At 46.8% G+C, this 254,757-nt stretch overlaps 6 protein-coding genes, 1 non-coding gene and 2 pseudogenes across 15 annotated transcripts; 3 read left to right on the forward strand and 6 right to left on the reverse strand.

The window, feature by feature from the left end:
• The first annotated feature begins 2,144 nt into the window (after positions 1-2,144).
• On the forward strand, positions 2,145-11,807 carry Aebp1 (AE binding protein 1). Its single transcript, XM_076864299.1, has 21 exons — positions 2,145-2,729; positions 4,243-4,584; positions 5,036-5,107; positions 5,232-5,303; positions 5,407-5,520; positions 5,594-5,662; positions 6,339-6,416; positions 6,782-6,859; positions 6,938-6,991; positions 7,424-7,533; positions 7,611-7,750; positions 8,084-8,168; positions 8,264-8,408; positions 8,502-8,587; positions 8,830-8,953; positions 9,258-9,454; positions 9,546-9,725; positions 9,922-10,273; positions 10,350-10,489; positions 10,597-10,696; positions 10,948-11,807. Exons 1-21 carry the CDS (start codon positions 2,492-2,494, stop codon positions 11,574-11,576), a joined length of 3,405 nt encoding a protein of 1,134 aa, XP_076720414.1. The 5' UTR covers positions 2,145-2,491; the 3' UTR covers positions 11,577-11,807.
• Positions 11,808-11,910: 103 nt separating this feature from the next.
• On the reverse strand, positions 11,911-20,406 carry Pold2 (DNA polymerase delta 2, accessory subunit). The gene is made up of 11 exons (XM_076864313.1): positions 20,337-20,406; positions 18,454-18,732; positions 14,955-15,076; positions 14,649-14,772; positions 14,135-14,249; positions 13,846-14,044; positions 13,516-13,596; positions 13,242-13,399; positions 12,932-13,059; positions 12,410-12,511; positions 11,911-12,143 (listed from the first exon to the last, which is right to left on the reverse strand). The coding sequence occupies exons 2-11, from the start codon at positions 18,671-18,673 to the stop codon at positions 11,983-11,985; spliced, it is 1,410 nt and encodes a 469-aa protein (XP_076720428.1). The 5' UTR covers positions 18,674-18,732; positions 20,337-20,406; the 3' UTR covers positions 11,911-11,982.
• Positions 20,407-25,719: 5,313 nt separating this feature from the next.
• LOC143397716 (serine/threonine-protein kinase Nek4 pseudogene) lies at positions 25,720-28,848 on the forward strand (annotated as a pseudogene).
• Positions 28,849-31,813: 2,965 nt separating this feature from the next.
• On the reverse strand, positions 31,814-31,917 carry LOC143384544 (U6 spliceosomal RNA). Its single transcript, XR_013089358.1, has one exon. It is a non-coding gene; the product is annotated as a U6 spliceosomal RNA (small nuclear RNA).
• Positions 31,918-37,908: 5,991 nt separating this feature from the next.
• Positions 37,909-42,300, reverse strand: Myl7 (myosin light chain 7). Of its 2 annotated transcripts, none has more exons than XM_076836497.2 (6): positions 39,783-42,300; positions 39,569-39,644; positions 39,233-39,337; positions 38,753-38,831; positions 38,525-38,573; positions 37,909-38,056 (listed from the first exon to the last, which is right to left on the reverse strand). In XM_076836497.2, the coding sequence occupies exons 1-6, from the start codon at positions 39,816-39,818 to the stop codon at positions 37,955-37,957; spliced, it is 447 nt and encodes a 148-aa protein (XP_076692612.1). In that variant the 5' UTR covers positions 39,819-42,300; the 3' UTR covers positions 37,909-37,954. The 2 variants fall into 2 exon arrangements, with proteins under 2 accessions (XP_076692612.1, XP_076692601.1); XM_076836486.2 differs by having other exon boundaries at positions 37,909-38,071.
• An 89-nt stretch (positions 42,301-42,389) lies between these two features.
• On the reverse strand, positions 42,390-51,461 carry Gck (glucokinase). Its single transcript, XM_076836476.2, has 9 exons — positions 51,304-51,461; positions 50,627-50,781; positions 49,446-49,565; positions 48,142-48,237; positions 47,931-48,030; positions 45,374-45,557; positions 44,420-44,575; positions 43,695-43,928; positions 42,390-43,453 (listed from the first exon to the last, which is right to left on the reverse strand). Exons 1-9 carry the CDS (start codon positions 51,410-51,412, stop codon positions 43,309-43,311), a joined length of 1,299 nt encoding a protein of 432 aa, XP_076692591.1. The 5' UTR covers positions 51,413-51,461; the 3' UTR covers positions 42,390-43,308.
• Positions 51,462-86,597: 35,136 nt separating this feature from the next.
• Positions 86,598-86,696, reverse strand: LOC143384043 (U6 spliceosomal RNA; annotated as a pseudogene).
• Positions 86,697-105,426: 18,730 nt separating this feature from the next.
• On the forward strand, positions 105,427-118,224 carry Ykt6 (YKT6 vesicular SNARE protein). Its single transcript, XM_076836510.2, has 7 exons — positions 105,427-105,705; positions 108,907-108,989; positions 110,683-110,783; positions 111,633-111,737; positions 112,047-112,112; positions 115,079-115,180; positions 116,210-118,224. The coding sequence occupies exons 1-7, from the start codon at positions 105,602-105,604 to the stop codon at positions 116,243-116,245; spliced, it is 597 nt and encodes a 198-aa protein (XP_076692625.1). The 5' UTR covers positions 105,427-105,601; the 3' UTR covers positions 116,246-118,224.
• Positions 118,225-120,747: 2,523 nt separating this feature from the next.
• On the reverse strand, positions 120,748-216,349 carry Camk2b (calcium/calmodulin dependent protein kinase II beta). Of its 8 annotated transcripts, XM_076836522.2 has the most exons (24): positions 216,159-216,349; positions 177,167-177,261; positions 159,698-159,757; positions 151,951-152,005; positions 149,447-149,512; positions 146,060-146,132; positions 142,950-143,052; positions 142,792-142,875; positions 142,184-142,278; positions 141,929-142,051; positions 141,495-141,578; positions 140,571-140,613; positions 139,500-139,574; positions 135,049-135,086; positions 134,831-134,902; positions 133,223-133,267; positions 131,674-131,722; positions 130,319-130,432; positions 129,715-129,843; positions 128,401-128,529; positions 123,890-123,965; positions 123,713-123,807; positions 123,238-123,471; positions 120,748-122,899 (listed from the first exon to the last, which is right to left on the reverse strand). In XM_076836522.2, the coding sequence occupies exons 1-23, from the start codon at positions 216,221-216,223 to the stop codon at positions 123,239-123,241; spliced, it is 2,001 nt and encodes a 666-aa protein (XP_076692637.2). In that variant the 5' UTR covers positions 216,224-216,349; the 3' UTR covers positions 120,748-122,899; position 123,238. The 8 variants fall into 8 exon arrangements, with proteins under 8 accessions (XP_076692637.2, XP_076692656.2, XP_076692646.2 ...); XM_076836541.2 differs by lacking the exon at positions 139,500-139,574 and having other exon boundaries at positions 135,049-135,089; XM_076836531.2 differs by lacking the exon at positions 133,223-133,267.
• Positions 216,350-254,757: the final 38,408 nt, after the last annotated feature.

Raw genomic sequence — 254,757 nt, forward strand, 5'->3', positions numbered from 1 at the left:
GGCCCTCAAACCCTTAGCCCTCCTGGACACAAAGGGTCCAGCTCCTCATGTTGGTGGTGGTGGGGCTTCTGTTCATATTCATGTTGGTGACTCAGTGCAGCTAAGGGAAAGGGCTCTTTCTAGTTCTTTTTCGTTTTTCTAAATGGCTTCTATTTTCCCTGGCAGAAGATGTCAGGCTCAAATTTAATTCATGTGTGAGCCATTCCCAGAGAAGTGACATTCCAAAGCCCCTCACCCAGCCTTGGGCCTCCAGCATGACACACTCGACCTGGAGCAGCAGAGCAAATTCCCAGAAGCAGTTTTGAGAATGATGAGTCAGAGGTTTGCAGGGGACAGTGGTTGATGAGAGCTTGCTTCACACTTGCTGCCACTAGGACCAGGCTGGGGCCATTAGGGCAGGCAGAGGCCTGGCTGTGAGGGGCTATTTTGAGAGCCCAGGGGCTGGGGACCATGCTGGTCTCCAGGGGAAATCATGAGCCAAGAGCCAGTAGGGTGTGAATACTGAACACATGTGCTAGGTATGGCACATGCATGATCCACACATAGTAGTAGTGATGAGTACTGTTGAGGTCACTTGCAGAGATCAGAGGGCCAGGAAGGCAGAGCCAGGGTTGACTTCAGGGACCAGCTCTTGACTGTGCCCCTACTTTCTTAAGGAGAGACAGTGGGAAAGTAGAGGGAAGGCCTTGGAGGACTCTCCCACTCCTGGTGAGTCCTGTCAGTGCTTAGCTCAGCAGCCCCACTGGGATGTGCCTGGCTGCTGCTGTCTGCTCAGGCTGGCCCAGGGCACATCAGGACCCAGGTGCTTCCTGACTTGCTTTTTCTCTCTATGTACATATGAAGTCCAAACTCAACTCTTAATATTTCTAGGGCTCCTGGGTGTTCCTACAGGACTACATTACTAGGGTCAAACTCTTACAACATTGGATTAAGGTTGCTGGCTACTGCTCACCTTGACTTTTGGCTACAAATGTGCTTTGTCTTGCTTCCTTATTCCTTCAAGGGTGAATTGAATTCCTTATTCCTTCAGCAGTAGAAGCCATGCCCTTAGCTGTGATAGCCATTTTGGGCCAGTCAATATTTGCTCTTCTAGAAGCTAAACACCAAGGCACATGTGGTAAATCTCCCTCTACTGGCACCATGATGGACACCACTGATGGATCCTGATGCCCTGATACCCAATCTATGTGCCCTTGAGTTCATGTGGTACCTGGAGCCATTAGAAACAGATTTATTTATTTATTTATTTATTTATTTATTTAATTTTGCAGTATTGGTGATTGAACCCAGGGGCATTCCATCATGAGCTACATCCCCAGCCTCTTTTATTTTTGAGACAGTGTCTTAATTTGCTCAGGATGGCCTTGAACTAGTGACCTTCCTGTCTCAGCCTCTCCAATAACTGGGAATACAGGAGGATGCCCAATGCTTGGTGTAAATTCAAAAAACAAAAAACACAGGTATTGGTAAGGGGAAGAAATGAAATGGTAATTTGTCCATGTTTAGACCTGGGGTGATGCCTCTGTCTGAGGCATCTACCCAAAACAGAGCAGTTGCTGCTGAGAGCAGTTTTGTACTGCCCCAGGCTAGAAAGTGAATTCTCAATGTGCTATTCTTCCTGTAAGCACAGGGATTGGTACTGCACAAACCTGGTGAGGTTGGCGGGACGAGTGCGGGAAGTTGATACTGGGTTGCTGCAGGTGACATTTCGAAGAGTCCTCGGCAAACGCTTCACAGAGTGGAAGCGTTTTGGGGTGACCAGAACCCTCAACGACCCGTAGTTCCCAGGCACCTCTGGCAGGCTTGGCGGTTTGGCGAGTGCTAAGATCAAAGTGGGGTAGAGGCACTGGCTTCGTCAGATACTCACCCCCAGACCGTACCTTTTCTTCTCCTAGGCCCTGCATTCCCCCATGCCGTCCCTGCCACCTAGACCCTCAGATCCTCGGTGCTGGGCTCCGGCCTCCAGCGGGACAGCGCTGGTAGTCCGCGCTTTGGGAAGTGCCAAGAGCCCGGCGCCCTAACTGCTCCACCCCCCCATCCCCGCCCCCGCAACCCCTCGGTCGGTGCCGGACTCCTCCTTCGCCTCCTCCTCCCTCGGGGGGTGGGGAGCCCGCTCCGGAAGCCCCGGCGCCCCCGCCCGGGCCGCAGCTAGCATTTTGGAGGGCGGTCCGCGCGGGAGCGCGCCACGCGGGGCTGGAGTGCCCAGTCGCCGCCAGCGCTTTGGAGCGCCCCCCGACCACCCCCGAGCCGCATCAGCCTCAGAGCCCGCCGAACTTCTCTCCAGACCTCCCCTCATCTCGGAAACCCTTTCCCACCCTCTTCCAGATCCCCTTGCTCCCGTGCCATCCACACCCCTTCCCAGAATCCCCTCCCCCGCACTTTTCTGCACCCCTTTCCGGAGGATACCCGCCCGGTTCCAGTTCTCAGAACCCCTCTCCCGCCCCTGCCCCCAGCGCCCCTGCCCCACACCCCCACACCCCGTGCCGCGGCCATGGCCGTGCGCACCGTGCCCCTGCTCGGCTGCCTTCTGGCACTGCTAGCACTCTGTCCTGGGGGTCACCCACAGACGGTGCTGACCGACGACGAGATCGAGGAGTTCCTCGAAGGCTTCCTGTCAGAGCTGGAGCCCGAACCTCGGGAGGACGACCTGGAGGTCCCGCCGCCTCCCAAGCCCACCCAGCGCGCCCGCAAAGCCCAGTCAGGGGGCAAGCTGGGGGCGGGTGCAGAAGGTGAGAGCCTGGGGCCGGGGCGACCCGTGGGGGGATTGGCACCTTAGGTGAGCATGAAAGGACTTGAAGGGCCTGGCTCCTCCCCAGACTGTTCATGGTGAGGACTTGCAACCGCGCCTGTTGGGACGCTGTGCCAGACGAGGGCAGTGCTGGCGCGGAGCCCTGGGACCTGAAGGCACATCCAGCACAGGGTGGTAGGGCCGCTTTTGGGGGCCAGTGGATACAATTGTTCTAGTAGCTCATCCCCAGGCCCCAAGAGGGTTTAGGCTAGGCTAGGGAACTGTCACCACCCAGCTGTCCTTCTTGACAGGCCCTCTCTTCAGGCCACACCCCCACCCCCACCCCGCGCCTGCACTTGCCCACCTACCCCAAGAGTGCACAGGTATGGGGAGGGGCTGCTGAAGACCTATGGCCCACGGCCATAGGTGGAAGTGGGCAGTGGGCAATCCTGGATTATTATGAGAATTACATGAGGTGATGCATCACCAAGGCATGTAACCCAAGGTTTCTTATGTAATCAGTTGTCAATAAATCTTGGCTGTTTCCCGTGGCTCTCTAGAGGGTGGCAAAAGATCTTATGATCTCTCTCCCAGGAGACTCTAAGGCACCATTCGTCGTTCTTGAGGTCAGCAGATTCCTCCTCCTGCTCCCTGTAGCCCCAGCTGTAGATCTTTCCTGACTCTCCTTGTACATCTCACCTCCCGGCACCTTCAGCAGCCCAGGCTTGCTGTCTAGGGTTTTTGAATATTGCTGGAACTGGCCTTCTCCTGGTTGTTTTGTAACTTTTCTGTATTTCAGCCAAACTGCCTTCGTGTCTCCCATCCACCATTAAACTCACAGCAGCATTTGCAGCTCCTGCTAATGCATCCTGGGAGGATTCCCATGGGGCAGCCCCACCTGGGGCACCTGCTCCCAGACTCCCTGAGATGACCTGGCAGCCAGAAGCTCCTAGACTATTCCTCTGTCCCCTGTGTGGCCCTCAGGTCCCCAACCCACCCAAGATCTCTTACTTTTTCTTCTTTTGGGGGCCTCAGGACCCACCAAGTGAGCCTTTTCTTTGAAGTTTCTTTGTCTTTGCAGGGAGACCCCAGGTCCATGTCCTTCAATTTGGATGATAATTGCAGGGATGATTGTTGCTTCTTCAGACCTGCATAATTTAGTCACCTCTCTGTCCCTTCCATGTCCAGCACAGAATGGTACTCCATGACTGATAAAGGGACATTTGGTGAAGGAGTGGATTGTGGAGGGCTCCTCTTGAGGTTTTGGCAAGTGTAGGTCTCTCCCTGGATCTGAGTGTCACACACTTAGGCTTTAGAGAGGCTGAGATGTGATGATGACAATCCCAGACTCACAGATAGAAAGCTGGGGCTCAAATACTAGGTCTGCCACAGTGTTTAACCTCTTAGTTTCCTGAACTGCTCTGGGGACTGATAAGAGCCTCTGTACCCAAGTTGTGGGCATCCTGAGGGGCCACAAGGAGACAGAGTGGGCTCTAAATCTTAATCTTGTACAGTACCTCCAGAAAAGGCTAAAGACAAAGGGAAGAAAGGGAAGAAGGACAAAGGCCCCAAGGCAACCAAGCAGCCCCTGGAGGGGTCCCCGAGGCCTCCCAAGAAGGGGAAGGAAAAGCCACCCAAGACCACTAAGAAGCCCAAGGAGAAGCCACCCAAGGCCACAAAGAAACCCAAAGAGAAGCCACCTAAGGCCACCAAGAAGCCCAAGGAGAAGCCACCCAAGGCCACCAAAAGGCCCCCGACCGGGAAGAGACTCCCCACTCCAGCCCCCGTGGAAACCTTGGAGTGGCCACTGCCCCCACCCCCCAACACCAACCCTGGGGAGCCACCTCAAGAGGGAGGTTTGTGCCAGGTTTCTCTGGGGTTATGGGGCTCTGACCTCTATTAGAGGCTGGGAATGGGGAGGGTACGTCCCTGGAACTCTTCTCCCTACAAACAAAGTAGGATTTGGGGCCTCATTTTTTTTTTTTATCATGAACTTGGCAATTTGACCAGTGAGTTTCCTCAGAGCTGTAGCCTCTTCTGGGTGGGAAGAGGGCTTGGTAGCTTGGGGATGGGGATCTCTGAACCCAGCTGTAAGAACTTTCAGGATTCTTTCCTGTCTTCCTTTGTGTCAACAGCCAGCCCAGCTCTCTGACTTCAGGGTTGCTAGCAGGGTACCAGGAGTGCTCACTCCAAGGAGTGTGGGCTTAGCAGTATGTCCACAGGGCCTGTGATGGATGGTGGCCTTAGGCTGTCAGGGTGGTTAGGACAGGCCCCCATCCACCTGCTCCTGGGGCATCTGTGTTGCAGGAGAAGCCTTCCCAAATACCTGGCAGGGTCAAGGAGAGGAGATCCATGTAGAGGCCGGAGAGCACCAGCCTGGTGAGTGAGTGGCTGTCATCCTTCTGACCTCGGGGTGACAAACCACCTTGGCTTGCTGCACTTGAGGGGTTTCCCAGAGTGGGCTTGGGTAGGGTTTTTAGTAGCCACTGGCATCTTCCTTTAGTGCCTGAGGAGGAGACTGAGGTGCCCACTCTGGACTACAATGACCAGATAGAAAGGGAGGACTACGAGGACTGTGAGTAGGCTGCTGTCCCAGTGGCTCAGACCTGGCCTGGGTAATGGTGGCCCTACCTGAGGACTCGTCTCAGCAGGGGCAATCAGATTCTGCCTCCCCTCAGTTGAGTACATCCGGCGCCAGAAGCAGCCTAGGCCACCACCCATCAGGAGGAGGCTCTGGCCAGAGCGCCCAAAGGAGAAGGTTGAGGAGCCAGAAGAGAGGAAGGAGATAATTGGTAGGATGGGGGGCAGAAGGGGAAAAGATGCGGGGAGGGGCTCTGGCCTACCCCCAACTCCACACCTCCACAGAGCCACCTCCAAAGCCTGTGCTGCCCCCTGACTACGGGGATGGCTTCGTGATCCCTAACTATGATGACAGTGAGTATCCAGTGTCCTAGAGTCTGAGGGATGTAGGTGAGTGGACACATGAGGCCAGGAATCTGGCCAGGGACTGGGCCTTCTCTGCCTGCTTTCCTGGCTCCTGACTTTGCCTTTATCCCCACAGGGGTGTCCCTAGGCTTTCAATTCCATGCAGGCCCAGCCCTCCCTGTCCTGTGTCTCCTTCCTCCCAGCTCCTTGCTACCTTTCCTGAGGGTCACCTTGCCCCAGCTCATCATCCCCAGTGCTTGTGGCACCTACAGATTCCCTCTCTCCTGGGCTATGGGTTTGAGCAGGTCCTTGTTCTTTTCCTGCCTCCAGATCCCTGTCAGTTCCTCCAACCCTCTCTCTAGCTCAGTCCTCACAGTGCCATAGGGTGCCAGCTGCCACTCAGGCATGTCACCTGCCCTGGTACCACTCTGCCCAGTCTTGATTCCTTCTTGCCTCAGGCCAAACTGCCTTGTGGGACCATGTTGGGGACCTCAGCAGGGTCTTGTTTGTCCCACCCGATGCCCCACTCTCTCATAGGAGGACCCCTCTCTTCTTAGCCTGTCCCCGAGATCCCTCCCTCCCTCCCCTCCTGCCCAGTCCTGCTTTGTAGGCTCCTGTGAACCCAGGAACCAAGGCCCCCAGAGCAGGATCAGAGCTGCCTCAGCCAAGCTCTCTCTCCCCACAGTGGACTATTACTTCCTGCCTCCTCCGCCACAGAAGCCCCATGTTGAGTTGGAAACAGATGAAGAGAAGGAAGAGCTAAGTGAGTGGGACCAGGGCCACCCGCTACGGCCAGCTCTGCCTGCCAGACCTCCTCCTCATGTGCCCTAGCTCAGCCTGACCCCCCATATGCCCTTGCTTAGCTTCATCCATGAGTCCAAGCTCATCCATCCTGACTTCCCAAATGCTCTAGCTAAGCTTTACCATATGTCTTAGCTCATCCTGACCCCCCATATACCCTAACTTAGCCTGACCAACCTCCAAGTACCCCAGCTCAACCTGCCCACCTACTATATGTCCCAACTCAGCCATTTCACAGCTTAGTCTGTTACTCACACGTCCCAGCTCAGTCTGACCACACCCATGCTGAGGCCCAGGATGACAGACCTCTTACCTTGCATCCTCCAGAGAAACCCAAAAAGGGCAGCAGCCCCAAGGAGGAAACAGAGGACAAGTGGGCTGTGGAAAAGGGCAAGGACCAAAAAGGTGTGTGGCTGGTCCCCATGGGGCATCTTGACTCTTGTTGTCTTGGGCCCTTGGATCTAGCTCCTCCCTTGTCCACAGGTCCCCGAAAGGGCGAGGAGCTGGAAGAGGAGTGGGCTCCAGTGGAGAAAATCAGTGAGTGGGGATGGGATAGGGATAGGACAAAAACTAGCTCAAGACCATACACCAAACAAAATTGCAGATGGGGCAGGGTTGGGAGTGAGGAGGGCCTTAGGTGAAAATCGAGGCCTCTAGCTGCCTTTACAGGTGGGCATCCTTGTGGGGGCCAGTATGCAGATGACCTCATCATCTAGGTGAAGTCATGACTGGCAGGGCTCTGCACGGGATTTAATGTGAGTCCTGGGTTCCTGAGAGCTGGGCACCATTAGCATGTTCTTCCTCCAGATAGGGCAGCTGTGGCCCAAGCAGGGGAAGCAGAGCCACAAGCTGCCACAGCCTACAATTAGCATCTCTGATTTGAGGGGAATGGGCTGTAGGCCCTGTGGTTCTGGGCTGGTGGAGGGAGATCTGAGCCCCTAGCCAGCAGCCTGGGGTGTGTGTCCTCAGAGTGCCCGCCCATTGGGATGGAGTCGCACCGAATTGAGGACAACCAGATTCGCGCCTCCTCCATGCTGCGCCATGGCCTAGGGGCACAGCGTGGCCGGCTCAACATGCAGGTGGGTGAGTGGTTGGCCCATCCCCTAGCAGGCAAAGGGCTCTTCCACCCATGCTCAGCACCTACTGTCCTGGACAGGCTGGTGCCAATGAGGATGACTACTATGATGGGGCATGGTGTGCTGAGGATGACTCACAGACCCAGTGGATTGAGGTGGACACCAGGAGGACTACTCGGTTCACTGGCGTCATCACCCAGGGCCGAGACTCCAGCATTCAGTACGTGGCTGGGCTCTTGGGAAGTTGGCAAGGTTTGGAGTCCCATTTGGGACATTTCAGTCAGCCCTTGAGCTGGTCCAGAAAAGCCAGTAAAATCCATGAGTGGCCAGCCTTGCCCCTGACCCTCAGCCATGGTAGTTAGCCCCTGAGTTCAGATGAGCATGAGATCAGGGACAAGCTACCACCCACAGCCATGGACAGGCACAGGACCTGGTACCTGATGCCTGAGTAAAACTCCATAGCCCTGCTGGTTCAGAAAGGGGGATTAGGTCACCTGGGGCCTGGGGCCTGGTGCAGGAGAGCAGCCTTGCCCTGACAACATCTTCTCCACAGTGACGACTTTGTGACCACTTTCTTCGTGGGCTTCAGCAATGACAGCCAGACATGGATGATGTACACCAATGGCTATGAGGAAATGGTAGGCACCTGAACCCTGTGCTGTTTCTGTTGTGTGGGTCAGATTGGGCTCTCAGAAGGGGTAGGAGTGCTATTCTGAGGCCTGTCCCTCCCCAGATCTTCCACGGGAATGTGGACAAGGATACACCTGTGCTGAGTGAGCTTCCAGAGCCAGTGGTGGCCCGATTCATCCGGATCTACCCACTTACCTGGAATGGCAGCCTGTGCATGCGCTTGGAAGTGCTGGGCTGCCCCGTGACTCGTGAGTATGGAGGGGCTGGCCAGGGGTTGGGGTGGCTGGAGTTGATCTGTGGGTGAGTCCACATCAAGATCCTGACTGCCTACCCCTCTGCAGCTGTCCACAGCTACTATGCACAGAATGAGGTGGTGGCGACTGATGACCTGGACTTCCGGCACCACAGCTACAAGGACATGCGCCAGGTTAGAAGCCTGTGTCCCATGCCAGGGTGGGCCCTTTGCAGGGGTGACTGGAACTCATACCTAGCCCAGTCCTGCTGATTCAGGGGCCCAGCCTTCCTTAGAGGGATGTTGACTGCCCCTTGACTTAGGAAGGCTAGAACCTGTGGGCCACCTGAGGGGCTGGGTTTAGCTATCCATCCCATAAAACAGATCAGGACAGAGGAAGAGGCATGGTCAGTGATGTGGTGCCCTCTCCCTGCCAGCTGATGAAGGTGGTGAATGAAGAATGCCCCACCATCACCCGCACATACAGCCTGGGAAAGAGCTCACGAGGGCTCAAGATATATGCCATGGAGATCTCGGACAACCCTGGGGATCATGAGCTGGGTGAGGGCCTGAGGGCATCATTTTGCTAGCCCTGGCTGCCTGGCCCTGAGCTACTTGGCTCAGCTTCCACTCCACAGAGGATCAGAGGCAAGACCCTGGCACTGCAGCAGGGCCTGTGCAGTTGCTATGTGGAGTTCACCACCTCCTGCTTGCTCCTGGAGTCCCTCTGGGAATCCAGGCCTGTCTTGCTGGGCACTATAAACCTCAGCTGCTCCCTGCCCCCTGTCCCCTGGTGTCTGGGTCCTTTCTCAAACGCCCTGGGCCTCATAAGACTGAGTGCTTGCTGTGGCTCCTGCCCTTTCAGGGGAGCCTGAGTTCCGCTACACAGCTGGAATCCACGGCAACGAGGTGCTGGGCCGAGAGCTACTGTTGTTGCTCATGCAGTACCTGTGCCGAGAGTACCGTGATGGGAACCCCCGTGTGCGCAACCTGGTGCAGGACACTCGCATTCACCTGGTGCCCTCACTGAACCCTGATGGTTATGAAGTGGCTGCACAGATGGTAGGTGGGACCTGGGGCTGGCCAGGGAAGGGTGGGGGTTGGGGGATGAGCAGCTGAAGAGGCCAAAGCTGACCCTGTTGACTTCTCACAGGGCTCAGAGTTTGGGAACTGGGCACTGGGGTTGTGGACCGAGGAAGGCTTTGACATCTTTGAGGACTTTCCGGATCTAAACTCTGTGCTCTGGGGAGCTGAGGAGAGGAAATGGGTCCCCTACCGGGTCCCCAACAATAACCTGCCCATCCCTGAGCGCTACCTGTCTCCAGATGCCACGGTGAGGAATTAACCCTGAAAATCTGAGCTGGGGGAGTAGGAAAGTGGCTTAACCTCAGGTGCTGAGATTTAGGGGCTGGGAGAGAGTCAGAGGGACATAACGGGATGAGGAGAGTGAGCCACTGTCATGAGCATCTATGGAGGATGGAGGGGGTAGGATGATGGGAGCCTTGGCCTCTTGTGCTGGCCACCCCCAGGTATCCACGGAGGTCAGGGCCATCATTGCCTGGATGGAGAAGAACCCCTTTGTGCTCGGAGCAAATCTGAATGGTGGTGAGCGGCTCGTATCCTACCCGTATGATATGGCACGCACACCCAGCCAGGAGCAGCTGCTGGCTGCAGCCATGGCAGCTGCCCGTGGAGAGGATGATGAAGAGGCATCTGAGGCTCAGGAGACCCCAGACCATGCCATCTTCCGCTGGCTGGCCATCTCCTTTGCCTCTGCTCACCTCACCATGACAGAGCCCTACCGAGGAGGCTGTCAGGCCCAGGACTACACCAATGGCATGGGCATTGTCAATGGGGCCAAGTGGAATCCGCGGTCAGGGAGTGAGTCAGCCTGGGATGGGCTGTGGTGGGGAACAGCCCAAGGAGAGGCTGACTGTGATTCTGTCTGTCCGTCCAGCTATCAACGACTTCAGTTACCTGCACACCAACTGCCTGGAGCTCTCTATCTACCTGGGCTGTGATAAATTCCCCCATGAAAGTGAGCTGCCCCGGGAGTGGGAAAACAATAAGGAGGCGTTGCTCACCTTCATGGAGCAGGTAGGGCAGTCTGGGCTGCATGTGGAGAGAAGGGTGAAGTCTGGGACAGGGCCCTCAAAATAGGGTTTCCATGTGGTCCCCCAGCCTCATCTCCCTCCTTCCCACAGGTGCATCGTGGCATCAAAGGTGTAGTGACAGATGAACAAAGCATCCCCATTGCCAATGCCACCATTTCTGTGAATGGCATCAACCATGGCGTGAAGACAGGTACCTTGTGTGCATACCTTTACCCACCTTCCCCAGGTGGAGTCTATCTTGTCCTCCCCAAGTACCCACAACAAAGGGAGACACATCTGTGTGGCAAGATGGCCTGCTCTGCAGGACTCAGCCAGAGAAAGGCCTGCCACAGGAAGAACAGGGACTAGTGGGCACCTAGAAGAGGTTGGGGCTGGGAAGCTCAGAGGGGAAGGGTGGAGCTAACGAGGCTCTGGGACAGCCAGCTTGTCTTTCCTGTGTAGCAAGTGGTGGTGATTACTGGCGCATTTTGAACCCGGGTGAGTATCGAGTGACAGCCCATGCAGAGGGTTATACCTCCAGTTCCAAGACCTGCAATGTGGACTATGACATTGGGGCCACCCAGTGCAACTTCATCCTGGCTCGCTCCAACTGGAAACGCATTCGGGAGATCATGGCCATGAATGGGAACCGGCCCATTCTGCGTGTTGACCCCTTACGCCCCATGACCCCTCAGCAGCGCCGCCTGCAGCAGCGCCGCCTACAGTACCGCCTGCGAATGCGAGAGCGGCTGCGACTGCGTCGCCTCAATACCACTGTGGGTCCCACCACTACTCCAACCCCTGTCCCCAGCCCCACTGCTGCTCCCACCCCAGGCACTACCTGGGGACCCTGGGGCCTTCTACCTACAACCACTGCAGGTTGGGAGGAATCGGAAACCGAGACCTACACGGAGGTAGTAACAGAGTTTGGGACAGAGTTTGGAACAGAGTTTGGAACAGAGTTTGGGACTGAGTTGGAGCCCGAAGAAGAGGAGGAAGAGGGGGAAGAGGGGGAAGAGGAGATAGCTACTGGCCCTGCGTTCCCCTTCACAACAGTGGAGACCTACACGGTGAACTTTGGAGACTTCTGAGACCAGGATCTCATCACCACCTGGCCCAGCTCAAGCTACAGCAGCACTTCCCAAGCCTGCGCCCACAGACACACCCATCAGCACATGGAAGGCCCCTAGTGTGGGTCCTGCAGGGGACACAAAGGAGACAAGGACCCAAGAGCCAGTGTCTGTGCAGAGGTTCCTGCCCTGCCTGCCAGCCTTCAGGGAGGGGCAGGGAGGCACCCAAGGTCACACCAATAAAACAAGCTCATGGCACTGACCATTGCTGTTCTGACCAGCTCGAGGAGGAGAGGCTGGCCCCCTACTAGGGTCCTATCCCAGGTATGCCCGAGGAGGTCAAAGCTCAGACAAGTAAACATAAATGCTTTATTTACAAGGCTTATATTGCAAAGGCAAATGGCCTGGTCCAGGTTACCTCTCCAAATCAGGGCCCCAACCCCAGGCCTCCAAGGTCATCATCCTCTGCTCCAAAACCAGCAAAGCTGATAGGCTGGCAAGCCAAGCTGCGCAGGTTCACCAGGCAGGCAGTCTGGGTGGCACTGAAGTCAGGAACAGCCACCAACAGTACCATCTGATCCTCAGGGCCTACAAAGGAGCCATATCGGATCCACTTAGGGTTCTGGGCAAAGTGTGCCTCACAGGAAAGCCCCAAGAAGTAAAGAGGAGTCACAGTGGGGGTGACAACAGAAGTACACAGCTCAGAGCCATTTCAGCCCCCAGTCAGCCTGGCCCCTTTAAATAAAATAACAGTCACAGGGCAGACCCCAGGCAATCTAGTTCATGGGGGCTTTTCCCCTAGGGAAGAACAAATTGCTCTTGTGAGCTCAGGGTTGTCAAAAGACAAAACTTACCTCGGATGATTTTGGAGCCAAAACTGGGAGTGTTCCCGCAAAAGTAGACATGAGGGCATTCCAGAAAGATGAATGGGTCAGTTTTGTAGAAGGGGTAACAACCTGGAAAGGGGCCTGTTGCTGAGCAGGGCTTCTCAGCCTGTATAGAGGATACCTGGACTAGGCAGTCCTGCCATGGGGCTACCCTGCACAGGATATACAGCAGCATTCCTCCCATTACCCACTAAGTGCCAGTAGCAGGTCCCAGTTGTGACAAAAGTGCCATGTTACCACAAGACCTGAGGGGCAGGTCAGGGGCCCTGTTGCCTCTGCCCTCAGGTGTGGGGACTGGGGGGTTATACCATGCAAAACCCAAACTTCCAATATACTCCCATGGTCTTGAGCACTGGGGAGCCATGGCCAAAGACAAATTAAGAGTCTAGCTTCCAGAACAGGCTTCTCCTTAACAGGCCTGGGCAAGGCAATGTAATCTCAGGAAGCTGTCTTGGCCCACAGATCCCACCAGTGTGACTATGCTGTTACCTAGGGTGTCAGGAGCTGTGGGGCTGATGTGACGGACTCGCAGAGTCCACTCCAGAATCTCCAAATGGTCTTCCATACTGCTGTATCGGAAAATGTCATTCACGTTCTGTCCTGATGTCCCCAGGAACCTGCAAGGCAAGGCTCTGCTGACCCTTAGCCTGGGGCCCATTGGTTTTGCTCCACCCATAACAGCCAGCCCAGAGCTCATATCATATTTTTGGGGTGCTCCAGGCCAACCTTGTACAAGAACCTCTTGTTGCCCTGCCCTCTCCCCAACCTTCTCCCCTGCTCCTTCTGCTGTACCGGCTACCTGACTCCATCGATGGTGGCCTGGTAGGGGTTGGTGACCAGCTGCAGTGTGGAGTAGGCAGTGGCCAGTGGGAACATGCAGTGGTGCAGGGGCTGCTGGGGGAGCGTATAGTTGGTTGGATCAAATTCACCTGGCATCACGTCCACAGGCACCGAGGCCTAGAGGGCATAAGGCAGGGAAAGCTTGCAGGACCTGAGGGAGCTCCCACTTCCCAAGACAGCCACCCAACCTCCCGATCCCCACTCAACAGCTGCCAGCCCCCAAAGCTGCTCACACTCAACTGCAGGAGGATCTCATCCAGCATCTTGACTGCTTCCACACTGGCTGCCTGGGTTTTCTTGGTAAGATACTTGGCCTGGGAGTAGAAACCCAGGAAGCCCTTAGGTCCTGAGGTCAAAGGGACACCCAGAACCCACCTAAGTTCTCAGCTGAGGAAAGCAGAGCAAAGCCCACCAGCAGAAAGATTTAGAGTTGCCTCATAGACCCTGCACCCCCCTCTGGTCCATATACCCTCAAGAAGCAGGGCTGCTTGTGAACACAGCCCCAGTGCAGGAGCCCGCCCACCGCAGCAGGAAGGCTGAATACAGCCAGGTAGCCTCCATACCTTGTTGATAGAATCTCTGCTTTGGGTGCTGTGGCTGAGGAGGTTGCCGGCAAGAATAACCCGGGAGACGTGGGCAGCACTGCACTGTTCTCCTTCATCCCCGAGCTGCCCTGTCACCACATCTACCAGCAGTTGAGTCCCCAGCAGGCTCTCGCCACCGCCTCCACCCAGGCCCAGCCCAGACACGAGCAACACAAACCTGCAGAGACAGTGGGGTCCTGCAGGGTGCCATGGAAGGATATACCTCTCCTTGCACTGGCACTGGGGCCCTGGCACTGGGACTCCTCACCTGTCTGTGTCAAGAGGGGGTGCAGGCTTCTGTGGAGCAAGGTCAGCAAAGCAGTGGTCCTCTACCAGAAACTTTCCATCATCTCTCACGGAACCAAACACTGCCAGGACTGTTCCTGGGGAGCAGTGAGGTGGTCAGGTGTTCCCACCTCCTCCCATCACCCAAATGGGCAGAACCACCAGCCCCTCTCAACACACCAGTTAATTTTCTTTAGGACTCTGAAACTAAAGCCAACTTTCTGGGGTCACTGTCCCTGGATAGAGGCTGGAAGATTGGTCTCACCCAGTGATGGCACCCTACTTTCCCACAAACATAAATGCACCAGCCCCTCAAGCATAAGCCCTGACAGCCCCCACAGAGCCCCCCAACACAACCATGGTGAAGTCTCTCTCAACCTCCTACCAATATACCCTCATTGGACTCCCTACCTCTACCACCCTCTCATTGAATTCCCTGTTTCTCCCCATACTAACATATTCATGCTGGGCTCTACCCACTCTCACTGGGCTCCCACCTGTGACCAACTTTGACACATCAATGGTGCCTTTCAGTTTGATACGCTGCAATTCATCTTCCAAGACCAGCTCATCATCTGGGTGGATGTATTTGCTTCGAGGAGGCTGGGGGAGCAGGTTGTGCTGAAAGGCAGAGATGGTAGGTAGTCTTGGGATCAAGGCCACCAAAGTTCCTATGTTTCAAGATGGTACTGTAGCCCCTGCCCCTCTGGACCTGCTCCTTCGCTCTCCATGGGCAGAGACCCATCCCCAACCCCTTGGATCTATTAGGGTGGCACATCAGTGTCCTCCTACATAGGTCTTACCTCTTCGCTGATCTCACGCAGGATGGAAGGCTGGAGTGGCATGGCCTTGAACAGAGTGCCCACTACACAGCACTTCTCCCCATGCTGCAGCTCACACAGCTTCTTTACTTCAACTTCACTGCCTGGTGTAAGGGATACAGACTCAGACCAGCCCCACCCCTGACCTAGCAAGCGGAGGCCCCTGCCCAGCCCTCTGCTATGGGGCACTTACAAAGAGCCTCACCAGAGTGCTGCAGGCCTGGGCCCTTGTCTTTACCAGGAAGGAGAGAACATAAAGTGAAAGACCTCCTGGACCTCAGCACAACAGTGAAGGGGGGTCTGCCAGAGGGACAAAGCCTGTGGGTGTGGTGGGGCCCCAGATGCCAAGTATTCACCTAAGAGTCAGAAGCAAATAGGGACAGATATGCAGAAGCAAGGCCTTGTGAAGATAGGGCAGGCACCAGAGTTCTGTGGTCACAAGCCTGGGAGGGCCTGGAGCCAACAGAAGCTGGAAGAAGCAGGAAGGATCCTCCCCTGAGTCTCCAGAAGGAACCAACCCTGTTGACAACTTGATTTCAGATTTCTGGCTTCTAGAATGGAGAGAATAAATATTGTCTTAAGTCAGCAAGTTTGTGGTACTTTATTACAATGCCATAGGAAACTAATACAGAGCATTACTTCACTTATGCCTAAATTATAATAGTCATTCTTAGAAAGAAGCATGCTAAATCCCAACAGAATCCGGCCCTAAAAACATTACAATGTAAGAGTTTTCATTCTTCTGCTCTATCCTCTGTTACCAAATGCTTCATCCTCTGAAAACAGAGATATCCAAAGGTCAGACATCCTACCCTCTTCCACCCCACTGTGTTTTCTGTTCCTTCTGGAGTCAGACAGCCCTGATCACCAGGCATACCCAGGATCCTGGGGTAAGTTAGAACACATCAGAATGTTCTGTACATTCTAGAGGAGAGCTGTAGAGAGCCAGGGTGGGCAGGAGAAAGGAATGCAAGTCTCTAAAGGCCTGTGGACTCATCACAATGGATCCCCATGCCTAGGAAAAACCCCTGTAAGGAGGAGGCACAGTAATGTGAAGATCATGTAGTCCCTCAGCTTAACTGACCCCTGCATAGCCCAACCCTCTCCTGCCCTAGAAGAACCAAAAACATTCCTCAGAGGTACATCTGGGGAAGCACAAAGAGGGGAGTAATTTGAAACAAGATAAGAGGGGCACCACCACCAGTAAGAAACACCACACACCAAAGAAAACAACACATTCCTGCTAGAATTTGGATATGGCTTGTCTTGCAAAGGTTCATGTATTGGAGGTTTGGTCCCTTGTGTAACAATGTGAGAGGTAGAGAGATGTTTAAGAGGGGGAATCTAGTGGGAGGTCCTTATCTCACTGGGGGAGCAACCCCCAGAAGGGATTAAAGCTCTCCTGAGAGTGAGTTGTTATAGGAACGAGCCCAGTCCCTGAACTGCTCTCTGGTTTCCAGTTTGTTGATGTGATCTCTCCCCTTTTTTTTTTTTTTGCATGTGCTCCTACTATTTGCTATGAGGTGCTCACTGGAATGAAGCTGATGCTGGTATCACACCCTTTAACCTCCAGAACTATGAGCTAAATAAACCTCTTTTCTACACGAAGTACCTCACCTTAAGAATTTTGTTATAATAACAGAAAATGGACTAATATATGCTCTCACGCCCCAGGTGGCCCCACTAAGCACAGTCCACTGAACTCAGTCAATCCTAACAATACGCTAAGAATAAATATTATACCCACACTGAGGCATTGAGAGGTTAAGTATTATGTCCAAGGTCACAGAGTTGGGATACAAATGTATGACCTTAAGTACTTGGTGGAAACATTAACCCAAAGCAGGATACCCTTCTTCAAGTAATGCACTGGTACCAACAACAAAACTGGACACAAAGACCAACACTTGCTCTCACTGATCCCCTTCCAGAAGGCAGACAGCCAACAGACAGTACACAAATAATTGCCCACGGACAAATAGGGAGCTGAGGTAGAAAATATAGAGTGGACTCTGACAGGTTAAGGTCACCAAAGGTGGTCTCCCTAAGGACATGCCACCTTAGCTGAGAATGCAAGGCCAGAAGACTAGGGAGAGAATGTGCCAGTCAATGGGAAAAGCCTACAGCATGAAGGCTTGGCATGTTCAGGGAACAGGTGAGTAGAGAGAGACCCATTCTAAGAGGCAGGCTAAGCTTTGATGAGGAAGCCCAGGCTACACAGAGAAGCCTCCTGTGGGTATTCTGGGTGATAGCCAGTATCCACCATCAGGTCTGTGGTGACCTGCTGCCAGTCACCCCCTTCATTGTGGCAGCTGCCTAAATTCTTGCCCACAGTCAGTGTGTGGAATGCAATGGCTGCTGTCAATCACCTGGGAGCATTGTTAGCAGGTTCAATCACTGGGAAAGAACGTGCTGTTGTAAAACTCCTGAAAGGTGGTATTGATATTGGGCCCAAGCAGCAGGAGAGTCCATGGACAGTGTCCCCAACGGCTTAAAGGAAAGCAAGGGAAAAGTTCAAATTACTCCCCTTTATGTGTTTCCTCTAGCAGAGGGAGGAAGCAGCCCCTTGTTATGTGGTAGAGGACAGGCAAATAGTACTTTGGGCTGAGGTAAAGAAAACATCACATCCCCAAAGAATTTGCTAATCTACCTAGCAAACTTCCAGGCCCAGAGTTCTCCCACTGCCTAAATAAACTGAGAATTAATCCAATGGTTCAATGAGAGGTGGGAGGAGCCTGATAGCCAGTGTTTCTCAAAGTTCCCAGTGGTTCCCATGGGCCACCAGGGCTGAGATTCACCAAATCTGGTGCTAGGGATAAGTAAGGCAGGGTCTTACCTATAAAAGCCTCAATTTAAAAACATAATAGGAGATGAATTGGAAAACAACATGGAAAACCACTCATGCAAATCATGAAAATGTAACATCATCCAAAAGTTAAAAGTGGGAGATGGGGGTCCTTTTTCACCACTGAGAATAATCTAATTGCAGGTACAATCATCAAAGAAGAAATGAGGAAAAGAAAATGGGTCATGTTGCCCAGGCCACTTTATTAGGAAAGACAGAGAAAGCCCAAGGGACAGAAGACTCAAGGCTACCAATACAGGAAGCCAGGAGAAGCCATCAGTGAAGTAAGGAGACCATAGTGTGCATCTCCAGAAATCTTGTCTTCTTGACATACCGAGGGGCTCTTTAGCTATAGTGTGAACAAACAGCTGAACAATTTGCACTGAAGATAGGAAAAACATTTCCCTCTGCTAATGAAATATTCATGGTCACCACCAAAACTAAACCCTTACCTCAAACCAGTCTCTGAACTAAACCTAACATTAAACCCACAGGTTACCTAATCCTCATTATTACCTTAAGAAGAAACTGAAGGATAAAGAGGTTAATTTTCCCAAGGTAACTAGGAAGTAGAAGTTAGAGAAAAATTTTGGTTCTAAGTTCTGAGCTGATGGGGGGATTACCCCCTAAACTCACCCCAATGCTGCAGGGCCCGGTTCACCAAGAAGGGTCGCATCTGGATGAGGCGGGTGGCATAAATGTGGGCGTACTGTCGACTAAAACTTCTCTCCCCCAACCTGAAGGGTTGTGAGGAGTTGGTGTAAGTTGCCACAGGCACCCGGGCGAAGGTGGCATTGTTGACTGTTGGTGGAGACAGCAGAGTGTGGGGCCTCTGAGCTGCCTGTTCAGAGAACATGGCTGTACTCTTGGCTTGCTTTGTCCGTCAGACAGCTGTGCCCAGGCCAAAGAGGGTCACTGCAAGAAAACAAAGGTATTCTTGCCACTCCTGTCCCAACCCAAGGCAGCAACTCTGCTGGTGTCTCAACCAAGCTGCCCACACTTCAAAGGGCACTAAGATAGAAGGGGAACATAAGCTAGGTGTGGGTAGTGAACAGCCTGTAATCCCAGCAGGTCAGGAAGCTAAGGCAGGAGGATCAAAATTTCAAAGCCAGCCTCAGCAACTTAGGCTCTAAGCAGCTTCTGGAGACTCTATCTCAAAGTAAAAAATAAAAAGGTCTGGGAATGTGACTCAGTGGTTAAACATCCCTGGGTTTAATCCCCTGCACCCAAAAAAAAAAAAGGGTTAGGGGAAGGGAGAACAGACATAGTGTTTTCCTGGAACTATCTGTGTCTGGATATCTGTCTCACTCTGTAACCCTAGGCCAGGCAGGGAGAAAAGGAAAGCTGAGAGTGATTCTCTCATTTCGAGCTCTCTGCAAATCCCAAATTCAGGCATCCACTCAGGCATTTCCATCTGGACAGCTACCAGAGTCTCAAACTTAGTACAACCCAACTGGAATACCTGATTTGCCTCCATCCAGCTCCCCAGCCCTGCTCCATCTCAGAAAAATGAGGCCAGCCTTATTACTAAATAAGCTTACCATTAAAGAATAATAACAACTAAGTAATAAAATAAAACTAATTTAAATAAAACATAAATCAGTTGCTGCTCTGCTGGAAACTTTTCAAAGATTCCCTATTTCACTATGTAAAGCCCTATGTTCTTATAGTGGCCTATGAGATCTGCCCCAATGGTCCTCCCCTACGATGTCTCTCACTCCTCCTAGTGACCCTCCCACAGCAGGGGCTCCAGGAGAGGTCTCTGTATTCTGGTTGGCTCTTCTCCCATATACCTCACTGGTTCTTCATGTCCTTACTCAAAAATTCACCTACCCCTCTCCATATTAATTTTCAAGTGCAACCCTCCCCGGTATGTCTGCTTCTCTAATTGTTGTTCACAGCATTTTCTCCTAATAAACTGTATACTTTAAGTTTGCCTGCCTCCTCCAACTAGACGATAAGCTCCAGGACAGCAAAGATTTTTGTTTTATTCCTGGAGATATTACCAGCACCTAGAACCGCACTGTTTGTTTCATTGGAATTCAACCGAGTTGTACCTGCAGGACGTACATGTGATTTTGAAAAGTAATACAAACAATATCTCAAGATATTCTTCACACACAATTGAAAAGACAGTGGTTTGGATATTTTACCACCACAGCTTTCTCCGCCCCCAAACCTACTTGTTGTTTTGTTTAGGAAGTTCAAAACCCCGTAGCTGGTTCGTGTTCCCTGTACTGGACAGCTGTGCTGCACAATGCAAGCTCTCGTTATTAGCCCAAAGGGCGAATCTTAATCAACTTTAAGCCAAACGTGCACTACGGTGGCTGCGGCCCGCCAGCTACCGCGTCTCATGTGGCGGGAGTCGGATCCACCCGTGGCCGCCCTCCCCCCAGCGTCCGGAGCTAGGTCCCGCGCGGCAGTGCGGAAAGTTCCCCAAGATGCGAGTTGCGGCCCGGGAAGCCCTTGTCTCGGACCCGTGGCCTTGAGCCCATTCAACCCCGCAGGTCTCCACTCACCGCGCGACGCTCCACATCCCGCGAATCCCCGCGCGCCCGGCCCGCCCATCATCGCATCCCACCAATCCCGGCGCGCCTGTCCCACCCATCGCCGCGCTCTGCCAATCCCCACGCGCCTGACCCGCCCATATCCACATCTTGCCAATCGTTGCCGTTCAGCTCCGTCCATCATCTTGCGCCGTATCCCGCCGTTCCCCGCGCGCCCTTAGCTGAGGAAGCTCAAGCTAAGGAAGCGCTTAGCCGAGTTCCAGGTTCCCTTGGCAACGAGGGGCGGGGAAAGGCGCAGCGGGTCCCGTACGCATGCGTGCACGCTGGGAGCTGGGTGGTTGGGCGCGTGGTGAGAGGTACCCGGTGGCTTTGGGTCTCATTGACTGTCAGGCCTCGCCCTGAAGCCCTGCCCCGCGAAATTGCCTGGCGGGTCTCCCAAAGTCTCCCAGGGTCCTCGCTGTCCCTGCAGAGTGGCTCACCTGAGCGCAAGGGATCGCAAGCGGCCGCAAGTGAGAGGATCCTGGCAGAAGGAAGGAGGCGCCAGCGGCCAGTCCCTCTCTGCCCTCCAGTCCTGCAGCCCTGTGCAACCGACCCCGGCGGACTGCTGTCAAGTGCTCCACAGCGGCCATCCCATATTCCCCACCCTCCGATGTCCTCCACACCCCAGTATTCGAACTCTTTCTACCCATTAATTCGTAGAATTTCTAACCGAACCCATCGGTTCTTCCCTGTACAGTTTTCCTCCCTCTCCCACCTTTGCTGTGACTCTCCGTCAGAAGTTGATATGAACACACTATCCTCCTGTATTGGACCAGCGTGAAAGTGCACACCTGTAATCACAGCTGCTGGGACCCTGAGGCTAGGTTCAAGGCTAACCTGGTTAATTTTAGCCGGGTCAGAAATTAAGATAAAAAGGGATAGGGACGTAGCGCAGTAATTGAGAGTCCCTGGGTTCAAGTCCCAGTACTTCTGCAGGGTGGAGGGTTTCGAGGAAGCTCCGTAATAGATTTACCACTGTTCTAAGTACTTGACACTTTAATCCACCCTTTGAAGCATAAACTGTCCTTCCATTTTACAAATGAAGAAACAGGCAAATTAGGGGTCACCCAGTTAGCAGCAACTGGGATTCATACAAAGGCAGCCTGACTGCTGATAACATTGTACTGTACTGAGGCTTCACTTGTAACATTGTACATGTACTGGGCAAACATACATAGTTTTACTTCTTCCTTTGCAATTGGATACCTTTTCTGTTTTTCTTGCCTTTTCTGTTTTCTTGTTTCTGGTTGGAATTTCCCATACCTAAATTGAACGGTAGCGGTGAAAGTGATCTTAAAGGAAAAAATTTCAAAAGTCAACATTGAGTGTGATGTTAGTTGTGAATTCTTCATGTATGGATTTTATTATTTGAGATAGTTTCCATATATTCCTTGTTTTCTGAAGTTTTTGTTTGTTTTGTCATGATAAGATGTTAAATTTTGCCAATTACTTTTCTCTGCATAAATTGAGCTGATCATGTGGTTCCCCCTGCCCCTTTTCATTTATGTGATCTATTACATTTTTAAATTTTGTTATGTCAGACCATTTTTGCATTTCAGAAGAAAATCCCACTTGGTAGACTTAGTAACCACTTAGTGGAACTATAAACCAAAGTTACAGCAATACTAGCTTTTATAATTACCCCTGTTCACCTTTACCAGAGGTCTTTATTTTTATTTATTCTTGGTTTTGAGTTACTTTCTTTTCAACTTGCAGGACTCCCCCTAGCATTCCTTTCCAAGATTTCTGATGAGAAATCTGATCATCCTTTTGAGTATCCCTTATATTTTAGGGTCACTTCTCTCCTGCTGCCTTCAAGATTGTCTCCTTGAACAGTTTATAGGTATAGGGATACAAGTGGACAAGAGGTATAAGTTCTAAAATTTTATAGCACAGGAGGGTAACTATGGATGATAATAGCTATATGTTTCAAATTATATGTTAATTATGTTATATGTTTCAAATTATAAGTTAAATTATATGTTTCAAAATAGTTAATAGAATTTTGAATGTTTCTAACACAAATGGTAAATACTTAAAGTGCCCTGATCATACATTGTATACATAAATTGATGTCACACAATACTCCATAAATATGTATGATTATTGTGTGATTAAAATTTAAAAAATATTTTTTTAGAGATTCTCTTCTTGTCTTTGTCTTTTAGCAGCTTGTTATATAGTTGACCCTCTGTGTCCATGGGTTCTGCATCTGTGGATACAGAGAGCCACCTTAAAGGACTTGGACATCTACTAATTTTGATGTCTGTTGGTGGTATGTAACCAATCCACTATGAATACTGTGGCATGACTTGTTTCACTTTTTTCCTCAGCATGGGTATCAGGTTAGCATACTTGGAGGTTTGTTTTGTTTTTTAGTTTTTTATATATTTATAGTCATATCATTTATCAAACTGAGAAATTTTTAGCCATCGTTTCTCCAAATAATCCCTTCATCTCTTGAACTCTTTTTTCTGGAATTCCCATCATATATATTGCCGGAGTCTGGCTGGGCACAATTCAGGAGCCACTTGTCAAAAGAAACTAACTTTATTTTTAGAACCACACAGGCCAAACAAAACAGCTCCTCAGGAAAAACCCTCAGAGCCCAACTGCCACCACCGGCTTCCCACAAGCCACTCTCTCAACCACCAGCCTCTCCACCTCCCACAATCCTCCTGCTCTTCAGGCTGATTGGCTGGGTCATGTGGGCGGAGCCAAAAAAGTCCCCCAATGAACAGCTCTGTGGCCTGAAAGGGCAGGAAAACAGCCCAGTGAGCATCACCGCAGAGGAGCCAATCAGCTAGATGTTGCTGGGGCCGCTGTGAGCCAATCATCAGCTGGTAGTCTGAAAGTTTGCTGGGGCCCCTTCGGCTGTGGCTCTCAACAGATATATTGGTCTGCTTGATGGTGTTCCACAGGTGCCTTAATCTCCGTTCAGTTTTCTGCAACATTTTTATTCTTTCTGTTCTTCATATTTGATAATTTAGATTATCTAATCTTCAAGTTTGCTGAAATTTGTCCTTGAATTTCTCAATGACTATTTCATTTTGTTATTGTACTTTTCAGCTCCAGAATTATTTTTCTAATTTTTTATTTGTTCTTTTTAGATATATATGACAGTAGAGTGTATTTTGACATATACAGACATGGACTATAACTAATTCTAATTAGGATTTCATTCTTTAGGTTGTACAGAATGTGGAGTTTCACTAGTAATGTATATGAACATAGGAAAGTTATATTTAACTCATTTAGCTGTCTTTCCTAATCCCATCCCCCTTCCTTCTCTTCATCCTATTACTATTATTGTTATTATTATTTATTTTTTGGTACTGGGATTGAACCCAGAGTCATGCTTAACCACCGAGTCCCATCCCCAGCTCTTTTTAAAATATTTTATTTAGAGAAAGGGCTGAATTTCTTAGGGCCTTGCTAAGTTGCTGAGGTTGGCTTTGAACTCTGGATCCTTCTCCTTTAGTCTCCTGAGCCACTAGGATTATAGGCATGTGCCACCGTCCCAGCCAGAATTTCTTTTTTACTACCTAAACAACAATAAAAAATTTTTCTATCTCTCTACTGATATTCCCATTTGGGCATACATCATTTTCTTGACTGTCCATATCTTCACTTATCTCTTCTGGTATCTTTTTAAAGATATATGACAACAGAATACATTACAATTCTTATTACACATATAGATCACAAATTTTCATATCTCTGGTTGTATACATAGTATATTCACACCATTCATGCCTTCATACCTGTACTTTGGATAATAGTGATCATCACATTTCGCCATCATTAATAACCCTATGCCCCCTCCCTTTCCCTCCAACCCCTCTGCCCTATCTAGAGTTTGTCTGTTCCTCCCATGCTCCCTCTCCCTATCCCACTATGAATCAACCTCCTTATATCAAAGAAAACACTCAGCATTTTTTTTTTGGGGGGGGGGAATTAGCTAACTTCACTTAGCATTATCTTCTCTAACTCCATCCATTTACCTGCAAATGCCACGATTTTATTCTCTTTTATTGCTGAGTAATATTCCATTGTGTATGTATGCCACATTTTTTTTCTTATCCATTCATCTATTGAAGGGCATCTAGGTTGGTTCCACAGTTTAGCTATTGTGAATTGTGCTGCTACAAACATTGATGTGGCTGTGTCCCTGTAGTATGCTGTTTTTAAGTCCTTTGGGTAGAGACCGAGGAAAGGGATAGCTAGGTCAAATGGTGGTTCCATTCTCAATTTTCCAAGAAATCTCCATACTGCTTTCCATATTGGCTGCACCAATTTGCAGTCCTACAGCAGTGTATGAGTGTACCTTTCCCCCCACATCCTCACCAACACTTATTTTTGTTTGTCTTCATAATAGCTGCCATTCTGACTGGAATGAGATGAAATCTTACAGTAGTTTTGATTTTCATTTCTCTAATTGCTAGTGATGATAAACATTTTTCATATATTTGTTGATTGATTGTACATCATCTTCTGAGAAGTGTCTGTTCAGTTCCTTGGCCCATTTATTGATTGGGTTATTTGGTTTTTTGGTGTTTAGCTTTTTGAGTTCTTTGTATACCCTAGAGATTAGTCCTCTATCTGTGTGAGGGGTAAAGATTTGCTGCCAAGATGTAGGCTCTCTATTGACCTCACAGATTGTTTCTTTTGCTGAGGAGAAACTTTTTTATTTTGAGTATCTTTAAGATGGTTGTTTTAAAGTCTTTGTCTAGCAAGTCACCTATTTGGCCTTTCTTTCTTTCTTTTTTTTTATACCTTTATTTTATTTATTTTTATGTGGTGCTGAGGATTGAACCCAGGGCCTTGCACATGCTAGGTGAGCACTCTACCTGAGCCACCAGCCTGGCCCTATTTGGCCTTTCTCTATATAGTATAGTTTCTGTTGATTTATTTTTCCCTTGGAATGGATCATACATTCCTGTTTCTTTGTCTGTTTTGTGATGTTTTTAGTTGAAAATTGAATATTTCTATTTCACAATGTGAAAACTCTGAAAACCAGGTATTTCCCCTTTCCCCAAGTTTGCTAAGTTTTATTTATTTAAAAATTATTACTATCAGCTATGGCAGCAATGATGTGGTGGGTCAGATCTCAGTTCTCCTGCCCTGGCCAGACCTCCATAGCCTATCCCCCTGCAGCCTCTCCAGCATGAGCTGTGCCTTCTGCCATGGCCCACAGACCTACCCAATGCTGCTGCCACATCCCAACTGGGGTCTGAACTGGGAATATGCCCCTACTGCTCCCTGCAGATTGTGGGCAGAGAAGCTACAGGGAGGTGATGCTTATGAAGTACCAGTGGTCATCAGAATTTATGTTATCAAAAAATGAAGCTCTTAAATGCTTCCAGCTGTTGAACAGGAAGCTCAGTTCTTGTCTCAGTTAAAGTACTCCAACACTGTCAACTGCAAAGCATAATGGGAGGGAGGAGAGGTCTATTCTACATTGTTCATGGCCTCTGTGATGCTGGTGATCTGTACCCAGAGCTCCAGGAGCAAAAAGGGAAATTTCTGCCTGAGAGTCTAATAGTAGAGTGGTTTGTACAGTTTGGCATAACTTTTCAGTATTTACATAAGAAACACAACCTTCATCTAGATCTGAAAAAACTCAAAATCTCTTTCTGATATGAACAAACATCATTCAAGTGGGTGACCTAGGAATTGACTATTAGAGAACACTGTGACATGGCAAAGGCCTCATTGGCCTACCCTATTAGATGAGCCTTGAATTATTGTTGAGGGCCACAGCCGAGTCGGGATGACGCATGGCATTTTTGCCAGAGTAGTGGTTGAGAGGTGATGCTAGAAGCCATTAAGATGATGACTTTTGAGTTCTGGCGGAGTTCCCGTTGAGTTCCGCTTGAGCTCTCAGGGGGGATTCCTGGAGAGTTCCCATTGGTTGGAGAATTGCCGGAGGAGGGATTTTCCGGTTGCTGGTTCCTGGAGAGGCCGCGTGGCGTTCAGGGGAGTTTCAGGGAGTGTGTGTGGAGTGTGCTGGTAGAGTTCAGAAATAAAGTTTGTTCCTGCTTCAGTGGCTCATGATTTGTGCCCAGCCAGACTGCGGCAAATTATTCTTAAACAGATCCTATAAGTCTGATGTTTGGGCTTAGGGATGCTGTGTTGCTGGGCAAGCCAAGATGGCTATAGTTATGCTCTTTGCTGAGGCTTTCAGTAGACTAGGTTTTTGTATGTAGCCAAGGTCATGAACATCCTGACTCAGTGTATGTCCTCAAGGTCATGAACATTTGCTTGTGAGCATTCATCCACTTATGTAACCTGTTAGCAATATGTCTTCTTTGTCTGGCTTGCATATTAAAAATTGTCCATGGAGCCAGGTGTGGTGGCACATGCCTATAATCCCAGCGGCTCAGGAGGTTGAAGCAGGAGGATCATGAGTTCAAAGCCAGCCTCAGGAAAAATTGAAGTACTAAGCAACTCAGTGAGACCCTGTAGGGCTGGGGATGTGGCTCAGTGGTTGGGTGCTCTTGAGTTCAATCTCAGTGCAAAAAAAAAAAAAAAAAAAAAAGATGATCCATGGAAGGACTCAGGAGGCTGGAGCTGGAGACTGGGGGGTTGCTATAGCTTCCAAATAAAGAATGTCTATTATCTCAACTGTGCCTCACATCTTCCTTCACCTGCTGGGATCCGGAATCTGTTTCCCAGGGTCTGAGCCTACATCTTGATTTGTGTTTATGTAATGGCCACTCTGAATCTGAACCATGATTTCAATGCAAAAAAAAAAAAAAAAAAACCATGAATTCTTTATTGGATTATTGAAGGAAAGCTTCCACCAATGTCAAGAGTTTATAGCCCAGTGCTGGCAAAACTGATAAGAACATTAAGGGAAAGTTCTGAAGAAAGACCCTCTATGAGGAACATCCTGAGGTGGCCCAGATGAAACACCCATTCTCCTTGATTTTGGAGTCTACAAAGACAAAAACTTCCAAAACTAAATTAAATTTAAAATGATGATTCTAAATCCAAACCTGTTGTTACCATGGTTTTCTAGAAAGGCAGAATCAAATCATGAAGTAATCCATCCCCAACCACATTCTGCTGAGGGCTCCAAGTCACATGTAATGAATGAAGATAAATATTTGTCCCAGGAGAAACTCATGGCCATCAGTCCCTTGAAATAACCTGCTGTTCTAAAAGGCCACACTGGCAAACCATACATGAGCAATACTGCAGAATCACTAGTCACACTCAGTGGGGTAAATATTAACATCTTACCTGCAGAAAGCAGAGACTCAATAAATGACAGTGTAGTTCTGAAAAATCAACCAAGACACTTAGATGCCTCTAACAAGCAAAAAGGTAAATGCAATATTTCTCAAGTAAAGAAATAGGGTCTGCAGGGTAACACTAAGTCCAGTGCTCAGCCTGAAAGCCTGATTCCCATATGGTCCTCTGTCAATGGCAGTGGGGAAAGAGAGTAAACCAGTGAGGCTGTTGGAGCCCCTAAAAAAAGACCAAAGGCCAAAGAACAGATTGAATTCATGTGAATATATTATAGAAAAACAGAGCAGAATCTACCCAGATTTACAGCCACACAGTTCTAGGTCTGAATATTCCCTGTCTCCATAGTGATGGCAGAAGAATACAGACTGAGCACAGTGAGGGAGAGCAAGGTCAACAGAGATTTCTTTGCATTCCAAGAGGCACCTTCTCAATTTTGACTTCTCATCCCACTGTTTGGGAAAGTGTCTATCACATTGTCACAACAAAATGCTGAAAACCAAAGTAGAATGGTTACTGGGTCTGTGAATAGTTCAAGGAGCAGTGAGATGTCATTATCAAAGGACTATCTGTCATCAGTCATAAAGAGGAGGTGGCTAAAGCAGACCCAAGAAGAAATATTCCTCTCAGGCCTTTCAGTAAGGAAAACTTCTCTGAGAGCAGCAGAAACTGCAGCAGGAAATCCTAACAGGGACACTGCAGGAGGAAATCCAGTTCATACCTGCCGGACAGCAACATTACTCAGGGGAGGAAACTGATTGATAGTGGGTGAGCTAAGTTCTTCTACAAGGTGAACTGATAGGTCAGATAGGCACTTCAGGGAAGGGAAAAGTCATACAAATGAAATGAGTGACTGATACAATTGAGGACTAAGATCCTTAAACTGGCTTCTAAAGAGAGCTGTGAAGTTGACCATAACCAAATTCAGTGTCAGATTTAAATTTCGTTGGAAATATTGGGACACATTGGTACTTCATGGAGAAGTTGCAGAAGAGACAGACAAACTCCTATTTAAAGGACTGCCTTCAGCTAGAATGCCAGATTCTGAAAAAATCAGGATAATTGTTGAAATATTGAGAGTTAATATGAAGACTCAGCTGTTAGACGTAGGTATGTGGTCTTCTAGAAGAGGAGGATAAATTGAAGACCATTACATTTATGGGAGCATGTGGGTAGAAAGTATACAACTTATAGTAGGAAAGCTTGCAAGTTGAAATCTTGGAGAAAGTGAATTTTTGAGAATTTGTTTTAATCTGTCAAATCTGAAGGCCAATTTTCAAAGATTTTTGGCTTTAAAGACAAACAAACCATAACAGTCATTTAGAAGCCATTTACTATTCTTTTATATCTCTTTGGGCTTTTTTTTGGTTTTGTTTTGTTTTACGCTGGTACCAGGAATTGAACCTAGAGCACTTAACCACTGAGCCACATCTCCATTCCCTTTTGTATTTTATTTAGAGACAGGGTCTCACTAAGTTGCTAGAGACCGGCTTTGGACTTGTGATCCTCCTCCCCTCAGCATCCCAAGCTGCTGGGATCACAGTCATGTGCCACTGCACCCAGCTACTTTGGGGTTTTCTTATTGGAAAAAAATTGGATACAACAGAATAATATAAAGCAAGTTCACAAAAGAAAAAATGTTGGCTTTCATATTCCTTTTATGAGAAAAAAATGTTACTTTTTTTGGTTACAGATGAATAGGTACCAAACAGACAAATGTAGAATCTAGAATACTGTATCAGTTGGATTCTGCCTGTTTGTTATCTAGGTGGAGAGAGAGAATCGGGGGACTTCCTGCTCCACCATCTTTCCTGATATCACTTCTCAATTACTTACTAATACTTTTAGATAAAAAATTAATATAAAGAGACACTGATTTTTTTTTTTTTTTTAACAAGAGCTTTAACGTCTGGTTTCTGGTCAGGCATATAAAGAGATTGGAAGTCACCACTCAATTCTCACAATAAGAAATAAAAGTTGAATAAACTGAAAATTAACAACTGAGATCCATCAAAGAATTTAGGTCTCAGGACAAACCATTATAGTAGAAACTTGATTCTGACAGGCAAATACAGATAGCCACAGCTGCATCCAGTTTAGGGCATGAGAACTTACATTAAAATTGAAAATTTGTTGGGGGTTCAACATGGACAATCTCAAGAATTAAAAACTCCAGGGAAGCACTCTTGGGAAGACTCCATGCTTTTATGAGGTTTTATCTCCAGAAGCCCAACCAAGTTCTCACAATGAAGGGAAAAAGAAAGGAAGGAAGGAAGGAAGGAAGGAAGGAAGGCAGGCAGGCAGGCAGGCAGGCAGGCAGGCAGGCATGCATGCAAGCCGGCCTTGCATATTTCAAAAATAACTATTTTGAAATATTCTAGAGCATTCTGGTTTTTTGTTAGTTGGTTAGTCCAGTGATTGAATATGAACCCAGGGGTGCTTCACCACTGAGCTACATTCCCAGTCCTTTTTATTTTCTATTTTGAGACAGGGTCTTGCTAAGTTGCTGAGCGGGCCTTGAACTTTTACTCCTTCTGCCTCAGCCTCCTAAGTAGCTGGGACTACAGGTGTGAACCATTAAGCCTAGCTTTAGAGCATTATGTTGGTTTTTTTTTTTTCAAGTTTTGATGAACTTTCATTTTGTTTATATGTAGTGCTGAGGATCAAACAAACCCATTGCCTCACACATGCTAGGCAAGTGCTCTGCCACTGAGCAACAACCCCAGCACCAGCATTCTGTTCTTAACAAGATCTGCCCACAAGGGAATTTTGTACCAGAGCCTATCTGGTGGTGTGTGTGTGTGTGTGTGTGTGTGTGTGTCTGTCCTCCAACTCTAGGCACTTCTATCCTTCCTATCTTGCCTGGAAGTGGTGGGCAGAAAAAAGAGCCTGAGAAGCACTGGTGAAAGTCACAGCCCAGGGGCACAGGCTTGCTAAAACATGGTCACAAACTATAGAACACTCTTGCTCCCACACATCATACATACTTTTCTGGGAATTTGGTGATGCTCAGTGGTGAAGCCAGCTGCACCTGTGCTCTAAAGTATGGTTAACATTTTGGTTACTGATTTAATTTCTTCAGTCATCTCCTTCTTTTGGGGCTGCTGCAATGGATTCCTGACATCCAGTCATAAGCATGCAAGTGGCAGTAGGCACATGAGTGTCTCTGACCAAACTGTTCACAGGACTCTCAGGATGTTTCCCCTGTTTGTGCAGAAGCCCAGCCTATTTCTCTGGCATGTGGGAGGGGTGGAGATGCAGAGGAAACTGAGAGTTCAGGGGGTCCTGGGGAGAAGGGGGTGGAGGTGCTGCTGGCAGAGATAAGGTTCTATTTTGGAGCTGTTTGGCTTTGCATGTCAGCAGAGCATCCTGGGGGATGATCCACAGACAGGAGGGGGAGGGCTGAGGTTAAGTGGCAAATGGAAGATCAGAGGCTTCTCCAGATGCCTGAGGTGGCAGAGAGAGTGCCATGTATCCCAGAGGAAAGGGGCAGTGAGGGCAGAGTGTGGTGACAGGGATGCATGGGCAGTGGAAGAGAGGCCAACAAGAGGGGGTCTCCTTACAGCACCCACACTGCATGAAGACACACACATGCATGTACATGTGCAGCCCCCTCTCCCCATGTGCACACTTGCACATGCCCAGTACAGATAGCAGGTACAAGGAGACTCTTTCCTACTGCATTGGCTCTCTTGGTGCACTGCCTCTGGTTACCAGGGCAGGTCCTATGCTGATGGATTTTAGATGAATATGTACCTTATTTACTACCCAGTGAGGAACCCCCAATTATAAACAGCTGAGTCTGGCAAACTCACTGGACCACAACATCTACATAAAAGCTCCTCAACTTCACAGTCTAGAGATTCATGTCACTTCACTCATTCACAATTCATTTGCAGAGTGTGTGCTCTGTGCCAGGACAGAGCTGACAAATATGCTTGCCACCTTCAAAGTGCTCACAGGAAGTCATGGTGATCCAGGCCAGCCCTGGGAGGAATGGTGCCCAGCATTGAGTCAGGAGATCCTTCCTGGATGAAGTGACTGTGGGCTGAGACCTGAAGCCATAGAGGCAGAGCCAGGTCTGCTCCCTCTAACCCCATGCAGACAGAGATCCTCCACTTGGCCAAACTATAGTCAGGCCCCTGATCATTTTTTTTAATTTTAGTTTTTAAAAATTTTTTAAATTAGTTATACATAAAAATATGGAATTCTTCATGAATTTGCATGTCATCCTTGCACAGGGGTCATGCTAATCTCTGTATTGTACCAATTTTTGAATATATGCTGCCAAAGCAAGCACCCCTGATCCTTTTCTTAGGCTCACTGGCACACTTCTGTTTCTCTAGTTTTTGCAAAGAACCCACTAAGTTAGTTTAACCAGAGGCCCTTGTCCCCATAACTGATCAGATTCTTTATCCTGTTCCTTCCCCCCATGATGTCTGACCACATTGTCAAGAATTCTGGGAGGTTAATGTCACTGAATTTTCCTATCCTGTTGTCTTCTCTTAGTCATTTTCAATCTACTGATTCCACCTGCTCCTTGATTATAAATTCCACATGACCACACTGTATTTGGAGTTGATCCTAAAGTTTCTTCTCACTGCAAAATCCCATCACTGTGGTCCTTCACCTATCATAATGTCCTGAATAAAGTCTCCTTAGCATGATTTAATCAGTATTATTAAATAAGTTTTTTTTTCTAAATAGGAGCAAGGGGCCAGGCCCCAGCAGGTAGCAGATACTGGGTTGAGGGGGTTCACTGCAAGGTAAGGTTGATCTTGGAGGGCCAACTTTGATGATCTGGTAAGAGCTGTCCCTATGCCTCTGGCTGCACTCCCATATACCTCAACTGAATTCTTCCAACCTCAGTGCTCCCTGCCCTCGACTTTGGCATGGCCCAAAGTAACTAGCCAGAGAACTTGGTACCTGGGGTGCCACTAAACAGTATTTGGGGTGTAGGGTTCTGTTTCTTGAAACCAATAGTCAAAATCAAGAAAAGTGTCTCAGTTTCTGACTAATCTTAAAACTTTGTCAATGCTTCTGTTTGTCTTCATCAGGATATTGGCTAAGTTGATGTACCACTTACCTATTGGTACAGCACAAGCTGTGCCAAATCTTACTGGCTCAAAACAGTAACAATGGGCTGACCAAGCAGGTCTTTTCTCTTCCTGCCTGAGCTTGGATGTGGCTATTTGAGGGTTCATCAAGGCCTCATTCCCTCATGTCCAGTCTTAGGTGGGTGACCAAGGGCCAGGCTTCTATCTCCATGTTATCTTTTATTCTGGGTTTTGTCTCAGCCTGGTGACTTTGGGTTTCAAGAAATTGAGGGCAGAACTTCAAGGTGGAAGTAAATGTGCCATAGACCAGCAACAATTCAGGAGGTGGGGAAGTGGCCTCAGACTCATGATGGTAGAACCTTTGCACTAAAAGATGTACTGAATTCTATCATATTATCACTTCTGGGTGGTGTGTGGATGTGACTGTAGCTTCCAGGACTCTGCCACCTGGAGAGGAGGAGATGATCAGGGGTAGTGGCCCTCCCTAGAACCATCTGCTCTTTAATCCAGTGCTACTTGGCCCCCAGCCTGTGGATATACCAAGTGGTTCTGAACTAAAATCAACCTACTCTGGAATGGCCTCAGAAGAGGAGGCCCGAAGTTGGGTAAGTGTTGTCAAGAGGTTGTGTAATTCAGACATCTTCATTCGAAGGCCATGGTTATGCAGGGGACACAGAAACTTCTAGGTGTAAGGACCTATGGGATATGTACAGCTAGTTTATGCTCCTGGGGAGGAAGCCACACATAGCTGCCTTGTGCTCTGGGATCTAAACAAAGATCAGGACAAATTCAAACTTACCTCTCTGAGATGTGTATGACCCTAGACAGGTTGCTTAGCCATGCAGTGTCTCTATTTCCTATCTGAAGATGGGGATAAGTCACTCTGTATTGTTTAGGATTAGGTTCCACTGTAAGTATAAAGACTCCCAACAGCAGCAGCTTCTATCAGATGGAGCTTGTTCTCCTTGTGTTAGGGTTTGAGGTGATGTGTGACATACCCTTGTGTCAGGGCCCAGGTCGGCCCAGTTTGTAGCCCTTGCCCACACCTTCATGGCCCAAGGAGGCTATGTATGAGCTGTGTGCTAGGGTTTAATAGAGGTGCACATATCTGTCTCTTAAAGAAACACTGTAACCACACGGGGTCACCCCTGCCACCAAAGGAGGCTGAAAGTGGAGGCTTTATTCTAGGGTCCTGAAAGAGGAAGGGCATCAGTTGGGGATGAGCTGATTGCCATGTGCATGGAGCACCAGCCCTGATGAGTGTCAAGGGCAGAGAACTCTATGGTCATCAGATCCTATCAATATGCAGTCCCACCCTCCTTGACATATGAGGACACTAAGCTCCAGACAGTTTGGGAGCACTTATGTACCTACGGGGGTTGGGGGGGGGTGTCTGCTCCTTTACTTTAGGTACAGACTCACTCACAGCTGTGCCCGCTCTGCTAACTTTCAGTCCATAAAATTCCAGAAGTTTAGCTGCATGGGAAGAGACACACATGGACCTATTCCCCCATCTGTCCAGCATACCTGGACCATCTGTACTCCTGGGAACTGTGGTTAGAGCATGAGAAGGCAATTTCTCCTATTAACTGTGACTTGGGACCATTGACTGACCTTTTCCCATTCCTTCTTTGACTTCACTCTTCCCAGCCTCAGGCGACCACTGCAGACTTTCAACTTTTATGAGATTATTATTTAACTTTTTATTATTTTAATTTGTATTTTCCCTTCTGGCTACCTCTGCCTGAGGAGGAGTCTCAGCCTGTGGAGCGCGTCTGGATTGGAGAGTGGGTGGGCTGTGAGACAGCAGGCATCCATCAAGCCCTGACAGTGTGAGACTTTGAACAGCCTACGCCTGCTGGAGAAGCATGCAGGGTCACATATTCCTCATGCCAGGGCACACAGCTAAAGAGCCTGCGTTTAACCTTATCAGTGGTGTTAACTTGGATAAAGAAAGAATGTGCAGAGAAGGAGGATGTGTGGGTGCAGGGCAGGGCCTGAGATCCACCCTGAGGGCTAAAAGGAACTCAGGATAAGATCAGAAGATACAATATTAGCAGGGCTTTGACCACCACTGACCTGAGCCTCTGGGGGATCAGCCTATGCTCTGCACCCCAGCCAGCGTGGCTAGAGTTGTTCCTGGGGAAAGTCCCTCCCCGCCCCCATGTCTTCCCCCAGCTTGCAGAGTCTCTAGAGTGATGGAACATCAGGCCATGTTGGCCAGAAGATTAAAAACAAAATCTGCCAAACCAGAAAATCTTCCACAAAAGTAAATGGAAAAAACCAGTTAAATTATTGAATAAGCATTAAATAGACTGTGATGCTCATTATTGGCAACCCTCTAAGAGGTTGCAAAGATGGACATCTTGCCCTTGTACATAGCCAGGTACAATCCATTCTGTCCATATTCTCAGGAGAAATGGAGGAACTTGTCCTCAGGTAAGAGGTCTCCACAACACCACTGATCACATGCAGTGTACCCTGAGTCCTCCTGGGCCATCTGGTTTGTTAATTGCTTTCATCCAAAGGAAAAAATAAACTCATATCTTAAGATGGGAACTGGGTTTACAATTTCAGGCAGGCACCAGGCTGAACTTAGACTCCCACCCTCTCATAGAAACTGGGAGATAAGAATGTTGTCTACCATGGTGATGACATTTCAGATTGGGCTCCCAGGTCCTTAATGAATCGTTCCTGAGTTATAAAATTGGCAAGAAGCCTTTGGGCAGATTTACATAAAAAGAAGTTGACAAAGAACCTACAATTACAAGTTTTCTAAAGGAAATGCTCTAAGAAAGATAATAATATTGTATCTTCTCTTATTTGTTTTTAATTAATGCATGATAATTATGCAGATTCATGAAGGACCATGTGAAGTTTCTATACATGTATACGTTGAATAATGACCAAATCAGGTTAAGCATATCTATCTCTTCAAATGTTTATCATTCCTTTGTTGTGAAAACCCTTAAAATCCTTTCATCCAGCTTTTTGAAGACATGCAGTGCATTATCAATATTTTTAATTTTTTTCCAAAGCAAAGCCATGACTCACTTGCAAATAGTGAAAACCACCAAAGATTTTATTTGTTAATTCACTAGGGAAACAATAAAATGTTACAACTCATTCAGAAAGAATGCAAAAAGCATCCATATGGATAGGCAGTCAGGAATGCTGAGGTGAATCTGCTTAACAGTTGCAAAATTGGCTTCTTTCACAGAGTAAAAGGGAAAATAAATGTTTCCACTGAACATTTATTTGCATGTCTGTGGACAAGAGTCATTGCTTTGCTATTAGTTTTCTACAACCTATAGAGTTATGAAATTGCTTAAAGATAAAGGTGCAGAGGACTCCATGCAATTAATAATGAGACACCTGTGGTGTTTTCATCCATTTCAAAGTCTATCACAATTTCCCCTGTAGAGGCTTGGATTTTAAATTTATCCCTTACTTCATGAAAAAAAAAAAAAAAAACTTAGGATAGCATAAGGACAATTCCTTGATTTGCTCACCCTGTCTCCTCAGAATGCTTGGAGGGATGAACAGGGGCCACTGTTTGGATGGAAACACAAGCAGATTCATGAATTTCACGATCATTTGTAAGCAATAGAATCAGCTGTTCTTTTTTTTTTTAAACCAGGGATTGAACCCAGGGGCACTCAACCACTGAGCCACATCACCAGCACTTTTTATAGTTTATTTTTTACAATTTAATTTAATTAATTAATTTTCTGGGTACTAGGATTGAACTTCGGGGTACTCGACCACTGAGCCACATTCCAGCCCTATTTTATATTTTATTTAGAGACAGGGTCTCACTGAGTTGCTTAGTGCCTTGCTTTTGCTGAGGCTGATTTGAACTCACGATTCTCTTGTCTCAGCCTCCCGAGCTGCTGGGATTACAGGCCTATGCCACCATGCCCTGCTATAGTTTATTTTGAGACAAGGTCTTACTAAGTTGCTAAGGGTCTTGTTAAGTTGCTAAGGCTGGCTTCAAACTCACCATCCTCTTGTATCAGCCTCCCAAACTGCTGGGATTACCGGCATGTGCCACCATGCCCTGCTAGAATCAGCTATTCTTGAAGCTGGGCTTGGAGTTGCATGCCTGTGATCCCAGAGACTCAGGAGACTGAGCCAAGAGTATCTCAAGTTTGAGGTCAGCCTGGGAAACTTAAACATAGTTCAGTGGTAAAGCCCCTCTGTGTTCATCCCCCAGTATCACATGCACACACACAAAAATCCCACCTATGAGTACATCAAATCTCAAGACTCCACTTAGTAATAAAATTGCCAAATCCTGATTAACTGAACATCTCTTGAGGTGAAAATGCCTTTTCCCCTGGGACTTCAGGAAGAGAACATGGGTGGCTCATCCTTCTCTTGATCACCTCCTCTCATCTGTCTAGCTACAGACATTGCAGCAGGGCATGGAGGGAGCTGAGGGGCACAAAGAGCTGCTACTACTCAGTTCTGGTCTGACTAAACTGTCATTGCCTCTCTATCTCTCCCTCAGGTGCTTTGGGGGACCCCTGCTTCCCCTTAGGTACCAATGATAGGAGTCACCTACTTCTCCAGCCACTGGTTTCTGAAATAAGGTAGGAGATGGGGACACTCAATTCTGTGAAATAAGTTTCCTTCCCATTCCCGTACTTTTTCACCGTACTTTGCATAAGGGGCTCAGGAGACCTGAGGCCAATTTCTAGTATTATTTTGAATACCTCCAAGTGCTCTGGTCTAGGCTCTAGTGTCCATTTCCCATCATGTCATAATTCTCAGCTGTACTTCCCATGAGATTTGGGTTGTGCTTTTGGATGGTTTCACATGGGACCCACCTACACCACTGTGCCAAGAGGGGAATGTACAGTGGGTCCGGGGTGCTCTACAGTTGGGGCTGCTATCACTAGTTGGGTAGAAAGTTTGCTGAATGCCTAGAAACTCTTTGTTCTACACAACCTTGAGGATATGGGCAGTGCCTACTTTGAGGTTCATTCATGGGCTTGTGGAAGGAGGTACAAGTCCTTTTCTAGAAATTGGCCTTGAGCAAGGTGACCACTTTTCTGGGCCTCAGTGTACTCATCTATAAACTGCTCATGGTCATGGTTCATAATTCATTTGGCAGCATGGGGTGAAGTGAGTTGTGTGTGTGATGGTCATTATCTTAGTGGGCCTGTATTAGTCCCTGAGACTCCTGTCTGGTCCCCACCCCCTCTGTCACAGACAAGCCAACATTACAGTTTTCATTCAGAAACAGAGTTTATTGTGGTACCCCAGGCCTGCCCCTTACTCCTCTTTTTCGTCCCCATGAGTGATGATGTAGCACAGGGACTTGTAGTCGATGTTGCCTGCCAGGTCCATGGGTGTCAGGGCAAACATCTGCTCCACCTGTAGAGGCAACAACTGGCAGAGATGTGGCTTAGGGGACCTGTGACCCTTTACCCTCAACCTGGGGCTGTTTTGGGGCCTCAAACTTTTTAACTCCAAGCCCCAAACACCTGGTTATTTTCCTGTTGGTCATCATCGGGCAGACTAAGCAGTAGGCTCAAACAGGGGCAGAAGTCAAAAGGTGCACCCTGGTCACAGAGATGGTCCCAGCCCCCTATGAAGACACTTTTCCAATGGTCACTTGGTCTGCACAGTCTCCCTGCTTGGCAACTTCCACCCTCCAACCCCACATCTGCCTCTACAGGTCTTAATAGAGATGGCACATCCTCTGGAAAGGCCCAGTTGCCCTCTCAGCCTATACTACACTGGTGCTGGGGGCAGTGGGTCAGGAGGCATCCTCAGTGCCCTGCTGGGGAGGGCCCTGAGAAGTTCCTAGGGATAGGTACTGACAGGGTTGGGCAGGCTCACCTCAGCTGGAGAGAACTTGTCTGCCTGGGTCAGGAGGAGCTGCTTGAACCTGGGAAGTGGGGAGGATCTGAGCTGAGAGAAAGGGTGGCATAGCCCAGGAAAGAGCTGGTCACCCCTCAAAGAACACTGAAGGCCAAGGTTCAGGTGGCCCCCCATGTAAGCGGCCCCACTGACCCTTTCTGCTTCTGCATGTTGTCCCTCACTGTGGGTAGGGGAGTTGACACTTACTCATCCTTGTTCACTACCCCTTGACCGCTGGGGTCAAACATACGGAAGGCACTCAGGATGGCTTCCTCGGGGTCTGTCCCTGGGAGACCAAGGCAGACAGGTGAATAGTCAGGTCCCCAGCTTCTCAAGCCCTATCCAGGAGGAGCCCAGAGTTGCATGGGGGGGGGGCTCTCCATGTTCCAGAAGAGGTGGGGGCATTCCCCCCTATGGAATGTTCCTTGGGGATCAGAGGGTCTGGGAATGATCACCCTCCTGAAGTGGGCAGGGCTGGCTAGGAGTTAGGATTTAGGAATGGATGTTTCCTGAACTCAAGTCAGCACTGGACTGACCAGGACCCAGGATGTGCAGAGGTAGGCCCCACATCCCCTGGGTGGGTCATGGCCAGGCAGAGTCCAGACAGGGTTCTGGCAGGGTCAGGGGGTTTTGGCAGGTTCAAACTCCATGTCTGGTCAAGGGAACCCAGAGCTGCCCCAGGCTCACCATTGAGTTTCTCCCCAAAGAGTGTGAGGAAGACCGTGAAGTTGATGGGACCCTTCCCCTCCTGCAGCATAGCATCCAGTTCTTCCTCTGGGACGCTCACCTTGCCTATGAGGATGGGGATGATACAAACACAGGGACCCTGGTATCCCAGAGAAGGGCCAGTCTGCCCTTCCCCTTTTTCCTGGCTTTTGGTGAAAAGGCAGGAAAAGGGAGGTGTAAGGAGATGGGAAGGAGAGAGAGAAGGGGGCAGGGAAACAGTTCTTTCTCTGAGCAGGGACCCTTGGGAAAGCAAGTGAGCAGGTGGGGGAGTAGTAGGCGGAAGGCAGAGGCACTCACCGAGCTGGGAGTAGGTCTCTCTCAGGTCTGACTTGCAGATAATGCCATCTCTGTTCTGGTCAATGCAGCTGAATGCCTGTGAGGAGGTAGAGAGTCCTGGGTTGTGTGTGGAGGACAATCAGGGGCCAGGGCCATAACCCACAGAGAAGAGTGTGCATATGGGAAGGGGTAGGTTTTGGGTGGGGTTGGGGTTTCCTGGGGGTGGGGCACTCACTTCCTTGAACTCCTGGATCTGGGCTTGTTCAAACATGGAAAAGACATTGGAAGATCCACGCTGAGTCTGCTTGGTGGCTGCAGCCTTTCCCCGGATCCCAGTCTTCCTGCTGGCCTACAATACTGTGAATGAGAGGGAGTCCTCTCCCCAGGGGTCCCCTAAATGTCCCTTTCTCGTCATGCACAATCTAAGAGCAGTCCCAGGAGACTCAGGGTTAGGATCCTCTCTCCAGCCCTGGGTACTACCTTTCAGGCTTCACACAGCCACAGAAGTCCCTGGCTCCGTCCCCTCCCAACCCTGGAGACTGCTGGTCTCTTTGTCCCCACCAGGCACTTACCATCTTCTCTGACGCGAATTGCTGCTCCCTCTTGCTGCCAGACCCCCTTTATGTCCCAGCCTTATCACCTGGCGGTCCAAATAAGGACAGCAGCAGAGAACAGGCCCAAACTTGGCAGCCCCTGACTGGGCTAGAAGAGGATGAGGGCCCCAAGCAGATTCCAGTTACATTCCTGGTGACCTTCATGTCCGCATGTAACATCTTGGGGTCCATCCATCTCATGTGACCACTCATTGTGTCTCCCCAGAGCAGAGTAGCTCAAAGCTTTCACCATTATAGGTACCAGCTAAGGGTTCCTGTTGCCCCTTATCTGAGAATCTCTTCTGCAGGTCCAGTTCAGGCTCTGGCTAGGCCAGGCCAGTCCAGGCCCTATAGGCTTAGGGAGACAGTGTTTCTTTTTCTTTTGTTGGTCCTAAGGACTGATCCTAGGGGTGCTTAATCACTGAGCCACATCCCCAGCAGTTTTTATTTTTTATTTTGAGTTAGGGTCTTTAAATTGCTTAGGGCCTCACTAAGTTGCTAAGGCTGGCTTTGAACTTGTGATCCTCCTGCCTTGAACCTCCCTCCCTCAAGCCCCCAGGATTACAAGCATGGACCACTTTGCTTGGAAGGAGACAGTGTTTCTGAGAATGATCTCTGGTCTAAAACCTGGGATTCCCAGAGGTTTTGGTGAAGACCTTCAGCTCTGGCCTCTTGCCCCCTGACTAAGTGACAGCAGGCATCTCTGAGTTGTCTATACCCTGTAGGACCATTTACTTGGCTTTGGGGCAATTCTGGGGGTGAAAAGTGTACCGGCTACTCTCCACCTCTGTGTCCCTGCTATTGTGGCCTGCTCTTCTAGAGTGTTCCCATATCCTTCATTTGGAATCTTGCTGTCCTACAAGCCTCAACTCAACTCCACCTCCTTTAGCATCTCTATGATGACATTAACTGGGAACTGTGGGCATGTTTCCCATTCACTTGATGGCTAACTTGTTTTTGTAGCTTCCTCCTGAACATCCAGCCTGTTCAACACCTGAACCCCAGAGGGCTTGCACACAGCAGGCCTATGTGATTCTGTTTTGCATGAAGTTTTTGGAGCATGGATCCTCCCCTGGCACCCCATGAAATAGGGTTACAGGGCCTCTCAGGTGGTGTTGAACTGTGGACAGAGGGGCCCGGACGCCCTCTGCTGTTCAGAGCAGCAACCTCACCAGCTTCTTGAGGGACCAGGGGCATCTCAGAGGAGCTAGAGAAGCTGGACTGCTTGAGAAAAGCAGGAGTGGCTTCCCTGGCTGGGTCTGCTGGCAACACTCACCCCAACCCAGCTATGCAAGGCCTATATATATCAGTGGTGGGTTGAAAGAGGGTAGGCACTCTCATCCATTAGACCCCAAGTCCCCTATTTAAATATTTTGTTAACACCTCTTTTACTGTCTGGAAGTAAAATTCATTTCTTTTTTTTTTCAATTCAGATAAGCAACTTAGCTTCATAAAAACTTTAAAAATCAATATAATACCTCAAACTGTAATATGAAGAAGTTGAAAGCCATTTATATTAAAATATGTCCTAATGTGTGTATGCTCAAACAATCCCATTATCTTGATGGTGAAGCAATCAGATACTGTGTCAACTTACAGTACAGAACTTAAACACAAATGAATGAAGAGGACCAGAGCAATTCCACATTAGAAATACCAGAAAAATTAGAAGATCTCACAGAGGATGTGACTTTCCAAAATTACATCTAAGGTCATGTTCTAAATGAGACAAAGCACAGTTGTTCCTAATTTGCTGGGTAGTTTCTTTTGTTGAGAAACAAATATGCAACACAATGACACAAATCTGTCTATATATGTAATTGTTCATTCTACCTAAAGATGGCATTAGGTCCTACACTTGATATTTCACCTACCAAAGTCTCTATAGAGAGACCTTAGAGTTGTGTGATATCTTCTATCTCTGGCCTCTACTCAATGTCGCTACCTATTTGGCTCTGAGGGGACAGGACCTGAGAACAACTTGCAGCAGGGCCAGCCCATCTCTTCACTTGAACAATGACTTGCCTGGTACTCCTTCCATCCCACACTCATTGCGTGGCAGGCAGTGTTCTATGTCTCTGATCCCCCACATCATCCCATTCCCACAGCTTATCCTGTCGTTCTTCACATTCCCCTAGGCATAGCAGGCCGGAGGATAACGCATTCCAAGATATAGCCACATGACGATGTTTGTCTCTTCATATATTGTCCCCATGGTTCTTATGCACAGAGGTCAAATAAAGGCCATATTTAAACTTTTTAAAGTTTTTAATTAAAAACCCCACACAGTCCCAGGTTGGGCATGGAAAGGGTGGTGTGACACATGGGAGATAAGATGAGGCTGAGAGGGGGCTGAGATGGTCCCTTGGAGGTATGCTGAATGCTTCTGGGATTTCTTCCTGGACTAGTGCCCTTAGAGCCAAAGACACCTTCCTGCCTCTGGGAGCAGGCTGAAGGACTCCTGATGGTGCCTCCTCCATTTTGTGGGACCCTTGGGGCAGGATATTGGGGGCTCTGTCTCATCACCTGTAAGGACCTATCTCAGGCGTGTGTGTGTGTGTGTGTGTGTGAAGAAAAAGGCCTCTTGAGGTCACCTGCAGACTGGGAAGTCCTCTCCCCACAGCTGGGCCTTCTCCTATGGCTCTTTATCCTCTTGGGTCAGACACAAGAAACAGTGAGGCCTGGGTGACCAGCAGCCCACTGTCTCCTGTAGGCCCAGGTCTGATCTGGCCAAGCTGCTGGAATTGCCTACCCCCTGCCTCCCAAGCAGGGTGAGCTTCCACAGAAGCCAAGCCACAGCAGGTGCCCAAGGGCACTCCCATCTCAAAGCAGGTGCCCAGGCCAGGCTGGCAGCTCTGAGAAGCAGACAGTGTGGAAATGCAACAAAGTCCTGAGTGAGCAACTACATCTCAGTAGTTGATTTCAGCAGGAAGGGCCAGGGCCTTTGGAGTCTCTGTTTCTGCTCCTCTCAGCCCCTTACCCCAGGGCTCTGGGGTTGTCCCACCGACTTCTGGAGAAAAGGCCAAGAGGCCTGATGGGCCCCAGTGATCTCTCACCATCTTCCAGGATTAGCAGCAGGATAGGCAGCTTCCTGCCCTGGTGAGCTGGGAGCAACTACAGGGAACACAGTCCCCATGGAGTCCAGGTTCGGCCCTTGCAGCCTGGCTCTCATTGGCCCAGCATGCAGGCCTTCTTACAGGCCACTGCGGAAACCAAGGCCGCACCCCTGCCGCTACCCTCTTCACTCTCGATGAAAGTGATCTCACAGCTGGGCGTCAGCCTGCGTACACTGGCGTGGAACCGCTCCTTGAAGCTGAACCGGAGGGAAACAGGGCTGCCTTACAAGCTCTTCCGGCCCTCCAGGTCTCACCTCTGCTAACCCCCACCTCTCCTGGGCGCCCAGAACCCAGCCGACCCTCCATCCCCTCCAGGCCTAGGGGGACAACCCCAAGAGGCTCATGAATTCCTGGGGGCCACGCCATTTGGATCTCCCTTTAGTAGGGAGAGGGGTGCCAGGGTGGGGAGGGTCACCTAGGGTGCAGGGGGGGAATTACCTGGGGTGCAACTTGTACACAGAGCCATCCACACCCACGGTGATTCGCATCACGTCCTCGCTGCGGCTCTCGCGCATGCGGTTGATGACACCCGCCAGCCCTGCTGAGCACATGTGCGCTGCTCGCGTGGACACGCTCTCGCAGGCGCGGCGCACAATGTCGCAGTCAGTGGCGGAGGGCCTCAGCCCCAGTGTGCTCAGGATGTTATGGATCTGCTTGCGGTCACCTGAGTCGCTGCGGGGTGGGAGGTGGAAGGGTGGTTGTCCAGGTCTGGCTAGCAGAGCCCTGGGCCCTCTCTGGAGAAGGGATGATCCTACCCACCTCACCCAGTCAAAGCGTTCGGGACTTGTGCTCTGGAAGGCAGCAGGCCAATTTTGCCAGAGACCAGTACTTCATTTTTACTGCTCCCTCTAAGCCCTGGGTCTGTGCTCTAATGTGGTGCAAAAACATTGCCGCACCTGGGAGCTGTAGTGTGAATGAAGTGTGAAGGTGTCTGTGGAAGTGAGGAACCATCTTGTGGGGGAAATGTGCACAGGGTAGCTACCTGGCCACTGCTCTGCTTGGGGCCAGAGAACACTCAGGATTCTGCTCCCAGTTCCTCCTCATCCTGGTGAATTAGGCCAAATTCTGCCTCGCCTAGGACCCTGCCCACAAGGGCTTCTGTGTCCCTGCCCTTGCCCTCTTGACCTTTGCGGCTGGCCTAGGTCCCCATCTCTTCCACGCACCTCTCCACCTGCGATACGAATCGGGTCTCGAAAGCGCCGCGAGTTCGTAGCTGCTCTGAGGCTTCCCCGTGGAACAGCAGATTCTCATCCACCAGTTTGAGAAGCACAAGGCGCACCAACTCACCCATGTACTTCCCACCAATGAGCTTCTCATACCTGGACATGGGAGGAGGGTTACACCAGGTGACCTGCTGGGGACGTCTCCATCACTTCCCCCTTAGGGTTCTGAGGTAGCCACAGGGGTATCTTGGTTTCACCCCCTCCCAGTTGCCCCACATCCTGGGTTTCATGCTTCTCATTCGTTTATAAACAGGGGTTTTAGAAACTTTGGATACTAGGAATGTGCACGTTTTCAACACATCTGGCCCAGCTGTTGGCCCTGTGAGGGAAAGGGATGAAGTTGAAGCCTCTATTCAGTCCTTCTGAAACTTTCTTGGTGGCTTCCACATTTTTATCTTGAAATTTATTTAATACTACTTACCTAATAGAGGCCTGTGATGAAGATGAAGCTCATAAAGGAATTAGCATGGGTCTGGCACCTAGCAGGTGGCTAACAAGTGATAGCTATGATCTGTGTGGTGTTCCCAAGATGCATTCTGCCAATTTATAGCATTTCACAAAACACTAATATTCATTTTGTGAATGGAGACAAATATGTGCTTTAAGGAACTCTGGCTTAAACCTGGTAAACACTGCTGAGGGTCAGAGCCTTCTCTGTGACCTAGGTCACCTGTCAGAATGGGGAAGTTTGGCCTTATCTAACCAGTGCCTCTCCCTGTTCTGGGTTCACAGGGGCAAGGCATGACTGACTTGAAGAAGAGCCAGCTTACAGGGGAATGAGCAGGTTGTTTTCCCCTGTTTAAAAACAAGCCATTATCTGTGGTGGTGGGGCACCCATGTACTGCTGCATTCCCAGCAAGAGCAGCCCAGAGATGGGCTGGGGGGTGTCCTTACAGCTGCTGACCGGGATTCGCAGAGCTCTCATCCACCATGCGGTCATACTCCAGCAGGAACTCATCCAGTTCACCTGAGTCCCCGAAGGCACCCCACTCAGTGTTGACACACATGCGGCCCTCATCCCCTTCTACCAGCTCCACATTCTGCATCTCCTCCATGTAGCAGGCATTGCAGCCTGTACCTACAGGGATGGGGACACATTAGGCTACACAAGCTGAGGGGAGAGGATTGGAAGATCTGGGCTGACTGTGTGACCCAGGGTAAATGGGCCAGTCTCTGGGCTGTCTTCTTCTCTAAAAGGGGACAGTAATACTTTCCCCACCCATTACCTGGCTGGTTGGGTGGATGGAGAACAACTGTGTGCCAACGTATTCTGCCAACTAGAGGTGGCTGTGAGATTTTATGGCTTTCTCTTGTCAAAGTGCCTTGTTTTCTGACATCCTGAACCCTGTTTGGGGGGCACCCTGAAGTGAGTAAGGCATAGTGTGAACTCTTGGAACAGCCCAGAGATTACCACAGGCAAGAATGGCTGCAAGGTTTGTCATTTGCCATGTCCTGAGCAAAGTAAAAATGTGTGGTCCTTTGTTCATAAGTTATTAAGAGTTTTGATAGTGAAGGTCGAGTATCATACTGAGCTGACTATGTGGGCTACACAGCCCTGAAGGCAGCAGGGACAACTGCAGTGCTGGTCATCAGGGCTGCTTATAGGAATTAGAGCCCAGTGATACCTGGCCTTCCAGTTTTTGTTTTGTTTTTTGTTTTAGAACAGAAATCCAGACTTTGATGTTAATTCTCCCAATTTTAGACCTTGGAAATTATTGTAAACATGATTTTAAACACTGAGCAGTCACCAAGAGTGTGTGTGGGCAGATGTGAGTCATGGGCCACCAAAGAGCATCCTGGGAGGGGTGTGCCTGGGCCAAACAGCTGTAGCTTGTTCTGGTGAGAATTCAGGTTGAGGTCTCTTGGAAACCCCATGTAACTCCAAGGGAGAGGGTTGTTGTTGGTGGTGGTGGGGGGCACAGCTAGGGCCAACTAGAGCTCATGTGTAGATGCGGGGCTTAAAGACAACTTTCTCTATGAAAGGCAAGAGTGAAAGAGCTATGAATAGTGGCACACAGCTGTAATGCCAGCTACTTGGGAGGCTGAGGCAATAGGATTGAAAATTTGAGGAAGCTTGGGCAACTTAGCAAGACCCTGACTCAAGACAATATCAAAAACGGCTGGGGAGGGGCTGGGGTTGTGATGCAGCAGTAGAGCGCTCACTTAGCACATGTGAGGCCCTGGGTTCAATCCTCAGCACCATATACAATAAATAAATAAAATAAAGGTATTGTGTCCAACTACAGCTGAAAAATAAATTTTAAAAAAAAGGGTTGGGGATGTAGTTCAGTGGTAGAGTGCTGGTAGCATATATAGGACCTGGGGTTCAATCTCCCAGTACTGGGGGTGAAAATAAAGGTAGGAAACAAGACGAGAGACAAAGTGAGGTCAGCCTGGAGCTTAAGAGACATGTATATAAATGTTTATGATGTTTATATGTATACATATATATATATATATATAAAATTTTTTGGGGGGGAATATAATTATAGATGGGAACCTACCAATACAAATACATTATTTCTCAGAGCTGATTCTGAAGGGCCCTTAGAAGCAAATAACTTTTTTTTCCCCTCAAGGCCAAGAACCAAACTCAGGGCCTTATGCATGCTAGGCAAGTGCTCTACCACTGAGCTAAATCCCCAAACCTATAAATAACTTTTAACATGGACTTTCTGGGTAACCAGGGCTCAGAAAGTATAGAAAAACGCCCCCACATCTGTGTGCACAGCAGGTATCTGGTCTGACTGGATTGTTACTCAGGAAATGCTAGCTCCTTCTAAGGATCCAATCTTCTGGGAAATTCTGGAGATTATTGTGGAGGACCTGGATGGGAGGGTAGGGTTGCAGCTCCCTTTTCAGATGCCTGCTTTGCTCCAGGTTGAGGCAGGGTGGGATCTAGGGGCAGAGGTAGTGAGTTAGAGGAGGAGCCTGGGCAGGACAGACCCATGGGAAGACCTTGCAGGAAGGGATGTCACCACTTTTGCTTATCCTCTTCCACTTGGACAAATCTGTCAGTGTGGTCAATTTACCAGATAAAGGGTTTTTTTTTTGTTTTGTTTTGTTTTGTTTTTTTGTTGTTGTTGTTTTTTAGAGAGAGAGAGAATTTTTTAATATTTATTTTTTGGTGGACACAACATCTTTGTTTTTATGTGGTGCTGAGGATTGAACCCAGGCTGTGCGCATGCCAGGCAAGCGTGCTACTGCTTGAGCCACATCCCCAGCCCTGGATAAAGGGTTTTAATCACATCTGATGGGCTGGGCAGGTGTGCAGCTGGTGGACCATCTGATACCATGATGCTACAAAATGCTTTCTACCATCACGCAGAGCCAACACCACATATTCCAAGACCACTTAGCTCTAGCCCTAGGCACTGCACTGACTGAAACCAGTTATTCATGCAGAGCCCCTGCCCATTTTGGAAGGGCCAGGAGTGCAAGGAGCCCTTACCCACAATCATGCCGACCTCGCACTGGCGGTCTTCATAGTAGCAGGAGATCATTGTGGCCACAGTGTCATTCACCATTGCCACCACATCCATCTCAAAGTCCTGCCAAGAAGCACAGATGGGGCTGCAGTGATAGGGCTGGGGAGAGGGTCCACTGGTGCAGTGAGGAGGGGCCCAGGGCCTCCCTCTCCTGGCAGATGAAGGTGTTCTCACCCCTCTCCTCTTGATGGCATCTCGCAGAAGCCCAACAATGTTGTTTCCTTCTGCTCCAGAGGCCTTGAAGCCCTTAGTCCAGTTGAGAAGGATGCCCTGTGGGGAGAGGAAGGTCTTATGGTTGCTGGTGTTAGGCAGAGAACTATGGCCTTAAACTAGTTCCTTTTCAGGTCACAGGGATATGTATCTCACTTTACAGTTGAGGAAACAAGTTTTGAGTATCCACACAGCTTTGATAAATGTTGGAAACAATTTTCCATAAATATCTCACATTTCTGCAGGGCTAGGTACCAGCCAATTTAAGAATGTGATGTGTATTTTTTTGTATGTGGTGTCAGGAATTGAACCCAGGACCTCGAGCATGCTAGATAAGCCCTCTACCACTGAGCTACACCCCCAGCCCAAGAATGTTTGTACAGTATAACCTAGAGTAAAGATAGGTCCCAAGGGGAGCAACTGTATAAGACCAGAGTTCCTCTCCTGTAGCAGAAGAAGTACCACCTGGCCCTTTCTAAGTCTCTAAGGGAGCTGGGGCCTTGAAAAACCATGTGAGATGTTGCTCCAGCTGTTGCTTTTGCCTTGAGCTATGACCTTGCTTTGTTTCATACCCAGAGGCCTCATGTTTTATGTATGTGTATATATAGAGAGACATACATATATAAAATTTATGTGTCATGTATGTATTATATGTGTATATATAGAAAATGTGTGTGTGTGTTTGTGTGTGTGTGTGTGTGTGTGTGTTTGGTCATAACTGGCAGGCTAGCTTGTGAGTTGCAGGTGAGGTAAAAATCTCAGATCCTTCACATTTTTGACTCAGCCAGAAGTGATGATGTGTTGGGCTGGGGTTGTGGCTCAATGATGGAGCGCTTGCTTTGTACACATGTGAGGCACTGGGTTCAATTCTCAGCACCACATAAAATCAATAAAGGTATTATATTTATCTACAACTAAAAAATGTATACATAAAAAAGAAGTGATGATGTGTCATGGTGGTCTGGGGTGAGCTGCTTAACCTCAGTTTCTTCTCCTCATTTGTAGCAGGGGGGATTGCAGCACATGCCTCTCAGGATTGTAGGCAGGCTTTGGCACATAGTAAGAATCAGCTGAAATTATTTTTATTTTCCAAAGTTTCACTGCCAGTAAATTATGGGGCCACAATTTGAATCTATATTTTTCTCCCTGCTGAGTTTGGACTCTTTCCCAGCACAGGGTGGGGTGCTGCATATGAAGGCAACAGGGGCAGAGTTCCTCTGGGGTGCATATCCATCCATTTCATTATCCCTCCCCTCTACCTGGCCCACCTTGTCAATGTCTTCGTGCCTCACAGGGAAGGAGAAAGTGAAGCCCAGGGGTAGTTTCTTGTGCTTCATTTGATGCTTGTCCAGGAAGTCAGAGATGCACTCAGAGATATAGTCAAAGAGCTGGGAGATGTACCAAAATGGTCATTGGGTTACCATCCTGGGCCACCTGGCAACCCTTCCCCAGGACTTTGTGCCAAGGTGTTCCTCAGGGGATGCTAAGCAATCAGTCCCTTCCAATGACCACCAGGCCTGTCTATAGTTCACCTCTTACTGTTTGTCACAACTCAAGCCCTGCACCTCCCTGGATGCAGAGCTCTGCTTATGGCAACTCCTGAGGCTGGTGCTCAGTTTAGCTGTGCTGTCACCTGCCTCCCCAGCACCAAGGCTTTGCTAACTGTCCTGTGAGACTCTTGGTGCTACTCCCAGGTATCCTTGCTGCCCTATACCCGCAAAGGTTCAAATCCTCTCAAAAGGCCTGTCTATAGAATGGGGCATTTCTGAGTACTCTGCAGATGGACCAAGCTCCCTGCTGAGCACCAGAGTCCAGGGAGATGCCCATACCATCCCTGCTATCCATTTCCATGGATAGAGAGCAAATTTCAGGTGGATGAGGGCCAGGCAGTTGTAGGCAACCTCCTGCCTTAGAACCCTGCCCTCTGGGAACTGGCCTTGCCCCTGGTCATGTCTAGGGACTCTGGCTTTGCCCCTCCCCTCAGGGTTCATTCACTTCTATGGTCCCCCTTTAGTCTTCCCCATGGTGGAGGGCTTTGCTGCCTGGGCAGACATTGTGGTTGTTGTCACCCAATTTGGCATGCATCTGGTGGAAGGCAATGGGGAGGGTAGGCTGCATAGCTGCAGGAGGTCAGACAGTCGTCACCCTTTGACTTTTCTTCTGGGACAGGGTCATACCAGCTAAGAGTTCTGCCCCTAACCTCAGTTTAGCCAGTTCTTGTCTCCAACACTGGCCTGACAGTGACTGTGAGACTTGAACACATTGGCCATGCCTAGTGGCTGTCTACTGAGGCCTCTAAGCGGCCTTGCTGTGCCTCTGAGGCTGACTGGACCTCTTGACCGCAGTTTCCCCTGTCCCTGGTGAGTGGGTGGGCTCTTTTTTCCAGGACTGGTGACTCCCTAAGGTTTTGGACTGTCTTGACCCCACCTCTTATCCCCAAGCTGCTCACCATCTCTGCAGTGCCCGTCATGGCGTCCTCGGGGATGGAGTACATCTGATGTTTGGTCTTCACACTCCACTGCCCTGCCTCACCCTCCCCCACCTTCACCAGCATCACCCTGAAGTTGGTACCGCCCAGGTCCAAGGAAAGGAAGTCTCCAACTTCTGCAGGCACAGGGAGATATGCTCAGCCTTGTGTCACCACCCGTCAAACCTGGGTTGGGTGGGACCTGGGCAAATGCCCTCAGAGCCAGAGAGTGGAGGAGGGCAGGAACAAGGGTCTCAGGGGAGTTGGACATGGAGCATGGCCCAGACATTGGGGATATGCCAGAGCAAGCTGTGGGAGAGGTCAAAGGTAAACTAAGGAAATGTCAGGGGGAACTGCTCTTTTAGATGGAGACAGAACCCAGGAAACCACTGAGGACCTAGAGTAATGGCCCAGTCTCAGGACTGGGTTGGGATCTCCCAAGTGACCCTGGAGAGAATTCATTCATTGTGAGATTTTTAAATAGCCAGTTTTGCTAAGGCCCATCAGCTCCAGAGATGAACCTTTGGAGTAAATGGTAAGAACTGGCCCAGTGAGGTGGAGACATTATCACTTGCCCAGGGAGTCCTGTCTGGGGACAGCTGAGCCTCTGGAAGGCCTGGCCAACAGCTGGCTCAGGTGTGGGGCCATCCCTGTGGTACCTGAGCCTTCTGGGGTGGAACGCACGTAGGTGGGCAGCATCTTCACACTGGCCTCTTCGTGGGTCTCCAGCCTCAGGCCACGGTCCATCTCCTTCTGCATCCGTCTCATCACCTTCTTCAGGTCTTCCTCCTGCAGTTGGAACTCTGCCAGGATCTGCTCCACCTGCACAGGGAGGGAATGGGAGTAGCCAGGTGGACTTGTCACTAGAGATCTCCACACATTAAGGATCTCTTTTTATCCTCTGACCCTGGGTCTAGGAAGATCCATTGTTATAGTTTGGATCTAAATGTTCCTTAACAGCTCATGGGTTGAAGGTTTGGTCCCCCAGCTGGTGGCACTATGGAGTGGGGCAGGGTGGAAACTTCAGAAGGTGGGGCCTAGTTGGAGGAAGTAGGTCACTGAGGGTAGGCTCTGGAGGGTATATTTTGTCCCTGGAGCCTTCGTGCCTCCTCTCTGCTTCCTGTTCACCATTAAGTGAGCAATCTCCTCTGACAAATGCTCCTGCCATCATAATATTCTGCCTTGTCTTAGGCCCAAAGCAATGGAGCCAATTGACCATAAAACCTCTCAAACCAAGAACCAAAATAAATTTTTCCTCTTTTTAAGTTGTTTATCTCAGGTATTTTATTATCATGATGAAAGCTAACATACCCATCATTTCAAACTACCACAGTTAAATTTGAAGAGTTCCAAAACCAGCCCTTCAATAATTAGCCTGCAGTAGCTGGCAAGGAGCAGGGTGTCCTTTGTCCCTGAGGCTTTCCTTATGGCACAATGTCTTGTAGAATCTCCTTTTTCTTTCCATATTGGTGAAGGGAGGGGAGAAGGAGGGTGCTAGCTGCAGAGTTAGTGAGACAGGGCTGAAGCCTAATTGGGGGAAAGACAGTGGTACGATTATGTAAAGACCAGGTTATTCTACTTATAGGGCTTTGTAAAATGTGCCAACTGGCACCAGCATACACAGGGATAGCCAAGGCAAAGTTACTAGGGATAGGCTGTATGCCCATCAGGGGTCTGGTTAGCAAAACACGACCATCCATGGTATGAAGACTATAAGTGCAGAGGGAGGAGGGTCTCCCTTGGCCAATTACAAAGATATTTTCATTCCAAAAGGGAAAGATCCTCTGATAAAAGCCACTCTTAATGAGATCCACTCTTTTTAAGAACTTGTACTCTTTTCTGTACTTTTTTTTTTTTTTTTTACTTGTACTCTTTTTGTCTTTCACATAAGTTCAGAAGGTTGGAGATACTCTGGATTACAGCCAAGAAACAATACAGCCACTTGCCCCTTCTTCAGTTTCTAGAACTGAGATTTTTTTTTTTTTTCTCAGATGGGCAGAGTAACACATTAAGTCATGATTAGGCTAAGCCGAGCACAGAAATTCTTTCTCTTTTTGTTGGCGATTGAACATGTGACTCATGTCTGGTCAATGACAGGTGAAGGGAAACCTGATTTTAGCAGGAGGGCAAACTTCAGTGTCCCTCTAAATTTGGGACTGCAACTATAAAAGAATGACTGGCAACCACGAGGAGACGGGGCGCAGGGAATAAGGGAAGGAAGACTGGTGCCATGGACCCACCCAGCTCCACATGCTGGTTATGGAATAAGTGATAACCACTTAAGCAGTCAGATTTTTGGTTTCCTGTAATTCAAAACATTCCTACTGAATATAGATCCTTAATTAAGGAGGCTCCACACTAAAAATTTAAACTCAGGGAAGATCAGAAAGGAATCGGACTGACAGGGGCTTTGACCAAAAACGGAATCAAATACCTATGTGGGCTGAGCAGGTAGCACTCTTCCACTTTGGGCATGAGTTGGGAGTGTAGCCCCCAAACCCCAAATCCCCCATTGGCATTTTGAGGCATGTCCCTGGAGATATTCTCAGCATGCTGGAACAATCCAGGTTATGTTCAAAGTCCCAAAGTTACATCCTTCCCCTCTTCTTTCTCTCTTACACTTGCCAGGAACAACCAGTAGTAATGTACTTAACATTTGCTGAATCCTTCCAACATGCTAGGTCCTGAGCCGAGTGCTTTCACAGCTACCTCACAACCTTATTACATCAGCATCAGAATTAAGGGGCCAGCGTCTGCCTGTCCTCTAGATGCAGAAAAGCTTACAGAAGTCATGTGTATAGTCACAGGCCTGGGCCCAGTGCCTGAAGCCACACGCAGGTGTGGTTGGTAGGAAGTCCTTGCTAGCTTGCCAGGCTTTTCCTCCAAGACACAATTGCTCAGAGGGACCTGATTATAAGACATTTGTGAAGCTCCAACATGATGCTGGTCTTGTAAGGTTCTAATCCCTGGGCCCCTCTGGGCTCCATCCTTGCTCCTCTATCTAAAAGCCCATATTGTGCCTGGTAATCTGGACTCTGGTCTTTAGCCCAAGGCTCTTGATGAGAAGAGCCAATACTCAGGCTGAGGTCTTGCAGGAAGTTTGTGTCTTGAGACTGGGCCCATGGTGGCTGGTTGGAATGTGGCTATACTATCAGACAAAGGATCTGAGTGATCCCTGTCTTGCAGGTCTGAAGGGAGAACTTGCCCAGCCCTTGAGAGTCTCAGTGAGAATGTGATAAATTGTTGCTGCTGTTTCTGTCATCACAGGCATTGGGGCTAGCAGGGCCCAAAGGGTGCAGGGAAGCCTGTGTCTTTACCTCTCTTTACCCAGGTGGTAGAGGGCCCTGTCACTGGCCCTGTCTCTGCCAGCTTCTAGGCCAGAAAGGATGCCTCTGAGGAATCCCAGGCATCACGTGATTTCAAACTGATACTACCTGTCCAGAGGACAATTTGGAGTTTCTATCAAAATTTAATTTTGATCTAGCAGCTTCTCTCCTAAGAATCCATTGTGCAGAATCCTGAAAGCATTTTGTAAGAAGCACATGGGGGTGTGGCCTGCTGTAACAGAATACCCTCACATGACCCTGTAAGGGATCTTACATCAACCCAGGACACCTACTGGACCTTCTGCTGGCCTTTACAGAGAAGAAGGCAGACAGCATGTCTGGGCATCAGTGAGGAAGTGAGATGGGACATTTGGCAGCAGCCTATCCCATCCAACACAATAAAGTTGCATCTGGTCTGTGGGTCTGATTTTCCCTATATAGTATTATAAAAAGCTTAAATTTGCTGTCAATAATCAAAATCTATTTAAATAGAGATACAGAAAAAATATGGCTTTCTATTAAAATAGGTTTGCATTCTCATTGGGGTTCCAATAAGGTGTGTTTAGCTAGTCCAAGTTGCCAGGTCACAGGACATAAAACAGGTCTGAGCTCTGTCTAAACCAAGTGCTGCAGATTCTCTCATCTTCATCTACACCACATGGGCTGTGGGAACCCTAAACACACACACACACACATACACACACACACACACACAGACATACTTATGAACATTCCCCAACCTTTGGGATAGGTTGGTGGGCAGGTACTAGAAGGTTCCGAGCTTACAGCCACCTGGGAGCTCAGCTTTTGCTGTGGGGAGCTCCATGCAAAAGCAAGCCTCATTTTTGGAGGGTAAAAGTTCCTTCCTCGGGGTACATCAGATCTACAGATCCCTATACTCCTAGCACCAGGTCTGTGCAGCCCAGAGAAGGGAGCTCCAACCAGGCATGACCTTACAACCTCAAGGCTGTGTGCATAGGAAGGGAAAAAATGGGTATCGTATCATGAGCTGAGGTCTGCCTCACAGATTCTCTGGGAAGTTCCCAGGAGCAGGGACTGTGGGCCAGGCCCACTGTGACATTCCTAGGTTTCAACTTCATTCCTATAATTTCCCTGACACAGGTACTTTTATTATTCTCATTTCTCACAAATAAGGGAACCAAACACATACTTCCCCAAACCCACAGAGGCAAGGCGTAAGCTGGGGTGTAAACCCAGGCAACAATCTGAGCCTGCCCCTGAACTCCCCTGGCCTTCAGACCTTCCATGAGCCCAGACCCCAGCTACAAGTGTCTCTCTGATGTGTCAAGCTTACAAGACATTCCTGAGCAGGATAGGAAATGAAGTTGCTGCCTAGGGAGCTTGAGACACTGCCTCAGCTCCTCAGGTATATGTATTCCAGAGAGAAAAGCACAGACAGTGCCTGGCCCTGCCACAGCAACCTTGGGGAGGCAGCCCCTGTTAACTCACAAGTCCTCTTGCTAACCTTGCCCAAGAGGTCACATGATATGTAATGGGGATCCACAATCACAATCAAACACAGGACTTTTCCCACCTGAGGGCTTCCCCCATTCCCTGAAGGGTATAAACCATAAACCTAGTGCTGTCTATGGTGTGGTATGTGGAGCAGGAGCTGAAAGTAGATAAACCATAGGAAATAATCATGCCACACTGAGGGTGGGTGGTGGGCAGTTGCTGTTTCCTGGTAGGCAGGTGGGTGGTGGAGGGACCTGCCCTGAGGAAAGAAAGGAGTGACCCTGAAGACTGTGAAGGGTAGGGGGGTTGGGAGTGAGAGGCCTGAATGCTCCTGGATGCAGAGTGGAGGCATCTTGAGGCAGGATGGAAGTGGGGGCATCAGACTTTCCTGACAATCTGAGTGCAGAGACAGCGGGCAGAGGGTGGAGAGATGGCAAGAGTCTACAGAAAAAAATATATCTACAGACAGTTTGAGGAATGGAGTAAGAAGAAGAGAAGCATCTGAGAGGACCCTATGGGTGGCCTGAGAAGCAAGAAGGAGAGACTTCACTGGGGTAGGTCAGATGAGGGAATGAGGACTTGGTCTAGATTCACTAACAGATCTGCCCACCGAGGGCACATTTGTCTCAAGTATAGCTGGCCGTGTAAAATCAGGATTCAGGGAAATGTCTGGCTGGAGATAGACAGTATGGAGAAATCCTTAAGGTCACAGGCCTGGATGAGGTCACCAGAGTATCCAGGTTGAACAGCAAACTGGGAAGGGCAGAAGACTGGGCAGGATGCAGTGAGCAGGCTTGAGATCCCACCCAAGAGTGCAGTACAAAGCAGGACACCAGAGAGCAGTGCATTTGACTCATGAGGAGATTCAGGATACCCTATGGAGGTCTCCATCCTAGCACAGGATGGGTGGCTCAGAGGGGACTGCAAGACCCAAAGGATCCATTCAGGAACCAGTGCAACCCCTGGGAAAACATTGCAGCCTTTGGGCTTCAGAGCCAATCCCAGTACCATGTTGTCCAGCCACAGTAGCGTGTGACCCTGGACTAGCTGCCCAGATACCTCTGAGGAAGAAAATCGCAATTCACCACCCATAGAACTGCCTTAAAGAGCCCCTAAAAGCCAAATAGTACTGGATAAAGCCTGAGACCAGGCACCATCAATCCCAGGAGTAAATTGCCTAAGGCTCCTTGAGAGATGACAATGGTAGTCCCAGTAAGGAGGGGTTAATAGTGAGAGGGGTCATATCTAAGACCTCGAGAGGCCCAAATGCCTTCTTTAAGTGGTGCAGTACCTGCTTTCTACCCTTGTCCCCAATCTGAATCAAAAAAAAAAAAAAAAAAAAAAAAAACCAAGGGTGCTTGTCTGGGGCTGCTCTTCCAATCCAAGATCCCTAGGATCTGAGTGGCCCTTACCAGGGTCAAGGCTGTCTGGGTCTGGCTCCTCATTGACTCCATTGCATCTCTCCAAGGGCACAGGAAGGAGGTATTTTTGGAAGGTGGAGATGCTTCTGCTTGCTGAGGCCTGGGACAAAGCTGTAGCTGTGGCATCTGAGGCCACCTGTCACAGGTGAAGGCTGCCTGGCCAAGTGTTGCCCGAGACAGGCAACCAAGGGCTTCTGTACTAAAAGACCCAGCGGGAAGTTGCTGAAATACTCTGCCCACTGTCACGGGGTCAGGGGCAGGGCCAGAAGGACAGAGGAGGCCCATGTGGGGTCAGGGTCAATAAGAATTTTAGGGACATGGCTCCAGGGCAGGATGGTGTGCCCTCTGAGCACTGGTCAGGATTGCTGCCAAGAGAGTGGTGATTAGTCAGAGCCAGTTTATCCACCCTAAACTCCTTGGACTTATGAGGGAAGAACAACACTAGGCTGACTTGGGGGACAGGAGGAACAGACAGGTAGGGGTGCCAAGGGGCCTGGATTGTGCCAGTGAGGGTCTAGACTTGGCATTGGAGGCAATGGCGATTCTCATGGATTTTCATCTGTAGAGAGGTCTGATGTGCTTTTCATATAATCTGGGGTTCCTGAATGGTGTTTGAGTAGTAGGAAGGCCAAAGCTTTTGTGGGAAGGACCCAGCTTAGACCACGGCGGAGTGTACAAGTCAGCATTGGGGGGTCTAGGGGCTGAGATGCTCATTGCAGTTTATGGGATTTCAGGGCATCATATCCTTCTGTTCCATTAGGTACAAAGCCTATCTGTACCTAATGTACGGAATTAGTTATAACCCGTTGTACACATGAGCAGAAACGGGTACGGTTCCCCAGGGCTACCCTCACATGTCCCCCACATAAAAATATGCATTTTACTCTTCAACAGTAAATCATAGACTCCCCTCAAAATACTCAGAACAACAATAATAAAAAGGAATAAAGTGAGGAGGACATTAGATTTTGTGACTGCAAAGTTCAGACCCAGGATTAACTTTGGGTGCATCCATGGGGTGTACATATTTCCTGGAGCCCCTCCTTGGGTTCATCTGAGAGTAACCCTCACTTATCCTGCATTTGCCAGGACCTGTCAAGCCTTGCTAAAATTAGCTGCAACTGGCAAGTGGGTCAGAGTACAGAGGGTGCCCTGTAAGAATGCCAGGTTCTCCTGCCAACAGTTAGTATGGTCATTCCCTAACACAATTGATCCCTTTCCCAAAATAGAGCAAAGATGGCCTCACCAGACCTCATGTGACAGGTCACTGACCACTCCACCCCTGGCTTAGAGCCTTGTTTGCTGTGGGGGCAGGCTCATGTCCGAGTTTGGAGTGGTGAGTCTTCTTCTGGACTGGTCAGGTCAAGGAACAGCTGCCCAGGGGTTCTGTCCTTCTCCTAAGCCAAGCCATAGTACAGGTGAGGAGGATCCAAATTCATCAACAGAGGGTATGGGCTAAGGGAGGGCCAAAGGCAAATGGCCCTCTTTGTGGTTTGGCTGGACTGCTTGTACTTCGAGTAACAAGCACCCTTTATCAGAGCCATTTCCTGAGGATGACTTCCTTTTCTTTACTGGCACCTGTGAGGGCAGAAAAAGGTTCAGCACGCCATTTCCTTACACTAGACAAGCCTCCAGGATCAGATTTTAGCACCCATGCCAACCTTCCTGTGCTGCCTCAGTGGGTGAGGAAACAGCATCAAAGGGCCAGCACCTCACTGGAGTAAAGATCAGTGTGGCAAAGAGACATTTCTACACTCAAAGCATTGTGGAAGGACAAGCCTGTCCAGAAAAGAGAGGCCAGGAAGAGAAGGGCTTCAGGGGTGATGGTCCATGGGGATTCCCAGGACATGCTTCAGTATCTGAAGGGCTGTCTGAGGAAGATGAACAAACATTGTTTCTGTTTGGAACTTTCTTTAAAAACAAAACAAAACAAAACAGAGCTGTGCATTAATGAGCTAAGATGTTTCCATAGATAGTGAACTCTGAATTAATGAGGAGAGAAAGGGCAGGGCAGATTAGAAGGGACCCTACTCTATGTCCTAGTTGGTATGCCTGTCTTTTGCTGTTCAAGGAACTGACAGTCAGTCAGGACTTTTTCACTCATCTCAAGGATATAATATGACAAGTGCAGTGTGTTGGGTGGCTTTCCATTGATATGACAAAGTACTTAAGATAAACACCTTAAAGGAGAAAGATTTATTTTGGCTCATGGTTTCAGAGGTCTCACTCCATGGTTTTTTGGTCCTGATGCTTTGACCTGTGGCAGTATAGCACATCATGGCTGGTGTATATGGCATAGAAATGAAGCAGAAAGGAAGGGTCCAGGGTATAAACATCCCCTTCAAGGCATGCCCCAGTGACCTAATTTTTTCCCCCTAGGCTCATCTCTTTTTTTAATAAGATTTCTTTTTTTGGTGGTTCTGGGGATTGAACCTAGGGCCTTGTGCATACAAGGCAAGCACTCTATCAAGTGAGCTATATCCCCAGCCCTAGGCTCATCTCTTAAAGGTTCCACCCTTCCCAATAATGCCTATAGGCTGGTGACTAAACTTTCAACACTTGGACTTTTGGGGAACATACAAGATCCAAACTATAACATTCAAAGATGGATATTCAAGATTATTCTTTCTAGAACCAAAAAATGTTACATGCCCTATGTATCCAACTACAGAGAGCTAGCTAAACAAATTACAGACTTATATGCAGTCATTTAAAAAATGGTAAGGTTGGTTTGCCTCTGTTGGCATTGAAAGATGTCCATGACATCAAGTGATTCTCACTGAGATGCTTCTGAATTCTTGATCCACAGAAAACATGTAAGATAGTAAAGGCTAGGGATTGAATCCAGGGCCGCATTACAGGTGTTCACCACCATGCCTGGCCTAGCTTTGTTTTTTGTTGTTGTTATTGTTGTTTGTTTGTTTGGTTTTTGTACTGGGAATTGAACCCAAGGATGCTTAACCACTGAACTACATCCTCAGCCCTTTTTATGTTTTATTTTGAGACAAGTTCTCTCTAAGTTGCATAAGGCCTTACTAAGTTGCTGAGGCTGGCTTTGAAATTGCAATCCTCCTACCTCAGCCTCTTGAACTGCTAAGATTACAGGTGTGTACCTCCATGCTTAGGTCTATTGTTTGAAGCTACTAAATCTTGAGATAATTTGTCCTATAGCAACTGCAACAGATGACTGATATAGGGGAAAATAGTTAGAAAACATGATATGATCCATTTTTTTCATAGATATATGTAGAAGATACAGATGATATAGACAATATGGGAGGAAATACAGTAAAATGGTTATATCATTATTCTTGATGATGAAAATATTAGAGATTTTAATTTATTATCTTTTTTGTAATAGGCATCGTGTGTGTGTGTGTGTGTGTGTGTGTGTATGCACGCGCATGCACGCGCATGCACATGCCCAATGCTAAGGATTAAACTCAGGGCCTCATTCATGCTAGAAAAGCTCTCTACCACTGAACTACATCCTCAGCCCTATTTTCATTTTTGTTTATCTGTTATTTACTCTATTTCCTGCAATGATGTGTATTGATACAGTAATATTTTAAAATCAACTTTAAAAAACTGAAAGATTGAGCCTTATCTAATATTTTTGTGTAGAAGCTCCCAGGACCAGATTTTAAAGGATAGAGATTCAGTGTCACTTTGACTAAATTGCAAGACCTCTTGTGCAAATAGGAAAGAAAATGGGGTTCAGGAAGCCAGGGACTCCACAGTGCCAGCTCCTCCATTACCAGCCTGTTCCTGACTCCCCCCAGCACCATCTGGGCACCAAGCACAGGCACACTGATGCAATATACCTAGAGGTCAGCAAGTGTTGCAAGAGTTTGCTTATCACAGGGTAGATTTGAGATTGGCTAGGCCTTTGTGCTGAGAGCAGTCCAGGGGCCTGGTGAATGGGAGGGTGTTAGGCAGTGAATAGGGTTTATAGCCAGGATATCAGGGACAGAGAGCAAGGGAGAGACTGAGAGACAGCTTAATATGCCAAGATCAGATGCCAAAGCTAATGGGTGCTCAGTGGACTCCATAGGCAAATTGCTATGTCAGCACCTTAATATGGATTACCACTGACTGTGTGCCATGGGGACACTGAGGTCAACAGGAGTTAATAGACTTGCTAGAATGTACTAGCTATAAGAGGTTTGGCCGGATTTCACCCGCAGATCATTCAGATTCCAGGATTGTTAAAGTTTAGTCTTTTTGACTAGATGGGTAGCTCTTAAGGGCCAAGCACACTATGGGGCTATGAAGTATTCTTCAGGGCTGCTTCCAAGCTGGAGATGTTTGAAGGTTTCAGCTTCAGCTGGCAGAGGGTAGGAACAGGGTAGCCACAGAGTCTCTCCCCTGCCTCAGCACTTGCCTCTGATAGCAAAGGGGGTAGAGGCCTGGAACTAAGACTAAAGGCCAGTGCTATGTAGAAGACAAAGACAGAGTCTGAGTGAGGGATGGGGAAAGTCCCTTATATTGGCTGGGGAGGGTCAGAATGGTGGGAGGATCACTCAGGACCCCATGCAGTGAAACATGACAATACCAGGTAACATAGGAAGTTGAAGTCCCCAGCTGCAGTCCAAAGATGCACTCTGCATTCACTGGCTCCTGGGCTTTGACAAGTCCTTTAGTGGTTCTAGGCCTCAGTTTTCTCCTCAGCAAAAGTGGGGATAACAAACCACCTACTTTACAGGGCAACTGAGATGGTTCAATGGGATAATGCAGATAAGGCTCTTGACATAAGTTGTTCAATAGTTTGTAACTATTATTGCTACCAACAATAGATATTTCAACCCCTTGGTTAGCTGGGGAGACACATGCTAAAGGCTTGGTTGCCAGCTTGTGACGCTATTAGGAGATGGTATAAGTAACCTTTAGGAAGTGGGACCTGGTTGGGAGAAGTAGTTCATTGTGGGTGGCCCTTTGAAGGATTTATATTTTGTTCCCACTCCCTTCTTCTCCCTCTCTCCCCTTTTCTGTTTCTTGGTCACTGTGAGGTGAACAGCTTTGCTCTGCCACATACTTCTTGTCATGATTTTCTGCTTCACCACAGGCCCAGTATCAACAAAGCCAAGTGACAATGGATTAAAACTATGAAATTGTGAGTCAAAATGAATCTTTTGACATTTAAATTGTTTTCTCAGATATTTTGTCATAGTGACAGAAAAACAATTAAAACAATTAACACGATTCCAGTCGAGGATACAGGCTATCCCAAGCTCTTGATCTATGGCAGATCTAATGCCAAACTCCCTCCCACTACCTATTGATTATTTCAGAGGGTTCTCAGAAGACAGACCAGGTGGCTCATTCTCTTTGGCACTATTCCTACACTAAATCAATGAAACTTTTGTCTGAAAACAGAAGGACTATGAGGTTTTTGTCATGGAAAATGGCAGAATAGAAAGTTCCAGGGATGGTCCCTCCACCTAACTAACCATTAAGTTAGCAAAATCCCTCTAAGCATCAACTATTTCATAATTCTGCAATCTGACTGGACCCTAGCAGCAATTATAGAAATGCCTGATGGAGGTGGGGGGAGGGCTACTAACAGTTTGTAAGTGAGTATCACAGGAAAACTAGCAACTATTCACTGCTCCTCAGTCCTCCTATGGTGATGGCAACAATGTTCATGTTTCCAGAGCAGCTGAGTGGAGCAAGAAAATGCAGAAAGAACCTAGGCTTCTAGAAATTTGAGGTTGGGAATATTGTTGATCTAGTGGGTCCCTGAGGGTCTAGAGTAGAGCTTTCCTTTGCTTCTGCCCCTTCAGGCTGCTGTAGCTTCCCTGGTGACATCTATAAGAATATTTAGAGAGATATACATGCTGGGTTTTATATATAAATAAAAATTTTATATATATATATATATATATATATATATATATATATATATATATATATATAAACATATAGTGTGTGTGGACACATGGGTACATGCACACAGGCACCCATCAAGCAACAAGGAAGAGGGAGAATCTGACTTCCAGAGTCATCATATTGTACTACTCAAAATGGCCAGTTCTTTTCTTTTCTTTGGGTATCAGGGCACTCAGCTACTGAGCCCATCCCCAGCCCTATTTTGTATTTTATTTAGAGACTGAATTGCTTAATGCCTTGCTTTTGTTAAGACTGGCTTTGAACTTGTGATCTTCCTCCCTCAGCCTCCCAAGCTGCTGGGAATATAGGCATGTGCCACCATGCCCGGCAAAATGGCCAGTTCTTAACAAAATATTACAAGGCATACAAAGAAACAGGAAAATATGTCCCAATCATAAGAGAGAGAGAGAGAGAGAGAGAGAGAGAGAGAGAATTAAAAAGAAACTGTCCCTGAGGAAACCCAGACACTGGTCTTAATTTGTCATAGACATTTTAAAACCAAATGTCTTACAAGGTTTCTAAGCAACTGGATTGTGTTGTGAAGGAGGGAGGTGTCCAGAGTGTAAAAAAAGGCAAAAACCCATGACTATGTGAGGCAAATGGTCAATTTATGTGCCTAAATGTCTAGTAATGACTGCTATTCATTATATCACTACTCACATATGCATCAAGAGCAAGCTAGGGTCCAGGATATTGTGGTTCCTATGGTGTGGTCCAGTTTAAAAAATATTCTGTTGTTACCGTGAAAGGACCTGACTCCTTCAATGGCTCCTCAGCTCTATTTTGATGGATATGAACAAAAGTGCAGCCATTTTATGATCTCAGTTCATAGCATTATAGATTAATAAACTTTAATATTTAGGCAAAAAATCAACTGTCTTAAATATGTTTAATGAGATAAAGGAAATCATAGACAAAGAACTAAAGGAAACCATGAGAGCAATGTATGAACAGATAGAGAATGACAATAAGCTTATCAAAAGAAACCAAATAGAAAACATATAACCCAATAAATAAATAGGCCAAGGAACTAAACAGACCCTTCTCAGAAGATGATATACAATCAATCAACAAATATATAAAAAAAGTTCAACATCTCCAGCAAATAGAGAAATGCAAATCAAAACTACTCTAAGATTTCATCTCATTCCAGTCAGAATGGCAGCAATTAAGAATACAAACAACAATAAGTGTTGGCAAGGATGTAGGGGGGGAAGGCACACTCATACATTGTTGGTGGGACTACAAGTAGGGCAACCAATATGGAAAGCAGTAGGGAGATTCCTTGGAAAACTGGGAATGGAACTACCATTTGACCCAGCTATCTCACTCCTTGGTTTATACCCAAAGGACTAAAACCAGCATACTACAGGGATACAGCCACATCAATGTTTATAGCAGCACAATTCACAATAGCTAAATTCTGGAACCAACCTGGATGCTCTTTGGTAGATGAATGGATAAAGAAAATGTGGGATATCTACACAATGGAATACTACTCAGCATTAAAAGAGAATAAAATCATGACATTTGCAGGTAAATGGATGGAGTTGGAGAATATTATACTAAGTGAATAAGCCAATCCCCCAAACTCAAATGCTCAATATTTTCTCTGATATGAGGATGCTGATCCTTAATGGGGATGAAGGGGAGCATGAGAGGAATGGAGGAACTTTAGATAGGGCAAAGAAGAGGGAGGGGAAGGGAGGAGCCATGGGGTAGGAAAGACAGAGGAATGAGATGGACATCATTACCCTTAAGTACGTGTATGAAGACACGAATGGTGTGACTCTCCTTTTGTACAGCCAGAGACATGAAATGTGGTCTTTTTGTGTAATATGAATTAAAATGCATTATGCTGTCATGTATAAGAAATTAGAATAAACAAATTTTAAAAAAGAAACCAAATATAAATTCTAAGATGAAAAATACAATAACTTATATCCCATCTGATTCAAATGTATGATATGTCAAGATCATTGTACTGTCATGTGTAACTAATTAAAACAAATAAAGAAAAGAAAAGAAAAGAAAAATACAATAACTTTAATGAAAGCATCACTGGAAGGGTTCAATGGCAGACTTTATCAAGCAGGAGAAAGAATCAATGAACTTGAAAATAAGGCAATTGAAGTTATTCAGTCTGTAGAACAGAAAAAGAAAAGAAAGGAAAAAATGAACAAAACTTGATGGACCTGTGGGACATCATCAAACATACTAATGTAAGTATAATGGGATTTACAAAAGGAAAAGAGGAATGGATAGGGCATAAATGTATTTGAGGAACTAATGGTAAACCAATTTGTCAAGTTTGATAAAAAAAATTTGACATAAACCCAAGAATATCAATGAACTTCAAGAAGGATAAACTTCTTTTTTTTTTAAATTAATTTTTATTGTAGGTTGTTCAAAACATTACATAGTTCTTGATATATCATATTTCACACTTTGATTCAAGTGGGATATGAGCTCCCATTTTTACCCCATATACAGATTGCAGAATCACATCAGTTGCACAACCATTGATTTACATATTGCCATTCTGGTGTCTGTTGTATTCTGCTGCCTTTCCTATCCTCTACTATCCCCCCTCCCCCCTCCCCTCCCCTCTTCTCTCTCTACCCCCTCTACTGTAATTCATTTCTCCCCCTTATATTTTTCCTCCTTTCCCCTCACTTCCTCTTGTATGTAATTTTGTATACCCCTGAGGGTCTCCTTCCATTTACATGCAATTTCCCTTCTCTCTCCCTTTCCCTCCCACCTCTCATCCCTGTTTAATGTTAATCTTCTTCTCATGCTCTTCGTCCCTACTCTGTTCTTAGTTACTCTCCTTATATCAAAGAAGACATTTGGCTTTTGTTTTTAAGGGATTGGCTAGCTTCACTTAGCATAATCTGCTCTAATGCCATCCATTTCCCTCCAAATTCTATGATTTTGTCATTTCTTAATGCAGAGTAATACTCCATTGTGTATAAATGCCACATTTTTTTTATCCATTCGTCTATTGAAGGGCATCTAGGTTGGTTCCACAGTCTTGCTATTGTGAATTGTGCTGCTATGAACATGGATGTAGCAGTGTCCCTATAGTGTGCTCTTTTTAGGTCTTTAGGGAATAGACCGAGTAGGGGAATAGCTGGATCAAATGGTGGTTCCATTCCGAGCTTTCCAAGAAATCTCCATACTGCTTTCCAAATTGGCCGCACCAATTTGCAGTCCCACCAGCAATGTACAAGAGTACCCTTTTCCCCACATTCTCGCCAGCACTTGTTGTTGATTGACTTCCTAATCTTACTGGAGTGAGATGGTATCTTAGGGTGGTTTTGATTTGCATTTCTCTGACTGCTAGAGATGGTGAGCATTTTTTCATATACTTGTTGATTGATTGTATGTCCTCCTCTGAGAAATTTCTGTTCAGGTCCTTGGCCCATTTGTTGATTGGGTTATTTGTTATCTCATTGTCTAATTTTTTTAGTTCTTTGTATATTCTGGATATTAGGGCTCTGTCTGAAGTGTGAGGAGTAAAGATTTGTTCCCAGGACGTAGGCTCCCTATTTACCTCTCTTATTGTTTCTTTTGCTGAGAAAAAACTTTTTAGTTTGAGTAAGTCCCATTTGTTGATTCTAGTTATTAACTGTTGTGCTATGGGTGTCCTATTGAGGAATTTGGAGCCCGACCCCACAGTATGTAGATCATAGCCAACTTTTTCTTCTATCAGACGCCATGTCTCTGATTTGATATCAAGTTCCTTGATCCACTTTGAGTTAACTTTTGTGCATGGCGAGAGAAAAGGATTCAGTTTCATTTTGTTGCATATGGATTTCCAGTTTTCCCAACACCATTTGTTGAAGATGCTATCCTTCTTCCATTGCATGCTTTTAGCCCCTTTATCGAATATAAGATACTTGTAGTTTTGTGGATTGGTTTCTGTGTCCTCTATTCTGTACCATTGGTCCACCCGCCTGTTTTGGTACCAGTACCATGCTGTTTTTGTTACTATTGCTCTGTAGTATAGTTTGAAGTCTGGTATAGCTATACCGCCTGATTCACACTTCCTGCTTAGCATTGTTTTTGCTATTCTGGGTCTTTTATTTTTCCATATGAATTTCATGATTGCTTTCTCTATTTCTACAAGAAATGCCGTTGGGATTTTGATTGGCATTGCATTAAACCTATAGAGAACTTTTGGTAATATCGCCATTTTGATGATGTTAGTTCTACCTATCCATGAACAGGGTATATTTTTCCATCTTCTAAGATCTTCTTCTATTTCTCTCTTTAGGGTTCTGTAGTTTTCATTGTATAAGTCTTTCACCTCTTTTGTTAGGTTGATTCCCAAGTATTTTATTTTTTTTTTTTTGAGGATATTGTGAATGGGGTGGTTGTCCTCATTTCCATTTCAGAGGATTTGTCGCTGATATACAGGAATGCCTTTGATTTATGCATGTTGATTTTATAGCCTGCCACTTTGCTGAATTCATTTATTAGCTCTAATAGTTTCTTTGTAGACCCTTTTGAGTCTGCTAGGTATAGAATCATGTCATCTGCAAATAGTGATAATTTGAGTTCTTCTTTTCCTATTTTTACGCCTTTAATTTCTTTCGTCTGTCTAATTGCTCTGGCCAGTGATTCGAGAACTATGTTGAACAGAAGTGGTGAGAGAGGGCATCCCTGTCTTGTTCCAGATTTTAGAGGGAATGCCTTCAGTTTTTCTCCATTCAGAATGATGCTACCCTGAGGCTTAGCATAGATTGCTTTTACAATATTGAGGTATGTTCCTGTTATCCCTAGTTTTTCTAGAGTTTTGAACATAAAGGGATGCTGTACTTTGTCGAATGCTTTTTCCGCATCTATTGAGATGATCATATGGTTCTTATTTTTAAGCCTATTGATGTGGTGAATGACATTTATTGATTTCCGTATATTGAACCAACCTTGCATCCCAGGGATAAATCCTACCTGATCATGGTGCACAATTTTTTTGATATGTTTTTGTATCCGGTTCGCCAGAAGTTTATTGAGGATTTTTACATCTAGGTTCATTAGAGATATTGGTCTGTAGTTTTCTTTCTTTGAAGTGTCTTTGTCTGGTTTAGGAATCAGGGTGATGTTGGCCTCATAGAATGAATTTGGAAGTTCTCCCTCTTTTTCTATTTCCTGAAATAGCTTGAAAAGTATTGGTATTAGTTCCTCTTTAAAGGTTTTGTAAAACTCTGCTGTATACCCATCCGGTCCTGGGCTTTTCTTAGTTGGTAGTCTTTTGATGGTTTCTTCTATTTCCTCAATTGATATTGGTCTGTTTAGGTTGTCAATATCCTCCTGACTCAATCTGGGCAAATCATATGACTTAAGAAATTTATCGATGCCTTCACTATCTTCTATTTTATTGGAGTATAAGGATTCAAAATAATTTCTGATAATCTTCTGTATTTCTGAAGTGTCTGTTGTGATATTGCCTTTTTCATCCCGTATGCTGGTAATTTGAGTTCTCTCTCTTCTTCTCTTCATTAGCGTGGCTAAGGGTCTGTCGATTTTATTTATTTTTTCAAAGAACCAACTTTTAGTTTTGTCAATTTTTTCAATTGTTTCTTTTGTTTCGATTTCATTAATTTCAGCTCTGATTTTAATTATTTCTTGTCTTCTACTTCTTTTGCTGTTGTTTTGCTCTTCTTTTTCTAGGATTTTGAGTTGAAGTATTAGATCATTTATTTGTTGGTTTTTTTCTTTTTTTAAAGGAATGAACTCCAAGCAATAAATTTTCCTCTTAGAACTGCTTTCAATGTGTCCCATAGATTCCGATATGTTGTGTCTGTGTTTTCATTTATCTCTAAGAATTTTTTAATTTCCTCCTTGATGTCTTCTATAACCCATTGATCATTCAGTAACCTATTGTTCATTCTCCAAGTGATGCATGATTTTTCCTTACTTCTTTTATCGTTGATTTTCAATTTCATTCCATTATGATCAGATAAGATGCATGGTATTATCTCTACTCCTTTATATTGTCTAAGAGTTGCCCTGTGACATAATATATGATCTATTTTTGAGAAGGATCCATGTGCTGCTGAGAAAAAAGTGTAACTGCTTGATCTTGGGTGGTATATTCTATATATGTCAATTAAGTCTAGGTTATTAATTATGTTATTGAGCTCTATAGTTTCCTTATTCAACTTTTGTTTGGAAGATCTGTCCAGTGGTGAGAGAGGTGTGTTTAAGTCTCCCATGATTATTGTATGGTGGTCTATTAGACTCTTGAACTTGAGAAGAGTTTGTTTGATGAACATAGCTGCACCATTGTTTGGGGCATATATATTTATGATTGTTATGTCTTGTTGGTGTATGGTTCCCTTGAGAAGTATGTAGTGTCCCTCTTCATCCCTTTTGATTAACTTTGGCTTGAAATCTATTTTATTTGATATGAGTATGGACACTCCTGCTTGTTTCCGAAGTCCATATGAGTGATATGATTTTTCCCAACCTTTCACCTTCAGTCTAGGTATGTCTTTTCCTATCAAATGCGTCTCCTGAAGGCAGCATATTGTTGGGTCTTGTTTTGTGATCCATTCTACTAGCCTGTGTCTCTTAATTGGTGAGTTTAAGCCATTAACATTTAGGGTTATTATTGAGATATGGGTTGTTCTTCCAGCCATATTTGTTTATTTATGTTACTGAACATGGTTTGTTTTCCTCTTTGATTATTCCACCCCCCTTTACTGTACTACCTCCCGCTGTTGGTTTTCATTGATATTTTCCATTTCCTCTTCCTGTAATATTTTGCCGAGGATGTTTTGAAGAGATGGTTTTCTAGCTGCAAATTCTTTTAACTTTTGTTTATCATGGAAGGTTTTAATTTCATCTTCCATCCTGAAGCTTAATTTCGCGGGATACACAATTCTTGGTTGGAACCCATTTTCTTTCAGTATTTGAAATATGTTATTCCAGGATCTTCTAGCTTTCAGAGTCTGTGTTGAAAGATCAACTGTTATCCTGATTGGTTTACCCCTAAATGTAATCTGCTTCCTTTCTCTTGTAGCTTTTAAAATTCTCTCCTTATTCTGTATGTTGGGCATCTTCATTATAATGTGTCTAGGTGTGAATCTCTTATGATTTTGCACATTCGGTGTCCTGTAGGCTTCTAGGATTTGGGATTCTGTCTCATTCTTCAAGTCTGGGAAGTTTTCTTATATTATTTCGTTGAATAGATTGCTCATTCCTTTGGTTTGGACCTCAATACCTTCCTGTATCCCAATGACTCTTAAGTTTGGTCTCTTTATGTTATCCCATATTTCTTGAATGTTCTGCTCATGGTTTCTTAACAGCTTTGCTGAGCTATGTTCTTCTCCAGTTGAAATACTTTGTCTTCATTGTCTGATGTTCTATCTTCTAAGTGTTCTACTCTGCTGGTAGTATTCTCAATTGAGTTTTTAAATTGGTTTATTGTTTCCTGCATTTCCAGGATTTCTGTTTGTTTGTTTTTTATAACCTCTATCTCCCTGTATAATTGATCTTTTGCTTCTTGGATTTGTTTATGTAATTCATTGTCGAAGTGGTCGAAGTGGTCTTTCATTGTCTGATTTTGCTGTCTAATGTCTTCCTTGAGACTCCAGATCATCTGAAGCATGTATATCCTGAATTCTTTATCTGACATTCCATCTGCTGCAGATATTACCTCTTCTAAAGTTGAGTTGACCTGCATTGCTTGTGGTCCTTTCTTTCCTTGTCTTTCCATACTGATCACGTTTCTTTCTGCTTGGTGAAACTGTTGTGTTATTGATTTTTCCCCCTATATATTTATATTGCTCTTGTATAGTTGCAAAGTCTCCCTCGCAGGCTTTGGCGGTGGTTCTGCCCCTCCTCCAATTGAGGCAATGTGCCTACCACGCCGGGAGGCCGCTGTGCCTGTACTTTCGGTGGGCCTGTTCTTTCGGTGGTCACAGGTCCGCCTACCTTGCAGGCGTGAGCAGCGGCTCTGCCCCTCCGCTGGCCGCTAGGCCTGTTCTGTCTGTCGGTTGCAGGTCTGTCTACCTAAAAGGCGCTGGTGGCGGCTCTGCCCCTCCCCCAACCGGGGTGATGTGTCTGGCGGGCCACTGGGCCTGTTTTGTCGGTGTTCACGGTTCCGCCTACCTTGCACACGCGTGGAGCAGCTGTGTCCCTCCAAGAGTTGCTGGGCCTGACCTGCCGGTGGGTGGCAAGTGCACCTACCTTGCAGGCCCCGGGGGTGGCTCTGCCGCTCCGCGGGTTGCTGGGCCTGATATGCTGGTGAGTCGCAGGTCTGCCTACCTTGCAGTTGCCCGGCGGCTCTGCCCCTCCCCCAACCGGGGCGGGGCGATGTGTCTGGCGGGCCTCTGGGCCTGTTTTGTCGGTGGTCAGGGTTCTGCCTACCTAGCAGGCTCGTGGGGCAGCTGTGCCCCTCCGCAGTTTGTTGGGCCTGACCTGCCGGTGGGTGGCAAGTGCGCCTACCTTGCAGGCCCGGGGGTGGCTCTGCCGCTCCGCGGTTGCTGGGCCTGATCTGCTGGTGAGTCACAGGTCTGCCTACCTTGCAGGCTTGGGGGGTGGCTCTGCCGCTCTGTGGATTGCTGTGCCTGTTCTGCTGGTGGGTCGCGGGTCCGCCTACCTTGCAGTCGCCCGGCGGCTCTGCCCCTCCCCCAACCGGGGCGATGTGTCTGGCGGGCCTCTCGGCCTGTTTTGTCGGTGGTCAGGAATCCTTTCTGCCTACCTAGTAGGCTCGTGGGGCAGCTGTGCCCCTCCGCAGTTTGTTGGGCCTGACCTGCCGGTGGGTGGCAAGTGCGCCTACCTTGCAGGCCCGGGGGTGCTCTGCCGCTCCGCGGTTGCTGGGCCTGATCTGCTGGTGAGTCACAGGTCTGCCTACCTTGCAGGCACCCAGCGGCTCTGCCCCTCCCCCAACCGGGGCGGGGCGATGTGTCTGGCCGGCTGCTGGGCCTGTTCTGTCGGTGGTCAGGGTTCTGCCTACCTAGCAGGCTCGTGGGGCAGCTGTGCCCCTCCGCAGTTTGTTGGGCCTGACCTGCCGGTGGGTCGCAGGTCTGCCTACCTTGCAGGCTCGGGGGGTGGCTCTGCCGCTCTGCGGATTGCTGTGCCTGTTCTAAGGATAAACTTCTAAAAGATCCATATGGAAACATACTATAGTATGATTGTCAAAAGACAAAAATAAAACCTTGAAAGCAGCAAGAGAAAAGTGACATGTTGCATATAGTCTTAATCAATAACATTAAGAGCTGTTTCTCATCAGAAAACATGGAGGGCAGAAGGCAGTGAAATGACATATTTAAAGTACTGAAATAAACAAAACCTGTCAATCAAGACAGTTAGTTGTTTGTAACCAGAAAAACTATTCTCCAAGAATAAAGGAGGTATTAAGAAATTTCAGATTTTAAAAAAACCTGAGGGAATTCATTACCAGTAAACCTGCCATATAAGATATGCTAAAGGGAGACTTTCAGATTGAAGTAAAAAGATACTAGATAATAGGTTAAGAAATAAAAGACTGTGAAGATCACAGCACTAAGTCAATATTAGTGTACTTTTGGTTTATAACTCCTCTCATTTTCCTATATGATTTAAAAGGCAAACACACACACACAAATTATAAATCTGTCAGTGGGCTACAGCAGATAAAACATAATTTGTGAGAATAATAATATAAAGAAAGAAGGATGGAGAGGTATGGGAATAGAGTATCTGTACAGTATTGAAACTGTTATCCAAACTAGGTTATTATAAGTTTAAGATATTAGTTGTCACCCTCAAGGCAATCATTAAGAAAATAATTCAAAAATGGAAATTGAAAGAAGGAAATAAAGGTGGAATAGCACAAAAATCAACTAAAATTTAAAATCCAGCAATGGAGGAATTGAGGAACAACAACAACAACAACAACAAAAACAAAAACATATATGATGGCATATAAAAAGAATAGCAAAGTGGTAGAAGTTCTTCCTTAACATGAATTACTTTAAATGTAGAGGGATTAAACTCTAATCTAAAAAACAGCTAAAAAACAGAGACTAGGAGAATGGATAAAATAACATTATCCATCACTATGTTATCCACAAGAGATTCATTTTGGGCATAAAGACACAAATGGTTTAAAGGTTAAAAGGTGGAAAAGATATTCCATTTAAAAACTAATAAAAAGTGAGATGTGTTAGCTAAGTTATTATCACAAAAATAGATATGAAGCAAAAAAATTTGAAGAGACAAAAGAAAGTTATATATTGATAAAATTTCCAATATATCAAGATGCAAAAAAATATATAAACAACAGAGCTCCAAAACATATGAAGCAAAAATTTATATAATCAAAGGACAAAATATTTCTACACTAATGATTGGAGACTTCAATATACCACTTTCAATGATGGATTGAACAACCAGATAGAAAATCAATAAAGAAAAAGAGAACTCAGAAAACACTATAAACCAATGAGATCTAATAGACCCATCAAGAGCATAACATTATTCTCAAATGTTCATTAAAATTCTCAAGGATAGACTATATTTTGGTCATAAAACAAGACTTAATAATTTTATAAAGATTGAAATCATACAAAATACTTTTCAGATCATACAGAATGAAAACAGAAATGAATAATTGAAGGAAAATTGGAAAACTCACAGATGTGTAGAAACTAAATAAATACTCTTAAACAACCAATGGGTCAAAGAAAAAAATCACAAGGAAAATTGGAGAATATGAATGAAAATTAAAACACAAGATTCCAAAATATATGGGATGCAATGAAATCAGTGTTCACAGGAAAATTTGCAATGGAAAATGCCTATATTAAAAGAAAAGACAGTCTCAAATCAATAACCTACCTTTACACCTTAAAAAAAACTAGAAAAAAAATTTGTTCCCAGGATGTAAGCTCCCTATTTACCTCTCTTATTGTTTCTCTTGCTGAGAAAAAACTTTTTAGTTTGAATAAGTCCCATTTGTTGATTCTTGTTTTTAACTCTTGTGCTATGGGTGTCCTATTAAGGAATTCGGAGCCCGACCCCACAATATGTAGATTAGAGCCAACTTTTTCTTCTATCAGACAAAGAGTCTCTGTTTTGATATCAAGCTCCTTGATCCATTTTGAGTTAACTTTTGTGCATGGCGAGAGAAAGGGATTCAGATTCATTTTGTTGCATATGGATTTCCAGTTTTCCCAGCACCATTTGTTAAAGATGCTATCCTTTCTCCATTGCATACTTTTAGCACCTTTGTCAAATATAAGATAGTTGTAATTTTGTGGATTGGTTTCTGTGTCCTCTATTCTGTACCATTGGTCCACTGCCTGTTTTGGTACCAGTACCATGCTGTTTTTGTTACTATTGCTCTGTAGTATAGTTTGAAGTCTGGTATCGCTATACCACCTGTTTCACTCTTCCTTCTTAGAATTGCTTTTGCTATTCTGGGTCTTTTATTTTTCCAGATGAATTTCATGATTGCTTTATCTATTTCTACAAGAAATGCCGTTGGGATTTTGATTGGCATTGCATTAAACCTATAGAGAACTTTTGGTAATATTGCCATTTTGATGATGTTAGTTCTGCCTATCCATGAACAGGGTATATTTTTCCATCTTCTAAGATCTTCTTCTATTTCTCTCTTTAGGGTTCTGTAGTTTTCATTGTATAAATCTTTCACCTCTTTTGTTAGGTTGATTCCCAAGTATTTATTTATTTTTTTTTTTGAGGATATTGTGAATGGGATGGTTGTCCTCATTTCCATTTCAGAAGATTTGTCGCTGATATACAGGAATGCCTTTGATTTATATTTGATAGAGCCCTAATATCCAGAGTATACAAAGAACTCAAAAAATTAAACAATAAGGAAACAAATAACCCAATCAACATATGGGCCAAGGACCTGAACAGATACTTCTCAGAGGAGGACATACAATCAATCAACAAGTACACGAAAAAATGATCACCATCTCTAGCAGTCAGAGAAATGCAAATTAAAACCACCCTAAGATACCATCTCACTGCAGTAAGATTGGCAGCCATTATGAAGTTAAACAACAACAAGTGCTGGCGAGGATGTGGGGAAAAGGGTACACTTGTACATTGTTGGTGGGACTGCAAATTGGTGCAGCCAATTTGGAAAGCAGTATGGAGATTCCTCGGAAAGCTGGGAATGGAACCACCATTTGACCCAGCTATTCCCCTTCTCAGACTATTCCCCAAAGATCTTAAAAGAGTGTATTATAGGGATATAGCTACATCGATGTTCATAGCAGCACAATTCACAATAGCTAGACTGTGGAACCAACCTAGATACCCTTCAATAGATGAATGGATAAAAAAAAAATGTGGCATTTATACACAATGGAGTATTACTTAGCACTAAAAAAATGACAAAATCATGGCATTTGCAGGGAAATTGATGGCATTAGAGCAGATTATGCTAAGTGAAGCTAGCCAATCCCTAAAAAACAAATGCCAAATGTCTTCTTTTATATAAGGAGGGCAACTAAGAACAGAGCAGGAAGGAAGAGCATGAGAAGAATATTACCATTAATCAGGGATGAGAGGTGGGAGGGAAAGGGAGAGAGAAGGGAAATTGCATGGAAATGGAAGGAGACCCTCATTGTTATACAAAATTACATATAAGAGGAAGTGAGGGGAAAGGGGGAAAAAACAAGAGAAATGAATTACAGTAGATGGGGTAGAGAGAGAAGATAGGAGAGGAGGGGAGAGGAGGGGGGATAGTAGAGGATAGGAAGGGCAGCAGAATACAACAGACACTAATATGGCAGTATGTAAAAACGTGGATGTGTAACCGATGTTATTCTGCAATCTGTATACGGGGTAAAAATGGGAGTTCATAATCCACTTGAATCAAATGTATGAAATATGATATGTCAAAAGCTTTGTAATGTTTTGAACAACTAATAATAAAAAAACTAGAAAAAGAAAACTAAATTCAATGCTAGCTGAAGGAAGGAAATAATACAAATTAGAGTAGATATAAAGGAAATAGAGAATAGAAAAACAATACAGAAAAATTAGTAAGACCAAAAGTGGCTCTTTGAAATGATCAACAAAATTGACAAAACTTTATCTAGATTATGATGGGGAAGGGGAGAATTCAAATTACTAAAATTGTAAGTGAAAAAGTAGACATTATTATCAACTTTACAGAAATATAAAGAATTATAAAAGAATACTTTGAACACTGTAATTACTGGAAAAGTTCTGAAAACATATGAACTACCAAAAGTAATTCAGGATGAACTAGAAAATCTGATTAGACTAATAACAAGTAATAAAGAAACGGAATAAGTAATCAAAACTCTTATCAACAAAGAAAATCCCAGATGACTTCACTGGTGAATTCTACTAAACATTTAAAAAACAATCAACTCCAATCCTCTCAAACTCCTCCAAAAAAACTGAAGAGAAGAAACACTTCTTGATTCATTCTACAAGGTTAGCATTGTTTTGATATTGAAGCCAGGCAATGACACTATAAGAAAACTATAGGCCAACTCTCTCATGAATCTAGATGCAAAATTTTTCAATAAAATACCAGCAAACAAAATTCTTCAGCACATTGAAAGAATTATATATCATGATCAAGTAGAATTTATCCCAGCAGTGTGAAGGTGACTCAATATATAAAAATCAATCCATTATTAGAATAAGAGAAAGAAACTACATGATCATATCAACCTATTCAGAAAAAGCATCTGACAAAATCCAACTCTGTGTCACGATCAAAACACTCTAGACCTGGGCCCAGTGAAACACATCTGTAATCCCAGTGATTCAGGAGGCTCAGGCAGGAGAGTCACAAGTTCAAGGCTGGCCTCAGCAATTTAGTGAGAACCTCAGCAACTTAATGAGATTCTGTCTCAAAATAAAAAAGAAAAAGGCTGAAGATGCATACAGTTGTAAAAATCCCCTTACCCCTCAGTTCAGTCTCCAGCACACTTGTGACCACATGTGTGTGTGCACGCACGCACACACACACACACACACACACACACACGTTATCCCTAGAAGGAAATTTCTTCAACATGATAAAAGTAATATGTGAAAATTCCACAGTTAGCAACATACTCAGACTTAAAATTTTCTTGCATAAGACCAGGAACAAAACCACTTTTTCCACTTCTATTCAACATAATATGCAATTTCTAAACCGAGCAACTAGGGAAGGAAAATGGGTAAATTGGAAAGTGCTATGGTCTGAATGTTTGTGCCCTCTCAAAATTCATGTGTTAAATCCTAATATCAAATGTGTTGGTGTTAGAAGGTGGGACCTTTAGGAGGTAATTAGTTAATTCACAGGGGCAGAGTCCTTTGAATGGGATTAGTGCCTTATAAATGAAGCTCAGAGAGCTTTCTTGCCCTTTCCATTATGCAAGGGCACAGCATAAACTTGACTTGAAGAATGATGGGCTCTACAATTCACAATAGCTAAGCTGTGGAACCAACCTAGATGCCCTTCAATAGATGAATGGATTTAAAAAATGTGGCATATATATACTATGGAATATTACTCAGCACTAAAAGAGAATAAAATCATGGCATTTGTAAGTAAATGGATGCAGTTGGAGAAGATAATGCAAAGTGAAGTTAGCCAATCCCCCCAAAACAAATGGTGAATGTTTTCTCTGATATAAGGTGACTGACTCATAGTGGGATAGGGAGAGGGAGCATGGCATGTTTTATTTTGATGCCTTAGGAATTTCACTTGAGTGACCTCTAGTTTAGCTGTCTGTGTGGGTCACAGATGACACAGTATAAGATATATATGAGAAATTCAATAAGGACATAGAGATATTGAAAAAGAAACAAATAGAAATCTTGGAAATGAAAGACACAATTGTCAAATAAAATGTTCAGATAAAAGTCTCTCTAATAAAGTAGATCATGTCTCAGACAGAATCTCAGAGGTGGAAGACAAAGTGATCAGCTTTGAACATTCAGGCAGTATTAAAGAAAATAAGAACCAGATGCAATGACACATGCCTGTAATCCCAGCTACTCAGATGATGGCGCAGGAGAATCATATGTTTGAGGCCCTCCTTGGCAACTCAGCAGCTTAGAGACACCCTGTCTCAAAAAGTTTGAGGGTAGGGGAGCGGGGGATGTGGCTCAGTGGTAAAATGCCTCTGTGTTCAATCACCAGCACCAAAAAATAAAAAATTAAGAAAGAAAATAAGTAACCATGACCAGAATATACAAGAAATGTGGGACAATATTAAGAAACCAAATTTAAGAGCTGTTGGAATAAAATAAGGTTGTGAGTTGCAGGCTAATGGCAAGGATAAACTCTCCAGGAATATAATAACAAAAAAATTTCCAAACCTTAAAATTAGATAAACATCCAGTTACAGGAGGCATTCAGAACCCAAACAGACAAGATCAAAAAAGACATCCCCATGACACATTATAATTATTAACATATAGAACAATAATAGAATTTTTAAAGCTTCAAGAGAAAACATCAGGTTACATCTTTGAGGCAAACCAATCAGAATTACTTGTGATTTCTCAATACAAACTTGAAAACCAAGGAGGGCTTATAAAGATGTGTTTCAAGACTTGAAAGAAAATAGCTGTCAACCAAGATTTCTTTATTCAACAAAGCTATTCTTCGGAATTGAAGTAGAAATATACACCTTACAAGATAAGTGGAAATCAAAAGAATTAATGACCACTAAGCTCCACAAAATATACTTAATAAAATACTATACACAGAAGAAATTAAAACAAACCACAGAGCTCAAGAACAGATAAATCTCATTTGAAGAGAAGCTAAGCAAATGAGAAACAGGACCAAATTAAACATTAGAAATAAATCAAAATGGCAGAAATAAACATCTATCTATAATAGCATCAAATATAAATTGTCTGTCTGATTAAAAGACAGAGTCACCCAATGATACGTTGTTTGCAAGAGACTCATAGGCAAAGACAATCATAGGCTCAAAGTAAAAGGATTAAAATTGATATATCATAAAAAATTATATATCATGCAAATTGAGACTGAAAACAATCATAAGCAAGTATTCTCATGTTTGACAAAGCAGACTTCAAGCCAAAATTAAATCAGAAGAACAAATAAGGCCAAATTAACAAACAATGCAACAAACAGAACACTTGCCTTCAGTAATAGAGCACTTGCCTAAAATGTGTGAGGCACTGTGCTTGATCCTTGGCACCACAAAAATAAATAAGTAAACAAGTAAGTAAATAAGTAAGTAAAATACAGGTATTGTGTCCATCTACAACTAAAGATGTTTTTTGAAAAGATATAATGATAGCAAATATTTATGCCCAAACATTGGTGCACTTAATTACACAAAACAGACACTACTTGAATAAAACACCAGATAAACACCAGTACAATAATACTGGGTTATTTCAACACACCACTCTCAGTAATAGATAGGTCATCCAGAAAAACTCAGTAAAAACTCTTCAGACCTAAAAAAAATATTATAAATCAAATGAACCTAACAAACATCTATAGACTTTTATCCAACAATAGCCAAATTCGCTTTCTTTTTAGCTGCTCATGGAACCTTTTCTAAAATAGACCATAATTTAGGACACAAAGCAATTCTTGGGAAATCCAGAAAAATTTAATACCTTGCATCTTATCTGATCATAATGGAATAGAAATCAATACTCACCCCCCTCCACCCCCCCAAAAAAACTTTAGAAACCATATGAACACATGGAGATTGAACAATGTACTTATGAATGAAGAATGGGTGTTAGAAGAAATCAGAGGAGAAACTTAAAAATTCTTAGAGTCAAATAAGAATCATGATACAACATACCAGAACCTCTGGAAAATTATTAAGGCAGTTCTAAGAGGAAAGTTTATAGCTATGAATGCCTACATAAGAAAATCAGAAAGATTCCAAAAAAGCAATCTAATGATATATCTCAAGGTCCTCAAAACACAAGGAAAAACCAATTCCAAAACCATCAGAAGGAAGAAAACAATTAACATCAGAGCTGAAATCAATGAAACAGAGAATAAAAAAATAATACAAAAAGGATCAACAAAATAAAGAGTTGGGTCTTTCAAAAGTTAAATAAACCCTTAACAGAACTGAGAGAAAGAGAGAGATGACTCAAATTAATAAAATTATAGATAAAAAAGTAGAAATCACCACAGACATCACAGAAATCCAGAGGATTCTTAGGGACTCTTTTGAAAACTTATACTCCAATGAATTAGAAAACCTAGAAGAAATGGATTCAGTCTTAGACACATATAACCTGCCAAAATTGAATCTAGAGGGTACAGAAAACCTAAATACATTCTAATGATGAGATAAAATCAGTAATAAAGTCTTCCAACAAAGAAAATCCTGGAACAGATGAATTCCCAGCTGAATTCCACCAGACCTTTAAAGGTTGACCTAATGTCAATTTTCCTCAGATTATTCCATGAAACATAAAGGGGACACTTTCAAATTCATTCATGAAACTAGTATCATCCTGATACCAAAACCAGATAGGAACACATCAATTAAAAAAAAAACTATAGACCACTATCCTTGATGAACTTAGATGCAATAATAATAATAATAATAATAAAATATTACCAAATCATATTCATCAACATATTAAGAAAATTACATCATGACCAAGTTGATTTTATTCTAGAGTTGCAAGGATTGTTTAACATATGCAAGTGAATAAATGTCATTTACCAAATGAATAATTAAGAGAAAATTCACATGGTCATCTCAATAGAAACAGAGAAATCCTTTGTCAAAAATCAGCACCCATTCATGATAAAAATACTGAAGAAACTATAGGGATAGAAGGAACTTATCTCAACATCATAAAGGCTATATACGACAAACCTAAAGCCAATATCAAGTGAATGGACAAAACTGAAAGCATTATTTAAAAATCTACAAGACAAGGATGTCCATTTTCAACCACTCCTATTTGATATGGTACTAGAAATTCTAGCCAGAGCAATTAGGCAAGAGAAGAAAATAAAAGAGATAAAAAATTAGGAAAGGAAGAAGTCAAATTATCATTGTTTGCAGATGATATGATCCTATACTTACAAGATCCAAAAAGGTCTACCACAAGACCTTCACCTAATAACAGATCCATCAAAGTATCAGGTTACAAAACCAACATACAAAAGTCAATAGCTTTCCTGTTTACCAATAATAAATCTGCTGAGAAAGAAATCAAGAAAACAATCCTATTCACAATAGCTTCAAAAAATTAATAAAATATCTAGCAATAAATCTAAAGCACCTAAAAGGTAAAAGACCTACAATGAAAATTATAGAATGTTAAGAAAGAAATTGAAGAAGACACAAGAGAATGGAAAGATATCCTAAGTTCATGATTAGGCTGAATTAATATTGTTAAAATGGCCATACTAACAAAAGCAACATACAGATTCAATGCAATGCCCATCAAGATATCAATGACATTTTTCAAAGAACTAGAGAAAACAATTCTAAACTTCATTTGGAAGAATAAAAAATCTAGAATAGTCAAACGAATTCTAAACACACACACATACACACACATACTCACACACAGAGCATTTCTGGGGTCATCACAATACCTGACTTCAAATTATACATACAATGGAATGCTATTTATCTATGAATTTGCCTGGAGAAGCAGGCAACCTCCATATCTAGTACCCACGGTACAGCCTGATCCCCAAAGCCAGACCAGAGTCAAATAGCATCTTTCTGTGCCCCTCACCTCCCTCCAGGCCCTGATGAAATTCTGTGACTAGAGAGGTGAGATCATGCTTCAAAACAAAACATCAAAAGGGTTGCAGATGTAGTTCAGTGGTAGAGTTCCCCTGGGCTCAAACCTTAGTACCAAAAAAAAAAAAGTGAATTCACAGAAACAGAAAGCAAAATAGTGGCTACTAGGGACATGGGGGTGGGGGAATGGGGAGTTACTGAGTTTCTGAATGGAATGATGAAATAGTTTTAGAAACAGGGGTGATAGTTGCACAATATTTTGAGTGTACTTAATAACTCTGAATAGTACCTTAATGGTACCTTAATACCTCACCCCAATACTGGGGATTGAACCCAGAAGTGTTCTACAACTAAGGTATATCTGCAGCCCTTTTATATTTTATTTTATTTTGAGGAATGCCTCACTAAGTTGCCTAAGCTAGTCTCAAACTTGCAATCCTCCTGCCTCAGCCTCCCAGTTGCTGGGATTTATAGGTGTTTGCCACCATGCCTGGCTCTGAATTGTACATTTTAAATGGTTATAATGGCAAATTTTATGGTACACATATTTCATCCTAAGTTTAAAAAGGAGGATGACTAATAACCTGGCCTATTTTCAGAGTAAAAGCAAATTTTTTCCTCTTCAAATGGAATTGCCACTCAATGGTACTAGAAATTCTAGCCAGAGCAATTTATTTTCCTCTCTTGCCTAATTGCTCTGGCTAGAATTTCTAGTACAAAACTTGTGTGTTCCACTCATTCAACACTATTTACTGTGCCTTGCATAGTTGCAGACACTACATGGACAGAGTTAGAGTAGGTAATTAATTCTGGATTCTTTCAAAATTAGACATAAGCCTAAAGAAACTTCTGGCAAGGGCCCATTCAGAAATCTCAGTAAACAAAGAGACTCAATGCTCTGGTGAAGATTCATTTGAAGGGACTGTTCACCTTAATCTTGTTTCAGAAGCCTTAAAGTCTCCACCAGTAAGTTAAGGGAGCATAGGGACTAACAAAAAAAGAAATAAAGTGGGCATAAAAACCAATCTAGGAGAGAATTTTGGTGGTAGTTATTGGTACATTTTGCTCCTCATGAGCAAAGAGATGAGATGCCTACTAAATTTTTAAGAGGAAAATCCCACAAGCTTGGCTTGAAAAAGCCTTTGAGTGTTCAAGCCACAAAGTAATTCTTGGGCTCCCCAAACTTACCAGGTGGAAGTAGATTGTGGAAGGATAGTCTGAACTTCAGATCATCATGTAGGTGGTAGTAAAAGGATCTCCCAAAATGTGGGGCTGAGGCTGCAGAGGACAGTGGACATTCGAGTTCACTGTGGAGGTAGATCCAGATTCCTTTCAAGAAACATGCTCAATCTGGCAAGGGGTGGGGGTCCTCCTGCCTGTTAAGTGAGATTTTTATCATTGCTATGGAAGCATTTTGTTTCCCATCCTTTCTCTTACTAAATGGAAGATTTTTTTTTGGTGGGGGGCAGTGGAGTGCTGGATACATCTGTCGTCCTTTTTATAATTTGAGAAAGGTTGTAAATTATTAAGGATCTTGCTAAGCTGCTGAGATTGGCCTCAAATTTGTGATCCTCCTGCCTCTGCCTCCCATGTGCCACCACACAAAGCCAAATGGTTTTTTTTAAAAGAAGATACTGTTATAATTTGAAACTTAAGCGAGCACCAAAGTTCCCATGGTAAAGTTTTATTTCCCAGGGTGGTGCTATTGGGAGGTGCTGCATCTTTAGAAAGCATGGTCTGGAGGGAAGCCTTTAGGTCATTGGAGGTATATCTTTAAAGGGGATTTTATGAACCCAGTCTCTTCCTCTTCCTCTCTCTTTTGCATTCCATCCATGAAATGAGCAATTTTGCTTAACTCTGTATATTTTTATTATGATGTGCTGCTGCAGGCCCAAAGAAATGGGGCTAATTGATCATAAACTAAAACTTATAAAACCATGAGCCAAAATAAACCTTTTCTCTTTATAAGTTCTCTTTATAAGTTGATTATGGAAAGCTAACATAGACACCCTGCCCATAATCCTCTTTTCCATGGTGGTTGGGTGACTCATTTTTAATTCACAAAATAGCATTATTTGAGAACTTCTTCTTGCCCCCATCTTAGACTTTGTCTTAGATGCAGAGACTGCATGAGGGGTTGTGTATTCTGTGTGTAAGAAGGAAATACATGGGTATGTGGATTGAGGCACATGGTGGAGTGGACTGTGGAAGAGGTTGCTAGCTGTGGACCCAGATCCATGACATTTTTTCTCCCACTGTGATTGCAATGCTGAGCACCTGGATGGCAAGCTTCTGTGTTTTTCTTCTTCCCTTGAAGTGAGATGAATCTATTCATGATAGTTTATCTGTATTGTCAACTTGATTGGATTAAGAAATGCTTAAGATTAAGAGGTTTCTGGGTTTGTCAGTGAGGGTGTTTTAGGAATGATTGGCATGTGGAAGAATGAAGAATCTAATGTAGATGCAAACTTGATTCTTCTTGAGAAGGTGCTTTGATTGCTGCTGTGAGTGCCTGAGGACATCAGAGTCCAGCTCCTACACTCTTCCAGAATTAACACATAAATTGGTACCAGAAGTGGGGTCACTGCTGTGACTAAATAAACCATGTGGATTGGAAGCATTTGGAACTCATTTGTGGGAGGAATTTGGAAAAGTTTGGAGATGCAGGCTGGTGAAACCTTAGAATATAGTAAGCAGACCTTAATGGGCAATTTTGGTGGGAACTGAGAAGACCAGAATGCTGATAGGAATATGAACAGTAAGGATTAGGCTCATGATGGTTTTAGAGGAACAGAAAAGCTCTATTGAAGCTTGGACCAGAGGACACTCATGTTACATTCTGGCAAAATTGTCTACATTTTGCCCACGATCTGAGACTTTCTGTGAGGCTGAACTTAAAGTGATGGATTAATTAATCTGCTGGAAGAAATTTCAAGGCAGCACAGCATTCAGGCAGTACATGTACATTGCTAGTGGCTTTTAGCCAAGTTTATTGAGAGGAGCAGAAAGGATAGTGAAAAGATTTGAAAAACTTGCAATTTGACCAGAAAAGTGAGTGTAAAGCAAACAACAACAAAAGTTAGTGAGTATAAAGCTGGGGCCAAGAAAGTTATCGTTGTTTTACAGGCACTAAAGAGTTGCTAAGTGATTTGTAAATCGGAGAGACAATAGGAAAGATGGCTTGAGGGTGTCTCTGGTCTTGGCAAGGACATACATATTATATATTCAAGGGTGTAGATGTAAAAATTCCTTTGAGAAAAGACCATGGGGGGCAGCCTGTTGCACAGAGTGGCCTAGGAAGTTGATTGATCATGCTTGGCTACTAGTAGGCACTCAGAAGCCCCGAAACCATGGTTCCAGGAGGCCTGGCTACTGCTCAAGATGGCAACACACTTGGCATCATCCACATGGGGCTATTTTACAGGAATGCAGGATACTGGAGTCAAGGGGTTATGGAGCCTTCCACTAAGGTTTGTTTTGTGTTTTTGTACTGCAGATTGAACCCCAGTTCACTTAACCACTGAGCCACATCCCTAGACCTTATTTATTTATTTTTGAGACAGGTTTTTGCTAAGTTGCTTAGGGCTTTGCTAAGTTGTTGAGGTTGGCTTTGAACTTGTGATCTTCCTGCCTCAGCCCTTTGAGTTGCCAGGATTATAGGTGTGAGCCACCACATCTGGCTTCCACTGAGATTTTGAAGGAAAGTCTGGGAGGGCAGGCAGAGCGTAGCAGGGTCAGAATCCCTATAGGCAGCACCTGAGAGGTCAATATGTGAAGAAATGTAAAGAAAACTGAAGGTGCCAAGGATTTCCTGAAACATGGAATGTCTACTGAGGAAATCTGCAGAAATCAAGCAGAAACAATCCAAGGGAGAGTCCATGTGGGCTCAGGATGTCATGAGCCCCAGATGTTAGATGTGGAACTACAGGACTTATTTGCTCAACTGGATTTATCTCTTGCTTTGGTCCTATCCTGTCTTTCTATACCCCTATATCTACCTTTTGGAATGGAAATGTTTACTCTACCATCGTATATTGAGTATATGTAACTTGCTTTTGATCTTTATAGGTGATCATAGCTAAGAGTTTGCCTCGAGTCTCAGATGAGATTTTGGATTTGGACTTTTGGGAAATGCTGAAACTGTTAAGATTGTGGGGGTGCTTGGAAATGAATTAAATATATTTTGCACTGTGCGGTGGGCATGAGATTTTGGGGGCCAGGAACAGAATGTTATGGTTTGTATTTAAGGTAATCCCTGAGAATTCATGTGTAAAACAATGCAGGAGTGTTCAGAGGAGATATTGTTAAATTATGAGAGCTGCAACACAATCAGTGGATTAATCCATTTGCTAGATTAATAATTTGAATGAATTAATGGGTGGTAATTGTAGGCAGGAAGGGCATGACTGGAGGAAAGAAGTAGGTCACTGGGGCATTTTGTCCCTAATGAACAGAGCTCTCTGCTTACTAGCTGTCATGTCCTGAGCTATCTTCCTCTGCCACTCACTTCTATCATGATGTTCTGCTTCATCTTGGGCCCAAAGCAATGGAGTCAGCCAATTATGAACTGAACCTCTGAAATCATGAGCCAAAATAAAATTTTCTTTTTCTAAATTGTTCTTGTCAAGTCTTTTGGTCATAGCAATGCAAAGCTAACTAAAACACCATTGAATATGAGTGGAAGCGATACATAACATTTGGGGATTCAGGCACTAAAGAAGAGAGTAACTCTTTCATACTTTTTTCCTGATAATGACTCAACTTTAGGGGATGGGTGGAGCCATTAAAATGGAATGGAAGGAGACTGGATTCCTAAATGACTCTGTAGGGGAGAATCTCCCAGCTGATGAAGACCTGCATTTGATTGTTGTGGGAAATAAAATTCTATGTGGTATTGGTTTTAGTGTATTTGTTATAGCAACAAAGTGTGCCCTTATAAACTCAGAATGAATGCATTAGTGACCAAAACAAGTTGGAAGGGAATACAAGATCACTCATTCCTTCAACATTATTGACTACCTCGTTCATGCTCAGTCTGCGTTTATGAAAGTTACTAGTTTTTCTTTTCTTTCTTTTTGTTTTTGGAAGTTCTTAAGGAAGGTATGTTCAGAAAAATATGGAACTCTTCATGAGTTTGCATGTCATTCTTGCACAGGAGCTATGCTAATCTCTCTTATTTCAATGTTAGAATACTTGTTGTCTGCTTCAGTCAGCTTTTTCAATGTTGTGACCAAAATAACTGACAAGAACAATTAGAGGAGGAAAAGTTTATTTCAAGGCTCATGGTTTCAGAGGTCTCAGTCCTTAGAAAGTTGGTTCCATTCCTCATGGCTCCAGGTGAGGCAGCACATCACAGCAGAAGAGTGTGTGGTAGCTCAGGACATCACACCAGGAGGGAGGGAGGGAGGGAGGGAGGGAGAGAGAGAGAGAGACAGAGAGAGAGACAGAGAGAGAATACTCCACTCTTCAGGGACAAAATACATATCCCAAACCCACACCCACAATGACCCACCTCCTTTAGCCACACCCTGCCTGCCTATAGTTACCACCAATGAGCACAGTGACTAGGGTTTAGCTTACCATCTAGCAGAAGAGACAAAAGACTTAATAAAAACTGAAATTGGCAAAGCTACAGGGACTTTTAGGAAACATAAAAGAGATTAATAGATTTTTTTCTGGAGATTCTTGCTTTCTTAAGAAAATTTCCCATAGGCTGTAGTACATGAGTAAGAAGCACATTTCAGATGGAGGTCCCTAAAGACAGTGTCAAAGTGACTGGAGAGATACCAATGTTTCAGGTGGCTCAGACTTAAGGCACAGAGGGTCCACTTGGCACATGAGGCTTGGCCAAGGATTAGCAATGAACAAAAGGGCAACCCAAAATTCTGTGCACTTGGAAAGGGAAAAGTACTTCTGTAAGTGGCATTTGGGCCAAAGAGGGACACAGCATTGGATTATAGACCCTTTATAAGTGAATGACCATGAATGTACTGAATAGAAAACATATGTATAATAGACATAGCAATGCTTAAGTAACATTTTCATCCTCATATGCACTTGCTAGAAACTAAATGGGAAATCAATGAGCAAAGGATTCTCTCAAGATGCTGAAAGCTTGAACATAAAGAAGATAAATAAAACAAAAATCAGAATAAAGGAATCAGTAATGATAAAAGTAGAAACTATTTGTATTTTATATAGAAAATACTCAAACAAAACAACAGTAGCTGGGCACAGTGGTGCATGTCTGTGATCCCAGGGACTCAAGAGGCGGAGACAGGAGGATGGAGAGTTCAAAGCTGGTCTTAGCAATGGCCAGGCACTAAGCAACTCAGTGAGACCCTATCTCTAATTAAAATACAAAATAGGACTGGGGATGTGGCTCAGTGGTCAAGTGCCCCTGAGTTCAACCCCAGTTACCCCTGCCCACACAAAAAAACCAAACAGTAAAATTGATTAAGAAATCTCAAACCCAGTTCTTTTAAAAGACCAATAAAATAGATAATCATTTGGTAATTGATCAAGGATAACAGAAAATATACAAATAAACAACTTCAGGAATGAGGAAGTGACTTAATTATAGATACAAGGAAGGCTGAAAAATATATGAGTTATATATAAGACATCAATGCATTTTAAAAATATAGAGGAAAAGGAGATTTTCAGATAACATAAGTTTTCAAAATTGACTTAGGAAGACAGAAAAAAAACTGAATATGTGGATAACAATAGAAAAATATTATTAATTGTAGAAGAACTTTCTCCCTACAAGAACACCAAACCAGCTAGTTTTTTAAAAATATGTGCCTGTTTTGGCTGGTGATAAGACTTACAATAGATTACTAAATAAGGGGATGACACCCAGCATCTTGGGAGATTGAGGCAGGAGGATCATGAGTTCAAAGCCAACCTCAGCAAAAGTGAGGTGCTAAGCAACTCAGTGAGACCTTGTCTCTAAGTTAAAATATAAAGTAGGGCTGGAGATGAGGCGCAGTGGTTGAGTGCCTCTGAGTTCAATCACCAGTACCAAAATAAATAAATAAGGGATGATAGACAGGCTCTGTTGGCTGTCAGGGAATATGTGTGAGGGATGTGGAGTCAGGACACTGATAGAGGGGGCTGGGATCTTAATATGCATGTATTCAGAATGTTCCTTGACTTACAACAGCTGGACTTTCGACTTTTCAACTTTATGGTGGAATAAAAGTGATACACATCCAATAGAAATTGTACTTCAAATTTTTATTTTTCATCTTTTCCCTGGGTGAGTGGTACAATCCTTTGTCATAATGCTGGGCAGTTGCAGGTACCACACAGCTTCCAATGCATGATCATGATGGGGAACAACTGAGACTCTATAGTGTGCTGTGTTGCTCGATTATGATTGGTAGGTTAGGTATGGTAAATGCATTTTCCACCTATGATGGGTTTACCAGGATGTAAACCCATACCTGTCAAGGAGAATCTGTACTCTGTGTCATACACTGTCTTAAACTTTTTATGTAGACTAATTTATTTGATCCTCAAGACATCTTTATTTTCCTCAGTGAAGTCCTTATGTTGCAGAAAGATAAAATAATTTAGTTACTCTTCTCAGCTTCGCTAATATGAAGTTTAAATCCTGAACCCTGTTTCTAAGACCCACTCTGAAGCACTGAGTTATCCTGGTTCTGAGAGTTAGAGGAGGGACAGATAAGCTGAACCAACATAGCGGAGGGAGTGGTGATGGATGAAGGATTCTGGGGCATAGGTCATAGAGAGTGTGGACAGTGTTCATAGTAATGAACATAGACTCAGGCCCAGGGTGCTCATCAGGATCTATGTAGAGCCATACACCCATTAGCAAGTACATACACGACAAAATGCCTTATACACAGAACATAAAATTCAATAAAATGACAAGAAACCAATTAACAAATAAACAAACTCACCAAAGAATGCTCACTATAGATACAAAAATATATACAGCATCATTGGTCAAAAAGAGAAATGTAAATTAAAATCACAATTATGTACTACTACACACGGTTCAGAATGGCTACCATTTAAAAGAGGGGAAAAACCAAGAGTTGGGGAACATGTGTGTGGAGCAACTAGAATCTTTAAACATTTCTGGTGAAAGTGACAAATGGTAAACCACTTTGGCAATTTCTTCTTCAGTCAAATATACATCTACCATACAATACTATTCCAGACATTTATCTTTCCAAAATGAAGACTCACATATGTATTGGAATGTTTACAGAAGCCTCCTTCATGATAGCCAAAGCCTGAAAACAACCCAACTGTAGACACACATTGCTCAGCAATAGGCAGGGGGAAGACTAATATACTTCTGATCTATGCAAAGTCCATGCCAGGGGAAAGAAGCCACACTCAGGAGTTCTGTACATGATGATTCCACTTATAGAGAATTCTGGGAAAGGTCAAAAAACAAAAGGGAAAGCAAACAGATCAAGTGTTTCCAAAGGGGTGGGCCTGAGGGGATTTGGGGGTGATAGAAATATTGTCTTGGTGGTGTTGACTGTTATATCACCATATACATTTGACAAAGATCATCAAACTGTGTACTTAAAAACAGATTTTTTTTTTCCTACCAGGGATTGAACCCAGGGACACCTAACCACCGAGCCACATCCCCACTCCTTTTTATTTTCTATTTTGAGACAGGGTCTCACTAAGTTGCCTAGGGCCTTGTTAAGTTGCTGAGGCTGGCTTTGAACTTGGGTTATTCCTGGCTCAGCCTCCCAAGCCTCTAGTATTACAGGTGTGTGCCATTGCACCCAGCAAAAGGTGGATATTATTGTGTGGACATTATACCTTAAGCTTTTTTTTTTTTTTTTTAATGAAGAGCAGAAGATGAAGTTGAAAATACTCAGATGCCAGCAGCTGCCTAGAGAGACTGCAACCACATCTTTCCCTTTGGGGATAGAGCACTAAGGAACCCATTCTCCAGCTCTCTCAATGGTACTTCAGACAGAAGACAAGGCTCTGGGGAGCTGGTGGGACTCCTATTAGCTACTACAGATGAGCAATTTATTCCTTGAAAACGTCTGTGTCCACTCCTATAAAACAGATAAGATGCCACTTGACCCCAAAGGATTAGATGAGAAATCCTATTATTCAAACGAGATTTTATTTTGTTATAGAGCCAAGAAGATCTGGTTCCCAGAGAGGAAAACTCTGTTCTCTGTCCAAGAGAGCCAGAACTCCTGAAGTCCAGTGTCCTGGACCTCAGGCTACTTCTCCTGAGTGTGGGAGAATAAATATCATGAAAGCAAGGTATCTGGTCAAAATCCAATTTCCTTTCTCAGCCCAAATGTCACTTGGAGACTGTTATGGTTTGGATATAAGATGATCCCCAATAGCTCCCATTTTAATGCAGAAGGTGAAATGACTAGATTATGAGATCTGTGGACCTAATCGGTGGATTAATAATTTGAACTGATTACTGTGTGGTAAATGTAGGCAGGTGGAGTATGGCTGGAGGTAGTGGGAGTACCTTGGGATTATATATTTAGTCCTTTGCTCCTCCCACTCTGACTCTGCTTTCCAGTTGCCTTGAGCTGAATAGCTATCCTCTACTATACCCTTCTTCCAGGATACTCTGTATCATTCAGACCTAGAGCATTGAAGTTGTCCAACCAGGAAATGAACCTCTGAAACCGTGAGCCCTAAATAAACTTTTTCTTCTCTAAGTTTTTGTCAGGCATTTTTGTCACAGCAACAAAAATCTGACTAATACAGAGACTGTCACTATTGGAAACCACTTCCCATTTTATTTGTTTAGGGTTAAGTGCCATTGCCATCTTCTAAGAGGCAGATCCCATGAAAGCAGAACTTGTGGGTCTTCTGCAGGTTCTGAGTCCCAGGGCTGGGTCCATCATGGGTTCTCAATACTCAATAATGGTTCTATCATCCAGAGGCCAGTGAAACCTAGAGTCATACCCTGCAGGCAGGCTCAGGCTCACTTTCCTGGTATTCTGTGTTGGAGAGGCCCCTGGGATAGTTCCTGGCCTTGTGAGCTCCTGGGGGTGAGGCAGACACTTTCTTATTCCTATGAACCAGTTCTGACTTCCTCCTTGCCCACAGGACTTCCATTCTGCTCAGGGTCAGGTGTCAATATGCCCAGCACCAGGAATGGGCCTGCCTCACCTCATTCCACCTGCATTCATCTGCTAGACCTGGTTTCTGGAGCTTGTGGCAATATCTGGCAGCCATGAGAGTAAAGTCAAGAGAATCAGAAGAGCTAACCCAGAGTCCCATATCAGAATGAGAATCATTGCCTCTGGACTATTGATCATACAAGGTAATAAAACCTATTGATGAACTCAGTTTAGTCAGGTATCCGGTACAGCCTATAGCCCTAACTAACACAGTGGTGTTAACCAATCTTCCCTGGACTGTGAGGAAGAGGAGCTCTAAAGAGGTCAAGGAGGGCACACAAAGTAGTGACCGTGGATGGGTGAGGTTGGGATCAGGAAAGTAGGTGAATCAGGAGCCTGCAAGGGGAAGCTTCCTGCAAGGTGGTAGAAGCCCTGTGCTATGCTGAAAAAAGGTTAACAACTAGGTCTCCATGGAAAATGTCTGATTGGTGGCCTTTTCTGTTTTCTCTGTTATAAGCACTCTAAACTGACATCATGCAGGGAGGAGCTGAGCACAGACAATACAAGCTTCCCTCCTCATCTATAGCCTTAACCCCAAGATCTGTGCATAAGATCATCCTGAGCCATCTCCCTTCTCGCAGCTTGAGGCTCTCTTTCTGTCTGACTGCCTCCATACCAAGGATTTACTTGACTTGATCTTCCCAACCCAACTGGACCACCTTGCTTAATTCCAAGAGGCTAAAGTTCACAAGGTAACTTGATGCAGTGGTGTGAGCTGTGTCAGAAAGGACTGAAAGGAAGTATCTGTTCTACCTGCTGACTTAGTTTAGCATTGACTGTTCAACTAAACCCAGCCTATGCTGCCCCTCATGGGTTTCCTGAGTGGATGAACCACACCTGTGACATTTACAGCCATTTTGAAAATGTACAGGACAGCTGATTTTCTGATAGCAGCATTACTCTATAGGAGTAATGGTTTTTTGTTTTGTTTTGTTTTTTGTAGTTGTAGATGGACAGAATGCCTTTATTTTATTGGTTTATTTTTATGTGGTGCTGAGGATTGAACCCAATGCCTCACGCATGCTAGGCAAGTGCTTTGCCACTGAGCTACAGCCCCAGCCCAGGAGTAATGGTTTTAAATGAGAAAAAGCATGATGTCTAACCATAAACCCATCTAATTCCCAAATGCCACTAAAGTTCTCTCTAGACATAACAATGCACCAAATATTTCCACATGATATAAAACCTTTAAAACATCAACTACCTAATTATTTGATCCTTAAATAACTCAAGAGTAGATATGTCTGTGTATCTATGTAATGATCTTGTTCATTGCAAATATTGCAGATGCTGTGGCACCTGCTGGTCCATGGCCCCTCACCAAAGCTCAGGGCTGGCTGCTAACAGGTCATAGCTGGGCTCTTCTTCTGGATCTTGCTCCCTGATCCACAAAGTTGCCTCAGAGAGAAATATGTGGGTGGTTAGGTCTTCTGTGGTTGGCAGAGAAAATACAGTATGTCATGCATTATTTGAGATATATATTTAAAAGTTACTTGTTGCATATCCAAAATTTGCATTTAACTGGGTATCTTGAAAATGTTATGAGCTACATCTGGCAGCTCTAGCCTCTCCCCAGGGACCCCCAATGACTGATGGATGTAGGAGTACAAAAGATGGCCCTGCTTCAGAGAGACTCATATATAATAGGTGTATGAATCCTCATCTTATGCTCTGCTTTTATAACCTAAAACAGTCAGTACCATAGTGACCCTAGGTGTCAGCCACTGGAGGTGGAACTTTTTTCAGCTGACAACATGAGGATCGAGGAGTGCTGATAGTTTCTGGCATGAGGCAGCAGTTGATCATGAAGACCTCACCTGGGGGGAGCTGGGATATGTGGTGCACAGTTGATCTCTGTATCCATGGGTTCTGTGTCCATGGATTCCACCAAACATGCAACAAAAATATTCAGAAGAAATGTGTTTGTACTAAACATGTATATACGCTCTCTTTTCATTATTCCCTACACAGTACAATGTAACAACTATTTCCATAGCATTTATATTGTGTTGATGTTAAAAGTGACCTACAGATGACTTAAAGTACCCATTAATGTGTGACTTTATGTGACAAAAGGGACTTACTGTCAGACGTAAGGAGATTATGCTTGATTATTTGAGTGAACCTAATGTCATCACAAGGATGCAAATAAGATAGAAGACGGAGGTAGGAAGGTCAGAGAAGTGATGATGGAATCAGAGATGAGAAGAATACAATACTGCCTTTGAAGATAGAGAAAGGGCCCATGAGTCAAGGAATTCCATCAACCTCTAGAAGTTGGAAAAGGACAGGAAATAGGTTCTTCTCTGGATCCCCCAGAAGGAACCAGTCCTGCTGACACCAACAGATAATTTTCAGTGTCTTGGGAATAGGGCAGGAAGCATCCTCCTACCCTGCCCCAGCACCTCAAGAGGCCCTTAGAGCTCTCAGACTTGCTGCTTAGTAAAAGGCTCTAGCTGTTGGGGTGGTCCAGAGCAGTGGCAGTGAACCTGTGTGTTGTGGGGGCCATGGAGCCATGCACATGGCTTCAAAATTGAGAGGTCTGACTCCATCCCAGTCTGTATTTTCTGTGTGATCTTAGCATGACATTAGTCAACCTTCATTCCATCATCACAGAAGGGGGGGAGATGTTCACTTCTTAGAGTAGTTGTGCACAGAGATGAGCTGTGAGAAATCCCCAGGGAGTGGGTCAAGGCTATTGGCACCTGCTGGACCACAAACACCAGAGCTGTAGCCTTTGGTCACTTGAGTGCCCACACCTCAAGTATGTCCAACTCTCCCTCTAACTCAGGTCATCTTCTGTCCCACAGTTAACCACTCTATCAGGAATGTTTCCTTCCTTTCTTTAGCAGCTGATGGAGGAAAACATTATTTCAATTAGTGACCTGCCAGGGGCCCAGAGAGGCTGAGTGGCAGCCCCTGGACCCCCAATGCTTGTCTGTCTACTGAGGCCCAGCACTTACCTCCCCCAGGGACAGACTCAGGTGCATATGCATATGGGGAGTGCACAGACCTTGTCTGGGGTGCAGAGGGCTCTATCAGCAAGGCCTGGGATGTAGCAACAATAGCAGGAGCTACAGGTAACTAGGAGCTCAAATACCTGGTGGCCTATGGAGATAGAAACAGGAATTGGGAATTCAATGGGTTTGGAGAGACTGGAAAATTTCCCAATGGCCCTGCACCTACTAACAGTTCCTTACTACATTGGCTCTGGCCAATTCTCACCTGTGCCTGAGGCTTCACTGTCATGGGATCCCATAAACATGTACCCCATAGGCATACATGTGCACCTCTGAGTCTCAGGGACACTCCTGGAGCCTAGTGAAGATGAAGCAGAAGTAGCAGCCAAGCTGGCCTCTAGTCCTACTATGGAAGGGCCTCAGCCACTCTGGACTTTCAAGCAGAGTTGACACTGTTTGCAGTTCTATGAGAAGGAGTGGTAGGAATTTTAAATCTACAGAAAAGCTAAAGATGAATCTAAGAAAAACTCATCTTCATTCTAGTAGACAAGGCCCAGGCCTTGGGAATGGGTATGAAGGAAGAAACCTGGTAGCCTACCAGTGTCTGAAGAGGGATGCAGGTATGTTGTTGCCTGCTTGTTCCCAACAGGCTAAGTGTTCTATTTAGATGACATTCTCAAGTCTGCTAGACTTGGGTCCTGAAAAGATCAAAGTTTGTGTCAGGCTCTTGCAGTAGAAATGAGACAGAGGAAGACAGATAGAAATAGAGAGACATACAGAGAGAGAGATAGGCATCCCATCTATGGTATTGGCATGGCAGCCTAGCTGATCAATATACCTGAATAGTACCTCTTCAGTTTCCTTCCTTAAAAGTGTCATGCTAACAAACATACTTGCTGTGAACTCCTCATCACCCCACCAGGTGATCTGTGGAAAATGTGGGCCACCCAGTTGTTTTTCTGGACCAGCAGAAGGACCACAGTGAAGGGAGAGGAAAATATGGACCAAAAAGTCCTCAAGGCCTAACATTCAGGTCACCTGAAGTGGTGGTCCATCAAGAAATGGAGGAAAATGCCACACGAATGGACCAGAAGTGGTGGGTACTCAGCAGCCATAGCTAGTGGGGAAGGGGCTATAAGGAATAAGGGCATGTTAGTAGGATCAGGCTGGCCCCTTAGGAGCTGAGGGCCATCTGGGGAATCCACTGGACATGCTGCTTCTGAAGATCATAAAGGAATGATCACAGGTGAGTCCCTGAAGGTGAGTTCAAGCAAGATGGCTGTGCACAGTCAGAGAAATAGAAAGATCAAAATTGATCTCCTTTAATGCAATCAAAAAAGGAAATGAGCCAAACTTGAGGGGGCATGCCTGTAATCCCAGCAACTTGGGAGGCTGAGGCAGGAGGACTGCAAGTTCAAAGCTCACCTCAGCAACTTAGAGAGGCCCTAAGAAACTTAGGGAGACCCCATCTCAAAATAAAAAGGGCTGAGGATGTGGCTCACTGTTTAAGCGCCCCATTTCCTTCTAGGAGCTTGCATAGATTCAACCACAGTTGAAATCTAGGGAACCACTTTGAAAATGTGAGAAAAATATTGCCTGCTGCTCCAAGTTTAGACCTGGGCTTGAGCAGGGGACAGCACTTCCCAGGGATAAAGAAGTAGACCTTGGGGAACTGGGAAGCTCAGAGAAGACAGATGCTTAGGACAATCCTAAATATAAGTCAGGCTACCCTCAAAAAAAGGGGAGACTGGGGTTATAGCTCAGTGGTAGAGCACTTGCCTTGCATGTGTGAAGCACAGGGTTTGATCCGCAGCACCATGTAAAAATAAATAAATAAAAATATTGTGTCCATCTTCATCTAAAAAAAATTTTAAAAACAAAACAAAAAAGAAAAAAAAAAGGGGGTAAATCCTTGACCAGCCATAGAAGAGGGGAGGGGAATGGCATTGCAGTTCCACAGCCCTCATCTGACCCTGGGTCCTACTACATAGTGCCAGAATTAGTGATACTCATTCTATTTTCATTTAGCATTTGATATTTTGCTCATCATAATTTTTTGAATTAATATTGATCTTTTAAAAACATTGTGTTAGGGCTGGGGTTGTGGCTCAGTGGTGAAGGGCTTGCTAAGCATGCATGAGACACTGAGTTAAGCCTCAGCACCACATAAAGACAAATAAAATGAAGATATTATGTCCATCTACAACTAAAAAAATATTTTTTAAAATATCGTGATAAAATATCTTGATGGGGCTGGGGTTGTGGCTCAGTGGTAGAGTGCTGCCTAGCACGTGTGAGGCCCTGGGTTCGCTCCTTAGCACCACATAAAATAAATACATTAAATAAAGGTATTGTGTCCAACTACAACTAAAAAGTAAATATTTTAAAAAAATATCTTGATGACTGACATTTTGTTACTCCTTTAAAGTTTATTTTTGAGCCCCCTGGGGCCTGAAGTCCACAGACCTGGTGAAGACCAGCACTCCCTCCCTGTGGGGCAGAAATGGAAAGGGCATGGGCAACCCCATACTCTGAGAATCAATACTCAACCAGCCTGAGTTACATCTCACCCCATAAGCTTCTGTGAATGAAGGGGTTTGGGGGCAACTCTTTGAAGGGCATTGTGTACACACAAGCATGAAAGCATATACATGCACATACCATGGTTTCTCCCCCATTTTGGGAACAGCACCAGATCTCCAGCCCATACACTCAGCTCTCACCATTTTTAGCAATTTCTCTGCTTGCATCAACCAAAAAACATGTTTCCCTTCTCCCCAGATGGCCTGAAGTAGCCCCTTTGGGCAGAATCTCTTCTCTAAACTTGGTTGGGCACCTTCCTCTGACTTCACTGTGCAGGCCCTATGACTTGGGCTGGTTGTTTTTCTCCTAACATTATTAGCTTTGCTAGAAGCAGACCAGCGGGGTGTTTATGCTGACCACGTCATTTCACATAGAGGAGGAGAGAAGCCAGAGGAAAACATGCCCAAAGTGACTGAATCCTGCTCACTGATCATGTCTTTCCTCGTTCTGATCAGTATCTAGCATGAGAGATGTGGGTGTGTTCTCCCCAACATTTCACAGCAAATGCCCTCTGTCCCACCTTTCTCCTTGTTCACTGCTCAACCTAGGGCTGGTTCAGAGAATGCCTGGATCTCTTTGTTGCTGGAAAAACTAACTTCTCTGTACTCCTCACCAGGGAGCCTTAACTCTCAGAATCCCATAGGTGCTTCCTGTGAGGAAGAGGTGCCTTTGACCTATCATGATGTCTACTGAGTCAAAATCAAGCCCCCAAGCCTTCTAGCTGGGGCTCTGAACTCCCTCCCAGCCTCTCCCCAGTGGAGGCTACTTTCCAGGCCTCCTGGCAGCCTGACTCCCAGATCATAGGGCCAGTCTAGAAAGCAGGGGCCTTCCTGCCCCACAGGGCACCCCAGCCACATCTTTAAAGAATCTATATATAAAGCTGATTCCGAGGTACAAACTATTGCAGGTGCCATATGAACCCGAGTGTTGGGTACTCAAAATCAGACATTTCTAAAACTCTTCATAAGGCAGAATTACCTTCTCCTTCTTGGCAGCCTCCATCCTGGCTCTGTCATCCAGCATCTGCACAGCAGCCAGCTCGGGGGAGCTGGGCCCCAGCCTTTCCTACCAGGCTTCCAAAGCAGAGATATCCCACGCTTCTCCCCAGCACTGAGCACAGCCAGCCCTGGGCCTCTGGGAGAATATGGTCTACCTCAGGTTGCTTTGGGGTTTGAAGTTCAATTACAATTTCCTCCTTTTCATTGTTCTCTTCTGGACTATTCCTTGCTAAGGCCTCATCAGGCCGGGTGTTCTCTAGGCAGGGCCATGGCGTCTCTGAGGCAGCGTCCTCAGTGCTAGTCGGCTTTCTCTCTGGCTATGCTGAGCTGTGAGGGCTTGCTGTCCACTAGACAGACTCAGCAGAAAAGGTCTGTATCCTCCAGTGGCTTGGGGACGGCTTTTGAGTAATGAGGCCACAAGTGACTGTGTCCCTCACACTCCAACCAGCTTCCCTGGGCTCAGTAGCACTCAGTACTTCCTGCTCTAGCCAGGTGTGGAGTAAGGGACTCTCCTGCAGGGCCTCTGTGCTCCTGAAAGGGCCGTGGTTGCCATAGTGACTATTCTGTCATTAGAGCTGCCATGCAGAAAACTGGGACTTATGGCCAAAGGCCTCCATCTCCATCACCATGGTGACTACTCCGTCACCTTGTCACCACAGTGATTTCCAGCCTAGTAAGACATTACCACCTGCTCAGTTCCCAGGACAGTGTCTCAGGATCTCCCACACTCACGTCATAATGAGCAGAGGTCTTCATGTCTGAAAACCAGAGGAAAAGAGCTGGCATCTTGGCTGCTATCACTGCCGTGTGTGCTGAGGACCACGAAGGAGTTTTGGCTTGGCCCACATGAGTCCAGCTGAGGCCAATATGCTTCTCCTGGTCCACTCAGAAGCTTCAGCCCAGGATGCACACCTAATCTCTCATCCTTGCAGCTCAAATGCCTCTGGAGACATCAGTAGTGCAGTAGGAAGACCTGTGGAGAAGCAGGAGGCCAGGGTGCTGGAGCAACCTCAGGTGCTGGCTTGGGGTTTCATTTAATGGTCTGGAACAAAATGTGGCGTTTCTGACCTAGGACACAGATCTGGTGTGTATTTCACACTCACAGTACTTCTCATTTAGGATTGGCTGTTTTTTAAGCACTCGATGTGGGTTGTGGCTACCGTATTGGATGGTGTCCAGTAGAGAGAGCAAAGAGGACTCAGGACCAAGCAGAGGGAGCTCTGGCAGAGGAAGCAAGGAGGAGCAGCAGTAAGATCTCTCCAGATGGATGTATTATATTATAAAATCAACCTCCTATTTATAGTCCTGGAGGCAATTTCAGTTTTTAATATCATCAACAAGACTGAGATAGAAATCTTAGTATTTCAGCTGAGTAAAAATGTGCAAATGTTTCTTCTAGAGAGTTTATAGAGGCTGAATTACTAGTTGAAATGCTGTACACATTTAACATTTTGACTGATAGGACAACACTACCTCCCCTAATGGCTTCACCAGTGAATTCTTTGCCAACATTTGGCTACATCCTGGTCTATGTTTGAGATGATAAAACGTTATGGTTTTTACTGATATCATTGGTTTCTTTTGAACCTAGCATGTTATTTAGATCTTCATTAAACTATTGGAATTGAGAACCAGACACACATAATTGTTTTTTGAATTGCAAAATGCTGGATACCTGTTCATATGTTTATTCATTGTTACATTTCTTCCTTTAGGGATATTTTATATTATAACCATTGCTATTAAAGTATTTTCTACTAATTAATTGATTTGTGATTTTTTTAGAACCCACCTACAATACCTATAAATTTTGTTTATCAAATATGTTCTATCTTCCTAGTATATTGCTTAACTTAAAACTTGATTAACAATGTCTTTCATCACACAAAAGTATTCAATTTTTATCAATTTCAATCTTCATTTTCTTCAAATCTTGTTAAAAAAGCATTTCATCTCAAAATTATAAAAATGTTCTTCCACATCTGCTTCTAATATTTTCCCCCAAAGTTTAAAAGGTATGTTCAACACTTCAGTCTTTCTGGGTTTGTTTGTATTGAGTGCACACCCAGCCATTCTGAGATTATACCTCTTGTTCTTACCTTTTTCCAAAGTCCTCTTCTTTAACAGGCTCTGGAGTAGTTTTTGTATTTGGTGTGAGGTAGGAGCCTACCGGATGGTCAGTGTTGATTGGCAGAGGCCTGGATCAGGTGCCCAGCAGGGATGTTCTTTGATTGCTCAGGTCTGGGGCACCACATGGCTCAGCCTGGACTGGCAGTATCATGGCCTACATTATAGTTTCTTTTGAGGACTTTTCCTCTATGGTTGCTGCCTTCATTTGTTAAGTTGTGTTTGGTGCTCTTAGCTTTTCAAAAGGTAAATTTAATTTTCTTGCCCTTTCTCATCATTCTCCTATTTTCAGGTGAAATCCAGATGCTTTGAGGTTGTGGGAGGTTTATGATTTGAATAAGAGGTGTCCCCCAAAGCTCTTGTGTTAATGCAGAAAATGTTCAGAGGTAAAATTATTAGATTATGAGAGCTGTAATCTCATCAATGGATTAATCAACTTGAAGGATTAATAATTTGAATGGACTAACTGGGTGGTAACTCTAGGCAGTAGGGTGTGGCTGGAGGAAGCTGGTCACTGAGAATGTGCCTTTGGGGTTTATATTTTGTCTCTGGCACTTTGTTGCTCGTTCTCTCTCTGCTTCCTGGCGGCCATAAACTGACAGCTTTCCATTACCGTGAGATTCTGACATGATATTCTCCCTCACCTCAGGCCCAGAGCAATGGAGCCAGTTGACCATGGACAGAAACTCTGAAACTGTGAGCCCCAAATAAGCTTTTCCTCCTCTGAGTAGTTCTTGTCAGGTACTTTGGTCACAGGGATGAAAAAACTAACATAGAGGTGCATGCCAGTTGTGGAGCAGAGCACATCCCTGCACACCCTTCTGCCCACTGCTTTCTTTTCTCTGTAGACTTTTCCACTTTCTGTGTAGAGAAGCCACATAGCCATCAGGTATCATAATCAGCACAAGCTACTGGCCTAAATGACTATATATCCCAATTCCAAATTCCTGGCCTTTGTTCAATATGGCTAGCTTCCCAGTTGGGGAGGAGTGTCTCCAGAACAAACACAGCTTCTGGGACGCCTCTGCCGGGAAAGGAGTCTCAAAATGAGGACATCTGTCTCATTAATTCCAAAAGTTCCTACCTGGCTCATCAGCCTTTCTTGACTATGATCACTTTCCTGCCCAAGTCTACTCCTGTCCCTGACCCTCCTGTCTTCTAATGTAGACAGTGGCAGAACTCCAACCTTTGGTGGCAGACTATGTCTTTCTTCCCTGTGGTCTGAAGAACTCAGTGTCACTGAGCTGGGATACCTCAGTGAAGGGTGAAGGTAATGAGCAGTGTTCCTGGGAGTTGGGTCTGCTGAGAACTTGGATTGATGGTATCAAATCTGTGCATTTGGGCTAGGGATATAGCTCAGTAGTACAGTGCTAGAGAGTTTGCCTAGCATGTGTGGAAAGGAAAGGGAGAGGGAGAGGGAAGAGAAGTTTAAAAAGGTGAAAGAAAGAAAAATCTATAAAATATATGCACCTAAGTCCTGGTGATTGGACTAATCAGGTCATGAAAACCTAACCATGAGGGTGACCCTTTTCAATATTCCTTTCCCATGTAAGTTTTGAAGGTTCACATTATGTTTTGAGTGAAATAGCGGTCAGGGTCTTGGTTAACTGACAAAGGGGTGTGGAGTAGGACCCACAGTATGGTGGATCACCCCATCTGAACTAGGTTTCCTGGGGATATACCCCTTGATTTACTTTCATGTGCCCCACTCTGGGGTTCTGCTCTGTACTGTAGGCAGGCACCTCCTGTGAGCTGGGGAAAGCTGCAAATGTGGATGGGTATCTGTTTTCTCCAGTGGACCAAACTCATAGAGCCTGAACCTTTGGTCATGGAAGCTGTTGATCAAGTTCTGTATGCAGAGGAACTTTTCTTCTAGGGCCTAACAATCCAAGGGGAAGCCTGGACTTGGGACCTGTGCCATGCCCTTGACTGAGCATGCTGCATTCATTACCTCAGTGCCCTGTCCCTACAATCTTTTTTTGTTCTTTTTAAAAAATATTTTTAGTTGTAGATGGACACAATACATTTATTTTGTTTATTTAGTTTTTTTATGTGGTTCTGAGGATCAAACCCAGTGTCTCACACATGCCAGGCAAATACTCTACCCTGAGCCACAACCCCAGTCCCTTACAATCTTTTATATCCCTATAATTTTTGATTTACAAAAATATTGCAAGAACAGTACAAGAATTCCTGGATACCTTTATCTGGGTTCCTTAAATTTGCTTTGCTGTATTTACTTTATTTTTCATATATTTAGTATATATGTGTATGTGTGCACGCACACAGAGAGACACACACACAGACACACACACTGATGATTTAAGAGTAAGTGTAGGGCTGGGGCTGTAGCTCAGTGGTGGAACACTTGCCTTGCATGTGTGAGGCACTGGGTTTGATCCTCAACACCATTTACAAATAAATAAATAATGTTATTGTGCCCATCTACAACTAAAAAAAAAAAAAAAAAAAAAAGAGTGAGTCTCCCTCTTAAAAAAAAAAGTAAGTTGTATACATGGTGTTCCTTTACTCCCCAAATACCTTGCATTTTCTAAAAATAAAAAAAAATTTTTCTTACATAATGACATCACAGTAATTGAAATCAGGAAGTAAAAATAGATATAGTACAACTATATAATCTATAGATCCTACTTAGATCTCAGCCTCCCTTCAAATCTCTGCATTGCATAGTCTGTAGAATACCTTCAACCTACCATTTCTCCTCCTTTTTGTCACTAATAATAATACACATAATCATAACTGTTGTACTTGTTAAATGCCTACAATGACTAGGCCTTGGATTCTAATCTTTTATTCCAAGCAACATGTCCTTGGAAATGGTATTTTCCTAGCTTACCAGACTGGGGAGAGAGGGTAGAGGATAAGAGACTGAGACTCCAAGGATAATGGCTTGCTTACTTTTAGTAGTAGGCAATGATGAGGCTGATCCAAGTTGAATGACAGATAGGACAATGGAGTAGAAGCAGGTCTTGCTTTGCAGTAAGGGGCTTGGGAAGTTTGTACAAGACTGAATGAGTCTTCCTGTAGGTAATGAAAGCTGGGCAAAGCCAGAGATAAAGGGGGAGAACTGCCAGGAGTGAAATTGGGCTGAGAGTTCATTAAGCCTTTTGTATTCACATTTGAATCCTCTACCTCTTACTAACAACTTTCTTAAGCTCAGTCTTTTTCTGTGGAAGATAGTAGTAACCTCTATTTTTATAAGGACTAAATGAGGTAGCACATGTAAAGTACCTGGTGTAAGAGAAACCTCAGAACAATTATTATCACATTTAAATATATTCCATCCAAGCATTGTCCTCTTGGTCCTTTTGTACAACTTTGGGTGGCAGAGAACAAGGAACTCTAGGGATTTTCCTCACAAATGGCTCTCTCATGCCCTAGTAAGGCAACTGTGTCAGTACAGGTAGATGGGATTGTATTGATGGCATCAGTCACAAAGATTATCAGATCAGTGTGTCCACATCTGGGGGGCTGGGCATGGCCACTGCTAATGACTGTTTCTGATGTATAGCACCAAATGCTGGGGATGTGAAAAAAAACCTTTTTACCTCTGAACTTGGGAATGCCCAGAGAAGAGGGATGGTAAAGGGACTGTGAGTGAGTGAGCAGGCAATGGGAACATCCTTAGCCACAAGAAATATTTAGAGCACTGTTTTCCTAAACCACTGCTCTAGGGCACATCTGGCAATGTCTGGACACATTTTTAGTTGTCACAATGGGTGGTGCTGGGGTGGGGGGTCCGCTACTGACACCTAGTGGACACAGGCCTGAGATATTGCTTGCAATGCACTGAACAGCCCTTTCCAATTACCCAACCCAAAATGGCAATAGGGCTGGAGGTTGAGAAACTGATGTATTTTTTCCAATACATCATCTCTTTCCCATAATTTTAGTTCTGGTTGATTCTAGCATGATGATTGTGTGACCATACTGCCAACTTTCAAAGACCAAGGTTTTTGATGTTTTGTTTGTCTGTTTAGCACAAGTCTAATTAAGTTGCCCAGTCTCTATAGTAACTCCTGGGCCCAACAGTCAGCTTCCTGGATAGCTAGGACTACAGGTGTGCACCATCGCACTGGGCAACAAGGTCTTTTTCAATTACATAATACCATTTAGTATACATAAAGTGGGCAAGAGGTGACACCTTCAGGGAACTGTGCCTCACTCATATCCTTCCATGGACTTACATTATTTCAACAGCTCAAGCAAAATTAGGTTTTCCATGTCACTGTGCACAAAACTGCTGCTTGCAGTGGGAAGCTAACCCCATTTCTGTCCCCTTTTGAAATACAGAGGACCTGCTACTCTTGAGTTCCTGTCAGTGCTGAGACACAGGCTGCCAAGTTCCCAGGTCTTGTGCTGGAGGATCTTTCCAGTTGGAAGATCTACTCCCACACGCAGCAGGCGCAGAACTGATCCGAAACCGGGAGGCACCTTCACATGCTGAAGGGGATTCTAAAAGGAAAGGTCTCTCTCTCTATTCTTTTTATTAAATTGTTGTTATTATTCTTATATGTTATACATGACAGAAGAATGCATTTCGATTCATAGTACAAAAATGGAGCACAATTTTTCATTTCTCTGGTTGTACCCAAAGCAGAGTCACACCATTCGTATCTTTATACAAGTACCTAGGTAATGATGCCATCTCATTCCACCATCTTTCCTACCCCCAAGCCCCATCCCTTCCCTCCCTCCCCTTGGCCCTCCCTCTATTCTGAAGATTTGATTTATGAAACTGCGGAGGAGTTGACGATGGTGCAGGATTTACAGAAAACAAGAATTGCTCGGGGTCTCACTGCCCAAGAGAGAGGTATGGCTGCTCTCAAGGGCTAGAAAAGGTAATAAAAACGACCTGGACGGCCCAGCACTACCGTGACCGGCACAGGAGCGATCTCTGGACCTCACCAAACCCGACAACTCAGCACAGCCCACACGTCGCCTCCTCCTGGCAGGCGGGTGGAGTTGGGCTCACACGTAAGCGTTCCGCCCTTCGCGGCACCATACTTCCGGCTCTCTCTTCTGCATCCGGGGTATGACACAAACACACTCTTCTCTCGGTCGGGCCTCGGGAACCCGCCCAGACCGGAAGCGGAAGTTAATCCCGAACTCGGAGGAGGAAGCGGGCGCGGCTCCGTCAGCAGCCGGCCGCTGGTACGCCGTGAGGCGGCGGCCGCGGCGCCAGCGGGCGGTGGCTGCTCTGCTCTCCACAAGTGGGTCCCACAGCGGAGCCGGTAGGCGGCCCGAGGGCCTGGCGCCATGAAGCTGTACAGCCTTAGTGTCCTCTACAAAAGCGAGCCCAAAGCAATACTGCTCAAAGCCGCTTACGACGTGTCTTCTTTCAGTTTCTTCCAGAGGTCCAGGTGAGCGGGCAGGCGGTGGTGGCCGGGCAGAGGCCAGGGGTCGGGTGAGTCCTCGAGGAGGGCCAGGTTTAGGGACAACATCGTGAGAGCCAGGGTCCGCCTCGGCCTCCGGCAGTGGAACCTGGTCATGGCTTCTTCTTTGGTTCGGACTGTATCTCTGAGGAATCGTTTAGCACTCCCTGGTAAAAGTCTTATGTCATTCCATTTCCCAGCCCTTCTTATATCATTCTGTACTATTGTCCTGTACTCAGGGTTTTTCAAGTTTCTGCCGCATAAAAATTAGAATGGGACTTGGAAATAGGCAGTTTCCCAAAGTTGACGCCCAGATGTTCTAAATTAATAGCTTGTGTCCCAGAAGTGAATATTTTAAATCAGTGTCTCGAACCCAATCAATGATTATGATCAGGAAGTCTGTTTAGAGATCCACCTTTGTAGTTTCTTGTGTGACTTCCCAACAATTCAGTATGAGAGATACTGTGTATCCTTTTTTATGGTTAAAGTCAGCTACTGAAGCCCCAAGATGTTACACCGAAATGAACTGGAGTCAAACCCAGATTGTGTGCTTTTTAGTGATTGGGCGCTAATAGTACACAAAGGTTCTACACCAAAGATTTGGAAGAAAAGTATGGGCTGTGTAGGGCTACAGGCTTTTAAATGTACCTGGAGCACTTTAATTGCAGGAAGGTATACATTAGAAGTGCCATAACATGCCCAGGCCATTTGTGGGAGCCGGTAGAGTGACTCAGGCAAAAAAAAAAAAAAGAAGGACCCTACAGGAGAACCTTGTCTCAGAGTCTGGTGGAATCTGCCATGCAAATTGTTTTCATTGCTTCAGTGCAACAATTTGTTCTTGATGAGAGTGGCCAGTGGCCTGCTGGCTGGATTGTTATTTTGTTGAAACTATCTGTTCCTTTTGGGGTTTTTATAAATTATTTTTTTTCATTGTGGTAAAATACAGATATCAAAAAATTTATCATCTTAACCATTTTTAGGTACACAACTCAATGGTACTAAATGCATTCATGTTGTGCAACCATCAGCATCATCCATCTTTTTATCTTCTGCAACAGCCCATTTAATGCTAGTTTTCCATTCCCTCCTCCCCTATCCCTTGGCAACAGTCATTCTATTTTCTGTCTCTATGATTTTTTGACTATTCTAGGGACTCATATATGTGGAATAATAAGGTATTTGTCTATTTGTGTCTGGTTTATTTCACTTACTGTAATGTCTCCAAAGTTCATCCATCTTTTTTGAGACTGAGTAATATTTCACTGTATGTATTTATTACATTTTGCTTTCCCATTCATCTTTAATGGACACTTGGGTTGCTTCTACATTTTAACTATTATAAATATGAATATGGTGTATAAATATTTTCTTAAGACACTGCTTATGGTTTTCTTCAGCATATACCCAAAGGTGGAATTGGTGCCTCATCTTTGGCTCCTTCTTGAAGTTCTTAATGTTTCACTTCATTTTACCATTGGCTTCTGTTTTCTGCTTTGTGTAATTACATTTTTTTTTTTGATGGAACTTTTGGTGCCAACTTGGCTCTGGTCTTTTCTGTTTTTTCCATTTATACTGAAGAGTCTCATAGATTTGACTATAGGACTTATACCTAACTTCTTGGGATCCCCACACTATTCTCAGATAACTAACACTAAAGGGACATCTCTCATTGTGTCTCTTAAAGCCATATGTGTTCCAGCTGAGTCTTTTTTTTTTTTTTGGTGAGGCCACCCATCCATCATTCATGCCTCATGCCCCATGATTACCAAACTCCAAGCTCAAAACCTTTGAATAGATTCCCAGCTCTTTTGACCCTGTATATAGGCTCTTGCAATTAATGCAAGTCTTCCTTTGTCTAATTATAGCTGTACTCTAAGCACTATGTTTAGTTTTACTGCAAAGTCTTCTTTCTTTGAACATTTTTAAAGATTGTTTTCCTCTTTCCTATGATTATTTTGATCATATCATTCCCTCATGATGATAATATGTAGTAATACTATGTGCCACACATTGTGTCAAGTTCTTTACCTGGTTAATGCATTTAACCATCACACAAATTTTGATTTTACAAATGAGTCACAGCACAATAACTTGCTTGACATTTGAACTGGGATCCTGGAGATGGGTCTTCAGATTATGTGTGCCTCTGTGGGAGCCTTGTTTGGACTTTCATTTAAGGAATCTGTTCTGTTGGCCATGACTGTCCTTTACATTGCTTCCCCAGTCAGAGACTCCTTAACATCTCCTATGACTGTTCCATTTTGGCCAGATCTCTCTGTTAGGACTGTTGTGAACCTTCTCTTTTCTCTCAGCTTTTGCATAAGCTGTTTCCCACTTCCTGGTCTTGGCTGTTTCCTCCTCCTCCTAATTTTTTTTTAATGTTTATTTAGTTATAGATGTTTACGTAGTGCTGAGGATTGAACCCAGCACCTCACACATATGAGGCAAGCACTTTACCACTGAGCTACAGCCTTTCCTTCTATTTCTTTAAGAGTGAGGTTTGTCCTGTGGATGAGCCCCAGCAGACTGAGCCAGCACTTACTGCAGAGGTGTGTGGCATTGCCAGGGTCTGTTGTATGGCTACAGCAGTGACTGGTTATATATCTTCTTGACAGATTTTGTCACTAGTGTATGTTTTCTCATTCAGTGTTTATTTATTCTGTTTCTTGGAAGTTAGTGGGGTTTTGCCAGTAGAAGCTACCTCCTGCTTTTTCACTTTGTCCCAAACCATGCTTTGACCCAACTGTTAAATTTAAGGTAATCCAAAGAAAATGCCTCCAAAATCTGAAAGTGAATTGTTTTGGTGAACTAGTGGACAGACAGATATAAAATTTATTACCACCATTTAAGTCATATCTGTCATTTATTTTTTATGTGGTGCTGAGGATTGAACCCAGGGCTTCACATGTGCTAGGCAAACACTCTACCACTGAGCCATAACTCCAGCCCTGTATTTGTGTTCTTTGTAGTGGGTTTTCTCTGTGTGTGTGTGTGTGTGTGTATGTATGTATGTGTGTGTATGTGTTTGTGTGTACAGGTGCCTATGTATCTGTGTATGTTGTTACTACAGAGGGAAAGGAATGAAACCAAGAAGCAGTGTCTCCTTAACTTGTAAGCTCAGAGGTCACTTTCCATTGTACTAGGGACAGGTGACAGGAAGAAGGTAATAAATATGTGTGTGTTTCTTAGTGTTCAGGAATTCATGACCTTCACAAGTGAGCTAATTGTGGAGCGCTCAGCGAAAGGCAGCAGAGCTTCTGTCAAAGAACAAGGTAAGAGGACTCTTCAACTTCTGAGTGTGTGGAGCCTGGCTGCCACATTTTGGCAGCACACAGTTTTTTCATTACATGGAGAGAACTACTAGGACCTCACTTCTGTGCTAGCTTATTCTCCTTCTCTCTTCTTCCTTTTCCTATTTACACAGAATTCTATGTTCACTGTTGAAATCTAAGCTTCCTAGATAAAATTCCAGAATCCAAAGCTTGGATTCACTTAAGATTAGGATTTGACTCTCCTGGAATAATAACAGTGTTCATATTTCCTTTCTCCTCCAGAGTTGCAAATTCCCACCAAAAAAAGGATTTTTAGTTAGCACTACTGAGGTAATGCTTCATTCTGTGCTCCATAGGTTTTGTTTTCCTTTTTATGAAAGTTTTTAGGCACTTGTTTTAGATTTTTAAGTTATATCAGATTAGAAAAGAGTTATGGTGATTTCATTAGGCAGAAACAAAGACCATATCACATGCGCACTGACTTCAAGCCACTTGATTGTAGAGTTACTGAATTGATGATATAAATATCATTTACATCATAGGCAGTATTCAACACACACACACACACACACACACACACATATTCCACTTGAAATCCCTGCACAAAGAGCATCACAGAAGTGAAATTGAATTACAGACATTTAGTGTTCTCTCTCAGTTCTCCTTCATACTGTCTGTCCTTCCCAGCTTTATTACTTAAAGATGATTCCTCAGACACCGATTAGCTTCTTAGTTTCTGTGGAGTATGTACACTTTGACCCCATGTTTAAATCTTGCTTATTTTGGATTGTATATGAAATCTGGAAGCATATATCATAATTCCCTATCCATTTTTTGATTTCAAGGGCTCACATTCTTTCTCTTCTTATTTGTTTTCCTGTTGTTCAGCATTGAAATCTTTTGAATCAAATCCTTAAGGACAAGAAGGGTCTTATTTGTAAACTGTATTCCTTTTTTTTTTTCTCTCCTTGTTTGGGGAGGTGGTTTATTGTCATTTCTGAATCCCTTCAAAGTGATGGAAATTAATAGTATTATGGATTGTGACTATTTTGTGGAGTCCCTTTTTCAAATCATACCTTTTGGTCATATGACAATTTTAGTGTAATACTGCTAGAAACCTCAGTCAGCAGTGGCTAAATGTTTTTCCCAGATAGCTCTCACTAGTCCCCCACTATAGGCTGGAGCATGTTGAGCAGTATTGCCATAATTTGGCAAACTGTGGCCTGGAAGGTAATTTCCTATCTTTTGGGCACTCTGAAAGGTTTTGTTTTGTTTTAAGAAAATAGAAGATTCTTGTCTTGTCTGGTCTTCCTTCAATTTGGGAGCAGCACAGAGCCTCAGAGAGGTTATGAATTGCCAAGACATAGCCAGGCCTGTCCTGAGCTCAAGGAAATAACTTGGAATGCTCCTGGGGACATATTGACTGGTGGCTTATTTTAACCTTGGCTTCATAGATAAGGCATCGACTGGTCCTAAGCAGGTATTGGGCTGCACTCTGTGTTAGATCCATGTAGCTGTGCTACAGAGCCTCCACAAACCTTACCCAGCAGAGTTGAGCTTCATAGTTGCTTCAGATTGGCTTCATTTGACCCAGAATGCAGGAGGGAGCATTGTGATGTTTTGATTTGGGGGATTAAAAGTAGTCCAAAACCTTCATGTCATTATTGATATGTCTGATCTCTTGTCTCCTTAGAGTATCTGTGCCATGTCTATGTTCGGAATGACAGTCTTGCAGGTGTGGTCATTGCTGACAGTGAATACCCATCCCGGGTGGCCTTTACCTTGTTGGAAAAGGTAAGTATGTGGTTTGTCTGGATTGGACTAGGATGAGGATGGAACATCATGTACTGTGCTTAAAGCACACAGGATGATTGGTTCAAAGTCCGCATGTTTTTAGCCATCTCCTCTGCCCAAACCAAGAAATAATTTGACATTCCTGCTCATGTTCCCTCACTGCTACTGACTCTGAACCTCATTTGACCCATGTCCAGGCCACTGGGTGATAGTACCTTTTCTCTGGACCAAAGCCAATTGTGCCTTGGGTTTTCACAGCTCTAGTCCTGCCCCCTGTGCCTCTACTGAGGATCTTTCACTCTTTCTATGTTGCTCCTGCAGTCACTGTAGCTCTCTCCCCTGATGTAAGCTCTTAGCACCTGAGCATTCTATAATTTCTTGGTGGATTGCTAAATATAAACTTGATGAAAGGGGACTCATTCTGTCCCCACAGAACGAAAATACTTCCAAGTACATAAAATCCAGTAGTTGCTTAAATCCAAAGGACATAGTTCCATTTTTTTGAAGAATTACTTTGGAAAATTAGATGGCCAGTGCCCTTTTCCCTGGAAATCTTGTCATTTTTAAATGTGAACATCTTTATCATTTCCCAGATGAGGTTCATCCCAAGCTGGGCATATTTTACTTTAGATTCTAGACTACTTACAATGTGTTTTAATAGTAAGAAACATTTGGAAAGAGAAACTTTAACCTAGATTGCCCCTTGCCTTTGGATGTCCTCTTCTTCCTTCCCTGAGCTCTGGGGAGTCTGTGAATCTCATTCAGGGAAAGGTGCTCAGGAGGAAGCCCTGTCACTGAGGGTGCTGGTAAGTACAGTGGGAGACTTGTTGAGGCTCCTTTGTCTTTTAGGTACTAGATGAATTCTCCAAGCAGGTTGACAGTATAAACTGGCCAGTAGGATCCCCTGCTACAATCAACTACACAGCCCTGGATGGTCACCTTAGTAGATACCAGGTAGGTTTAAAGAAACAGACTATAGAGACTGTGTGGCCTAGAATCCACTTGATCCTAAAAAGGCCAGTCATCATGACAGTTCTGGTGACTTCTTTTACCAATGTTCTTTCAAACCTTCTGTTTGAGAAACACAGAACATCTGCCTTCAGACTTGGGAACCCAAGCTGTAGGCAGACTTCATTTCTTTGCTGTGTGTTTAGACAGGTTGTGTCTTTTTTTACTATGAAGATTAGTCCATTTTCCTTGGTTTGAGTTTTTTTCTAGGTAATCACTCCAGTACTGACTGTTCTTATTTTGGCTCTTTCCTAGAACCCCCGAGAAGCTGATCCCATGAGTAAAGTACAGGCCGAACTTGATGAGACCAAAATCATTCTGGTAAGCAGGAAGGCAGAGAACAACTCTGGGACCTGAGGGCACAGGGGCATGCTGCCAGCTGAGCATGCACAAAGCCAGCCCTTGTTTAGGTAGTGATGCGGTACTGTCAAGGAAGCAGTGACTGCCATTCTATCACCTGCATCAGAGTGTCCCTCCTGTGCCTCTTGGTTCACAGTATCCATTGTTTGACACGGATCAGACTGAGAACCAGTGCAGCCCTTGATCCTCCTTCAATGGCCACTCCTTGTCTGCAGTTACAGAGTTGCCCTCTATAGTACTTTATTCCCACCACCAGTGCCATTGTTAAGTTGGTTCTCCACTTCTGACAGGTGCCTCCCCTGGCAGTATCAGTATTGAAGGGGGCAGAGTGAAGCACACTCCACTGACCAGAGGCAGCCAAATTCTGCAATACAGGCCTATTGTAGAATGAGCTGGAACTTGCATGTTTATCTGAAATCTGATTTGGAATGGTTTGTTCTTTTTTTTTTTAATTGCTTTTAACTGGCTCCCTCACCTCCTATCATCTACTGATCAGTAGCCATTGATCTGTCACTCTTCTACTTAAAATCCTTCAACAGCTGTCAAATCTACTCCAGGATAAAGTGTACACACTTATGCCTTATCCTCTCTTACACCATTGTCTGCCCAGTTTGTACACAGTGCACCATGCTGGGGGTCTTTCTGAAGGAGACACTGTTGCCACAGCTTGTTAAAGTGTCTCCCTGACCACCAGGTGAGCACCTGGGGCATCTTTCCATCTTTGTTCACTGTGCAATGTCTAGCTTACCCTGGTGCTTATCAGTTGATGAATAAATATATGGATATGAAGCCCAGAAAAAAATCCATAGCTGATGTGAAGTACTCCTGTCCACACCCACATGGCTTCGGCAGACACTGTATCCTGGGCTCAGACTTGCTGGTTGTGGGGTTGGAGTCTTCTATTTTTTAAAACCAGCTTAGGGCTTCCACATAGGTCTCTGGCATAGAGACCTATGAATAACTTGGCTTTGAAATGAAAGTTAGATGTGACCAAAATCATTCTGGTAAGCAGGAAGGCAGAGAACTACTCTGGGACCTGAGGGCACAGGGGCATGCTGCCAGCTGAGCATGCACAAAGCCAGCCCTTGTTTAGATAGTGATGCAGTATTATCAAGGAAGCAGTGACTGCCATTCTATCACCTGCATCCATCAGAGTGTCCCTCTGTGAAAGTCTTCGAGCATCTATCTTTTATATAGCCTGTTGGTCTTTCTGATCACTGAGATGATGTTTCTCCACAAGCCCTGAGTCGTCCTTGTGCTGTTTGAGTCTGAGTCTGAGAAACACAGAACCTAGGATATCTACTCTCCCCTTTTTCCACTGGGGAGCAGTAGATAACCTTACCCAGTCCTGTTCTAGCTGCAGTTGTAAAATCTGGATTATTTTTTCCTCTTAATAGTTTCCCTTTAATAGGGGTTGAACCCAAGGATACTATCTCTGAACTCCATTTTGAGACAGGGTCTCACTAAGTTGCTGAAGCTATTCTTGAACTTGAGATCCTCCTGCCTCAGCTTCCCAGGTTGTTGGGATTACAGCTTGGTGTCCATATTTTAATTTAGCTAACTTTATTTTAAAAATCTGAGTTGCTTAGCTTTGCATAGGGATAAAGAACACTTGCTGATTCTTCATCCTGTACCATTTCACATGTGCATACAACTGTCTTATCAATCATCTGGAGAAGAAGTTGAGCTCTGTTTCTTTGCTAACTGTTGTGAGGGTATCTATCCCTCTACCCCTTGATAAAAGGTGTTCTTATTTCCTAAGTGCAGAATGATGACATTTAGAAAAGTAGGGTGAGTTCTATCACAATGCTGTCTAGTGGACATATACTGTGTATATATATGAGTCATATGTAATTCAGAATTTTATAGGAGTCATGTTTTAGTTGTTAGTAGTTTCAAAAGTAGTTGAAATGTATTAATATTTTTATTAAACCCGATATATCCAGATATTATCTTTTAAATGTGTAGTGAGAATAAAAAGTCACTAAGAGGGTGTGATGCATGCTGAGCCCAAGTCTCTACAACCATGTGTGTTTGTACTTGAAGTACATCTCAGTTTGGACTTGCTTCATCTTTTGTACATGATAGCTCTATATAGCTCCTGGATTGAGACAGCACAGCTTTACCAACTTGTTAGTTTCTTGCAGATGCTATTAATAAATACTCAAAACAGAAGTATTTTCTCACAGTTCTGGAGTCTTGGAATCAAAGTGTAGGCTGCTGTTTTATTCAGGAAGCTCTGAAGGGTCTGTTCTAGGCCTTATTCCAGTGTCTTGTGGTTGCTGGCAATTCTTGATGTTCCTTAGATTGTAGGTACATTGCTCCAGTCTTTGCCTCTGTTGTCACACGGCCTTTGCGGTGTGTGCCACTCTCTTTTCTCTTAATTAGGATACCAGTCATTAAATTAAGAACCTACCCTAATCCATCATGCCCTTATCTTCACTAATATCATTTGCAAAGATTCTTTCCAAATAAGGTCACATTCAGAGGTTCTGGGTAGATGTAAATTTTAGGGGGGCCACTATCCAACCCAGTGCAAGTGTGCATTGTCTAGCTATGGTTTTCTCTTCCCATAGAATGCCCCACCCATCCCCCATGTAACCCATGTATGTAGATGCACACACAGTAATATATAAATATAAATAAACATATGCATGAACTCTCCTAAATCAGTGCTTATCTGAGTATGTGCTGGGAGCAATTTTGGGAGGTATTTTTGTCTCTGAGAGAACTAGATTCTGTGGGAATGCCGCCAGGTCCTATTTTATCCACTGGGATAGTAACTGTTCTGAAACGCAGTCCTAACACTTAGAGATATATCTGTGCTGGAGAGGTGGTACTTCCCCAGCCTCAGAACTTCCACAAAGTCTCTTGTCAACAGTTGCTTACTGAACAGAGCAAAGAGTTCTCTTTTCTCTTTTGTCCAGCATAACACCATGGAGTCTTTGTTAGAGCGAGGCGAGAAGCTTGATGACTTGGTGTCCAAATCAGAAGTACTGGGAACACAGTCCAAAGCCTTCTATAAAACTGTGAGTAGCTGCTGCCTGACTCTCCTGGGCTTCTCCCACGGGGCCGTTGTAGCTTGTTTCTTCTGATATTCTGTACTATGGTCAGACCCTTCTTCGTTCATTTAATCAGGGTAGATATGGCTTTTAGTCCTTGGGGCGTGGGAGCATAAGACAAACTTCACAGGCCCCCATAACAGCAGCAAATTCACTCAGGCAGTTTCTCTTCTCTGCTTCTGAGGCTGCACATTGCTGGCTTCTGAACCCACATTGATTTCAGTTCTTATGATCAGGAGTTTGTCCTCCTTCCTCTGTGGCTAAGCAGTTGGGCAAAAGTCCTTAAAATGCCAGCAGCTCCCCTTTCTGAGGAGGTCCTTTTTCCCTTTGGAATAGCTGTTTTATTGGCAGGATGGCTCTTAAAGACTGCCTCTTTTCTTTTGGAACAGTACTCATGTCTCCCTGAGTGGATGTGGCACCTTTGACCCATTATTGAATAGTAGTAGAGATGAGTCTCCCTAGCCTTTGTATACATACTTTTGTGTGCACACTGGAGAGGTCAAGTGGGGTTAGGAGGGCAGTCTATGACCAGAAAGCAAGAGAGAAAGTATAACAGCCATCTCCACAAACATGAGTAGGACCACATCTGTTCTCTGGAAGATCATCTTCTGGGAAGAAATGCTACCAACATGGTCAGATAGTGTTATTGGAAGACAAGAGTGGAGGAAATTGAGCCGATCCAATTTGCATTGTTGCTTTTTTGCTTGTACCTTCCGTAATAGGAATTTTATCCACTTTTTGATAGCATTAATAGGGTGTGGGGAAAAAAAAAAAAGAGGTAAGGATCCCAGACTGGAAACTGTGTGGTTGTGGATTACTGGTGGCAGCTTCCCTTGAGACTTTGAGGACAGTCCTGGTATATCTTTTCTTCCGTCCCATTTCATATTAGTTTCTCTGTTAGACTGCTGCAGAGTCTCATCTGCCACTCCTGACACCTGCCAAGATTGGAATCCCTGTCTTCCTCAGCACCCTTCAGTTCCCTTTGTTTCTTTCAAGGCCCGGAAACAAAATTCATGCTGTGCGATCATGTGATGCAGCCCTTGGAGGCCGGCACTGGATCGTCCATCACTCATATCAGAACTGCAGTCCTGAGGAAGAAGAGACGTCCGAGAAGAGGACCTGGAGCTGTCCAGACTGGTCATTTTTATTTTGGAGTTTCCCAGAAGAAACAAGGGACAGTGGAAGGGTGGGGGAAATTCAAGTTCATATGTCTGGTTGTGATTTTTAGAAAGAATTTGAGGCCCTCAAAGGTGTATTTTTGGGAAAACGAAACCATAAACTCTGAGTGGCTCCCATAGATGCTGAAGGGCTCATTTTCAGCTAACCCCAGAAGGCTCTATGGGAAGAAATTCAGAGCCAGCTCTTTTTTTATCCTCAGTATGCCTCTGGATTTCATTTGTGCATTAATGATATTAACTCTTCAGTAAGTGGGGTGGGGGAGGGGTCCCTGATGATAGGGCTGGGGTGGGCAGAATTTGAACACTTGGGGAAAGCCTCTCCTGGGGCACCATGGGGATGGGGGTGAGCCTGCTTACCACAGTGGCCAGAGCCAGGTGGTAGGCCAGCAGTTTAGGCCTAAGGCCTGTGAGGGGGAAATGGTTACTAAGTCTCACAAATTCTCAACCTGTTGTTTAGCTTGTCTTTCTGTAAGGATTGGCTTCCACCAAGGGCAGGACCCATCTAAACACCTTCTACCCGGTACTATAAAGTTGACTTGTGGGAGGTGTTTGGAAGGGGCTGAGATAGACAAGATGTGAAGATTGTGGCTCTGCCATCCAGCAGGCTGGAGTTAGGCTCAGGAAAGGGGGCTCTTGTCCTGGTATTAGCATGGTCATCTGGTAGTGCCCGTCTTCAGGGGAAGATCCACACACCGGTGTCCTCAGCTGCTCAGCATGGAGTCATACCCACCTTGACTTGGAATTTGACTTTGAACATGAGTATCAAAGGGTGGGTGCTGTAGACTTTCAAAACTGGTTTTTATTTGCCTCTTCACTACAAGACTGTCTTGGCAATTGCCTGGGGCCTGCATGTCTAAATAAGTCTTTCCTGTGGATACCAGGAGGAGGTGCCAGCAGCCTGATGCCTCCCAGCACCCACCTGAACTTCCTATGGTGGGAATTATACTGACCTGACTATGAGGCCTTCTCCTGGTCAGAGGCAGCTACAGGATTGGTCTGAACTGGTGCCCGCAGGAGCCACCTTGGCCTTGAGGCCCATCTCCGGAACCAGACTGGAACAGTCCAGGGGGTGGGCCTAGGATGTGCTAAGTACCAAACCGCTTCTTCATGCCCCACTGTGCTCAAGCTCAAGATGCCTGCTCAGAGTACACCAGGGGTTCCTGTCCTAACAGAAACCTTTGCTGGAATGATATCATCTACAAGTATTGAACCAGTGTCATCTCATCCTCAGGAGCCTTATTATGAGTTTGCCCTGCTGCTCTGAGAGCCTGCATGTGGGTGTGGGGTGGGTGGCAGGGTGGGATCTGCTGTGTGTTTTGAGATCCCTATTCCAGTTTGGTTTACCAGCCATAGCCCTTTTTCTCTGGGCACTACTGGCCAAAGGGCTTTGGTCTTCCCTGTGGAATGGCCTGCCTGTGTTTTTTCCTACTGTCATAGACATTGTCAGTCCAGGACCCCCTGAAAGACACAGATCTAGCCTGTGTCCTGGTACCTGAAGTGGAGTGAAGTGTGCCTGGATCCCAAAAGAAGAAATAGGATGGTTCCTTTTTCCCCTTCCTGCTCTGGAGGATATTAGGAAGTAGTGTAGGTAGGTGGAAGAGATGTGAGATTGGGGGAAGAGGAAGGGAGACTGGCCCACATTTGGCTGCCCTTCAGCAGGAAGGCAGGAGTGGGTGACTCAGATGGATGGCTCTCCCCACATTTCCCTGCTCTCTGTTATGTTCTAATGTTAAATCATTTGGCAAGAGTGTATTTTAATAACTACTGCCTAACTTCTCTGTGTTCTGTTTGAGAGGTTCCTGTCTAGATAAAGTTGTCTTTTGAAACTACAAAGTGGTCCTGGTGCTCTGTTTTTCAGCTTCAGAGGGTACCCTTTTTTCCAAAGCCCAGCTCAGCCTCCAGGGAGAGAAGCCAATGACTATGTACCTGGGGGTCCTAAGATCTTGTCCAGAAGAGGCCGGTCCAGGCCCAGTGCCTTAACCTTTCTCCACACTTTTCTAGCAGGGACCATCCCCCCCACCCCACTTTTTTTTTTTTTTTCCTTTTTTGCTATTAACCAGGTGAGGGAACCCTGGAGTAGAAGCCCTATTGCCTGTAGTCTTAACTCTGACCAGGGAGCCTAGCTGGGGAAAGCTACTTTTTAGCCTCAGAGCCCTGGGGAGGAAACTAACTGGCCCAGGCCTTGCGTCCCTTCAAGAGGATCTGAGAATGCTCAGTTTACTACCCAGCACAAGTGGAAACTACAGCAGGACATGGGGAATCCTGCTCCCTGAGGAGCAAAACTGACCTGCAGGTTTGGATGTGAAGATTGAGAGTCATTTCAGCTGCTCATTGGAGTTCTGAGGCCTCTGCCTGTCCTGGAAGCAGCCCTGGACCCAGTGTGCCTTATCGGAGGACCTGTCATAGCTTGGGGTAACCTGAGCCTGAAGGGGAGGGGGCGCTGGGGATGCAGCCTAGTGGTAAAGCTCCCTTGGGTTCAATCCCCAGTTAAAAAAAGAAAAAAAAAAGTGAAATGCCTCATTGGCATCCCTGCCTGTAGTGCTTAGTGGTTAACCCCAGGGTGGTGAGCCCTGGGTGCTATCCCTAAAATTCCATCAGAGCTGTCCTGCTGGCATCTTGAAAAAAGGCCTCAGGAATAATGCATGTTGGAGGCTCAGGATCTGTAGTGTGCTGCAGCCTTCCTGAGGAAGGCCTGGCCTGGAAAGATTCCTCTGATTACAGTGATAAACAAGCAAAGCCCTAGATACTATGCCATCACTGCACCTGCGGGTACTGGCCTAGATCTTTTTTGCACTGGCTCTTGGGATCTGCCTCCTGCTGCTCATACCTGGGAGCTTCTGACCAGGTGTAGCACATAGGGTCCAATAAGCTGACATCAAGGGCATCTTCACTGAGCAAGGGGGTCTGTAACAAAATGCTTAGTGAAGGAGATAACTGGAAGCTTTGGCCAGTTCTGGGGATCCCTTAGGATCCCCATTCCTACTGGACAAGATTGATGGTATAGGGCCACTGGTCTTATCAGAAGTTCCTTGGAGCCAGAAACAGTGTTGCACACCTGTGATCCTAGTTTTTCAGGAGACTGAGGCTGGAGGACCCTGTGTTCCAAAGACCAATCTGGTCAACTTAGACCCCTGTCTGAAAATCAAAATGTTTAAAAAGGGCTGGGGATGTAGCTTAGTGGTAGAGCTCTTTTCTAACATGCACAAAAGGTCCTGGGTTCAACCCCAGCACCACACACACAGACACACAAAGTTACCTGAACCCAAGGATAGGTGTGTTTGGTGTCTGGGATTGTTTTGAAGCTAATACTTCTGTCCTAGAAAGCACAAGTTATAAGGAACAGGGCAGCAGGAACAGGCCATGGGATGCAGAAATAGAGGGGAGTGGAAACGAAGATGTGTGTGGAGGACCACAAGGACTATCCAGGGTGTGTCCGGGAAACAAGTGGGCACCAAGGCAGAAGAAAGATCCACAGAGCTCTGGAGGCACAGGTCAGGGTTGGTGTTTCTGAGGCAGGCTCTGGCAGACTTTTCACCTGAGACATAGGCTATAGTGGGAAACTGAAGGACAGCTTGGGGACAACCTGGGAACATGAAAGGCCTGGCAGAGTTTTCACAGAAAGGGATTTGCTCTGTGCTTAGACTGGAAATGTAGGGCTAAGGCCTGGGAGCCTTTCCTCTTTGCACCCAGGTCAGCCGACAAACCCCTCAGTACCTGCTGACCCTGGAGGCACATGGCTGCTCCTGGGTTGTCTCCTGGCATCCCTCTGCTCCCACTACTCTAGATCTCTGACCTGGACTCCAGGTTGTAATCTCTGTATGAAGCCTCCTGACTATAGTAGTTGCCTGATGTCCATGCTGGTCTGAGTGTCAGCTGTCTGCATAATCTATGGGAATAGAGCATGGCTGTGGCAGGCACATGTCCTCACACCCAGAATAGCCCATGTCAAATGGCATGGAGGCATAAGGAGAGACCCAATGGGACACTCAGGGATCCTGGTCTTAGGGCTCCTTCCTGCCTAGAGGCTGCCCTTCCTGGCCTCATCTGTATAGGCCACTGGGGTAACTAGAGAGGTCAGGGCATTGGGGATGGAGGCCTTTTGGTTCCAGTGTCTGGGGTGGACAGCCTGGAGCCCAGAGGACTTGAGAGACCCAGACACAGGGGTGAAGACAGCTGTTGCTATGACCCACTAGCCACCCTAGAGAGGCATAGGGCCTCATCCCCTTCAACATCAGGGGAGGGGCCTGAGCCAGGTCAGGGCCAGGGAGTGGATGTGGGTCTATACTGTGGGGCAAGGGGTTGGCAGGGTCCCAACATAAAGCACCCAGCTGCAGTTGAAGCAGTTTGTCCTGTTTTTCTTTTATTTGCAGTTTCCCGAGACAGAACAAAATAAGAATAATTTTTGTACACCTACAAGGCTCAGAAAGAAAAGACAATGAAACTCAGCAAAAAGAGAGAAGAGGAAGGGGCCGCCAGCACTGCAGTCAGTGACTCCCTGCAGCACTGGCCAGCGGCCAACGCCACCACCCGCAAACACCTAGCTAGCAGAGCAGATGTGTCCTGCTCTTTAGAGAGGGTCATGCAAAAGAATTATCCCCCAGAAAAAAAAAAAAATCCCCAAATTATCCCAGACAGGCAGCTCCGTGGAGATAACAAGGTGAGTGGGAGAGGTGGGGAGGAGGCCCCAGGACGCCAGGGTGGCCGGCCGCGGGGCTGCACGCTGTCCATGGCAAGCCCTGTCGCTGTCCTGTGGCCTGAGCCACTCGCGCGGAGCCTGGCAGATGTTTACCCTGTGTCCATGGATGAGGACAGCTGTCCTGGGCACAGTATGGACGAAAGGTGGTGTCCACTGAGTGTCCATGGGTGGGCAGTCCCCTTGGAGTTTAGGATCCTGTGTCCTGTCCCCCACTCTGTGCCCCTCCCTTGACTTGATTTGTGGGGGAAGATAAAGAAAATCCTTGTTGAAAAATGACGTGAATTGAAGGTGGGCAGCATTGGGGTGGAGGCCCTTGCACCTCTGCACTCAAGGCTCCTACCCACTCCTACCAATCTGGCTTCAGACCCACCTTCCCTGGCCCAACTGCCCTGGGACTCTGTCTTTAGCCTTGCCGTGGCGCCCACCATCATAAGGGGCCGGGACCACCTCACAGTGAGCCCAGGCAACTATACCTGGGAGCACCACCGGCCCCTGGAGGCAGCACATTGTCCCTAGGGACCCTCCCTCCACCCATCAGTGTCTAGCCCCACACCCATACATCTTGCCCCCAGCCTAACCTCTTTAGGCTGCATCCCTGGCCCACCACCACCCTTGGCCTTCCATGTGCTCCTGGATGGCTCCCACAGAGACTTCTGCTCCAAGCCCAGGTAATGAAAGTACTCCTACGTCAGCAAACAACTACTCAGATCCCTGCCCAGGCAGAAGCCCAGCACCTTCTTACCCCTCTTTCAAACTTGCTGTGTCACTCAACCCAGCCCTGAGCCCCCCAGTTCCCCATCTCTGCAGATGCAGCCTGGCCTGCTCCCAGCATCCATTGTCCATCAGGGATTCCAGACCCACAGTCCTTGGTAAGGTCTGCTCCTAGCTGCACAGGGAGGAGCTGCTCAGGCTGAGGGAGGGCCATTGTTGTTCTGCTGCTGGCCAGCAGGGAAGGGACAGGTGCTCCAAACAACAGGGAGACCAGCCTTTGGCTGATTCCCCTCTCCACAGCTGGACAGATCAGAGCTGCAGCCAAAGTGTCCTCTTGCCAGGCACAAGGCCTGGAGGCAAATTTTACCCTTCCACACCTCACTCCCCAAAGGACCAGAGCTGGAGCCCAGAGCCCTTGAGGCTTCTCTGGTAGCCTTGGGGGCGGTGGTCTCTTGCACGCTCAAGGGGCGAGGGGCTATCCATGCTGGATAGTGACTTGAGGAAGCCCACACCCAGCCCTTCACAGGGATGAGGGAAGGGAAGGGAAAGCAGGAACAGCAGCAACTCTCAGGCACGACTAGCGGGGAAAGGAGGCAGCCCAGTGGCCCCACAACCCTCCCCAAGACACCTGACACCACAACAGCCAGGCAGCACACACAGGGCCCATGCGTTGGCGGGAGGATGCAGATGCCTGAGGTGTGGGGTGAGTGCGATACCTACAGACTAACACCGTTCAGCACGCGTGGGGGCCTCGTGGGTATGTTCATGCCCCAAGGGCTCCCCAAGGCCAGGAGCGAAACGGACACACGTGGAGCTTGGGTGGGGAGCGACCCCACAAATGCCAGATTTTTACAGCTTTTCCTTTCTTTAGTTTTTTTTTTTTTTTTTCCTTTTCCCATTTCATCCGATGTCAAATTTTTTTGAGTGGTTGTCGTTGTCGTCATCTTATTTTTAAAAACAAATCACGTCTGGTCTTGTTTTCTGCAGACACAGGCACCAGGGGAGGGGGCGAGGCAGACACAAACATGCGACAGGCAGGCCGTGCGCCCAAGGGCGGCGGGGCTCCAAACACCAACTCTGTCCGGTGAAACAGGCGCAGCTCTGAAACAAGGGGTGGGTCACCTTCCTCAGCACCCGCCCCTGTACCAGGCTCCCAGGCTTTGCTGTCTACAAAGAGGGCCCCCACAGGGAGTGGGCAAGTTAATGTTCACAAATGGGCCTGGCTGCCAGAGGGCTCCAGGCTCAATTACTACCTGGGCGTTGGCCCCTGTGCCTACCACAGGTGATCCCCATCTTAGGTGCTGATGAATGGCGCAAGGGAGCCCCTCCACCATGACCCACCAAGTTCTGGCCTGCATGGCTTCTCCAACCTCATCAGTTTCCAGCCTTCAGGGTGTGCCCTGTGACACTGCTGGCCATTGTCCCCAAGGGCCACTCACCTCACTGCAGTGGGGCCACAGGTGCTCCCGAGCAGTGGAAGTGCACATTCTGCCACTTGCCATCACGGCGGTGCCACACACGTGTCTCTTCGGACTGGCTGGTACGGGGCCGGCCCTGCCCGTCGATGTACTGCGTGAGGCGGATGTAGGCGATGCAGGCTGCGTCCTCACCAATGACGTGCACATGTGGGTTCAGGATGGTCGTGTGAATCGGCTTGCTGTTCTTGGCCAGCACTGCAGACAGGTGGGGACTTGGCACTGAAGATAACTGGTCCCTCCAGCAATTCCCCCACTCTGCATGTACTATAATCCCCCTCCATCTCCAGCATCTGACTTGCACACCTGGCTCTCTGCCCCTACCACCTTGGCTCCCCTTCATGGGGATGATTCTATAGTTGGCCACAGCCCTGCCCCTGACTGAAGCACTTCCTTGAAGGTGCTACCCCCTCATGCCCACCCCAGTTTCCTCACTCACGGTTCTCAAAGTAGAATCTGTGGAAGTCCATCCCTTCGACCAGGTTGCCTAGAGCTTCAGGCTCAAATGAGGTCAGGCCTGGGTCACAGATTTTCCTGGGGGGCAAACCCAAGTGAGGAGGGGCCCAGTTTTCCATCCTCCTCAACAACCCCCCACCCCAGCCCCCCAGAGACTCACGCATAGGCTTCAAAGTCACCATTGTTGACGGCCTCAATGAGCTGCTCTGTGGTTTTGATAATCTCCTGCTTCCGGGCTGCAGGAAAACACTGGGATGACCACTGGGCACTGAGGTGGGGGGCCTGGGTGGAGCTTGAGCTGCAGGCTGTATCCATGTGGCGGCTCCCACCCTGGTTTCTAGAAAGGACTCCCAGGCCCTGGCACCTGTGCCCAAACTGTCCTGATCACACCACTCCCTCCACAGTCATCAATGGCTTCCTCATTTCCAAGTGCAATAGCTCTATCTCATTTTTCTTTAAATGTTTTTAAATGACAGAAATACTTCATCCATATAACAAAATGTCTGAAAAAATGCAGAAAGGGGGGAAAAAAGCCCTTTTCACAACTCGCCCCACAATGGTCCTCCTATCTCCATGGGTCCTACCTGGGCTTTCCTGTAACTTCCATCCTGACTTATCTGCCTGCTCCATCTTCCACCTGTGCCTTGTTAACTTAGTACTTCCTTCCCCCAACAACTCTTTGGCAGCTGGTAAGAGTGGTGGGTTACTAGGGGTCAGCACCAGGCAGGAACAGCCATCAGCAGACTCAGGGAGTGACTCCAAGGTCCCTGGTGGGTGAGGGGCTCCTGAACAAAGACTAAGGTACAAGATGGTCCAGGGATCCACAGGAAAAAATATGCAGTCTCTGGCTACCCCATATCCTGCTTTTCCCTGGAAGCCACAGCCTATGGCTCTGCCTATTTATTGTCCTAGTCCTGGGCTGGAGCCCTGGCAGACTCTTCTACCCCAACTGGCCTTAAGTCTGCTACTTCTCCTGGCTGACACTTCTCCTGGGTCCTGGCTCTAGGCTTCTAGACAGGCTCCCTAACCTCTAGGACAATAAACTGGAAGCCCCTTTGCTACTTTAATTACAGTTTATTGTAAAATTTTTAAAGATGAAAGAAGCAGACAATAATATATCCCATGGCAGGGCTGCCTGTCACCATTCTTGCAGCACCTCTGGGACACAGGGGAACTTGTACCTGGGAGGCAGGGAGGAGGGCTAAATCCACCACTGCAGAGACACTGCCTGCTACATGGCAGCCCACGTGTGACCACATGTGCTGGCAGAAGGCATCTGTGTCTGCCTGCGAAATATGAGCTATCCTTGCTTGGTCCCTGCAGCACCTGGCCAGTGAGGGCAGAAGTTGCTCAATGGCACCTCTGAGGAGTTGGGTGCATTCATGTGTGATGTGCATGTGTGTGCACACATGCTTGTGCATGCAGGCAAACATGTATACCTGTGTATGAGTGCATGCATGTAGCAGTCATGCAGTGTGCATGTACACAATGCTACATACAATTACACACCTGCATGTGTGTATGTGACACAGTGCATATGAGTGCCCATAGGCTGTGTCTGTGGGTACATGTCCATATGTGTGCACATGCATGCATGTTTGTGATCTGCCCCTATCTTGGAAAGGCCCTCTCTCCTGACCCAGCTGTACTTGTGCCATCATTCTGGTTCAATTTCTTGCCTGGCCTTGTGTCTAGATCATATCACTGTTTGTGTTCAGGGTAGTCTCACAGCAGGTGCCTAATCCCGCTACTCACATAATCAATTCTAGAAAGCTGGTCTCCAGGAGGAGTGGGTTGTGAGTTCCAGAAACCCTTTCCCCTCCAGTTCCTGTTCCCAATCCCACATCTATATGCCCAGCTCCGGGAGAGTACCAGGGCTCTGTTCCAAATGTGCAACAGCTATTCTGGTCCTTAACATCTGGACCCCACCAGGGTTGCAAAATTCTAAGTGCCCATCATGCCCCACTCCACCTATTCTTTCTGGAGGTGGCTCAGAGCTTCAGGTCTGAGCTCTCCTGAACCTGCAACCAAATTCTTCCCCAGTCCCAGAGCCAGGCTCCCTGGGCTGTCCCCCCTGCCTTCCACTGTCCAGCACCTCCTGACACTTGATAATCCCCTTTTGAACAGAGCTTCTAACAGAGTAAGCTGCCCTCCTCCTGCTGCTATGCCCTCAGCACAGGGCAGAATCTGACTGGAATGGAGGATATTGTTTTGTTTACAGTGGGCTTTGATTCTACGGTCACCTTATACTGTGGTAAGTGGAACCAATCTTTCATTTGAGGAATATAGTTTTAAACAAACTATAATTAAAAATGGGAGTCAATGTAAAGAGAAAATGTTAAGTAAGCAGAAGAGGAGGTCCATGGTCATAGCACCAGTCAAGAGGCAGTAAACAGGGTCTCAGAGTTGGAAACAGGATCTTCTGGGAGAGCCTCCTGCCCATTCTACAGGTAAGGAAGCTGAAACCTGTGAATTGGGGCCAAACACCTCTTACCCTGAGGAATGGCTGCTGCTTAGATCCCCATGCAACCCAGCCCACTCTGTCTTCCCAAATAGCTTGTGGGCACTTTTGAGTTCTTGATATCCAGGTCTCTGGAGAAGGAAACCACCCATGAGGGAGGGAGGGAGCAGGGCGCCCAGCATGAAGGGATGCCCAAGGCATGATGCCTGCAGCTGAAGACAAGATGCCCTGTCCCCAACAACTCCAGGGAAGAAGCTCAAGTGGTGGGCAAGGTATGGCCTGGGAGGGTTTTCCCCAGTCCAGTGTGAGCCAGGGCCTCACCAGTGTGAGCCAGGGCCTCATGCTACCTGCAGCTCTCTTGCAGGAAGCTACCAGCCTAGGGAACCCCTAGTGTCCAAGTGGGGCTGGTGTAGAATCTGACCCCAGCTAGCTCAAAGCCCTGTCCTTCAGAATCAGCAGTGGTGGGAGGCAGGACAGCTGCCCTGGGATCAGCATGGATCAGCGTGGATCAGTCTGCCTCATGCATAATCCCCGATTAGGGGGCTAGGCCTGGGGTGCAGGGAGCACCCGGGTAGGAGGGTCTGGCCTGAGGTGGGCCAGTGGCACCTGGCTATTCACAAACTAATACAGCTGTGGGCACCTTCTCAAGAAAGGGGGGAGATTCAAAACCTGCCTGCAGAATGGCATGGAGCTGGCACTTGGTGCCCTCCTCCTTCCCTAAGTTCCACAGACTTCTTTCCCTGAACTTTGCCCAGCCTTGCCCAGCTCCTTCCAGGGTAGCCAAACCATCCAGTCCTGTTCACAGACCCTTTCTTATAGCCCTTCCTCCTCTAGCCAAGTTCAGAACAGACCCTAAAGGAACAAGTCTATGCAATGATCCCTAAGGTGACCCAGCCATTCAGTTTCCCCACAGGCCCTTACCTAGAATAGCCACCCAGCTAACTGTACAGACCCCTATCTGTACAGTTAACCCCCCTTTCCGGCTTGCCCTCCATAAGGGCAGCAGGATTCCTTAAAATCAGATGAGATGCTGCAGAAATAAATGCAAAAGGGTGTCGATACTCCCAGAAGCCCCACTTTGTGCTCACCCCAGTGCTTTTCCTATTTGCCTCCCTCGTGAGCTTTAGCTGCTGTCCACCCCACGATTGACCCCCAACCCCCTCACCAGCAAGAACCCGGCCTCTTGCCTCAGCACCTCATCTCCAATCCCTCCGGCTGACCTGGAGCCCCTTTGAGACTGCAGGCTGCATACCCCCACCCTCTTGGGCCACTGCTTCTGTAGGTCTGTCTCCTCTACTCTGCCCCAGACACCTGCAGCAGTCCCCCAAGGCTGGCCTGCAGAGGGTTAGGGAGGTGGGTGGCCCCAGGTTCCACCTATCACAGGTACTCACCAAGCCACTGCCCTGCCATGCCGAGCCCCTGGCCCGGCAGCCTCTTCTCTGAGAGCATCTCAGCACCACCCCCAACTCTGTGTCTTCCTAGAGGCGGGGGTGGTGGCGGCTGCAGCCCTGGGATGTCATCCATCCCTGTAAGTGATACTGGCCGGCAGTCAGCAGACAGACTGGGGAGGCCGCCCAGTCTGCGCCTGTCTCTCCCGCCCTCTCTTGCCCCTGGCTAGCCCTCAAGTCTGCTCCCTGATGTCCAGCTGGACAGCTGGAATGCCAGAACTTTTCAGTACCCAGGACTATGTTTCTTTTCCTTCCATACTATCCACGCAAGTCCACCTTCATCAGAGTGCAACCTGTACAATGTGAAGGGCCCTGGCCAAAGAATGGACCCTCTGCCTCTTGCATTGAAGATCAGCACTGCAAGAGCAGCTGCCCACTTTATTTTCCCATCAGAAGAAAGCTATGGCCCACAGGGTAGTGCACAGGCTAGCAACAAACATGTCATTTGGAATGCTTTTCCTATATGCAGGCATTCATATGCACATGTGTGTGCACGGGCACTTGTGCACACACATGCACACCCGCACGCATGTGCACATGCATACACACATACTTCATGACCATAATTTGAATTTTAAGAGACCAAATGACTTCTTTATGTGCTTTGATGCAAATCTCCATGACCCAGTAGAGGGACCCTGTGTCCCCCATGTCTCCAAAAGCTAGGCCTTCCCAGAGCCAGGTTGGTGACACACCACAGCAGGGGCTCACCCCCTTTGAGCCCTCCAAACAGCTTCCAGGGCCACTCAAAGTGCTACTTACACGGGGTGGGCAGGGGGCCAGGGAGAGTCGGAGATGGGCAAGGTGGGGGGCCCACTGGCAGGGAGCCCTCAGCTTCTGGGGTACCTGAGCCCCTCCTCACCGAGTTGAGGATGTCAGAGATCCTGGGGGCTGGGTGGAACAGACAGACGTGAACACAGTGGGGTGAGGGGACATGCAAGAGAGAAAACTATGGGCTGAGAGCCAAGCCAGAGGGGGAAGACAGGGAGATATAGGAGGATGGAAGGCAGACATAGGGGGATGTGTGGGGATGTGGGGGGACAGAAGGAATGTGGGGAGCTGGCTCCAGAATGAACCAGGATGCCTTTGTCTGTCCAGGTGGGCTGAGCTAGAAGCTGCTATGGGCAGAGGGTGCCCTCCAAGGAGAGGCAACCTGGCCCAAAGGAAGCCAGAGGATATTTCTTCATGTAACTGGCCCTTGGGAAGGGCTTGATAGATGGGAAAAAATGGATGAGGAAGGGAAGGGAAATCTTTCTTTCTTTTTGGTACCAGGGATTGAACCCAAAGATGCTTAACCATGGGGCCACATTCCCAGCCATTTTTTATATTTTATTTAGAGACAGGGTCTCACTAAGTTGCTTAATGCCTCGCTGAGTTGCTGAGGCTGGCTTTGAACTTGTGATTCTCCTCCCTCAGGCTCCTGAGCCACTGGGATTACAGGTGTGTACCACTATAACCAGGTAGGGAAGGGAAATCTAAGAGGAAGCACAAGTCAGTAAAGGCCAAGCCTTTATGTCATATCTCTTTGCCTGTAAACTGTGGGGACCCTGACTGGGGTTCCAATTTCAGCACATTCCTCAACCCTCCACCCCTTGCTGAGGAAATTGTGCTCTGGGCTTGAGGGTACATTGGAAACCAGAGGCATCCCTGGGAGTAGGCTCCTGGGCACTGTGGCAGGGCAGGGTGAACCAGATGTGAAGTCAGCAAGGCTGGAAAAATCTCAGCAGAGATTGCCTGAGGGGGCAAGGAGGGGCCAGGCCAACTGCCCAAGTGTAGGACAGCCCTTCTGAGGGAGAGGCCTAGAGCTGACAGCGAGGTGGGCGGCGAGCAGGTGGGGAGTAGGGAGTAGGAGATGAGCCACAAAGACGGCTGGGTCCCTGGAGGCAGAAGCCAAGTAGCTGCCTTGCTGAGTTAGCGCATGTGCCCCCAGGAAGCCCAGCCAGGCTGGATACCCATTGGGCATCCTGGCCTGGGGAGAGCTGGGCCGTGCACAGCAGGTGCAGGAAGCTGTGAATATTGGCCATTCGCAGTGAGCCCTCAGCAGGAGAGGCAGCAGGCCTAGGGGCCACTACTTACACGGGGTGGGCAGGGGGCCTAGGAGACCCGGAGACAGGCAGGGTGAAGGCCCTGCTGATAGGGGCCCCTCGGCTTCTGGGGTTCCTGAGCCCCTTCTCACCGAGTTCAGGATGTCAGAGATCCTGGGGGCTGGGTGGAACAGACAAGACATGAACACGAGGCAGACAGACGCATGAGAAGATGGCAGAGCCGAGAGGAGGGAGGAAAGTAGGGCCCTGGGCTCAGACTTCCCACATGAGGGCTATCTCAGCAGCAAGAAGTCCCCAGAATGGGGCAGAGAGATAACTGGGCTATTCTTGGAGATCATGGTATCAAGACCTGACCCTTCAAAGCCTCCCAGACTGCCCAGAGGCAGGCTGTGAGCAGGAAGGTAGGCTGGGACAGTTTCCCCATAGACAGAGACCTCTGGCCCTGGCTAATATGGAGGTGGCATTCACTGGGCAAAGGCAGCTCTGGGAGCCTGATGTAGAGGCCAAGGGCTGAATCACGCTGGAGCCATTGGTCCAAGCTCAGTCCCCCCCACTTGGTTCTTGAGTAGCCCTTCAGAGAGGATTGCCAGGCCCTTCAAAGTGATCCCGGCAGCAGCAGGGCCCGGGCTACTTACATGGGGCTGGCAGGGGGCTAATAGGAGTTGAAGATGGGCAGGGCAGGGGCCCCTCAGCTTCTGGGGCTCCCGAGCCTCTCCTCACCGAGCTTAGGACATCAGTGACCCTGGGGCCTGGGGTGAACAGAGGAAGGTGGGTAGGCGGCAGGCACTTAGGAAAGGGGACAGCAGAGGCCCCATAATAGGCTAGAAAGGGGAGGAGGGAGGTTATCACTGAACCCCAGACCACTGCTAGGAGCTGGAGGGTGAACAGAGGTGGGTGAGGAGGGTCATCTTTTGGGGCCACCCACTGGGGTCAGGAAGCCTCATTTGGTGGCCCCTGGCCAGGACCTGTAGAATCAGGAAGTGGGAATGACAATCACCACAAGGCATTGTGGCCACTGGGCCTGTCCTGGCTGAGGTGAGAGAGGCCCAGTGGCCCTGTTCTACAGCCCCAGGACCTGCCCCATATTGGTTTCCTGCCTCGTCTCTGAGCCTTATCCTGTCCCCCTTGTCCTCTTCTATCTCTCTGCAAAACTGAGGCTCAGCCACCTTTGTTATTGCCCCATGCTGAGGGCACAATCTTGAACAGGGAAGTATGAGTGGTCTTCATGCTGCTGACTTTAGGGCCTGTTTCAATCTGTGGGGGAACGACATAGATGTCCACTGTCCTGTGTCAAGCGATCAAAGCCCTATTCTTACCTCACTCTGAAGCTTGAGGGACATTCAGGAATAACATCACAGCTGGATGGGGCGGGTAGGATCAGAACCCCCATCTGACCCTGGGGCCATCCTAAAGGGCAGCTGATGGACTATGTAATAGATAGCCTGGAGGGCTACCAGGCTACTTATGGGGAGTTGGACAAGGCAGAAGAGAGGCTGGGGGACCACTCGATGGTGCCAGGTGCACCTATGGTCTTTGGGAGGAACACACAAGACTGTGCTCTGCAGGAAGAGCTTTGGGATCAGGGTATAGCACTGAAGCCCACCACAGGGAGGGGGGGTGCTCCCAGGAAACGAAGCATGGTTCAGTCACCCAGCCACTCACCAGTGCAAGATGGACGGAATCACAAGCTTAAGGAACTTTAAGAGAAGAACAACATCTTGAGCAAATTCTACCCTCATACTTGGTCCCCCATGGGAACTGAGCTCCTGGATCCCAGAACAGAATAAACCCCAATTCATGGCCATGGCTTCCTCACTTGGACAGGGTACTTGAGAAGCCTGGTGGTGGTCTCAAAGCTGCTTCTTGTCCACACTGGGCAGCCTCTGACACCAGGTCCTAAGCTGCTGTGTTGCAGGACACTGGACCCCCTGAAGGCTTATCCAACCCAAAGAGTAACCCAGCATGGATGGGCTAGGTCTCTGGCAGGTACCTTTAGCATCTTCATCCTCTATGGTTGTGTTGGTGCTGTCAGAAGATTCCTGAGGAAACAGGGGAGGTGCAGGTCAGGATGTGATTGAGGATAGAAGGGATACAGCCAGCAGTGGGACTAGCCAAGGGCTCTGGGTCAGGCCTGCAGTGGCAGGCCTTGGGGCCCCCCAAATCTCATGAAGCAGTAACTGGAGGAGAAAGCTCCCTTGTCTGTGCAGGAGCCCTCTCCAGGCCTCATCCTGCCCCACCATAGGCAGCATCCATCCACATCCCCAACAGCAAGGGCCTTGACTTCCCTTTTCCCAATGAGACTCTGGGATGCTTAACTGACTGTCTAATGAGAGGAACCGGCATTTTGAAATTTCAAGACTTAAAACACAAGGTGATTTTTTCTGACTCCTGGTGATGTGCCGGGGCATTTGACATTTAGATAGAGCAACTTTCAGATTCAAGTCTCTTGGGGCCCCAGACAGAATATACCTGCCACCTAGCCCCTCCTCAGAAAAAAGTGAGATGCCCACCTGGGCCATCTGCCCCTCCAAATCCTGCCAGGCCCAGCCCTTCCCACCTCAAGTGTCTGCTGCCCTTCAGAGAAAAACAGTAGCCAGATGCCTCATGTCTCCAGGGACCTTGCTCTGTTCCTCAGAAGGAATATCAATCTCATAGGTGCCTGAGGGACTACCCCCTGGTCTGGACACTGACTGGACTTTGCTCTAGACCCTAGGCCAGAACTGGAGGTGTTCAAGTGTAGGATCATGGTTCACCTCAACCCAGAAAATGTTGTCTAGGGGTCCCTCACAGAGAAATATGATCCCTCTCCAGACACACAGGGCCCAAGGGGCACCCATCATCCAAGCGGAAGGAAGACAGGTCTTTGGTGTCTAGCACTGTGGATGCCCACAGCCTCTGGTCCCTGCCAAGGGATGGTGTCTTCTGGAACCTTCAGAAGGGAATGGGGGCCTCATGGGGGCATTCTGGGGGTTCACTGAGGAGCTCAGGTCCTGGCATAAGTCTGAACTGCTTGCTGGCATGGGTGCTGTACTGGAAAGGGTTCAGCCACCTGCCCATCCCTCCCACCACCACAGAGAGCCAGCCCCTTCCCCGGCCCCAGGTGATGACGCCAATGTGATGGAGCGGATGGCAGAGCAGAGAGGAGGGGTGGGTCCGCTCAGCAGGAAGCACTGGGGCTATGCTAGGGATTGAGGGGTGGGGGGCAGCCAGAGGGGCAAGGACAAAGTTCCTGAGCCATGGACCTGCCCCAGTGCCTGTAGTGGGAGGTCCCCTTGGAGCCTGGCTGAGAGCTAGCATGTGGTGACAGGGCACAGATGTAATATTTCTTCCCAGGGAAGCGCCTGGCGCTTCGTTTTCTGCTGTGGTCCCCAGGCAGGTGGGCCTGTGGTCTCTGCCCTGCCTTGGGAGTTCAGGCCACTGCACACCTGCCCTCCACTCTGGGCACAAATGCTTTCCCAGGTCACTGTCCAGACCCTCCTCCTGGGCCCGGCGCCTCCTGCCCGAGGAAAGGGTGAGGAGGAGTGAGGCAGCCGCAGTACCTTAATCCCGTCCACTGGGTTATGGATAACGGTGGTTTGAGGCTCCTATAGAAGGCGGCAGACAGAGGAAGGAAAGAGAGGGAGAGTGAGAAAGAAGGAAGCAGAGGACAGGGGAGCCAGGGAGACAGAGGAGGAGTGGGCAGCGGCCAGAGTCCACCCAGAGAGAGTGCAGAGCAGAGGGGACAGGGATGGAGGTGACAAGTGGTCAGCGAGATGGCCCAATAGGGATGGAGGCAGCAGGTGGTCAGCGATGGCCCTCAGGGCAGTGGAGCAGGCTGGGGTCCGACCAACATGATGGAACCAACAGATCTTCCCAGGCTGGAGACGGCGCCAGCCCTCCCGAGGGATTATGGAGCTCATGGGGGCCAAGAGAAGCTGCAGGTACATGTGGGCTCTGCCTCCAGGAGTTCTCCCCACCCTTTGCTGCCTGGACCCTCTGCCCCAGCATGGGGGAGGCACAGGCTTAAAGATGCCATCGGGTGGGAGTGGTACATGGGATGGACAGGGCCCAAATGGGGCTGGCTGTAAGGCCGGTATGTGAGCCACCTTGGCCACTGGGAGGACCTAGGTGGTGCCTGGCACCCTCTTGCCACAGCCCAGCTGCTCTGAGCAGGTTCCCCACTGCCTGTACAGGACAGCTTTCCTCTCCTGAGGACTCCCCATGAGCTCAAGGGAACCATTTGGCAAAGGCAGCCTTCCTGTGGACAGTCTTGGGCTGTCTCCCAGAAGCCTGGCCTGAGGCCCATGGGGGATTCCAAGCACTTCTAGCAAACTTAGGAGCCTATGGCCCAGCAGACTCCAAACCGCCCCTGGATAGTGAGTGTAAGCATATGGTGCCTCAGCAGGAGGCTGGTGCCCTCTGGCCACAACTCCACATCTCTGAGAATGCCAGCTGTGAGATTTACCTGGATAGGAGCCCCCCCGGGCAAAGAGGCCAGAGATGGTCAATACCACCTCAAGAAGCAGAGTGATACATAGTAGGGGAGTCAGCATCCCCACCCCTCCCCAGCAGGGAGCCCCCAGCCTCCCTTTCAGGCATCCAAAGACCAGCAGGGTACCTTAGTTTTGATAGGAACAGATGGGAGGGGCAAGCACACCCTGGATGCTGCTGGACATCTCACTACACCACCATGGCCCCCACCCCCATGGGACTCAGGGTGTATCACTCCAGGCTACACCCCTAAGCTGGGTCAACCTGTTGAGGGGGGCAGAGAAGCTGCGGGTGAGGTCCCTGGGGGTATGGGGAGCCACGCAGGCAGTGCCCTTGTCTTCTGCCTCACCAGCTTCCTGAACAATCTCTTGCTGCAGATTCTTGGGGGGATGACTCATAAGGCAGCATAGGTGGGAGGACAGACCTCTCCTCTGTACCTATATCTCCGGACTCCAGAAAGGGGTTCCCCAAACAGCTCTGTACTGGCCTGAACCTGGGGCCCCTGACCAGTGGTCTCTCACTTGAGACCAAATCCCCCATCACTGCCCCCAGCAAGTGTGGGATTGGTTGGGGTAGGTGTGTGCTGTCAGAGACCAGCCAGGCTGGGTGGGACCCCACCTCACAGGGCCTCTCAGATAGTGGGTGTGGGAGGGGCCAGGGGTTGGGGAGTTCAGTACCAGGGCAGCAGGAGGGAGGGTCCCTTTGGGGCTGGTGATGGCCGAACTGTTTTTGGTGCTGTTTGTCTGGGGCTGTGGAGAGAGAGGAGAGGAGTTGTTAGGGAGAAAAAGGGTACCCACTTCCCCTCCCATGCTTATCAGGGTCTCTAAAGCCACAACCTCAGTGGTAGGGGCAGAGCTATAGGATCTGGGCCCCTAAGGCCAAACTGGCTCCTCACCTTGACTCCATCTGCCTTCTTGTTGAGTAAACTCTTGGCTGCTGCATTGGGAAGGAAGAAGGCATTGTTAGTGATGGACCCGGGTCTCCCTGTGGACCCAACCCTCCCACCTACCTCTGCCCTTTCCCCAGGAGTGAGGCCCAGGACCGGAAACAGTTGTGGCTTCGGCACATAGCCAGGCCCTGAGCAGCATCAGAACCTCCAGAGGGGGCTGGGCCACACTGCCCAGGGGCCCTCACCCCAGGATTGCCCCTTCCCCAGAATCTTCTACAACCTTGGGGCTCCAACAGGGCATGGAGGAGCCTTCTAGTCCTGTGCCCCTTGGCTTTCAAGAGAGAGAGAATGTGGACTCCTCCCCTGGGGGCTGGCAGCAGGTTGGGGGTCGTGGGCGCTGAGCAAGGAGGGAAGGTCTTGACCCCCACAGTTCACCATGTTCCCATCAGGGGCTCATCCCAGCCCAGATGCGTGCCCTGCTCAGACCCCACCCTTCTTTCTAACAATGGGACTCCGACCTCTCCACCAGTGTCCAAATGCCTTGGCCTTGCTGTCTTCCTGAACTGTCCCAGCAACCCTGCTTGTGGGGCCAACACCAGCCTTTTTGCCCACAAGCCCCAGCGGATGCCCAGGCCCAGCAGATGACCCTGTGACCCCAAAACTCCCCTCAGAGGTCAGGGTAGACCTGGCTCTGCCCCGTCCTCCACCCCCAGCATTCACACCCTCCACAGCAGAAGTTAGAATTTTAATTTTAGAACTTTAAAAAAAAAAAAAAAGAAAAAAAAGGAGGAAGTCAGCTTACCTTACAGAAAAGGAAAGGTGAGGAAGGGAAGGAGTGAGAAAGGAAGAGAGGAAGAAAGAGAAAACAAGATTTGTATTGGTTCAGGCAGGCACTCACACGGGGCAGCAAAGCCAGCCCGTCCTGGCCCAGCATTCCCCAAGGACAGCCAAGTGGCCGTGCGGCCGGTACAGCAGGTTAGAGAAGCAGCCAGGGCTGGGCACAGCACGAAGGGCACGGGAGGGGTGGGGTCCCTTGGCCCCAGGTCCAGTGAGGAAGAAGGAGGCACAGCTCCTTACACACCCGGTTCCAGGATGCTTGCTGACCATGCCTGATGCTGGGCTCTGCTGCTATCCAGAGGGGGACTCTTACTTCCCAGGGCAGGCCTGGGTCTGCACACAGAGACCTAGGGCTGCAGCATTCTCAAACAGGGTGTCCCCCAAGAAGCAGCAGCAACAGCAGCACCCTGCATGAGCAGAAATACAAATTCCTGGGCCACCCAGCCCTCTTAAGTCAGAAGCCTGGGAACCTTGGCATCTACCCACAATCTCACAGGGCAGTTCTGACCTTGCTTCTTTGGGTGGCCTGTTTCATTTCAGAGACCAGGCCTGGGCCCCAGTGTTGCCTGCTGACCACCTCCCTTCTAGCCAGATCACCATGCCTGGTCCCTCCCAGGCTCTGCATGTGGTGTCACAGGGTCACAACCACCCGGGGGCTGCATATAACCTCAAGACCCTGAAAGGCAGGCACAGCCTGCTGTGGCGGCACAATTTTAGTTCACGGTCTCCCTCCTTGTGGATCTATTAACTCTCACAAAACTTCTGCCAAGTCCAGGGTTACGTCAGGATCTTGAGAGCAGGTCTCCCTTGGAGCTAACCAGACACTGGACTCTTGCATCCTGTCCTCTGCTGTTCATCCCCGCAAGGTTGAGTACCCTCCCCCCACCCCCCATGGAGCTCCAGGGACTACTCTGATACCCTAGGGCAGCCCCGCCAAGGGTTCCTAGGACCAGAAATTCCAACTTCTTTCCTAGAGCACAGACGGTGAAAATCCTCCCCTCACTGGGGCTAGAGCAGATCTCCTTAAAACTTATTACACAGGGATAGGCTAGTCCTGGTCCAGGGCAGCCCCACTCCTGTCTGTGGACCCTGCCTCTCTCCTTCCCTATCTCCAACACACAGTTCATCCCCAAAGATATCTACCCAGTGCAGGCAGCATGGAATGCCCATCTGCCCCTGGCATGGAGCTGCGCCTGGCACTGCTAAGGCTGTGGCATGGAGACCTCTTCCTGCTGGTGACCTGCTGCTGACACAGCAGGAGAACAGGCTCCTCCTTGGGGCATACAGAGGAAGACAAGAGTCTTAAAGACACTTGTCATGGCAAGCTGAGCAGCAAGAGAGGGACCTCCATCCCTCTAGGGATGTGACTTTTTAAATGCAGCAGTTTCAATGGGTGTTTTGCACAAGGCAGGCCTGACTCTACCTCCTATCAGGCCACACAGCCTTGGCCAAGCCAGCACATTCCCTGCTGGATTCTGAGTTGAAACAGTGCAGGACAATACTGATCTGAGAGTCGGCCAGACATGGGATCCTCCTACCTTCCCCCTTGGCTTGTCTCCAAATGATTCTCACAGGAAAGGAAGCATCTGCAGGCCTGTAGAGACCCCAGGACTGTCCTTGGTCATAAGAGGGCTCCATATGGGTCCACAAGTCTATCAAAACCCACTTTTCCAAGCTGCGCTACTGGAGATATTAACAGTTATCCACGGGAAGGAAAAGGACAGAGTTGAGGCTGGGGTGGATGTGCCAAGTCTGAGGACTTGGATGAGCCATGGCTTTGTCCCAGCCCCAGAAAGCCTTGAGCCCTGAGCTTATACCTATGTCATTTCAACATCCTTCCTGTGAACCCCTGTTTCACATCAGCCCTTGTGCATGTCTTGAGTGCAGCATGAGGTGCAGCCTGGCCCTTCCTGAGTAGGCAGTTCCTGGCCATTGGTTTCCTGGTCCACTTCTTTCTTCAATATCCACATCTGCCCTGGACTAACTACATCCTTTAGGTGCAGCAGGAGCCAAAGGTGGATGGAGCAGTCATGGGATCCCATAAATCTCACCTGGGGACTCCACAGGCCAGTGACCCTCCACCCATGGGAGGAAACTGCCTATTTCCAGGGGTGGTCAGGCCAAGAAACTGCAGCCAACCCACAGCTAGCCTGATAGTTATGGTCTTCTGGCTGAGGTGCTCTGCCACACTGGGATGTCTGACAGAAACACGGAGAAGAAAGACTCCTGATGCATATCACTGGAATACAGCTGAACCAACCTAATCAGGCATGTGGGACCCACAGCCCCACCTTTGCCTCATCCCCTAGCTGGGAACCCTGGACAGCCATGCTGGGCTCCATCAACATGCACTGACCACCCTCCAGGACAGAGTGGCCCTTGGAGCCCAGGGCGGAACCGCACATGCAGGCGGCCTCATGCACCGTCGCCCTTGCTCACTTGCAGGCAGGCGGTCATTGCAGCAGGAGGCCTGGGAAGAGTGTCACTCAAAGGGGCCTGTCTCATGCCGCTCTTCCCCTGGGCAGCAGGCCTCTCCAGGAGCCATTAGCTTCATCTTTTCCTAACCCCAGTTCCTCCCTCCCATATGTTCTTCTAGAAGGCCATAAAATGGAGACTTGGGACTGTTCACTTGGCCCTCATGGGGAGAACAGACTCCTTTTAGGACAGCCTGAGCCTCCTCTATAAGGAGAGCCCTCTGGCAATGATAGCCTCACTGTGGCCCTGGAGGGTCACCAGGTAGAGCCAAGTGGGCGCGCAGGAAGAGCCGGGCCTTGGGAAGGTGATCCCTTTACTCCCAGCTGTTGCTGGAGGTTCTTATGGGAGAACGCTACAGCTTGGTTTGGGGAGAACCCAGGGTCACCCTGTGTGCTTAGCAGCCACCCTTAACATGTGTTAGCTCTCAGCGTGGATGGCAGCTATGGAGCCTTTGAGGAGGTACCAGGGCCACCTAATCCTCAGGGGGTCCATGTCCCAGCTCCTGACAGGAGGATCCACCTGTACCTCCCTGAGAAGAAGGTCAGCAGAGCTGCCTCCTCCCTCGCAGATATGGGACTAGATGAGAAGTATCTCTAAAAAGAACCCAATAGGAGGCCTTCAGAGTCTCTTCAGGGCACTGAAGCCATCCCATCCATCCCTGCATGTGGGAACTCCGCAGTACAGACCACCAGCTCCGCCTGCTTTGAGAGAAGGACTGACCACGGGCCCACCGCTCCCTCGAGTCAGCATCCCTGCCTCCACAGCCCTGCTCCCAGGGCTCCCCTTCCAGGACTCAGACCTCCAGCAGCAAGCTCAGTGGCTCCCCATGAGGTCACGGGCATTGTGAACGGGGTCTCCAGACCCCAGGCACCAGGACCAGGGGTCTTGGCCAAATGTACCTGGGTTTAGCATGGCCAGGGGTCACCTAGCCAGTCCCTCCTCTTATAGGTGAGGAGACGAGTGAGGACTGCCCTTGGGTGGACCCTCCTGGGATGTGACCACAGCGGGAGCAGGGGCTCCCGGGGGCCCTGCCAGCCTCTGGGGCGGCTCTGGGAACCTGGCCAGCGGCTGCGTGCAGCGGGGGGGCTGCATGCCAACAGGAAGGAAGGGCAGGAGCGGGTGGACGCTGGGCAAGACACATCTACCTTGTTCCACCAGCCCCATGGTGGTGCCGGAGGCCGCGGTGGACATTGTGGCCGGAGCGGTGGTCTGTCTGCCCACTGTTAGCACCAGGTTAGAGACGAGGGGGGGAGGGGGGTGAACACAGACGGGGTGGGGGGCGAGGTGAGGGAAGAGAAGAGACAAAGGAAGCAGAAGAAGATTAGAGTTAAAGTTTAGGCAGCAGATGGCTCCAGAATCCCTTTCTCAGGAGAGTGAAAACAAGATTGGGCCGATTGACACTGAAAAGCATTTGCCTCCTTTCTCCTTAGAACACCCCAGTGGGGCTTCTCATGCCCGGCAGCGTGTGCCGGGCACACAGCAGACAGGACAGTCCCATTAGTGTTGGTGTGACCATGTGTGCCCATTCCCGGCAGTACAGCATCACAGCAAAGTAACAGGAAGGGGGAGGGTGCCAGATGTGAACGGACAACGAGAGACAACCACAGGCGCTCGCACACGCAGTGTCAGACGACGGAGAAGCCAAAGGCACAGCTGTCCGGGCGCTGAGGCCAACACCACTCCCTGGGGTAGCCTGAGGCACCCTAGGCCTTGGGGGTCTCTAACAGACCCTTGAGATTTCATTTCCCCACCACCCACCCTGAACAACCAGGGCAGGCGGCGCCAGTTCTTCCAGAAGGCAGGTCCCTCTACACGCTGACTTCACGCTTACCCACCCCCACTTCTGCCACATCCCGCACACAACATGGTGCTCAGAGCACTGAAAACAAAGAGGCCACAGAGCTGCCCTACAGACGCCTGGACAGACACACGTGGCGGGCTGGGTAGTGGGCAGCACAGACACTAGGGTGTCAGGTGAGGGACACAGACCCAATACGAAGGAGACAGGGCAGGGGATGGCAGACTCTGGGCAGCTGCCCAAAGAACGAGCCCAGGAGGCCTGCTGGGCAATAGGGGTCCCCGAACTGAGGGCAGAGGCTGGGCACCAACCAGCTTGGTGGAGGTGGGTGGAGGTGCTGGTGAACAAGGAGGGGCTTCCTGCTACAACCTGCAGGTCAAGGGCAGCATCATGTCCTCCCTGGAGAAGAATGTCTCACCTGAGAAATTCCTTGTGGCCAGCATGGTGGTGAGGATGGCCCCCTGGGGAGAGACACACAGACAGAGCCAGGACCACTCTGTTAGTGTCACCTGCTGGCTTCTGGTCAGAAGAGCCCTGCCCACCGGCCTGCAGGCTCAGCCTTCCAGAGAGGCAAGAGTTTCAAGAACCTACCAGTACCTCTGAAAGAGATTATCTGTATCCAAATCAAAACATACCTGGGAACCCACTCCTGTCGACCAACTAGGCTTCTAGGCGCCTCAAGACCCTCCTAAGACTCAGGGGTTGCCAGAATCACTGTCACCAGGACAGCCCTCTGGGTCTTCCTCCACCCCTTCTTTCCTCACAGGCCCAGGGTGGTAGTGACCGACTTAGGCTTTTAGGAGAATTATAGTTAAACGACATTCCCCAGGTCCAGGCCTGGCCTTGCCCTCAGCACTGAGGACCTGGGGAGATGGCTGGCCTGACCAGACAAATCATCATCAGGATCTTCTGGTCACCTTCCAGGGACCACCTTCCACTCCCACGGCCCACCTTCCACTCCCACGGCCCTGTCCACCAAGACCAACATTCAGATCTGGTCTCCTTACCAAACCTGCTCGGGACCAAGGCATGTTCTTCCCAGGTGAGGAACCTGCAGAAGGTCCTCAGGACACCCCTCCAGGACTGCTCAAGGCAGCAGGGTCGACTAGAAGGGGCCAGCTCTGTGACTGGGGCCAAGCCCATACTCATAGCCCCAGGGGGCTTTGGGCTGTTCCCAGGGCCCAGATTCATTTGGTCTGGGACTTGCCAACAAGCACAGTCTTGGGGGCAGCTGTGACCCTGCTTCATCCTTTGGCTGGATCTGCCGATATCACCCCCAGCAAGGGCCCGTGGGAACACAGGGACGTGTGATGGTTCTGTGGGCTAAATGGTAGTGCCTCACCTTGAGCTTTCTCCTGGCATTGAACTTCTTCAAACACTCCACGGTCTCCTGTCTGTGCATCATGGAGGCCACTGTGGAACGTTGCTGCAGGGAGAGGGGTGATCACAGAGTGGCAAGAAGCACTGGAGGCATCGGCCTTGTCCCAGTGGGGCAGACCCCAGAGTGTCAGGGGAAAGGCCCAGGGCAGCAGGGCTTATGGCATCCCAGGGCTCCTAGGTGCTGAGAGGTACCAGCCACCACTGCATCAAGAGAACAACTGTCCCCACCTGCTGTATCCGCCCACCTGTGACTTCAAGCCTTGCCTCTCATAGACAGTACCATGAGGAACACCCAGGGAATTGTCAGCACAGGGACAGAACCCCAGTGCCCTCCTGGGGCCCTTGAGACCTCCCCCAGGAGATCCATTCCACAAGCGGGCACCAAGGACGACTTACGCAGACCCATGGATGCTTCAGGGCTTCATGGGCTGTGATGCGCTTGGCAGGGTTAATTGTCAACATCTGGTTGATGAGGTTTTTGGCTTCAGGAGTGACAGTGTCCCACTCGGGGGATGGGAACTGCAGAAGCAAAGAAATAATGCACAGGCCAAGGCTGAAACCCCTTCCCTCCATGCAGGGACAGAGTTGAGGAGGGCTAAATAGAGGGTGTGGCCACAGGAGGCTCCACCCCCACCCATGGTGCACACTCACGTCATAGGCCCCAGCCTTGATCTGCTGGTACAGCTTATGCTGGTCCTCATCCCAGAAAGGCGGGTAGCCCACCAGCAGGATATACAGGATCACTCCTATGGATGGGGACATGAGCAGCACAGCCCTGGGAGGGCACTGGGGTCCTCAGCATTCTTTTATCCCACCCCAACAGGCACCAGGCACGTGGGAAGAGTGGCGTATATAAATCCTATTCCCAGCCCTATGCCCACCATACTTCACCATGGAGCCCAGGCTAGCCCCCTCTACTTCAACACCACCTGCAAGAGGAAACACCTGCCCTAGGAGCAGCCCCACCAGGTGGTCTGAGTGTCCCTGAGCCCTTCACTCAGGCTGTCCACTTGGCTCTGGGCCCAGACCTTTGCTGAGTGCAGGTGGACACAGGTGACGGGCCCTGGGTCATGTTAGTAATTCTAGTCTGTGGATCAGACCCCTGCCAAGGCAGCCCAAAGGCAGGTATGACACATGAACCTGGTCCAGGGCAAGCAAGTCAGCCATCTGCAGGTTCCAGAATAGACATGGCGACTTAGAAATGCCCTGGAGCACCCCAACACACCCTCTGACCCACCCACCCCACACACGGGTCTCACCACACGCCCAGATGTCCACAGGCTTGCCATATGCCTCCTTCCGAAGGACCTCAGGGGACAGGTAGCCCGGTGTGCCAGCAAAACCTATTGAAGCGGAAGGGGCCATGAGGAGCTGTGAGGAGCCTCCAACACCTCCTGCCCTCCCCCTGTGCACTCACCAAACCATGCCTGCTGGTCCCCCTGCACCTCGATGGCCAGGCCGAAGTCCGCCAACTTCACTGCAGCCCCCTTGCACTTGCTGGCCAGGAGCAGGTTCTCAGGCTATAGAGAGGTGGCCACGAAGTCACCATATTTAACCCGAAGGAGTCACAGGAGGGGTACGGGACAAAAGAGAGATGACAGCAGCTTGCAGGAGAGGGGTGCAGGTCTGACCCTCCCACACATGGAATTCCCAGGGCACGGCTGAGTTCCGGTCCTGTACCCTCTAATCTGACTACCTGAGGACAAAGACAGCAGCCCCAGCCTGTCAGAGGAAAGTTAGCCCTCAGGCAGAGTGTAGCTCCCCTGCACCCCAGAGCAGGAGTCTGAGGGGGCCTCTCAGACCAAAATCTCCAACCCATCCTCACAAGCAACTGTGATGGTCCCCACAGCTCTGGGGCAGGTCACACAGGAGCTTTGGAGGCTCCCATGGCCCGGGACTCCCAGTGGAAGAGAGGTTTCAACTGGACCTCCCTCCCTTCCCCATTTTTGACCCAGTGTATAAGTTGGCAGGTGGCGGCAGGGCGCAGGGGGAGGTGTCCTGTAAGGCTCAGGAGGTTCTTCCTACTTGGACAGTGGCCCCCAAATGGCATGAAGAAACACTCAAGAGCCAAAGTGCCCAGGACAGCAGAGGACATCCACCTGCTAGGCATAGCCTGATCACCAATTCCCACTTGGTTCTGGTCAGCAGGGCAGAAAGGAGGCCCCTGCCCTAACACCTTCCCGTCCACTCCCACAGGTGGGAAAAGGCTCTTTGGACCCCCCTCAGGGAGCAGCACCTTTGCTCACACTGAACAGACATCTGTTCCTTGTCTTGAAGAAGCAGCCAAGGAGGCTGCTCTCATTCTGTGGACACCTGGTACCAAAGGCCTGAGGGGTCCCTGGACTACAACATTCCCTGACCTTCCTGTCCAGCTTCCAATTCCAGCAGGGTTCTGGCTATTGGTGGTGCTCAAAGCCTGTCCATTCGGATCCTTGACCACTGGGGCCTGCTGGGTCCTCAGGTCCCCTGGCAGCCCTGCAGTCTCCCTCCATCCTGAAACTGCGCAGCCTGCATAGGTTACACTGCTGCTAATGATCCACCCAAAAGACAACACACTGCCTCGCGGCCTACTTTTAACACTGGCTGTCAACCCCAGAGATTTTCATATGTGAAAAAGTGGCCTTTGCAATCAATGAAATGTACCAGTCCTGTGTGAAAATATTTGTGCTCCAGACCAGAGCTTCCTGAGGTTTCAACTATGGGCTGCAGCCAGGGATGAGGCCTCATGCCCTCTTGGGGGGACTCTGTCCCCCGGTGGAACTCCATATCTCTCTGGTAACAGGAGGGAGTACACAGGGCCCTACCCACTGGTTGCCTACCAGACACCGCTGCCCATCTTGATTTTGCCAACCTAAGCAGGGCAGGGGCCCCAAACCATACTTCCACATGGAGAATCTGAAAGAAGAGGGGGCAGGGATGGCCCAGCTGGGCTGCACAGCATTCCTCCACCTCTGGACTCCACTCTGGTTTCTTCACAGCTCAAGATGGCACCGACAGCCTTCTGCTCTCTGTCACCACCAACTCTCATGGGATGGGAGCAAACCCACCATGGTGCCATTGGGGCCATCTCAGTCTAGACAGTAGGATTTCTCCATGAGGAAGAAGGGTTGTTCTGCCACCACAACAAGAGGGGGAGGCCACAGCAAGAGTTCTATTTGTTTTCCAAATTAAGAGGTGAGGAGCACCCACCTGCACTTCTATGCCTTGACCTCAAAGTTAACCAGATAAATCACGGGGCCTGGGAACAAAGCGTTACCTCCTCTGGGTGCTGGCACTAACACATGGCCTTCCTAGGGGAGAATCTGGGCCCCATCCTCCTAGGGACCCTGAGTGAGGGTAGTTCAGTTAAGACCGTGGAGAAGCCAAGACATGTGAAGGGACAAGGAGGGAATCCCAGGTCTGGTCTTCCTGTGACACCCTCCTCAGAGCAACTGTGAAGACCAGCCTCCCATAGCCACCGTCTAAGGAAGGTATGACCTCTCATTCAGTCTATTCAGCCTAGGGAAGATGTGACCCCTACTCAGCACCAACAGCCATGGGAAGGCTGGTTTTAAATACACCAGGGCCAGGCTCAGGGGTCCATACTACCTTCAGAAAGTAACAATGGGTTGAACCAAGATTTGGAAAAGGAGGGAAGGAAAAAGAGGGAGGAGGGAGAAGAAGTGCCGGTGGCTTCTGGGATGCCACAGCCACCCCATGTCCTGGGGGTGAGAAACCTTCTTTTGAACAGAGCCTGAAGCCCACAGCTCAGCTCTGGGCAGCAGAGAGTTGGAGTGAGAGCTGAGAGGAACTGGCAGGGCCAGGTGAGACTGGCTTTCACCACCCTGCCCCCAGCAGCATCAGCCTTCTGTCCCCTGTGTCCCCACCTGCCAAAGCTGCATCTTGGTGGAAAACCAGAAAGTGTATACATTTATTGCTAGGCGTATTTCTAAAGGCTGCCCCTTCCATCCCTGAAGGCATCGAGCCAGATGTGTGCAGGCACATCTCACACGTGTACACACATGCACACAGCACATACGGTGTACATTCACACACATGCATATACGTGACCACTTGTGCACACACATAATCACGTGAATACACTCACACATGCACACACATACACTCGTGCATTTATATGCATACACACACTCTTTGCACACACATAAACATGTGTGAAGGTGTGTACACATGCCTCCATGTACACATACAATACACACATCCAAGTGGACACATGTACATACACACCAATAAACATGCACAGCCCTCAATGCACGCACACACAAGCACACTCTCACCTGTGTGCCCACAAACATGCACACACCTATATGTACATACATATCACATACTTCTACACACAGGCATGTGCACACACCTCCATGAACAAGTACACATACACACACTCCTCCACACAAATACACGGTATGCAGACATGCCTGCCCACACCCCGCATCCCCCTCACTCCACACTGCCCAGCCCCTCATACCTTTTACACAGCATACAGGTGTGGATCATACACACCTGACACAGAGTGAGACAGGAACTCACCTTGAGGTCTCTGTGGACAACCCCCATTTGGTGACAATGGAGAACGGCCTCCAGGATCTGCTGGATGCAGTGACTGTGGCAAAGAGCAGGTGGGTCAGTGCAAGTGGCCCTGGGGATAGGCTGGGCAGGGCAGCAGGGAGAGGAGGCACAGGGAGAATGGCAGTGCTGGGTGGTACTGGAGTGCAGCTCCCAGCCTGCGGGGAGTGAGGCAGATGTAGGAAACCAAGTGGAGAGGAGATGCTAGCCAGAAGGGGCCTCTGGGGTTCCTTCCCCACTACCAGGGTCAGATACCCTGGCCCTCACCCTGCCTTCCTCTTTGGGCCCAGGTCTGCCTAGGAGGCAGGGCCAGGTGCACAGAAATGACTTTTAGGGCAAACGTTCCGTTCCAATATACTTTCCCAAAGTTTGTGTTGACCAAGCTGTCCCTAAGCCTGAACCTAGGCAAATAGTAGCCTGAGGCAGAAACACCAAGAGCCAACCAGGAGGCTGATTCCCAGCAGTGCCTTCTCCTCCTCCTCAGTACAGAACACAGGCTCAGGAAAGAAAAAGAGGGAGGCTGAGGTTGCTGAGAGGCTGCCCTATAGGCACAGGAGTTGGTCAGACCAGCAGGGCAAGCCCAGGAGGAAAGTCTCCAGGGAGCTCCCTTGTACCCTCTCTCTCCCTGATAACTCAGTCTCCAAAATAAACTGCCAGGGACCTTGCACCCCTCCCCATAGACTCAGGCTGCCCAACCCTCCTCAGTCGGGCCACTGAGCATACTCCACTGGAGCCTCCAACCTCAAAGAGGCAGTTTGTGAGAGGAAACGAGGGGTGTGTGGTGGAAGAGTCCCACCTCTTCTGGGCCAGGTCTGGGGGCCTCCAAACACCCAGTATCCTTGACTAGGGGTCCCCTGGGGAGAGGTGGGGACCTCTACCATCAGAGCAGGCAGGGTGGGGCCTGGCGAGGGTCACAGGGCTCTTCTTTCCCCAATTCTGCAGTGTGAAGAAGGTTCCTGGGACCAGAACAGTTCAAGCACCCAGAAAGTTCCAGCCTCTCCCCTCCTAAAACCTATCTGAGGCCACTTGTCCTGAACAGTTCTCCTGGCCTGCAGCAAGAAGGCTACGATTCAGGCAGCAGACTTTCTGCCTCAGGGCAGGTCCTCCAGGGTCACCAGGGGGCGCTGTGTGTCTGTGAGAGAGACTAAGTGTAGAGGTCCAGGGAGCAGAGGCTGAGGGCCCCAGTGCAACCGGCAGAGTGGCTAGTGCTCTGGAAGGACGGGTCACCTGGTGTGGTGAGGGCAGCACACAGTGTGCCCTCTACCCCCTGGCCTCCACTCTGGTGGGTAGGTCATTTGGAAGGGGGTTGGCACCGTGAAGCCCTCTTCAGCTCTCCAGGCTAGAGGATGACAGGTCCCACAGGGACAACCACTGTATACAGGGAGCAGAAGGGTCTGTAGGGGTGGAGGGGGGCCGGGGCTGGAAGACGATGATACAGGGGAAGGAGCGTCAGAGAGGGTGGGGCACAGGGTGAGGGCAGGTGAAGACGATGTGAGAGGTGAGCTAGGCTATGGGTGGCACCATTAGTGAGAGGGTGCCGGGGGGTGGGCATGAGGACACCAGACCCTGGGGCAGTGGCCATGGCATGATCAGTCCAGGTACTGCGCAGTAGGGCCTCAGAGTCCGTTATGTATATGGAAGGCTCCATATGGCCAGATGATGCCCGCTACCTTGCCTGGTATCTATGGGTCCCTCAGAGCATGTGGCCCACCCAGGGCCCCTCTTGCCCCAGCAGGCATTTGGAGCGTCAGTGGGGACACTTGGGTCCGTTTACCAGCATGCAGCCCAGTTCTGAGACATTTTCCACTCGGCATGACAGAGCAGCCGGAGGGGATTTCGTTCCACTTTCTGCTTCTAAGTAGAATATAAAGAAAAACCTCATCTCTCTCCACTCTGAGGGACAGGCCACTTCCAGGCTGTTTTATAAAATATAAAGTCCTTCCTGAAGAAGCCTTAGAAAGAAGCTAGTGAGCTTAACCTCTCAGGATCTGCAGGCAACAGGAAGGGTCACAGGCCTGCCTGTCCCAACTTGTCCTTTCCCTGATCTGGCCTACGGCCTTTGCTTGCCTGGCTCTGTGGGGAGGCCTGAATGGCCAAGACAAGCCGGAATGCTCACACCTTCCCAAAGGGACTTGTTGCGAAGGGGAAGGCTGCCTGCTGGTATAGACACAAGCCACAGAAAGCTACTTTAAAAAATATTCCTTTTTTTCTTCATTAGAAATGCAATACATTTTCAATAAAGAAGAGTTTTAAAATAGACAAGAAAAAAATTTTAATCATCCATAACCCCACCACCTGGAGAGAACCACTGTAGCCTTTTTTCTTATAAAATGCATATCTCTGTGGCAAAGCAGGGTGGAAGGAAGAACCTGGAAGGCAGGAAGTGACCACCCTCAGCTCTCCCTGACTTGAGATACACTCTCAAGGACCAGTGTATCACTTGACCTGGGCCAAAGCACCCACAAATGGCTGACCCTTCCTGGGACAGGAGTCATCATCTCTCCAGCTGACATTATGCATCCCTCAATCTGGTCCCCAGCAGCCATGCCACAATTGGCCATCTCTGGGATTATTGTCTAGCTTCATGGCTCTAGTGAGGGCTGACTCCAAGGGAAGGGCTATCTAGGGTCCACAAGGAAGCCCAGTGTATAGAATCCACGCTCCTCTATCCCACCCCCACACCAGGAGCCCAAGGGCCCAGGGGTAAGCCCTTGAATGGCACACGGGGTACAGAAGTTTTGAGTGTGCTCTGGCCTCCTCCCACTGTCCTGGGTGTGGTAGGCAACAGTGCAGGGACCCAAGAGGAACAGATAGCGGTAGCTGTCGCAGCAGCTGTACCAGGATAGGCTGTTGACTTTCCTTGGTTTTATGCACAAGCTGGTTGGGGCCAGAGATGGCACTGTGAGGACACTATGGAAGGGGATTCCTGGCCTGTCTTCTGGGGAAGAGCATTTGGAAACTGCTTATCTCTGTGAGGAAGGTTAGGCAAGAGATCACTGCCATGGCCCTCCACACCCAAAGGGCAGGAAGGTGCCTATGACCACCCTCTAGCTGCTGCTCCTCCTCCACCGGCCACCCTAAGAAAAGCACCCCTCACAGTGCATCAGGACCAAGACATTCCCACAGGCAGCACCTCTGTGCTGGTCAAAGACACAAGATGGCCCCCTCCTTCCTTGGTCAGAAAGCTCCCAGTAGGGCCAGTGGGCCAAGTGACACTTCCACTCAGCTGCCTTCTGCTGGGAATATGGAAGGGACAATGATGCATGGAATGAACAGGGGTTACAGGAGAGGCAGGAGTGGGGCTGAGTGAGGGATGGGCAAGGGGGAAGATGGTTGAGGCTTGGCACCCACCTGGCATCAGCCTCACTGTAGTACTCTCTTGCCACAATGTCTTCAAAGAGCTCCCCACCAGTGACCCTGTGGGAAAAGCACGTGGAGGTCAGATTCTGGAAATACCGTTGCTTTTATCACTTTTTTTTTTTTTTGCTTTCATCACTTTCTCTGCTACCATCACCACCATCACCACTGCCACCACGACCTCACCACCACCTCCACCATCTCCATCACCACCATCTCCATCAATACCACCACCACTGTCACAATCTCTTTCACCACCAACATTCACCACCACCATCGCCGTACTAGCACCTTCGTCACCTAGATCTGACAGCTTACCAATCGCTTACTCACTCATACATGATGACACTTGACCTTCTGTCTTCACAACCATTCCAAGCCATTGGCACCATTATATTCCATTAATGGACAAGAAAACCGAGTTCTAGAGATCTAAGTGATTTCCCCAGAGTGGGCAGCACAGAGGTCTGAGTCCAGGCAAAGAACAAAAGCAAAAGGCTACCAGGTCTAGGTCCAGGGTCACAGCTTACAGTAGCCTCCTGAGAGGTACCTCACCTGGGGCCAGACCAGACCTTCTGGGGTGCCCTGTGTGTTTAGCCAACTGCAGTTCAGACTAATGGGCACCTGGGACTTCCTGGCTAGGGCCATCGTCTGGTCCAGAGCCTCAGGGCAGGGATTTTGTCCCCACCATGTTTGTTGATGGGGGCATATGGGCACAGTGCTGGCCCAAGAAGGGGATACATCTGGGAGTTTCTGCATCTGAATCACCTCTCCACAGGCCATGGGGGCATACATCTAAGGAAAGTCATGGCCCACATGGGAGCCTCCTTCCTCCAGGTGTGCAGGTGTGTGCAAGTCCTTCCATTCCCAGGCCTACTCCCTGAGTCCTGTGACATTTCTAAGCATGGGGAGTGTGAACACCCGTCAATGTCCCCAAATCCACAGAGCCCCTCAACTGCTAAGGGACCTCTGGGCCTCTGAAAGTGAGGCCAGCCCATTCCAGAATCTGCTGCCCCGTCAGACACAAAGGTTTGGGAGGAGATGTGCAGGACCCCGGGACTCACTACCCTCAGAGGCTTTCCCTACACCTCCTGGTGAGTGCTGAATCAGCTCTGAGCAAAGCCAGCCCCGAGAGACAAGTCATACACACATACACACACACACACACACACACACACACACACACACACACACACTGTTCTCTTTCCTTCTTAGTTCCTGGAACACATGCAGCCATCTGTTGCCACCAGGAGCCCTGGACAGGGCCACCCTCAGTCCAGGGGCTTCTCCGTATCCTGGGAAAAGAATCTGGTGGAGGGGGCTCTGGTGGACACAAGGGCAATGGTGAATCTGTCCCCTAAGGAGGGCACAACCTCAGCCAGACAGCAGTGGCTGTGCTTGGGCCAGCCTTAGTCGCCTAGCTGACAATTTGAGGCCTTATGGGACACATGGGACATCCAAGAACCTCCTGAAGGGATAGCCTTGCCTCTCTTGACCAGAGGACTCCATGTGAATGTAGTCCTCTCAGGTCTGCACACCCCACAGCCTGGGCATCTGTCACTTGAGGAAGGAAGAACTGAGAGGGCGGTCCATACAAAAATGCCTCCTGTCACCACTGAGCCTGCTGCTCAAGAGCTGCTGCGGGAGGGCATGGGGTAACCATGGCAATGGCACCACAGCCAGGCTTCCCTGGCTGTGTGCCTTCCTGGAGGCCACAGAGGTAGGCCAAGACCCGTGGGCCCCCACCCAGCGCAGGGTCCCACAACAGCCCTGATTCACGGACAGCTAAATATAGTGCTGCTTAGCGGGAGCTGTCAAGAGTGAGGGAGATGAGATCACCGCTTCTAAATCTGGCAGGAAGTGAGAGGCGGCACTGGCCCCAGACGCCTTCCTCGCTCAGTTACTGCATGTGCATGCTTGTGCGCACACACACTCGTGCAAACACACACGCAAGGCATATATGCATGTACCCCCACAAACCATAGCCACACATGTTCATACAAGGCACACACACACGCATATATACCGCACACATACACTCACACACGCTCAGATACCCACACGTGCACACACATTCACACATAAGCACAAGTGCACACATGTACATGCTTTTACCCACACTCAAAATACACATGCTCACGCCAGGCAATGGTGCCACCACAGTCCAGCTTGACAAGGGCACACAGGGAAGGGAAGTGACTGAACCGCTGGCTGCACTCTGCAGTCCTCCCTTCCCTTCCCTACCCCTCTGGCCTGTGGGGAGGAGGGGTCACAGGTCAGTCCCAACCCCAAGGGACTCAATAAAACCAGAGCAAAACCAAGGAGGACAGTTGAGGGAGGCCAGGAAGATGTGGCTGGGAGCAAGGTGACCCACAGCAGAGGTGTGCTCAGGTGGTGGCCAGAGTAGGGACAGGACTGCTCCCTGGCCTGGGGAGGTTTCGGACCCCTCCCTAGCCCTGCACCAGGAGTGGGAGAGGGTTCTCAGCGCTGGCACTTACAGATCGAAGACCAGGTAGTGGAAACCCTCCTCGGAGATGCTGTCATGGAGACGCACTGCAGGGACAGAGAAGCCATGAGGAACTGGTGGTAGCTAGGACACACCCACCTTCACACTGTCCAGCCATATGCCGCTGTGCAAGCCCTCAGGGAGGGACCCATAGCCAAGGACCCCAGGGCTGCCCACAGGATGACCTGTGGGAAGGGCCAGATGGGTGACCAGGAGGCAGGGAGCGGGTACTTTGGGCCCTGCAGGCCACCAGCCCCTGGGTGAGCATCAGGGGCCTCTGGGCAGCGCCCTGACCTTCCTCCACTCCCAGCTGCCTGCCTGATCTGTTTCCTTCTGCCAGAGGGAGATCGAGGAGGGCAGTAGTAGGGATTTGCCCAGCTGAGCTCCTGGACAGGAGTCCCTGAAAGGTGTCACATGGGGGAGGATTCAGGATGAAACACACCCATTGTTCACCCTGGGCCTTCCCAGAGCTACCCTCTGTCCTCAACAGGCAGGGACCTGGTCCAGAGGAAAACCTGTCCCAATGTGTCATCACCCAAAGGCTCGAACCCTGAGCTCAGGTTCCAGCAAGGTGGGCCCCTCCTCAAGCCTGTCTCCACGCTGCCTGCGAAGGTCTGTTTGCTTCCTGCCCCTCACTCTAGACCCTGCCTGGTGCAGGGCAGAACTGACAAGGACACACAGGATGCATGACAAGTGGACAAAGGAGCCGGGGAACAGCAGTGCGATCTCAGCACCAAAGTGTGCTCCACCAAGGCCTGCTTTTTCTCATCTGGAGATAGGCCCTGCTCCAAGCAGTGAGTATTTGCTCAGAATGACTCACTTTGGGCCCTGCTCTCCCACGTGCAGATTCTGCCCTTTGCTAGAACAACGACGACAGGCATTGAGCTCTCACCGTGTGCCAGGACTGCTATGAGCACTCTATGGATTAACTCAATTAACCTTCCAGCTACTCCTAGAGGCTACAGATGAGGAAGCTGAAGCACAGAGAGGCTGAGTAATCAGCTGAAAGTCACTCAGCCCAAAAAAGGCAAAATGGGGCTGTGAACTGAGGGGTTGGTCTGGCTCCAGGCCTTACACTGTGCCAGTCTTGGACCCTCTCTTTTGGGTCCAGACAAAAAGATCTCTGAGTTAATGGCTGTCTCCCATCATCCAGACACAGGAGCTGGAGGGTGAAAATTGGTTACCTTCTCCCACGTCCCATAGGCAGCCGGGCCTTAGGCATAAACAGCCCACACAGCCCCAGCCCCTTCCTGGTACCCTCCTGCACTGTCCTAGTTTCTAATTAGCATCAGGGCCCTCCCTCCTGGCTCTGGTCCTTCCGGGTGCCAGCCTAATAGCATCCTCATGCCCAGAAACTCTAATCTGGCCTCTGGGGCCCAGGCTTGCCCAGACCTCTGGGCTCCAATGACCCCACACCAATGGCCTTTCTCAGCACCTACACCTCAGGCACAAAGCCCTCCAGCCTATGAGAGCAGGCTGGGCTCCAGGTCCCAGGAAATGCAGGACCACCCTCTCCTGCCATGTACTGGCTGTATGGCCTTGTACAGGTCACTTAGCCACGTAAGCCTATCTGCTCCTCTATGAAATGGACGAAATTAGCAACTGTGGATCATTGCAAAGATGAATTAGGTAACCTGCAGGAAGCTCCCACGACATGGTGAGTACCTAAGGACAATTGTCATTGTCACTGTTGTTAGCTGTTTGTGAGGCTCAGTACCAGGATCTGGGGCTGCTTGGGGACCTGGGCTTCTTTTCTGAGCCCAGAGAAAAAAGGTCTAAGCCAAAAGGGCAGCAGCTGGAAGGGGTCTTCTGGTACAGTGCTCCAGGGGAGGAATGGAGGCCCAGGGCCACTGTCCCCTGGGTTCAGCAGGCACAGCTTGCTGGTGGGGGCTGGCACCGGACTCCTGGTATAATATGGGGTAAGGTCAGGGGCCCAGGGGACATCAGGCTTGGGTGGGTCCTACTTTCTGCCAGGAAGTGGGTCCCTCAATCAGATGGAGCCACTGGGGATACTTGTAGGAAATCAAGGTAGTGTGAACATAAAAAAAAAATTTTTTTTTAATGTTTTAAAAATAGGTGCTTATTTTAATGGTTTAGAAGAAAATCTAACTAGCACATCAGACCCGTGAATTCACAGACAGGGCTAAGCAAAAAAGTGAATTGTCACAAAATCTATTTAAATAAAAACAATAAGCAAATAACACTGTGGTGGCATGCAGAGGTGGCAGTAAGTAAGGTCCCTGGCAGTATCTTTAAGAGTCCAGTCTGGAAACCATGGGTCAGGTCAGCAAATATCCTCCAGAGATAACCTGCTGCTCTCAACCTCCCAAAGGAGAAGGGGCTCAGGAATATGGCCTTGCCCCCTCTCCTGTTTGCCTTGGGCTCCCGATGGTTGGGGTTCTTCCTTCCCTCAGGGTTGTACCCCTGCTGGGCAGGGGTTCAAGGGTCCAATTCCCAAGTGCCTGGCTGGGGCTTGGACTTTCTGTGGGCAAAGGGGCCGGGGGTCCAAGAGCAAGGAGGCTCAGGGGCTCCTTCTGCTTCTCCCAAGAAGTTTCTTGGATCCTTTCCTAGACACCCATGGTGCTTGCAGTTTGCAGAGACCTAACCCTTGCACCTGCAGGGTCATATGATGCTAACTGGTGGCACGCAAGAACAGCTGCTAGGTGGCAGCTCCAGTAACCTTTCACCCTTGCCCTCCTCCTCAAGCCTCCCGTCCTCTGGGTATCCCCCTGCCCAGCTCCTCAGTGGGGACCCACTGAGGGAGGCTGATTCTAGCCCTGAAATCAGTCAAAATTACAAACTTCCTGGCCAGGGCCAAATGAGAGCTGGTCAGGGTGGGGAGAGGAGTCTGGGGGGCAGCTGAGGGCCCCTCATCAGGAGTTCCTGATGGAGATGCTGGGCACATTAGCAGGAGATGCTGAGGACTATGACTCTGCTAGGCTCTGTCACCCTGGGGTCCTGCTCTTTTGATGAGCTCCCTACCCCCAGGACACCTTCCACATCAGAAGCAGATGCCCCTGGCTGGGTCTCCACTCCTGGGACCTCACCTGGCACAAAGCAGACATCTGTAAATATGTGCTTAATAGTGAATTCTGGCACCCTGGGGAGGGTGTTGACCTGGGGCTACATCCAGGCAGGTGCAGATCACCTATGCTCAGGAATAGGCGCTCCACAGACATCAGCTAGACTTGTCACTGTCACCTTTACCTGATCGGGGAACCAACTCCACACTCAGCCTAGTAGCCGGAACCACAGGGCTGAAGACCCCCTTCACCAAACTCTCATGGTGGCTGCGGCTCTGACTCAGGGGGCAGGCCTCTGTATTCGAGGACACAGGGTTTAAGGAGCTCTGGACCATCTGAGTGCTTTGGTTTATTCCAGATGACCCCAACAGCAGCCCCCCAACACCTGGCCAGACCCTCCTGTGGCTTGTGGTACCATCCCTATTGGTCCTGCCTGATTCCTTCCTCCTGGGTTTCTCTGTTGACACAGGACACTGGTGAAAACTGCCCAGGGTGACATTTTGGGCAGGAGGGAGCCCAAGCCCCAAAAGGCAAAGTCTCCTGGCTCTGAGAGGCCTAGTTGGCCCTAACCCCTGTCTCTATATGAGGTGCTACCAAGCAGGGCCAGGTCACATCCGGCCCAGTTCCATCTGCCCATCCTCCCTTTGTCTCTGCGAGCAAGCTCCTGGCCAACCCCTGACTCAGGACCCCCTTGAACTGGTAGCTTGGAGTCCATCTGTGCAGTCAGTATAGGGCCAGGCTTTGAACCCCCCTCGCAATGGGACAACTCAGTTCAGTGGACACCAGGCTCATGACATCAGATGCTCATCACCAGTGGCTATAAAACACATCTCCAAAGCCTTTAATGCATCTCCTCTAAGAGAGAATTCGACTCCTCACCCTTGTGTGTGGGCTTCGAATGAACTGGCAGAGGTGACAGCTTAGAGGCTAGGTCATAACAAGGCACATGGTTCCTCAAAAGGTTAAACAGAGTTCCCATATGACCCAGCAATCCCACTCCTAGGTACATACCCAAAGGACTGAAAGCAGGGACTCACATACCTGTGCACCCCTGTTCACAGCAGCACTATTCACAACGGCCAAGAGGTGGAAGCAGCCCAAGTTTCCATCGACAGATGAATAGATAAACAAAATGTGGTACCTCCATGCAATGGAATATTATTCAGCCTTAAAAAGGAAGAAATTCTGACAAATGTACAACAGGGATGAACCTTGAGGACATCACAAGTGAAATACGCTGGTCACAACAAGACACTATGGCTCTACTCTTCTGAGGTCTCAAGAGGAGTCAGACTCATAGAGACAGAAGGTAGAATGGCGAGTGCCAGGGGCTGGGGGACAGGGTGTTGTTTAATGGGGACAGTTTCTCTTGACAGAAGATGAAAAAGTTTTGGCTATGGACAGTGAGGAAGGCTACACAGAATTGTGAATGTGTATGCCACAGAACCACATGCTCACAAAGGGTTAAGATGATCAACATTATATTATGTATATTTAATCATAATTTCAAAAAAGGCATTGTACTTCTTTTTCTTTTTGTATCCTTCCTTCTCTGTCCCTGTCTCACACGTTCACTCCATCTCTGTTAGTCCATCTCTGACCTTTGCTGTCCCTCTGTCTGTCCCTCTTTCTCTCTTCCTGATATGTTTGGAAATGTCCTCCAAAGGCCCATGTATCGAAGCCGTGGTCGTCAGCCTGTGGTGCTACTGGGAGGTGGTGCGACCTTTAAGAAGTGGGGGGGCCTCACGGGAGGAAGTCAGGTCATTGGGGGTGTGTCCTTGAGGGGATATTGGGACCCCTTTCTTCTCTCTCTCTCTCTCTCTCTCTCTCTGCTTCCTGCCTGTTGAAAGGTGAATAGACTCCCTCTGCCATGATCTTCTGCCTTGCCACAGGCCCAAAGCAGAAAAGCTAAGCAGACTGAAATCTTGTAAACCATGAGCCAAAGGAAATCTTTCTTCCTCATAAGTTGACTAGCTCAACTTTTGTCAGAGCAAGGAAGAACAGACTAACACGTTGTCCTTCTGCCAGCGCTGGCTCTGGGGAGCCTGCTGCCATGTTATAACTCTGGAGATGCCTGTGGGAGGGGCTCAGGCCCCAGCCAATAGGCATGTGAGGAGCCACCTTGGGAGCATAGCCTGAGGCTCTGATCAAGCCCTTATAAGTACAGCCTTGGCATGTCTGCAGTCCATAGAAGCCCAGGCAGGGCCTGCAGCTGTGCAGCTATCCTGGGCACCCAAGAGGTTGCTGCTTTGAAAAAAAAATATCTTCACTGTTGCTGTTTTGAAAAAAAAAAATCTTTTTTTGTACTGAGGATTGAACCCAAGGGCGCTTAACCACTGAGACACATCCCCAGCTCCCCTTTTAAATTTTGAGACAGTGTCTCACTAAGTTTCTTAGGGGCTCACTAAGTTGCTGAGGCTAGTTTCGAACTTGTGATCCTCCTGCCTCAGCCCCTTGAGTTGCTAAGGTTAAAGGCATATGTCACCACACCTGGGTGAAATTCTTAATAATTTTTGAGCAAAGGGCCCACATCTACATTTTGTACTGGATCCCACAAGTTGTATGGCAGGCCTGCCAGTCTGCTGAACTGCTATTGAATGCACAGAAGCTGTTAACCTGTGTGAGGGGCACAGATTGTGGGGTCATTTGTTCTGCCGCATGGTGAGCCAACAAACTTGTGAACCCACCCTATGAAGGGGTGGGAGATTTACACGCCTTTCTACAAATAAAGGGTCTACCCCCGGAGCTATGGCTGGCCTCTGCCTTTCACTCTAAGCAGGCTGCCTCAGAAAAGAAGGGACTTTATAGTTTATGCCAGTTTCCCTTATGAATCATCCCAGTTCCTCCTACTAGATCCCTGGGAGAGAGGCAGGAACATCTCCATGTTCAAAGGAGGAAACTGAGGCCCTTCCTAGCCTGCTGCCTGACTTAGCCACTGAGCAGGAGAACTGCCCCTCTCAGAACTGTACCCAGCACCTGCTCTTGTGGCCCAGGAGAGCCTGTGAGCAGCTTTCTGCTCAGAGGTGGGGCCGGTGCCCCTGAGGGAAGGCTAAAGACACCCCACAAGGGACAAGTTCCTATTGTCTCCCCTTTGTGTTCTCTCCCACTCCTCTGAGAGTTTCTGGATCTACAGAGAAGACTGTGTGACCTCTGCAGCCTTGGGTCTGCCTCCTCTGTGTTCTGGAATGTGCTGATCTTGAGTCCCTAACCAGCTACTCAAGCCGCTGCAAGGACCTCCAGTAGTCACTTCTTCCCTGGCACAGACTGGGAGCAGGGACCATCCACTGCTCAGATCCAACCCAGAACCACACCCAGCATCCAGCCAGGCCAGAGAGATGTCTTATTGAAGAACTGTCCAAAAACGCCAACCCAAAGAACACTTGGTCCTCTCCTCCAAGTAAAGGGATTCCTTCAAATATGCTCAGAAGGGTGACCTAACCTTGGTTGGTGCTCAGCAGACACAGTAGTGGGGAGAAATGGAGAGCCAGGACCAGGGGAGTGAGGGAAAGGGTACTGGCAGAGTTGAGTGGGAGGTGATGTCTTCCAGGATCCTCAGGAAGGGGGCCCAGTAGTGAGCTGCTGGTGCCCAATGGGCCTGAAGTCCGCTTAAATGCTGCCCTAAGATCCCTACTCCTGAGCCTGCCCAGACCTCTTGAGTTGGACTCTCTGGGGCAGGCCCAGGAATCTGCATTGTCAGTAAGAACAAGACTCTGTGATTGAGATGGAGAGACTGAGATTCAGAAACTGTGGACCAAGGCTGGTGACCTGCTGAAGCCCCACAAATGGGAAATGTGTCTTTCCCATTCAGCTCTTGGTTTGGGACAAGGGGAAACTGAGGGTGTCCCGTATACTAGAGGACAGCAGCAGAAATTCCCAGCACCAGCTCTCCTGGAGCCCCTGTGGCCCACCGGGACCCAACATGGCCAAGGCAGATCCTCCTCTTCCCTCTCTACTTCAGTGGGTTGGAAGGGGAAGTGGATGTCCCAGGCTCCCAAACTGGCTGCTTCTCACAGTCCTTGGGTGTTTCTTTTAAACACAGATTCCTGGGACCTATCTTAGCAAAAGAGAATAAAGCTTTGGAGGGAGGAGCCCAGGAATCCACTTAATAAACTCCAGGTGCCTCTGCGGCCAGCCTGAGCCCTCCACTGGCAGAGAGCAGCTGTCACCTCCAAGGTGCTTCCAGCTACTCCCCAGTGTGGGCAAGGGCTGAATTCCCAAGCTCTTCAGATGCCAGAGCCAGGGAAGGTGAGGGGCAGACAGGACCAAGTGACCCAGGGAGATATGAGCCAACTTCCTAGGGACTGCTCAACTGGGTTTTTTGGGGTCTGCTCAACAGCTCCTAGAATTGTTATTTATCACCCAAACATAGGACTTGTCTGGGGCTTCAGGAAGGAGACTGGCAGACAGTGCCGCTGCACTTTTTGAGGGCCAAGACACAGCTGGGGGCCAGGACCCTGTTAAAGTCTTGGCCTCCATCTAACCCAGATGCAGGCAGGAGGGCTACTGGGTGGCTCCCTTGCCTACCTTTTTCCTGGCAAGGCCAACAGTCCCGATGCTGAAGACAGGACCAGCTCAGCCCAGGCCCCCAGGAGCCCTCCCCATGTGCCCAGCCAGCGCGGCCTGGACAGCCCATCAGACCCATGTTCTGGGCTCCAAAGACCCTGAGGAGTTTTGTCAAAAATATCAGCCCCCCCGCCCTCCTTGGGGGCTGCTCACCAATGTTGGAATGCTTCAGCAGGCGGCAGATCCGAGCCTCTCTCTCCAGCTTCTGGTGATCTGGGGACACAGAGGACAAGGTGTCACCTTGTGCCCCACTAGCTGGGGACTCATGGTTCCATTTCAGAATAGACCCATGAGGGTGTGTAGCAGCTGCCAAACAAGAGAGGATGGGGACATGCCCACCCACTGCTTGGCCTCTGGGGTGCCTGTCCAGCTGTCTTCACCTGCTGAAGGGAGAAGCAGGGTGTGAGCACCTGCCGGGCCACCAGCTGTAGTTCTGGTCAAGGCAAGATGCAGGTGCCTGGGGCAGAGACACCCATGGGAGGCAGTAGGTAGACTAAGCTGAGGGCTGAGAGTTTCCAGGCATTATTCAAAGAACAGGAAATGCCATGTGTTAACAGCGCACTGATTTAATCCTTCACTTATTTGTCCTAATTCCATACTCTTTGGAACTTTCTGCTGATACCAAATTTGTTCTTCCAAGACAGTGGTGGGATGTGCTGAACAACCCACCTGACAGGTTGGGAGGGGGGAAACGTGTCCTCCTCAGAGCCCAGAGTCCACTTACTGCTCCTACCCACACAAGGTACAGGGTCTAGACTGGCTCTGGGAGGGCGGACCAGAGATGAGCAGTCACTGGGCACCTGGATCCCCACCTCAAGCAGTCCCTCCACAGGACCCTCAAAGATTGGAGCAATTTGTTAGCCAGAAACTTCCAACAGAAGTGCCAGGAGGATTTAAAAAGCTGAAGGAAACTGTAATAGCAAAAACCATAAACCCACGTGACAGAAGAAGGGAGTGCTCCATTGTGGCTGCGGTGACAACAGAATACGGTGCAGCAAGGAAACAGAGTCCCCCAGCTGTACCCACGGTGCACGAGCACACCCCGACCCCCAACATGGTGCTCAGGACAAAAGCAGCAACCAAGGAGTGTCCAAGATGTGCTTCAACGTACATCAAGGTCAAAACCAGGCATATCACTGAGCCACAGACGTGTGGGGGGAGCTGTGAAGAAAGGTAGGTGGATTTTCAGCACTCAGGACAGAGGCTGACTCCCTGATGAGACTGGGAGGAGGTGAACCTGTCTAGAACCTCTACCCCTGCTGAGCAGGGTAGGTGAGCACACAATTAAAATGCCCAGAAAGGTGAGCACACAATTAATATGCCAGTCAGGATCACAGGTCCTCCTTTACCAAGCTGGGAGCTCCTCCCAGCCCCATCAGCAGGAGAGGAGGGAAGGTACCAATTAAAAAAGGATGCTCAAAAGGCATTCAAACCAGTCTGCAGGCCTATAGTCCCTAGAGGGTGCACAAGGGAAAATCACCCACCTGACCTGGCCGAGGCATCTCTGGTCAGTTGCACTGGAGCGAGCATGGCGTAGTGTAGGGATGGAGGCCAGACATGCAAATATGTATGTGCCTTTCCCCAGGGCAGTGGTGCCTGCAAACAGGCATGTCTCTGGGACGCGTCCAGAGGGCTTTCCTTCATTCCCCCAGGACAGATCCTTGAGCCACCCTGCCCTGCACACCTGGGTCGCATCTTCTTTCAGCCCAGGCACCTGGTATCCCAAACAGAGGGACTAGCCAAGACTCCAGGTGGGTGGAGTCAGACCCCATCCCAGCGTGCTGCCAGAGGCCCCCACATCCCCACTCCCTCACCTGTACATCTGCCACAGCAAACGCCGTTCTTGTCTTCCAACATAACACCCAAGTCCCTGCTGAAATGGAAGCTAAGGCACCCAGAAACGCAGCTGAGTTATTCACAAAGAGAAGTCTTTGGGGTGGTGGAGAGGTGCAGCCAACAGCTGGGAGGACATTCTGGCTGCCCCAACCACACCTGTCATGAGGACAAGTCACAGATGAAGACAGAGAAGAACCTAACATCTCCAGGACGGAAAGGCCCATTTGGTGATGGTCAACCCTGGAAGTAGTGTAAGTGTAGACCCCATTCTCTGATGTGAAGCTTAGAAAGGGAAATCCTGAATCCACACCTTCCAATTGCTCAGTCGTGGTGAGAAGGCATCCCAAACCAGGCAAGGTCATGTGTGCGTGGGTCTATATTTAAGTAAAAAGGTGACTGACAGACGGACTGGCTCATTCACTTTGGCAGCAGTCCTACACACACACATATGCAGACACACACACTTGTGCACACACATTACACACCTGCTCCCCAAGGGGGCTGGCTCAGAGCAACTTGGGCAAAAGATGTGCTATTTATTCCTCCTACTAGAGAAACATCCCACAGATATAATACAGTATTCATTTATACCCCCATAAAAGCACTTATCAAAAAAAAAAAAAAAACCCAAAACAAAAAAATGCCAAAAACAATTTTACTCAAAGATCAGGCTAAACTGGAGCCTGCAATTATCCGCCTGCCTGCCTGAATTCTAATGATAGCACAAAGTCCCGAGATTCCACCCTCGGGGAATGCCGAGGCCTGGAAGCTTTTCTAGGTGATTCTGCCATGATCTCAGTGTAGAGCCCTGGCTCGCGGAGGCATCCGCTCTGCCAGACCTATATCTTGGGTGCCCCTGAGGTCAGCAGTATGCATGGGGGCCCAGTGCGGGGGCAAGGCTCAGGGGCTACAGAAGGACAAGGGAAGGGAAGTGGCCCCAGCCAAGCCCTGCACACCCACGCTGAGTGACTCACGGCAGGGCTATCAGTAGCTCCTGCAGAAGACACCCCCATGCACCAAGCAGAGCGGGGCCTCAAAGTCAAGGCCTTCTCTCGATGCTCATGGGCTCTGTGACGAAGTCCTCGGTTTGCATTCTATGCGCCTCTGTGGGCTGGTGGGTGGTGTGTGCCTAGAGGCCATAGCCTCCACACACTGCAAATGTTCACTCCTGCAAATGCCGCCATAGGGGCAGCAAGGCCAATGTGACGGAAGAAAAGGAGACAGCCCAACACTCGCAAAGCACAGGTGAGGGTTGCGAAAAGGCTACCCTTCTCCCTCACCTCTCAGCCTTTTGAAAATCAGAGTGGGACCCCAGACAGCACCTACAGCAGAAGCCAGACTGCAGCAAACCACTCATGTCTGTGCCCACCTGGATATCACATCATCTAAGGCTCCAGCCACCTTGCAGGAGCAGGGACCACAAGGCTCCAAGAATGGCCATTTCTGACCTACAGGCCTGGAGGACTTGACATGAAGTTCCCAGGGGCTGACGAGGGGAGCAGAGGCTCCTCTGGGCTGTTACTGTCACCCTGAAGATGATAGGAATAGGGGCCGCCCCGAATTGTCCAAGGCCAGGACACAGGCACAAGGCACGTGACTGTCCTTCTGGAGCACCTGCCACACAACAGGCACCATCTGTTCTGTGCAAGTTACAGGCAATAACCTGTTTAATTACAGTATGCCCTGAGAGGCCAGAGTGGCCAGGGAGAGACTTCAAATGGAGTCCCCCTCACCTGCCACGTCTCCCTCCCTCAGCAACCCGTGCAATGGGTGCCCTGGGGGGGGTTCCCTCAGGTGGTGTCTCCTCAGGCCACCTGGGGCTCCCTCAGGAGGTGTCCCTCAGTCTGGGTCAGCTCATGGGGTTTCCTTCCGGTGGTCTACTTCCGGTGAGGTCACTTGAGCTGAGTTAGGCACAAAGAGAAGCCTATGGGGGCAGTGGAGAGGAAATCCTGGCTGCCCCAACTGCACCTGCAGCACGAGGACAAGTCACAGATGAGGACTGAGAGTGGTTCAATGTCTGCAGGTCTGAAGAGCCCAGGATGAGGGCCTGGGGGCAGGAGGGGCAGTCCCCATTGGACATCCCAAAGACAGGCCAGTGTGTGGTTCCAGGGACTCCTATGTCCTGAGGGATGGCACTCAGAGGTCATGATCACAGGGCCAGAGGACAAGCTGAGGTGACATTTTTAGTGAATCTCTGTTGGTCATTCTCCATAATTTCCTTTTCCCTTACCCAGAGTGAAGAGGTTTAGGGGTGGAGAAGTGGAGGTTCCCTGGCCCACGCCAGGCCCCCAGCACTAAGTTTCATTCTCATGCCCCCATCTGCTCTCTGGCAGGGGTGACTCACAGCAGAGAGGGGTGGGGTGGTGAGAGGAGCCAGCATGCAGGGGACAGGAGGGATGTGGGTGGCACCCAGCCCTGCCAGCTGCAGGCTGTCATGGGAGGACACTGGGTGGAGTGGAGGAAGGGCAGGATGGGGAGAAGTGAGGCCTACCCACACCCACACCCACCGTGCACAATCTCAGCCTCTAGGATTGTGGGGATCAGAGCCTGTGGGGAGGTGGGGGCGGGAGCTGTCCCAATCAGGGTCGCCTGGGACCCGAGCCCACATGGAGCTGCACAGATGCTGTAAGTCCTGCCTGCTTTTTAGCCTAGAACAAGTGATGCCCACTCTCCGGGCCTCATCTAGATGTTGGGAACAATATGATGTCTGGTCCCAAAGTATTGTGCTGGACTCAGCATGAAATTGTGTGTGCAGGGCACCCACCATGTCTAGCTCATGGTAGATGCTCAAGGATATACCCACTCTTCCTGTCAGCCCTGCCTCAACCCAGGATGCTGCTAGCAACCCCAAGAGATCCCTTCACTGGGGAGCCCCTGCCAGTACCAGGGGGTCTCGGGCCCTGGAGAGATGCTCAATGATAGGCAGCCTGGCTGGGAAGAGCCCAGGGACATGGATCTTCTGGTGGGAGCAGCAATAAGGCCCTGTTCCAGCTGTCCTGGCCTGGACTTGGAAGGGTAGGGAGGGCCTTTCAGTGGCTGTCAAGGCTCTACTCCCCTAGTCTGAACCAGCCCTTGCAAGTGTGAGCCCAGAACCAATACCATCAAGGCTGAGGAGATGCAGGTCCACTTGTGTGTCAGCCTATGGTGATAGGGACAGTAACTAGAGGTACCCTAAAAGCCAGGGTCATGTTCGAGGACTCAGGCACTGCCAGTAAACTGGGACACAGCTCAACACTGAGTTCTGGGATGAAGGGCCAAAAATTTGCAGTTCATCTAAATCTCACTGGGGGCCTCAGTTTAAAAGGGTGAGGGCAGCATTGCTGTTCCCATGCAAAGGAGACAAGGGCCACAGCAGAGAGGGACTCTTCCTGGGCCCAGGTCTCGTCCTATAATCCCCCCAGGAGCTGGACCTGCATCTGTTCAACACTTCAGACTGTGGTGGTGGGGTCAGGATCCTACTCCCTGTATCTTTAGCACATGGCAAAACTACTAACCCCTGTCACCCAGGGTCCTGCCCACCTTCCCACCTGTCTCAGCTTTCCAGCCTCTTAGAAGGTATAGAACATCACATCATATAGAACAACTGAGGGCTTCCTAAGCACTGTCTTGTACCAGCATACTTCAACTCATGCATCCCAATCAGGAACCCAATGGCTAGCCTACTGTGGTGGTAAGATGCTGGGCTGAAATACATGGGACATCCTGGATCTTTGCTCCAGGCCTGGCCTCCACACCCTGCTGGCAAAGTCCTGTCCAGCAGCCCCAGGCCCCAGGGTTAAGGAACTGGCCAGAAAAAAAAAGTGAGTTCAGATTTAAGGGCCAATACTGAGAGGGGGTGGCCAGGTAGGGGTAAGCTTCATTCTTCATGAAGAATATCAGCCAAGTGAGGGCTCCAGGCAGCTCCTTCCCCAGACTCCCTGGAGTGTTTTATAGGGAGTTAAGCTAGTCTGGACTCTGTTCAGCTCTGGCCATTCATCATGGCCTGACTGTCCAGTATTGGGGTGCAGCTGGGGCAGGGCTGAAAGGAGATCATGGGCAGATACTGGAAATTTCTCCTGAAAGAAAAATGGCTCCTGAGAGTGAACAGAGTCCTACAAGGCCCTTCAGAGTAACAGCTTGCTTGCTGAGCATTGGCTTTAGGCAGACCTGGGAGAGACTTCCCGTACCCAACAAGGCAAGGCCATTACATCCCCCAACTCTCAGATGGGGTACAGATGCAAGGAGGCCAGGTGGAGGAGAAGCTGGGGAGACGATGACTCACTGCAGCCCCACATAGAGTGTGCATTGGGTGGGAAGCCAGCAGCCCTTTCCACCTTCCTTCCCACAGGGCTGAGAGTGTCAGGGTGTCAGGGCGCGTCTGTAGGCAGAGATGGAGGCAATGTTGAGGAGATGGGCAATGGAGGCAGATACCCCTTTCCTGCTCGGCCTCCAGCACCAGGGGTCATTGGAATCTCGCTGGGTCTGTGTAGCTGCTGGAGGCTGAAGGATGGCAGACCAATGAGGGAAGAGAGGAGGATCTCACTGTGGATTTCTGTGCGTGTTTTAAGAAAGTAACTAGGCAGCCAGCAATTAACGTGACAGCTCAGCCAACAGCTTCACCATGAGGCTGGAGGCGCCTGTGTGCATGCCCTGCAGCTGCCTGCCACCCCATTAGAACAGAGGAGAGGAGTAGGGCTTCAAGGGACACTGACTACCACACGCATCCTGCCCTCTGCACAGGAATATCATCCCCAGCGGAGCTACAGGCCTCTGAACTATCTGCAAGTCACATGGGGTGACTGGCATTCTGCAGCCCAGGCATGTGGACTAAAGTGTGGCCACTCTCGGGCTTCGTGGCAGGGGGTTCCCAGTGCCTCCCCTCTGTGAGGTCATTTGTCCTTGCAGTTGATGCCTCACACCCAGTGCCCTCTTCAGAATGAGAACCATCTCTAACATGTGGGTGAAGCTTGGCTTTGAAACAGAGATGTGGCTTGGAATTCCTGCTCACTTACTGCCAAGTGGTGGCATTTGTGAGGCCAAAGTTAGGGCCAATATTATGCGCTGCCTTGACATCCAGAGAAACCAGGAAGGCCTCCAACGGCCTAACCAGATGGCCCCTCCTGACTCTGTTACTGGGGATTAGCAGGCAACTCACCTCCTCACAGGACCAAGCATAGTTTCTGCTGATTTGAAAGCAGTGACTACAGTACCCCGCAACCCATGGAATTATTCAAACTAGTTAATCACATCTTCCTGCGGATACCCAGGGCCACCTCTCCCTCTAGTTACCACAAAGCCAGCCTCCCCCAGCCCTGCTGGTTCACTCCACTCTCAAGAGTAGCCCTGACAGCCCTGAGGGACCCTGAGGGTGAAACATCCTTGTCTCCCCCTCTAAATGCATGTGACTATGTTCTATTGTCCATTTCATCTGTCCAGTGTCAACCCCATAACCCTGGAACAGGACTTCCATCTTCACCTCTGTGCATCAGGGTGTGAGGACGAGAGCTAGCTGGCAGCTCTCTCCTCTACCAGTCTCATGCCAGAAGTCTACACTTGGGGGTGGACTCTCCTCACACCCAGGCCCCAGCCCAGCCCACCTGCTCACAATCATGGGCCACCTCAGTCTCCTTCAGGGATGTCAGGGGAGCTGTGATTCTGCACTAAGGACTCTGCACCATGACCCATGCCCATGAAGTACAGATCAGGAATTTCCAAGGGTGACAGCCCCCAGCATTCAGGACTCACCCAGTCACAACCTTGCTCTCAACATGTGGCCACAGGGGTTCTCTCCAAGGAAGCAGTCCTGCCCAGAGCTTCTCACTGCAAAGGTCTTGTGCCCAACCTCTGCCTCTGCCCCCAACACTATCCACATTCTTCTTGTCCTTTCCAGTGACTAGGACAACTGCCCAGATATTCCCACGCATACAAGACTGGATGCCTGGAGACCCAACCCAACCAGAAGCCTGCATTTGTGAGGCCAGGGAGCACTTCTGACTGTGAAAGGGATAAAGGGAAAAAAAACAACAGAAGAGACCCAGAAACTAAGGCCACAGGGCCACAGTCCAGCACACTAACCACCTGCCCTTGCCAGAGCTTCTTCACAATCCCCTCATCCTTTACTGGCTGAACTGGTCTCTAACTTCCCCCTAAGTAACCCTCTCTATACCATCCAGAAAGATCTGAGCCCTTGCTGGTCATGTAGCCAGGGAATTCCAGGGGCGCAGGCAGCTGGAGCTCCTGCCAGCTGAGGCCAACATGCAGTCAGCACCTATAACTCCGGACTTCCATGGGGGCAGGGAGATGACCCTGGCCCCCTGCATCTGCCATTGTCTCAGCTTCCCTCTCTCAAGGTTGCTTCTGTCTTCACGGGAGAGGCCTGAGACTTTAGGGTCTTCAGCATACGATAGAGTAACACTAGCTGGTGGCACTGGCCACTCCACTGTAGAACTGGGGCAAGGGCTCCCCTTGTCCACACACAAACATGGAAGCATCATGACCCATGTGTGCTTGTTATCCAGGACAGGGGCTACCTGCAGGGTGAGGGGCACCTCTGTGCTTTCCAGTTTCTCCGTGGCTACTTCCCATGTGGGCTCAGTCTGGGTTTTCAGCTCTCCAGATTATTCACTAACCAAACTGGGACCGCTCACCCACGTCCTTCCCCAGGCCTCAGACCTGGTACTGTGCTGCTCTTACCCAGGTGGTCTGGGACATGCATGTTCCCCCACCCTTCCACTCACCACATCAGCCCAGTCCTTGAACTGAATCATCACAAAACCCCTCTCCTAACCTTTCAATCCCCTTACCTACATAATAGGTAGGTAAGGACCTACTAGGTACACAGCACAGCCTTGGGCAGCCCCCACCCTCACTGGGCGGATCTAAAGTCAAAGCAAAGGAGAGGTAACCTGCTACCACACCGTAGAACCAGGCCTCAAACTTGGGCCCACAGCCTCACCCATTCAGCCCCTGTGATCCTGTGCTCATCTCCTGGTGTGGGCATGGGATGTGAGCAGGATCACTCCAGATTTGGGGAATGTCAGCTTTAAACCAGCCGTGAAGACATTGAGGTCAATCTCCCACCAATTTTAAAGAGAAGACTGATGCAGGAAGGTCCAGAATTCAGTCCCCAGCAGGTTCCTTGCTTAAGCTGCCTTCAGGGGCTTCTTGTGAGCTCTAGAGTTGAAGTGGCTCAACCACCAGCTCCTAGTCCAGCAAGAAGGTGAGATGCATATATGGGATCCCAAGAACAGCTGACAAAATGATACTAGGAGGGCCTTCAAGTTCATGGATGGACCCTCTGATAACTAGGGCCAGTCAGCTCTTCACCCTGCTCCACCCACCCCCAGGCTCAGGATTCCTCCCTTTAGCTCCCCACTCAACCCAATGGGGTGGGCACTGCTCTTGCAGACAGTTCATGGTGCATCCCAGGGATCAAGGGGCACAGAAACCTGATACTGGATACAGGCCAGCCACTCCCAGGCCTGTAGGACTCTGTTCACATCAGCAGCCTCATTCCAGAACCAGTGGGCAGGTGGCCTGAGGCTCCCCACCTTCTCTTCAGTTCACAGATGAGGCCACCAAGAACCAGGACACCCTGCCATGACCTCTCCCCACTTTGATCCTCCTCTGGGGCCTTATTTTCACAAGCTGTGGACTTAGCCAAAATAAATTTGAGAGGACTATGAAAACCAGTCCTCTTCCCAGCCTTGTTCCCAGCGCCAGATAAAACACAGATGCCCAGGTAAATTTGAATTTCAGACAAAATTCTTAATTAAAACTTTAGAATAAGTATGTCCCATGCAATATGAAACATACTTTTGCTGATTTTTTCATTGTATATCTGAAATTTAAATTTAACTGCTAAATCGGGCAACCCCAGCTTGGTTTTCTTAATTGTTCCTGGTGGTTCACCCCACTATGTTCACGGGCACCCCCACCAGGCCCCCACCTCCCCTTCCAACTCCCTCTACACCTGCCCACAGGGTATCCTGTACCTGCCCCACCGCATAAATCCAAGTTTTGGCAACAGGACCGCACAGTTAAAGATTAACCCTTGGGGTGAGAAGGGGGCGGTCTCCAGGGGGAGGGTCACCCGTCACCCACCCCTACACACCCTCCAAATCCCTGGAAAACGGTTAGCTTCCCTCACTCCCCTCAGGCTAAGCGCCGCGGGTGGGTGGCGGGCAGTGGGAAAGGGAGGAGATTTAAGCCAGGGAGGAGAGGCGATGAGAGGCGGGTCTTGGGCCTAAAAGATAAAGGAGGGGAGGAGTGGAGGGGAGGGGAGGGGAGGGGAGGGTCCCTGAGAGGGGAGGGCACCGCCTCCCGCGCATGCTCAGCTGCCCTGCACTGCGGCGCCGCGTCTCTATTAACCCAGTTCCGCCGATTCCGAGACCGCACTCTTATCCCCCTGGGTAGGGGTCATTTTTGGCTGCGGGTCGCCGTGGGGCCAGAGGAAGTCGCATTGCCGGCTGCAGCAAGAGCCCCGAGGTTACAGTCCCAGGCAGGTTACTGGTGGGATGCCGATCTCCACTCCAAGCCTTTCCCATCCTGGGGTGTGGGCTCAGCCCTGGAGCCCGAGAGACATTAGGACAGTTCTTCCCCATCACCACGGAGCCGGGTGTGTCCCCTAAAGCAGCAGGGGGTCATGTAAGATTTGGGGAGGCCAAGGGCTTGAAAGGCAGCTGGACATGGGACCATGGGTGAGAAGAGGCATTCGGTGAGCCTGAATCTCCTGACCTGTGAGGCAAATCCACCTGTGAGATCAGCCCACTAGTGATGTCAGGCTCACCAATGATGTGAGCCCCTCACCGGGAAGGTCTGCCATCCCTGTGCACCCCACCTGTGAACACCCCCACACCCTCACCCCCTCCCACCCAACCACACACACTTTGGACCAAACCTCTGTCTGCCTCAGCTGGGAGAAACTTAGAGACCTTCACACTCAGGCTTTGCTAACTCCCAGTTGTAGGACCCTGAGTGTTGTTCAGCTTCTGTAGGAAGCTGTACACTGACCTTATGGGCGTGGGATCTCTAAGCAGCAGTGTGGCTGCATGATGAGGGCACATATAAATCCTGACTCGAGCCAAGGGGCCCGTCCAGGGCAGGGTTCCCATCCCATGATCACACTGTGTGCTCCCACTAACCAGGGGTCACCTCTGCACCTGCTTCCTGAGCAGTGTGCCAGTGAGCATGCCACTCACTTCCACACAGGCATCCACAAAGCCACAACAAAACCACCCCCAAAAGAGCAGTCATTTAGTGTGACAATGGTGATGGTGGGGGAGACAACAACAAAAAATGTTTCTAAGACTCATGTGCCTAATGATCTCTTTACCCCTAGTCAATTAATTTTCCTCTAGCTGCTTTTGTTAACAATTGTTTAATAATCTCTAATTATTCAGTACATTCACAGATTTTGAATGTCTCACAATCCTCTATTTAATTAAGTATTAAATTTTTAAAAATCCAACTGTTACCACCTTTGGCATTGTGGGTGTGATCCTGAATGGTGCCAATTACTGGGTGGTTGTGGCTTTTCTGTGTTCAGGCCAGCTTCCTCTTCCTTACTGCAGGGCCTCAAAGGATTACGGCTGTGTCTTCTGGGTCCTGGATGGCCCTAAACACAGCAGGTGTGGGGACACAGCATTCCCCACAGTCTTAGTAATGCCGAGGAAGATCGAGGCTCCCACATTTGCACTAGATTCATTTAAGGGCTGAAATAAAGGTGATGGGCAGGCTTCTAGAACTTCCTCTCTAGCCCTGTTCTCTGGGTCCCCCCTCCTCTCTTCTAGAATAACTGGGCAAAACCATTTCATAAAAGCCTCAACCCCAATTGAAGCAGAGTCAGCCAGGCAGAGAGCCTAGGGCCAGGTGGACATCAGAAGCATAGCAACTTCCAACTAGGCTCTGAGTTGGAAGCTGGGAAAGCCACCAGATGAACCAGCTGCATGTGTACTTGCTCAGTGGAGAAATGTCCTGGGCCACTATCCCAGGGCCTGGGAAGCTCCTTAGCAAGGGGATCCAGGACAGATCATGGAGTCTGCAAATGGTACTGGAATGGTACAGGCTATAGAGGTAGCATTCCCTTCCCCACCCCAACCATGAGGACACCTTGTGAGGTCCTCAGAAGCAGGGTATCTTGCTGTCTGGCCATGAAGGGGGATGGCAAAGTGAAAAGAGGGCCCCTGTGGAGCATGACCACACTCAGGCAACTGGTGCATCCCTCTGAGCAGACAGTATTCTCATTTTCTGGTTGGGGAAACTGAGGGTAGGGTGGCTAAACAACCTGCCAAGGTCATACAGTGGGGCAGCCAGAGTTGGCACCAGACATTTACCTGGAGGTGAGACATCTCACTATGAAGCTAAGACTCAGCCCCAAGACCCTTTCTCTTGCCCCCTCCCATCACCCCCTCAGGGAAGCTCAAAGGGTCTGGGGAACACCAGGGGAGCCTTGAGTCCCTATAAGGGTAGGTGGCCACAGAAGGCACTGGACAGAAAGCCTCAGACCAAATTGGCAGTGGTGGCAGGATTCTGTCTGCTGAAGGAGACAAGAAAGGAAGCTCCGTGATGTCCTCCCCTGAGGAGTTAGTGAACCCTCCAGCACTGTCACCACCAATCCCTGGGAGGCAGTCTGGAGGAACAGAAAGGAAAAGTGAGGCAGAGCCCACAGCAGTCAAGGCAAGCCTGGTTCTGGATCATCTCCTGGATCCCCAGGTTTCAACCTCAAAGGGATGGGTATCCCTGGAAACCAGATTCAGCAGGGTTTGTTGGGCTCCCTGATAGCATTGTCTATAGCTGGGTGGCTGCACTGGGACCAACAGCTGTGATAAGACAGCCACTCAGGGATGTTCTTGGAGGAAGGCCTTAGTTCCAGGAGCCTACGACCAGCTGTAAGGTTCGGCCTGCAATTCTGGCAAAACCAGAGAACTATTAGAAACAGAAACAGGGATGCATGATTTGATACATATTTGATAAGGAATTACTGCTGGTTTTAGGAGGGATAATGCAACTGTGGCTATGTTTTTAGAATCCTTTTTCTGCTAGGAACACATGCTGAAACATGGATGAGATGCCAAATGGTCTGGGTTCTGGGGTACAAACAAAACTGGCTAAGAGCTGCTAAACGCTAAAGCTGAAAATCATTCTGTTATTTTCTCTGTATTTGGGAATGTCAGAAATTTTCCATGATAAAAAGTTAAATAGGACTAAAAAAAATGTCCAAGAAAATGGCAGGGCTGGACAAAGGTGGGAGGATCTGGAGGGGATAAAACAGCGAGGGTCAGCCTGCCCTGTGGAGAGGGAACTTCCCTGGCCCTGAGAGTGACTGTACAGGAAGAAGACAGTAGGGAAGGAAATCATTTGGGAAGATTGGCCTGTGGCTACATAGAATTCCAGCCCTGCCCCCTCATCCAGCCCAGCCTGTATCAAATGAAAATGTGGCCAGGCACAGGGCTTGAGAGAAGCGATGGGCAGGAGGATGGCCTGGCATTCCCATACTGCACACAGGCAGCTCATCCCAGCAGCCTACGTGGTTCACAGGGGTCTTGGGCATTGTTGGTCAGGAAGCAGCACAGGCAAGCTGGCCACTTGCAAGGTGGGGTCTGGGGAGTAAGAAAGAGCAAAACATGCATGCCTGGGGTTTCAGATTTCTACTTTTCTCAATCCTCCCAACTTGTGGTGCACTTTAAGGGTATATATAGGGGGTGTGGGTTCAATTTAGAGGAACTGCCTAATGCCATGGAATTACACCCAGTTGGTTTCCTGCTTGAGCCTAAGAAACTCCTACTCCTTCAAGTCCCATCCAATGTAACTTCTAGATGACTATCCAGTCTCCTGGGAACCCCCCTCAGCCCCCCGCCACCCAGCACAATGGGCTATAGCTGCCTATTTCAGGGTGTATTTGGCATCACCATGTCCTTGGTAAAAAGCTGTTATATAAGTAAGGGTCTGTCTGGGCACACTGTGGCCTTGAGCAAGCCTGCAGGTGATAGTGAAAGTGCAGAAGGATCAGGAGGCTGGTATCTGATGTATCACATGGTCCTTAGGCTGAGAAGCTGGCAGGAATAAGGTGACTCACAGAAGAGGCCAGCAGCACGGTGCTGGGGCTCTGCCAGGACCACACAGGGACAGGCTCACACATGTGTCTCCTTGGGATGTGCATTTGGGGCCACTCATCTGAGTGGACAGGGCTTCTGGAGACCCCTATGAGAACCCAGAGAGGATGAGGGTAGCTGCTATCCCTCACAGATGGATGAAAAGTCAGGAAGAAATCCCAGCCATTTATGGATTCTAGTTTCCAGGCTAATAAAAAAGGCTTTTAAAATATTAAATTGACTGGCTCTCAACATTTTTGGGTGTGGAGTACCCGGGATTGAACTCAGGGGGACTTGACCACTGAGCCACATCCCCAGCCTTATTTTGTATTTTATTTAGAGACAGGGTCTCACTGAATTGTTCAATGCCTCACCTTTGCTGAGGCTGGCTTTGAACTTGCAATCCTCCTGCCTCAGCCTCCCAAGCCACTGGGATTACAGGTGTGTGCCAACGTGTCCTGCTGGCTACCAACATTTTTGACAAACAATTCAGTCACAGGTTTTATTGAGCATCGCCTGTGTGTGGGACTTCGGTGGGCCTGCTAATGTGGTCAGGAGCCAACATAGAGCTGGAAAAATAGCAGCCCTTGCTCAACAGAACATCGCATGACAGTGGGAACAAATCCACCACACTGACACACCCTGAGCACAAGGCAGGTCATGCCAGCAGTGTGACCCATGTCAGACTCAGACGCAGGTGGATGAAATGACAATGTGGCAAACAGTTGAGAAAGGGAGGGATGAACACCACAACACTCAAGAGAAGGAAGGAGGTGAGGCACCCAAGAAACTCCAAGTGCTTGAGTTTCATGTTCCTCCTTCCACAAGAAACCCCAAGCACACTTTATACCTGGGTCCCCATCATGCTGACCACCAAACATCAGAGAATGTGGAAGCTTCCTGAATTCTGGCACCGTGCATACAGCAACACTCTGTGTTAATTTTGACAATACTGTGAGGCTGGAAGACATGAGCTCGGCCTGGTGTCTTTATTCCGGGAGTGGGACAGAGTGGCTGCACTGGGTAGCTGCCAGACCCAAAGTCCAGCAAGGCCCCTGGACACTTGAAGCTTCCTTAACTCTGAAATGGAGGCAGAGTCACAGTCACATACTCAGGGGCTTGGGGATACAATGCGTGCTGATGAAGGAAACAAGGCCCCCAAGACACAGCTAGGTAAAAGGGACATGAGGGCTCATCCCTCTGCATGATCATTTGGTGGCTATAGGAGCCAGGGCTTCTACACACGGCCTAAAATGGGGAGCAGGGTCCCAGGACTCAGGGCTGCCCAGAAGCTCAAGATGTGGGCCTAAGATAAAGCCAAGACACTCTGGACAGGGAAACCCCACATCACCACTCCAAGCTGTATGTTCTGGCTGAGACCTGCTCAGGGATCCCACTGCTGGACCCCTCCTAGATGGACAGAGATCTAAGAGTGGCCAGCGGCTCATCTAAACTTTTTCTTAGGATATTAGTGCAGGTCCCCATCCTGCCCAGCCCTCACAGGGCAGGCCAACCCTGCCATCTACATCTCACAGAAGAGAGTACCCCACTACCCACATTCATGACTTGGCAACCACTTGAGGCATGATCTGCTTCCTGCTACTCTTGCTTGTCATCCCTGTGCCTGGGGCTCAGTCTAGAAGCATCCCCACGAAGCTGTGGGTCAATCCACACTGATTCACATCTCCCTGAGACAGAGGGGCAGTGGACAGCAGAGAGATGCTCCCCATCTTATATCCTACACACAACAGCCCATCCCAAGGTCTGTGTACTCAGAGGCTCCAGGACCCTGGCTAGACCTCTTGACAGCCAGTGATTCCCAGCCACGTGCTCTTGGTAACATCTGCCTACCTAGCACCCCAGCCAGCATTGTTGCCACCTACAACACACTTAGACAATGTCCAGAGCGCATCAAAGCTGACCTTCAGAATGCACTGCCCTCACCTCACCTACTGCCCCCTGGGCCACTCCCATCCATCCTGCAGCAGTCCCCTGGAGTGGCTGAAGTATCTTCCTGTATAGGAACTAGGAGGACCCTTCAGAGTCCCCACTGTGCCTGGGCTGCTCACAGCTTAAGTGCAAGACCAACTATTCTGGAAGCTCCACTGGAGAAAACACCCAGTTTCCAACAGGCTGACAAATACGTACAGTTATGTACACACACGCACATGCACACACCGCTCCACACAGCCACACTAATGCACACACAGACACACAGAGACAGGTGTACACATGCATATAGGCACACATATACTTGTACACACACATCTAAGCCTGCTTTGTATCACAGAGCTCTTCTCCATGGTGCCCTTGACAAGCAGGGAGTGTCCTCGCCTCAGAGAGGTTGGCCTGAGAACCCACAGCCCAGGAACTGGCACCACACTGGTTGTGGGATCACCCTGAGCATCACAGGTTCCCGAGCAGCTCTGTGTTTTGTTTTGTTTGGTTTAATATTTATTTTTTAGCTTTAGATGGATACAATATCTTTATTTTATTTTTATGTGGTGCTGAGGATCGAACCCAGTGCCTCCCGCATGCCAGGCGAGCGCTCTACTACTTGAGCCATATCCCCAGCCCCAGCACTGTGTTTTGACAGAGAAAAATGAAGCTCACAGCCCCAGAACCTGGAACACAGCCCCACCCACCCACCCTACCACAAGCCAGGCCCAAGAGAGGCCAGCAGAGCTCACCAATGGCCAGTGGTCCACATCTAGCCCATGCAGAATCCCAAGAGAGGGTTCACCCAGGCCCACACCCCAAAAGCAGCTCCCCCTGGTCCCAGGTAGCCAAAATTTGTGTCCAGATGTTCAACAAGGTTGCTGGCAGTGTTCCAGCAGGGGAGGGGTGACATGGTGCTGCCATCTCACTGAGATAGCCACCCACCACACCTGCATTCCTGCTGCCCTGCCATGTTGAGGACTCTATCCAGAGCCCTACCTGGGGTCCACGCACTCCCCGTTCAGATCTGTGCCCATCACCATGGAACTTGCTGTACACTGACTTCTGGTTTTGTTTTCTGTCAGCTTGCCTGAAAACACCCCCATGAGGACAAAGATCTGTCTGCTCCATCATCAGCAGGTCTTGAGAGGCCCATGATGCACTAGAGCTGCCCCGGCAAGCACCAGGCAAGACCCTTCTTCCCATGCCTGCAGTCTTCAGAGCTCTCCCCAGGGTAAGTGGATGCACTGTTCTCCTGCTCAGAAGACTCAGTTAAGAAACTGCCTGTCGTATGCCAAGTTGGCCACAGAGGCAGAGGGTGGACGTTGACTGCAGCCCTGTCTTTCACCTGGAGTCACTGGCTTCTCCTTGGCCACAGTCCTTGGGAAAAGCACTACAGTGCCTAGCACCATGAGCATCTATCCTTCCAGCTCTGAGAACAGAAATCAAATAGACTTGGGAAGGGGAGGCCACGTGGGGGCTCCAGGGATACCCAACCAACGAGTGAAGGTGCATCCTGAACCTGAGGATGAGGACCCCCACATCCTTCAGCCAGAGACGCCTTCAAGGCCTTAATACTCCTGCACCCCTTCACCCCCCGCCCCACATACAACCTCTACTCCACGAACTCTGAAGTCTGCTCCATCCATGTGTGAAACTGCTGGCCAGGCCAAGCTAAACACTGGCCAAGCCTAGGAGGGATCCACTGCCCTGTCCACAGCCCTCCCAAGCCCCTGCCCAGCCCAACCATGGCCACACTGACACCCCTGGGCCCTACCTCTGGCTGACAGCTTCTTGGTGTTGATGATCTTGGCTGCATACTCATGGCCGGTGCAGAGCTTGACGCAGCGTCGGACCACAGAGAAAGCCCCCCTGGGGAGTAGAATACGGGGCAAGAGACAGACAGAAACAGACAGGGAGAAAGAGAGAGCCAATTAATCGCCCATAAACACTCAGTATCCAGCCAGTAGCCAGGCCTTGGGCAGACGGCCAGTGATGGGAGGAAGCCTGGACCCTTCCCACACCACTGGGTACTGCAGGACAGGGCCTAGCCTCCGGACAGCTCCTGCCAGACAAACACCCTGACAAGGCTGCAGGGAAGGGGGCCACCACAACACTGGGAGGAGGCTGTCCAGGCCCCCATTCAACTCCTCTGTGATCCTGGGGCCCCATATCCTTATGGGTCAGACGAACTGATAGTCCCCCGGGCCTTCCATCTCCCACCCTCAGGTGTTCTATACCAAGTGCATAAGGCCTAGTTAGTTCTTTTTCAAAGAAAGGGCCAGAAGCCAGCTACCAAGGGCAGATATATTGGTATTTGGTGCAGACCCAGAGACTCACATAAGGTTGGAGAGAGAGGGAGAAGCAGCAAATCATTAAACTGCAAAGTGAGAGGAGAGAGTCCCCTGGAATATTCCACTGTCCTTGTGTCAGAGCAGAGGCTGTGGAGGTCCAGAGTGGGGCGCCACAGGGACATTGACACACCAACAGTTTGGAGGTGTCACACTTAAGAACCAGAGCTTGGGACTGTGGGTTAAAATGATGGTGGCCATCAAGAGAGGCCTTTGACATTTTCCACGAAACTGACACAGAAGTATTTCTACTTCTAGAGACCTGAAGCCCAGAAAGGGAGGAAGCCCAGAGCCAGGCTGAGCCCACTACTATGACACCTGACCTCTGTCTCTGTAGCCCCAAAGTGCCCAGCCTCCCCACTCAAAGCACAACCTCACTCCCTCTTTGGACTGGGCATCCTGAGTAATCCCAGTGTCTAAATTGAGGTTCCATGACCAGAAAGAAGTCTCTTAAGCAGCGAACACTTTTTTTTTTCTTTTTCTGCTACAATCTTTGTAACAATGTAAATGAACACACTATGCCTCCTTGAATACATTCAAAATGACTCAGGTCCTTCCCATCAGTGACTACCCAGGCAGCCCAGTGGCATCTTCGCCTTTTAAAGTCAATCTGCAAAAGGGGACAAGGGCTACCTCGGGAGGGGCTGGGAGGTGGGGAAGGCTGCTCGCTCTGCAGCTTCTTGGTGCTATTTGATTTTTTCACTTATGTGTAACAGTTACATTCTCAAAATATTCCTTCTTATAAAAAATGTAAAGAAAGGATTATTGTTTTGACCCATGACACTGTCCTGAGAGAGAGTGGAGAAGGGAGAGGCCGTGAGCTTCATGCCTAGTCTGGTTTCAATTCTTATCCATCACTTCTGGTTGCACAGGGTGACGTAGCTCTCAGTCTCAGTTTCCTCATCTGTATAAGAGAGCAGAAAGGCCTCTTGGGGCCGCTGTGTGGCTGTTGCCCACTCCAACCTCACCCAGTGCTCACCCTCACATTCCCTTCTTGCTCATCAAGAGTTGAGAGCTTCTGTTAGGGGCCCTGAGCTGCCACCTGATCTGTTCCCCACTCAGTGCCTAAGAGGGCATGGTGCCTGCAGTATTGGCTCTGTGGACACCCCCTAAAAGCTCTGGGCCAGGTCCTGAAGGAAGCAGTAAGTCCAGGCCTCCCTGTGCCAGGGATGCAACCTCACATGTGGGCTGACCCTCAGTGGGAAGTTTGCATAGCTGGACATTCATCTCTGAGAAACAGATAGGTGATGCTGGACACCGGGTCCAAATGGGGAAGCCTGTCCCTGGAGCAGGGAGGAGGTCCACACTCATCTTCCCTTCAGCAGAGGCTGCCCCCGGTTGCTGTGCTGACCTGGGTAAAGACCCAAGCAGAAATCCCTGCAAGTCACAACTCTTCTGCAGCAGAAGAGTGGTCACGCATGAAATGACCAAGATCCTGAAGCAGATGGATGGTTCAGGGTACTGCTCAGGTGGCCCTCCCCAGGTCAGACACCCACTTTTCAGTTCTGTAGAAGGCTCTGGAGCTGCCCCTGCACTGTCAGCCAGGGTCTAGGATAGTCACTGACCGGGAAAGGTGATCAGGGATAGTTGCATTTGCCACAGGGAGGGAGAAAGGTACGCTGGGGACCAGGAGGCATCTAGGCTGGGGGTACCAGCTGCACAGCTATGTGAGAGGGAAGGCAGCAGGCAAAACACCTGCTGTTCAGCAGATGCTCAACAGGAAGGGCCAGGGATGAAGAAGCCCTTCTTTCTTGGCCACAAGTCCACAGGGTGAGGTGGAGAATACCCAAAGAAAGGACAGGTCCCCATTCCAGTGACTCAGCCCCAGATACAGAAGGTGGCAGCCAGGTGGTGGGGACAGGAAGGCTCAGCCCCCAGGATGGCTGCTCTTCCCTATGCCCAGTTCCTCAGCCCCACCTCTTCCACCCCTGCAAAGGGCTTCTCCTCATAATGGCCATCTCCTTCTCCTCTAGCATCCATCTCCCTTCCCCTCCATCCCTCCAGCCCACCACAGGCATTTGGCCAGTAGGTGCATGCCCCCCCTTCCTTTCTCAGTGACTCTATCACCTTCCAGGTACTACTGTATCACAACAAGTCCCCCTGGAAGTGGCCACAAATACATTCAGCATGTGCCATGCAGGCTATAGCTGGGATCATTGCCATCTTAGATACCTCCAGAAAAGGGAGGCCAATGCCATCACCATCCTTTCTTGTAATCATGGAAAGGGAACACGAAGACTCTGGGTCTGTACTGTAAGCCTGTCCCTGCCACCGCAGTCCAACTTCTCTATAGCTTTCATGGCCCAATTCTGACAGCTTGGTCTTCTCTGATTATTACCCTTCACATGGGTCTCAGGTCAGTTTCTCCACATTATTATAATTATTTATCTGTCTGTTTCTACCCCCTCCCCACTGTGGCTTTCTATGGCAGGGCCTCTGTCCTGCCTACCCTGATCCTGGATTTAGGCATGGTGTCGCCTGTTGATACAGGAATCAGAACTAGCAGAAAGCAGCACATGCAGGCTGGAGCGGAGAGTAGAGCTGCTAGGCCTCAGCTTTGTCCAGCCCAGTGGTGCAGTGGCTGCTAAAAAGCCAGGACAGGGAGAGATTGGGCTAGTCTGTGGAGAGAGGGCAGGAAGAATGGGACCCCTAGAGTGGCCAACAGGAGTGAGACTTCTAGAACCCCCAGCAGGAAGTGGGCCCCACTAGAGTAGTGCAAAAGGAAGGGAATACCTACAGCTGTCCAACAAGAGGCCTCCCCACCACCACCACCACCAAGGCCTCCCCTGTGGGTAGACAAAGCATCTCTGGGACAGAGGCCACATGGGCAAAGGGTCAGACCCAGAGTAAACAGAACTAAGCATCTAGGGGAACCCCCACACATAAATAGGTCTGAAGCCCCCTCTGCTCATCCAGAACTACAGGTGAGCAGGACAGGCAGTGGCTTGTGGCAGAGGAGACAGAAATGGTGCCAAGGCAGGAAGAAGGTCCAGAAGCAAGTAGGCGGGAGGGTCTCCCTGTCAACACACGTGCTAGAGACTGGCTGTGAACTTCATCTGAACATCAAGGTCACTTGTGAGATGCCTGGCATGGGAGACCTGCCACTGAACTTACTAGGAAGTGATTTGAATAACTCATTCGGATCATGAGGCCCCCAGGTACCAAGTGCGTTATGGGGCTTTCAAAATCAAATAAAGCTAATTAAAACAAGAAAATACTCTTTTGAGTCTTTCCCTTGCTGAAGGCTCAAAACACTTTCTCATTTGCAGTGGGATCAACAGTACCAGGGAAACGGGCCCTGAGAGAGAAGAATTAATTCTGCGCAGGAATGGAGCACTGGAACTGCACGGCCCGTTTCCATGAGTGGCCTGGGGCCTGTGGGCACTAGCTACCTGCTTCATTGCTGGAGGTAAAAATCTCTTTACCCAAGAAAAGGGGCCCTGTAGGAGAGTACCAGGTCTTTCCAGCTGGCTATACCGCACAGACTACATGAGTGCATGGTGAGGAAGGGTCAGGGAATGGACACATTCACAGGACCCCATCAGTGCCTATCTTCTCCTGGAATCTCACTGGCTCCTCCCACCTTATGACAGACAGCTTATCCCAGCTACTATCCCCAGCCCTACTGCTCCTCAGAGGTAGAATATGTCCTCTGATTACCCCTGACTCTGAGCTGCCCCCAAACCAGAAACTACCAGGAACCTGCCACCTGCTGCTCTCTGTGGCTCCCACTGGCCCCCTCAGAGCTCCCTGACATGTGGCTTTGTGGTCATTCTCCACCCTCCATCAGACGTTGCTAGCCACACTGCAACCTTGACCTGCCATCCAGGCTCCCGGCCCCCTTGCTCCACTGCCTGGTCACACCCACATCTTTCCAAGGTGAACTGGAGGGAAATGTCCTTGAGCAGCATGGCCACTGCTGGGCTGAAATAGCGGAGACAGGAACATTCTGAATCTCACCTGTGACCATAGCAGGGTCTGCAAAACAGCTTCTCGTGGACCCTCCCATGCCCGACTTTCTAATGAAGCTAGGGTTACCCTGATTGTTGGCTCTTGGAGTACTAGTTAGACACCATAATGATACCTTCTGTCCCCGACGGCCATGCAGACCCTGCTCAGGTCCCCTCTCCAGCTGCATCACGGACTGGGGATTTTTGTCAGTGAGGGAGATAATAATGCTCCTTATTAAACAAGGCGATCCATGGAGAAGGCACTTTCTGGCACCCAGAAAGAACTGACAACACAACTCTGTTCCCAGGGTGGTATGGACGGGGACCAGGCTCTGCGATCCCCACATCAGGCTTCAGAGCCCCTGCACAGCAGTGCTCAGGAAAGCTGAATCAAAGGGTACTCTCAGCTGCCTCAATACTTGGATTCTATCTTCCTGGTGGAAAGTCACAGCAGCTTCTTTCCCCTGCTCCCCTCTTGGCTTCCCCCAGCCCCACGTCCACACCCCCCCGGTTTTCTCCCTGTGTACTCTGGGCTTTCCTGCCTCCATGCTGGGCCTCTGCTGGCCTGTCCAGGGTTGTCACCAGCTTCCTGCCAGGGCTGCTAACTATTTGCGTAACTAAACCTGACAACCGGACTTCGACCTTCTCCCACAAACGCCTTTGGTTGCTTGACAACGCAGTGCGGGCATTTCACATGCTCTCAGAGGCCAACCACAGCAACAGCCCAGGGATGAGTCGGAGACCCTGTCTGTCTACAGAAAGGCTACTGCACATTCCAGGATTCTTATTTTGTAGCAAAAAGATGCCCAAGAACCTTGCGTAAAAGCAAATATCCAACCCTGTTGACCTATTTTGTAAATGGACATTTCCCATTTGGATTTTCTGTGTAAGGACTCAGGAGAGTCAGGGCTGTTCCCCTAGGAAGAAGCACAGCTCTCCCCAAACCCTGGCAGATCCTATCTGGCAGACTGGCAGATTTTTTTTTTTTTTTTAATAGGCTGAGCGGACAACAGTTTTATTTCCTGCTGTAAATTACTAAATAGCTGTTCTGAAAGTAGCCTCAGGTCATCCAGGTCCAATCTCCCAGGCTGGTCAGCCCCAAATGGGCTGTGTCGATAGGGACTGGAGCCAGGGCCAGTCCAGCAGGTGCAGGTCCATGACCACACAGAGGGCCTGCACATAAAAAAAAAATTAATCAAGTTGCTATTTAATTGTGTTCTGGCTTACAAAAAAAGTTCCTACCTTCAATTATAATGAGCTCTGGGAGGCAAAGGAGGGGTGGCCTTTTATATTTATTTTATTCACTTATTTTATTTGCGATGGGGTCTCACTGTGTTGGCTTTGATCTCCTGGGCCAACAGGATCCCCCTGTCCCTGCCTCCCACATAGCTAGGATGACAGGCGTGCCCCATTGTGCCCAGCCCTTTTATATTTTAGTACTGATCTAATCAGCTTGGTGGAAATAATCACTTCTGTATGAAGCAGAGTGTTGAGATTACTGTGGTGTCGTTTTCTTTTATGTATTTCTCTGCTTACAGCGTCTACAATGGAGTACCCAGGATCGTTTCAGAATATGTTGAAGTCACTGTCAAATCCCTAACCTGAAACGCTGTTGGTGCAGCTGCACTGATGTTATTTGTGCAGGTGTGCAGCTCTTACGCCGTGGGGAGGTGTCTTTTTACACATTTAGGAGCAGCTCGTCTCTATTTTTCTGCTTTCCCCCTCATTATTTCTCCACACCTTTAGCAAATCTTTAACAGATGATCAGACCTGTGCCCTGAGGAGGCCCTCCCGATGCCCTCCAGTGTTTAACCTCCATAGTTCCCCTGACCTGGTGTTGACCAGATGACAAAAGCATTTCATGTAAATGTGTGTTACACCAGGCAGGAGCTGGAGGCCCCCAGGACAGGAGTGACATGCCACAGGGAGACAGACACTGCCCATCACCCACCCCCAGGATGGCAAAGAGCAAGCTGCACTCACAGGCTGCCGAGTGCCCACATTTCCTGGGTTCTGAAAAATGGTCTTGAGGTAGCCCTGCTGGAGATGAGCGGCTGGACAGCACTGAATTCTGTGTGAGCATTCAAACTCCCTGTGGTCTCGGCCGGCATCCAACCACTGCTTTATCATTGATTCCAATTTTGTTTTTGCTTTTTATATTCAACATCACACACACGATTCCCATGTTTTGACCGAAATCCCCTCCTCATCTTGGTAGTGGAGAACATTCCTTCCAGTCGATACTTCTGAGACTGCCAGGCGTTTGCCATGCTTCCAATTTGCTGTCTCATAAACGGCCTGCCATGAGTGGTTCAGTTGTTTCTACAGGATTCATTTCCAAGGTACACTTGCCGGGTGATTTTATAACAATTTACAACACCAGCGATGGAAAGTCATTCTCTCCACTGCCCAGGGTTCCAACCTTGGCCTTTTAGAGGTCTTCCCTGGAAATCCTGGTGGCTCATAGAGCCCTGCAAAGGTTCCTCAAAGCTCTCTCCTTCTCTGAGCCAGGGCTCCTCTGTTTCCTGGCACGCAGGTGCATCTCTGCCTTCGTGATCACATGGTGTCCACTGTGTGTCTCTGTGTAAATTTTTTCCCTTTTTATAACCAAACTTATGGCCAGTGTAACCTCACCCTAACCTGATTAATACACATCTGCAATTACCAAATTTCCAAATAATATCACCTTCTGAGTTACTAAGGGTTAGGGTTTCAACATATAAGTTTAGAGGGGACACAATTCAGCCATAACACACGCTGACCCCCAATTCTGCCTTGCAGAATCTGCCACTGAGTGCAGTAGAGAACAATTCCCTGCATTATATTCCCCAAATATTTGCACCATTGGATGTTGACAGATGTTAGGTACAAAAGGGGTTTCGTGAACAAAGAAAAAAGACCCTTCTCAGGGTCTTTAGTGTGGTCATCAATACTGAGTCTCAAAAGAGGGAGTGAGAGAAGCAAGCATTCCCTAACCTATTTGACCACAGAAATCTTTTTTTCACAAAAGGCTCCAGAGGACGGAACATTCTTAAGACTGAACACCAACCCCTTTCTGAAGCCTCCTGTGACCCACAGAAGCCCACAGCAAATGCTTCTGAGGATGAGCATGTTAGGGAAATGCTACTCATCTGTCCACTTGAGGACACACCCAAACTCAACAGACCTATCTTGGAACTACAGCTGCTCTTCTTGGGGTCACTGTGTACACATCCCAGACCAAGACAGCCTCAGTAGGGTTCCTTCTTCTTTCCACCTTCTCAACAGGGCAGGGCTGAGCCTGTGGGGCCCCACCACCTCTGGCTTCCTATCACTGGGGATTCCTTTCTCTGAGGACCGCCCCCTCCTTCACTGCATGGAGTCCTTCCCCCACAGGTACAGAAGCCTCACACTTCAGTGCTGCAAAACCTCAGACCCTCCAGGCCCCACGTCCTGTTCTGCATCCTCACCTCCCTACCCTGAGTGGCTGGATGTCATCTGGACGAAGCAAGAAAGTGTATTTGGAGACTACTATTTTCTTTACACTTCCGACAATGCTTTAAATGAAGCGGAGGTTGCTCCTTGTTTGCCTGATGAGACACATTTGTAAATGGCCACACACAGGAACCTTTTCACCGTGAGTGAAGGTGCCATCATTTTTACTCAGCCACGTAATGGTGTCTGCAGGGTTTTCTCTCCTACACTGACAGTTCTGTACAGGATGTGGGAAGAGAAGGATGTTGACCTGTTTCCATAACACTGTGCTAGATTTCAACTTCACAGGTCCCAATCCTCACAACACCTGGATTACCACCTCTCCCTGACACAACAGGACTGTCTGGTCATCCTAGAGAGCTCAAGGCAACAAAGCCGATAGAACAAGAAGATGGACAGCAGCAGGGCTGGGGCTGGGTCTGATGGGCTCCTGTGATCTTTTCACCCAGCACCCCATATGCTCAGGTCCTTCTCTGAGGAATGTGACCCCCGGTCTCTGCCTCTCTTCCTGGGCCCTCCCCACCAAAGCCCTTAACCCCATGGGCCCATATAGAAGGCTTCTGTCTGCTTCTCACAGAGGGGATAGGAGGGATAGGGCAAAGGGTAGGGACCAGGACACAGGCATCCTGGGCTGCTCCCACTGTGAAAGACTGCTGGGAGAGGCATGCATGGACAGCAAGAGGGCTATGAAATGGATCACTGGTCACTGACTGCTCCCTCCTCTGTCCCAATGACAAGCCCAGAACTGGCTGCAGAAAGCACTTGGCAACATCTGCTCAGGAACAGATGGAACCCTAGAGTACAGCTGTATGAATATACAATGATTGATTAGCAATGTCTGTCCTGGGTACTGGAAGGGCACTGTGGGCTATGAAAACTCTATCCCTGGTCTAGAAAGATCCACAAATCAATAGACTTGTCTTCCAGCCCCTCACAACCTGTGTAAGTCCCACCTCTTAGCCCTCTGCTCCTCTCTCCTCCCGGGAGCGGGTGGTCGGCAAGGTGATCTGGGAATCTACCCTTGACTTTGGCAACTGGCACTTCACAACTCAAACCCATCTGGTGGCAACTTCTCTGCTGTAAGCTTTGCAATTACTTCCCTGGTCCTAGCTCATTCCACAGGTCCCATGGCCCCCTGTGCAGGAGCAGTAAGAAACACATATCTGTTTTCACACTCCTAAAAGCGTACCCAAGGATGACACCCTCACCTCCCTGGCACCTCAGCCATGGCTCAGCCTAGCACTATAGAGCATATCCTCTTATAGGCAAATATTTGGGAGGTACTGGCCTCTCCAGGATCCTATAGAACCTTTCTAGGATACCACAGTTGTGTATCCACCTCTCCCAATACAGGGTCAGACAGGTCCCTGGGAGGAGCAGGGTCAGACCCAGGGGGAGGTGACAGTTAGCAGATGGGATTCTGCAGACATGGATGGTAGATCTTCCCCAGTGGATCTACCCAGGATGTACTTTCTGTGGGACGTCAAGGAAAGAGGATCAAGGCCCATGATTCTTGGACCCAGAGAAACTGAGAGTAGAGAGAAGGGCAATTTTGAGTCAGGAGGACCCAAAGTGAATTCTGGAGTTGCAATTTGGTGACTATTTCAAAATGGATTTATGATATATATATCTCACAGGCTTGATGAGATAAAATAACAGGGGCCTACCGCAAAGCATGCTGAAAAATAAGTCATGAATAGATTTTTTTAAATGCCTGGAAGTTGTCACTTCTGCCCTCATAGACAAAAAGATGAACACACTGAAAATCCACAACCCTTCTTGGATCCGTTAAAGAACTGAGAAAACAGGTAAACTGCCATCCCCTAAATTGGAGAGACAGATATGGAGAATCACAACTTACCAAAGCAGAGACCTCTCCGGGAACCAGTGCTGGGGTAGGAAACCTGTACTATGACTGATGAACTGCTGGAAGCTCAGTATGGACAAGCCTGAGGGTTAAAATCCTGGGTGCCGGGCTGGGGATATGGCTCAAGCAGTAGTGCACTTGCCTGGCATCATGCACGGGGCACTGGGTTCGATCCTCAACACCACATAAAAATAAAGATGTTGTGTCCACCGAAAACTGAAAAATGAATATTAAAAAATTCTCTCTCTCTCCCCCCCCCTCTCTCTTAAAAAAAAAAAAAAAAAAAAAAAAAAAAAAACTTGGGTGCCCAGCGTTCGTGGGGTGCACTTACGCTTTCATGAATTTTGCCTACAAAAGCCCTACCAGGTCTTCACAGTAAAGATTGGAGGAAACCCCCCAGGACTTCAGGCAACAGGAAAGAAAAAAAATTATTATTAAGTATCCCAGAGCATTCTGTTCTTCTGAACAAAGCCTGCCCTCAGGGGAAACTGGTTAATGAGAGTTAAGGGAAATATCCACCTTCAACCCCTTCTGGACATCCTGTATCACTGAAGAGGTGGAAGGGAGAGACTGAGAAGCAGGTGTGAAGGTCATGGCCTAGGGGGCACAGGCTCACTAAAATATCAAGGCCTGACCACTGAACTCTAGAATGCTTCCTCTTCTACCACTTCTCTTAGGTCCTATTCATCCAATTGCTTCTACCTAACACACATCACATCCAGCTTTTAATAAAAATCTAGAGGGCATACATGAAGGAAGAGAACACAGTCCAGAGATAAGGACAAGCACCAGAACCACACTCAGATATAGCAGAGACGGTGGAACTATCAGACTGGGAATTTGAAAGAACTACAATTTATATGCCAAGTGCTCTACTACTCAGAAGGCTGAGGCAGGAGGATTGCAAGCTTGAGGCGAACCTCTTCAACTTACCGAAACCCTTTTCTCAAAGTAAAAAATAAATGGGGCTGAAGATGTAGCTCAGTGGTAAAGTGCCTTTGGGGTCATTCCTAGTACCACACACACATGCGCAGGGGAAGAAATATTTGAATTAATGACTGAAAAGTTTCCAAAATTAAAGACACACACCAACTCATGAATTTAAGAAGCTCTGAGCATACCAAGCAGAAACAAATACCTAGAAATCTATACCTAGGCCTATTATATTCAAACTGCAGAGAGTAAAAGACAAAGAGATCTTGAAAGAAGCCAGAATTTTTTTAAAATTACATATACATGGGGAACAGTATGAATTATATCAGCCTTCTCAGAAACCAAGCAAATGAGAGCAAAATAAAATATATGTAATCTTTCTTGTCTTGTGTTGAGGAAAAATAAAAGAACTATCAGTCTAGAATCTAGTATCCAGAGAAATTATCCTCCAAAAGTAAATAAGAAATAAAGATGTTCTCAAACAAAAATTGAGTGACTGGTTAACAGTAAACTTGCCTTGCAAAAAATGTTAAAAGAAATTCTTCAGAAAGATTAAGAATGACACCAGTGGGGCTGGGGTTACGGTTCAGCGGTAGAACGCTTGACTAGCATGTGCGGGGCACTGGGTTCGATCCTCAAGGAAGTAAAATAAAAGTATTGTGTCCAACTACAAATAAAACAAAGTATTTTTTTTTAAAGTGACATGTCAGAAACCTGGATCTACATAAAGGAAGGGAGAGAAGCAATAAGCAAAAGTGTTATAAAATCCTTACCCTTATTATTAATGATTTAACAGATAACAGCATATTCATAATAATAATAGCAGCAATGTTTTTCATGATCATAACCTCTGGATAAGTGAGAGCATGCAAAGGATGGGAGGAAGGAGTTAGCAATGCTCTGCTAGAAGATTATTGTACTACTTCAGTACCTGTTCCATAGCATAGTATTTAGAGTGGACTTGGATTAGTTGTAAATGTATTAGTTGCGAATGTATATTACAAACTCTAAGGCAACCTCAAAAAGGTTGAAGAGAAGGAAAAGAATTATTATTGATATGTTAAGAGAGGGGGAATGGTGGAGAGTAAATAGAATCACATAAAATGCTCAATTAAGCCACAGGAGGCAGAAAAATAATGGGAAATTTAAAAGGGGGGAATCAAATAGAAAATCATGACAAATATGGTGGCTATTAATCCAGCTATATCAATAATCATTTTGAATGTCAATAAATTTATATACACAAGTAAGACAGATGGAATTGGATCAAAAAAAAAACCCTGCAGGTTGGGGATATGGCTCAAGCGGTAGCACGCTTGCCTGGCATGCACGGGGCGCTGGGTTCGATCCTCACCACCACATAAAAATAAAAAACAAAGATATTGTGTCCACCTAAAACTAAAAAATAGGGGCTGGAGATGTGGCTCAAGCAGTAGCGCGCTCGCCTGGCATGCGTGTGTCCTGGGTTCGATCCTCAGCACCACATACAAACAAAGATGTTGTGTCCGCCGAGAACTGAAAAATAAATATTAAAAAAATTCTCTCTCTCTCTCTCTCTCTCTCTCTCTCTCTCTCTCTCTCTCTCTTTAAAAAAAAACTAAAAAATAAATATTAAAAAAATTACTACATGCTATCTATAAGAAATCAGATTAGGAGTAAAAAGACATGAGTACTACTCAAAATAATCTACAAATTAAATGTCATTCCTGTCAAAATCCCAACAGCTTCCCCCCACCAATAGAAAAATCTACTCCAAATTCATATGGAATCCTAAGGGAAGCCTAAAAGCCAAAATAATCTTTTTTTATGCAAGAATATTCATAACAGCTTTATTAATAACACATACAGACTGGGGAAGGGGGAACCAAAGACTATCCATCAAGCAGGTAAGCAGACAAATTATGGTATTCATGAAATACTAGCCAGCTTTAAGAAGGAGCAAATTTTTGATACACATAACAAATTGGATGAACATCAAAATGGTAGTAGCCAGGCATGATGGCACACAACTGTAATCCCAGCAACTCAGGAGGCTGAGGCAGAAAAAGAACAGCCAATTCAAGGCTAGCCTCAGCCAAAATAATCTTAAATAAAAGAAAAACAAAGTTGAAAGGTTCACATTTCCGGATTTCAAAAACCTACTACAAAACTACAGTAATCAAAACAGCATGGTACTAGCATAAGAACAAAGAAACAGATCAATAGAATAAAATAGAACCTTAAACTGGGGGTATAGCAGTAAAGCACTTGCCTACCATGCTGAGTTTGATCCCCAGCACTGAAAAACAAAAAACAAAGGTAAACTACAAAGCCAAGAAATAAACCTTCCCATACATGGCCCACTGATTTTCAACAAGAGGGCCAAAACCATAGAGTGTTATCAACAACTGGTGCTAATATTGACATACAAAAGAATGAAATTGGGCCTCTTACACCATAATTAAAAATTAACTCAAAATGGATCAAAGACCTAAATTTATGACATAAAATTATAAAACATCTAGAATAAAACATAGGTGGAAATCTTCATGACATTAGCTTTGGCAATGATTTCTAAATATGACACCAAAAAAATGCAAGCAACAACAACAAAAACAGATAAACTGGACTCCACCAAAAAATACAAATTTTGTGCATCAAAGGACACTATCTTTTTAAATTTTTCTTTGTAATTTATTTTTAATTTACTTATTTATTTATAGGTATGGGGAATTGAACACAGGGGCACTTTACCACTGACCCACATCCCTAATCCTTTTGATGTTTTACGTTAAGAGAGAGTCTTGCTAAGTTGCTGAGGCCGGCCTCAAATTTGCCGGCCTCCTGCCTCAGCCTCTCGAGACACTGGGATTGAGGGCATGCACCACTGTGCCCAGCCAAAGAACACAATCAAGAGAGTAAAAAGGCAATCCACAGGATAGGAGACAATATTTGCAATTCATGTATCTGATAAGGGATAAATATAGGAGAACACTTAAAAGTCAACAACAAAACCTTAAAAAGCCAATTCTAAAAATAAGCAAAGAATTTGAATAGATTTTTCTCCAAAGAAGATATGCAAATGGCCAATAAGCACATGAAAAGATGTTCAACATTACTAGCCATGAGGGAAATTAAATCAAAACCATAGTGAGATACCACTTCACATTCATTAGGATGACTACTAAAAAAAAAAAAAAAAAATCTTTAACTGAAAAAAAAAAAAAAAGAAACAGAAAACAAGTGTTGGTGAGGACGTAGAGAACTTGGAACCCTTGTGCATGGCTGGTGAGAATGTAAAATGGTGCAGCCACTGTGAAAACAGTCTGGCAGTTCCTCAAAAAGTCAAACATAGAATTACCATATGATCCAGCAATTCCACTCATAGGTGGAGCCAAAAGAACTGAAAGCAGGGACTAACAGATCTATCTATATTCACAGCAGCAGTATCCACAATTGCTAAAAGGTAGAAGTAACCCATATGTCCATTGAGGAGAGAGTGAATCAACATAGTGTGGTATATACATACAATGAAATATTATTCAGCCTCAAAAAGAAAGGAAATCCTGATACATGTTACAATACGGATGAACTTTAAAGACATTAAGCTAAGTGAAATAAACCAGTCATAAAGAATAAATACTTCATGATCCCTCTTGGTACCTAGAATAAACAAATTCATGGAAAGAAGGTAGAGGAAATGTTACCAGGGCCTGAAGAAGAGAATGCATAGTGAGTGTATAGTGGGTACAGGGTTTCTGTTGAAGAAGATACAAAAATTTTTGTCTTGAATGGTTTTGACAGTAGAACAACAATGTGAATGTATTTAGTGCCTGTGAACTGTACGCTTAAAATGATTAGAATGGTAAATTTTTTAAGTATATGATATACAATAAATAAGAATTTTGATTAGCCATATAAATAATTTGTACTGATTTCATTTATTTCCTCACTGATTTCTAGTTTAATTCCACTGCAGTAAAAATATGATGCTATTAATCCAACCACATTAATAATAACTTTAAATGTCAATGTGTTTTAACACATCAGTTAAAAAACAGAGACTGGACTGGATTAAAAAAATAAGACCCAACTATATGCTGTCTATAAGAAACCCACTTTAACCATAAAGACACAAAGAGATTAAAAATAAAGATATGGGTACTACTCAAAGTGAATTATACAAATTTTTTTAAAAAATAGCTTGTATAGCCAATATCTTCTGACAATTCTTCCTCCACCCCCAAGTGTTACAGGGGATAGAACTATGCAAGTGTTCTACCACTGAGGTATACCCCAGGATACATCTGGAATTATTTTTTTTTCCTGGACTCTGCCATTTACTAATTATATGATCCTGAGAAAAATTCTCATCTATAAATGGAGGTGAAAATAGTACTTTTTAGAGCTTTTGTGAAAGTCAAAAAAACAGTGCACAGTTTGGTGCAGCTTAAACACTTAAATGTTAACTATATTAGTTTTTCAGTGGTGAAAGTGTTAAATATTGGCTTTTTAATGGTTAAGATTGTAAATTTTATGTCTGTATGTTTAACATAACTTTATAAAACTAGGTGGACAGAGAAAGATATATCATACTAAAACTCACTGAAATAAAGCTGGAGTAGTTATATTAAATTTCAGAAAAGATTTCAGAACAAGGGAAATTGTGAGGGATAAAGAGGGACATTGTATAATAATAAAGAAGTCAATTTTCCAAAAAGACCTAACAATCCTAAGCACGTACACACCTAACAACAAAGCATCAAAATATATAAGGTAAAAACTGACAAAACAAAAATTAGAATTACAAGAGACCACTATCGTAGCTAGAAAATTCAACATCCTCTATCAGAAAGGGATAGACCCTACAAGTAAAAAAACAGGAAGAACATAGGTGATTGGGACAGCACTATCAATCAGAAGGATAAAAAAGACATCTAGACACAGATTACCTCATCTGGCAATAGCAGAACCAACATACACTCTTCTCAAGTTCCCATGGAACATTCACCAAGACAGACCATCTCCTGGTCCATAAACACACCTTAAACTTGAAAGAAAAGAAATCATATAATGGATGCTCTCAGACTACAATGGAATTAAACTAGAAATTAATAGAAAGATAGCAGGAAAAACTCCATATACAAGGATATTAAACACCAAATCTTTAAATGCCACATGGACAAAGAAAAAGTCTAAAGGTAAAATTTTAAAAACAATTTGAACAAAATAATGAAAAAATATTTATCAAAATTTATTGAATGCAGTGAAAGTAGCAGAGGAAATTTAAAGTATCAAATGCATATAGTAGAAAAGAAGAAAAATCTAGGATACATAATCTAAACCTCCACCTTAAAAAACTAGAAAGAGAATTAAATACAACGTTAGCAGAAGAAAAGAATAATAACTAGAGTACAAATCAATAAATTGCAAACAGAAAATCAATACAGAAAATTTACAGAGCCAAAAGCTGGTCCTTTGAAGAAAAAAAATCAATAAAAATTTTAAAAACTGCTAGCAGGATAACAAGGAAAAAAGAGAAGACACAAATTATTAACAACTGAAATAAAAGTGGGGCCATCATTGCTCATCCCATAGAGATTAAGAGGATAATTAAGAATACTATGAAAAACTTTATGCCCATTAATTTGATAACCTTAGATGAAATGGACCAATTTCTTGAAAGATGTAATCAATCAAAATTCACACAAGGGGAGATAGATGCTCTGAATAGGCCTCAATGAATTAATGAATATTTTAAAACCTTTTAAAACACAAAGCACCAGGCCCAGAAGGGTTCACTGGTGAATAATAACAAACATTTAAGAAAGAAATTTTGTCAATTCTCTAAAATCTCTTCCACAAAACAGTCATAAAGGAAATACTTCTTAATTTTTTCTACAAGGCCAGACTCATCCTAATTCCAAAACCAGACAAATATTACCAAAAAAGAAGAAGAGGAGAAGGAGGAAGAAGAAGAAATCTGCAGATCAATATCTCTTATGAACACAGAAGCAAAAATCCTCAACAAAATATTTCCATATTGAATCCAACAATTTATGTAAAAAAATTACAAGCCATAAACAAGTGGTATGTATCTCAGGTATGCAAGCCTGGTTAGAAAATCAATTAATGTAACCCTTTACACTAACAACCTGAAGAAAAAATATCACTTGATTGTACAAATAGAGGTACATTTAACAAAATCAACAACCATTTGGAATTTTTTTTAAAAAAGCACAAGAAAACAACAACAACAACAAAAACATTAAAACCCCTCTCAGCAAACTAAGAAGAGTAGAACTTCCTCAAATTGATTTTTAAAAAAGTCTACGAAGACCTGCATTTTACATCATACGTAAAAGTGAGAAACTTCCCACCAAGATCAAGAGCTAAGGATGTCCTGTTTTAACACCGTGACTCAACCTCTTACTGGATGACTTACCCTATGTAATAAGACAAGGAAAAAGAAACAAAAAGTATACTGATGGAAAAGGAAAAAATAAAACTGTCTTTGTTTGCAAATGATGTATCTATGTAGAAAAATCTCAAGAAAAATCAACAAAAATCCCTCTGGAACTAAGTGATTACAATATGGTTGTAGCATATAGATTAATATTAAAAAGTCAGCTGTTTTCTCATATGCCAGCAAGAACAATTGGAATTTGAAATTAAAAGCACAATACCATTTTATTAGTTTCACAAGGGTAAAATATTTACATTTAAATCCAATAAAATATGTACAAGATCTATAAGGAAAACTATAAAACTCTGCTGAAAGAAATAAAAGAACCAAATAAATAACAAGATATTCCATGTTCATGGATAGAAGCTTCATTATGGTCAGGATGTCAGTTCTTCCCCAACTTTATCTATAAATTAAAGGGAATTCCAATAAGTAATTTTGTGAATATAGACGAACTTATTCTGAAGTTTATATGGGGAGAGTAAAGACAGAGAATGGACAACACAATATTGAAAGAAAAGAATAAAATCTGAGATCTTTGGAGGTCAGATAGAGAAAGGACAGTCTTATCAACAATGGCACTGAAACAACTGAACATCCAGGTGAAAGAAAACGGATTTAGACACAGATCTTATGCCATTTACAAAAATTAATTCAAAATGGATTATAGACCTAAATGTAAAATGCAAAATCATAAAACTCCTAAAAAGTAACATAAAGAAAATCTAGATAATCTGGGTTAAATGATGACTCTTAGGTATAACACCCAAAGACAAAACTGATAAGTAGGACTTAATTAAAGTTCTGTTCTCAGAAAGACACTGTTGAGAAAATGAAAAGACAAATCTCTATAAACCAGAAGAAAGTATTTGCAAAACACATATGGTCCTTTGAAGAAAAAATAAGGGACTGATTTCCAAAATATACAAAGAACCTTTAAAACTCAACAATACAAAAACAACCCTATTTTAAAATGGGAAAATAATCTAAGCAGACATGTCACCAAAGAAGATACACAGATGGCAAATAAACATATAAAATGATACTCAACTTGATGTCATTAGGGAATACAAATTAAAACAACAAAGAAACACTAGTATTGGGCTGGGGTTGTAGCTCAGTGGTAGAACGCTCACCTAGCCCGTGTGAGGCCCTGGGTTCAATCCTCAGAGCCACATAAAAATAAATATATAAAATAAAGATATTGTGTCCATCTGCAACTAAAAAAATGAAAAAAAAAAAGAGAGAAAGAAACACCAGTATACACTTTTCAGAATGGCCAAAATCCATGACCCTGAGAATATTCAACACTGGTGAGGATATGAAGCAACAGGGACTGTCACTTATTGATGGTGAGAATGCAAAATGACACTGTCACTTTGAAAGATAATATGGTGATTTCTTAAAAAACTAGACCCACTCCTACAATATGATCCACCAATTGCACTGTTTGATAGTAACTAAAATAAGTTGATATGTACACACAAAATCTTGCACACTAATGTTTACAGCAGCTTTATTCCTAATTGTCAAAAATTAGAAGCAAACAAGATGTCCTGAAGATATGGATAAATAAACAATAGGTCAGGGTTGGGGTTACAGCTCAGTGGTAAAGTGCTTGCCCAGTATGAGTAAGGTGCTGGGTTCAATTCTCAGAACCACATAAAAACAAGTAATAAAGGTTAAATTCTAAAAATAAAAATAAATAAACAGTGGTTCATCCAGATAACAGAATAATAGCCAGCTAAAAGAAATGAGCTATCAAGCCATTTAAGAAACCTTAAATGGGTATCACTAAGTGAAAGAAGCCAATCTGAAAAGGCTATATATACTGCATGATTCCAACTATATTATATTCTAGAAAAGAATACAAAGACAGCAAAAAGATCAGTGGTATTCAGAGGATAGTAGAGGAGGAAGGTTATGAGTAGACAGAGCACACAGAATTTTCAGGGCAGTGACACTACTTTGTATGATACTACAAAGGTAGAGACATGTCAGTACACATTTGTCCAAGCCCTGAAACTGCAGGACAACAAAAGTGAATCCTAATGTATACTACAGACATTAGTTAATAACATATCATTGTCTAGCATTCCCAAGGCCCTAGGTTTGATTCCTAGCAGCATTCCTGCCAATCATCATCTTCATCATCATCATCATCATCATCACCACCACCACCACCACCAATCTTGGTCTATTAATTATAACAAATGTATCACTCTAATCCATGATGTTAACAATAGGGGAATCTGGGGGTTGGGGTGGGGTGGTAAGGAGTACATGTGAATTCTGTACTTTCCAGCCAATTTTTCTGTAGACATAAAACTGCTCTGAAAAGTGCAATGATTTTTTTAATGAAAGAGACAAAAGCATACCTTTATTATACCAGGATAGGGAAGACTTTTTAAAAAACTAAATACAGAAGACATACACCATAAGGAAATTACTGATATTATTTGATATACAGGGAAACTTTAAATCTTCAGTATGATAGAGGACTGTACAACATTTGGAAATAATGTTTTAGGGTCTCCAACATCACAGCCCATGAACTGTGTGACAAGGTGCTCCCTGACTGTTATCAACACCTGATTGATGTCCTGACTATAACTTCAGTCACAAGTGCTCCCTCCCTGTGTTCTCACACTCCAGGAAAGGATGGTGTTCCACTCCCAATTGCACTGCAGGAAGACAAGAACACCCCACAGATCAAACCATCACAGGTGCAGAGGTGGGACTTAAGCTAGAACTACCCTCTCCCTGCATGTTACCTACAGGTGCCCTTTGCAGGCTCAAAAATGGTCTATTGCTGTACATTCCTGTGGGGTGGAGGAAGCAGCAGCTGGAGCAAGAGCAGAATGAATTTCAGGACCTATGCCCAGCAGAGAGAGAGCATGTGGGAAAGGTGTCTGGAACCCGGCTTCCCTGGGTCCCTTGATGGCTCTATCCTCCACTAGTCACTTTGGCTGGGCTGTGGCAGAGGCTGCCAGGCTTCAGAGACAGCTCTTACCATCTGAGAAAACTAAGTCCCATGCTCCCAAATTCTGCTTACTGGTTGGTGTCATGTCAGTATCTTGATATTGGCCATGACAGGCATATTTACAACACCCAAAAGGGCACATGCTACCATCAGCATCCCACCCCATTTGTCACACATTCACCAGGCACCACTGAAGAAGAAACTCTAAGGCCATGATGTGGCTTGTCTCTGCATGTTCCCAAAACCCTCAATGAAGCCTCTCATGGGGGTGGGGGTGGAAATGCTGCCAGGCTGGAGGCCTCCTGGGTCTGACATTTCAGGTTCTACTTGGGAACAGGAGAGGTAAGAGGGTTGGTGGGGAAACCAGCCCTACTAAGGGCTCTGAACACAGTAATCTAGGCTGGGCTCCCCCAAATCCAGGCCCTCCTGAGCAGCCTCCTTGGAAGCTCACCATTCCCAGCCTTCTATATATAGCTCACTCAAGCCCTTTCTACTCCTTGCTCTTGTCCTGCCCCCCTCTCTCAATCTGTGTGTCTGCCTCTTTCTCTCAGGTAAACCATATTATCCAGGGATCTTTGGCCACAAGGATTTTTCTTCAGAAAACCCACAGCCGTCAGGTGTGAAAAAAAGGAGGGTATAGTGGGAGGGGGAGAGTGTGAGCATAGGGAAACAGGTGTGAGCAGGGGAAGAAGGGTGTGAGCAAAGGGAGGAAGGGTATGAGTAGGGGAAGGAGGTGTGAATAGGAGGAGGAGGTGTGAGCAAGGGAAGGAGTGTGTTGCAGGAAGAGGGTATAAGCAGGGGAGGAAGGTGTGAACAGGACAAAGAGGGTATTAGGAGGAGGAGGAGGGTGTCAGTAGGGGGAGGAGGGTATATACTCAAAAAGGAGTTTGTGAGCAGGAAGGGGATGGTGTGAGCAGGAAGGAGACAATGTGAGCAGAAAGGGAATGGTGTGAGCAGGGGATGGTGTGAGCAGGAAGGGGACAATGTGAGCAGGAAGGAGAGTTTATGAGAGAATAGGAGGAGAAGGAGAAGGAGGGGTGGCAGGAAACTCAGTGCTGGGACTTCCCCTACTGTTCTGTCTGTCCCTTGGCACTAGGGACAGGCCCCTAGGCTCAGCCACATCTTTGAAATTCTTCAGCAGCCCACATGGAGAGGCCTGTAGGTGGATCCATGACTGAACCATTCTCTGTGAGGAGACCATGTGTGCCTGTAGCCTGGGACCTTGGTCATCCTTGGCCACAGGAGAGGAGCTGAGCCTGAGAATGGCCAAGGTGGCCTTATTAGCAGATAGGCCACCTGAGTTCCTCTTCTGAGGGGGCTAACTCTTGTTTGATTTGAGGTCTTCTTTTTACAAGCCAAAAGCTTTCAATTTCTTTTTGTGTGAGCTGCCTACTTAACATCTTTCATCTATATTTCAATTAGGGCTTTGGCTGTCTTCTTATTGACCTGAAGGAGATCTTTATATGTGAGGGAAACCACCCTTCAACATCTCCAGCCCCAGTATCACATGTGCCAGCTGTGGCCCCCTGACATATGGAAATTATCTGGGACATATGGAGTACGGCACATTCTTCTGTCCCCATAACATGAAGGTGGGCACTTTGAGGAAAGAGTCGGTTTCTTCTCTGTGTCCCTAGAGTCCAGACTCACAGAAAGCCATGCTTCTCAAGAGATGCTGGCAATTAGCTAACATGGGCAGCTGCCATCCCCACTTCCATCTGAGAAATGCCAGGGACAAGCCAGGTTCCAGGATGAACATGCTGCCCAGGCAAGGGGAGCCAGCATGCCCAAAGGGAGGGTTAGGCAGGCCAGAAGAGGGATGAACCTTGCCCACTCCTGTGTGCTGTGTCCCTCATTGTTTTCCTCCTCCTTATCTGCCGCTCTGCCCTGCCTGAGACTGCCAGCACTTCTCCACAACACCCACTTCCTCAAGCATCTCCCCTGAGTACCCAACTCCTGGACCCCTCTACTGCCCTCTCTGGGCTGGGTCCACAGGGATGCCTCAGCTGCAGGAAGAGGTCAATTACCTACCACATTTAGCTCTGGGAGGACCAAGGTGCAAGGGAAACTGCAGGGAAAGAGCAGTGGAGGGCCCCAGATTCCACCTGTTTCCTGAAAGCCAGGCCCAGTACTGGTCAAGGAACACGGGTGACCACTGTCTCTATGATTGATCATTTGAGCATCAGAGAAGAGACTTTGCCCATTGGCAGGTCTTGCAAATGTGGAAGCATGGCAGTCCCTTAATGCTCACCCAAAGAGGTTAGGGCTGAGTGGCCAACTCTCCTGGAGCATCTATCCATACCAGCCTGCCCCTCACTGACAGGCCAGGGAGAGCCAGAAGGGTCCAGCAAAGGCAGGAGAGCACTGAGCTGTGGGTGGTGCCCTTCTGGGCTTATGTCCTTAGCCCAGAGCCCTGCCTGGCACTGCCTCCCTCACTTGTTGGGCCACCAGCACAACTGCATATTCCCCAAAGTGCCACTTCCATCTGAGAAATGCCAGGGAAAAGGTAACGTCCCAGGGGAGTGGACAGGTACCAGGCTAGGCCCCAAAAAGGAGGAGGCTCAGTCTGCCTCTGAGTAGGCTGTCCAGCTGGAGCCAGGGTCTGGGGTCCAGGCTGGCATACTCAGTCAAGGGCTGTGTTCCTGGCCTGGCAGGAGAAGGGAGTCATGGTGGCTTCAAGGCCACTATGCTCTCAGGTTGGCTAGAGCCTGAGGTCAGAGCTAGTAGGAAAAAGGGCTGTGCTGTGACCCTCTATACCTGCACACTGAGAGCCTACCATGGATATTTTATTCTTAGCTCCATCACAGGGCAGAGAGAGGGCTTTAGGAAGGAGATAAGTCATCCAGGTGTGCAGAAGAGCCATCTTCCCCCAGGGTACAGGCACATTGGCCCAACATTTTCCTCGCACATAGACTGTCTCCCCTCTGTGGCCTGAAGCATGGCGGCAGGAAGAGTTTGCCTCATGACAGCAAGCAGCCTGTGTTATCAGAACTTCGGTGAGATGTGAAAGCATCCAAGCTCGTACCAATCTGAAAGACACCAGGACAAATGGCAAATGGATTCAGAAACAGCCGCAGTAGCGGGTGCTACAGAAGGCTGGCCCAATGGCATCCAAAAAGCCACCTTCAAAGTCAACACTTCAGAATCCACAGCCCCCTGCCTGGCAGAGGCCTCCCATGGCTGTGTCTGAGAGGAAAGTCACCAGGAATGGAAGGCCATGTTGGCTCATGGAGGACAAGTGGGAGGACTCAGGATATGTACAGTCTGGTACCATGGACACAGACTCTGGGCACAGCAGCTACACCTGGGACATGCAGGCTCCCAACTCACAGACCCAGAACCAGAGGGGCTTCAGAACTCATAATGTTTATGTCCCCTTGGTTTACCCTGTAATGTGTATACTAATTAAAGTTTTCAGGATTTTTGTTTTGTGTTACATTTCAGATCAAACAAATTTAATCCCTCTTATTTTATTCTTTTTTTAAAATATTTATTTTTTTAGCTGGATACAATATCTTTATTTTATTTATTTATTTTATGTGGTGCTGAGGATCAAATCAAGGGCCTCGCATGTGCTGGGCAAGTGCTCTGCCGCTGAGCCACCAACCCAACCCTTATTTTATTCTTAAGGAATGCAAAAGGATGTGGTAAGAACTGTCCTTGGGATTGGCCTGTGGGGCACCTTCATGTTCAAAGGCTAAGCTTTGCAGCAAGTCTCAAAGAAAAGAAATGGATTTCTACAGAACCAGAAGGGACCCTAGAAAGTCACATGACCTGACACATCCGGTTTATATGGGTGAGGCCAAAACCCAGAGATACATGGCGGCCCAAGGCTATACCTCCCAGTGGCCAATAAGCCATGCCCATCAGGAGGAAATCATGTATCATAGGCCTTAAAACATTTTTGTATATCATATTCAAAGCAGCATTATTCACAATTGTTAAGAGTTGAAAGCATTCATTGATAGACGAACGGATAAGCAAAACATGGTCTACACATATAATGGAATATTATTCAGGAGAGAGGGCTGGTATACATTTTAGTGATAGAGCTCTTGCCTGGCATGCATAAGGCCCTAGGTTCCATCCCCAGCTTTGCAAAAAAAATTTTTTTAAAGGTAGACAGGAGGGATATTCTGACACATTCCATATGGAAGAACCTTGCAGGTACTGTGCTGAGTGAAATAAGACATCTGTGAAGGGACAAATACTGTATGATTTCACTTATATGAGGTATTTATAGGAGTCAAATTCTGAGGCAGGAAGTAGAATGGGGGTTACCAGGGGCTGTGGGAAGGTGTAAAGAGAATTAGTGTTTAATGGGGACAGAGTTTCCATTAGAGAAAATAAAAAATTCTGGAAATGGATGGTGGTGATGAGTGCAGAGAAATGTGGCTATACTTAATGTGACTGAATCATACACTTAATAATAATTAAGACAGTAAGTTTTGTGTTATGTGTATTTTAAAAATGTCCTGATAAGACATGTGGCCATATCTCTGAGAAATCTTTAAGAAATAATGAAAGACTTGTACTTGAAATGCTTTCTTTAAAATTTTTTAGCTGGGCACAATGGCACACACCTGTAATCCCAGCAGCTTGGGAGGCTGAGGCAGGAGGATCACAAATTCAGTCAGCTTCAGTAACTGAGCAAGGCCCTAAGCAACTTAGCAAGACTTCATCTCTAAATAAAATATAAAAAGGGCAGGGAAAGTGTCTCAGTGGTTCAGCACCCCTGGGTTCAATCCTCGGTACTAAAAATGAATATTTAAATAAATCTGGTTTTTAAAAAGAACTCCCAAGTGTCCAATCAAACCTTAACCTCTGGTGACAAATAAGAAAAATCTAAAGGAAAAAAATCCATAATGACTCCAGACAGTAAATCATGAACTAAAAGCAATGGGTGGCAGGCAGGGCTGTTCTGTCCCCACCATGTTCCCATGAAGCTGGCAGTCCCCAGACCTCCCCAACCCCAGATGCCCTGAAGGCCATCCTGCCAGAGAGGTTCAGAGCAACACTCCTCCCACAAGACAGGTTGTCCTTGGCTGTCCGTCATGCAGGTCATTGGTTAAAACAAGGTTTGTGAACATCAATCAGAAAATTACTGTAAGGAAAACATTCCTCTCAGCCTACAGAGGAATCTTGAAAAGCACCCAAACCATGGATTCTGTTGGAACTTTCAGATGGTGGTGTCTGTGGATAATGCTCCTGGCATTGTCTGGGAGCTGTTATGATAAGGGGATGAGCCAGGTCAGGTGGAGAGGCAGCGAGCCCAGGATGGGAAAGGAGCTTCATCTCTGCAGGGGGCAGACACAGGCTGGGCCACTGGGGACAGAGAGGGACCCTCAGACCCTCACTTCCTTCCAGCCTGCAGAGGCCTTGTGTCTACCAAGTTTTCAGTGACTGCCAAACACACAGCCCCTGGGGATCCCAACTGTCCTGCTGCCCAGCCTACTGTCCTGAGCAATAAGCGAGTTCTCACATACTCTACCCATCTCCCTGATCTTGGAGCTGCCTTTCAGAGCAGCCACATCTGTGGCCCAGACGTTCCACCACAGCAAAGTTGTACTGCTGTCATGAGGACCCCTACCCAGACTTGAGGTGCCTGAGCCTCTTGAACCTTCTTTGAGGAAGGAAAGAAGGCAATGAAGGGATCAGGGATGCCACCTCATGCGGGAGTAAAGGGAAGCCTCAGCCCCAGCCTGCTGCAAAGATCTGGCCTTGAGTGTCGAAGGGATGGTCTTGAAAGCTGTTCAGAAAAGGAGGAAGATGGATCCCAGAACATGGAGTGAGGCCTCTATGTCAAGTTTTGAAAGCCAAGGCACTTATTGGGTCCCTGGAAGTGGAACCATCAGAAGGACATTCCTGAAAGTGAAGCCATAGGGATGTACCCTCACCACTCACCTGCCTCTGGGAAAGACAGGAGGTGGCATGTGTCTTGGGTCCAGGTCAGAGCTAAAGGGGCCCACAGGTCCTGGATGCTTCTTGCCAAATGGGAACCTGACGTTCCCATGCCTCAGGCCTGAGCTCACATCAGGCAGGGGCCCAGGGACTGGCTAAGTTTAGAGACACCGTCACCAGGCACAGGTCAGAGGTTGTGGTGACAAAACTGTTTCTCACTGTGGTTCATTTGTGAAGACTCCACAATAGAATTGGCTCAAAGGAGCTGGCCCAGCCAGAGCAACCATTCTGGCAGGTCCTGCAGATTAAGGAAGGCCCCGAGTGAGGTGTTGGCGATCACATTAGTTTTAAAGCTCACTTCTCAGCAATTGGAAGGTTGAGATCCAGATGGAAGAGTTTTTATTTTTCTAAGTGGGATTTACACATTTTAATAACTTTATTGAGATACAATTCATATATCAAACAATCCATCCACTTAGAGCTTATAATCCAATGGCTTTTAATACATCCACAGAGTTGTACATCCATTACCACAATCTAAATTTACAACACTTCATCACTCCCAAAAGAAACTCCTATCTATTAGCAGTCACTTCTGAACCTCTCTCCCCACTGCACCCTCAGTTCCACTGTCTGCTCTGAGGATTCATCTATTCTGGACATTTTTAAAAATTTTTATTTATTTATTTATTTATTTTTATGTGGTGCTGAGGATTGAACCAGGGTCTCACACCTGCGAGGCAAGTGCTCAACCACTGAACGACAGCCCCAGCCCTATTCCAGACATTTCATATAAATGAATTATAGAATATGTGGTCTTTTGTGACTTGCTTCTTTTACTGAGCATGTTTTTTAAAAATATTTTTAGTTGGAGGGGCTGGGGTTGTGGCTCAACGTTATAGTGCTCACCTAGCACCTGTGAGGGCCTGGGTTCAATCCTCAGCACCACATAAAAATAAATAAAACAAAGGTATTGTGTACAAATACAAATAAAAAATATTTTAAAAAAAACATTTTTAGTTGGAGATGGATAAAACACCTTTATTTATTTATTTATTTATATGTGGTGTTGAGGATTAAACCCAGTACTTCACGCGTGCTAGGCAAGCACTCTACCACTGAGCTACAATCCCAGCCCCACTAAGCATGTTTTTAAGGGTCATCCATGTTGTAACATGTAGCAGTATTGTTAAAACTTCTAGAACTTTTAGAATATTCCATTTCTTTATTCATTCTTCAGATGATACACATTTGAGCTGTTTCTACTTTTGGGCTGTTATGGAAATGATGATATGAACAAGTTCATATGTGGATATATCCAAAATGACTAATGATGTTGAGCATCTTTTCATGTGTTGTTGGGCATTTATAATGCCTTCTTTGAAGAAATGTCTGTTCATATCCTCTGCCCATGTTTTTAATTGGGTTGTTTATTTTACTGTTAAGTATTAAAAGTTCTTAAAGTATTCTGAATACTAATTCTTCATCAAATACATGATTGGCAAATAATAATCAGCTTCTTATATGTTGTCTTTTCACACTTTATTGAAAATATTACTTGAAATACAAACTCGAATGTTAATAAAGTTCAGTTTATCTGTATTTCTTTTGCTATACATTTTTGGTGTCATGTCTACAAAACCATTGCCTAAACCAAGATCACAAAGATTTACTCCTATATTTTCTTCTAAGAGTTTAACAGTATTTTAGCTCTTACATTTAAGTCTGCGATCCATTTTGGAATAATTTTTTGGAGATAATCTTTGTATACAGTATCAATTAAGGTTTCAACTTCATTCTTTTGCATCTGAGTACAGTTGTTGAATGGACTCTTATTTTTTCCCCCATTGGATTATCTGGGCACCTTTGTCAAAATCAGTTGGCCATAGATGTATAGATTTATTCCAGATTCTCAATCTTATTCCACTGATCTATGTGTTTATCCTTGTGCAAATACCACACTGTCTTAACTGATGTAGCCGTATAGTTTTAAAATCAGGATGTGTGAGTCTTCCAAGTTTGTTTTTCTTTTACAGATTATTTTGGCTATTCTGAGTCCCTTGCATTTACATGTAAATTTTAAGACAAACTTTTCAATCTGTGCAAAAACAAAAAATTCAGTTTTTAAAGAGATAATACATTTATTTCATGTATGTATTATATGTCAAAATACATTCTGCTGTCATGTATGACTAAAAAAAATTTAAATTTAAATTTAAAAATTTTTAAAAATTAAAAAAAAACATAAAGGTGACAAATTGGCAAATTGAGGCTATGGTTTAAAGAACAACCAAAAGACAAAGAATTCTATAATCAGTGCAGCTAATTAGATCTGGGCCCCAAATAAAAAGATTGGCAAATTATTTTTATTTGTAATATTTATGTAGATTAAAATAAAAATTGATAATATAAAAAAGAGATAATACATTGAATTTGTAAGTCAATTTTTTTTTAAAGAGAGAGAGAGAGAGAATTTTATTATTTATTTATTTTTTTTAGTTATTGGCGGACACAACATCTTTGTTTGTATGTGGTGCTGAGGATCGAACCCGGGCCGCACGCATGCCAGGCGAGCGCGCTACCGCTTGAGCCACATCCCCAGCCCCATTGTAAGTCAATTTGGAGTGAACTACCACCTTAATAATATCACCTTCAATCCATGAACATGGGATGCCTTTACATTTATTTAGGTCTTCTTTAATTTCTCTCAAGAGTGGTTTGTAGTTTTCAACACACAAACATATCTTTTCTTTTATTAAATGTATTCCTTTGGATGATATTTTAAATGGAATTATTTGTCTTAATTTTGAGATTAAGCATTGTTATTGTAATGAAATTCACTAAATATTTGTACATTGGTCTTTTATCCTGCAACTTTGCTGAATTCATTTTTTAGTTCTAATTTTTTTAGTAAATTATTTAGGATTTTCTTCCACAAGATCATGTCATCCACACAAAGAGGTAGTTTTATCTGTTCTTTTTCTGGTTCTTTTTCTTTCTTTCTTTTTTTTTTTTAAAGAGAGAGTGAGAGAAGAGAGGGAGTGAGAGAATTTTAATATTTATTTAGTTATTTTCGTTTTTTTTTTTTTTATTTTATTTTAGTTTTCGGCGGACACAACGTCTTTGTATGTGGTGCTGAGGATCGAACCCAGGCCGCACGCATGCCAGGCGAGCGCGCTACCGCTTGAGCCACATCCCCAGCCCTATTTTTCTTTCTTACCTAATAGCCATGGCTAGAACCTTTCTGTACCATGATAGATAGAAATGGAAAGAAAAGACAGCCTTGTTTTGTTTCTGATCTTAGGAAAAACACATCTAGTCTTTCACCATTAAATATAATTTTAGCTGTGGGTTTTTCATAAATGCCTTTAAACAAGTTTAGGAAGTTCTCTTTCCTAGTCTGTAGTGTTTTTTATGATGAAAAAGTATTGGATTTTGTCAAATGCTTCTTCTGCATTTATTGGGATAATCATTCTTTTTTTGTTTAGTCTATCAATATGGTATATTACACAGGTTGCTTTTTATGTTAAACCAACCTTTCATTCCTGGGATAAATGCTACTTGTTTATAATGTGCTATCCTTTTCATATGTTGCTAGTTGGTTTCATTATTATTTTATAAAAGATACTAGTCATAATGTCCTTTCTGGTCTGGTATCAGATGGTCTGTCTTTTACAGTTACTGGCTTCATTAAATGAACTGGGAGGAATTTGTTCCCTTTCTATATTTTGGGAAAGTTTATGAAGAACTGTATTAATTCCTCTTTAAATGCTTGGTAGAATTTATCATGAAGGTCTCAGGGACTGGGCGATTCAGTATGGGACATTGAAATTACTAATTCAATCTCTACTTGTCATAGGTCTATTCAAATTTTCTATTTCTTCTTGGGTCAGTTTCAGTGGTTTATGTCCTTCTCTTTGTGTATTTCATCTAGGCTATCTGAATTTTTTTTCACACAATACCTTTATTTTGTTTACTTATTTATTTTTATATGGTGCTGAGAATCGAACCCAGGGCCTTGCATGAGCTAAATGAGCTCTTTTCCGCTGAGCCACAACCCCAGACCAGCATATAATTTTTAAAATATTTATTTTTAGTTACAGGTGGATGCAATATCTTTATTTTTATGTGGTGCTAAAGATCGAACCCAGTGCCTCCAGCATGGTAGGCGAGTGCTCTACCTCTGAGCCACAACCCCAGACCAGCACATAATTTTTTAAAAAATTTTATATTTAGTTGTAAATGGACACAATATCTTTATTTTTATTTATGTATTTATTTTATATGGTGCTGAGGATCGAACCCAGGGCCTCGCACATGCAAGGCAATTGCTCTACCACAGAGCTACAACTCCAGCCCGGCACATCATTTTTCACAGTATTTCCTTATAATCCTTTTTATTTCTTTCAATTTGGTAGTAACATCTCCTCTCTCATTCCTGACCTGAGCAATTTGAGTCTACTCTCTTTTTTCTTGGCCTGATGACACTTTCATAAAAAGAACAATTTTTATTTGTTCTCTTTAGCTATACATAACTGTGTAAACAATTTTGATATATTTGTACAAGCTTGGAATATCTTATTCTAATTATAATCCCTGACCACCCTTTTTATAGCTGCAATCTTCCTTCTAACTGGTATTCCTGCATTCCCACAGGTATTCATCACCAGCTACACTATCATATAATTCTTTTTTTCAGTACTGGGGAATTGAACCCAGGGCCTTGCATAAGCTAAGCAAGTACTCTACCCAATCCTTTTTTTTAAGATGTTGATGGACCTTTATTTTATTCATTTATTTATATGCAGTGCCCAGAACTGAACCCAGTGCCTCACACATGCTAGGCAAGTGCTCTACCACTAAGCTACAACTCCAGCTCCTCTACCCAGACCTTTGATTAAATTGTCTTATTTTGGACAAGCTGGCCTCAAACTCGTGACCTTCCTTCCTCAGCCTTCTAAATAGCCGGGATTACAGGTGCATACCACTGCACAGGGTCCCATCAGAATCTGTTTAGTTTTTACCTGTCTCTCACCTGCCACCAGCACATAAGGTCCCCAAGGCAGGCATCCTTGACTGTTTTGCTCACTACTGTTTCCCAAGCAGCTGGAAGATGCCTGGCAGGTGGTGAATGTGCAACCAGATTTGTACAATGAATAAAAGAATCTTCAGGACAGCAAGAGAAATCAACTACTGGCAAATACAACCCAGAATGTAACTACCATCCTCAAAAGAAACCAGAAAAAAAAAATGTAAGCTCTGGTCTCGTGTTGTCCAACTCAATAGCCACTTGGCATCACATAACTACAAGAACCTGGAATGTCTAGTCCAAACCAAGACATACCTTAAATATAAAATACACAACAGGTTTCTAAAATATAACATAAAAAGGAATGCAAAATACTTAATAATTTTACATTGATTACATGTTGAAATTATATATAAATATAAGGTTAAATGTGTGTGTGTGTGTGTGTAAAAATTACTTTCACTGTTTCTTTTGACTTTTTTTTTTATGTACTAGAATTTTTTTAATCATACATGTGGCTCCCCTTCATGGCTACATTTCACTTCTTCTGGACAATACTACTCTAGAAAACTTGGATGGGATGGGGGTTAATATCATTGTGAGTGTACAGAAAACAAAGCCAAATTCCAAACACAAACAGTAAGGCTCTTAAGGAACCAAGGAATGTGAGGATTGTACAGCTTGGGCCATAGGACAGGTCAGGCTTCATGGCATATGCATTTACCACTGGAATTACTTGGAAGCTTTTCAAAACCCTAGGGTCTGAGTATCTGGGCTTCAGTAACATTTCCCCAGAGGCCTCCAAGCTTCAACCTGAGCTGAGAAGCATCCCCCTGGTCACCCTCTTCATCAGAAGATTCTGCTTCTACTGGAGTCATAAACCCCCAACAGCCAGCCTGGATCAAACCCATGGACTTAGAGAATCAGGCTGTCCCTCAACATGCAAGAACAGAAGTACCATGGAGAACTTCATTATGAAATGAGCAGGATGCTGCAAACCACTTGGAGGCAGGTGTCTAAGAGTGACAGCTCTGTGGTTGTCTCACTAGATGGCAAGACCAGCAGACACTGGAGGACCTGCATCTGTGGATGACACTGCTCTGGGAAGCAGGCAGGACTGCAAGGCCTGAACGGTCCAGGCTATCACAGAGCCACTGCTGAGCACCTGCTGTGTGCCAGGCACTGGTCTGACCACTCAAGCACATTGGGTGAAAGAAGGAGGATTGGAAACCAGCACCAACTGGATGTGCATTACAGCAGGGCACAAACCCTGGCATCTCCCCAAAACACGAGAACGGCTCCTTCCCTAACCAGGTTCACATGCTGCTCACAAAGTGGGGAGACAAAGATAGTGGTGACTGCCAATAGTGGGAATGATACCCCCTTTTGTAAAATATCCCAAAATTGTTGCCTGACTACCGCCAATCTGTTCTAGATTCTACTAAAGCTTGTATCTGGCTTAATAAAGAACAGTGACTTTAGTTATTTTAGGATCATCATGTCAAAATATAAGGCACCATGTCCACCAGTCGCTGAGCCCTAATCAAGTTTGTGATTCTCATCCAGGAGACAGAAGCCACCCAAAGTTCAGCAGCTAAAAACACCATCTTTCACACAAAACCATGTTTTTATTTTAAATAAATTCAGATTTGCATATGAATAAGATAGGTATTTGTATGTGATATATCCATATGGCAATGTTTTCTACCCCGAACTAAATTGACACATATGCATTTTCATGTTTCTACACTAACAAAGTGACTTGCAGCTGTAAAAGATGCTTTACAAATAATCAAATCAGATTCCATTTTTGGTAGGAGAGATAGAAACAAAAAAAACTTAAAATCTTTGGAAAGGCCATATCTCTCACTTGGACCAGGGAGTGTGGGGTCAAGACGTCTTCCCAGAGCAATCATTACACATTTCTATCTACTTGGTCTTTTCCATCAAATTACTATTAAATTCCAGAATGACTCAATATAGACTCTTGAAAGGCCAAGAGAGCCAAAATAAGAGAATCATTCCTATTAGAAAAGCAAGCATTGCATATCCTTCCCCTCCATTCTTGTGGAGGTCCAGATACAAAAAAAAAAAAAAAAAAGCCCAGAATACATTCTTCAGTTTCTTCAAGTGAGACTGGGACTTTCTTAGTATCAATGACCTTAACCTCTGCACTTCTAAGTGGTCAGTACCTGCAGTAATACTGAGAACCCAGCCCTTCATTCACAAGAATCACACCCTCCTAGTAACTTTTCAGGCCCTGAATTCAAGTATAGGGCCCTCCCATCTTCTGTCACACTCATCAGAAGACTGGTCCCAAATTTGGGTTTTAAAAGTATGGCCAGGGCTGGGGTTGTGGCTCTGGGGTAGAGGATCTGCCTCTCACATGTAAGGCACTGGGTTGGATCCTCGGCACCACATAAAAACAGATAAATAAAATAAAGGTATTGTGTCCATCTACAATTAAAAACATTTAAATAAATGAATAAATAAAATAAAAGTATGGCCAATGCATGTACATCCATCTCTCTGCTAAGGGGACCAGCAGCCCAAATCCGTAGGAAAAGACATACTGACATGGCAGATAAGCATGGAAAAGTGTCACCAGTCACATGCATGGTGATTCCATATGTACTTTAAAATCACAGATACATGACATATATGTGTCTGTGTAGATATGTGTACACATAACACAACCTTATAGGGACATAAAAATAAACAGCCGAGGTTTTTCCAGCAGGTGAGGGAACATGAGTGTAAAAGGTCACATTTCTGGTGCACACTTCTTACTACTTGATTTTTTTTTTTACAACAAGACTATATTGCCCTAGTAATTTAATTAATAAAATAAAAGTTTCAAGTCTTACTGGTTTCAAATGGGGTCAGATTATTGGTTGTCAAGGAGAGACAATGAAAAGAAATGACATTTTCACAAATGGGAACTGGGGGCAGTGCCCTGGGTTTGGAAAGGCACAAAGACAGCATGGCAAGCTGCTAGCTGAGGACAGGTGCAGTCTCCAGAAGCCTGGGTTCAGAGTGGACCACAAGCTTGCCACAAGTCAGTTAACAGAAAAACAGCATTTTTAAAATACATTATAGAGTAGGTTCGTGTGCTTTTGAGAGAAGCAGATTATAGAGTTCAGAGTCAAAGTACCTAGAATCAAACTCTGACCCTGTATGACTTTTTGCAGGGGATGAGGCTTCTCTCAGTGCCTCAGTCACCTCTTCTGTAAACTGGGAATATCACAGCACCTATTTCACAGAGCAAGCATGTTAATAAAATAAGCACCACTGAAGTGCTAGCAACTGTTACCAGAAAAGAAAGAGTCCGGTAGCAAGCATGCAGATATATTCTTAGCTCTCAGCAAAGTAGGTTATGGTATAAAAATACCATTAAATAGTAACTAAACTAGCGTCACCTTAATGCGCATCTTGCCAGCAACCTCAGCATGTGCAACTTCTTTTTAAACTACCCTACATTAAAGAATCAAGACCAGAACTTCTCTGGCCTTCTTGGACACAGACCAGTAGGCCTGAGGCCACTCACCCCTTCCTCACCTGGAGAAGCCACCCTTAGGCCAGGACCTAGGGACCCAGCCCTGCCTTTGGGTGGGTAAGTGGCCAAGTCCTAACAAGTTTTGCACCCCAGTATCCCACAGTGCAGGGTACAAGGGAGAAGGCAAAGTAAGGAGAGTCCTGGGGAGGGAAAGGCAACTGGGGGAGGGATAGTGTTTGGGACAGCCTGGCTGAGTAGCCCAAGAAAATGGAGCCTGTCATTGGCAAAGACCCTGAGACAGGAAGGGACTGATGTACCAGAGGAAGGGAGGAGGAAAGCAAACACAACAGCAAATACAAGATTCCTCCTCCACTCCATTCCTGTCTTCCCTGGCAACCACTTCAAAGCAAGGAAGTCTCAAAAATTGATCTGCTCTGAATTTCTGAAGTTTATCTATTAACTACCTAGCAGGCCATCCACTGGTTCAGAGTAGGCCTGCTGGCAGAAAGCAGGAGCAAACAGCAATACCTCCAGTGAGTGGGCAGGTTACACATGCCCCAGAATGCAGCCTGCTCTCTACTTCCTGGGGGCCAGTGGAGGAGTCAAGGACACATCAAGGTCAATTCTAGGCCTATCTGAGGTTTGGGGATTGCTGGAAGGAATGGGAGATACCCTGGGCTGGAAGTCAAGGGCATACCTGCTGCCTGAATTTGGGCAAGTCGCTGACCTTCCCAGCAGTTTCTGTAGTTGTAGAACAGAGGTGGAGAGAAAGCCTTCCTGGACAGCTCAAATAATATCAAACATTTAAAGTTCCACACCCATTAGATGCTGTCACCACGTGGGCCATGGCCCCAGTCCTCTGGAGGGGTTCATGAACTCCTGAAATTACATACAAAACCTCATGGGAACTGTTTTCCTCTAAGGGGATCATCTATTTTTTAAGGCAACAATGACTCCCCAAAAGTGAAAGATTCACAAGCCAGAATCCAGAAAGTGAGATACTTCCTGCCCATAAACCTTCACCACCTGCCTGTGCCAGGGAGAGCAAGCAGCACCAAGGGCAGAGGCATCCGCAACACAACCAGTGGGAGTGGACATGGCAGGGTAGACCCTCACTGACAACCCCACTGACAGGGATAAACCCCAAAGAAACTCGCACCCCTGCACTAGCGAACACATGCACAGTGTTGGTCTCGTGGTGGGTAAGAGTGCAAAGTAGGAAGCAAATCTAGACTCCCATCAGGAGGAAAGCAGATGAGACGTGGTGTTCATACGATGGATCACCACGCAGCAGTCGGCGACCACAATTTATTGGTGCGCACAGATGTCAATAAGACTATGCTGAGAAAATACGTGAAAGAATCCCACATATTAATATGGATACTTCTATCTCCCTGGCTCAAGAGCCCGAGAGAAAGGATACAAATGCCTAACAGCAGTCAGAGGAAAATGGGTTACTTAACATTTATTTGTAATGCTTTACTTCTCATAACTTTAAAACAGGACTTAAACCAAAATGATGAATAGTTTTCAATTCTGAGTAGAAGAGACAGGAGTGTTCATTTTGTTTATCCTAGAATTTCTGGATTTTAAAAATCTATCTAATAAAAAAAAAGTAAACTGTACTGTTATTTGGTCCGTGTGGACTGAAGGTTTTCCTCCTTTGCTCTGTGTCGGCTTGCAGGACCTAGGCTAGAGGTGGCTATCCAGTGGTATCCCAGCATATGGGCCTCCGGGCAAATGTCCACGAGCCCCACGGAGTTGGGCAAGGAAGGGCACACACTGCAGCACTGTCACTGGGGACAAGTGGAGCAGGCCCCAGAAAGTATCTCTCCTTGGCCAGTTGACTTGCTGCCCAAGTGTCCAGGGAAAGATCAGGAGTAGACACAGCCGAGAAGGCAAAGGCCAACGCCCCATCACACACACGCAGCTGTGGGCCTGTGACCCTGTCCTTCCGCCAAGCAGGGAGTCAGCCTGACTGGGTGCCAGGACTATGGCTTTAAATAAACTTGGATGTATCCACCTGGGCCTGGGAAGCAACACCACTGTGCCCCAGGCAGGCGCTATCAACAATTGTCAGACATGGCCATGGCAGGATGGGCCTGAGTTCCCCCAGCTTGGTCTAGGGGTGTCTTGCCCTCCAAATATAATTCTGCATTTGGACTTGGCACCTAGCAAACTCCACAAATGGATGCTAGGCTGAACCAACTCATTCTGGCTAGGATTCCTAGCCTCTGGTCCCAGGTCCCAGTGGGACCCTTGACCTGAGGCTTCATTCCTTGCCTGATCACATGCCTGGTCTCTCCATGTGCTCCTTTATGATGAGGGCTCATTGTCTACAGAAGGAGCTGGTGGCCCCAGCTCTCACCTGTCTGAGCCCTCTGTCTCACCTGCCATCAGCCCTCTCAACCTCCACAGCCCAGCATGGGTGACAATAACCAACAGCTGCTAGACCAGAGGCTCAGGGGAGGACTGGTCACTTACGCCATCGCTCAACTCAGGGAAGCTCACACCAAAGCGAAGAAGGGAAGAGCAGTGGTGAGCTTCAGACTGGGAAACCAGGGCAGATGGGGAGGTCCTGAAAGGGGCTTCTTGGAGGAGACTGGTGAGGCCTGAGCACAAGCACAAAAAAAGACAAGAAGCTTCCCCAGGAAGAAGAGACTACCCCCTGCTGCCTCTTCCTGACAGAACCAGGCAGGCACACTGACTGCTGCCATCTGCCCCGCAGTGCAGGACACAGCTCTGGAGGAGACAGGATGGACAGGAACAGAGCCACTCAACTGAGGGTCTGAGAGCTGGAGAGCCAGCCCCCCACCCACAGCCCTGGGCCTTCTGTCCACATAGGAAGCCAGCTCACCCCCACCTAAGGGCTCCCAACCTGTCACCCTCTTCCTCACAGGCCTCCATCCCCCAGACAGCTCCTGGAAGCTTCTTCAAGACCTGTGTCCCTGGGGCCCACAGGGAGGAGCGCACAGTGAGGATGAAGGAGTGCTTGGCCTGTCCCTTGGGTGGCTCTCCAGGTCCACCCAACCCCCACCCCGTGCTATCCAGCATAGACTTCACTCTGTCACTTCACTGTGTTCCTCACCCCCCAGGCCTGACCCGATTCCTCTCTACACGTGCAGGGAAGTGGGGAATGCGCACACCCCCACACTCCTCCAGCTGGGCACTCCACAATTATCAATGATCAGCGTCCCTCGCCCACCACAAGGTTTCACCAGACGCTTTTTTAGTAAAGGAAAAAAAGGATTTGCTGCTGGATGTGTAATAGGAAATCTCGCCAGCGCCCCCACCGCGCAGGAGGGGTGGGGGGAGGGGGGAGGAGATGGGGATCTGGAGTTCTCAAACCAGCCCCAAGGGATGCCAAGTGCAGCTACCCTGACTCATAGAGGAGACCCCACGTTAGAGACCCTGAAGGGCTTCTTGGTTTCTGACCCAAGGGGCACAGCCAGGTCTGGACACTCCAAACTAGGGCTCCCGCCCCCACATTGTTCACGCTGCGGAGCACAGTAGAGGAGACAGGGCACCTGTTCCCCGTGAGGCCCTACCTGAAATAAGCTTCCAAACCCCCTCCTTTCAACCAATCACCACCACAAAAAATAATGCTCCAAAATCCAGTCTCCACCTGCCTCGATGACCCCAAAGTCAGAAGCCCAATCGGGTTCGCCGCCTCACCCCCTCATTTCCCACCCGGATGACCTGATCCAGGCTCTTTGACCTCTTCCCCTGCTCTCCAAATTCGTTTCCAGAAGAATCTGGGGGAAAAACCCTCCAGAACCCAGATTCCTCAAGGGACCCCTGGCAGAAGCTGCTCCCACGCCGGCACCCCCCGCACAGATGGGGCCACGCGCAGAAGCAGGCGGGAGCAGGTCCGCCACCCCCGCCGCCTGCCGCTCGGGTGGGGGTGGGGACAGCGTTCCCACATGGGGGATGACCCCCTGGGGCCACGGCTGACCCCTCCCGGAGCTCCAGGCCCGGCTGTCACCCCCATGTGCCCCTCCTCTCTGACCTCCCCGCCGCCAAATGCGTCACGTCTGTCCGGCGCTCCGGGGACACCTGCTGCCGCCCCCGCCGCGCCGAGTCCAGAACCTTGAGTCCGGGCCCCGGCCGAGCCACCGAGCTGGGCAGGGCCGTACACGCTGCGGTCCAGCAGCCGGGCCCAGCACCGAAGCTCGAGGGTCAGGCCCGCGCGGGGCCGTGCGGTAGGGCCGGGAACCGGGAGGAGCCGGGGGCGCGCGGGGCCGCAGTGCGCTCAGAACCCGCGACGCGGAGGGTCCCAGTTCCCCCGGGCCCCACTCCTCTGGGGTCCCAGGCCAGGACGCGCGCGCCGCGGCTCTTACTTGCCAATATCCTCGTAAAGCTGGTACTCGTCGGTGAAGCGGGTGCAGGTCACCGTGGTGGCCATGGCGGCGGCGGACGGGCTCGGCGTGCGCTCGGCTGCGCTCGGGCGGCGACTCCGTCTCCCGCTCGCGGGCACGGCGGCGACAGGGGCGCGGGCGCGGGAGACACCTCGGCTCGCGGCGCCGGGCGGGGGCCGGGCTGGGCTGCGCCGCGCGGCGAGCGCACGCGAGATCTGCTCGCTCGGTCCCCGCCAGGAGCGCGCCGCACACCTACGCGCGGGGAGGCGCGGGCGCCGCTGTCACCGCCGCCGCGCCCGCCGGTCCCGCTGCCTTCTGTACGCGCCGCGCCCGCACCCTACTCACCCAGCTCCTGCCTGCACCCGCACACGCACCGCACCAGTGCCCTGTACCTGCACTCGTTCCCGCGCCTGCACCCGCACGCGCGCCTCACCCTGCACCCGAATCGCGCCTGCACCCCGCACACACTCCGCGCCCGCGCCTGCACCCGCACTGCGCCCGCACATCGCACTAACAGCCGTGCCCGCGCCCCGCCCCCGCACTTGGGCCGCACCCGCACGGTGCCCGCACACTGCACCTGCGCCGGGCACCCACCGCACCCTGCACAGGCAACCACCGAAGAGCTGGCTCTTCCCCGGGATATCAGGATGCCAGCGACTCCCTACTCACACACACACACAAGGGACCGCATACAATGAACCCAGCCTCCTCTGCCCTGAAGGCTCCCTCCCCTGGGCTGCAGTGAGGAACTGGTGTCCACATGGAAGATTATTCGTGTGCCATACCCAGAGGACTCATTCCTTACAGTCCCATGAAAAGATGCTGCCAGACCCACCCTGCCCAGTCTCTATCATTTCACATGCACAGTGGCTTCCTGCTTGGCCTGGCAGAGCTGCCCAGGGGCTTCCCAGGCCGAGCACACACCAGGGTGAGAGAGTGGGAGGGTGAGAGCTGCCCCTTTTTTTCCTTCTATGATTGGCTGCTGGGGTATCTGAAGTCCCAGGAATGGACATTTGGAATCCAGGCAGAGGGAAGCCAGAGGTACAATAACTGCTCTGTCAGGGACTCTGGGGTCCTGACAACTTGAAGCCACCAGACCTTGTCCATCTGCTTGCCCCCTTCTCTGTCTTGGAAGGAGAGAGTCCACTCTTCCCCTCTCCCCCTTTCCAAGCATCTCTTGAACGTGGCCCTGAAGGCCAAGGAGAAGTTGAGCACTGACAGAGAAGAAGGGAGGGTGGAGGCAGGACCCACCCTGTTTCTTACAAAAGCCTTCCCCCAGGGCAAGCACCCACACTTTTCTGATGGGATTGGACCAGGTCTGTCCCAGGCAGGCTCTAAGGTCAGAGTTCTGGATAGGGCCAGACTGCTTCCCTGAGATAACCTGCTTACTGCTCCCCAAGGGCAGGGCTTGTCCAGCTGGTACCTCAACCCCAGGCAAGACCATGCCTACCCCTGTCTCTGGATAAGGAGCTAATAAGGAGCTAATAAGGATTCTGCAGAGGGCAGCTAGAGTCCTTCCCTGCTAGGATGCATTTGGCACTGAGCTGCCTGGCAAGGAGTATGCCACATGGCAAATCCCTGCCCTGGTCAGAAGATGGATAGCTAGAGGATGAGGGACATGCACAAGTTCAAAGCAAGTGTGGTTTCCAGGTAAAACCAGTTGAGGCAAAGAAAGCCTGGCCTTGATCTCAGCAAAAAGGAAAAGCAGGCAGGAAGGGATAGCAGTTTGTGCATCAGCATTGGGCTTAGACATGGAGAACCCTAGGCCATCCTAACAGTCACAGGTTGGGGGACCAAGGTTTGTTCTTGGGATCTAACCCCACAGGAGCCTGTCCCTGCACCTGCTGAGAGCAGCTGCATTGTGCCCTTTCTGAGTTCCAGAAGGAGGAGGCAGGGCTACATATAGAGTACAATTAGCAAAACAAACAAAACAAAATTGCACCCCTCTGTAAGTCAGACTCCAAGCTACCCAAAATCATATACACTCCTACCGATGTGTTCAGATACAAAGTGATACTGGAACCTAATGACAGCAGACATTGATTGTTCTTACATGCATTTTACATGTTTTCTTATTTATTTCTCAATCTTATGAGGCATGTATTATCATTATCCCATTTTACTAGATGGGATAACAAAGAAAGATGTGAGGTAAGTTACATGGCCACAAGAAGTGGCTGGGATTCAAACCCCATGGCCCAAGAAGCCTCCCTTAGCTTTAACTTTCTCACACAAACACACATATACAGATACACATATATACACACTTACTGACATACATACAGAAACACATGTGCATGCATACACATATAAATGTGATATTACACAAACAATGCACACAAACACGTGTGAATATATGGTACACCCATACACAAACACATGCAAACACACACATCTATACATTCAGCTTCTTGAAGCCCCAAATGAAGACATAGTAGCATTCTGGGTGGTCTCATATGAGGTCACCTTTCAAAAAGTAGGGAGGCTATCCAGGATCAGGGTTGCCCAAAAAGTTGAAATCACTAAGAGGCACAATTTGAGGCCCACTGTGTCTCCCCCACCTCTGTTTCTGTTAGCACCTGGGATGCCCAGGAGCTCTCTCTGGGCTGAACATTAGAAATCAGGTGGCCCTGATGAGGACAGGAAAGTCAGAGCAAGTGGGCACTAAACAGTGAAGAAGGGTTCAGCTACCAGAGGCAGCCAGGCTGTCCCTCCCTACACAGAACAGCCCACTCCTGCCTCCAGAGACAGAGGGTTTCTCCCTCACAGGGCAAAAAGATTGGAATGAAGAAATGCTTCCAGCTATGACTCTTTCTGGTCGGGAATCCAGAAGCCCTCTCATTCCCTTTGACTCTATTCAGGCCCAAACTCTCCTCTCCTCCCACCCCACCCCCTCTCTTCAGGAAGGACCCTCTTCCACCCCCACTCCCATGTCATCTTTGCCTCCCACCTTGTCCTTTCTAGCTCACTTTCGTAAGCAAGGAGGGCTCTCCCTCCCAGGTGGCAGCTGGGGTGGTTGTGGGGAATATGGGTTCTAGGAGGTTATTGTTAGGACAGTCACCATGGCAACGAGCATCACATCTGCAGAGCCAAAAGTGCTGCACATGGGGCTCATTCTCCCAAAGAAAGCAGTCTTCCCTGTCCCCTCACCTTCAGGAGCTGCTTTCATGTGTATGTGTGGAGGGGGAGTGGAATGTCACTGCTCTTACCTCTCCCAGACCCAGCAGAAGCAGATTACCAGAGCAGAAAGACCCAAGTCCCTAAATCCCCAATCATCTGACCCTGGATATGGCAGCCCACTTAGGACAGCATGGCAGGCATATGAGATGGGGATGGGGATGGTGGTGATGGTGATGGTGATGGTGATGGTGATGGTGATGGTGGTGGTGATAGTAACAGTGATGATGGTTTTGATGGTGGTGGTTGTGGTGATGATGGTGGTGATAGTGACAGTGATAGTGGTGTTGATGGTGTTGATGGTGTTGGTGGTGATGGCAATGATGATGGTGGTGGTAATGATGAAGGTAGTGGTGGGAATGGTATTGGTGATAATGGTGATGGTGATGATGGTAATGATAGTGGTGGTAGTGATGGTGATCTTGAAGATGTTGATAGTGTTAGTGATGGTGATGGTGAAGGTCTTAGCTATAATTTACAATGCATTCACCACATGCAGAAATCATTCAGAAAGTCTGACATCTATCACTTCATATAAATTCACAACAATACTGCAGTATAGGAGCTATCATCACCTTCCTTTTATAAATGAGGAAACTTTAGTACAGGTAGACTGAGCTTGGATCACAAAGTTAGTCCAGTATTAGCATCCAGATCTGTCTTCACAGTTGATGACTTTAACCGCAGGGCTTAACTCAAGAGTGATCCCTGGCCTTCTTTATGCAGTTACTGTGCACCAAGTGTATGCCAGCCCTGTCCAGGCACCAATACAGACTAACACCCAAGCCTGACAATAACACATCAAGTAGTGGTGTTTGTTATATAATAGTCCTCCCAACCACTACCTCACCCACAGCTTGACTTTCCATGATTTCAGTGACCCATGATAAACCACAATTCAAAAGAGTTAAATGGAAAGTTGCAGAAATAAGCAATTCTTAAGTTTTCAAAAATATTTTCAGTTGTAGATGGACACAATATCTTTATTTTATTTATTTTTATGTCATACTGAGGATCAAACGCAGTGCCTCACATGTGCTAGGCAAGTGCTCTACCACTAAGCTACAACTCCAGTTCAATTCCTAAGTTTTAAATTGCACACAGTTCCAAGTAGTGTGATCAAACCTCACACTATCCCACTGCATCCCACTGGGACAATGAATCATCTCTTTGTCCCGCATATCCACAGTATGTATGTATGCACAGAAAAAAAAAAACATAGTATAAGGTTTAGAACTATCAGAAGTTTCAGACATCCACTGGAGGGCCTTGGAACAAATCTCCCACAAATAAGGGGAACAATTCTATATAAATTTAAAGTCGAGTGATCTGCAAAAGAGTAACAGAATGGCACCTTCAGAGTGGGTGTCCATGGAAGGTTTTCTGAACTGGTGACCTGTAAAATGAGGTCTGACTGAGAGAGAAAGTAGCCTCAAAAGAATAAACAGGAAAGGTTTGACAGAAGAGGCAACCATGCAAAGACCCTGCAGCTGGACCAAAGTGGTATGTTTAAGAAAGACAGTGGAGAAGGGATGGGGTTGTGCTCAGTGGTAGAGCACTTGCCTGGCATGTGTGAGGTGCTAGTTTCAATGCTCATCACCACATAAAAATAAATAAATAAAATAAAGGCATTATGTCCAACTTTATATATATATATATATATATATATATGAAAAAAAGAGGGTGGAGAAAAGAGAGCGAGCAAAGTCCCCATGAAATTTTATGCATGGTTCATCTACAGATTCTCTCTGGCATCTAAGTCCTCTAAGGGATTTGGGCCACCTTAATGATTAATAAGCAAAGTAATGAACCTTCCCAGTCATCACTGGGCATCCACCACTGCCCAAAGGCCCTCCTGAGAACATCTGTCAGGAAGTTCAGACTTGCTTTTCTTCTCAGTGGGCACCATCATGTCAAAGAAATGCCATACCTCTGGGAGGCAGAGGGAAGTGAGGGCAACCTTGCTAACCCCACTTCCACTGGAGCTTGGCGCCACCTCTCCTGCATCTTGTCCAGACCTCTCGGTGGCTAGAATTCCCAGAGAACCCTGGCTCTCTCTGATCCCTGGGTGAGGTGGACCCTGTCTGTTCTGGTTGGTGTGACCTCCGTCCTCCTGGAGACACCTCAGACCTAGACATCCAAAGAACTAGCACTGCCCCAGCCTAGCCTCCAATCCAGGCATTTCTATCACCAGGAGTGCTTAGGCTAGTGGGAACAGGTAGGTTCAAATGGCCATGCAAGGTCAGGGACAGCTCTAGTTCCTCCTTCCCTGGGTGAACACCACAGGCTTGTTGTCATGGGAACTGCCTCCTACAGGGGTGGGGAGGAGATAGATGTCAGGAGACCTGCACTGGAATGCTTCTCATGATGTTTTGTGCAGCCTCCAGTCATGGGCATGAAGGCCCTATTGTCAGAAGAGGCATGGTGCTAAATCTGTAGTTCACTGCAGACAAAGAGGCCTATATGCACTGTGGGGTGGTCAGGAGGCCTCAGGGACCAGGCTATCTCCATGTTCTGCTCTGGTGTCTGGGGTCAGCCCCATCTTGGTGCTCCCACATTCTGCTCTAGTATCTGAGGTTAGCCCTTTCCCAGTGTCCTGACATGGACATTCAGCCATGAATCTGAATCTGACAGGGGATAGAGAAAGGAAGGATGATGATGAGCACTGGCCAGATTTTGCCTCTTGGCCCCACTGACAGTCCATCACATGACTATTCTTAGCCACAGGGGAGACTAGCATGTGGGTGTCTGTCACTGAGGAAGTAGAGAATCACCTGGAGGACAAGCAGTGAACTCTGTTGGCCATTGCTGCTGAGGAACAAAGTCCACAGAGCATATGGCAATTGTTTCTGGATTCTGCTTTGTGATAGGAGATAATACTTGAAAATTGTAAGTATCTGCTATTGTTAACAGATGTAATACACTATAAAGATCATGTACATAAACAGAAGACAGATGCTCAGGAGACGTGTTTGGCAGGGGTTTTTGTTTTTGTTTTCGTGGTACTGGGACTTGAACTCAGGAGTGCTTTACCACTGAGATACATCCCCAGCTTTTTAAATTTTGAGACAGGGTCTCACTAAGATGCTCAAGCTGGCCTCAAATTTGGGGATCCTCCTGCCTCAACCTCCAAGTTACCAGGATTACAGGCATGTGCCACCTCACTCAGCTTGACAGTTTTTATAAAGCTAGATGTCTTCCCTATGACCCATCAATTCTTATCTTAGGTATTTACCCCAAAGAAATAAAAAATATCCAAAAGAAGGAAGGAAGGAGGGAGGGAATGAGGGAGGGAAGTTTGTACACACACATTTGTAGTAGCTCTATTCATAGAACTGAAACTCAGGAGCAGCATAAATGTCTCTAAACAGGAACATAAACAAAGTGGTTCCTAGATCAATAAAAAAGAATACCTACTAATACACTCGTGATGCAGAAGAATCTCTCAGAACTAAAGCTGAATGGAAGAAGCCAGATACAGAGAACACATACTGCACAATTTTACTCCTACAGAATTCTAGATGTAGTCTATATTATAGAGATCAGAACAGTGACTGCTTCTGCATAGGATTAAGCGGCACCAGAATTGACTTGAAATTTTCTGGGATATGTATATCACTTCTACCATATATGGTGTGTGTGTGTGTGTGTATATATATATATATATATATATATAGTGTGTGTGTGTGTGTGTGTGCCGTTGCCCAACACTTGGCAAACTGCACATTTAAAATCAGTGCATTTTAAATGTGATTTACATGTGTGTTCCCAGTAATTATGTATGTAAATTATTCTCCAACTTAAAAATTACATGAAATGTAGGTTGATATCACTATCCCATATGGGGAATACACTTTTTTTTCAGCCACATGAAACAATCCAAGCAATGGAGCAAGTATTAGGAGACAAAGGAAAATTTTTTAAAATTCTACAAAAGCAGGAATCACTGAAAACAAAAAAAATATAAAAATTAAGAAATAACTAAAGGAAAAATCAAATCCACACAACAGGAAATTTTAAAGACAAACTATGGGCATTATAGAAATGAGATCTACAAACAAACATAAGTAAGACCATTTTGTAAGCTGTGGGCACAGTCAAACCTGTGCCCAGAGGAGATGTCCTGAGTCCATGTGAACTTATTGGAAAATAGGCAAGATTGAAAATAAACTAAAATTTTCAGCTCAAGGAGCTGGGAAAGTTTAGCAAGATAAATCCAAGAGGGGGCTGGGGATGTGGCTCAAGCGGTAGCACGCTCGCCTGGCATGCGTGCGGCCCGGGTTCGATTCTCAGCACAACATACGAACAAGGATGTTGTGTCCGCCGATAACTAAAAAATAAATATTAAAATTCTCTCTCTCTCTTTCCCTCTCTCACTCTGTCTTTAAAAAAAAAAAAAAAGACCTCCAGTGAAGATACTGAGAAAGTCTTTAAAAAAAAAAAAAGATAAATCCAAGAGGTTGTCAAAGGATGAATTTGATTGCACTAAACAGAAACAAATGAAATTTAAAAACATAGGATGACCAATTAGTAACATCAAATTCTAGATCTTTGAAAAACATTTTTATTTTACTTTTTTATGGTGCTGGGTTGGAATCTGGGGCCTTGTGCATGCTAGGCAAGTGCTCCACCTCTGAGTTCACCCTTAGCCCCCTAACTTTATAACAGTTACAATAGACAAATTTTTTTTAAGAGAGAGAGAGAGAGAATTTTTTTTAATATTTATTTTTTTAGTATTCAGCGGACACATCTTTGTATGTGGTGCTGAGGATTGAACCCGGGCCGCACACATGCCAGGTGAGCATGCTACCGCTTGAGCTATATCCCCAGCTCCTAGACAAATCTTTGACAAGTCTGTCAATAGCAAAAATAAGCCTGAAAAGTAGAAACAAAAGAGGAAAAAAATGAAACAAAGAGATAAAGATTATGAAAGAATACAAATGGCCCTCTATATCTGCAGACTTCAAGTCCAAATATCAAAATATTGAGGGAAAAATTGTGTCTGTACTCAACATGTACAGATACTTTTTCTTGTCACTATTCCCATAAAATACAGTATAACAACTATTAACATAGTGTTTACATTGTATTATGTGTTGTAAGGAAATTTGAGATGATTTAAAATATATGGGAAGATGCTTATAGGTTTTATTCAAACACTATGCCATTTTACAGAAGAAACTTGACCATCTAAGGATTTGGGTTGGGTAGCCTTGGAGGTCCTGGAACCAATCCCTAGTGATACTGAGGGATAATTGTACTGTGCACATTTTCCCAAGAAATAGGAAAATGTAGTTGAAATGGAATTTGTTCTGGGGAAGCATAAATTATTCATATTGACTCCAAAATAAAAAAGCAGAAAACCACAGAATAAATGTAAAAACTGTAATGAGCTTCACATAATAAGACTGCATTTACACTATTTAAAAAAAAACCACCAACAAGAGCAATAAAAAATAAGGTGGAGGGTTGGGGCTGTAACTCAGTGGTGGAGCACTTGCCTTGCACATGTGAAGCACTGGGTTCAATCCTCAGCACCACATAAAAATAAACAAATACAGACACTGTGTCCATCTACTCTATACATATATATGGTATATGGTAGAGGGGGCAAAAAATCCTGACAAGGAGATGAGGGTGGTCCTCTCTGGCTTCCAGGGCCTTGGCCTCCTTCAGCCACGGGCACACAAGGAGACCTTTTCAAATTTCAGGGCATAGAAAACTAGGGAATACTGGTGGACATTTTTCTTTAGTTTTTGCTTCTTTTTGTTTTCTGCCTGGGAACTTGGAAAACATCAGCATCAGGTTCTGGTTCATGGGGTCCAAGAAGAGGAGGGCTGAGGCTGCCCCTGTCTGAGCCACTGAGAAGACAGTCTTTAGGCCCACGCATTGCAGGCACAACAGTGCAGAAGCGAGAGGTTTGGTAAAGAGCAAGCCTGGGTACCAGATGCCTGTGGAGCTTGGTTACTCAGGGTTTCAGGAGAAAGACAGAATTTGTAATAAAGATATGCACAGTGGTGCTATTTATAACTCCCCCCAAAAACTGGAAACAATCCAACTCGCCCCCCACAGGGGACTGGCCTGGCAGAAACAGTGGAGCTGATCCAGAGGAGGGAAATGCTGGCCGCGTGACAAGTGGGGAGGGTAAGGGCTCCGTGGATACAAGAGCTTCTTGCGCGGGGGACGCCAAATATAATGCAGTTTGTACACAGCCACCGTAATTATGGAAGATGCATGCATGGACATATGGATGGTGTCAGGTGATGGCTGGTAGGAAATCACAGGAGTGACTACAGCTGGAGCAGCACTTCTTAAGCGCTTCCTGTATACCTGACATGTGATCCTGGTCAGTGCCATGCAAAGGAGGAAGCTCTGAATGGTTGACTTGTTTGAAGACAAACAGCAGTAAGGGAGGCTGTGGGGAGGCTGCTAGAATCCGGGGCCTGCCCATGCCTGCTCTGTGCCGGATGCCAGTCCTTCCTGGCCAGGAGGGAGCAGCAAGAAAACCACCTGCAAAGACAACGCTATCCTAACTATTCAAGGATGGAAATGATATGCACAGAACCTGAAGACGATGGGGTCTTTCTCCATTGAAGTAACTCCCACCCTCTTAGCTCCTCCATGTCCCCACCATGATATTGGTGGTCTTCTAGAGTGGGGATTGGGAGGGAATGTGTTTTTCTTTTAATATTATTTTTTAGATGTAAATGGACACAATATATTTATTTATTTATTTATTAGACTTTTTTTTTTTTTTTTTTTTTTTAACATGGTGCTGGGGAATGAACCCAGTGCCTTGCACGTGCAAGGCAAGCACTCTACCACTGATCTACAAGCCCCAGCCCGGGAATGTGTTTTAAATGCACATTTCCTCCCTTTGGAGAGTGTCATATAGGAATTCTTTTCACGGACTCTTGTCCTTCTTTGAGCTTCCCTCTAGTTCTAGGCGTCCCATTTTATAACTGGGAGTCCCTTTAACTCTGGCAGGGCCAATGGATAAAGGAGGGGTGAAGGATATGTCCTGAGGCTCCCAGAGTGGAGTGACCTCTGCCCAATCCCCAGCCTGAAGACAGACGCCTCTGCTGGGCTGCACCCTGAATTTGGCCTTCCCTGGTATCTCAGAAGAAGCTTGGAACAAGGGATATAGCTCTCCTGCTCTTTCCCCTAGTCCCTGTCTCCCTATCCCCACACTCCAGCCTGGCAGCCACCAGAGCTCAGAGCCTCTGGTACAGGGGCCTCCTGAGGTTGGTGAGGATAAAGGCCATAACGTGTCTTGGCACACGGCCATACCCAGCACCCAGCAGGTGTCTGCACAAGCCTAGGCTGCAGCCTTGGTCCTTTCTTCCTGTGCCCCTCTCTAAATGCCCCTCAGTCTCTGACCTTGTTGGCTATTAACCACACAACTGGAATGTAGAACTTCAACTGGGACCTTAGCACACTGGCCAGGGGACCAAGACCTCACAGCAGTCAGAATATGACAGTTCAGAGTCAGTTCAGGCAGACCCTCATGTATCTCCAGCAATGGGGTCAGCCTCCAAGTCAGTGTACCACCCCTTATGCTTCTGGAAACTTCTGTGGCCTGGAGGACAATGGCAGTTCCCATATCTTGAACCCCATCAGTTATCTATGACAGTGGCTCTTGCCCAGGGCTTTCTGGGCAAGAGCCACTGTCATCTTTTCTTTCAAGATTGGTCCAGGTTCCCTGTAGACTCTCAGGAATCTTCTGAACCCTCCTCACATTCTTGCTCCCCAATCTTAACCACCTCAAAACCCCCAAGAGGAATTGCTGGGGGCCAGACCTAACTATTGTCCTACTACATCCTGGAAACCACATTTACAAGTGAACTCACCTTTGTGGGCTACTACCAGTATTAATAATAACTGCCATTTACTGGCAGGGGGCTGCAAAGTCTCTAATTGGAAGAGTGTTTTAGAATCACTGCAAGTGAGACATGAGTAGTGGATGGAACCAGGCAGTATGGGCCACTTCAGCATTCCTGGCTTATAACGGAGGGAAAACAAAACAGAAGAACAGGTTTTAGATAAATATATTATATTCTGCTTAGGGAGTGCAGAGTTTAAGGGCCTCCTAAACATATACTCCCAGCAGTATCACGTGAAAACATGGCCTGGAGGCCAGACACCATCAGTTAAAGGAGGATTGAATCACAGCCTAGGAATGTCACCAGAGGAATAAAAAGTCTACCATCCTTTTTGGGGTGTGTAGCTTTGAGATGGTGAGAGTGAAGTGACCAAGGGGAGCACAAGGGTGAGAGAACCAGGAGGCAAGAGCCTTGTAGAAGCTGGTCAAGAAGTCTCCAGGCAAAAAAATGCCTGGGTAGAAGAAGGTCAGGAGCCAGGTCACAGTGGAGGTTAGGGGTGGGTCAGGAAGTGGAGGTGAATATCACTGTCCCTGACAGGAATTACTTATGATTCTTCACATCTAGACATTATAGAATAGCTGGTATCAGACTAGCCCCCACCATAAATAACCATAAACATAGATGAAATATATCAGGTGACTGTTTCCAGGCAGAAGACACCAAACCATGAAAGACAAGTGTCCCTGAGAGAAGGGAAACTTACAAGATAAATCCTAGGGTTGCTCTGTTCTCTCCCAGGGATAGTTTCCTGCTGTTCAGAGTAGTATGATGAAATCTCACTCTCTCCTGCTCACCCTGTTGCATCTGGGACATGATGATCCCTATGCCTGGCATATTCATAATGTATATACTACCCACCTGTTAGACATTGAGTAACTCTGTTATCAGATTAACAGTTGTGGTATTGCACTGCCTGTGTTCAAGTGACCCTCATTTTACCTAAAAATGATCCTAAAGTGTAATAATAGCAAGGGAGGCTGAGCTCGGTGGCGTACACCTACAATCTCAGCAGCTTGGGAGGCTAAGGCAGGAGGATCACAAGTTCAACACCAGCCTCAGCAAAAGCGAGGTGCTAAGCAACCCAGTGAGACCATGTCTCTAAAAAAAATGCAAAATAGGGCTGGGGATGTGGCTCTGTAGTCAAGTGCCCCTGAGTTCAATCCACAGGAGCCCCCCTCCCCCAATGATAATAATAATAGCAAGGGAGGCACCAGGGCATAAATTATAAAAAGACATATTAGCCCCAGTATGGCATGGTAATGCATCAGGGTATATAGAAGAAAATGTAGCATATAGGGTTCTGTATTATCTGCCGCTTCAGATATCCACTAGAGGTCTTGGAACATCACCCCTTTGTATAAGAAGAGACGACTGTACCTTGTTGAGTTGTAGTGGCGATTGTGGGTATCCTTGCCTCATTCCAAATCTCAGGGGGAAAGTTTTAAATATTTCATCATTAAGAAGGTTTTTTATAGCTACTCTCTAACAGAATAAGAAAATTCCCCTCTCTTCCTAGGATACGATCTGAATAATTCTAATCTTCAAAAATGTGTTGAAATGTATGACTCAAACATATGATCAATTCTTGTAATGTTCCATATGCATTGGAAAATAATGTATATTCTGTCATTATTGGGGTATGGTATTCTACATGTGTCAAATATGTCAATAATTATGTTATTCAGATCTTCCTACTGAGTTTTTGACTGTGAGTTTTTTCAAATTTTTATGGGAGGTGGGTTAAAGTCTTCCACTGTGATTGTCAAATTTTCCATTTCTCCTTTTAGCATTGTCCATTTTTACTTTATGTAATATGAAGTTATTTTATTAAGCTTATGAAATTTTAAATTGTGTATGTTGTAAGAGGTTGTGTTACTATGTTCAGATGAAATTTTAAATTTTGTATTTCTGGTGAGTCCACCCTTTTATCACTATAATATGTCCCTCTTTATCTCTAGTTATCCCTTTCTTTTTCTTTCTTTCCTTTTATTACCCCTGTATTGGGGATTGAACCCAAGGCCTTGCACATGCTAGGTAAGCACTCTATCTCTGAACTATGCCCAGCCTGTTTTCTTATTGCCTATTTTATCTAATGGTAGTGCAGCTGCATTAACTTTTCTTGGATAGTTCTGGCATGGTGTACAGTAAAATTAAACTCATCAGGATTGGTTGGTCCAAACGCTGAATATTCCAAGAAAAAAAATGGCCCTGAATGGGCTCATGTGAGACAACCTCTGAGCCCATGGAATATCCTGTCTGAAAAGAATATTTTTATATACCTGAGGCTCTGGGCCATGCTGTTTTAGTTAAATCAGCTGTGGACTGAATTTTGTTCCCCCAAAATTCTTTTTTTTTTTTAGTTGTAGATGGACACAATCCCTTTATTTTATCTATTTAATTTTATGTGGTGCTGAGGATTGAATCCAGTGCCTCACACTCCATCATTGAGCCACATCCCAGCCCTCTCTCAAAATTCTTATTTTGAAATCCTAAAGTCTACTGACTTACAATGTGACCGTATTTAGAGATAAGGACTTTAAAGTGGTAAAATGAGGCCTCTAAGGTAGGTTCTGATCCCAGTCTGGCTGATGTCTTTATAAGAAGAGGAAATTTGGACACAGACATGCACAGAGGGATGGCCATGTGATGACACAGGAAGAAGACACTGTCTACAAGCCAAGGAGAGAGAACTCAGAGAAACCTATACTTTGATCTGGGATTTCCAGCCTTCAGGATTATGAGAAAATAAATCTGTTCAGCATGCCTAGTCTTTGCAATTTTTTTATGGCAGACCCATCAAACTAATATACCAGATAGCTTATGAAACAATGTAATCTATGGTGAATGACTGCAGACCTTGGCTGTATACTATGTCAGTTTAACCTCTTGGGAGCTGGAGACTGAGTAGCTAAGGTAAGTCATGTACACAATGCATGCCTTGTGAATAATTCCCCCCAAAACCCATGTATATCAAGGTTCAGATAAGCTTCCTTATTTGTCGATATTTCATATGTCATTGCTGGGAAAACTAAGCATGTTCCATGTGATAGAGGACACACACCTAGAGGCTTGTGTCTAGTTTCTCCTGGACTTACTTCATATGCTTTTTTCCTTTACTAATTTTAATCTGTAATCTTGTCCTTTAAAAAATTGTGATCATGAGAGTTACAGCTAGACTGAGTCCTGTGAGTCCTTCTAATGAACCATCAAGCCTGAGAGTGGTCTTAGGAATACCTGAAACACATGGGATATATTTTCTACTCCTTTATATTCAATATTCCTGTGTCTTTGTATTTAAGACATGTCTTATGTAGCAGCATATAATTTGTTTTGTTTTTATTAAAACCTATCTTAATCTTTTGCCTGAAATATTTAGTCTTCTTACATTTAATGTAATCCCTGATATATTTTAGTTCATACCCCCATCTGAATTTTTTCTACTCATACCCAGTATATGCTTTCATTCTTTTTGCTTTTCTTTGTTGTCCTTGCTTGGATTAAGTATTTTTATTATTTCATTCCCCCTCCCATTAGCCTGTTGGTTATACATACCTTTGCTACTATTTTATTTATTTATATACTTGTTCTGGTTTTTAGTGGTTACTCTTGGTGACAACATGCCAGAAGAACTCTCTGTACTCATTTTTTAAAAATTTTCCTAGAAATAGCTTCATTTTACCTTCACTTCTGAAAAAAATATTTTTGCTGCAGAATTCTAAGTTGGAGGCTGGAGCTGTGGCTCAGTGGTAAAGCACTCGCCTAGTGCATGCGAGGTCCTGGGTTCGATCCTTAGCACAACATAAAAACAAAATAAAGGTGTTGTGTCCAACTACAACTAAATAAACAAAAATTTTTTAAAAAGGATTCTAAGTTGGCAGTAATTTCCCCTAGAACTTAAATAATGTTATTTTTTGTCTTCTGACTTTAATAGTTTGGTTGAAAACTCTTCTATCATCTGATTGCTATTCCTTAGAAGTTATTCCTTTTCTTCCATTTCCTTTTATGATTGTCCTTGCATTTATCCTGCTTGGAATTCATTGAGCATCTTCAACTTGTGGATTGATGGCATTCCTTTGTTTCTAAAATTGCCATACTCTAATGTCACTTCTGTTCCATCATCTTTCTTTTCTCCTTCTGAGACTCCAGTTGTATCTATTTTAGAATTTTCAATATGTTCCATATATCTCTTACACTACTTTCTGTATTTTCCATCTTTAAAAAATCTTTGTGCATCAGCCTTGACATTTTCTACAGTCTTATCTTCTAATTCTACCACTCCTACCAGTGTACTTCCATCAACCCTCTTGTTGTGTTCCATTCACTCTTAAATCCATCTATTCTAAATATCAGTTATTGTGTTTTCAGTCTAGAATTTATATATATGCATATTTTTCTTTTGTGAAATATCTACCTTATTATTCATATTTTTAAAAAACATTAATAAAAAGCCAGGAGTGGTGACACATGCCTGTAATCCAAGCTACTCAGAAGGCTGAGGCAGGAGGGTCACAAGTTTGAGGGAAGCTTGGTAACTTAGCAACATCCTGTCTCAAAACAAAAAATAAAAAGGGCTATCCCAGTGGTAGAGCACCCCTGTGTTTGATACCCAATACTGCAAATAAATGAATAAAAATTACAAATACAATACTAATAACAGTTATTTTGAAGTCTGTGTCTGTGTCTAATAACTCCAATATCTGAGTCATGTGGAAATTTTTCATACCAGTTTCTCTTGATATGCCTAGTAACATTTAATTGGATGTTAGACATTATCTTTGAAAAATTATAGAGGCTCTGAATGCTATTATAATCCTCCTCCAGAGAGGGTTGACCTTATCTTCCAGAGACAGCTGGAGTGTGAGCAGACTACCTTAATCAGAGTTACATAAACGGGGCACCATGGTGCATGCCTTTAATCCCAGCTATTTGGGAGGCTGAGGCAGGAGGTTTGCAAGTTGGAGGTCAGCTTGGGCAACTTAGTGAGATCCTGTCTCAAAACAATGGCTGGGAATATAGCTCAGTGGTAGAGCACCCCCTTGGGTTCTATCCCAGCATTAAAAAAAAAAAAAAAAGTTACATGAGTCAGGAGTACAGTTCTCATACATCTCATTCTGCAGTATCTTTGGTTCATGCCCACTCCTAGAGTATTTCTCTTGCCTGTCCCAGATGAGACCCTGAACTCCCATTGTTATCTCTCTTTTTAATTTTTTTTTTTAGTTTTTGATAGACCTTTATTTTATTTATTTATATGTGGTCCTGAGAATTGAACCCAGTGCCTCACACATGCCAGGCAAGTGCGCTACTGCTGAGACATCGCCCTAGCCCCCTCAATGTTATCTCTTTATAGCCATGAAATCATTGAACTCCATTCGGTTTTCCACTTACTTTCTTACTAGTGTCTTAGCCACTCCCTGTGTGTATACAATAGATAATAATAATAAATGCTTCAAAGGAAAACTCTAAGTTTGGGGCTCCTGGCCTCTTGAGTCCTGGCTAGCTTGTCAGCATATAATTAAAATTTTTCCCTCCCCTTATTCCTGAGTTTACTGAAAGTTCTGCTGTATTCTTTAACTCTTGGTGGTAATATCCCTGTTCTCAGATTTCTAGCCTATATCTCTAAGTCAAGAATTAGGGGCTAGGATTGAGGCTCAGCGGTAGAGCACTTGTCTCGCATATGTGAGGCCTGGGATCTATCCTCAGCACCACATAGATAAATAAAATAAAGAAAAAAAACTAAATAAAAAAAATTAAAAAAAAGAATTGGTAAACACCTGGAGAGATAAACAGTATGCAGAATACCAGTTCACCTCTCCAATTCTCTTCTCTTTGGAACTTTGGCTCCTCAAGTCCTGGCTGCCTGAGCGGTCCAAGGCCTTCCAGTTCATTTTTTAAAGTATTTATTTTTTAGTTGTAGGCAGACACGATACCTTTATTATTAATTTTTTAATGTGGTGCTAAGGATCCAACCCAGTGCTTCATGCATGCTAGGCAAGTGCTCTACCTCTGAGCCACAACCCCAGCCCCCAATTCGTTTTTTAAACCTGGATTTTCTAGCTATTCTCAATGAGGGTGGTGATCTGCTTCAAGCACTCCATTATAGCTGGAAATAGAAACTGGGAAAAGGGAAATTTTATAGATGGTATCAAATTGAGTTTCCAGACAGAATAAAATGAACACATGGAAATAATTATGATGGTTCCCACTTACTGAGCACTTATCACCTTCCAAATTTTGTGCTAAGTGGTTATATGTATTATGTCATTTTGATTTTTACAATAATTGCATGGGTTAGGTACTACATCTATTCTCATTTTATATGTGTGGAAACAGAGACTTAGAGAGATAAATCAACTTGTCCAGGCAGTTTGTCTACCCCCTGGAGCTAAAATGCATACAAAAAGATTTTTAAAGTCTTAAAAATTGTGATTAAATATGTATATAACATAAAATTTGCCATTTTAATCTTTTTTAAGTGTATAATTCATTGACCTTAAGTACATTCACTGTGTTGAAACCATCACCATTATATATTTCCAAAATTTCTTTCATTTCCCCATCCAGAAATTCTATAGCCCTATAAGTAATAACTCCCCTGTAATCCACTTTATTTCTGATTTTATGAATTTGCCTAATCTAAGTTAAGTAGTATAATACCTTATTTTTCCTTTGCGCTTGGCTTCTTTATCTTAGCATACTGTTTTCAAGGTTCATCTATGTTGTAGCATGTGTCAGAATTTCATTCATCTTTATGACAGAATAATATTTCATCATATCAATACATCATGTTTTGTTTATCCATTCATCATTTGGTGAACATTTTGGGTTATTTCCTATTTGGGGCTGCAGTGACTAATGCTTAATGAACAATGGCATACAAGTATCTGAATCATGTTTTTAATTATTTGGAGGTATATGCCTAGGAGTGGAATTGCTGCTCATATTGAAATTCTATGTTTAACTTCTTGAGGAAATGCCAACTCTTTTCTATAGCTGCTGAACCATTTTACATTTTAACCAGTAAGTTACAAAGGTTCCAATTTCTCTACATCCTCACCAATTTCTTCTTTTCTTTTTAAAAGGCTAGTCATATGAGTATGTGTGAACTGTATATTATTGTGGTTTTTTTACATTTCCCTGTTGATTAATGGTATTTCTTTTCATGTGCTTATTGGGCATTTGTTTATCTATTTTAGAGAAATGTCTATTCAAGTTCTTTGCTAATTGGATTGTTTGTCTTTTTGTTGCTGAGTTGCAGGCATTTCTTTCTACATTCCAGATACTAAACTCTTATTGGATAAATGACTTGAAAATATTTCTCTTCCACTTTCTAATTTGTATTTTCAATTTCTTGATGATAATGTATTTTATGTACTAAAGTTTTTAAAATTTTAATAAAGATCATTTAATTTATTTTTTATTTTGTTGCTCTTGCTTTGGTATCATATCTAAGAAGTCACTGTCAAATCCAAGGTCATGAAAACTTGCACTTCTGCTTTCTTTGAAGAGTTTTATGGTTTTAGCTGTTATATTTAGGTATGTGATCCATTTCAAATTAATTTTCTGTATGGTGTGAGGTAGGGGTCTAATTCTATTCTATGAAATAAGCAAATTCATAGAGAATAGAACTAGAGAATAAATTGGTGATTGACTCAACTTGGGATGGGTGATGGGAGTGGGAAGTGACTGCCAATGGGTACAATGATTCTTTTGAGGTAATGAAATATTCTAAACTTAGATAGTGATGATGGTTGCATAACTCTGTGAATACACTAAAAAGCACTGAATTGTATACTTTAAAAGGGTGAATTTTGTTCTTTGTGAATTATACCTCAATAAAACTGTTATTTAAAAGAACAAACACAAAGAACAGCTGGTGGCCCATATAAGGAAGGACAGGCTTGGTAGCCCTGCCTCTATGGGAAGAAAAATGCTGCCCTGGAGCCCTCCCATGGCTGTGGGCCAGACCTCTGCAGTGCAGGGTCACGTTCTAGATTAAACAAGCAACCTGGGCTCTTCTCTCTTCCACAATGTCATCTTTTAGGGACTAAAAGATCTTCTTTCATAAACTTCCCTGCCCCTTCAACCAGAGGCTTAGATGCTGCTGCTGGTTCTTCAATCCTGAAAAATCAATCATAACAGAGAATTGGCCACAGAGGCAGTACAGGAGGCCACAGAGGCAGTACAGCCCTGCGTTTGGAAGTGGGTGGGAGCTTCCAGAGAAGGGAAGGAACGTTGGCGGCCCTGGCAACAAGCCAAGATAAGAACTAGCTCTTCCCTGGTGTCTCTTCCCTGAGGGAGGGACTCAGCTCATCCCCTAGCACAGGAGCAGCTATCAAGGAGTGCTGGGAGATGATACCCTAACTCTGTAGTCCCATGGCCAGGCCAACATGGGGCTAGGCATGGAACTCATTTGCTGACTAGTACGCCTTCAGGTTCCAAATGGGATTTGAACATTTGAGCTCATGAACAACTCCTTTCACTGGTTGGTTGCATTAGGCTTCCTCATGAGTGATAGGGGGTGGAAGTGTGGGGCACATCAGAAGTTCTACGGAGCTGAGCATGGCTTCCTGACACTAAGAACCTCAGGGAACCCACCATGTTCCTACACTTAAAGGATAGAGGGGCTTGGGCAGGAGTGTCAGAATCTTCCTGAGAGCACTGTTAGGAGCAGCAGTGAAGGAACCTTGGTGGCATTCCTGGGCAGAGTATATTGAAAACAGCAGGTCATGGTAAGAACTGGGGCTGGCAGATCCGCTTCAGGGAACCCAGGAGTGTGACTGAGGCCCTGGGTTGGAGCTGAGGGCTGGAGGTGGTCTGATTGATGCTTCCATTCTGTGGACCTGTGTGGCCTCCACCTGGGAAGCCCCTCCCAAGACCCTGAGGCCATATCCCTCTCTGACTTTTTGCCCTCTCTCAGGGCCACCTGAGGGAGTGAGCATAGTATCAGCATGGTTTGTGAGGGCATGAAGAACTATAAAGAGCCCCCGTGAAGTGCCACTCAGGAGGACTTGAGCCCTAGGCCATGTGTCTTTCATTTCAGACACTTTCAGCTTTTCACCTGGTTCAGCAGTCATTTTAGGATACCGACCTGCCCTGGTATTTTAATACAGTCATTAAGAAGTCCCTGTGAGCACCGACCCTGATGCTGTCCCTTCTATCCCCTCCCGTGCTCCTTACACAGCTCCTCATGATACACAGACCCCATTCTTCTCTCTTTTTTCAGACAGATGCTCAGAAGGCCATGCCTTCTCTTTCCTGGCCATGACCAAAACCACTCCTGTGCAAAGGCCTTCATGACAGGGTGACGGTGGGAGGGAGGGCACTTTCCCCTGGAAGGTTCCCTTGATGGTCTCCAGAGCTGCCTGATGCCTTATCCTTCTAAACTAGGGCCTCTTCCAGGAACATGCAGCTTTTAGTCGTACTTATCATGATGTTATCTTGGCCCACCCCACCTTGGCCAGTTACCCACATGCTGCATCTGCTCAGACCCTCTGGGAAGCAAAACTGTCTCTATGGCCCCAGGAAGCCAAAGGCAGCTCTGCTGACCTGGGAGCCAGACTTCTGCTCCTCCCCAGTCTAGATGGGACACATATCTTTTCATTTTCCATGTCTGACTGGCTAGCAGGGGAGGGGAAGAATAACCAGGCTATGCCCCCATTAAAAACCAGAAAAATGCCTGCCTCTCTGTGCCTCCTCCAGGGACCCAGAGCCAGAAGGCTGAGAGTCTTTGATTCCCAGGAAAAGCTGTTCAGCCAAACTTAGCACAGAATAGCAATTCAGGGGCTGAACTCTACCTAGCAACAAGATTAGCAGCTGATTTTCCAAGCTGATATTTTTATCCCTGGGATGGGAATGGCTGAGAAGAGTGGCCACCTCCTGTTCCCCCAAGGATGTTCCTTCTATCCTATCTGAGACCCTGCCCCACTTAAGCCCCTCTTAACCCCAAACCCAGTTCTGCCTTCCCTTCTTGCTTGTAGGATCTTCTGATCCACTGGGTGGTTGTGAATGTGAGTGCCTCCGGAGGAGAGCAACAGCTCTGGGTCCATGAAGAGGCCTCAGAGTCAGAGCTCAAAGGCCCAGGTAGGCTTTTCCTCCTCTCCTCACTTCCTCCTCCTCCTTTCCTCATCCTCTCTCCCCCAACCCAGAACCATGCTGTTCCAATAGCTCCTGGCACTCTGTGGCCCACCAGACAGGGGGTTTTGTGGAGCTGGGGCTCCTTGCTCTCCTTGGGCACACAGAGGGTTCCTCATGGCCACACAATGCTCTTTACCACACATACTCCCCCAGTCTCTTCTCTGTCACCTACTCTCCATGTTCTGATATGACCAGAATCTTTTAGCAGCCGGAAGCTCTGGTGCCTTTTTTGTAGACTGTCATCCATGAAAATGGGCCTCTTTGGGACCATGATGGTTCGTGGTTATATAGAGAAATGTAATTATGGCAAAATCTCCCATAACTAAACTTCCAGTGCCAGAATAAGATTACGTGGACTTACTTTCCCCAGATTTTCCCTCCCTGAACATCATTTAACAGACATCCATATAGGATGTTTTCAGAGTCCCTGCAGTACTATAGTGAGGTGCTGTCTGTCAGGGCGGGCTGGGATGGGCTTCTTTCCTAGAAGCTGGAAAGAAGACAGCAGACTGGCCAGGACCTTAGGACTTGAGAACTCTACAGTGGAAAGTCCCTTGGGTTATCTACTTGTCTCCTATATTCCCAGACTAGGCAAAGAGAATCCTATAACTGCAAACTGTCAGCAAGAACAGAGAAGCAAACATGTAAACTCCAGTAAAACCTGCTCATTCTGGCCAAGGACTGGGAAAGAAGAAGCCCAACAAAACTAAGGCTCTCTGATCTACATTCAGGACACCAAATGGAGGGCTGATCTATCTACAGAGAAGAACTGGTGGATCCTGTGTTCCTGGCCTCCACCAGGTGCCATAGGAGCCCATCCCAACCCACCCTGACAGATAGCACCTTGCCATAGTATTGCAGGGACTCCAAAAACTAAACTGCAATTGGAACTACAACCCACAAAAGTAGGCCAGACCTACAGGTTAAACCTTAAAGTGTGACTACCTGATAAAATAGACAAAACAGGAATACAAATATTCTAATATAATCACAAATATGTTCAGGATATCATCTAAACTTGTTTACTATCACAAGAACCAGGAAAATCACAATTTGAGGGAAAAAATCAACTCATGCCAATGCCAAGATGAATCAGATATTAGAATTATCTGGCAAGGATTTTAAAGCAGTCATCATATAAATGTTTCAATAAAAAATTGAAAATTGGGAGCTGGGTTGTGACTCAGTGGTACAGCACTCGCCTCATACATGTGAGGCCCTGGGTTTGATCCTCAGCATCACATAAAAATAAATTTTAAAATTTTTAAAAAATGTATTAAAAAAGAATGTACTCTTTAAAAAAATTGAATATTGTCTTGAGACTAATATAAAAACATAAAATCTTAGCAAACATTTTATTTTTTATAAAAAAAATGAAAATTATGTAACTGAAAAATATAATAATCAAATTAAAAACATTGCTGAATGAAGTCATTAATAGAGTGATTATAACAGAGGATAGAATCAGTAAACTTGAGGACAGATCAAGGGAGAAAATATTCTGAAAAGAAGAGAAAGAACAGAGCTTCATTGATTTATGGGAAGAAAACAATAGATTCAACATTCATAACATTAGAGTCCTTGAAAAGGGGAAGAACGAATGTGGGGCTGAGAAAGTATTCAAGAAAATAATGTTTGAAAATATCCCATTTTGACAAAATATGTAGACCTACAGATTTAAGAAGCTAAGCAAATCCCAAGTAACATAAACCCAAAATGATTCACACTAAGACACATCATAATTACACTTCTGAAAATTAAAGACAAAGAAATCTTTAAAACAGCCAGAGCAAAGTAATATATTACTAACAGAGGGACACTAAGTCAAGTGACAGCAGATTTCTCACCTGAAACTATGGCAGTCAGAAGAGAGTGGCATACTATTTTTCAAGTGCTGGAATAAAAGAACTGTAAGCTGTAAAATCCATATTTAGCAAAATCATCCTTCAGGAATATGGAGGAAATAAAGACATCCCCAGATAAAGAAAAGGTAAGAAAATCTACTGCTAGCAGATCCAACCTTAAGAAATGACTAAAGGAAGCTCTCCAAACAAAGAAAAAGATAACAGAAAGCTGGAAGTTCAATAAAGAAAGAAAAGGGGCTAGAGTTGTAGCTCAGCTGTAGAGAGCTTGCCTCATACACGTGAGGCACTGGGTTCTTAGCACCACATATAAATAAGCAAATAAAATAAAAGTCCATCAACATCAAAAGAAAGAAAGAAAGAAAAACAATAGAAAGGATAAAAATGAAGGTAAACCAAATATATTATTATTCACATCATCAATTCTTTAATCATATATTATGACTTAAAAAATTTAACATTGATATGATTTCTCAATGTAAGGAAATCTTAAATATTTTTATTTTTCTTTTCTATTTTTTCTTTTTCTTTTTTTAAAAACTTTTTTGTTTTGTTTTGTTTATTTATTTTTATGTGGTTCTGAGGATCGAACCCAGTGCTTCACATGTGTGAGGCAAGCACTCTACCACTGAGCCACAACCCCAGCCCCAAGAAATATTTTAAATATTTAAATATTCCAAATATTTTAAAACTTGGAAGGATAAAAGACATTAATAGAAGTAAGATTTCTATACTCACTCAAAGTGATAAAATATCAACACCAACATACTGTGACAAGTTGTTTATCCATGTAGATATAGAAATAGTAATACCTGGAACAACTACTAAGAAAACTATACAAAGCAATACACCAACAAAAAATCTAAATGAAATTATCATAGTGGTTCAAGAAATTTATAGGAAGGCTGAGGTTGTGGCTCAGCATAGAGTGCTCACCTCACACGTGCAGGACCCTGGTTTCGATCCTCAGCACCACATAAAGATGAATAAGTGAAATAAAGGTATTGTGTCCAACTACAACTAAAAAATAAATATTAAATAAAAAGAAACAAAGAGAACAAACAAAACAAAAAGCAAAAAGGCAGAATATTGCCTAACATATAAATAATTACTTTAAATGTGTATGCTCTAAATATTCTAAGTAAAAGAGAGAGATTGGCAGGATGAATTAAAAATTGGAGCTACTATGCATGGTCTAAAAGAAATTAACTTTGAAATAGATACATGGAAAGTAAAAGAAAAAGATGTGTTTTGTCAATATTAATAAAATATAATATTTAAAACTTTATTGGGGCTGGGGCTGGGGCTCAGCAGTAGAGTTCTTGCCTAGCACATGTGAGGAGTTTGATCTTCAGCACCACATAAAAATAAATAAATAAAAGGTATTAAAAATGTAAGCATAATATAAAAACTATTAATATAAGCAGGAGTGGCTATATTCATATGAGATAAAGTAACTTCAGAATAAAGAAAATCACTAGGAATAAAGATATCAGGCATGGTGGCATGTACCCATAGTCCCAGCTACTTAGGAGGCTGAGCCAGGAGGAGCTACTTATTTGATCCCAGGAATTCAAGATCAACTTGGGCAATACCATAAGTGTGACCTCATTAAAAAAAAAAAAAAATGATCCACCAAGAAGGTACAGCAGTTCTAAATGTTTATGCACCAAAAAAAAAAAACAGCTTAAAAATAAATGAAGCTAAAAGCAAAAATAGACAAATACATAATTGTCTTGTTTATTTGTATTGGCATAACAAAATACCTAAGACTGAGCAACTTATAAAAAACAGGTATTTATTTCTTACAGTTCTGGAGGCTGGGAAGTCCAATAACAAAGGACTGGCACATGGTGTCTGATGAGAATTTTCTTGCTGTGTCTTCATATGGCAGAAAAATGACCACTGTGCCTTCACATGGTAAAAGAAAGCAGGGCAAAAAGGACCCAGCTAGTTTCCTTTTATGAGGACACTAATCCCTTATTCAAGCCCTCATGACTTAATCACCTCCTAAAGGCACCTTCTCTTACTATTATCACATTGTGGTTTCAGTTTCAACATGAATTTGGGAGGGAACACAAATATTCAAATCAGCAACATTTATAGTGGGGATTTCAAGAATCTCACTCTCAGCAATCACAAAACTACTAAATTGAGAATAAGCAAGGATATAGAAGAACTGAACAACACCATCAATCAAAAGGCTCTAATTAATATCTACAGAACACTCCCTCCACCTAAAATAGCAGAATACACAGTCTTTTCAAGTGTCTGTTCACACTCCCCCAGAAAGACTATATCCTAGATCATGAAGCACACCTTAACAAATTTAAAAGAATTGAAATCCCACAGAGTATCCCCTCTGATAATAATGGAACTAAAATAGAAATCAAAAAGATAAAAATAACAAAAAAGTATCCTAACACTTGGAAAATTAACAACACACTTCTGAATAATCTATCAGTCAAAGAGAAATCCCACAGAAAATTAAAATATATATAGAACTAGCTGGTCACAGTGGTGAATGCCTATAGTCTCAACTACTCAGGAGGCTGAGGCAAGAAGTTTGCTTGAGTCTAGGAGTTTGAGGCCTGCTTGGACAAATAACAATTCTTCCTATCTTTGAAAAAAATATATATTTATATAAATGTGTATATATATATATGTGTGTGTGTGTGTGTGTGTGTGTGTGTGTGTATGTGTGTATATATATATGAATACATACATATCTGATATATAGTTGAATATATATATATTTGAATTTTTTAAGATAAAAAAATTTTGGACACAGCTAAAGCAATACTGAGAGGAAAATTTATAGCATATGCTTGCATTAGGAAAGATAAAAGACCTCAAGTCAATAATGTAAGTTGCTACCTCAAGAAATTGGAAAAAAGAAAAACAAAATAATCTCAAAACAAACAGAAGCAAGGAAATACAAATGATAAGAACAGAAATCAATGAAATCAAAAACAGGGCAACTATAGAGAAAACCAAGGAAATAAAAAACTTATTTTTCTTCCAACTCAATCAAATTGATAAACTTAGAGCAAGACTGACAGAAACAAAAAGGGAGAAGACCCAAATCACCAATATCAGGAGTGAAATGCAATAGTAGAACAGATCCTGTAGTCATAATAAGGGCTGGGGTTGTGGCTCAGTGGTAGAGTTTTATTAGATTTATACACAAGCATTTCTTGTTCTTTGGGTCAATTGTATGGGTCACATTGTCTAGCATGTGTGAGGCACTGGGTTCAATTCTCAGCACCACATATAAATAAAGGGATTGTGTCCATCTGCAACTAAAAATATTTTTGAAAAGCATAATGAACATCTTTACATTCATAAATTTAAAAACTTAGATGAAATGAAACAATTTCTAAAAATTACAAACTATCCACACTCAGGTAAGGTAAAATAGACAAGCTGAATAGTCTGATAGCCATTCATGAAACTGAAATTATATTTAAAGTTCCTGAAAAAGAAATATGAGGGCTGGGGACATGGCTCAGGAAGTAGCGTTCTTGCCTGGCATGTGCAGGGGTGCTGGGTTTGATCCTCAACACCACATAAAAATAAAATATAAAGAAAAAAATTAGCAGGAGAAATACGTCTTTAAAAACAACAACAACAACAAAAAAGAAATCTGAAGTCTCAAATAGTTTAAGAATTAACATGAATTTCACACAATCTCTCCCAGAAAATATGAAATATGTCCCACCTCCTTGTATGAAGCCAGCATTACCCCACATCAAGCTAGAAAAAAAATATATCAGCAAACACACACACACACACACACAAAAATTATGAACTTTGACACCACAAAATCTTCAAAAAATATTAGCAAATTGAATCGAACAATGAACAGACCAAGTGAGATTTCTTCCAAATGTGGTTCAATATTTGAAAATCAATCATTGTAACCTACTATATCAAGAGGCTAACGAAGAAAATCATGATTATATAAATTGATGTAGGAAAGACACTTAACAAAATTCAACATTCATTCATGATAAAAACACTCACCACATAGGAACAGAGATTAATTTCCTCAAATTCACAAAAAGTAACTACTAAAAATTTATAGTTAGCATTATACCTAAAGGTGACAAACCGGGTGCTTTCCCTCTAGGTTCTGAAAAAGTGAAGGAAATCTGCTCTCACATTCCTTCTCAACATAGTATTAGAAGTTCTAGACACTGCAACAAAGAAATAAAAATATATAAAAGGCATTCAGATTGAAAAGGAAGAAATTAAACTGTTCATATTTGCAATGACATGGTAGACCACACAGAAAATGAAATCTTCAAAAGAAATTCCCAGAACTAATGAGTTTAGTAAGGGTACAAGATCAACACACAAAAGTATTTCATTTTGGATACTAGTAAGGAAAAAGAGAAAGCCAAAACTTAAAAAATATATATATATAACTTACAATTGACCTAAAGAACAAGAAATGCTTGTGTATAAATCTAATAAAATATATACTGAATCTATATGATAGAAATTACAAAATTCAGATGAAAAAAATCAAAGATTTAAATACTTGGAGAGACATGTCATGCTCATGGATTGGAAGACTCTAACAGTAAAGAGATCATTTTTTCCTGAATCGATCTATAGGTTTAATGCAATTCTTATCAGAATCTCAGGTGTTTTGTAGACACAGACATACTTGTTCTAAAATTTATACAGAAAGAGAAAGACCCTATAGTAGCCAAAACAAGTATGTAAAACAAGAATAAAGTTCATGATGTCAAGGCTTACAATGTAGCCACAGTAATCAAGTGTAAGAGTAGTATTAGTGTAAGAGTAGATGCATAGATCAGTGGAGCAGATTAGACAACCCAGAAATAGATCTGCACAAATAGGCCCATTTCATTTTTGCCAAGGAAAGAAAGAAATTCAATAGAGAAAAGAGAGCCTTTTCAACAAGAATCTCACCATTTATATACAAATTAACTCAAAATGGATCATAGACTTATATGTAAAACATAAACTATAAAACTTTCAGGAAAAATACAAGAAAATCTTTGAGATCTAGGATAAGTCAAGGGTTTTTAGACTTGACACCAAAACTTTGATTCATAAAAGGAAAAGTTGATATACTGCATCTCAACAACATTGAAAACTTTTGCTCTGAGAAAGACCATGTTAAAAGGATGAAAAGACAAATCACAGAGTACGATATTATTAAATATGTATTTGGTCTTCACAGATTCCTGGCACACAACTCCTAAAACCTTTAGAATCTTCTGAAGTGATGGTGTGTTTGTATGCTAATGATCTGACCAGTGGCTGGGGTTCCCTAGGTAGCTTTAGGATGGGGGCTGGTCACTGGACAAAACCAAGACAGAATTAGAAAGTTAGAACTTTCAGTCCTATCCCCCAACCTCCCGAGAGGGAGAAGGCTGAAGGTTATGTTGGTTATCAATAGCCAATGATTTAATCAATCATGCCAGTGAAATGAAGTCTCATAAAACCCCAAAGGACAAGGTCTAGAGAGATTCTGAAAAGCTTAACACATGGGTTCCTGGAGGGTGGTACACCTGGAAGAAGCACAGAAGCTCCTCACCTCTTCCCACATACCCCTCCCTATGCATCTCTTCATCTGTATCCTTTGTGATATTCTTGTGATAGTCAGGTTTCCCTGAGTCCTGTGAGCTGTTCAAGCAAATTAATGGAATCTAAGGAGGAGATTGTAGGAACCCCAGTTTATAGCTAGCCAACCAAAAGCACAGGGAAAACCACTTGGGGCTTGTGACTGGTACCTGAAGTTCAGGTGGGCAGGCAGTCTTGAGGACTGAATCCTCAACTAGTGGGCTTTGATGCTAATGTCAGAACTGGATTGAATTAGAGGACACCAGCTGGTATCTGCTGTGCAGCTTCAATGCCTGCTTACTGGTTGAGGGGACAAATCCCCACACCTGTTGAGTCAGAGAAGTCTCCTGTGCTGATTGTTATGGTGTGAGAGCTGAGGAAAAATGGTTTGTTTTTCCAATGCAAAACATGATAAAATATTTGTAAATCACATAGCCCACAAAAGACTTTTATCAGGAATACATAAAGAATGCTCACAGTTTGACATTTAATAAATGATGGATTCAATTAGAACATGGGCAAAAACCCTGACAGACTTTTCACCATATGTATGGCAGAAAGCACATGAAAAAATGGTGAACATCTGTAGCCACTAGGGAAATGAAAATTAAATCACAATAAGATGACACCACACACCTATTAGGAGAGATAAAATAAAAAAATATTGATAGATTTCCTATTATTATCATAACAAATTACCACAAAGTTAGTGGCTTAAAACAGTACATATTTATTATCTTACAATCCTGGAAGTCAGAAACTTGTGGCCGTGATCCATCTTTAGAGCTGTGATGGTGGGTCAAGTCTTTCTCATCACCTCTCTCTGACTCCGACCCTTCTGCCTCCCTCTTCTACATTTAAAGAATCCATATGATTACATTGGGTCCACCCAGAGATCAGATTAATTTGTTGTTAAGGTCAAAAAATTAGCAACATTAATTCCATCTGTAACTTTGATCCCCCTGCATAACATATTCCACAGGATTGGGATGGGGACTTTTCTGGTGGCCATTATTCTGCCTATTACTGCACCAATTTAGGCATAGGTGCAGAGAACAAACTCACACATATACTTAATTTTTTTTATGTATGTATGTATGTATTTATGGTATCAGGGATTGAACCCAGGGGAACTTAACCACTGAGCCACATCCCCAGCCCTTTTTATTTTTTATTTTGAGACAGGGTCTCACTAAATTGCCTAGGGGCTCACTGAATTGCTAAAGCTGTCTTACAATCCTGCTTCAGTCTCCCAAGCAGCTGGGATTACAGGCATGTACCACAATGCCCAACAAGTTACACAAATATTTGAATATATGACTCAGCAATTGCTTTCCTGATATTTATCCTAAAGAAATGAAAATTTATGCTCACTCAAAAACCTGCATATGAACGTGCATAGCAGTTTTATTTATGATAGACAAAAACTGGAAACTACCCAAGTCAAGTGTCCTTTGACAGGTGAATGGTTAAACTAACTGTAGTACATCTATATACTCTGGCATGCTACTCAGCGAGAAAAGACAATGAATTATAATGCAAATAACCCGAATGGACCTCAGGGAAATTCTAGAAGCAAAAATGTCAATCTCAAAAAGATACATATTGCATAATTCCACTTATATAATTTTCAAGCAATAGTAATTATAGCAAGAGAACAGATTAATGGTCTCCAGGGTTAGGGATGGGAGTGCCTATAAAGAGCCAGGACAAGGAGACTGTAGTGACCAAACACTTCTGCACCTTGAGTGTTATGGCAGTTACATGGAATTATGTGTGGTACAGTCGCATGTAGCACACATCATGTACACACAAGTGCATGTGGAATTGGTGGAGTCTGAACAAGCTCTGTGGATTGGCACCTCTACTGGCTATATGCTATAAACAATCTTTCAAGGACAGGCCCGAAGTCACAGCTTCTTCATCTAGTGACCCAAAGTTACCAGCCACCCCAAACCCACCCCACCCTGTGTACACATGACCCAGACCACCTTCCTAAGTCTTGGTGGAGTAAGTAGTAGGGCCAGGAGTCTCATCCAGGGGTTCTGGAGAGGAGAGAGGAAAAGAGAGGCCTTGATGTAGGGAAAGGAGGCAGAAGGCAGCACAGTCAGCTTGAGCTATTCAGGGCTGCAGTGAGGGCACCAACAGTACCAGGCTCTGGGAGTCTGATTGGGTTGTGGTTATCTTTGTCTCCCAGTGCCCCCCCCCCCCCCATCTTGGGTCCAGCTCCTGCCCTGATAGAGCCCTTGGGGATCTGCAATAAACTCCAAAGCCAAGACCAATGCATTTGGATCTGGCCAGAGCCAAGCCTAGCTACTCCCTAAGCTTCCCTGAATCACTACCTGGGTAGTAAGGGGTTTTCATACCTAGTTCCCCGTGCTTCTCCATGTTTCCTGGACCCATGGGCATGATTGTGTATGTATCTACTTCCTATCAGCAGAATGAGTATGCTTGTTTCACCAAAATGTCAGAGGATTAGCAGAAAGGCTGAAAACTGCCCCATCTCCACCATGAGTCCACAGCTCTATGGTTAAGAAAGGCAGGCTACAGAGCAGGCCTGGGGTCTGAACCCCACTGTATCCCCAGGCAAGTGTCCACTCCCAGGAGGCAGAAACCTGGTGCTTTGGAGATACCAGCTCTGAGCCCTGAGGGAGTGTGGGCCTGGAGGGTGTCATAGCACCGATATCAAAGTGGGTAGGGTTGGGGTCCCACGTAGGGCCTCCCCGCAGGGCAGGGTTCAGGAGTCTCTCTTACTTGATACCCAAAGATCCCATATGCAACTTCTTGGCAGAGGGCAGAGAGATGGCTCCTCAAACAAACTTCCTCAACTTCTGGGGCTTCCTCTTTTCCCTCCTTGACCCATCTCAGACCCTGCCTGTTTCTGCCTAAATTTGGAGCTCACAACAGCCTGTGGGGCACAGGAGGCTTGTCTTGTCACCCTCATGACATTCTTGAGGATGCTTTCCTGTGTCAGCACCTGCTGTCCTACCCACCCTCTTGCAGGGGTAACAACAAGTGTGTGACATTTGCCTGTAGTTCTTCCATGTGTGGCCTCAGCATCCACTTCTGCCAACTGCCTGACTTGTTGCTGACCAGGCAGACACAGGGTCAGGAGAGATGCCACCCTGGGGGTTCTGATACATCCCATGTGCCTCAGTGTGGCATGGAAGCAGGGGTAGAACCCACCTTAGGGAGTTGTTCAGAACGGACTTCTCAATCCTGGGACTGCTCCTGGAGTTTCTGCTCCTGAGTCTGGTGAGTTGGAAATTTGTATCTCAAATCATCTCAGGTGATGGAGACTGTGGTTGGGACTCCACTGAGAACCACTGATGAGGACTGAAACTGCTTGGCACAAATAGCAGCCAGAGTGACTTTCCCTGAGAATCAGCACATGCCCTGCCTGCACAGAGGGACTGGGGCGGTGGAGGGGGGGGTAATGTTTTTTTTTCCCTCAAAATACAAAGAAATGATTCAACAAATATTTGACAAAACAAGAATGTTTGTCTTGAGAACACAAGAGTATCACAGGCCCCTGAAGAATTGAAATCTCTGCAATGTCCCCTCCTCATCTCTGAGTCCATCTCTGAGTGTCCCTCTTTCTATTCCTTCTGTGTTACCTTGTCTATTTCCATGTCTGTCCTATCATTTGAGTGACCTCCCTAACCCACCTGTCTCCTCTTCAGTGTCCATTTCTCATGTCCCTCTGTTCATGTGAGTAGCCTCTCACCATCCCTCCTGTCATCTGAGTGTCCCTCTTGCTGTTACCACGTCCATCTCTGAGTGTGTCTCTCCCCCTCTCTCACTGCTGGCCTCACTTTCTGGCATTTCTCTGCTTTCCATCCCTCTCCTGCCCACTCCTTCCCTCGTTGGTCTCCAAGTGCCTGCTCAGGCCCAAGTGGCAGGTGTGGGCTCTGTTCTTAGGCCAAGGTTCTACATGAGATGCACCTTCCTGTGAAGGGTCAGTTCAGACAGCAGTTGGCCTGGCCACTCCCAGGAGGCAGACACCTGGTGCTTTGGAGGTACCAGCTCTGACAGGCGTTTCCTATAGACACCTTGTGCTGCTTCTCAGGGCTTCTATGGAGAATTCCATGAAGATGCTCAATGTGTGAGTTTCTTTCTCTGTCCCTAGCCGATTCCCTCTCCGTATTCTATCCAGTCCACTCCAGCATGGCTTCTGGCTGTGAGTCTCAGTATTTACCTGTCTGGCTGTGAAGGTTTGGGGTGGCAGTTTGTCACATGACCACAAATCTCTGATTCATCTAAGAAGGTTGTTGGCTTTGCTCAGTTTTCCCTTCCCTGTGTGGAAAGGGGTCCCTCTTACTCTTTCTTGGCTGCCAGGTGTTTGGCCTGGGCTACAGTGGAAATTGGAGGTGTCAGACAATTCTGAGCTTGGGTGACTCTGGTGACACTTCCCTGAAGGTTCCTGGGAAATGGTTCAGGGCAAGGATATTGGAGGGCTGGGTCTCAAGGCCACTGAATTCTGGCCTCTGCTTTCTTCCAGACCTTCCTCAGGGTCTGCGTTGGGGTTGGGGGACCTGGATTCTACTGAGTGAGCAGGCAGCCCCTCAGTAGGTCCTATTGAGTCACCAAGCTGAGAACCAGGAGGAGCCAGTGCTGCTTCTGGTGGGATGAGTCCTCCTGCTGGAGGACTGGGCCCATGGCACTGGGGTTCTCCCAGGCCAGGCTCACAGGGATCACAAGCAGCACCACAGATACTCTTGGTTCTGGTTCTGTGCTCTCCACACAGGCTGTCTGTGAGATGAGAAACTTAGACCATCTCAAGTATTTAAGTCTTCCTCTCTGAGAGCCCTGCAAAGAGCAAGGTTGTCTCCATAGGTCATGAAAGAGCATCTGTCTGCAAACCAGAGGGCGTGAGCACTGCCACTGGATGCAGTGGAGAAAGGTGGGTACATAGATAGAGGGCAAGGGTCTCCGTCTGGAACAGGCCCAGGAGTAGAGGAAGCACCTGATCCTTTGCCCACCCTTCAGCCCTTACCGGTCTCCATTTTCCCAACAGGGAAATACTAAGGAAACATGGCCTTTGTCTGGGGTTCAAGGTGGCCTGAGGACAGAGGGGTGATCTCCAAGAATGTTCTGCATAAAGGGAGTCAGGCCTAAGGATAGAACAGGGGCTTTCAGAGGAAACACAGGTTTCAGACTGGGAAATTCTGGAACAAATACATCTCACAAAGGTATGTATTCAAAATGCTACAAGTCATAATAAAAGATAAACAACTTAGAAAAAATGGACATAAATACAATGAGAAAGTTTACAGAATGTCTAATAAAAATATAAAAAGTTGTACAGACAACCTAACTCTGCACCCAGCATAGTCACAAACATTAAAAGACCATCAGGGGGCTGGAGATGTGGCTCAAGTGGTAGTGCGCTCACCTAGCATGCGTGAGGTGGACTGGGCTCGATTCTCAGCACCACATAAAAATAAAATATATTGTGTCCACCTAAAACTAAAAAATAAATATTAAAAATAAGACCATCAGGACAGTAAGGAGGACAACCAGACCCCACTGCAACTCCAACTACAGGGAATGTCCTAGAGAATCTCTCACACCCAAGAGAGTGAGAAACTGGGACTAATCCAAGCACTCACCAACAGGAGATGGTTAAATAGATTTGATAAAATCCTCAACAGAACACATCACCCAGGAGGGAGTGAATGAGACTGCAGATACGTACAGAAGGTGGCAATAGCTCATAGATGCAAGGATGAAAGAAAGGAAGGCAAATGGAAGACATTTATTTATACAGTTTAGAAATATATGAATAGCAAAAATGATATCATGGAAAAATCTGGATGGTTGTCCTCTTGGGGCAGAGATGAGGCTGCCAGTGAGGGTAGAAATCATAGAGTCCTGGATGCTCTGAGATCATGAGGTAAGGATGGTAGAAATGGCTCAAAGCTGCTCCATGTCCAGGTTTTGCACATGCCTGGCCTAGCCAAGTGCCAAGTGGGGTTATTATCAGAAGGAGGGGCCGGTGTGGAGGAGGCCTCCATGGGGCAGTTACCAGGCCCTGCCTTTGGTTACTATTCTGCAATGGCCATCTTCAAATTCTTGATTTTGTTTTTGATAAGATATCATACATTTCCATTTTTCATGGGGTTTCAGAAAGTATTAGTGTGTAGGACAAGGGACCCTTGCTTCCCCAGATTTCTGAAAGTTAATATGTATGCCTCGAGGGGCTGCTATAGGTGCTGGGGAGAGGCTTTGGATTGGACTGAGATCCTGGGTTCCAAGACCTGGACCAAGAAAGTGACACAGGAGTTTGGGAATGCAGTAGGGCCAGGAGGCAGCAAGCCTAAGGGTCCTACTCAGAGACATGAGTGTCTGCAAACTCCAGGTTGGGGCTAGGGTAGGAATTTGTTAAAAGCAGTTTCTCAAAAGGGCTCTTTAATTGGGAAAATTTTTAAGTTGGATCACAAGTCTTTTTAAGAGGACCAATCCACCCCACCATTTTGGTCTTCACAGACTATTTACCCAAACTCTTTCCGTCCCCAAATGGCTTCTAGAATCTGTGCCTTGGAGGAGTCCCTAGAAGACACATCTGAATCTGACCCGTTTTTATGAGCAACGGCTCTCAAATGTTCCAGATAAATCATCTTTTCAAAGCTTTGAAGTGTATTTTCCAAACAGAATCCTGCTGATCCCTCAGGAGCAGATACGTGGGGCACCAGCTTGAGGCCATTTCTGCTCTCTAGTCCTGAGGGAAGGAAGGCATGTACTGGCATGGTCAGTGTGAAGTGCCTGCAAGAGTCCCAAGTCTAGTGTTTGTATCCTGAGCCTTCGATGGGTGTACCAGAGGAGAAGGGCAGAGGAGCCCAAGGGACACCCTCAACAGGGAGAACAGAGCAGGCAGGGTGTAGAAAAGCCAAGCTCACAGGAAGGAAATGCAATCACTGCAGACCACACACATATCTTGGGGGCAGTGGGGAAGATGTATATCGGTCAAGGGACCAAATGGCGACCAAGAGGTCACTACAGGTATGGACGGTTCTCCTAAGACAATGAGGAGAGGACAAAATTGTTCCCATTTTTGGATTCTCTCTCGACTTTGGAGTATGGCTGGAACTATCCAAGCTCAAGAGGTGATTCTTGCCATCATGGGGAGGACCAGTTGTAAGGAGAAGGAGGAACAGTTTAGGGGTGCCTGAATCACCTCCATTGACATGCTGGGCCTTATGCCATGTAAACAAGCAAGGCCAGGCTGCAGAGCCCTTGGTGGGTGTTAGGGAGACAGAGGTCATTGCAGAGCCAGCTGGTGTCAGTCTGTGCCTGGCCAGGCCCCAAGGAATGAGGGGACATGTGTGTGTGTGTGTGGGGGGGGGTTTCCAGCAGTGGGTGGCACATGTGGGTGGACATAGGGAATGATGGGCATAGAGCTGGTGAATTTCAGCTCAGAGGTATGAAGTTAATTCCTCTCTGAGCTAGAAGTGGCTGAGTATGTAAGGCAGAAAAGCCACAGGGAGGCAGATGCAGCACGAGAGGCCCTGGCCCTCCCTGAGCACACCGTGATCCCAAAATATGGAAAACATGGTGGCACAGACTCATCACGAGAGTAGAGGGTCTGAATTCCTCCTTACCTGGTTGAGTCTGCAGCATGAGGACAGTGTGAAAGCCACTGCCCAGATGAGTCCTGTCCCATCCCTTCACCCAGTTCCCACCCCAACTCTTTTCCTTCAGACCTCTACAGACCTCATAAGGTACTTGAGCCCTTCTGCCCAAATAGCCTGAGATGGCCCCAGACAGCAGGCACATCCACACAGAACCCAAGTCCACCTTGAGTGGTGACAGGCTTCAAAACCTTAATCTGGGGTAACAAATTCCTTCTTGGCAATGTCAACTAAGATACATATGGCCACCCAGGTTACTGGGACCTTGCCCACCTGATAGCCAAGCTCCAATCTATAGCCACTTCTCTAGGGCCACAATGTATGGACTGTGTCCAGCTGGCTGGGGCTCCATACACTGGGCCATTAGTCCCCATAGGTTAACTCTTGGGAACCTCCTGAATTTCCACGCTGGAGTATCATTGTCCCACCAGGGGCTACCACTGGGTCTCAAGAAATTCCTGATCCCCGATTTCTGGGAGCCAAGCTTCCACCAAGATCCCTCCTTGTGGAAAGGGCCTCCTTCAAGCCCCCAGCCCCACATCCCTTTATCCTGTCTTCTGGCAGCTTCTCCCTACTCTGGCCTTATACAAAGTCCTAACAGGGAGACATACCCTATCTCTGCAGGGAAGGGGTGGAGAATACCACCTGGCAGGAAGCAAACTTGGGAAAGCTAGAAGGCTCCAATGGCTCATTATCCTCTCTTTAATGTGCAGTCACTGTGCCCATGTATTGTTTAAGGTTCTAGAGAATGAATGATGCTGGAGTGCAAGGGGTGGTGGTGGTGGTGTCATCTTTCTCTCTTATCTAGTCTACACAAACCTGCACTGTGGGACCGGGGTGACCAACAGCCCAAGGCAGAGTCTTGTGATGAGCTGCCCATCAGAACTAGAGCCTATGGTGACCTTCGGTACTTCAGTCCTGCCACTTGTGTCATGGTGCCACAGAGCATGTGTCATAGCCAGAACGGCACCTGGAAGCTGCTGGTCCTGCTCCTTAAATCTAGAGGAACACGGTCAATGAATTTGACAGGAGGGGTCACCAGCCTGAGAGGAAGCATGGGCCTTTCCTGGAGAAAGGATGGGGACACCAGCTACATAGCCTTGCTTCTGTGAATAGCATGAGGTGTTGAACCACTAAGTCCCTGAGGCTTCCTCCAGCTCTGGGTAAAAACACCTAAGACTGGGTGAAATACCAGGATACCAGCCAGCCACCTTCTGGTCTTGGCATCTTTCCTGCTAGTGCCCCCTAAACAGCCCTTCTCTAGGGAAAGTAGTCTTGGGCCCACTCTGCTAAAAGCCATACACTTGGGTGGCCTTATGAACCAGCTGATGGTACCCACAGGTTGACCACCACATATGCTCTTCCCACCATGTACACCTGTATATCCACTAGCAAAAAACAGGAAAGAAAGCAAATTTTGGGGATGACCCCACGGTAGTCCTGGCAACCCAGTACTGGTTTGAATCACTGTCCAGTCTGGGCTTTGACTCAACCACCTCAGCAAACAGAAACATGAGCTTCCTTCCAAGAGTGAGGAGGCCCAGGGATCCCAACAGGTAGCACCATCTGGCTCTATGATGGTCTCCTCCCTACCCTACAAAGGCACAGCAGGGAACTGTGGGCCTGCAGCCAGCTGGCCAGTTTTTCCTGGCACAAGGACCTGGGTGTATGCAGTGGGGGACTTGGGCCTTCATCTTGGGAGGGATGAGTGGCAGGTCTACTCCCTACTGGGCACCTGACACACCAAGAAACCATGATGCCAAGGTCCTCTCATACCCTTGAAGGAAAGGCCAGAGTGTTCAATTTTCATTCTTATAATATAAAACCAAGAAAGTGAGACAAAAATGTTAAACCATGTTAGTATGAGCTGGCTGAGTGAGATCTGGAAAAGTAGAATATTAATTTTTTCTTCTTATTCCTGAGACTGACTGCCCCTTCCTAACCAGGACTGACAGGAGGCACCCTGGGGCTTTCAAATCACATTCCTATGGGGTCATTGTGGTATTCAGTAGACTTTCCTGGGCAGCAGTCTAGCTCAAACACCTGCTCCCCAGATCTTTAGTCAGATAGTGGACATCAACCTTGGCCATGGGAAATCACACCCAACTCTGCATCAGTCTCCCAGCTCTTCAGGGCTGCTAGGCCTCTGACCAAAGGGGAAAGGGTTTATCAAGGGCTGACCAGACTGTGCTGAGAAACTTCATGCTCTTTATTCACAAAAGAGAGCCATCTCATCCTGGGCTGAGCTGGCTGCCAGCTGGCTTGCTGGGGGAGCAGATTTGAGGTGGGGTGA

Source organism: Callospermophilus lateralis, chromosome 1 (genome assembly GCF_048772815.1).
Source record: "Callospermophilus lateralis isolate mCalLat2 chromosome 1, mCalLat2.hap1, whole genome shotgun sequence".
Classification (NCBI taxonomy): Eukaryota; Metazoa; Chordata; class Mammalia; order Rodentia; family Sciuridae; genus Callospermophilus; species Callospermophilus lateralis.

Coding starts and splice junctions, on each gene's coding strand:
- Aebp1 (XM_076864299.1), top strand. CDS start 2,492: ATGGCCGTGCGCACCGTGCCCCTGCTCGGCTGCCTTCTGGCACTGCTA. Junction 7,751..8,083: donor GGCCGAGACTCCAGCATTCA/GTACGTGGCTGG, acceptor TCTTCTCCACAG/TGACGACTTTGTGACCACTT. Junction 10,274..10,349: donor GTGGAATCCGCGGTCAGGGA/GTGAGTCAGCCT, acceptor CTGTCCGTCCAG/CTATCAACGACTTCAGTTAC.
- Pold2 (XM_076864313.1), bottom strand. CDS start 18,673: ATGTTCTCTGAACAGGCAGCTCAGAGGCCCCACACTCTGCTGTCTCCA. Junction 13,060..13,241: donor GCCACCATCGATGGAGTCAG/GTAGCCGGTACA, acceptor CTTGCCTTGCAG/GTTCCTGGGGACATCAGGAC. Junction 12,144..12,409: donor TGGCTCCAAAATCATCCGAG/GTAAGTTTTGTC, acceptor GCTCCTTTGTAG/GCCCTGAGGATCAGATGGTA.
- Myl7 (XM_076836486.2), bottom strand. CDS start 39,818: ATGTTTGAACAAGCCCAGATCCAGGAGTTCAAGGAA. Junction 38,832..39,232: donor CTTTGGGGAGAAACTCAATG/GTGAGCCTGGGG, acceptor TTGGTCTCCCAG/GGACAGACCCCGAGGAAGCC. Junction 38,072..38,524: donor ACAAGTTCTCTCCAGCTGAG/GTGAGCCTGCCC, acceptor CATCTCTGCCAG/TTGTTGCCTCTACAGGTGGA.
- Gck (XM_076836476.2), bottom strand. CDS start 51,412: ATGAGACGGATGCAGAAGGAGATGGACCGTGGCCTGAGGCTGGAGACC. Junction 44,576..45,373: donor GCGAATCCCGGTCAGCAGCT/GTAAGGACACCC, acceptor TCCCATGTCCAG/GTATGAGAAGCTCATTGGTG. Junction 43,929..44,419: donor TTCGTATCGCAGGTGGAGAG/GTGCGTGGAAGA, acceptor CCCACCCCGCAG/CGACTCAGGTGACCGCAAGC.
- Ykt6 (XM_076836510.2), top strand. CDS start 105,602: ATGAAGCTGTACAGCCTTAGTGTCCTCTACAAAAGCGAGCCCAAAGCA. Junction 108,990..110,682: donor AGCTTCTGTCAAAGAACAAG/GTAAGAGGACTC, acceptor TTGTCTCCTTAG/AGTATCTGTGCCATGTCTAT. Junction 112,113..115,078: donor ATGAGACCAAAATCATTCTG/GTAAGCAGGAAG, acceptor TCTTTTGTCCAG/CATAACACCATGGAGTCTTT.
- Camk2b (XM_076836522.2), bottom strand. CDS start 216,223: ATGGCCACCACGGTGACCTGCACCCGCTTCACCGACGAGTACCAGCTT. Junction 142,876..142,949: donor GGACCAGCAGGCATGGTTTG/GTGAGTGCACAG, acceptor CCGCTTCAATAG/GTTTTGCTGGCACACCGGGC. Junction 128,530..129,714: donor AGGCCCCCTGCCCACCCCGT/GTAAGTAGTGGC, acceptor TGTTCCACCCAG/CCCCCAGGATCTCTGACATC.